Below are 288,358 nucleotides of genomic sequence, written 5' to 3' on the forward strand. Positions count from 1 at the left end.
CTACTACAAACAGCACAGTGAACGCATTATTGTGGCCAAGATAGACACAAAGCCCATGCCTACTACAGTAGTGCAAGTTTATATGCCAACTAGCTGTGCAGATGATGAAGAAATTGATGAAATGTATAATGAGATTAAAGAAACTATTCAGGTAGTGAAGGGAGACGAAAATTTAATAGTCATGGGTGACTGGAATTCATCAGTAGGAAAAGGGAGAGAAGGAAACATAGTAGGTGATTATGGATTGGGGCTAAGAAATGAAAGAGGAAGCCGTCTGGTAGAATTTTGCACAGAGCATAACTTAATCATGCTAACACTTGGTTCAAGAATCATAAAAGAAGGTTGTATACATGGAAGAATCCTGGAGATACTAAAAGGTATCAGATAGATTATATAATGGTAAGACAGAGATTTAGGAATCAAATTTTAAATTGTAGGACATTTCCAGGGGCAGATGTGGACTCTGACCACAATCTATTGGTTATGACCTCTAGATTAAAACTGAAGAAACTACAAAAAGGTGGGAATTTAAGGACATGGGATCTGGATAAGCTGAAAGAGCCAGAGGTTGTACAGAGTTTCAAGGAGAGCATAAGGGAACAATTGACAGGAATGGGGGAAAGAAACACAGTAGAAGAACAATGGGTATCTCTGAGGGATGAAGTAGTGAAGGCAGCAGAGGATAAAGTAGGTAAAAAGATGAGGGCTGCTAGAAATCCTTGGGTAACAGAAGAAATATTGAATTTAATTGATGAAAGGAGAAAATATAAAAATACAGTAAATGAAGCAAGCAAAAAGGAATACAAACGTCTCAAAAATAAGATCGACAGGAAGTGCAAAATGGCTAAGCAGGGATGGCTAGAGGACAAATGTAAGGATGTAGAAGCTTATCTCACTAGGGGTAAGATAGATACTGCCTACAGGAAAATTAAAGAGACCTTTGGAGAGAAGAGAACCACGTGTATGAATATCAACAGCTCAGATGGCAACCCAGTTCTAAGCAAAGAAGGGAAGGCAGAAAGGTGGAAGGAGTATATAGAAGGTTTATACAAGGGCGATGTACTTGAGGACAATATTATGGAAATGGAAGAGGATGTAGATGAAGACGAAATGGGAGATAAGATACTGTGTGAAGAGTTTGACAGAGCACTGAAAGACCTGAGTCGAAACAAGGCCCCCGGAGTAGACAACATTCCATTAGAACTACTGACGGCCTTGGGAGAGCCAGTCCTGACAAAACTCTACCATCTGGTGAGCAAGATGTATGATACAGGTGAAATACCCTCAGACTTCAAGAAGAATATAATAATTCCAATCCCAAAGAAAGCAGGTGCTGACAGATGTGATAATTACCAAACTATCAGTTTAATAAGTCACAGCTGCAAAATACTTACACATATTCTTTACAGACGAATGGAAAAACTAGTAGATGCAGTCCTCGGGGTGCATCAGTTTGAATTCTGTAGAAATGTTGGAAAACGTGAGGCAATACTGACCTTACAACTTATCTTAGAAAAAAGATTAAGGAAAGGCAAACCTATGTTTCTAGCATTTGTAGACTTAGAGAAAGCTTTTGACAATGTTGACTGGAATACTCTCTTTCAAATTCTGAAGGTGGCAGGGGTAAAATACAGGGAGCAAAAGGCTATTTACAATTTGTACAGAAACCAGATGGCAGTCATAAGAGTCGAGGGGCATGAAAGGGAAGCAGTGGTTGGGAAAGGAGTGGGACAGGGTTTTAGCCTCTCCCCGATGTTGTTAAATCTGTATATTGAGCAAGCAGTAAAGGAAACAAAAGAAAAATTCGGAGTAGGTATTGATATTCATGGAGAAGAAGTAAAAACTTTGAGGTTCGCCGATGACATTGTAATTCTGTCAGAGATGGCAAAGGACTTGGAAGAGCAGTTGAACGAAATGGACAGTGTCTTGAAAGGAGGATATAAGATGAAGATCAACAAAAGCAAAACGAGGATAATGGAATGTAGTCAAATTAAATCAGGTGATGCTGAGGGAATTAGATTAGGAAATGAGACACTTAAAGCAGTAAAGGAGTTTTGCTATTTAGGAAGTAAAATAACTGATGATGGTCGAAGTAGAGAGGATATAAATGTAGACTGGCAATGGCAAGGAAAGTGTTTCTGAAGAAGAGAAACTTGTTAACATCGAGTATAGATTTATGTATCAGGAAGTCGTTTCTGAAAGTATTTGTTTCGAGTGTAGCCATGTATGGAAGTGAAACATGGACGATAACTAGTTTGGACAAGAAGAGAATAGAAGCTTTCGAAATGTGGTGCTACAGAAGAATGCTGAAAATAAGGCGGATAGATCACGTAACTAATGAGGAGGTATTGAATAGGATTGGGGAGAAGAGAAGTTTGTGGCACAACTTGACTAGAAGAAGGGATCAGTTGGTAGGACATGTTTTGAGGCATCAAGGGATCACAAATTTAGCTTTGGAGGGCAGCTTGGAGGGTAAAAATCGTAGAGGGATACCAGTAGAGGGATACCAAGGGATGAATACATTAAGCAGATTCAGAAGGATGTAGGTTGCAGTAGGTACTGGGGGATGAAGAAGCTTGCACAGGATAGAGTAGCATGGAGAGCTGCCTCAAACCAGTCTCAGGACTGAAGACAACAACAACAACAACAACAACAACAACAACAACAAGCTGGCCTGTAGACTACAATAGTTCAAGCTCAGTAAACTATGACAAATTTTTAAATTGTTTCTTAGAGGTATTTAATGAATCATTTCCTTGTAGATATAAGCAAAAGAAAGTTAATGGTAAACTCAAATGGATTACAACAGGAATAAAAATCTCTAGTGCCAGAAAGAGAGAGCTCCACAATGAGTTAAAATCAAACAGAAATCCAGATTTTGTTATTTATGTCAAACAGTATAAAGCTGTATTTAGGAAAGTTGTAGTGGCAGCTAAAAAAATGGCAAATAATAAATTCATACGAGAACACAGAAATAAGACAAAAGCAGTGTGGTGAGCTGTTCAGTCTGAACTAGGAGCCAAAGTAAAAATTCATGAGATTTTGAAAATTAGACATGAAAATGAAATTATAGTAAACCCTGTTCAGATGTCAAGTTGTTTCAATCAATTCTTCCTAAATGTAGTAAGATCGGATGTGGATATTACATTATATCAGGGCATCATAAATTTGGAAAACAGCCAGAACACATCTTTTAAACAATTTGAAAAAATCACCCAATGGGATGTGGAAAAGGAAATATTGTCTCTAAAAAACAAAACCTCACATGGGTGGGATGAAATAACAACATCTGTAATCAAGTATGTGTACGAAATTATTTCCCAACCACTGTCAACTTTATAAATCAATCTTTTGAACAGGGATGCTTTCCAGAGGTATTAAAATATGGTGAGACCAAACCTCTATTCAAGAAAGGATCGACCGAAGATATGGGGAATTACCGCCCTATCTCTCTCTTGCCGGTCTTCTCTAAAGTGTTTGAAAAGATTGCAGCAAAACAAATTAATAACTTTCTTACTGTAAATGAAATAATTTTTAAAAACCAGTTCGGATTCCAACAGGGTGAAAGCACTGTGAATGCTATAAATGAGTTTTCCAAAAAATATGCTCCACATAAGATAAAGGTAGAAAGGTCATAGGTATATTCTGTGCTCTGACTAAAGCTTTTGATTCAGTGAACCATGCATTACTCCTCCACAAATTACAGATGTATGGAATCAGAGACACTGCTTTAAAATGGTTTAGCTCTTACCTGTCAGGTAGGAAACAAAGAGTAATTTTAACTTCAAATGGAACCAATTATTCATCAGACTGGAAAACAGTTCCCCAAGGAGTCCCACAGGGTTCAATATTGGGTCCCTACCTGTTTCTTTTTACGTAAATGACCTACTACTTGCTATTGATGTTCATTCAGTCTTATTTGCTGATGATATGTCAGTTCTAATTGAAAATGAGGTATCTGAAAATATTCCAGAAAAAGCCAAAAATACTTTAGAAAAACTTGAATCTTGGTTCTATCAAAATGGACTAAAACTAAATGTAACTAAAACCAAAATGATGCAATTTGAAGCTAAATCAGTAGAAAGATAACTTGCAATGATCAGGATATCACAGAAGCAAACCACGTGAAGTTCTTAGGCCTAAATCTTGACAAAAATTTAAATTGGAAGGTACACAAAGATTACTTAGCAAATAAACTGAACAACTTAGCATTTGCAATGTGTATTTTGTCAGGTGCCACAAATGTGGATACCAGAAAGATAGTTTATCACTGCTACTTTGAGTTAGTTATTCGTTATGGCATAATCTTCTGGGGAAATTCAGCAAATGTCAGTAGGCTCCTAGTATTACAAAAGAAAGTAATTAGAAACATGTGTGTTGCAAAAAAATGGGAATCCTGTCGACCACTGTTAAAAAATTTAAAAATACTATCTATCCCCTCACTTTACATATATGAGATGGTGGTGTTCCTATATAGAAATCAACATACACTAGACACTTTCCATTTTGACCACAACTACAGCACTCGCCACAGAGATAACTTCAAACTTCCAACACATTGTTTAAAACTTTATGTCCAAACGCCAGAGTATATGGGGTTAAAAATTTTCAATAAAATAAAAGGCAGTAATATATTTAAAATGGAAATGGGTTACTGAAAAGATTGCTCTTTACTCTTCTGGTGGAAAAGTGTTATTATTCTGTCGATGAATTCACTGAGGACAGCTTCACAATCTGAACACAGGGATTGTATTGCACTTATTATTTTATGTACATGTAACTTAGAAATGTAAAATATAATGTAAACTTTTGTATTTCTCTTAAAAAAGTGAAAAAAGTTTCTTTTGTAAACCTTGACATGTCTCCTGTACATCAAATCAAATGATTTGAAAATTGTATGTAATGAGATGAATAAATCACATATCACATGTACTGACACATCAAAGAATCATCAGTTTGGTGATGGTGGGATTTTGGTGGGGCAGGGGGGTGGGGAGTGTAACAACTGTAGGGGAGGCCTAGGTTTGTATACAAAAACAGGTTCAAATGGACTTAGTTGCAATAGGTATGCAAAGAAGAAGAGGCTTGCACCGGGTAGACTAGTGTGGAGAGCTGCATCAAACCAGTCTTTGGATGGAAGACTACAACAGCAATAACATTTCACGTGATCACTAATAATATATAATAATTTATAAGTTAAAACAATGATCACTAGAAACAGGAACTTCCAACTTAGCCAGTGCCAGCCCAAAGTCTAAATCCAACAGAAGGATGGAAAATACAAGTTCCATACCACTCTATGCAGCTATCAACAGCATTAAATGGAAATGAAATGAGCATGTGGCATCGCTGGCCGGGAGGCCCCTATTTGGGGAAATTCAGCTGACAGGTTGGGCAACTTGCACACCAGTGATGAGGATGAAATGATGATGAGGACAACACAACACCCAGTCTCCAAGTGGAGAAAATCTCCATCCCAGCTAGGAATCGAACCTGGCCCCGCTTGCATGGGAGGCGAGCATGTTACCAGCCAGCTAAGCAGGCAGACAACTGCATTAAATGATTAATGGATACTGTAGTGATCAAGGCAGACAAGACTATCAATACATTTAATTCTGGCTTCTACTTTACAGTGTATAGGATTTTCATGGATGGCCACCTCTTTCTGTCTGCAACTATTGTCTGTCTCATCTTAACCATCCCTCTAACACATTGTATTTGCCCAGTTATTGTGCCCCCCCCCCCCCCCCCCCCCCCACCACTGAAAGAATTTCAGCCCTCATTGACCAACACCTCCAACCAATTGCCCGTAATCTAGCGTCCCACATCACAGATACCAACCGCTTCCTTCACTGACTCTCTACCATCCGCATTCCTTTACCTCCTGGATCCCTACTCATCACTGTTGATGCCACATTCCTATAACCAACATCCCTCATGCTCATGGTCTTACCACTATTGAACACTACCTTTCTCAATGTCCTTCAGACTCCAAACCCACTACCTCATTCTTCATACACCTTATGACTTTATTCTAACCTAAACTACACTGAAGCACCAAAGTAACTGGTACAGGCATGCGTATTCAAATACCGGGATATGTAAACAGGCTGTGGTCTGCAATGCCTATATAAGACAAAAAGTGTCTGGAGCAGTTGTTAGATTGTTACTGCTGCTACAATGGCAGGATATCAAGATTTAAGTGAGTTTGAACGGAGTGTTATAGTCAGCGCACAAGCGATGGTACACAGTATCTCTGAAGTAGCTTTGAAGTGGGGATTTTCTCATATGACCATTTCATGAGTGTACCGTGAATATCAGGAATCCGGTAAGACATCTAATCTCCCACATTGCTGCAGCCAGAAAAAGATCCGGCAGTAACAGGACCAACAATGACTGAAGAGAATCATTCAGTGTGACAGAAGTGCAAGCTTTCTGCAAATTGCTGCAGACTTCAAAGCTGGGCCATCAACAAGTGTCAGTGTGTCAACCACTCAATGAAACATCATCAGTATGGGCTTTCAGACCCGAAGGCCTACTCATGTAACCTTGATGACCGCACAAGACAAAGCTTTATGCCTCACCTGGGCCCGTCGACACTGACATTGGACTGTTAATGACTGGAAACATGTTGCCTGATCGAACGAGTCTCATTTCAAATTGTATCAAGCAGATGGACATGTACGGGGAGACAACCTCATGAATCCATGGACTCTAAATGTCAGCAGGGGAATGTTCAAGCTGATGGAAGCTCTGTAATGGTGTGGGGAATGTACAACTGGAGTGATATGGGATCCCTGATACAGTTAGATACAACTATGACAGGTGACTCATATGTAAGCATCCTGACTGATCACTTGCATCTGTTCATGTTCTTTGTGCACTCCAATGGACTTTGGTAATTCCAGCAGGACAATATGACACCCCACACATCCAGAATTGCTACACAGTGGCTCCGGGAACACTTTTCTGAGTTTAAACACTTCTGCTGGCCGCCAGACTCCCCAGACATGAACATTATTGAGCACATCTGGGATGCCTTGCAACGTGCTGTTCAGAAGAAATCTCCACCTCCTCGTACTCTTATGGACTAATGGGCAGCCCTGCAAGACTCATGATGTCAATTCTCTCCAGCACTACTTCAGACATTAGTCGAGTCCATGCCACATCATGTTGCGGCACTTCTCCGTGCTCACAAGGGCCCTACACAACCTTAGACAGGTATACCAGTTTCTTTGGATCTTCAGTGTACTTCGCCTTTGAAGAGGAGGTATCCAAACAAATCTGCAGCTCAGCCATGGCATCCTCCTATGCCAACCTGTTTATGGGCCTTTTAGAGGAGACCTTCCCAGGCTTCCAAAATGCCAAACACTTAGTCTGGTTCATGTTCATTGATGATACCTTCATGATCTGGACTCAGGGCCAAGACACACCAGCTGCATTCCTTCACAACTTCAACACCTCTCCTGTCTGCTTCACCTGGGCCTCCTCAACCAAGTTTGCCACCTTCCTATATGTTGACCTTCTCCTCTCTGATAGCTCCCTCCGCACCTCCGTCCACATCATATCCCTGTGGAAGACTCTGATGCAAGACCTGCCCAGGGCACCCACCCAACACTTCCTTTTTCCACTTCTGTAACAGGTTTATACTACCCCATGAGAGGCTGGCCCATATGTAAAAGCAGCCATGTCATTTACCAGCTCTGCTGCAACCACTGGTATGACTTCCAACCAGCTATCCTCCAGGATTGACGGCCACTGCCGAACTGTGGCCAGAAGCGAAGCACACCAACCTCTGACACAACAAGCAGCTGAACTTAACATGTTTGATTTGAACAGCTCCTTCACTACAAGAGCCATCCAGGTCCTCCCCTCCACCATCAGCTTTTCTGAACTGTACAGATGGGAGTTATCCTTACAACAGCTTCTCTGCTCCCGTAAGGTAACATAATGTCCCCACATCCTCCCATCCTCTTTGTTTGCCGCCCCCTACCAAAACACCCACCCATCTTTCTCTGCTTCTTTTCTTTCCACCCCCCACCTCCCTGACCCACAACCTCCTGATACCATGCGTGTTGGCATTCTAGTCCTTGGACACACTGCCAGACAGTGTTCCTCTGTCCCCCTACCTATACACTACCATCTCTCCTCCTTCCCTGCCCCCTCCAGATTGCTGCTCGCATCTCACATGATTGCTGAATTCTGGCCTGAGCTTCTGGAGTGGGCAGTCACGTGTGCATGAGGTGTGTTTGCTTGTGTGAATGAATGGTGTGTTTCTCTTTTGCTGATGACGGCTGTGGCCAAAAGTTTTGTGTAAGTGTCTTTTCAACATGCCTGTTTGCAACATAACATGTCTTCTTTTTGATAAGCTGCAATCTTTTCCCACATTGTTGGCATTGCATTTTCAGTTCTTTCTTCCTATGTCTTGCATAGCTGCCTTTGTCCACTCTCACCTTCCCCCTTTTCCTCCTCCAATTACCTTGACAATCGATCCACCAGCCATGTGTATAAAGCATTGACTTTGTTTGCTTCCTCATAACTGAGAGGCACAATCATAGGTCAAGACTACAATATAATTGGTAGTTTTTCCTCTTTTAAGTATCTCTTGCTTGTTGAGAAAGTTTTGCCTGATGGCATTAGTCTCCAAGCTGCTCTGATTCTTTCCCTTTCTTCTTTTCATTGTAATGGATTATTGAACACAAATACCTAAAAATTGGCTCAGTCTTCCAGTAGCCCTGCATCCAGTTTATGTTACATCTTTCTTCTCCTCCTCCAGCCATACTGAAGACACATGCTGTGCTTGGTGAGAGTGTTTATATGCTGCAGTGAAGTCAAGTATGTGCCAGTGTACCTATCAACAGGGCCATCCAAAATGGCCAATTCTTGGCAAAGGAGTCAGATGAAGGATGTTTCACAACACAGAGAAAAAATGTAGTGAAACCAATAGATATACCGCAGAAACCTTTCTCCCCTCCCCTTATTCTAGGATACTGTGAGCTCATGTCCTATGCCAGCCTGAACCTGTTAAATCTGACATGTATGCCTTACCTGTCTGTAATATTAGACCTGTTAAAGACAAGATTATTTTGTTCAGCCATTCCCTTGGAATGTCACCAACGGTTATCATTCAATTTATTTTCTCAGAACAATTACTGCAATTTCTTATATAGTTCATTATTTAGTGTATCACACATTTTATTTATGCTCAATAGTTTTACATCACATATTTACTAAAATAATTCCTCTCACTTTTGTCCTAATCAAGTATCATCAGTTTGCCAGCTTTGGTAACCAACTGAGATACTCTATAGATGCATTAGCTTATAATCTTTGATCCTACAAAATTTTCACAGCCATCCACATTTATCTTTGTATGTGATGATGGTGTACAAGCTGAAAGCAAGTTGATAACATAAAATAATAAATATTGTAGAATATTACACCAGTGTCGTGTGTGTTTTCATTCATAGTTTATAAAATATTCTACCAAGGACCGACAGAACAGTGAATCAATGTGAGTAATTATTTGATAAATAGCTAATAAAAAAGATTTGAGTCTAGCAGCAAAACTGTGACACTGATGAACTGCCAATGTGTCTGATTAGTACCACTACTGAGATATTATTCCACATCTGAAAAAAGGGAGAACTGACGAAGTCCTCAGTCCAGTTGCAATCTACAGATAAAGAAAGATAAATGTTTCACGGAACTAATTTTACAGAAAGATCTGTATGGTCTAATTATTTTAAACAATTTGCAAGTCTGTGTTACTCAGAGAGAGAACATTACGAACTCCACAGTGTTGCTTATTTACGCAGCATCCACAAAGAAATTTAAACTGACAATAGCAGTTGACATGTCTGCTATTCCAAACTATCGTGGACATGGAGGAGAATGAAAACCTCCATCAAAAGCATAAATGAAACAGACAGAAAAGCACCAGGAGGGGTGGTGGTGGTAACTTGGAGTAGGACACAGGATAAGTTATGTTTAAATGATCAGCACTTAGCACAAGAAAGATACACCTGTACCTGGAGAATATTCTTCTCAAGTTAACTGCAAAAAATTAGCTATCACTGTGTGACAGCAACAGCTACACAGATAGGTTGGTTGGTTGGTTTTGGGAAAGGAGGCCAGACAGCGAAGTCATCGGTCTCATCGGATTAGGGAAGGACGGGGAAGGAAGTCGGCCGTGCCCTTTAAAAGGAACCATCCCGGCATTTGCCTGGAGCGATTGAGGGGGATCACGGAAAACCTAAATCAGGATGGCCGGACGCGGGATTGAACCGTCGTCCTCCCGAATGCGAGTCCAGTGTCCAACCACTGCGCCACCTCGCTCGGTACACAGATAGGAACAAAGAAAAAAATAATCAAGGAACTTAATTGTTATCACTTCATCTCTCTGTCACATGAAAAACAAATTCATAACAGGAATGAAGGAGCACATTTTGTGATCAGTATGGCTAACAGAAGCTGAATACCAAATGTTTTATGAAGCCAAAAGCTGCTATTCAAGTACTTACATTACTGGAAAGGTGTAAGTTTATTTGTTGACAATACGTTTTTATGCAGCATTAACAACTGACATGAAAATAAGGTCAGTTTTTTCCCAAAAGAGAGTTATTATCTGGTCAAATGAAAATGTAGTACCAACTCAAAAACTACCCTCTTGATGGAGGCGGAACGGCACTGTGATCCATTATTAGGAGAGTACAGTATAGTGGATTATTCTGGAGGTTTCTCAGGCATCCCAGATGTTGAAACAGGCAAGCTTTCAAGGTTTTCTGTAATTCTGCATCAAATTATGAATAGTGATCAAGTTCTACAATTCTGTCACAAGGCTGTTCCTGAAAACTGGAAGTCAGTTACCTTACATTTTCAAATTTTGAAAAATATCTTTACTGTTTTAAATGAATCCTTCTATCAGATTATACAATCATTTTAAATTTTTCTGTTAAACATACTCCAGAAATTTAAGTCATGAGTAGTAGATGTTGCTTTCCCCATTGAATGCCTTATTAAATATTTTCTGGTTCAGGATCTTTCTTACACATCAGTATCACTTTAAAAAGTATGTTGTGAGTTAAAGTCCACAACAATTAACAAATTTTGCAATTTTTTAATTTTTCCATGACAAGCATAAAGTACCCCCCCCCCCCCCCCCCCCCCCACTTCCTGACAGTGGTTACATTATTAAAGTGTGCTGATATTGCTAAGAGAATGCTAAAAGACATTTTTAGTATCTGGACTGTTCTTACATATCACTATCACTTTAAAAAAAAGTATGTTGTTAATTTTAGTCAACAACAATCAACAAATTTTGCCTTTTTTCATTCTTTTAGGATGGGCATAATGTTGCCCTCTCTGGCAACGTGCTGGTGTTGCTGGGGTTAAACACCACTGTGTGCTCTGCAATTAGCCTAATTTTGTTTTCACAACTGCTGCAGGAGTGAGACATGAAGGAGGTTGCAATATACGCCTAGATCGTCACTTACAGTTGCTTCTTGAAACTTACTAAATGGCCCCTTGCAGAATATTTTTCTTCTATGTTCAAGCGTCTGACAGTGCAGTCCTATCAGCATCTTGGTCACCCAGTCCAACAAACCTGTGACCATTCATGGCGCCACTCTTTGTATATGTTCAATATCCCATTAGCCCTGAATGGTATGGGTCTCAGCAATATTCTAAGATGGGTTGCTTGTCTATTTTCTAAGTTATCTCCTTAGTAGGTTGACCATATTTCCCTACTATTGTACCTATGAATCAAAGTCAAACACCTGCTTTACCCGTAGTGAGCCTATGTGATTGTTCCACTTCATATCCCTATAAATTATTACACAAAGGTAAATTTAAGAGTTGACCAATTCCAATGGTGACACACTGACACTGTAGTCATAGGACAATAGATTTGTTGTTTTGTGAAGCACAGAGTTTTACATTTCTGAACATTTAAAGCTAGTTGCCAATCCTTCGGCCCCTTTGAAATCCTGTCAAAAATTGACTGAAAATTTGTGTGCTTTTTCAGATATTTCTTCATTAGAGATAACTGCATACCTGCAAAGAATCTGAGGTTACTATTAACATTGATTGCAAGATCATTAATATGCAACACGAACAGTAACAGCCCCAGAACACTTCTCCGAGACGTACCCATAATCACTTCACATCAGGATAACATCCTGTGTCCTCCCTACCAAAAAATTCTCAATCTACTCTCAAACTTCACTTGATATCTCAAACAATCTACTTTTGATAATAACTATATGCTTTTTTTCAAGTCAAGAAATACTGCATCTGGCCACCTCGACACATGGCTCCTCTGGAGCCACATAATATGTAATTAAATAATTATTCTGTACCTCTTGCGTAACTAATATAACTGCCACTAAAGTAGATAAACTGAACACCTGCCACAATGGGGTCGTGGAATGGTTACATTCAAAAGTATTCACCACATGCATACAACATTTATCCCACTGAGAGACAATATGATTAATTCTTGTTTCGTAGAATGCGATCAACTGCTGATAGATACACAACCATACCCACTCTTGCACTTCATCTCCTGATTGAAACCGACATCCACATATGTCGTTCTTGAGGTCACCAAAGATATGGTTATCATGCAGTGAAAGAGCCAGGCTGTATGGAGGATGCTGCAGTGTTTCCCAACCAAATCACTGATGCGCAGCCGTCGTCCAATTGGCAGTATAAAGACAAGCATTACTGTGTAACAGGAGATATTCCATCTGACAACACTCCTAAGTATTTTGACTTTATGGAGCATTATAAGTGTCTTCATAACACTGTGCATTGATTTTGGTTCCATTCTCAAGGCCCTTGGCGAGCAGAGGGCCTCTGCATTCAAGCAGGAACTAATCATGAACTTACTGGAACTTGTGTGAACCACAGATGAAGGCTACAACTCAGCTATTTCAATGGGAAAAACTACAACATCTTCTATAAGCTCAGATCTCTCACTGTATGATTTTCACATCTTTGGATGTTGCTTTCACTCAGACAGGTAGTGCAAGGGTGGGTGTAGTTGGGGATCTGTCAGCGGCGATCATGTTCTATGAAACAGGAACTGATTGTCTCATCTCTCAGTGGAATAAATATCTTAACAATGTGACGATTACTTTTGAAAGAACCATTCCATGGCCCCGTTGCGATGGCTGTCTGGGCTTCATCTGACTTTCCCTCATTAAAGAAAAAACTGTGCATCAACTAAGGAAGCTGTATAAAATGTGGACAAATTAACTGATAACTTCTCAGTGAATGATACATCAATCATTATTAGTGGCTCAAATGACATTGAAAAACCTGTGAAAGGATTACAGAGGAATATGACGGAGACTCTGGAATGCATACATAAATTCCCACACAAAATGAAGACAATTATTCACTCAGTACCTCTTAGAAATGACACCCAAGACACAAACGGAAAAATCAAGTCTGTGTATCACATCATGTTAGATAAAATCAATACTGCTACAAATGTGTGTAAGAAGACACTGACCGAGAATTTCAAAATCAAATGGCTGGAAAGAAACAAATACACAGCCCATGGTTTACATTTAAACAAATGAGGAAAGATTCGTGTTTGTAATAGACTTGCTTCTTCATGCACATGGGGAAAATAGAAAAGCCGAATACAGAAATAAAACATATACAAATGGACAAACAGATAAAAAGCAACTCTCTTGAAGTGAAAGTATCAAATAACAAAAGACACAGCATAAAGGCAGTCATTAAGGGATAGATGGGTGAAAAAAGAATTGTAAAAAAAGTGGAAATTGGAAACATCTCAACTGAAGAAAGGCAGAATACCACACTTAGTGAAACAACAAGCCACAAATCAAATACCAAGAATACCATGCTCGAAAAAAATGAGGATTTATTTTTCTATTATATACACTAGCGTAAAAAGTAACATAAGTGGTCAAGCAAGAAGTGTCTTCCTGACACTTAAATCTACACTCGATGTTAACAAGTTTCTCTTCTTCAGAAATGCTTTCCTTGCCATTGCCAGACTACATTTTATATCCTCTCTACTTTGACCATCATCAGTTATTTGGCTCCCCAAATAGCAAAACTCCTTTACTACTTTAAGTGGTTTATTTCCTAATCTAATACCCTCAACATCACCCGACTTAATTCGACTACATTCCATTATCCTAGTTTTGCTTTTGCTGATGTTCATCTTATATCCTCCTTTCAAGACACTATCCATTCCGTTCAACTGCTCTTCCAAGTCCTTTGCTGTCTCTGACAGAATTACAATGTCATTGGCGAACCTCAAAGTTTTTATTTCTTCTCCATGGATTTTAATACCTACTCCGAATTTTTCTTTGGTTTCCTTCACTGCTTGCTCAATATACAGATTGAATAACATCAGGGAGGGCTACAACCGTCTCACTCCCTCCCCAACCACTGCTTACCTTTCATGTCCCTCGACTCAACTGCCATCTGGTTTCTGTACAAATTGTAAATAGCCTTTCGCTCCCTGTATTTTACCCCTGCCACCTTCAGAATTTGAAAGAGAGTATTCCAGTCAACATTGTCAAAAGCTTTCTCTAAGTCTACAAATGCTAGAAACATAGGTTTGCCCTTCCTTAATCTAGCTTCTAAGATAAGATGTAGGGTCAGTATTGCCTCACATGTTCCAACATTTCTACAGAATCCAAACTGATCTTCCCCGAGGTCGGCCTCTACTAGTTTTTCCATACGTCTGTAAAGAATTCGCATTAGTATTTTGCAGCTGTGACTTATTAAACTGATAGTTCGGTAATTTTCACATCTGTCAACACCTGCTTTCTTTGGGATTGGAATTAATATATTCTTCTTGAAGTCTGAGGGTATTTCGCCTGTCTCATACATCTTGCTCACCAGGTGGTAGAGTTTTGTCAGGACTGGCTCTCCCAAGGCCGTCAGTAGTTCCTATGGAATGGTGTCTACTCCGGAGGCCTTGTTTCGACTCGGGTCTTTCAGTGCTCTGTCAAACTCTTCATGCAGTGTCTTATCTTCCATTTCGTCTTCATCTACATCCTCTTCCATTTCCATAAACCTTCTATATACTCCTTCCACCTTTCTGCCTTCCCTTCTTTGCTTAGAACTGGGTTTCCATCTGAGCTCTTGATGTTCATACAAGTGGTTCTCTTATCTCCAAAGGTCTCTTTAATTTTCCTGTAGGCAGTATCTATCTTAGCCCTAGTGATATAAGCCTCTACATCCTTACATTTGTCCTCTAGCCACCCTTGCTTAGCCATTTTGCACTTACTGTCGATCTCATTTTTGAGACGTCTGTATTCCTTTTTGCCTGCTTCATTTACTGCATTTTTATATTTTCTGGATATCATGTCAAAATATATTTTTTACCTATTTCAAAAGTTACAAATTAATACTTAACAAAAGTTACTTAAAAAATAGAAAATAACAAAATACTGTCTAATTCTGAGAATAAAACTAAAGCAGCCTGACAAATTATGAGAAGAGAAATGGGTGCAAGGACAGTTAATCACAGTAATATAGAGTAGATTATGAAATTCAATAACTAACTGATCCCAGACACATGGCTACTACATCCAATCGTTATTTCTCAAACACAGCACACCAGTTGATAAATACACATCAAGACAAACAACTGGAGACTAAGAATGTACAGTTAGATTTAAAAAAAAAAATCATGCACATACATTGTTTACTTATCTACTGACATCTGATCAATTCTAAAAAAAATGTAAATGATTGCCTAGTAGACACAAAGGGGGTGCTGATAAGCTACCTGATGCTATCATCAAAGCTAGTGCAACATTTATTGTCGAACCAGTAGCACAAATAGTAAATTTATCATTTGAGAGCGGTGTATTTCCAAATATTCAAAAAACTTCAAAAGTAATATGCCGGTTTCTGTTTTGTCAGGCATCAGCAAAATTTTGGAAAAAATGTTCCTTTAAAAGATTAACTGCCTTCTTACAGAAAGTAAGGTTAATATATAACTCACAACATGGGTTCAGAACCGGAAAATCAAGCTCTCAGGTTTTCAAATCTTGCGCACTGCAGTCCCCAACAATCAGTCTTTCCTTCTCATCCTGTCCAGTGAGTCCCCCTTGAACTGAGAGTTCCAGACGATTTGTCCAAATTCTATGCCTTTCCCTAAACCTCATCAGCCCTTTTCCTTCACCCTCTCCCTTCCCCCTTCTACCCTCATGCCAGAAGGAGGAACCATTGGCTCCAAAAGCTTGCATACATAATACCCTTAAAATATGTTTTCTCCTGCCACTGCTTGATGAGTTGTCTGTCCAGTTACATTAAACTAAAAGCAGTGGATGATAAGCCACATCTACCTGGAATATTTCTTGATCTTAGCAAAGCCTTTGATTTTACTGATCATGACATTTTCTTGCATAAGTTCAGTAATAATGGAATGAATTAGTGGCCAATCTAAAACATGGATCCAATGATACCTGAACAACAGATAACAGAAATAAAATACAAAGACAAAGAAACACAAAAAAAATCTAGTTTATCCAGTAATGATGGGTGAAAAAGATATGTATGGAGCACAGCAAAGGTCTATTCAGGGACCCCTCGTATTTCTGCTGTATGTAAAAAACTTGACTGATGAAACACATGATGGAACCACAGTACTCTTTGCAGATGGCACTAGTATTCTAATAAAATCACACAGTGAGAGAAAACTGCAGGAAAACACAACATTGGTTATGCGTAGCTTAGCACAGTTGTTCCAGACCAAAAGGCTCATCATAAATTCTGCAAAAACTGTGGCAGTTAATTTTCACATCATACAAAATGTCCATGCTGCAAACCCTATTTTCACCATTGATGGGAAAAATGTCTCATGTTGAGTCATACAAAATTTTTAAGCACATACACATAGGAAAAACAGAAGTGGGAGGTGCGTCTGAGCAATCTAAATAAAAAAACAGAATACACTTACCCATGCTGCTAGGATTCTTATTCAAAATACTACCTGCTCATCAGGGATGACTATATACCGCAGTAGTATACAATCACAACCGATGTACGGAATAATTTAATTTTTGGAGAGACATAATGTAAAAAAAATTAAAATACAGAAAAAGACTATTGAGGTGATAACCTCCTCTTTAAAAGTTTCAAAATATTGATTCTGCCTTGTTTGTATATATTTGAAATACTTAATTTGACATGACGTAGTATCTTGAAAAAAAGAAAAAAAATCTTCAAACACAATTATAATATAAACACATATGGACAAGCTGAACTACCCATAAGCACAGTAAGTACAATCTTATGCATCACTCAGTAACTACTGCTATCATGTGTAGAGGCAACGTAGTATGTCCATATATCTTATTATGGATTTTGATTGTATACAAACAATGTTCTGAAAACGATTCTTGGAACAAATAAATAAATTAAAATGGTAATGATAAAAATAAATCACAATTTTATCCTCAACGCCGATGAAGTGCGTAAAACTCTGAGAATTATAAAGTTAAAAACTCAGTTCCTGAGCCGTGTTTTGCTGCAAAGAAATATTGTGATTTTTCAATCTAACATTATATCAAAACATTCTAATATTAATTTACAATTCTTGTCTGCGATTGAAAACTTGTGCAGTTGATTGCTGGTCCAATTTCTTTTTTATGTAAAACAGTAGAGGACACACAAATTAAAAGCTGCAAGACAAGATTATATTGTGTTCTATAACTGAACTTACTAAAAATAAAAATACTAATAAAAACAACCTCTCCCCCAACAATCCGGGTTCTGTACTATCACAGTCTGGAAATTACTTGTTATAAATTTCATTCAATAACATTTTAGCTTTGAGTGAGTCAAACATGCAATGTCCTATCTGGGATGTTTTGTCTTACTACTTCAGCACACACAGAGTTAAGGGAAAAAAGCAGACAAGTAAGTCAAGAAAATATGGCACTATGTTAAGAAAGAAGACATAAGTAATTATGTAGAAGTTACTTGTAACAAAATATGAGGCAATCTCATGTGGACCTACCAAGTGACAGCAGGTAAAATAATAAAAGCACTTAGTAAACACACTCACTTTGGTGCATTCATGTGTGATCCTCAGACCATCCAAATTCAAAGTAAACAAATGCAAACCATGATACATCTGCATCACTGAAATATCCACACTGCTACGCACATTGCAAAATGCTGTAGTACCAATTAAAAGGTCAATATATGCCAGTGTTGAATCCAATCCTCAGTAAGGGAATACGAGGCATGGTAAATTGCTTGTTGAAAATAACAAACGTAAATAAAATGATAAATATGGGTATTAGTTATATTAAAAAGCATATTTAGCACACAAACATTAAAGAGCAATAGGTTACAGTGACCTAACACTTAAAGAGACCCCCCCCCCCCCCCAAATCAATCTGACCACAATCAAGAGTCTGAGGAGGGAGAGAGGGACACCATAACACCCTGGATATATATAGTATTAAACAGACCTGCACGTGTGTACAATCTAGCATATTCTGGAAAAAGGTAAAACATAAACGGTATTACCTTATTAGAACGGGTATACTGCATATACTAGGAATTACAATAATACGCCACGGAAATATGACTAGTTTTGCAAGCTTTCACGAAATAATACCTCATCACTGGAGAGAAACTGGAGTAATGAGATGGTCAGGTCACATATTATACATTTCCATGGAGTTGGCCAACCAGTTTCTTTTTCCATGTACCCAACACACATCAGTAATTCCAGTTTCGAGAAGGAATTGCAGCCTTATAGCCTAAATGCACCAGGAACTGTTTCACGTTTCTTCTGCCATTCTTTGCCATGTTACCACGTCGTTTTTTTCTGCAAGTGATCGCGATTTTCATTACTAGCTTGGGTTTCCCCCATTTTGTGTCACATTTACGAAAATAAACAACTAAGTTAACATTGCCCCTGAAATCCAGTCACAAAATTAAAAAACTTTATACGCCTCAAAATGCAGAGCAACTAACGACGGACTGCTGTTGGAAGAGTCGCAATTCAAATTATTGTGAGCAATCTACCCAACAGAGTTTAGACATCTAAAGTTAAGACTATGCACCTATCAAATTTTGGACTCCATTTGTAAGTTATTTTCTAGCAAATAATATGTTGCCATCTGATTTTCAACGTGTATTTACGGGAGAATTCCCAAATACCGGCCGGTGTAGCTACACACAGAAAAAGCTATCCATTCCGGTGATCGTGAAATGACTACACAATATCAATAATCAGTATTTATTAAACCACCACACAGATAGATAACAATAATGTATACGTGTAATGTCAACACCAGTACCAGATTTAGAAATAATTTCACACTATACTTCCAGCTGCTTCAAGTCTGTCATATTTATTTCAAATACAAAAAAGTATTTTACAATCACAATAAAACTAGAAATTCACTGAGAAGTCGTTTCTTGTTGGTTTATAAATCATTTAAATAACAGATTACAAGCAATGCGACAGTTCTATAAAACTGCCCGTCGTTCCGAGACAGCACATGATATGATGTAAGCCGTCTATATGGGCTTAATTTTAAAGTGAAGACCGATCAGTGAAAATACCAAACACTTGAGGTCTTGCACTAGATAGTAAAAACAGCGCAGTCCTTCGGGGTCTCTCGACTGGTTAACGTCAACCAATGACCCAGTCTTCGAAGTCGTGAAGGAGATGTGCTCATCGCCAATGACAATTTCCAGCTCCTGTCTTCCAACTCTGTCGGGCTGCGGCCACAACGAATCATCTTCCTGCATTATCTCCGAGTCATGAATAATGCGTTTTAGCTCTTCCATAACACAATTGTGCACATATGCTTCTTTTCTTATCATAGTATCGTTCTTGTAATTTGAGTTATTTGCATATCGTAGTTTCCCATCCGGCCTAAATTCGAATTCCAGGAATTCATGACCGAATTTACCTTTATGGCCAACGTAATAACGGATGTAGAAGTCCGTAGACGACATTTTCAACCCGCTTCATGCACAGAATTCACACACGCTTCACATTCAAGCATAAACAAATCCCACAGATATACAAGTGGAAATTCAGACGCTCGCCGTGTCAAAGATCTTTCGCAGCTGTGCATGAGTTGAAATATCTTTGGTGGGTGCAATAGCGCACTACCACAGCCGAATCTAGAAGTCGGCTCTGTAATTGTGCATTTTCTAAGAAGCTTCCATATGATGATGCCGTTTTTTTATTCAAATTTGGGCATGTGCATGAATTTCCAGTAGTGCATTTACCCATATGTAATTTCCAAGAAATTTCCTTTGATTGGAATCTTCGCGATTTTCAGCAGACGACAGGCGGATAGGGCCCATGCATGGTTCTATAGTGTGGTGAGGTTAATGCTGAGAAGCGATTTGTGTGCAACAATGTCTGTTGACTAGAAAGAAAGCACGCTTAAATTTAAAGATGATAGGTAAGTGCCGCTTCTAAGGACTATTCGAATAAAAATCTGGGTATTTCTACACCATGTCTCTTTCCTCGTACGCAGTCGCCGCTGCACGGGAACAAAAGCGCATTCACAAAAAGCAGTAGAGGGAACGCACATCTGACGCACGTTCTCGTGTCCAAATGTTGTCTGACTGCTGGAGCTGTCTGCTATAGATCCGCTTTTTTTCTCGGCAGTTTGTGCTGTGTTTCCTGTGATCAAAATGCGACAGAAAATGAAGAGATAAAGATAACTGTGGATGAAATGTTATCTCAAATATAACAAACGTACTTCACTGCGAGGTACACAAAGTAACAGCGATGTTTTGTTTGCAAACTTCACTTGTATGTCACAGTCAGATTTTGATTTTTTTAACTGCAAGATTGGATACCCACATCCCTAGGCATGATACGCTTATGCGAGTTGGATTCTCTGTAGATACTGTGCTGCAAATAAATTTTATGTCGTGTTCAAAGAATAATTGCTTGCAAAGGCCATCCCAATATTTATTTCATTTATTTGCATACAACCATTGTGTGATGGTGCCAACATAATAGTTACTGTAAGAAATTTTTTGATTCTCAGCTTAAACTTAAGGTAAATTGTGTTATTATAATGCAGTGCATTTATCATTCATTAGCCTTTGTAGTTAGTAAATCTTGTGAAAACTCGCTCATGTACCAGAACGACTTCTAAGAAATATAGCTTCACACTTGTCTCATAGTTCCAATCACTGTGTCCAGTTGATTGAGATCCAAGAATATATGAGTATGGAAAAGAATAGGATACTGAAATCAGAAACTACAAGACGGTTATTAATGCACCAATGCGTATACCGTGTAACTGATTACTGCTCTTCATTACAGTGCTTTTTTTTTAATGTAGCTGCATTTTAAGAAGAACTAAAAAATATTGATTTTATCTTGGGTGATCTAAATAACCATTACACCAAATCTTATCTCTTGTTTCTCAAATATGCTCTTAATCTTCTAAGCAGTTTCAATGCCCTCTTCCAGAGTGGAAAACTTCTTATTCGATCCCTAGCAGAAAATTGTATTAAAGTTCGTAAAGAAACCGACCATAACATTATTCCAGTAAAAGTGCTGCAAGAAATTGAAATTCATCATCCATGTTGTACTGGAAAATTACTTCCCTAAAGTGCAGTATAGTTAGGATGCAAGTGTGAAACATTGCTAAAGGAGCTACCTGCTTCTCGTGTTGATGAAATCAATGCAACATTCTTGCCAGATTGGGATCCAGTGTATTAAGAAATGAAATTGGCAAGCCTTACTGTAGCACTGGGTTAGGATGGGTCTGGGCTGGCAGATGTGTGACATTTAACTAAACATTTCAGTAAATTTGTCAGTGGAAATAATGTGTCTTGGTAAACAGAAGACGAGTGATTTAATGGGAATGGAGACAGATGAAATATGGCACTTTACAATTAATGTTATGTTATGTTAACTGGGGACTTAGAAACGATGGAGAGGCTCCATTCCCACCGCAGCCGCACTGGTCCACAACCCCACGACGACTACCGCAGTCCACTTCACCCCTCCGCCGCCCAACACCAAACCCAGGGTTATTGTGCGGTTCGGCTTCCAGTGGACCCCCCAGGGTATGTATCACACCAGACGAGTGCGCATGGCAGAGTAATGGTGGTGTACGTGTACATGGAGAACTTTTTTGCGCAGCAATCGTCGACATAGTGTAGCTGAGGTGGGATAAGGGGATTCAGCTCGCATTTGCCGAGGCAGATGGAAAACCGCCTAAAAACCATCCACAGACTGGCCGGCTCACCGGACCTAGACACAAATCCGCCGAGCGTATTAGTGCCGAGGATCGGCGCTCCTTCCCATCCGGAAAGCCGTGAGGTTGACCGCACGACCAACCGGGTGGGCTACAACTAATGTTAAAGACTTTAGTGATAAACTGAAATTTCCTAACTTAGGAAAACTCTCAGAATCGGTACTAGCTTTACCTAATTCAAATATGGAGTCATGAAGGAGTTATTCAGTACTGAGTTATGCACAGACAAAGAAGAGGAATCGAATAGGTAATGTAACACTTGGCACAGTTGCAGTCCCTTACAAGCGAAGGGACAGGAATGCTGTTTGTCTAAGTTAACCAGCGCCCATCTGAAACATCACAATCCAGACATCTTATTTTCGATTTGACAAGTAAAATCGATATAGGTTCAGTAAATTAGATATTTTATTAGGCTTGTAATTACTCAGTTCCCTTGCACGATTATTAAAAAATATTAATATGTAGGAAAAATCTTGATCTTGTGGAAAATTATGTGCATATTTAAAGGAAACTTGAGAGAGGGTTCTGGCATCAATGGTTGAGGTGCTTGTTCACACAAATAACCAAAATTTGGTATTTTGTTCATTCGCCCAAATTTTCCACATTTGTTTATTTGTAACACTAACGAAGAATTGCTACTGCCAATACAGATGCAAAGAAAGGTGTATGAAAGTATAAACAATTACTTTCAGCAGAAAAGTCTCCAAAGGTGTAATTAGCAATATATAACTAGTAAAAAAGGTGGGAATTTAAGGAGATAGGACCTGGATAAACTAAAAGAACCAGAGGTTGTACAGAGTTTCAGGGAGAGCATAAGGGAGCAATTGACAGGAATGGGGGAAAGAAGTACAGTAGAAGAAGAATGGGTAGCTTTGAGGGATGAAGTAGTGAAGGCAGCAGAGGATCAAGTAGGTAAAAAGACGAGGGCTAGTAGAAATCCTTGGGTAACAGAAGAAATATTGAATTAAATTGATGAAAGGAGAAAATATAAAAATGCAGTAAATGAAGCAGGCAAAAAGGAATACAGACATCTCAAAAATAAGATCGACAGGAAGTGCAAAATGGCTAAGCAGGGATGGCTAGAGGACAAGTGTAAGGATGTAGAGGCTTATCTCACTAGGGCTAAGATAGATACTGCCTACAGGAAAATTAAAGAGACCTTTGGAGATATGAGAGAACCACTTGTACGAACATCAAGAGCTCAGATGGAAACCCAGTTCTAAGCAAAGAAGGGAAAGCAGAAAGGTGGAAGGAGTATATAGTGGGTCTATACAAGGGCGATGTATTTGAGGACAATATTATGGAAATGGAAGAGTATGTAGATGAAAATGAAATGGGAGATACGATACTGCGTGAAGAGTTTGACACAGCACTGAAAGACCTGAGTCGAAACAAGGTCCCTGGAATAGACAACATTCCATTAGAGCTACTGACGGCCTTGGGAGAGCCAGTCCTGACAAAACTCTACCATCTGGTGAGCAAGATGTATGAGACAGGCGACGTACCCTCAGACTTCAAGAAGAATATAATAATTCCAATCCCAAAGAAAGCAGGTGTTGACAGATGTGAAAATTACCGAACAATCAGTTTAATAAGCCACAGCTGCAAAATACTAACGTGAATTCTTTACAGACGAATGGAAAAACTAGTAGAAACCGACCTCGGGGAAGATCAGTTTGGATTCCGTAGAAATGTTGGAACACGTGAGGCAATACTGACCCTACATCTTATCTTAGAAGCTAGATTAAGGAAGGGCAAACCTACGTTTCTAGCATTTGTAGACTTAGAGAAAGCTTTTGACAATGTTGACTGGAATACTCTCTTTCAAATTCTGAAGGTGGCAGGCATAAATACAGGGAGCGAAAAGCTATTTACAATTTGTACAGAAACCAGATGGCAGTTGAGTCGAGGGACATGAAAGGTAAGCAGTGGTTTGGAGGGGAGTGAGACAGGGTTGCAGTCCCTCCCCAATGTTATTCAATCTGTATATTCAGCAAACAGTGAAGGAAACAAAAGAAAAGTTCGGAGTAGGTATTAAAATGCATGGAGAAGAAATGAAAACTTTGAGGTTCGCCGATGACATTGTAATTCTGTCAGAGACAGCAAAGGATTTGGAAGAGGAGATGAACGGGATGGATAGTGTCTTGAAAGGAGGATATAAGATGAACATCAGCAAAAGCAAAATGAGGATAATGGAATGTAGTCGAATTAAGTCGAGTGATGCTGAGGGAATTAGACTAGGAAATGAGACCTTAAAGTAGTAAAGGAGTTTTCTATTTGGGGAGCCAAATAACTGATGATGGTTGAAGTAGAGAGGATATAAAATGTAGACTGGCAATGGCAAGGAAAGCGTTTCTGATGAAGAGAAGTTTGTTAACATCGAGTATAGATTTCAGTGTCAGGAAGTCATTTCTGAAAGTATTTGTATGGAGTGTAGCCATGTATGGAAGTGAAACTTGGACGATAAATAGTTTGGACAAGAAGAGAATAGAAGCTTTCGAAATGTGGTGCTACAGGAGAATGCTGAAGATTAGATGGGTAGATCACATAACTAATGAGGAAGTATTGAATAGGATTGGGGAGAAAAGAAGTTTGTGGCACAACTTGACCAGAAGAAGGAATCGATTGGTAGGACATGTTCTGAGGCATCAAGGGATCACCAATTTAGTATTGGAGGGCAGTGTGGAGGGTAAAAACTGTAGAGGGAGATCAAGAGATGACTACACTAAGCAGATTCAGAAGGATGTAGGTTGCAGTAGGTACTGTGAGATGAAGAAGCTTGCATAGGATTGAGTAGCATAGAGAGCTGCATCAAACCAGTCTCAGGACTGAAGACCACAACAACAACAACTAGCAAGAGGCACCACCAAGCCGACATTTACAAATGCTATCTGCGGACACCTGTCTGAAGTAAGATGATGCTGCAGACAAATTTTGGTAGCAACATATCCTTGAACAGTCCCATCAGAATCCACCACACATTGTCACATTTGTTTCAGATAACAGTAACAGGACTGTGACATTTTTCATTTCTGCAATGAATTTTTTTTTTTCAATTTGTACTGAGGTCACCGGTCCCTAAGCTTACACACTACTTAACCTAACTTAAACTAACTTACGCTAAGGACAACACACCTGCCTGAGAGGGAGGACTCAGATGTCCAATGGGGGGAGCCGCTTGGGCCATGACAAGGCGCCTCAGACTGCATGGTTACCCCATTCGTCTTCTACAATGAGCATTTCAATTTTATTAGTATTTTCTTATATCAGTTATAATTGTGGAAATGTATTAACGGTTTTGTAATTGTGTAGTCTAACTGAAATTAACTATCTAGGTCCAAACAGAATATGTTGTGCAAGTAAAATTATTTTTAATTAGTCTATTTTGCACTCTTCCATTCCCACATGAATTAAGGAGTACTACTATTGGCTAGTACATTCTTCCCCCAACTGAATCATGGGTCTTCCTGTGATTGGGGTGGCTTTCATGCCTCATTGATACAGAAAGCTGTGCCATAGTTGCCACCACAATTGAGGGATATCTGTTGATAGGCCAAATAAAGGTGTGATTTCTGAAGAGAGATGGCAGCCTTTACAGTAGTTGGATGGGCATCAGTGTGGGTGATTGATTTGGTTAAAAGCCAGGGGAAACTACAGCTGTTAGTTTCCCAAGGGCATACAGCGCTAATGTACAGTTAAATGATGGTGATATCCTCTTGGGTATAATATTCTGGAGCTAAAATATCTCCCCTTTCGTATCTCCAGGTGGATGTCATCATCAGGAAAAACAAAACTGGCAAACTACAGGCCAGCATGAAATGTTAAATCCCTTAACTGGGCAGGTTGGTTAGATCATGTAAAACAGAAAACAGATTTCTTGAAGTTAGATGTAGTGGGGGGTTACTGAAGTCTGCTCCCAGGATGAACAGGACTTCTGGTCATGTGAGTATAGGATGATAAACACAACATAAAACAGGAGTACTGTAGGATTAGGTCTAATAATAAGGAAGAAAACAGAAATGTAGGTAAGCTGTACAATTAGCAGAGTAAATGCATTATTGTAGCCAAGATAGACATGAAGCCAACACCTGTCACAGTAGTGCAAGTCTTTATGTTAACTAGCTCTGCAGATAATAAAGAGATTGAAGAAATGTGTGGTGAGATAAAAGAAATTATTCAGATAGCGAGGAAAGGGAAAATGTTATAGAGGACTGGAATTCGAAAGTAGGGAAAGGAATGGAAGGTAGAACAGTAGATGAATATGGACTGGGGCAAACCACAATTTATTGATTATAAATTAAGACTGGAGAAATTGCAAAAATCTAGGAAATTAAGGAGTAGGGTCTGGGATAGGTTTAATAAACCAGAGATTGTTGAGAGTTTCAGATGGATATTGGGTAACAGCTAACTGAAACAAGGGAAAAGAATACAGAAGAAGACAAATAGGTAGTTTAAAATATCTTGATGGCAATTCGCCATTTTCAACTGGATAATACTGTGCACTGTAGCATGTCAAGCAGTAACTCCTATTGAAACCTCGATTCCCATCGAAAGAACTATTCAATATCGTTTTGCAATGTGTACAAGAAATAGGAAATCTCTATGAGCAAATATTGTAGCCATGCGGAGTGGCGGACTTGTATTTTGTGTACTTAGGCACAATTATGATGATTTATAATCGAAAGGTGGTGAAATATCCATTCTTTTCAAAACTACTCATAGGATGTGTAAACATACCTAAAAATTTATACCTGTAACGTTTATTCACGAAAAAAAATCGTAATTACTGTACAACTTAATCAAAAGACCAAAGAAACATGATAGCAAACAAAATCCAGTCTGTAATTAAAAAGTTATTAGGCTTTGAATAACAAATATATGGTGAAACACTATTTTCAGTGTTTTGGCAGTAACTGTAACTGTAGCTGTAAAATACAAAATTAACACATTACACAACACTTGTACTCAAAGTTCGTTTATTGTAAACTACAGAAACAGTGGCTACAACAGCCGAGGGAAGTCAGTGTTACGTCAACTTTTAGACACGGAAACCTGCTTGACTTTGTGATGCAAATAAACACTAAGTCTAATACTCAACTGTTTCGGCCACATAATTTCACTACACCTGATTAATCAAGACACATAGATCCTGAAATTGTGGAGAAACCAACACATTTTTTACAGGTGGTGATAAACTATGAGGAAGAAGTACATAAGAATTTTCAACATCAATAAACTTACGCTGACTACCAACTTTCTTAGCATAACAACACAGTTACATGTGTAAGGCAGCAACCATCTTCTAAGACAGATTAACAACATGGAGGCAAACGATTTTGCGACATTTTACAAGTTCCTAACCAGGAGCGAATTATATAGTTTCATCTGTGTGCTTTGATAGTTTAGTTTTTGAATCCCTGTGTGTTAATCTAGTTCATGAGAGACAACTCTTGCGTTTTTGTTTGTGTCTACGGTAGAGTTTCGTAGCACATAATGATAGTCGTTTGTTGGCCTGTGTAGTGTAGTTTTCCACCGTCTTTGGTATGGACATGGACTGTTATTGTTATGTGTGGATGTGAGCTTAGTTGGTGACACTCCACTCTTAGCTCCAGGCTGTGTTGGCTTTGCTTACACAGCTTGAGGCTGCAGTGGATGAACATCATTGTTCTCGACCTGCCATCAGGATCCAACAGATGTCAAGCAAAACCAACAAGTCTGTCGATCTGTCCACACTGGTGGCCAGAGCAGTTACTGTGTAGCCTCTCCACTGTGTTTGGTTTCTGACTCTAATTGAGCCAAACTTTAAAGGACCTAATATGAACTGAAATGTAACTGATCTGAATGCAGCTTGACGTAGTATGAAATGCCAATTGAAATTAAAAAAATGATCCGACCTTAATCAAAATTTCCACTTACTTCACATCTTGACAACACTGCTGCAGATTTCTCAAAAGTACAGCAGCAAACAGCAAGCAAGCATTGTCTAAGCTAGATTTCTGTTTCTAAATATTATATACAAACTTTTGCATGTGGTAATGTGTAATGACAAATTGTGGGGTGGAGAGTTTAACTATTTATATGAAGTGATATTCCAAGACAACGATTTTAGAACGAAGTATGTATTCAAAAGATAGAGTAAAACTTCACATTATCTTCACACATAACATTTGTCTGAACAATACTTTGCTTAACAAAGTGAACAATGATTTAAAAAGTGCACAAAGTTAACAGAGAATTTCTATAAAAATCTAACAGCTTAATCAATTGATATTTCACTCCATGATTCCGGGAATTCAGCTCTGATCAAGTTAACTAGCTGACAAAAATCATCCCTTGCTGTGCAACGCTGCAGTCTTAGCTCAAACTTCTTCTCTTCAAAAATAATAACATTGTTCAAAATATATATTCCTTTCCCATCTCAATGTATACATTATATTCATCTTTGCTGTCCTTTCTTCATCTAACATATATGGTCATAAGTCCACACAGCACAACTAAATATGTCCATTATTTACCACCACACTTCAACTAAGACTGAGCGAGGTGGTGCAGTGATTAGCACACTGGACTCGTATTCGAAAGGAGGATGGTTCAAACTTCCTTCTGGCCATCATCATTTAGGTTTTCCATAATTTCCTTTGAAAGGGCATTACTGATGTCCTTCCCCAGCCTTCTCTAATCTGATGGGCCACCCAGTGATCTTGCTGTTTGGTTCCCTCCCCCAAACAAACCAACAAAGTAAGAATATATCAGACTGTGCAGATGCGATGACAAGACCAACGATTGTTTAACAGTAACATACTAACTAAATTTAGTCGGAAGAAAACGCAATAGGATCCACCAATCTGGCAGAATTATTACAATTAATTACAGAAACCATGACAAGGCAAAGTAAAGAAATTGCGAACCAAATTAAAATTCAAAATGCACAAACGACGAAACAAAATGCAGAAACCACGAGACAAATGCGTGAGATTAAAGAACAAAAAAATCAGATACACCTATGTCATATTGAAGACGAGGCAAAAGAATCTCGAGAAGTAATAGGAAACTTAATAACAGGTTGCAACCAATTGAGAACAGACATTGACGAGGTACAAGTGGACGTACAAACATTGCGTAATTACATTCAGGACGAGATCAAAACATTACGTAACAACACCCACGGAGAAGTCAAGAAAGTAGAGAAACAGATAAACGAAATTACTAGACAAGCAGCAGGTACAGCGCGTGAAATTATTGAAAACAGTGTGTTACACAAACGTATCACAAAAGCAGCGCTGAAAAGATATGACAACCGCATAGTCAAAATAGAAGCGCAAACGAAGCGACAATTTCAGAAATTGCGAACAGAATTGTTGCAAACCATTGAAGAGCGAAGTGAACAGGATCGAACAAGTACAGAGTCTTTAACCACATCCGTATCTGTAACAGCACCGGAAAATCAAGCAATTAACGAAGATATTACGCATTTGCGATTCCAATCACAGGCGGAAAGCAACATACGAGACAATGGAAAGCCAGGTGGCGAAGAGTACAGTGCAATGCATTCAGCTACACGTTCACAACCGATGGAAGAAAATTATTGCGTTCCACTCCAACGATACTACGCAAGGGTAGGCGAAAGTTACAGTGGGCAATATCCAATGGATCTACCACAACCGGAAAGAACGATGGGAGAAATGATCAGAAACAAAAGTGGCGAAGAATCGCGAATTTCATATGGAACTATGACGAAGTACGACAACGATCATTTCCTCACAGTCAGAAAATTTCAACACTTTCGAGAATGAAACTCATTACATCCACGAACTTTTATTGATCAATTCCGAGTAGGATTACCAGAACACTGGACGCTAGCACACAAATTAGACTTTATATGTGCACACATGTCAGGAACAGTCGCAGAAACCATGCAGAATGTTGCAGCGACATGCCGATCGCACGAAGATTTCAGAGAGAAGTTTCTCTCACGATACTGGTCCAGCGAAGCACATAACAGAGTAAAGTACGAATTATTACAGAACCCATATTTTGAAAATTCAGGAGAGAAGAGTTCTGTGAAATTTTTCGAAGTATTGCCAAACAAAAATCAATGCTTAGATGTACCATACAGTGACGGAGAGTTGATTAAATTATGCGCGATGAAGCTACCATTGAAATACCAGCAATCATTAGTAGGTCGCGGAGGCAGTGACGTCGAAGCATTTAAAGGTATTCTAAGGGAACTAGAGTTCATATTTGCGGAAGATGACGCAAGAAAAAGACGAAGCGCACGTGAAAACGAAAGCAAAAAGCAGTGGAATCCACAAGACACAGTACGAAGAAACAATAACTACGAACCACGTTATAACTTCGCACCAAGAAACGACAATAGTTTTCAACAAAGAACCGGTTATGGATTTAGAAGAGAATATGGCAATAACTATAATTCACCCAGGAACGGCAACAACTATGACAGAGGGAATAACGACAACCGGAACAGGTGCTGGAGGACCAATATACATACAAATTACCAACCAAGAAACCACTATCAACAAGCTGAACAAGAAAAGCGAATACAGATAGAAGACGTGGAGGTAAGACCACCAAACCCCAATAAAAGTTCGACTTGACAGCTAAGCGCCCATGCCAAAGAGAATGACGCACCAACCCAGGACAATTGCAACACCTTGAACAGAGAAATCAAAATCTTATCACGAGAAGAGAAGAAGGAAGAAACAAATCCGCAGGGACCAGATGAAAACGAAGACAATAAAATAACAATATCGTGTTGGAACGAAATTAATTGGGAGAATACTGACGAGGAAGATGAATTACCAGAGGCATGCACAAAGAATGTAGGAGGAAAGGACGAAGTAATGAGTATTGCAGAGCTATTTGAGATGGAAACCAGGGAAAGCGAATTCAATGAGGATAATGCGCAGTCGACAGAAGTTGAAAATAAGTTACGAGTGGGCACACAACCCAACGTATATAATGAAGGAAGTTATGAAGCGATAATTAGAGCATTTAGATGCGATTATGTGGAAGTAGCGACGAAGAAGGAGAAGATACACGAGGATGAGAAATAAGTAGAGGATGTAGAAGAAAGTGTAAATGAATGAAGCAATAGAGAAGAGGAAATAAAAGAGAGAGAAGTAGCAGTCGCAGCTTATCCTACAGAAAGTTCGAATTCACAAGGGAAATTCCTAAAAAGACTCATGTATGATTCAGTGGAGGATTCGTTGATGCAAGAAGAACAACAGAACCAACCCTTTCAAATTCAACCAATTGTGAAGGCCATGGTAAAGCATATCCCAGTCAATATTGTAATTGATAGCGGAAGTGAACTGACTGCGATCTCAGAAAATTTATTCACGCAGTCTAATGCCAATGAGGAATTACCAGTTCTGAAAACACGTAAGATTATAGTAAGAGGTCCTATTAGAAACAATGCTGCGGAAGTTACGAGACAAACAAGGTTAACTCTTTCGTGCCAAGGTCAAAAGATCGAAGCCAACTTCATGATTATACCTAAACTAACTGTAGATTTGATTATAGGTGCAGATTTTTTAAATGAGAGACGAGCGATAATAGATATTGGAAAGGTAGCGAAACATTCGGGAATGTCACACTTGTCTTTGAGCAACAGCTAAAATTAGAAGAAATACCAGTTATAAACAAACAATTAAGAATGACGCGAGATAAAGAGGATGAAGAATTAGAATGGTATGCACAAAAGAAGGAATCACCTCAACTCATGTTAGAAGTCCACAAAGAAATCGACGAAAAATTGCAAGAAGTTCAAGGTATTTCGGAACACAGTAAAAGAGAATTAGAAGGTATTTACCGAGATAAAGCAGAGGTATTTTTGCCTAAGACCGGCAGTATTAAACACTTTCAGTACAAGTTTGAAGATTAATTTTATTACTGGTAAATAATCAGCACAATATTTCAAGATTATGTTGCAGATAAGATCGTCAGGTGAAAGAAGAATGAAGAGAGAGGAAGGTGGAAAAAAGAAAGTAGTTTCAATAACAACACCAATAGTACCATAGATTAAGGTGAAGGGATAAAGCGTAGATAGTCTAACAGCATGAAATACTAAAATACTATACACCACGACACTACACAAAAATAAAAAACTAATTTGAGGATTCTTGAGTAGATGTTAAGACTCCAAATATCTTAGAATTGTAACATGGAAAGGGCGCCGAAATTTGTAAAGCTTTTTAAGAAGGCGTAAAACAAGTAGATACTAGACATATGTTAGATGATTATAAGTAAAACTTTTTGTAAGAACCATTGTAAAAACTCCAACAAAGAACAGATGCAATGACCCACAAGTTGCAACGCGAGAAGTATCAAGAAAGAAAAGGACGTAATCAGCAAGACACAAGGACAGCGAGACCAACAAAATGCCCTTGTATCTGAAATGGGCTGCTGTATATCCGCTAAGCGGAACCATAGAGTGCCTGAGCCCTGTAGCGATGGGACGCCGAACGTCAGTATGGACAGACAAGCAGACACCCGACTTGCGCCGCTCGTAAACTCCGGGGCGCCCCCAACACAGCGGAGCGAGCAAAAAACGGCCCGACAAGAAGACCGCTTGGGCAAGCCACCAGTGGCAAAAAATATGCGTAAAAGTCGCACTACTGCTATTAAACAGCACGCTGATGCACGAAACTGAAGAAGAACTTCCACAAACTAAAAATGACGGGCCCAAACAATTTATCAAACTGTTACTAGGAGGAGAACTTCAAAGCGACTAGTTATCAATAAATATTTCCATATCCTGCCCAGAGAAGAATCAAGAAGCGAGTAAGAAGCAGAGAAAAAGCAGGAAGAACAGAAGTTGAAGATTCGCAAGATTGAGACCAAGAAAGAAGATGGGTGAAGAATAGACGACATACCTTCCCAAATCCCTATCCTATTGTAAACTAGTCGTCTGCGAAGTATTACAACGAAAAACGACCGCTTTCAGCGACACATAACGATGACTTTCACGCATACAAAGCCAGTAAACCACGAGATTCTGCACTCACAACTTCATTCCATTATGGGACCTCCACAACAGCAACACACATTTACAAAGCCAACAAGGAACGACGAACGAAGCTGTACATCAAATACTTGCCCACATCCATCTCGCTCAAGTCCATCACGTTCTTGCAAAAACATTCGCCAACCTCATGCTTGAACATTCATAGGATTGTGTGAATGTGTGAAATCAAATTATGTGATGTAGGAATTGTGTAAAAGAAACGTGTGAGAAACTAAATAAGTTAAGTACACCAGACAGCTAATAAACTACAGTCATTGATTATGGACTTAAGTAAAAAATAGACTATCGATAAAAATAAGTCATTAGTTCTGAAATGGACAGTATATAAAGAAACAATATGCCACTTATTTTCTCCTCATAAAAATAAAAGAACAACTATATTTTACTTATTTTCTCCTTATAAAAACAAAGAATAAAAAATCATCTTGTTGGATGTTTTCCTTTCTTTTAAACATTTCTACCATTTATTAGGATAATATCTCAATACTTGTGTATGTATATTTCTTTGTCAAAGCAATTCTTGGAAATAATTCTTATTTGTTAGTGTAACAATGTTGAAATGAGTGTCTAGAAACAAAAACATTTTAATTGTACATGATATTTAGAAAATGTGTTAGGAATAGATTTTACTTAATTACTATATTTATAAAAGCAATATTTCTAAGAAAATCGATGTGAAAGACTCCTCACTTTCGATAACAAACTTCTTAAAAAACAAACTTCACACTTAAATAAAGAAAGAAAATAATTTAAAATTAATAATAGCATTAAAATATTCTTCTTTTGTCATTTTTAATTATATTGTTGAAGAATATAAAAATATAAATTAATAATACAAACTAGCATAGAACAGAATAACATGGCTGAACAGTACACAACAAAATTGAGATAAATTAGAAAATTTTTGACTGACTTACACAACGATTCAATCATTGCCTAAATTCAGTGCAAAAATTAAGTTCGAAGGGTGGTGATCTGTAAGGTGTCAGGCAAATCCAACACCTTCCATGAAGAGCCTGACATGATAAGCAAACCCAGTAGTATGTCACATAACTCCGAATAAATCGTGACATTAAATTAACCAAAGTAATACGACTAACGAGTGAGCAAATGGAATACCACAGACTAACACAAGAATGCCTAAATGCATGTTGTACCTTCACACCGTGAGCCAGATGCAGTTCCGAGGGGAGAAACGAGGACAGAAGCCGAGAGCAGAACCATGTTAAGCTAGAAGGCGCTACGATAAGGGACGGACTGGACACCCACGTCGGCAGCCTACCGCAAAGACTACCACCCGCACGTTTTAGCGTGAGACTTTTTCGTGTCTCTGTTACGTCAAGGACCACCTCCCAGCCCATGTCAAAAGCTAGAGCCGTCCATAAAAATAGTATAGACCTTACCATAACACAAAAAGGGCCACTACCACCCACAAGTTTTAGCGTGAGCCTTTTCGCGTGTCTGTTACATTAGGACCACCCCCAAGCCCCTGTTAAAAGATAGAGCCCTCCAGAAGAACAGTATCGATCTCACGATAACGCTAAAAGGACCACACCAGCTGCAGGTTATAGCGTGAGACTTTTTCGCGTCTCTGCTACGTTGCAAACTTTAAAAACATTGCCCCACCACGAAAAGTACAATGTTTTTCATTGGATGGACAGAATTTTTGTAGGCGGAGCTTAAGGTTAACATTGAGACCCTGATTGGTCAGATAAAAACACAGCCAGATAGTTTTTTTTAAACCAACGTCGGTAAATTGTAGTAAGGAGAAGTTAGGAGAGAGTTGCTTCCGAGATGGCGAGGTGAGCGGAGCTGTGCAGCACCGGCCTCTGCCCTGACGCTGCCTAAACACCGACAAGGTAATGAACGCATGCGATGCCGCATTTTTGAGCGCATAAGGCTTAACTCAGAACTGCAGAAGTCTCATTTGTTACACCTCCTTTTTTGCGTAATACTATAGTCGATCGCAAATCAAAGCTCATGGTGTTCACATTTGCCACTTGAAGTAAAAATCTGAAACGCGATGATTTCTCTGGTATATAATTATTGAGAAGCCACACCAGCCACTGTAATTTACAACAAGTTAGATAAGTAATTAAAGATAATTGAGGGTCACTCTAAACCATTTTGATAGTTTTCTCTTTTGTGAAACTTAATTTAAACCTAGATTATAGATGTGATATGGCATAGGTCATCCTTTGATCGATTGTAGAACTTGGAAACCCATTCAGGGAATATTCGTTCACATTTTTGTTGAACACAGTTGGTTTTTATCATCCTGTATCAAAACATTTCCTTTTATCAATAGTGCAATTAATAAACGATGTTTTGAGAGTAGAATAAAATTTCCAATGGTAAACTTAACTGCTTTTTCGTCGTTATTTTACCAGCTAACTAAAAATAGGAAAGCCTTGAACCCTTTCCTCTAAATTTAGTTAGTATTAAGATTCTTTTACAGGGAGTGCAGTGGAGCTGACGCTGAGATCATTTATTATTTGGTTATATCATCGCTAGTCTCAGTGAACTCTTCTGAATTCTACATGTCATGTGTGGTCTGGCGTCTCCTTACCAGCAACAGGTCCCAGGTTCAAACTAGTCAATTCCCTAAAAAAACATGCTCAGAGCGTCGTTGTGCGAAAGTGGTAGGGAGACACGTTATAGAACAAACAGACACCACCGTGAATGTTTAGAACCTCATTGAACTGTCGACTAATACTATTCTTGAAATGCGTGTTTCTGCTGCGAAAACTGTTGTCTCATATTTTCCTGATGTTTTGTGAACTGCTGTGTCATACCCTTAAGTTGTTGTGTTATACTTTCCTGAAATTCCTGTTGTTTTATTAGTTGCATGAGGTGTGTCAAATTGTGTTTCTCACTAGTATTTATATTGTTTTTAGAAACTGTTTCCTGTTGTTGTGTTCGTGACATCATGAACAAGTAATGAAAGGAATTTTCGCTGCCGCACCCCTCAGTTTCAGTATTTGAAAAAAACGTTTCCCGTTTAGAACTGAGCAAATGTCCATCTAGGGTCAAGAAAGTGACATCATGATTAGTTATAGTGGGACACCAACCTCGTTGTTTTGGTTGCTATTGGCCACTTCAGCAGTTGGCGTGTTACATTCAACAACTGCCAAATCCAGATTTCCGACATCTTGGTACATGGCATTTTGTAATGAATTTTCAACAGTGGCGATTTCCTTTGACTCCATTGTACATAGTTTTTAACAAGATCATGAATAAAAAATAAAGGTTTATCTATATCGGTACTTTTCAATTAAACCTGGTTTGTCTGTGTATTCACTAATGAACCTGGTCATTATCTGACTCAGTCTTATAGAATTTGAATGACTTATCATACATTTTAATGGTGGCTTTGTACAAATTTTCGTACTTTCTGTAAAAATACACTTTCTGTAAAGGAAATTAATTGGAAGGAAAAGAAATCTACTGCCAGAGAGACTACACCAAGCGCCGCCATATAAGCAAACAGTGTAGCAGCTTCCTATCTTTACTGCTGAAATTAGCATTCCTGGCTTGACTCGTTTGTAGGCAGAATTTAATTTTAATTTGCTCCTTTAATGTTTTTGTCACTCTCAATCTCGTGGGCATGTAACAAATGCAATGAAAGTTTCGTTAGTTTCTTGTAACAATAATATGAATCATTTATCTCAAAATTTTTTACCTCAGCTATTGAAAGGTCTGCTCATATTTCGCTCGGCGCCGTCCTTAAAGCGGTCTTCATTGGATATTTATATGTTTATGTGGGGGAATAATCGTGGACATTGATTAATAATTGCTGAAATAATTTGAAAAATTTATTGAAAGAAATAGTTGAAAGAAATTTTGAAGGTAATTTGTAACTCTGTGCACGATCCTAGGTGAACTTCAACTGATAACAATATCAACAGACATTCAATATCAATACATTCAAGGTCAATATTCATAATTTGCATTACATACTGTTTCATATATATGGAAAGAAACAGATGAAGATACAAGAAGTAATAAATAGAAGAGTGTATTTATTATTTTGTTTTGTGGTGGATGTATCAAAACATTATCCTTGCCACAAAACAACTCGTTAATTTATTGTTATCAGGATCTGTAACCCATTTAGTTTACATATAGTTTACATGTACAAAAAGAAAATAATGAAAAATAATCTAAGTCAACATAAATCTCAAGCAATACTTTCTTTGGACAGCTATATAATACAAAGTAACAGAGTGTATCAATAATGGTATAACACTGTGATGCTCAAAAAATGTGTTCAAATGTGTGTGAAATCGTATGGGACTTAACTGCTAAGGTCATCAGTCCCTACGCTGACACACTACTTAACCTAAATTATCCTAAGGACAAACACACACACGCCCATGCCCGAGAGAGGACTCGAACCTTCACCGGGACACTGTAATGCTCAGTTTGTGCGTTCGCTGTCTGTATGAAAGTCTGTCGATTTGCCAATGTGCCAGGCCATACCTAGTAATATAATACAGAACTATGTCTACATGTATTACAAGAGAGCTTTTATCTAAGCCATTTGTGCACAGTAAGAGATAATTAAAAATGGATAGACAACACGAGTACTCCTGAACTTGGTTCAAAAGACAAATAAATTCGCCAGACATTTTCAGTGTAATATTTATACCTAATATGACTGGTTAGCCAGTAGCGGTGAGCGAAATGCGGTGTTTTCTGGTATTGTCTGATGTTTGGGAAAAATAGAAATTCTAGTTGGGCCAGAACTTTCTACACACATTTGGGAAATTCAGTGATGTCGACAACTGAGCATGGACTGTTTGTTAATCATCTGTGAATGTCTATAGCTATATCTGATTGTGGGGAAAATATAATAGAAACTTGCTTTAATGACCACCTTAAAAACGAAATGTCTGTGCACAAACAGAAGACAGAACAGAGACCTCCTTAAAAGGCTTATTAATGCAGAGTTTTTTTCTAGGAAAACAAGAGTTGGCAATCAGTTAAACAATGAAACAACAAATTCTATTAAACATGAAATCACATGGAATTGTTGAAGTACGGATTGGTGTGGCCGAGCATTCTAGGCGCTTCAGTCTGGAACCGCGCAACCGCTACGGTCGCAAGTTCGAATCCTGCCTTGGGCATGGATGTGTGTGATGTCCTTAGGTTAGTTAGGTTTAAGTAGTTCTAAGTTCTAGGGAACTGACGACCTCAGATGTTAAGTCCCATAGTGCTCAGAGCTATTTGAACCAATTGTTGAAGTAAACTGCAGAGTATGGTCCTCATTTGGTGGAGCACATAGAAACCTCTACTGGGTTTAAACGAATTTCTAATCGAATTCAAAACGATTTAATGCAGGGTGGTGCATGGGAAACCAGATCTGAGGCGGGTTATGCACGAATTGTTGCCATCCATGAACAGCTGTAACAATAAATAAACATGAAATAATTAGATAATAAAGAAATAGCAAATAAGTTTATGTAAAGATATATATTTACTGCACTATTCTTGTCTTTTATATTACATTATGTGCTGAAAATGATCCCCTTAGTCTTCAGTGAATGTTTATGCGCACACTAACATGTTAATATGCATTGTGCGTTAAGTCTCAAAATTTCATTACGCATATTACCTTCAAGTCTTCTAACGTTATTGGATTATTTGAGCCCATTTTTCCGTAAGGACTGCCCCACTGATAAAAATTTATTTGGTATGATGGACGTGGTGGTCATAATTCTTTGTTGACTGTCCTTTCTTCTGTGAATCTTTCAAAAAATTGTGAGATTGACTCACGTGAAGCGTAACATATCATCCCATTCTGTTGAAAGACAACGTATGTACATTCATGGGGAGTCAACTTTGTGTAAAATTCCTCAAAGACTCTCATATATGCACCAGTGCTTACTGTTGTTTAAAAAAATATGGTACCCACAATCTGACTTCCTGATACAGTACTCCATACTCCGATTTTTTCACAGTGAAAAGTTTCCTCACTAATCGTTGAGCGATTGCTTACTGAGCAATACGTGCTGTTCTGGGCGTTAACATGTCCTCTCAGATGAACTCAGGCTTCATCACTCATGAAATGCAGTAGCCAATCCAGCATTCCACTCTCAATTGTTTGTCATTGCCATGTATGATAATTCACACGTTTTGCCTTATCTTTCTCCTACATTTCTTGAACATATGTCATTTCTTCCCTGTATGGTGTAAAACACGTTGACATGACCTACACGAAACGTTCACTTGTTGCAACAATTTACATATCGACTTCTTTGGCCTCTGGATCATTTGTGCTCCAATTTCCGCAATCACCACTGGTGTATGAACGGATGGGCTCGATTCTGTTTGCGTGTGTAACTAGTCCTTTAGTATGCCACTGTGTCACCATATTCTGTATGTGGCAGTGGAAAGTCAGGAGTTCATAGACTGGAAGCAGTTAAATACACACAACACCATAGATTGCCTGGAATGGGAGACTGTGATGTGAAGTCATTAGGCTCAATGTTATTGAATTTTCAGGTTGAGGCAATTCAGTTTGAACTATGTATGGTAGTAGTGCTTCATTTTAGCGAAAGTTAGAGTATGATCCTGAGGGTTGGACTTTCTCTTAGAACATCATGCCAAAATTGACCTTCAGTGACATACAGTGGAGTTTAGGATTTTAGAGGGATGGCATTCCAGCTAGTGGAAACCCAGCCCATGTGAAGCACTGTCTCAAGGTTAATCTAACTTAAGCGACAAGTCGATTAAACTGCATATGAAGACAGAATGAGATTTCCACTCTGCAGCGGAGTGTGCGCTGATATGAAACTTCCTGGCAGATTAAAACTGTGTGCCCGACCGAGACTCGAACTCGGGACCTTTGCCTTTCGCGGCAAGTGCTCTACCATCTGAGCTACCGAAGCACGACTCACGCCCGGTACTCACAGCTTTACTTCTGTCAGTACCTCGTCTCCTACCTTCCAAACTTTACAGAAGCTTTCCTGCGAACCTTGCAGAACTAGCACTCGTGAAAGAAAGGGCACACAGTTTTAATCTGCCAGGAAGTTTCATATCAGCGCACACTCCGCTGCAGAGTGAAAATCTCATTCTGGAAACATCCCCCAGGCTGTGGCTAAGCCATGTCTCTCCTATATCCTTTCTTTTAGGAGTGCTAGTTCTGCAAGGTTCGCAGGAGAGCTTCTGTAAAGTTTGGAAGGTAGGAGACGAGGTACGGGCAGAAGTAAAGCTGTGAGTACCGGGCGTGTGTCGTGCTTCGGTAGTTCAGATGGTAGAGCACTTGCCCGCGAAAGGCAAAGGTCCCGAGTTCGAGTCTGGGTCGGGCACACAGTTTTAATCTGCCAGGAAGTTGCATATGAAGACGCTAAGGCTTGCTTCTCATGACACTGTATTAGAGAGCACTGGGAAGTGGTTTTGGATGAATGTAAGACCTGAGAAACCTGTTGATTGTTAAGTGTAATAGACCCACTAGAAGAGAATGATGTGTTGGGCAGATCATGTTGTTTTGTAAAAAAAGTGTATTGTACACGTATAAGAGAGAGATGGCAGGAAAATAGTAACTGTGAATATAGATAATTTTGGGGCCAATGAGGTAAAACTAACAAAGGGACTGTTGTAACGAATTTGGATATCATGGAAGAGGTTGACAGGGAAACATCAGATGTCCATTATCAGATACTGGACACCACTTAAAGTTCATTATGTAAAAAGACAGAGCATCTGGAGGGACTGGAAAATTTGTGAACGGAGAAACTGCTAGAGAGTTTGAGGATTTATTTTACCCTTGGAGTCCATTCCAGCAACACCCTTAACACAACATCAAATTCCACCAGGGAATGAAGCATTTGTATATTGGAAACCATATTATGCACCTTGGAATTTACAGCCAATTATGGAGGATTTCATTAACAAACAGCTAGCCGATGAAAGGGGAGTGGGGAACTACCACATGGCGGACAACTGTCGCAGTCATGTTCAAAAAGACAGCAGATGGTTCTAAGAAACATAGAACTGCTGTGACTATCGATATCTTAGTAGTAAGACGATAACTGACACCACTTATCCCATACCTAATACCATGGAGATCATTGATAATATGGGACAGTGCTGGTACTTCTCTACTGTGGATTTGAGGAGCGCATACCATCAGTTAGAGTTATATTTGTTCTATTCAAAGTATGTCTCAATATAAGAGCACCTTTAGCAGCTGACTGAAAGCAGGCATTACTTCATCAGCCATTCTTCCACAGAAAAGAATTCCACTGTTAAAACCTTCAATAACATTCAGTATTTGATTGTCAACTTAATTTTCATTATACTTTGATCACACTTGGTGAATCTCAGGTATAAAGTACACACTTTCTCCACATAAAATATGCAAAGTCGACAGACAAACAGTAATTCTAATTCTAAGTGCATCTGTTCACTTGCCAGTCCCATTTCAACTGGTGCATTGTGACTAAATTGTATAGCATCATTATTTCCTTAACACCCATTACTCGGTGAGTGAGCGCTGCCTGATACTGAGTGAGTGACCGGCCAGCCATGTGCTTCTGAGTGCATGTGCATAGAGAGTGATACAGACGAAGACTTCTCACATGGATTGGCTGCACAGATGCATTGGTGCAATACTCTAGTAAATGGAGCACATACTTGAGGTATCGGTTCTCTCCTGTAATCTTTTACTGGCATGTTTTTCAGAAAACTTCCTGACACTACCCTATTCATGGTTGCACATCTTTGGGCTGTACACCTGTTTACGTAAATGTTCCTGTATGCCAGGAGACCAGTATTTTGCAAGAGAAGCATTTTCAGATTCTTCGCACATATGACAATTTTCTGCAGCTTTGTTAGCCCAAAGGGCAGCGTCGCCTGCTACATGTGAAATTATAGACTGTATCTTCTGATAATCAGGTCAGAACCGTGGTAGTACGTTCTCGAATGCTTTTATAAAAATCACCAGTACTGGTGTAATCTTTTTGTCATTGGAAAACGTTTTGCTCTGCTAGTGTTTAATTAACCCTTTTGCAGGTCGTGGGGACATACATCCCAATAAACGTACTTCTTTGCAACATTTAAGGGAATATGTGTTACCACTTCTGTATGTTCGCGGTATCTAGTGACAGTCTGCTGCACCAGCCGTAGTTCCTGTTTGTTGGGAAATATAGCGTTCAGCATTATGAGATATCCCAACAAACAACGATGTTCTAATGGCTCTTGGGAAGTATGGTTACCACCATAGTAGTTTCTGTAAGGGGTTTGGGAAATATACTTACCACAAAATTAATCAGTCATTTGTGGTCATTGGGAAGCATACTTAACACCAAGGTAGGAGTATTCCAGAGCATTTGGGAATACATCTTACCACCTTCATCTATGCCTGACATCTTGTGGTAGTACACTGTACCAGGTGTGTGGAAACAGGTACAACAATCAGCTTCTGTTTGTTGTGGTATCAACTGAGTAGTATGACAAGGGCGGCATCAGTGCATTTTGTTAGTGTGGGTTGCCTACATCAGGGGCAAGCATATTTCAGGGGCAAACCTATTGGTCTCCTTTGATTGACAGTTACTTTACCTAGTGTTCTGATAAGAGAATTAAAACCCCCTGGGGGATAATCCACCCTTGACAGCTTATGATCCCTCTGGGTATATTCCAATCTTGTGATTGACAAGTCCTTAACTTATTGTTCCCCCACCCCCTCCTTCTCCATCCCCTCCACCATCTCTTACTCTATCCCCCAGGGAACTCCCCTCAACGATACAATATCACTTTTGAAATCAGTTTTATTGACTAATTCATTAAATCCACTGGCTGGAGAACCCCCAGCCCTCTGCCTCCCCTCCACCTCCCTGAAATTGGCGGGAAAAAGATTCAGTTGATGGGTCATTTGGAGGGAATGCGATTGCAATGTATGGAATATTCTTCAAACAATTTAGACAAAGTGTTGATTATTGTTTATTTAAACAATTTATGAGATTCAAGGTGGTGTATGGGATATAGTTTATTTATTTAGTTAAAGAATTTGTCAGGAAATCGATTGCAGTGTATGGATTATTGTTTAAACAATTTAGACAATGTGTGGTATATTGTTTATCTAAATAATTTATGTGATTCAAGGGAGTGCTTGGAATATAGTTTACTTGTTTAGTTAAAGAATTTTTCTGAAACTGACTTCAGTCTGTGAAATATTGTTTATTTAAACAATTTACAGGAAACAGGATAATGTGTGGAATATAATGTATTTAAAAAAAATTCAGGAAATCGATCGCAGCATGGAATATTTATACGATTGCGATGCTTTTTTTTATTCTGATAGCGCTTGGAAATGCTGAGTACACTTAGTTTATATCTGCTGTCAGAGTCTTCACTTTTTGAAGCACACTGGTGTCTAAGCACAGAGGGGAAAATCGGAACAATTACATATCTAAAAGCTCATGCCGTATTTCGAAACCCACAATGACTTTCTGCAGATGGGCAAATTACAAAAAACTCAGCAGCAAACTATCGTCTACAGATAGAGAAACATACATCAGTCATATTGTACTGACAGTTAAACCTTGCAAAAGCGGTCTACAGATCATGAATGTAATGAAGTGCGGTATAGTAGCCGCTGTCTGGGGTCTCTGATGCGTGTCTCTATCATCAGAGCACTGCAACGAAGGTCAAAACCACCCAATGTTCTAATTACAGATCACATTTTTAAATACCGACGACCATGGATCCCATATCTGCATCCTCTGATCTCGCTGTACCTGAACAAAGCATCAAGTGGCGACATTCTGCTGATTGGGAAATTCAAGAGTCTCTTCCTGTCTCTGTCTTTCTCCAGAGGCTACTCCCTGATTGGCTGTGTGAACCAATGTCCTGAAACTTGCAGGCAGACATTTGCATCTCTGCTTAGGATGCAGTGTTTCTATTGGCTAATACTGGAGACAAAGAGAGAGCTAATACAATTTCGATATCAAAAAAATAGAGTGAAATAAGCCATTCACAGCTGTTCGCCATCTATGATGTAGCCCCCATCCGTACTGGCAGGAGAGACACCCATAACCAAATGCATGTGTGTACTTAATACAAATATTGGAAACGCGATGGGGTTCACAATTAGTTCTCTCCGCTAAATTCAGAAGGAGGGAGGAAAGTTCTGCTGAATGATAGAGACATCAGCAGACACCACTGTGAGACAGAGTTAATTGCGATGTGTTGAGAAGTACTAAACATAACATACTTAAACTGCAATCCAATGGGTAGTAATAAGCTATTCATGGCTATATGTCAGACCTCTCTACCAATCAGGATATGACATTGCGACTGGGTTTTTAAAGCACTGTATAACCCCTCAGCTGCTTCTCTCCACTAAGTTCGGAAGAACGAGAAGGAAGAAGACCTACTGCATGATAGGGTAGAGACAGGAGCAAATACTGCTTCAAGACAGAGTCCACTGCATTGTATTGAGAAACACTAAAAACGACAATCCAGGCCATAGTAACAAGTTGTCATGGATAGATGACAGAGATATCTATCAATCGGGAATGTGACGTCGCGATTGGGTTTTTAAAAGCACTATAGAATTCCTTAATTAGTTCTTTTCGCTACATTCGGAAGGAGAGAGGAAGGTTCGACTGCGTGATAGAATAGAGACAACATCAAATACCATTGCAAGACAGAGTCCACTACAATGTATTGAGAAGCACTGAACACGACACACTTAAACCACGATCCAGTCTGTGGAGACAGCTGAAAACACTCGCACATACTGTGCACTCACTTACCAACGTCCACACACAGTGCGCCAAACCCCTCAAACGCCAGCAGCACCTAAGTAAAGAGGTCAGTGAAAATTTCCGCTGTGGAATCAGATGCAGCTGTGGATGCACGTATACGAGAGAGTGCACCAACCTCGGCCATAGATACATCCAGGGATGACTGGAGTGGTAGGAATTCAGATGTTATCAATATGTCCAGTGCAAACGTCCATCATTTTGAATCTTCACTCATGCCCTTGCAGGCAGCCATGGTGCACTGCGAAACAAGTAACTGCAACTTGGATGTATGCAATGGTTCTAAACAATTCTACCCGACATAGACCTGCCAGTTTAAAAAACTCACTTTACCCAATCCGAAGCAACGATGTTGTTGACCATAAACCTCGAATTTCTCACCTGAAATGTAGGTTCCTTCCGCTTATACGAGTTCATTTCGAAGGTAAAAGAAGTCGGACAGTACACGCAATTTTATGTTGCTAACGTATCGCTACTTGTACTAAAAATCCTGTATGGGATTATGGCATACTCTAAGGATTCTTTTATTAAGCAGAAAATTATCTTTTCTTATCTATCACTTCACGCATCACAGGACTAGAATATTAAACTCATTTTTAGCTCTTGAAGGAGTGTTGAGATCTACCACAGTCACAGAACGCCGCCTGACTTTCGATCTCTCTCTTGAGGTAACCAAATGTCTCGTTGCATACGAAGCCTCTTAAGGTAACAGCACAGAGAAGTTGTATATATCAGCTATATACTACGTATCACTTCATAAATTCGTTAACGCATCTGATTTTATTACCATGGTTGTCTATCTCTGTATAGATAGATGATTAAAATATCGTTAAAAATATAGCCGCAACGAAAAAGACACAAAGTGAAGATCCACATCCGTGCAAGAGAGGGTTCCTGATTTGTTGTCTGATACATTCCGAAGGTGATTTGACAGCCTCTACATTTAAACTCAACTTCCACAATGACAGAATAACTGAAGTCTTAGTATTCCGTTGCGATTGATTCCTCTTATTACAGTTATGTACGCGGTTACTGTTGTGGTGCTAGCCATCCCTGGAAGGTGTTGCTGCTCCACCAAGGCTCTTTCTCCATCTCAAACAAGCTAGCTCAGTCAATCAGTATGTGGTAATCATCGGCGTACCATGGAACAGACGGGATGGAAAAGACACCATGGATATACTGTAATAAGCATCACAGTTGATACTGCGATCAATTTGAGCAATTTTACCGTTATTTAAACACCGACTAATGATGCGGCAACGTGTTTCCCAATTTCTGTATCATCGCTAAACCTCCTCTCCTCTGCTTTGCGAGTACCGTTGTGATTGTAGATAGATGACTGTGCAGTACTTTCATTCATTGTTAATTGTTGAACATATACATCAAAGTCTACTAGACAGTGATCTACAAATTCCAGCACTTCGAGCACAGTTCGTGATTTTCGATCTTTCTCTATATGGATGGGGGTCACAGGAAATTCTCGTATTCTTAGGTTAAAGTTAGAGACTGAAAGACCTCCTCGCATTATCTTTGACCAACCCTCCCTGTAGCACTGTCACCGAATTAATCTGCAGTTGACCAGAAGTGGAATAGAGTGAGCTGAATCCGTAACAGATGTTCTGCGCCCATCCGAGAGCTCAAGATTTCTCCAGAAGTGCGTATGTAGGGGAGATTAACACCCCTATCGGTATATCGTAATTGATATGAAATTATTGTGATATAATTGCAGACAGTTAAGAAGAAGAATAAATGGGTGGTTGTTATGTATGATGGAGCATTCTAGAGAGAGAAGGGTTGATATTGCTGCTGGTCATTTGACAATTTTTTTCCATTGTTCTGTCAGGGTGCATCAGTTGTGTCATAACCTGTGTTCGACTGGTATACAAGCGTGGATTCCAAGTGTGACTTAGAGCACTGTCTCCTTGCAATCGTTAACAGCGAGCCTCTCAGCATTCAGAGAAGATCCATCTCATGTGTGATGAAACATTTCCATCCTGTTTTGACATATTCCTCGAGACGAATGAAGATTTGTGTGATGTACTCCATTCCCTTGCCGCATCATGGGCATAAAATCGAGTCTTCAGTTCCATAACTACGGTGATTCTAAGTTAGTGACAGGTCGTTCGTAAGGTACAGCAGTCTTCTTGTATTCATCTGCTTGACAGAGTTAGTGGTGGCATGATGTGTAATTTCACATGTCAAACACCACTGCTATGCTTTTGTCTCTTTCTTTGAAAGAGGTATTCTTAGTTACTAACAATAATTTTATATAGGACTGATGTGAGCGTAGTATAATTTGTGACCTATGATCAGATGCTATCAGTGGGCGCTATACACCTCTGGAAAGCTGTATTGTGCATGTATCACACAGAATCGATATTTTAAGGAAGTAGTTTTTTCATTGTACAGTTTGTCACGATAGTTTATTGTAGCAAAACCTGAAAGGAGAATGTATGTCATGCGATATAAATATATTTCTTAGATTGGAATATTTACAGCCTTGCATTCCACATGACTAATAAGTTGGAAACTGGACCACTCTAACATTATAGCCTGTTTTAAGTGCAGAACTGTGTAGCCTTAGGAGTGCATGTGTTATGTTCTCTCTTACCGATACCTTCTTCATAATTCTATCCAATTTCCTCTGTGGACTATTGACACTGTAAGACGTTGTCTCATTTATCCTATATGAGCGTAATGATTACAAAGAGTATTTGTTACCGGGTATAAAGTGATTACCTTGTTTTGAGCTTCATCAAAGGAGACATGAATTAGGCTCCTACTGTCTTTATGCACCTGTGTGGAAAGTTAATTGTTGTAATCAACTTGTAAGATCCAAATAAGATTCCCAGACCATTTTTCCTATCCCTATTCGTTAGAAAATCTACACCGAAATTACCACAGACCATTAACTGCTTGATGCTAGCTGACAACAGCATCGTAGGGAATCCATATTCCTCATAAACAGTTCAAAATTTCCCAGTGAAGATCTATAAACAGTGAAAATTAAAAGTGAACTATTTTTCTGTATTAATTTAGAAGCACACACTTATGTGTGCAGGTCGTTACAAAATCTATTTGTTTCAATGTTTTTGTATTTGAGTTCTGTTTTAATGTATGTAACAATTCCTTTTCCCACGTTGAAATATGTTTTTTCTTCACTCCAGTCAGTTTAGTTATGTTACAGTTTGTTCCTCGACTTATGAACTTAATATGTTTTCTGAATTCTAATACAGCTGGGACAGAAATGGAACATAATGCAACATCTTGAGACATTGTTTTATTTGGAACAATCATGCTTGCTCATATGTAGAACAATAATAGAGCAATGCACAGGGAAGCTGTTACCTAACTAACTGACATGCAAGCACATACCATCAAGTTCTTTTTAACCAAGCGAGAATTAAAACACAGGTATTAATAGTCACAGAACTTGGCAAGGAGATACCAATCACAGTGGTCCTGTTGACCAATACATGAACTGTGTTGACAGATGGTCGAGCAAATCAACCGTCCACCTGATGAAGCTGTGGTCTGCTGCATGTCACCACACAGGTCCCCTCAGATAAAAGGGAGTTTCGTTCTCGATTTGCATGGTTGATGAGAATGTGTAATGTTCTTCATCTTCTGCTAAGAATGTGATGCAGACCAGTATACATAAGCATCAATTCACCCCATCTCTGTACACGTGTACAGGAATGCAACTCTCAATGTACAAATGTTTGTGGAGTCCCATGACATGATGCTTGACATGGCCAGAATTGTGACATCGTTCTCTTAAGTGAGCAACGAAATCTGATTCCTTCGAGACATCCATTGTGATTGACTTGGTTTTGTTGAGTTCACTGGCGAAGTGTCCAGGTCAGGCTTGCAAATGTTACATAGCTCAAGTAAGACGAATGATAATGCAGATGTCCTTTTTGACTCATAGCATTTTAGTGCAGCTTTTAACAACTTACTTGTGGGATGGTAGCTTGTAGTTTTGGGGTGCACTGTGCACACAAAATTTACTCATCTGGGCATATAGCTCAGACTAAAACTGACATCCTTGGGATGTTGTATCGTGAAGAGGGCAACCAAAGTGGGTTACCCAGTGTGACAAAAAGGCAGTGGCCAGTGTCTTGGCTGCAATGTTGTCCACTGGGATGGCCTCTGGCCATCGGGTAAAAGGTCCATCACTATCAAAAGATACCATTGTCCATCTGAAGGGGGTACTGGTCCTACCACATCGATAGGGTCTTGAAAATCTCCCACTGGGCGTGGATATGGCCAGAAATCTTGCTGCAGTGGTGTTGTGGACATGCTTGAGATCAGGTTCAACTATCGTTTTGTATCCCTAGCCATACAAAACTGCTAGTTATTAGTTTCATTGTTGTCTTGACGCTGGTGTGACACAAACTGTACAAGTTTTCTAAAGCACACTTACGAAACACAGAAGGTATGACGAATTCTACCATTGCAAACCTTGCAACACAGTTTGCTATTTGCACCTAGGATATCTTTAAGCTTCAGTTGAATACTGGATGTAGTGTCTGTTAAAAATCCCTATAGCTCTTGCTCCAGTTCTTGTGTCTTAGCTATTTACATAAAGTTTACTGACTCTGTGATACTGCGTGTGTGGGAAAGATAGTTTGCCATTACGCTATCGATTCCTGATATGTTTTGCACACCAGCACTAAACTTTGTGACAAACTCCAGTTGATAATATTGTCTTGGCAAGCACTTGTTATTATTTTGCCGAAAGGTATAGACGATGTATAAATTGCAAATTCCCTCACCTCCAAACGTGTACAAAAATGTTTTATGGACTCGTAATTCGCGATCGTACATCTTCAATTTTTGTTGTGTTGGCAGGGATTATGTGAGTAGAACGCGAGAGGCTGCCAGGCATCATCCACATATTATTGTGAAACTAGTGTTGCTTCTTCTATGCTTTGTGTAGCTGATTAGAAAGTGGCATTCATTCTGTCTGTCCACTGCATTGGTGTCCTTCCTTCAGTACCGTTCAATAATGTGGAAAGAGGCTCCTGAAGTTCTGCTGAATGGGGTTGATAGCACTAATAACAATTGAGAATTCCTAAGAATCTTCAGCTATTCAGCGGTTTCTGGCTGCAGAATACTTAATATGGTTTCGATGTTTCCTGGTAATGGCAACCATTTCACTTGTGATCTAAGATGGCCTAAGAAAGTGATCACTGTCTGCTTCAAAACACATTTCGCAGTGTTCAGTACGACATTGTATTTGTCTAGGCATCTAGAAATCTTGAGTAAGTGCTGTTCATGTTCCATTAGTGTTGCCGAAAAGAGGAGGATATCGTCAAGAACCCTAAACAACATGACAACTCTTGTAGCACTGTACCTATAACTCTTTGCCATGTCTGTGAAGCATTTTTTTAATTCAAACATTATAGATCAGCTTTCAAAAAGCCCAAAAGGAACGACGATAGCCATCTTTGATATATCTTTCTCAGTTATGGGAACACGAGTATAGTCTTTTGACAGTCTAACACGCTAAATAATAATGCTAAACATAATGCATAGTTTTAGTTTCTCAATAGTGGTACAGGGCAACGATCTGGTATTGTCTCAGCATTAATGGCACGCTAATCCCTGTATGTGCGCCATGTGCCACTCTTATTTGGGAGCAGATGTTCAGGCGATGACCATGGGCTGCTAAATGGACGAATGATGCTTTCTTTCCACATGGAATTAAACTCGGTCTTTGCAACAGCACAGTAGTCTGGAGCTAGGAGTCTGGATCAGCATGAAATTGGTGGGCCTGCGGTAGTCTTAATATAATCTGTGGTGCTGTGACGTATGGTGCCTCTTTTGGGGCACCTGGAGGACTCGTGACATCTGAGAACTGTCCCAGTAGCTCAGCGTCTCTACTGCCTGTTGAGCAGATCAGCTTGACGTCGGAATCCATCGGCAGGAAGGCCAGTGACGCTGTCAGTGAGGAGTGTCATTCTACGAATTAACTGGAAATTGAGCTTTGCTCACGCGCCCGTATCTGGAGGTGAAGTTATTACATCTTGCACCTCTGCTATGTACCGATGATCTAACTGGCTGACGACCAGTGACAATTTGGTGGAGTCTGTAGTCTAACCAGTGCAGAGAAAACTTGTCACTACCTGTGTGAACAATAAAGCTGGGTTGTGTGGCCAAATGGGGGTAGCCACACTTCCTAATGCCTGTGTGTCTCCCATCTCGCAATTTCCTGTTTCTTGAAAATTCGGCGTGATATTTTTGTATTGCTGATTTTATTTCCTCGAGCTGTACCACGTCGGGGTCAGTGTTATTGTAATCTGTTGCTTGACTTCCAAATTTAACACATATGCTGAGTTCTAGAACAGCGAGGACAGATATGCAACATCTTGAGACAGTAGTTTATTCAGAACAATTAGGCACGTTCATATGTTGAACTATTACAACATTCCACAGAGAAGCTGTTGCATAACTAATTAACACACAAGCCCGTACAAGTTTGCTCGGGAACCAACTGAGAATTAAAACACAGAAATTAATGGTCATAGAACTTCGCACTGCGGCATGGAGAAACCGATCACTCCCCTCCTGGTGGCCAGTGCATGAACCCTGATGGTGACATATCGTCGAGCGAATCAGCTGTGTGGTCTGCTGCATGTCACTACACATCCCTAGATTTCGTTGTTTATCTGCTTAGATAGCAAGAATAATAAAAATCCGATATGAAAGTCAACTGATGCAGGCGCGAAAAACTTTTTGAAGTTTTTAACAAGCATGCCATATTTCAAGTGGCTTCATAATACCAAACGTATATCCTCAAACAGCGAGAGAATTACTCTGCTACACGACAAACAATGATCCTGAATCTGAGAAAATGAAGAAGCAAGACTCATATAGGATAAATTAACCGCCAAAAAGCAAACGTTCGGGTTGGGAGGGTCTTGTTAGTGCAGTAATTATAGACTGTGCAACGTCGTGTCAGTGTGAAGATTTTGGTTGTTAATTTGCTGAGGATTGTGTTACTGTAAACTTGTCAGTTTCAAAAATTATTGTGATTCAATAATAGTGGTCATAAATTTGGCCTTTGATGAGTGAATATAAATATTATAACGACGTGGCTATACAAAGTTTGTTAATCTCATAAATGAGCCTAGTCTTGGAGATTTGAATCTATTTTTAACGCAAAGTAAAGTTTCATGTTTACCCAATGCACCAAGTGTTGCTCAGGGTGAACCTCGTCATTACAAAATGTTTTTTTCAGTTTTCAGGCCTTCTCCTGTGTGTGAGTTTTATAGGAGAATCAGTTGTAGCAACCAAGATTTGTTTATCTATTTCGTTTTTATCAACGCCTCTGTATTCTCTTCTGCTAAATACTGCACTTTTGTCAATATTATTACTCATTATTTGCGATGAACTCAATGCTGTAAACTGTACGGACGTGAGGTCCAGTCCGAAGTGAGGAAATGGGAACTGGCGCCAGAAGAAAAAGGCTGTAGTGTGGGCTGTGCATGTGCAAGGTTTGCCACATAGTTCTTTGGATCGTTCCATTTGGCGCGAACTTGAGACGTGTGTCGGATGCCTTTCAGTTCTTTTTGTTCTTTGCATTTGGCGCGAAACGTTGGACTGGTTTGGTCATGGTTGAGTAGTGTTAGAAGGAAAAACTGTTAAAATGTCGAAAGCAGGAGTTTTAAGAAGAAGGAAGGTTGGTAAACAACGGCAATATATGTTAATGTTCGATGTCTGTGCCTGTATTTGTTGTTTACATATGTGCGCTAATGTTACAATGTTACGTAATTACTGAAAGACAGCTACGGCAAATGTCATTTTACGGTTTTTGAATAAAGCTCCTGTTGTGTGTTACCAGATTGCTGCAGATTACCCGTTTAATGTAGGATGAGTGAAATAAGTTCATACGAACTGTTGAAATGAACTATTTGTTAGGGGAATGTGCTTTTTTTCACCTGTTGATGTTGATTGAAATAGCTTAACAATCGAGAAGTTGTCGTGAAAAAGTTTTTTCCAGAACCGGAAAGAGAAGGAAACATGGATATTAAGTCTCTTCACAACACGAGAATTGTATGATAATTTGCAATACGACAATCGCATGCTCACATTCACATTATCAAAATATTAAGATTTCGCCATCACACCTCAGTAGTGTACACCATGGACTGAGTGACTTATGCCTTTTAACAGTCTGGCAGCCTCCCTCGTTGAACAAGATCGTCTCTACTGTTTGGCACCTAGGTATTCATTTAAACTATACATGGCTGCAGAGACCCAATAACCGTGTAATTTGTTTCTCAAAACAAACATGTATTTTTCAATGCTTTTTGTTCAGTGTGGCAATTTATATAAAATACACCCGGCAGTGATACGATCACTCTCGGATACCTTGAGCCATTTCCTAAGTTGTTAATCATCCGTATTTCTCGTAGTGCTTATTCTAATTGTGTATGTATCTGTTCAACTGGGTGATACTATTTCGTTTCATGTATATGTAGTGCAGGGACTGTCATTAAGTTCCCTGAATTTTTCTGCCGGATTGTCTTGGTCAGATTTGCAATGTATGTAACAGCCTTCTTTAAAGTCACTTACCTATAGATATGCGTATGTGCATCATTTCCTCAGGCTAATATGGAGAATTATAAGTGGGGGTAGACCAGACCATGGTGTAATGTTAATAACATGTCTGTGTTTACTGTTTGACATCTTCCTCATTAAGAACATGTTTGTGCTTACCTCTGAGCATACTTTGCTGATAGGTCCTCCTCTTCAAATGCTTGTTAATGATAACCATGAATTTGTAATTCCTTACTTTTTTTGTCAACTCCATTACTTAATTGAACGGGAATGTCAGTCTCTACAGTTTTGTTTCATGTGTGTTGACTTATTTGCACTTACAAATATGATTTCACTGAAGCATATTATTCGTGCTACATTAATCAACTGTACAGTATTGCAATGATTGACTTAAAACTTAATTTCTATGTTAAAAGTATGAAAGAATTCTGTGAGAATGTAGTATGCATTGTCTATTAACAATTTGTGCAGTTTACTTTTAGATTAGATTGCAAACATTTACAACTAAAACAAATGAGCTAATGTGCCTTCCCCAGTTCCCAAGTGGAATTATTGTCATATTTTTTAATGAGCACTATATGAAGGAACACACACACACACACACACACACACACACACACATACACCCACGCGTTTGTTAAGCTTTTTATGGTTGCTGGCAAGTTTTTGAAAATGTGTGTTCCTGAATAATGCACACCTTTTGTACATTAGTAAATGACTGTAAATCCTTGTGGAGATTATTATTTCTAATATTGATTCCATGAACTTAGGTGTTGGTTTGAAAAAATGATATATTTTTAATGACCAATTTCATTAAGGAATAAATATATTGGAAGCAGTAGTTTGTATACCTAATTCCCTAAACAGGCCTCTGAAGGATGTTCTTAAGTTCACACCACATATAACTCTTACTGTATGTTTTTGTGCTCAGAAAACTTTAGCTTGGCTTGATGAATTACCCCAAAAAATACCATTTGACATAATGGAGTGAAAGTAACCATAGTATGCTAGCTTTTTCATTTTTATATCCACTATGTTTGATATGATTCGTATTGCAAATAGATTTGTTTAGATGCTTCAGCAGTTCTGTGGTTTGCTTCTCCCAGTTTAATTTATTATCAAGCTGTAATCCCAAGAATTTAACACTGTCCACTTCTTCTATCTGCTTGAAAGGTGTATTGAGTGCAGTATGTGGTAATTTGTTAAATAATTTCAAACAGTTCACTTTTGAATGTTGCCTGTTTTTGTCAGCCTATGTCTAGGAATGTCAATACTGTTTCTGGTGTCATGAAAGTGTATGTTCTCTCTGGTGTTAATTCTGTTCTTTTTAGAATGTATCATTGATGCATAAATATGAAGATTTATCAGTGTCATTTTCATTTTGACGAATAAGGGACGGTAGTGTTCCCTTGGACCAACCTCGCACATTATTTGTAGCCCCTTTTTCTCCATCACTAGTACATCACCGACATGAGTGGCCCCATAGTAACGGTCCATAAGATATGAGGCTGAAAAAGTCCAAAGTAAGCTGTTCTGGGATACTTGTTACTCACTAGATCTGTTTCCAGATGTGATAGCACACCCTTGATAATTTTTTGCAGACCTGGTTGATATGGGGTTGCCAGATAAGTCCTCTTTTGCCAGTCCCAACTGCAGATCCAGAGTTTTCTCTGGATTACATAGAAGTTTGTTAGCCGAGAACCAGTTTAGTGTTAAGTTGTGTGTGTTCTGTGATTTATGGTGTAACTTTGATAAATCTCGATCTGTGCTGATTAAGGTTGTATCATCCACATAGATAACTGACTCAGACCTAACATAAGATAGCAGATCTTTAATTGCAAGTGAAGAAGAAAGGACCAAGGACAGAACCCTGACGTACACCAGATGTGACACTATTCATAGAAGAGGCTCTATTTTGAATTGATACAAATTGTCTCCTGTTATGTAGAGAAGAGTTGATTATTTCTAACTCTGTACTATTTATACTGTAATACTTAAGTTTGGCTCGTAGGGTGTCAAAGGATATAATCAAATGCCTTACTCAGATCACAACCGTGCTGTTTACTAAAGAGGTCATAATTTTCAAAATAGTTTCTTAGTTTGTGGAAAATTGCCTCAAATATTTTGGAAAAGATTGGTACAATAGACACTGGTCTACAGATTTCAGGGTGGTGTTTTTCTCCCCTTTTTATATATAGGTATAACTTGAGAAATTTTGAGCTGATCAGGGAAAACTCCAACTTCTAGGCATTTATTCATAATAAAAGAAAGTGGACTGCAAAAGAGGTGTATTGTCCTTTGTATTGTGTAGTTTGCCAGTAGTAGTCCATGCTTTTCGAGTTTGAAAATTTTTGAACTATATTTATTATATCTGTGGGTGTGACAGGGTCACAGTGAAATTCGTGCCCTTTAAGTAGCTGATCAGCAAGTATATCAGTTGCTGGAATGTCAGACTGTTTAATTTTTTATTTTAATTCATTTACTGTAGTTGTAAAATATTTATTGAGGTTTTTGGGCTCAAGTGGAACATCATGTGTTTGTGCAGAAGTGTTTTTGTTTTGTAGTGTCCCAAGCAGCCTTGCATTAGTTTGGGGCCCCTTCTATGTACTTTTCGTAGGCAGCTTGACAAGTTTAAGGTTGGCTTTGTAATGTTTTTTACATTTCAGGTAGTCTTATAACAAGTATCATTTTGTTCTGTCCCACATTTGCAATTGTTTTTGTGTGTTTTATACAGTGAAATTATCTTTCCCCAGATACTAGCAAGGTCATCAGTGTATCATTTAAGCTTTTTACCTTTTTTATTTGGTTTAATACTGTTTCCTTTATTTGGTGAGCAATAGTACCATAAGTCAGTGTATGTGTTAAGGAAATTATTAGAGACTTACAACAGTTGATTGATCTGTGTCATATTCATAAACAGTCTCAGTTTACCTTTCTGAGAGAGTCTGTGAATAACTTGACATACTCCTCTTTCTGACCTCTAATCCATGTCATGCTTGGCTTATTTGCAACCTTATAATTCTCATCTGACTGTGTATACTGGTATGTTAAGAGTAGAGGATCGTGATCTGCAAAACATTCATCTGCAATGCTTACACTGTTTAGGTCTCTTGAAAAATTTATTATAATATTGTCCAAACAGGCATTTCCATGTGTTGGGCTATTGTTAGTATAATATAGATTTTTTGGCCGGAGTAGGTTTAAGAATGTTTTTGTGCCAGAGTTCCTGTCTGGCAAGTTGATGTTGAAATCACCACGTATTGCTACATTTGTTTCGAGTTTAAAGATTTTTGTCATCATCGGTTCAAATTTCTCGAAAATACATTGGTCTGTGCGTGCGTGCGCGCGAGTCTACACCTGTCCTTTTTTTCCCCTAGGGGAAGTCTTTCCGCTCCCGGGATTGGAATGACTCCTTACCCTCTCCCTTAAAACCCACGTCCTTTCATTTTTCCCTCTCCTTCCCTCTTTCCTGACGAAGCAACTGCCAGTTGCGAAAGCTCGTAATTCTGTGTGTGTGTGTGTGTGTGTGTGTGTGTGTGTGTGTGTGTGTGTGTGTGTGTGTGTGTTTTGTTCATGTGCCTGTCTGCCGGTGCTTTCCCGCTTGGTAAGTCTTGGAATCTTTGTTTTTAATATATATATATATATATTAAAAACAAATATATATAAGAAACTTCCACATGGGAAAATATATTAAAAACAAAGATTCCAAGACTTACCGAGCGGGAAAGCGCCGGTAGACAGGCACAATAACATAACACACAAACATACACACAAAATTTCTAGCTTTTGCAACCAACGGTTGCTTCTTCATGAAAGAGGGAAGGAGAGGGAAAGACGAAAGGATGTGGGTTTTAAGGGAGAGGGTAAGGAGTCATTCCAATCCTGGGAGCGGAAAGACTTACCTTAGGGTAAAACCCACATCCTTTCGTCTTTCCCTCTCCTTCCCTCTTTCATGAAGAAGCAACCATTGGTTGCAAAAGCTAGAAATTTTGTGTGTGTTTGTGTGTTATTTTATTGTGCCTGTCTACCGGCACTTTCCCGCTTGGTAAGTCTTGGAATCTTTCTTCTTGTTTCTATACATTATAGCTGCCAGAATGTACTCTTTAGGTATGAACAAATATACTTGATATTCTATAAGCCAATGTTCTGAGACACACAGTACATCACATTTTTTATTTTACAAAAATGTTCCACTCTAACAGCTTGTTGCAAATGTTGACTTGCAGGATGTTAAGCCAATGTTTTTCATTGAAAATATTGAAGATCAGTTTGAGGATGTTGTGGCAATAGTTAAGATGAGAAACCGATATTTGCTAATAAAATCATCACACCAACCACAGGCACTTTGAGCCAGTCTCAAGTTACTTGATATACCAATCACAATTTCTCCTCATAATAAGCTCCATAGATCCCAAGGTTTTATCTTCCTTTGGGACCTAACACTTCACTCATGAAAAGCTGTGTACTAATCTGGCACAGTGTAGTGTCCCATTTTGTTTGTCCCATCCCGAAGGGACCAAAGGTAAGAGTGTAGACACTTTTATCCTAGCCTTTGATGGCAAAATTTTGCCTGAGAAGGTTAAGGTCATGGTTTGTGTATGTTAGGCCTTACTCTCCTCTTCCGATGAATTGTTTTGTGTCGAAGGTTGGACACGTCCTGCTGCTGTTCTAATGAGGCTGGCTATCTGTAGGTCATGTGGACGGGCGTCCCACGAGAGCAGCCCTTGTGACCAACCCTCTCACTGCGCCAAGTGTCTGGACCCTTACACTCCTCATTCACTGCAGGGCTCAGTGTCCAAGAGGGAAAGAAGATTCAAGAGTATAAAACACTTGACTGCATGTCTTATGAAGATGCAAGTTTAAAGTTGTCACAGTCCTCATCTCAGTGTCTTGCATGACACCTCAAGTCCCTGTTCATATTCCAGGGCCTGCCCTCCAGTAGGGCGAGGGAACATCAGCCCCTTCATCCCCTACACATATAGCACGAGCGGTTCCCACACAATTTGTGAGACCAGAGATGCCTAGTCATCCTCTGGCATCAGGGATGAGGGCACCCGTCAATGTGCCCCCTCTCAAGACAAGGACTAGCAGCTGTGGGCTGAAGAAAAGTACGGTTCTCTTCGCTCCCAGAAGATAAAATGGGGAAATCTTTACGAAAATCAGTCTTAGAAAGATAAGCAGAAAGGTACATTTTTTCTTAGGCTTCGGACATTCTGCTTCCTGGCCCCATAGCAGTCAAGCCTATGCACATGGATGATGGATCGCACAGTCATGTGGACAACGAGCTGGTAGCGGTAGCGAAGTAACCACACCCATAATTTTAATTTGCCACTTTCTTAGGCCTGTCACCAATGCTCCTCCAGTGTAACTGCAATAGTTACTATTGCCATTTGACCAAACTCCATGTAATGACAACTTATTTTGCAATTGGCATAATGCTTCATGAAACAGGTTTATGGAAGCACCCCTCCCTGTTCTGAAAAACTACCACCCCTACTGTACCAATTGCGTTAATGTCGAGAGGGCATCCTGTGGGATCTGTACCTTCATACGCTCCAATATTTTTAGTGAGCAGGTGCCCCTTACCACTGCACTAGAAGCTGTGGTCATTAGTGTCCACCTATCACTGGAAGAGCTAGTGGCACAGTCCTTTTCCTCTTATTGGAGGACTTGATGACCATAATACTCTGTGGAGTGGTGACACTGTCTCACAGAAGGCGAGTACTAGAACACCTCTTTTCAGATTAAATGTCTGCCTACTCAACACCGTAGTTGCAGACCATTTCACTGTGGGCCATAGAAATATTTCAGTTATTGATCTCGCAGTTTAGAGCCCAAGTATCTTACCCCCGATTCAGTGGCATGCCGTTGGCTACCTTCGTTACAGCGACTATTTGCCTGTTGTTCTCTCTCTCTCTCTCTCTCTCTCTCTCTCTCTCTCTCTCTCTCTCTCTCTCTCTCTTACTCTCCCTCTCCCTCTCCCCCCCTCCCCTCATGGACGTGTAGAACATGCTCCATGTTGGTTGTTTTGGAAAGTGTAGTGGCAGGCTTTCTCCTCTGCAGCCCTGTTTGCAGCTAGTCATGTGATGGATATCGACAAACTGGTACAGGATACTATTGATACAATTGCTCATGCAGGAGCAGTGACAATACCCTACTCCTCCAGTTCCTCCCAATCACTACCAGTGCCATAAAGGCCTGAAGATATAGCCGCAGCTATCAGGGAATGCTGTAGGACACTGGAAGGACCCTGCCATCCCTCTGTGGATAATTTAATAGCATTCAACAGACTCAAGGTGAAAGTTTGGTTTTTAATAAAGAAAAGGAAGCAGCAGTATTAGGAGCAATATGTCACAACTGTGTAATCCCACACCCTATTCTCCCAAGCATGGACTAAACTCTTCTGCATTTGCTGCCATCCACCACCCATGGCGATGCCTGGCTTCCTCGTCAATGGTAACATCTGCTCTGATACGTGGTACTTGTCAAATGTTTCGCAGCACAGTTTGCTGAAGTGTCTGCTTGCAGTATGTACCATCCTCATTTCCTTGTTCGGAAACACCTTATTTAGTGCTGCCTGCTATCTTTTCATGTGCAAGGCTTTATATAATACGAAGTCTCTTTTAGAGAATGGCAGCTTTTCAGCACTTTGAAAGAGTGACACAAGGCCCCTGGACCGGACAAAATCCACAACTAAATGCTCAAACGTGTTTGTACCGACAGATTGAAACATATCTCCTGACTTTTTAAGCTCATTTGGTGGGAGAGAATATTTCTCTTTTAATGGCTGGAGGGTATTATTCCTGTTCTGAAACCCAGATATTTTAACTACCGACCTATATTTCTGTAACAAATGGGCTGTGTAAGCTATACGAACAAATAGTCAACCACCATATTTGTTGGTGCCTTGAAGCTGGAGGGCATATATCATGATTCCAAAGTGGCTTTCGGGCTTTCTTGTGCACCACATGTACCTGGTTCATTTGGAATCCGCAGTACTTTCGCGCATCACCAATATGTGGCTGATTACTGTCAGGGTTGCCACAAGTTCTGGAAATAAGGAAATTTCAAATGTATCAGAGAAATTTGAAAAAAAAAGTTTGAAAAATTTCGTTGTTGTCTTGCTAGATGAAATGTTCTGTTCACTGAAATGTCGTGCTTTGTCGTTGGCTGGGTGCAGCTGAGTATGTGCGCCTCTTCCCTACTACATCATTCTTACTGCTTTTCCCTTTTCTACCACTTCCCTCAGATTGCAGTCAGTGCTGCCACTATTTCTTGTCGCTAGCCTAGCAGCTGCTGACGAGAGGCGTGAGGAGTGGTTATTTTGGATCTGATTCTCAGACTGTTGATGCAGTAGCCGGAGATGGCAGTCATCTGTGCATGAGTTGTCTGAGCTCTTGTGTGAGTGTGTGTGAGATCTTGTTTTCTGACAAAGACTGTGACCAAAAATTTAGTTGTGAGAGTGTGATTCTTTTCTGCGTGCTTGTCTGTGGCTCGGCGATCATCTTTATGGTGAGCAGCTACCTATCCTTATTAGTATTGATTTTCAGAGTATTCGCGCAAGTCTTATTTCATCAACATTGTGTCTGTGATACATGAACATGGTTTATCCTTGGAGCCAGGACTGCGGTGCTCCTTGGCAAGCCAGAGGACACGGGCAATGTATTTCAGGAATTGCGACTGTAACACCACAAGTACATTGTACAGTGCAGCATTTTATAGGCATTTTATTTATTCTGATACATTTTGGCACATTGAAAGTAGTTTATATATTAGAAAGTGTGGACAATAAGGAGAAGAATATTGTTGCAGTGGCTGACATGTTGTACACTATGTACTCACGTATGTCTTGAAGAAAAACCCACACAGTACCTGTAAAATAACACACACAACGCTATGGGTAATAACCCACAAAAGCGAACATCATCGAACCAACGTTTTATTGGCGGTCGGTACCTATGATGGTTTACACAACTCTTCCCTCCCTATACACTTGTTTCCAGGGGCCTACTTTTTTCCTAACATTATTTCTGAAATCAGTGAAGATTCTTTAAATCTGTCTTGCAACCCCAACAAAATACATATTTTTGTCACCAAATATGTTTTGTTTTATTGAAATAAAGTATCAGTGGTATTGATGAAATATACACACATCTAAAAAAAGGTTTTGCGTCACCTCAGTTCCGGGAGTTCCATAACCTGTACAAATTAGAAGAGAGATAAACATAAACGTCATTTCCCCTCTTTTTTTTATTGCTAATGAAAACCACACATTGCATATTGTACCATCATACAGAGATACTTTTCAGAGGTTGTGGTCCAGATTAGTATACCCACTGGTACCTCTAATACCCAGTGGCATGTCCTCGATGGTCCACTGTAGGGTTTGACCTCCATATTTCAAAATTTTTCCGGAGAGTGAGCCAATTGGGGAAGGGCGCCTTGCATGGTGCATCATGTCCATCGTGCATTTAGATCTTTAACCAACTTTCTCGTTGTTGCATTGCAGTGCCACTCATTGTCCATCTCTTAAGTGAGGCTACATTCCTGGGTGTGGTTTCTGCCATGCACAATGCCGTGTCACTTTCTGTGTCAACTGCCTTGGACTTCTTTGCACCTGACATCCAGCATGGTAGCCAGTCCACTGTGGTGGGGCTGCCATCTACCCTGTTGGTTATAGCCCCCTGACAACACAGGGATCTCTCTGCTGATGACTGCACTGTTAACTCCCTGTGTATGCCAAGGAGTAGGTGCCTATCTCCCTGGGACATTGGATCAGGGCGGATGACACACAATGAAGTGTGGCACATCTTCTCTTGCTGGTGGCCAACCACCAGCAGTCCCTAAGTGTTCGCAGGTGCACTTCAATGCTAAGACTTATAACCCCAAATCGTTCCCCTCCCTGGCCACACCATGGGAGGTACGAAAGTCTAGGGCTGGCGGCGACGCTTTTTTGCCCTGGCACCCAGTACGTACGAGAGCTGTTTGGGAGTCTTCGTGATGATGAAGCCTCAGTTCTTTGTATAGCATTTAGAGGACAAGTTTAGGGAGGTGGAGGGCTTATCTAAAATGCTCTCAGGGTCAGTTTTGATAAACACAGCGTCCTCTGCCCAATCACAAGCATTACTCACTTGTGACAAATTGGAGGATGTTCCTGTTATCATCTCACCCCGCGAGAGTTTAAATATAGACCTTCTTTTGCAGTCTGATGACGAGCTGCACGCCAGTGTAGAGTGGCGAGGTGTTCATTTCGTCTGGCGCATTCATCGGGGCCAGAGAATAATCAGGTTACCACCGGTGCCTCCATGTTGGCCTTCGAAGGTGATACATTGCCCGAGAATGTTAAGGTGATGGTCTACTGCTGTGACATCAAGCCCTATATCCCTCCCGCAATGCAGTGCTTTCAGTGCTGGAAGTTCAGCCATATGTCTTCCCGCTGTACTTCCAGCCTCACATGTCAAGATTGCGGATGCACATCACATGCCAATACTCCATGTGCCCTGCCTCCCAGCTGTGTCAACAGCGGAGAGCATCATTCACCTTGCTTGCCAGACTGCAGGATTTTACAGAAAGAGAGGAATATCATGGAATATAAGACCTTGGACCAACTGACCTACACTGAGGCTAAGCGGAAGTTTGAACACCTCCATCCTGTTTGTATGACCACCTCTTACGCCGCCGCTACAACCGTTCTAGCCCCATCAACTCCACCTACCCCAGTCACCTCTCAGAGCTGGAAGACTACAGTTGCCCCCTTGATGGCGGGGGCGGGGGGGGGGGGCAATTCCTTCCCTGTTGCTCCTGCACCACCTACTGTGGGAGCAACTCCTCTCCAACCATCGATGACTTCTGTCCCCACTTCTAAGCTGGAGAAGTGTCCAACTTCTTCGGCAGCCTATCACTTGGACAGGGTCCCTTGGGTCTCTCCCTTCCCAGGTTTCTGCTAGGGGGAAAGATGACTCCCGCCAGTAGGTGGTTGTAGGGCTTCACTCTAATCCTCAATCCTGGAGACTAAATCAGTCAAGCCCTCCCAGCCAGAGAAACCCAAGGAGCAGCTAGAGAAATCCAAAAAGACCCCCAAGACCAAGGGAATGACGGTGGCCCCCACACCACTGCTACCTACAAGCTTTGCTTCTGAGGATGAGGTGGAGATTCTGGTGTCGGCTGAGGACTTTGATCTCCCTGGACTCTGACACCATGGATACAGACTGCTCAGGAAATAAATCGGTGGCAGCAGGTGACCCTGAGGTGTAAACTGTCTCATTGAATGTTACATGCCTTCCCAGCCTCATGATCATGTCATCCTCCAGTGGGATTGTGGCTGTCTTTTCCTCCACCTGGCTGAGCTGCAGCAAATGCTAAGTTTTACAGCTGCTTCCTGCATTGCCCTTCAGGAAACTTGATTGTTCCTGGCAATGTGTAACCCTGCCCTCAATGGCTATAAGCGATATTGCAGAAACCGTAGCGACTATAATAGTGTCAGGTGAAGTTTGTGTCTTACTGGCTGAGCAGAGATGTCGAAAATATACTGTCACAACTTGACCTCTGCCTCTTAAATACAGGTGCCCCACGCATTTGTGTGGCACATTGCACATACTCGGCCATTGATCTCTCGGTTTGCAGTCCTGATCTTCTCCCATCTATCCACTGGAGAACACATGATGACATGTACGGTATAGTGACCACTTCCCCATCTTCCTGTCACGGCCCCAGCATCAGGCCAACAGACGCCTGCCCAGACGGGCTTTAAACAAGGCGGACTGGGAACCTTTCACCTGTGCTGTCACCGTTGAATCTCCCCCACATGGTAACATTGATGTGATGGTTGAGTAGGTGAATACAACTATTGTTTCTGTGGCAGAAAATGCAATCCCTTGCTCTTTAGGGTGCCCACAGTGAAAGATTGGCCCGGTGGTCACCGGAGGTTGCTGAAGTAATTACAGTGTGTCGGTGTGCTCTAGAGCGGCATAAGCAGCACCCTTTCCTGGAGCACCTCATAGTTTAAACGGCTCCATGCCTGTGTTCACCATCTTATAAAACGATGGAAGCAGGAATGTTGGGAGAGATAAGTCTCTACCATTGTTTGCCATATCTCACCTTCCCATGTATGGGTAAAGATCTAACGTGTTTTCAGTTACCTGACCCCAACAGGTGTTCATGGTGTTAACATACGTGGTGCGTTATTCACCAAAGAAAATGCGATTGCCAAGCACTATGCTTGAGCCTCTGCGTCAGAGAATTACCCCCGGCCTTTCTCACCCTCAAACGGCGGCTGGAACGGAAAGTCCTCTCGTCCACAACACGCAACAGTGAATCCTATAATGCCCCATTTACAGAGTGGGAGCTCCTCAGTGCCCTTGCACATTGTCCCGACACTGCTCCTGGGCAGATTAGATGCACAGTCAGATGATTAATCATCTCTCATTTGACTATAAGTGACATCTCCTTGTCATCTTCACCCAGATCTGGTGCAATGGTGTCTTTCCATTGCAATGGCGGGCAAGCACCGTCATTCCAGTCCTCATACGCAGTCAAAACCCGCTTGATGTGGATAGCTATCGGCCCAGCAGCCTCACCAGTGTTCTTTGTAAGCTGCTGGAATGTATAGAGTCAGCAGCTGGGTTGAGTCCTGGAGTCACGTGGCCTGCTTTCTCAATGTCAGGGCGGTTCCTACCAGGGTTGCTCTGTCACTGATAATCCTGTGTCCATCGAGACTGCCATCCGAACAGTCTCGGCAATACCTGATTGCTGTCTTTTTTTAAATTACGTGAAGCATATGACATGACTTGGCGACATCATATCCTTGCCACATTGTACGATTGGGGTCTCCGGAGACCACTCCCGGTTGTTATCCAAAAGTTCCTGTCGCTCCGTACTTTCCGTGTCCAAGTTGGTGACTCCCATAGTTCCATTCATATCCAGGAGCATGGAGTCTGACAGGGCTCTGTATTGAGCCTCTCTCTATTTTTAGTGGCCATTAACGGTGTAGCAGCAGTTGTCGGGCCCTCTGTCTCCCTTCTCTGTATGCAGATGACTTCTGCATTTCGTACTGCTGCTCCAGTATGGTTGTTGCTGAGCGGCGCCTCCAGGGAGCCATCCACAAGGTGCAGTCATGGGCTCTAATCCACAGCTTCCAGTTTTCAGACGCAGTACCATGTGTCGTGCACTTCTGTTGGCGTCGAACTGTTTATCCGGAATCAGAACTTTATCTTACTGACAATCCACTTGCTGTAGTTGATGCGTATCAATCATAGGACTGGTTTTCGATGCCTGACTGACTTGGCTACTTAGTCTTCTACAGTTTAAGCAGAAATGCTGGCAGCACCTCGATGCCCTCCACTGCCTGAGCCATACCAGCTGGGGTGCAGATCGCTCTATGCTGCTGCAGCTCTACAGAACCCTTGTTCAATCCTGCCTTGACTGTGGGAGTGTTGTTTATGGTTCGGTGGCTCCCTCGGTGTTGCGTTTACTAGACCCAGTCCACCACCGTGATATTCGCCTAGCAACAGTTTCTTTTAAAATGAGTCCGGTGACCAGTGTCCTGGTGGAGGCTGGAGTCCCTCCCTTGAACGGTAGGTGTGCACAACTGCTCGCCAGTTACGTTGCTTATGTTCGTAGTTCTCCTGCGCATCTAAATTACTGTCTCCTATTCCCACTCCCGCATCGGCGGACCAGGTCAGGGCTAACGATTACGTTTCGTGTGCAATCCCTTCTGTCTGGATTGGAGTCCTTCACTTTACCACCCATACTTGAGGTCCATTCATGTACAACTCCATGGTGTACACCTAGGCTGCGGCTTTGCCTGGATCTTTCACATGGCCCTAAGGACTCGGGTAACTGTGCGACTCTCCACTGTCACTTCTTCTCGGTTCTCAACGTGTATCGGGGCCATGAAGGGGTTTACATTGATGGCTCAATGGCTGATGGTCACGTTGGCTTTGTCTGTGTTCATGGAGGATATATAGAACAGCAGTCCTTGCCCGGTGTGTGCAGTATTTTCACTGCAGAGCTTGTGGCCTTATTTCGTGCTGTTGAGCACATTCCCTGATGCCCAGGTGAGTCATTTCTCCTGTGTACGGACTCCTTGAGCTGCCTACAAGCTATTGACCAGTGCTACCCCATCATCCTTTGGTGGCGACCATCCAAGAGTCCATCTATGCCCTGGAACGGTCCAGTCGTTCACTGGTGTTTGTCTGAACTCCAGGTCTTGTTGGAATCCTAGGCAACGAACTTGCCAACAGGCTACGCGCAAACTGCTTCTGGAGGTGGGTATCTCTGAACCTGACCTGCATTCTGACTTACGCTACAGGGTTTTTTTTGGCTTTGGGAGACGGAATGGCGTAACAGTATGCACAACAAGCTGCGTATCATTAAGGAGGCTGCGAATGTATGGAACTATTTCATGATCAGAAATAGTCCAGGAGTTATCAGTGGGTGTCCTTAGCGTGCTCGCATTGAAGACGGACACTATGTTTTATTTAGCAAACTACCAGAAACAGTATGTTAATGAAGAAAATATGCACAATAGAGAATTACAGAATGAGGCAGAGCAGCTGTTAGAATACTGACTTCATATTCCAGAGGACAGAGCTGCTCTGTCTGGCCATCCTGATTTGGGTTTTCCTGGATCTCTAACGCAAATTCCAGGATTGTTCTTTAATCTAAGCCATGACTGATTGGTTGGATTAAAAATAGGGGAAAGGGACCAAACTACGAGGTCGTCGGTCCCTTGTTCTGAATAAAATAATGCTGAAAGTGTGAGAATAAAACAAATGAAACTGACAACACAAAACGGAATGAAAGGAAAAATAACAAGAACGTTGAAAGGCAACAAACGTGTAAATGGACAAAATGGGACAAGAAAACCACAGAAATGCAAGAAACGGGATGAAGAGAGTGAAACAACAAAGCAGATGACCATGGATAGCTAACCATGAGAATAAAAAGAAGCCAGCCACTCTGCAGCACATTAAAACCTCCACCCTAAAAGCACTAGGGTGGAGGACACAGAGGGACAAAGGACATATGCTAAAACTTAAATCAAATGATAAAATCCACCCTAACAAATAAAACATAAAATTAAATGAACCAATGAGGCATTGTCAGATAAAATTAGCAGCATTGAGTCCGGTAACCCAAGATTCCGTTGTTGGGCAGCCAAAATCCGACAGTGTACCAGAAGATGGGCCACTATCAACTGGTCACCCCACCGACACTGAGGCAGGATTTCACAGAGCAGGAGGTAACTGTGGGTTGCCCAAGCGTGGACAATGGGAGCCGGCAGAAGACAACTCAATCCCTGCGAGAGGCCCACATGGAAGACTTCCACACATTCGCAATATCTTAACACCGTGTTAGCTGACTGACAGTGTTCATCTCTAAAAACTGTGTTCGCTACACAATCTATGGATTTATCGTCCATGCTTAGTAACAGTAGTATCTTCCTCTCTTTATGTTTAAATTCATACTAGTCATTTTATGTTCAGTGTTCATTTATTACATACTGTCCAATTGTAGACATCTATGAAGTTTCATTTGCTTCCTCAATAGTAGTACTGATATTTTATCAATAACTAAGATGTTTCCGTAATCGACAAAGAAAACTTTTTCTCTGTGTCTTAAATTCTCTGGAAAGGCACTGTGCACTGGTGTTGTTGTTTTGCGTGTAGGTATTCTGGTTGCTGTGGGTTTATTTACCAATTGTCATTTTTTTTACTTGTGGTTCACTGTTGCTGTTTGAATGTACATATTGAGTAGTGATGTGGACGCAAGAAAATGGAGTGCCAAGTGGGGAAATTGGAACATTTCAGAGATATTCTTCCATTAAGTTCAGTCGAGGGGTGACAGCAGTTAAGGCAGCCAGAAACAATGCGCCATGTATAGGGGTAATATTATTAGATAGAACATGGCAAGAAAGTTGTTTTCTTGTTTTAAGGAGGACCCGTTCTGTCATTAGTGACTCACCATGTTCAGGAAGAGCTTTGGGGTTTGATGATGATCGTTTACATGCATTAATCCACAATGATTCAGGTCAGCGTACTCTAGAACTGGCAGTCGTGATAAACTGCGATCATTCCACCATTGTGTGACAGTTTCATTCAATGGGGAAGCTTCAAAAAATGGGTGTGAGGGTACTGCATGCTCTAATTCAGTCACAAAAATCAGTTGGTGGCTGTGTGTTCATCTCTGCTTTCTCGTCGTCAATTGGCTTGTGAACAACACTGTCAATTCCTATCTTGTATCATTACTGATGACGAGAAATGGATCCTACATGCTAACATAAGGGGGGGGGGGGGTGGGGGAGAAGAGAGGAATGGTTGATTGATGAGCCCAAAGAAGGCAACAACTCGCCATACAAAGACCTGTGTACACCCATGAGATATTGTTATCCATCTGGCAGGACAGCAACAGTTTGGTCTACTATGAATTGCTTCCTTGAGGTGTAACAGTCACTGCTGGCATTTATTGTCAACAACAGAGGCTTCTTGCAGATGCAGTCAGAGGACGACGACCAGGAGGACTGTGTGAAGTGATGCTATTCCACGGTAATGCCTGTCTGCATTCTATTAGACTGCAAAAAATATTATAGAGGATTTAGGTTGGGAAGTCACTCCGCACCCACCTTATTCAGCTGATATTGCTCATTCTGATTTTCACCTTTTCTGCTCTCTACCAAACAACTTTCAAGGAACTTCCTTTCCAGATGCAAATGCACTCTGAACATGGCTTGACGAGTTCTTTACCCCAAAACTTTGTGATTTCTACTACCCCTGTGTTGGCAGATTGTCGAAAACAGTTAAGGAAAATATGGTATAGGTGACTAAAATCTGTTATGTGTATCTGTTGTGATTATAACTATGCATCAACCTGATATTAAGAACATAGTTCGATTGAATACTGTGTGCTGAGGATCAACTTTGTTTATATATTTCTTGTGTGCCAATTATTTCAATAAAAAAATTGTCATCAGGAGATGTGTGGACGGTCTCCACCTTTTGTACCCAGTTTTCCAAGTAAGACTGAAACCAATCATTCGCTGTTCCTCTTACACCTAGTGCTTCGAACTTGCTCAGTAGTATTTGATGGTCAACAGTGTCAGAAGCCTTGGATAAGTCTAATAAAATACGCGTAGCCACTCAACATATCAAGACCTTAGAGTGTCACTTCGGTGAACTCTGCAATGGCTGATATTGTACTACTTCCACTTCTGAAACCAAACTGTGCTTCATTGAAGAGGTTGTATTTATCCATGTAACTTATCACTCCCTTTCATGATTGCTTCAATTATGTTTCAGAATAAAGACAGCAGTGAAACTGGTGTGTAGTTTTTAATGCTTCGCATATTTTCTTTAGCAAGGGCATGCTTTAGGTATTCTTTGATAAAACATGAACTAAATGATTCATTTATACAAATGTAATGTGCACCTCAATTTTAAAAATTAAATTAACAGAAACGAGGAATTTTGGCACATCGCTGGTGGGATATTTTTTTATCGTTGAAATTTTTTACAATGCTAATTTTATTTCAAACAATAGCGAATGTGTACACGAACTATAAAAAAACACCTAACTTGATTACCTACATGACATACAAAGAAACATACTGTAAATTGCAGGTGTTACTCTTCATTATTCACTAATGTCATCATTATTGGAATTCTCAGAGTTTACATCAGAAGTAGATTCATTTCCTTCTTCCCCACTGTCCTTGGCGTTCCAGAGCACATCATCTTCACTGCCACTGCCTGTATTTGAAATACATCATTTCTTGGATGATTTTACGATCTTTGGTACTTTGAAGCATTTCCAGGCAGCCAAAACGCAGTGTGCAATAACGTAGGGTGCAACACGTGTAATTTTTCCTGTCTGAGTCATTTCAAGATTTGGTTCGCAAAACCATTTTTCGTTGCGTTCCTGAGCATAACCTTTGAAAGGTTTATTTATACTAATGCCCAGGGGTTGTAATACAGAAGTCATTCCTCCAGGAAATGCTCAGGGGTTGTAATACAGACGTCATTCCTCCAGGAATAATAAGTCACTGGGTAGGCTGTGGATCTTTTCTTATGTCGTCAGTGAGATGACCACGAAATACATTGAGACAAATCACTGATGGTTGCTTGGGAAGCTGGAGTTTTCACACATTCAGAGCCAGTCAAGCATCAAAGTTTGTCTTCCTTCCCTTCTCTTGATTCTGAACAATGACATCAGGGAATAGCTTTTCATTTTTTGGAGTCTTTGGGCTTGTTTTTCGCTTGAAGATTAAAAAAGGGAAGTTTGTTCCCATCTGCTGTGATTGCCAGCTTTACTGTTACTCGCTGTTTTTCACACCGATGTGTTTTGATGGTAACTTCTTTTGTACTATTCTCATCAATTGTGTAGTTACATGGCTTATGAAACCAAATTGGAGTCTCTTTCAGCGTTGCCAGTTTGGCCGATCGAAAAATTCTTCTCTTTACGAAGTGTTGTAACATACTGCTGAAATGATTGAAGATCTTCTCAAAATCCTGTGGAATCTTTAGGAATATTGTACGGCATGGCATAGATAAGCTTGCTCATTTCATAAAGCGATCAACCCATCCTCTGCTACCCTGAAACTCTTGATTCGGTACATAAGAGCTGCAGCCACCTCTTTTGCTTCTTTATTACTTTTTTCATGTCACTGGTCACATGTTGTCCATTTTTCCTCCTTTCTCAAACGAATTCCAAAACATTTACTTCAACATCAGGATGTCTTCCTTTGCAAGGTCCAGCTAATTTCTTTCTAGTAGCGGTAGTTGCAAATAATCCCAATTTCTGTTTCTTCATAAGCAAATGTTACTCTCAGCTACACTGAACTCTTTCTTGCGCTTCTGTTACCTATTTTTCAGCATAAAGAATTACTTTACACTTGAAAGTAGCTTCATACAATATTCTTCTCTGCTTCCCTTCCATTTTGTGACTGCCTAATCCATTGAGCGAGGTGGCGCAATGGTTATCACACTGGACTTGAATTCAGGATCTACGTCTACATCCACGTCCATACTCCGCAAGCCACCTGACGGTGTGTGGCGGAGGGTACCCTGTACCTCTATCGGTTCTCCCTTCTATTCCAGTCTCGTATTGTACGTGGAAAGAAGGATTGTCGGTATGCTTCTGTGTGGGTTCTAATCTCTCTGATTTTATCCTCATGGTCTCTTCGCGAGATATACGTAGGAGGGAGCAATATACTGCTTGACTCTTCGGTGAAGGTATGTTCTCGAAACTTTAACAAAAGCCCGTACCGAGCTACTGAGCGCCTCTCCTGCAGAGTCTTCCACTGGAGTCAGGATGATGGTTCAAACCCGCACCCTGCCCTCCTGATCTAGGTTTTCTGTGATTTCCTTAAATTGTTTCAGGCAAATGCTGGGATGGTTCCTTTGAAAGGGGACAGGTGACTTCCTTCCCCATACTTCCCTAACCTGATGGGACCTATGATCTTGTGTTTGGTTGCTTCCCCCAAATCAGCCAATCAACTGCCTAATGCAAACACATTGCAAAGGACTGTAGTAGGCCAACAATAATGAATCAAGGTTGAGAAGTATAACAAAAAATTCTATTTGAACCGATGACTAAAGAAAATTTCCTCTCATGACAACAGATTTTGTTGTGACGCCTGCAAACAGAATTCAGAACTGGAAATATATACGAGCTCTTTTAACTCGATAACCTCTTAGCCAGTTTACATCTTCCTTTCTTGAATCCACAGACACCGTACCTATATTTTTTTTGCTAGAGTTTAATAAATGTCTTGCTACTTCAGGTCACATAGGCCAGCCAATGAGATTTCCCTAGCTGGAAATGGCTGGGCCCAATCATCATGTATTTGGAACACTTTGCGTCAACTGTCTTGTTTTTCCATTACCACTGCAACCTAGAAGTAGTTGAATCATTATTGCACAATGAAGAAAAATGTTGCAAGTTGTATTGGCAACTATCGTGAATTATGTCAACATTTCCTCTCTAATCTCCCTCTTGACAATGGCCTCAAATATTCCATTAACTCCACCACCACCACCACCACCACCTTCTCCACCTCCAACTGTGGTGCGAACCATCTATCTTTTGTGCCATTTCACACCAGATGTTGATAGGAAGAAAATGGGATGAAGTCAAGCGAGATGTTGAGTAAGAACTTAGAATCGAGGTAAAGCTTCCTAGAAAGAAATGTAAATGTAGGGATCTTAAGTATTTCTCACAAGGGTTATGAATTTATAGTGTAGAATCATGAAAAACTTAAAATCGGAGAATGTAAAATCAAAGTTCCACTGCATTAATTCATCCCAAACATCCACTGTAACAGAAAACTGTTTCCCTACTATGAATCATTAATGGTGACTGATTTACATGCTTGCAGTTAAACACTTGCTTCACTTGATGGAGTAAAACAGAAAGGCGACAACACACTAAGAAATAGCAAGTAACCAAGTAATACTTACTACTAACATGTTACAAATGGTACTGTCTAATAATTGGCACTGGATATTTTAATAACTTTTCTCTCTAGGCAGTACTTCAGAGTAATGATTGCAGACACTTTGTACAGGTGCTAGTTCTATGTACGCAGTGCAAACTCAGAAGGTAGTCTTCAGAGCTTTGTACTGGGCAGATTGCAGGCACTGAACTGAGGTGTGCAACTGCTGGTTTGTAACTGTCAGGATGTCTGTGACATGTCTTATTTTCTTTCCTCTCAGCAGAAAGATTTCCAGGTCTGTCAGTACAGGACAGAAGCAATGTAGTCTGCAGTTGACAGTGTTCCCTATTGGTTGCCCACTCGGTCAGTCGATGTACATGACATGCTCTAGGAAGTAGTGTGGAAGCAGGAGGAGGCCAGAGCTTCTGAGTGCCATCTGGAGGTTGGTGCAAAAGACCTGAGAGATGTCAGGTGTTTTGCCGTAGTATTTGCGGCTTTTTGCGGTATTGAGTATGTGTTGTGTGGTACACAGTGGCAGTTGAAAGCTGACAGCACTGGTGCTAGCTGTCAGGGATCTTCTTTCGCCAACTCTACTACAGTTGAACGCACAGGAGCTGCTAGGTATGTTCCTTCGTAATATTTAATCAGGTGTTCTCCACCCATTTTTTAGTAACGTACCTTTTTACAGCTAGTGGTTTATGCATCTGCTATTTAATTCGTCTTAAAATACAAATTACATGTACTCTTTGAGACACATGGCATGTGTGAGGAGAGATTTTCAGTTAATCTGAACGAGAAATTGGGCTAATTCTGGTGATTTATTTGTAACCCTTAACAATCTTGTTTGTTGTCCCAAATGAATACTTTAATTTGGTTTTCAGTATTGAAAGTACTTCATTACCAGTACTTGTTAGTTCATACAATGTCAGTGTTCAGTAACTGGGTCACTGTGTGAGAATACATTTTTAAATCCAGAATTTAATATTTTTTCTTTCACTGATGTCTTCTGTGTTCCCGATGGTAGATTTGTTTGTAGATATCAGACTGCCAATGTTTTCTCTATCAGCTTGCCTCCATTTTCTACTTTTTGCAATCTCCTATTATATTATAAGGCATATATCCTTTAGCATGCAATTTGAGGTTTATAAATTTTGGCTACAGCTCTTCTAATTAGTCACGTTTGAACTAAATGTTCTCATTGTTGTTCGTGTTTTTTCTAATATTTTGGCAACCATGTAAGAGTTTTGCCAAACCGTATTTTCCTTGATAAAATTTTTGCCCTCGTAGAACTTCGTTGTTATAATAGCACCTTGATAGATAATCCATTGTACATTGAGAAACTGTGTGAAAAATCTATTTTGCTAATACTCAGGAGGTCTGAAATATTTCTTTCATGTTGACTGTTGAACTGTAGTCTGATCAGTTACTTGGTAGTTGACATGCCTCACTTTCAACATAAGTTCCTGCTGTCAGAGCTCTTCATGTCGTGTGTAAACTGGCCACCATTGGGGAAGTGCATCTTAACAATTAACAAAGGTCCACTTCACTGACAGTGTTGGAGTAGAGCACATCTGCTGATGCACTTTGAAGAAGTGTCATGAACTAGCAAAATGCTTTACCGTGAAAGCACTGCTTTTTAGTGATCACAATAGGCAACACTGCCTCTATTTATACTTAGGTAGCATGCTTTGTCTTTGAAGTGTCAGCGAATGGGGGAGCTGACACCTGCTGTGACAATACTGTAGTGGCACTTGCCAAATACTTAAGACAGGTAACTGTTGTTGTTACACTGATTTATGATCTGTTTATTTTGCTGTTGGTATTGTATCGTGGGTTTCTGAGTTGGCTATATGTTGATTGAAGACAGTGCCTGCTACAACTGTTGTGGTATAAGTTGTTATTTAGGTATTGGAATCCAAAAGTGAATTTTCTTGGTCTATCTACCACCCATTCAAGTGGCTGAGTGTTCCATGTTTTGGTACTAGTGAATTACAGGCTGATCACTTTAATTCGAAAGAAACAATCCATTCTTGTAGGTTAAGATTATATTTTAAAATGTGTTTCTAATCCATAAAATTTTCTGTTTCATATTTTACAGGAGGTAAATTATAATGAAAATAAGATAGGCATAAATTTAAAAGAACTGGAGAACGGAGAAAGAGAGTACCGAAAAAGGAAACTCAGTCCATCTAATGGACATGAAAAGACTTCTGAAGATGTAAAATCAGAACATAATAGAACGCAGGACTCTTCTGATTCATCAGAAGAGGAGACTGAATATGATCTTAAAAGAAAAAAGGTTTTAGAGGAAAGAGAGCGGATGCTAAGGTGAGATCAGTTACATCCTATACATTACCATATTTTTAAAATCTGTAAATTAGTATCTTGTTTCCAAGTTTTTGTGAAAAAAATATCAGCATGTGTTAATTCTGGTACTTGAGTTCAGGAATGTTTCTCTCTTGCGTTTGAAGTTGGGTGCCATCCTGTGGCATGCTGTCATTGTAAATGTGCCTGGGAAAATGTGTGGTTGGAGTAGTTAACGAGCCACTGTCTAGCCATAGCAAACTTCATTTCAAAGTATTTCACAAGAATCACATTAGAAAATTTTGCATATCCATTTTTTTGTGTTGGAATTTCAAACCTTGCAACACCCTAAGAATCAATCCTGTAGAGCCTATGAAGATAAATTAATCATGGCAATAAAAGAAGTATTCAAATATCTTTCTTCCCATGTTACACTGTGTGTGTGTGTGTGTGTGTGTGTGTGTGTGTGTGTGTGTGTGTGTGTGTGTGTGTGTGTTTTAAGGTATAATGTGTGCTTATGGGGTAAGCTCACACACATCCACCCTTATTCATTCATAAATTATGGCTATAATGTATAACCCCCTCCAATAGTTTCCAAACTCTAACAGTAAAGGGGATGTCACATTGCTGAGAGCATTCTCAGATATTTTTATACTCCTGAAATGGGATATGCTTACACAACGTGTCCACTCTTTGCAAAATATGAGGAACACTTCCTGGTATTGTTCATTCACTGTCAGTTGCCTGTGTGACATGCACCTTATCCATCCTATTCCTTTTTCTGCTGAGGATGGAACTAACAGTTGTGGAAGTTAAGCTTGCTTACGAACGAATTATCCCACCTTGAGCAGGTTGAACTTAATGGAAATGTGCTTAAAATGTAGCATTGTACCTGTTTGAATAGATATTGATGCCATTCATCTGTAAAGCTGTGGGGCCACTAGTGTTATCTGAACATCAAACACGTAATATGAATGAGACTGTTGTTACTGTGTTTGATGATAATCAAGAAGAAGCAGACGTGATAGACAGAAGGCAGTTAATCCTTGGAATGTTTTTAAGCTACTGTATGAACGGGTATTTTGCATTTATGTATTGGGTAATACATAATCTAATCGAAACTAATATATATGAAATTGGAGGATTGGCTCTGGAAGTGCTACATCCAGCAGCTGAAGGAACTAAAAGTAAAGAGTGCGCCCCGTCTCTAATGACGTCGTTGTCGACGGGATGTTAAACACTAACCACCACCACCACCACTAAAAGTAAAGTTTAATATGCAGGTTCATCCCCAAAAATATCAGAAGTTTGTTGCAGAGTTTTGACGATTGGACAGCATTTGATAATTTTTATAACTGTGCTTAGAATTTATAATATTAACCAGTGATCTATCAAAGCTGCTTTGACTTGCAATCCAGTGGCAGTGTAATTGTAGTTTGTAACGTGGAAAAGGCATGGGTCAGCTCACTTAAAGGGAAACAAAAACATCAGAATTGAAGTCTGAGAGCCCTGTCTGATAGAGCTAGAGACAATATATCCACAGTCCACTATTGGCCCATTCAAATCTGCACTGTAGAAGCTGCTAGAGCAGTTGCTCTGGACAGTTTCTTTGCATTTGCCAATGCCTACAAAGAATATAGCTTTCTCCTGGCACACAGCTATGTTCATGGCTTTCGAAGAGATTAGAGAAGACCATATTGTTATGCTGACTCCAGGAACATATGTGGCAGATGGTTTTTTATTTTCATTTTTGAAAATGGACTATTGCCTTCCTCAAAACTATTGCAAACAAGGAAGAAATAAAATGATATTGTACAGCCCATTCATAGGCCCACATTTTTATACAATAGATGTGATTGTGGTCGTCAATGGTAGTGTGTCCAATTTGGTTTACATTTGTTGTAGAAAACACAAGGGACATTTGGCCCACTGGCTGCAAAGAACACCAGTGTGTCCACAGAACATCCTTGTTGAAGTGAATTAAAGTGGCAAAATAAGTAAAGAGCACTTGAAAATCTCCCAGTGAACTACTTCCTCTGATTGGATCAGTTATGATTTGCTGAAAGCGTAAGACTGTAAAATGGTGGGTTTGTTTATAAATAACTTGTCTATTGCAAGTCATTATTTTCATTTATTTATCTTTTACATGATACATTTCAGGAAATGATGGAATTATCTCATAGCAGAGATGTTGAGTCCCAGTTAGGCACAAAAAAGGCAGTTGGGACAGTGAGGTTTCGGACAACAAGGCCTTTGTTGAAAATGCCCCCCCCCCCCCCCCCCCGGCCGCACACAAAACACACACGCAAATGCAAGTCCCATCATGTGCTTCTACTTGCTGTCTGGCTTCAGCTACCAGAGATTATGGTTATGTGAGTGAGAGTAGTTTTTGTGTGTGTGTGTGTGGGGGGGGGGGGGGGGGGGGGGGGTACTTGGTGCTACAGTTAGCATGTTTGTCGTAGGTAAACACAAAGCATTCTTGGCTTACTATTTTGTATATTCCAGAGTGAGCAAGGGTCAAGTTTGTACTTAGTTACATATAAGTTTTTGATGCAGTTCATTGGATTTAGAAAACTCAATTTTGCTTTGTGGATTTTGAAAAGATTTGCAATATTCTGTGATATATTGATGGTGTATTGGATGTTAGATATAAGTATGTTTTTGTCTTTTTCTTTTGTGATGCAGTTTGTTGTGGGTCTTTCTTGGTATTGTCTAGGATTGTGTCAACCAAGGACCTGTTTAACTTTATTTCTTGTCGCAAGTTTTCTGCCTGTTTGTGGATGTTCAGATGACATTAGGTTGCAGGAATTGTGGTGTCAGTCATCACGGTATTTTTGTTATTTTTGAATGTGCATGTGGTGTCTCTTGTAATATTTAGGTCCAGTTAATTGATAATTTCCACCTGTTCATATTCCATGGTAAATGTAATTTTCCTATGTAGATTATTGAAGCAGTTTAGAATGTCTTATGTCTTTGGCATTACCTTTAACTTATAGTAGTGTGTCATTTACATATCTCCTATCAAATTAAATTGTCTTAAAACATGGTTCTTGGATGCTAAATAAGTTTTGTTCTATATGTAGGCTATGATTCCATATGTACATGATCTCATTTCTAGGCCATCTGGTTGCTTACACTGCATACGTGCGCACACTCTGCACCAAAAAAGAAAAAGATAAAAACAAACATGTATATAGCATTCAGTATATTGGCAGTATTCACAGAAGATAGCAAATATTTTCAAAAACCACAAGGTACAAGTAGTTTTTTAAATTTAATGAACTACAACAAGAACTAATACGTAAAGTATATACATATCCCATGCTCACTCTGGAATATACAAAATATGCCAAGAATGCTGTGTGTTCTTCTTGGGACAAACAGGCCAAAATTGTAACACCAAGTACACACAGCACATTTAAGCCTACACAAACACATCATACTCTTGACATATGTCAATGCCTGTAAGCAGCTAAGGGTGTTCATTTTATTGTAATTTCATTCTAATGAGCTGCATGGTCTTAGTATATGTATCATACTCTTTCAGCTACCTCTAAAAATATATCTGTTTATGTAAGTTGTTCTTGATGTATAGTGTACAAGAAAATTGCATGTGATGTTTAGCATGTGTGAGACTTTGCACAAATTGTACATAAGAAAACTAAGTGCAAATTCTCCCAGATTTTGCCACTACCTAGATATAAGAATTGATTACCAACTAAAATTGTGCTTTTTTTCATACATCGCAGTAAACTCAACAGAACAAAGCAGAACCTCACACATAAAAAGCATTATGTAAAAATGGTTTAGTACACAGAGGAAAACACCCTTTAAAAAATGAATTATTTCCGGAATGTGTCATGTAAAATATAAAGAAAAGAAAATTGTGACTGGCAACAGAAAAGTTATTTATAAACAACCCATTGAATATCTTAGTGAAAGAGGTCTATTGTTCCATGATTCATGGTCAGGACCCAAAGACTACAGTATCATCTTGGCATGTTTTTCCCAACAATGTTATTGCATTAAAGATACTGTTAACAGAGACCACCAGGCAGTGAAGATCATATATCAGAAACCATGCTGATTTTTAGACTTGGCAGCTGGATAACTTTACCTAGTTGCTAGATAGATAATTCCCTATCCACTTTCATTCTGTTATATACAAATTTCTGCACCAATATATAGAGGTCTGTTAACAGATGCCTGGTAAAGATCCAGCTTCAAATTTGATATTCTTGTTGCATCATTTGCTAATATGATAATTTTGGCTTTGATATTGGCTACTGCAGTATGTGTAGACCAAAAATGTTCTAACATCACATGCTGCCTCCGCTCAGGATTGTCGTGTGTATCTACGTGAGTGGGCTGTTAGAGAGGAAAATGTGCCTACCCACTAGCTCGCAAGTTACTGGCTAGTCGCAAACCCTGTGTTCTGCTGTCTGGCATCTACAGTTATGTTCTTGTTACCCCTTGCTCCATGAAGGACATAGCCACACAGACATGCGACCTCAAATTTGGCTCTGAGGCTGTGAAATTGCCCAGTGTCAAGGTAGCATCGCTGTCTCCCCATCCCGCTGTGCAACAAACCATCAAAACTCTTGATTCGAGGGGCGAAGCCACCCATTACACAACCAGCAGGCAGGAAAGGACAGAAGGAATACTCTTGTGAAGACTTCCTCTGTTCCTCCATCCAAACAACACCCAACTCTTATTCTAACCAGAAGGGCTCGAAGATCCTGCTTGACAGTGTCGCCACGTGCTTCCTTAGTGTGGCTGACCTCTGTCTTGTTGGTGCGCGCCACCGACTGTTTTTCAGCATTGGACTCCACAAACTGACTGCACAAGTATGCCGATGCTTCTGTGGCGGCTGCTGAGTTGACACCCCTGCATCTCTTCCTCCTCATGACTGTCCTTCAATGGAATGTTTGTGGCCTTCGGTCCCACAAAGAGGATTTACGGCTACTTTTAGCATCGCAACATCCTCTTGTACTCTGCTTTCAGGAAACGAAATTGCATCCTCACAACTGGTTTGAGCTTTCACATTACATACTGATTTCTTTTGACCTCCCCCCCCCCCCCCCCCCCCATTGCTATCTCAAACATCTTGGACCACCATTTTGTGGCAGTTTTGAGCTCTTCCTACTATCACTCTACCTTCATCCATCGGAAATGAGTGGAGGTGGCTCGTGCGATACCCTTCTCTTCTCAGAATCATGAGTGCCACAATGCCGCCTTTACTGTGAGGGAGCTAGATCATGCTCTCAGTTCGTCCTGATCCCCCATCCCAGGGCCAGACTCCATCCACAGTTAGATATTGCAGCACCTCTCTCGTGCATGCAAGCACTTTCTGCTCAACACGTACAACCACATCTGGGCTTGAGGGTACATTTCCTGGATTCTGGTGTGAAGATACAGTGATACCCATACCTAAGCCTGTTAGGGACAAACACCTTCCTTCTAGCTACCACCCCATCTCTCTTACCAGCTGCATTTGCAAGGCGATGGAACGTGTAATTCATGCTTGGCTGGTGTGATGGGTCGAGTGTCGCCATTTAGAAACGAATGCACAGTGTGGATTTCGAGCACAGCATTCTGCAGTTGATCATCTCGTTACTTCGTCCACTCATGTCATGAATGGTTTTCTCCAGAAATTCCAGACTGTGGCTGTTTTTCAATTTGGAGAAGGCCTATGACACCTGCTGGAGAACTGGTATCCTCTGTGCTCTTTAGACATGGGGCTTTCATGGGTACCTGCCCTGTTTACTTTGGGCATTTTTACAAGACTGAGTTCTCAAGGTACATGTGGATTATGCCTTGTTGAATGTCTTTATCCAGGAAAATGGTGTGCCTCAGGGTTCTGCCCTGAGCGTAATCCTCGTTGCTATTGCCGTTAACCCTATAATGGCCTGTCTCCCACCGGGCATCTCTGGCTCCCTTTTTGTCAATGATTTTGCCATCTATTGCAGTTCTCCATGGACCTGTCTCACTGAGCAGCATATTCAGTGCTGTCTTGATCGTCTTCACTACTGGAGAATTGACAATGGCTTTCGCTTTTCCACTGACAACTGTCTGTATGAATTTCTGGTGGCGCAAATGGTTTCTCCCACCATCTCTCCATCTTGGTCCTGTTGCCTTTCCGTTTGTTGACACTACGAAATTCGTGGTGCTTGAGCTCGATAGGAAACTCTTGGTCCTATGTGTGTTACCTGGTAGCCTGCTGTATGCGGTCCGTCAGTATCCTACATGTCGTCTGGTACTTCCTGGGGCGCTGATCGAACCACCCTCCTCCGTTTGTACCAGTCCCTTGTCTGTTCAAAACTCAATTAAGGGTGCTTTGTTTATGCATCAATATGCCCATCCCTTTACACCATCTCAACACTATCCATCATCATGGCATCTGTTTGGCCACAGGCACCTTTTACACCAGCCTGGTAGTCTGTATGCTGAAGCTGCTGAACTACCATTGTCCTACTGCCGTGACTTTCTCCTCAGTAGGTATGCATGCTGTTTGTTTGCCATGCGTGCCCACCCCTCCTGTACTGCCTCCTTTGATGATTCCTTTGATCATCAATTTGGGGCTCGTCCCTCTTCTCTGTTGCCTCCTGGAGTAAGCTTTCGCTACTTGCTTTGGCAGCTTAACTTCCCAGTGGGTGTGAACCCTTCACCACCTTGGCTTCATGAATTAGCCCATGTTAAGCTTGGCCTTCATTCACTTTCTAAGGGCTTTACTCCAGCCTCGGTTTATTGGCTTCAGTTTCACGACCTTTGCACGGAACTTTGCGATAGTATTTTTGTAGACACTGATGGGTCTCGCACTGACCGTGGGATCAGGTGTGCCTTCATTGGCACCCATGTCTTTTAATATCAGCTTCTGACCAATTCCTTAGTATTTATAGCCAAGCTTTTTGCCTCTGTGCACTGTACACTGCTCATCCCTTAGTGCAGCAGGTCCAGGAAAACTCACATGCTCCCTGTTGGTGGCCAATGTCCTGTGTTTGTGGGGTCCCTGGTCACGTCGGTGTACTAGGAAATGAAGCATCTGGCGCTGCTGCCAAGGCTGCAGTCCTCGTACCTCAGCCCCAAGTACCTATGTTCCCTCCAATGATCTCTGCATTGCCATCTGTCAGGAGGTGGTGTCCCTTTGGCATCACCAATGGTCCTTCCTTCACCAGAATAAGCTTAGGCTTATTAAGCCTCTCCCGGCACCTTGGACGACCTCCTCTTGGCCATCCCACTGGGAGGAGATTATTTTAACTCTGCTGCATATTGGGCACTGTCTTTTTAGCCATCGTCATTCAATCAGTGGTGCTATCCCACCACTTCGTACGCATTGCACTGAAATTTTAACTGTCCACCACTTCCTGCTGGAATGCCATGGTTTTAACAATTTACGTTCCAGTTTGGGTTTGCCGTCTGATTTATCAGCCATTTTAGTGAATGACGCACGGGCTGTTGACTGCATTTTACTTTCTGCCGAAGCAATATGACGAAGGCCATTTAATTTTTAGTTTTGGACCTCCATTTTTGTATGGTGTTTTTTTTGCCCTTTTTCCACAGGCCTGTTTTTAGCTGTCTCCTATTACTTCCATTGGGGCTGACATATAGTAGTTTCCTTCCTCTCTCTGTTCGTGTTCTATAGTTTTGACTTGGGCGCGTATGGCCCCAGTTGTTTTTTGTGCCCTAAAACAAAGCATTTGGCTACTCACAAACCCTTCCAAGATACAAGTATCAGAACTGTACTGGCCCCAAGGGAGCATCTGGAGGGGTCTGTACAGATGTAATTAGTGTAATTAGTGAGGGAGACCCCCTCCAAACAAAGTATAAAAGAACAGCAATGTGAGTGCGAATTACCCCAGAGATAACCATTTGCAGCTTCCTCTCTCCATGCCCCCACCTCTGATGCCATACTGTCCCTGGCAAGGCTCCAAATACACTTTGAGATGGGCACCCTAATCCAACATCACCGTCCCCTTCCCTTTTTCTGCTACTTGGGGCTTTCAGTGCAAAGTACTACATGAGGGGAGCACCACATCTTCTTCTAGGTGCCTTCTTGTACAAGAACTTCTTTTCAGTCTTGACAATGACCATGGACTTACTTGCACCTGATACCCAGTGTGGTAGCCAGTCCGTTGTTGTGGGGTCGCCATGTACCCTGTTGGTTCTAGCCCCCTGATCACAACACAGGGATTGCTCTGCTGATGCCTGCACCGTTAACTCCCCTTGTATGCCAAGGGGTAGATGCCCATCCTCTTGGGGCATCGGGACTCTTGGTAATGGCCATCCTACTAGATGACCTTTGCTGCGGCTGGGTGGCGCCTGTGGGGAGGGCCCCTGGTCGAAGTGGGTGGCATCAGGGCGGATGAAACGTGATGAAGTGTAATCCGTCATCTCTTGCTGGTGGTGGAACACCAGCAGTCTCTAAGTGATAATGAGCTCAATTCAACACACAGAAGTATTGGTCCCAAATCGTTCGCCTCCCTGGCCAAACCATGGGAGGAATGTCAGGCTAAGAATGGCAGCGGATCTTATTCACTCCAGTACCTTGTATGTTTGTGTGTTGATGGGGGAATCTTTCATGATGATGAAGGCTCAGCATCTTGTTGAGCTTTTAGAGGACAAGTTCGGGGAGGTGGAGGGCTTATCCAAACTGAGATCTGGGTCGGTCTTGATCAAAACAGCATCCTCTGCCCAGTCACAGGAGTTACTCGCTTGTGACAAGATGGGGGATGTTTCTGTAACCATCACGCACCATAAGAGCTTAAATATGGTGCAGGGTATCATATTTCAGAGACCTTTTGCAGTCTGACCCGATGAGCTGGGTGCCAATTTAGAGCGGTGAGGTGTACATTTCGTCCGGCGTGTCAACTGGGGTCCAAAGGATAATCTGGTTGCCTCCGGTGCCTTCATTTTGGCCTTTGAGAGTGATACATTGCCCGAGAAGGTTAAGGTGATGGCCTACCGCTGTGACGTCGGGCCCTATATCCCTCCCCCAATGCGGTGCTTTCAGTGCTGGAAGTTCGGCCATATGTCTTCCTGCTGTACTTCCAGCATCACATGCCGAGATTGCGGATGCCCATCACATCCCAATACTACATGTGCCCCGCCTCACATCTGTGTCAACTGCAGAGAGCACCATTCGCCCTGCTTGTCTGACTGCAGGATTCTCCAGAAAGAAAGGAAAGTCATGGAATACAAGACCCTGAGACAGAATGACCTACACTGAAGCTAAGAGAGAATTTGAACACCTGCATCCTGTGCATATGACATCGTTTTATGCTGCCGCTACAGCAGTTCTGGCACCATCAGCTCCGCCAACCCAGGTCACCTCTGAACCGGAAGACTACACCTGCCCCCTTGATGTTGGGGGCATTTTCCTCCCTGTTGCTCCTGCACCAACTACTTTGGGAGGAACACCCCCCCCCCTCCTCCCCCCCTAACCATAACGGTCGTCCGTCCCCACTTCTAAGCCAGAGAAGTGTAAGTCTTCTTCGGCTTCTCTCGCTAGGAAGGAGTCTCTTGGGTCACTCCCTTCCCAGGTTCCTTCTTGTGGGAAAGATGACACCCGCCAGTCACTGAAGAGCTGAAAAGCAGCTGGTTGTAGGGCTTCATGCTCATCCTCTGTCCCAGAGACTGAGCCAGTGAAATCTTCCCAGGCAGGGAAGCCCAAGGAGCAGTGAGAGAAATCCAAAAAGGGAAATTGTGGTGGCACCCACACCACTGCAACCTACAATCTCTGTGGCTGAGGATGCGGTGAAGATTTTGACATCCACTGAGGACTTAGATCTCTCCAGACTGACACAATGGGTATAGACCATTCAGGCAGTAAATCTGTGACAGTGGGTGACTCTGAGGTGTAAACTGCCTCATTGAATGTTCCATGCCTTCCTAGTGTCACAATGCCATCCTCCAGTGGAATTGGAACAATTTTTTCCACCACCTGGCCGAGCTATGGCAACTGTTCAGCTTTACACCTGCTATCTGCATTGTCCTCCAGGAAACCTGGTTTCCAGCAATGCGGACCCCTGTCCGCCGCGGCTATAAGGGAAACAGGAACCATAGTGACTATAGTAGTGTGTCAGGTGGAGGTTGCGTTTATGTCCTAAACTCTGACTGTAGTGAACATGTGTGCCTTCAAACCCCTCTTGAAGCTGTGGATGTTAGAATAACGATGACGCAGGAAGTAACAGCCTGCAATGTATATCTTCCTCCAGATGGTGCAGTACCCCTGAATGTATTAGCTGCACTCATTTATCAACTCCCTAAACCTTTCCTACTTCTGGGAGATTTTAATGCCCATCACTCCTTGTGGGGTGGTACCATGCTTAGTGGCCAAGGCAGAGATTTCAAAACTTTACTGTTGCAATTCGACCTCTGTCTCTTAAATACTGGGGTTGCCACACATTTTAGTGTGAATCATGGTAGTTACTCGGCCATTGATTTATCAGTTTGTAGCCCAGGACTTCTCCCATCTATCCACTGGAGAGCACATGACCACCTGTGTGGTTGTGACAACTTTCCTATCTTCCTGTCACTGCCCCAGTGTCAGGTGCATGGATGCCTGTCCAGATGGGCTTTGAACAAGCCGGACTGGGGAACTTTCACCTCTGCTGTCACTGCTGAATCTTCCCCATGCATTAACATCGATGTTATGGTTGATCAGGTGACTAGCACAATCGTTTCTTCGGCAGAAAATCTGCTTCCTCGCTCTTTATTGTGCCTGAGTTGTAAGGCAGTCCCTTAATGGTTGCTGGAAGTCGCTGAAGAAATTAAGGAGCGTCAGTGAGCTCTACAGCGGCATAAGTGACACCCTTTCCTGGAGCACCTCATAGCCTTTAAATGGCTCCGTGCCTGTGTTCGCTACCTTATCAAACAATGGAAGGAGTGGTGTTGGGAAAAATAAGTCTCCACCATTGGGTGCCACATGTCACTTTCCCAAGTCTGGGTGAAGATCAAATTGTCTTTTTGGGTACAAGGCCCCCACAGTTGTTCCCGGTGTCACCATAAATGGTGAGTTCTGTACCGACGATAATGCAATTGTCGAGAACTTTGCTGAGTACTTAGCTCAAGCCTCTGCATCGGAGAATTACCCCTCGGCCTTTTGCACGCTCAGTCAGTCATTTACAGTGTGGGAGCTCCTCAGTACCCTTGCTCATTGCCCCAACACAGCTCCTGGGCATGATCACATCCACAGCCAGACGATTAAACATTTCTCATCTGACTACAAGTGACGTCTATTCTCCGTCTTCAACCGGATCTGGTGCAAAGGCATCTTTCCATCAAAATGGCAGGCGAGCAGTATCATTCTGGTGCTCAAACCTGGTAAAAACCAGCTTGATGTGGATAGCTATCGGCCCATCAGCTTCACCACCGTACTTTGTAAGCTGCTGGAATGTTTGGTATGTCGGCAGTTGGGTTGGTTCCTGGAGTCACATGGCTTGCTGGCTCCATGTCAGGGTGGCTTCCGCCAGGGTCGCTCTACCATGATAATCTGGTGTCCATCGAGTCTGCCATCTGAACAGCCTTTTCCAGATGGCAACAACTGATTGCTGTCTTTTTTTTTTTGACTTACTTGAAGCATACAATATGACTTGGCGACATCATAACCTTTCCACTTTGTACGACTGGGCTCTCTGGGGACCACTCTGGATTTTTTATCCAGTTGGTGACTCCCATAGTTCCATTCATATCCAGAAGAATGGAGTCCCACAGGGCTCTGTATTGAGTCTCTCTCTATTTTTAGTGGTAATTAACAGTGTAGCAGCAGCTGTCAGGCCCCCTCTCACCTTCTCGTTATGCAGACGACTTCTGCATTTCGTACTGCTGTTCTAGTACTGTTGTTACTGAGTGGTGCCTCCAGGGAGCCATCCACAAGGTGCAGTCATGGGCTCTAATCCACGGCTTCCAGTTTTCAGCTGCAAAGTCGTGTTGGGCACTTCTGTCTGCATTGTACCATTCATCCGGGACCTGCAGTTTACCTTAACTGTAGTGGAGACATATCAGTTCCTAGGACTGGTTTTCAACGTTCAATTGACTTGGCTCCCTCATCTTAGTCAGCTTAAGCAGAAGTGCTGGCAGCACCTTAATGCCCTCCATTGTCTGTGCAGCTCTACAGAGCTGTGCAGCTCTACAGAGCCCTTGTCCAATCCCAAATTGACTATGGGAGAGTGGTTTATGGTTCAGCAGTGCCTTCAGCATTGCATTTCTCATCTCTGTGCACCATTGTGGGGTTCAATTAGTGACAGGAGCTTTTAGGACTAATCCAGTGGCCAGCGCACTGGTGGAGGCTGGTGTCCCTCCACTGTAGATCAGACGTGCTAAACTGCTTGATTGTGGTTTGTGTGTGGTCCCTTCTCTCTGAAGTCCTTCCCTTTACCACCTCTACTTGCAGTCGGTTCACGTACGCCTGCATGGTGTAAGCCTTGGCCGCAACTTCGATGGACCTTTTGCATGGCCCTAAGGACTATTAACCCCGCTGCTCTCCACTGTCACTACCTCTCGATTCTTGAAATGTACCAGGGCTTGTTTACACTGATGGCTCAATGGTTGATGGTCACGTAGGCTTCGCATATGTTCATGGAGGACATATTGAGCAGCACTCCTTTCCAATTGGCTGCAGTGTTTTCACTGCATAGGTGACTGTCATATCTCGTGGTCTCGAGTACATCTGCTTATGCTGTGGCGAGCCATTTCTCCTGTGTACGGACGCATTGAGCAGCCTACAAGTTATCGACCAGTGCTACCCTCCCCACCCTCTGGTAGTGTCCATTCAGGAGTCCATCTATGCCCTGGAACAGTCCCGCCATTCTGTGGTGTTTGTGTGGACCCCAGGGCACGTCAGAATCCCCGGCAACGAACTTACCAACAGGCTGGCCAAACACGTGGAAACTGCTCCTGGAGATAGGCATCTCTGAAGGTGACCTGTGTTCTGTCTTACACTGCAGGGTTTTCCAGCTTTGGGAGACTGAATGGCATAACAAGCACAACAAACTGTGTGTCATTAAGGAGACTATGAATGTGTGGAAGTCTTCCATTCAGGCCCCTTGCAGGGAATCAGTTGTTCTCTGCTGGTTCTGCATTGGCCATACATGACTAATGCATGGTTACCTACTCTGTCGTGAGGACCCACCTCAGTGTCGCTGTGGGTCCCAAATGACAGTCGTCCACCTCTTTCTGGACTGCCCACTTTTAGCCGCTCTGCGGCGACTTTTAACTTTCCCAGCACCCTGCCTGTGTTGGGTGACAATGCCTCTACAGCAGCTTTAGTTTTAAGTTTTATCCGTGAGAGTGGGTTTTGTACTTCTTTGTAGGTTTTAGTGCATGTCCCTCTGTGCGCTCCATCATAGTGCCGTTAGGGTGGAGGTTTTAATGTGTTGCAGAGTGGCTGTCTTTCCCTTTTTATTCTTATGGTTGAGTAGCCACTGTAATCTGCTTTCAGGTTTTACTCTTCTGTTTCTAGTGTCTGTTGTTTTCTTGTCCTTTTGTTCCTTTTAGTGTTCGTTGCATTCCCTTCATTCTTGTGGCATTTCCTTTCTTTCTGTTTTGTGTTCTATGTTTCGTCCATTGTATTCTCACACTTGGGGCATTGCTTTATTAGGAGCAAGGGACCAATGACCTTGTAGTTTGGTCCCTTCTCCCACCTTTAAACCAACCAACCAACCAACCATTAGGTGACAGCATCAGTGTGGTTTTGTTACCTCTAAACAATTGTGTACGACAATTTTCTGGGCTGTTGAATTGAGGGGTATTTTGTACTTCTGTTGGGTGTGGTTCCCAGGAAGGATGCGGCAAAACTGTGTCTATGATCGGATTGGAAACAGCAGTGTGACAGTGTTTTTCTTTGAGGCGTACCAAACTGCTTGGAGCCATCCCATTTTTGCTTACCCTGCATGGCTGGAGCTTTAAAGGCTACCTATTGATTTTTTGTAATCAGCTTTCATTTTCAGATGGTTTCAGATTAGAGATGGTACAGTGTGCAATTCCCTATAGGTCCAAGAGAACAGTGCCCCTCAGACACTCTGTGCTGAGTGTTCCACTCATCACCACCAGTGAGTTAGTGATTGCCTTATCAGTAGTACCCCTGTGCTGTGTATTTAAGTTTTGGGTTTGGAATAGCTTCCAGTCTGTAACCTTGGCTCAACACCAGCTTTGAGGTACCATCTGAAGGGCCTCAGCTTCAACCCTTTGCCATGCATTCCACATTTCTCCCATGAAAATTTGACTTTCTCATTTTTATTTCTGTACCAAGATTCTGTCCCAGAACTAGGCTCTGATAACAAGCACAATGTTATTGTTGCTCAGTGTTCAGTTTCTGCGACTCATCTTTGATAACAGCTGACAGGCTGTCCCTTATTCAATAACTAGTTTGTGACAGCCTAATGCTGTCTGCTTCCTCATTCTTGGGGTGTAGTTCACAGTACTGTACTCCATATTTTCTGGATCCTAGTATTGATCAGACTGGATTATGTTTGCCAGATTTATGGCTCAGTGGCTCCATTAGATTTGAAATTATTGGACCCAGTATGTCATTATGCATTAAGACTGGCCACTGGCATGTTCCAGGCTAATCCCACAAACGTTCTCCAAACTCCCACAGACATTCTACTAGCTGAAGAGGTGATCTTACCTCTTCATTTCTGATGGTACCAGCTCTCTCACTTCCGAAATCACCATACGACAATTTCTTAATCATCCCACTAATGTGATTGGTTGATTTGATGTATCGTTGCTTATTATGGTTCCTGTTCAGGTGTTGCCATAGTAGGAAAGTATTTTCACGAAGAATATCACAGACATCTTTTGGCACTGTTTCACATCAAATAACTTTAAACTGGACAACAAAATCTAAGAGCAAACTTAGGTGCTACTAAGGGGAACTTAGTCAGTGCAGTTGTAGTGAAATTATATTTGGAAAAAAAATTTGAAGCAGCTGTCTTTTGGCCATTGAAGAAAAATTCCTCATATTGGCTTCAGTATGTCATTGATACTTCTGTTTCATGGCATCATGGAGAAAAAATGTCGCTTAAAATTTCTCAATTTTCTGAATGATATTAATTCTAATATAAAGTGAACTATGGAAAAAGAAAAAGGCCAAATTTCATTTTTGGATGTACATGACAGTGTCCATTCTTCGTGTTTTTCCTGGGACAGTCCTGTTTTTTTCCAAAATGTTCCACTGTCCTGAAAAATGTTCTTGAGGAAGCTCAAATGTGCAATTTTTAATCCCATTGGTTAAGGTATTTTATGCTACTGGATATTTGATTTGCAATTTTTTACTGCGTGTTGTGCAAGTGTACATGCTAGGGAGAGTCACTTTTTATCATTGGTAGCAGTGAAACTGTAGAATGTACATTGTGCAAATCAAACTTTGCTATTGATGTGGAGGAAAGTGTGACATTGTGAAACACATTAAAACTAAGAAACATTGCATGAGTGCACACGAAAATGCACCTACTGATGAAATACATAAAAGTGAAAAGTATGACAACAGTGTGGCAGAATAATATTGTAAAAAATAATTAGGGATCATGAGAGCCCATGATGCAAAGGTAAACTTCTGTGTGTATTAAGTTCTATGAATACAGTATTTTTGTTCTTTTTTCCTTAATGATCATAGGCCTGTTTATGAAATTTTTAAAATTACGTTTTTTAAATGAAAATGAAATGGATGTCCTAAAGTACATGTACTCAGAAAACTTGATGGGACTTCAGGGCACAAAGTCTGCAGAAAGCCCACTCACATGGGTAGATACCGCTACAGAAATTAGTCACCATCCTCTGCAGGAAACAGGAGTGATCAAAACATTGGTGGACAGGGTTGAAAGAATATGTGAACTACAGTACTCGAAGGATGAGCATAATGAATTAAGATCTGTTTTTGGTTGAAATCGATACTCTGGCAAAGAGACCTAGGGCCCTACATTCTAAAAGTTCTGGAGTTTCTAGTGAAAAAGAACCAACTACAGGGAAAGTTTTCCTCCCATTTGCAAAAACAGTCAGAGGTCACATTAGCAGAGTATTCAGAAGACATAATATTAAAATATTGTTGAAGTCAACAAAAAAGTTGTCCGAATATTTCAACACTGTGATGGGCCTATGCCTGTGCTTTCCACAGTAGGAGTATATGAAATCCCTTGCACATATGAGCTCATCCTGTCCAAGGTTTTCCAGTAGGAATGCTCCTAAAGACCTTCTGCCTACTTCCCTTGAAGTGTGCTCACCATGTATTCCTGTGCACTCCTAATTGGTTAGTACCCAGACCATGAATTGGAACTAATCAGTCTAAAGGACCATGACTATCTCCAGTTAGGAACAGTATTCATTGCCAGCATTGTGTAGTGTTTTCATGGCAGAGCTGACAGCTATTAATGACAAATTGATTGATGTTACTACTGTCATTGTATGATATATGCTGTTCACAATCTTCTGTGATCTTAGTTATACTACCTCCTCAGTTGTCATGCTCTGGGTTTCAAGTCAAGTTAGTATCATGGGAAGTCAACTTCACAACTGCTAACATAAGCTTTAAGTGATCTGAAGCACAGATTAAGTAGTGGCACAAACAGGAACTAATCACTAAGTGATGTAACATACGGTTGGCTACCGACCCCACTAATAAACTCCAGACTGTCAAGGACACTGTGGCTGCATAATGTTCTTGTCCTGCCCTTCCTAGATGGAATCTACTGTCCTATGTCACCTCCATACTGGATTAACCAATGATTTTCTCTTATTTAATGAGGTACCCACACACAATGATCACGGAGCAAATACGGATAATAGCTCACATCTTGGTGAAACGTCCCTTCCTCCTGTCTCTCCATGCCAAGTGTTCTGGTCTGATTATTGGTATCTAATGTTAGCATAAGATGTACATACAGTGAAACTGGTTTCTTGTTTCCTTTGAGAAAGTGGTTTTTATTCTTAGATTTAATGTTTTGAACTGCTTTTGGGGTAGAGGTGAGATGGTCGGAAATAAAGTATCTGCCACATGCCGAGACCTGGGGTATTGTGGACTTTACCCAACCATACACATATTGATGTGGTAATTTCCCTCAGCATATTTTGCTGTTGTCAGTCCTACTGATGTTCATAACATTTTTAGATTTGTTGTTTCCACTGTTACTGATTTTTTTACTAGAAGGAATTATTAATTCTATTGCTTTCATACCCTGCATTGGACAACCAGGGAGTTGGACACAGGGGAGGTGCCTCTCCCTGCAGATGAGCTCTGTCAGTTCTCAGACCTGTAGATTGGCCCAGCCTCTGTAATTTTATTTCACTTAAAGTTTTCTAGCATCAATGTTGCTTTCAGTGCCTATTTTTACCATTGCTACATAATCTTAAAATTTGTTTGATTTCTGGTTGATGTGATGAACTCAAAGTGCACCATGCCCACTGACTGGCCAACATACCAACCAGTTTGGAATTTTCCATTCAACACTGAGTCATTTAAAAAAACCAACATTGTCATTCCTTCAGAAAATCATTCAATTTCTTACATAATTTGATGTTGCATACGTTTCAACTTTGAATTCATTGATTTTCTAATGATTGTTCTGTGAGAATGGAGATGTGAAATAGAAGTATTTAATGCTTTCAGGGATATAGGTGTTACAACAGCTAAAGAAGAAGTCCAAGAGGTCATTGATAAAATTAAAGCAGTAAACAAGGAGAAAAGAAAATCAATAAGAAGCTATGTAACCCGAACTCGGGAATCGCTGTAAGTATAGCTACCAATTGCAGTACTAATTTTTAATTTTTTTTTCAGCAATTAAGAATTATTTTCTGTACATAATATCAATACATTTCATTGATCATGAAATGAGTTTTGAGAGGTAGTGGTGGTGAGCTCAAGAAGTTGTTTACAATAGTTGAAAATTAGTTCTAGCTGCTAGTGCTCAATGTTTGGTTGCAACCCATACTGACTCTAAATTCATGTTGTACTGGGATTTGGCCAATTGTCTTTGTAGTTTTGACTGAATTTTAATCTCCCCCTCTTCCCTACCCACTTTCTGTGGATTTATGTATGTTGTTTTAACCAATATTTCTAGGATGATCTCAATAAATGTTGATCAGTAGTGGTGGCCCGTAAATCATGTATGTTCGAATGTGTGTTTGAAATTAGTCTACCAATTTGCATAAGAGTCGGTGTGCAGATGACAGAATATCAAATTGTTTTGATGCAGTTTTAATTTTATGATCTGAATTGTGCTTCTGAAATGCACCAGTGAGCCAAAACACTGTGACCACTAACATAGTAGTGGGTTGGTCCAACTTTGGAATGAAAAGTAGTTAGTCTGTATGGCATGGATTTTACAGGTTCTTGGTAGGTTACTGGATGTATGTGGCACCAGACATCTATGCACAGGTCACACAATTCCCTTAAATTACAGTCCTGTGGCATGTGTGTGAGGAGCTGAAGCCTGTTAGTATCTCAGGTCAGTTCAGGCAAATCTGATGGCCAAGACTTTAATATGAGTTCGATACCATGCTCCTCAAACCACTGTAGCACAATTCTGGTCTTGTGACACTGACAGTTATCTTGCTGGGAGACGACTTTGGTATTGTGGAGGACATATAGCATGCAGGGATGCAGGTGGTCAAAAGGAAGCTCAGGTGAATGCCCATACGACATAAGACTCCCATTGGCATTTGTCCATGACATTAGGATATGTTTCAAGCAGCCATTCGCGTGTTTAATGGCACATTTGGACATAACCATACACATGTTCTAACAAGAAACGTTATACAGGGTGGCGCAGGGGAACGGGAAATTTTGAACGTTACAGTTGGCAGCACTGTAGCACCGGCAGATGTTCGAAACTTTGCACAAGTGATATGAACGCATTGCAATTTAGTAATCATGGATAATTGGACTGATGCGGAACGTGCAGTAGCTGTGAGGGCGTTTTACAAAAATGGTGATAGTGCAACTGCCGCACAGATAACATTTCGACAGCATTACCAGCTTGGACGTCATGGACGTGTCCCATCCGCGAATGCGATTACAACATGGGTGCGTAATTTTGAAGAAATAGGATCTGCCTTGAAAAAGAAACCTCCAGGTGGCATTCTAACGGTACGTATCCCAGAGAACATTGCAGCTGCTAGAGCTGCAATCTAGAGAAGTCCTCGCCGCTCCGTTCGACAGCATGCATCTTCGCTAGGGATTAAGAGACGAAGCTTACAAAGAATACTGCATGAATTAGACTTCCATCCCTATAAGTTGCAGATTGTGCAACACTTACATGAATGAAACCCTGCGTCACATATGGAGTTTAGTAGCCAGATATTGGCTAAAATCAACGAGGATGCGAATTTCCGTGGTAACTTATGGATATCAGACGAAGCCCATTTCCACCTGAACGGATTCGTGAACAAACAGAATTTTCATTATTGGGCACAGGACAATCCTTGAGTTTCACCAGTGACCACTACATAGTGCCAAGGTCACAATATGGTGTACTGTATCATGTCATGGTGTAATCGGCCCTTATTTTTTTTAACGCGAGGATGGTAGTGCAGTGACAGTAACATCTGCTCGATATGTTGAAATGCTTCAAACATTCTTTACACTGAGACTGTACGAGCTTAATCTTAATGTCGAAAACATGTGGTTTCAGCAGGACAGAGCCAACTCACTGCTTGACTATCAATGGCAGCAGTTCGTCAATTGTTTGGAAGACGCATTATTTCACGTAACGGTGGCATTGCATGGCCTGCGAGATCCCCTGATCTTAGTGTGTGCGACTTCTTCCTGTGGGGATATCTTAAAGGCAAGGTGTACTGTACACGTCCTGCAACGATCCATGAACTGAAGGAGAACATTGAAAACGAAATCAATGCCATTTCACAAGATTTGCTACACCGCGCATTAGAGTTTTCATAACAGGCTGTTAATATGAATGCCGAATGGGAGCACATCTTTCCGATGTCATCTTTAAAAATTACTCACACACACACTTTTGGACATTTTGATTGTAAAGACATACTGAATAATGGCATACTGAATACATTCACTTTCGTTAATAAATTGCTAGTTTTATGAATTTATTTCCCGTTTCCCTGCGCCATCCTGTACATCCAATCGAGTTACATGTTTCCATTGATTCAGAGTCCAAACTTGATGAACTTGTGCCCACTGCAGTCGTAATTGACAATGTCATTAGGTCAAGATGCATACATGACAGTGTTGTCTGCTGTTGAGAAATGTGTGCTGAACGTTGTGTTCCAAAACACTTCACTTGTACCAGCATTCTACTATTTCATCTGTTCTGCCACGATTGCTGCATATCGTGCTTTACTGAGTGGGCAATCCTCAGACCCCCACGTTCTGTTGTAAGGTGTGGGTGTAAATTGTCTTGTCAGATTTGGTTTCATCATCTTCCAACCACTTTCCATTGATGCTTACAATAGTAGCACATGAACAGCTGACCAGCTTTGCTGCTTCTGAGATGCTTGTTCCCAGGTGCCAGGTCATAAGTCAATGGATTTCCTCATTTGCAGCATTTTTGGTTGGAATGATTCTTCCTTCTTTTCTCTACTTAAATTCTTTCCTTACCATATCATATGCTCACAATACCATAGTTAGCATTAAATTCTATTTTGGGTAGTGATCATAATGTTTTGACTCATTAGTCAGTGTATAATGGTTGCAGCTATTGTCAAATTAAAGTGTAATAATCTCAGTTTCATTTGTATTGGTTCCAATCTCTGTTGGTCCAGTGTTTGTTGCCTCAGTGTTCAAGTCTACATACTGAGCTGTAGGGCCTGCAACACAATTTTTTCACTCGCCAATGAAGAGAATTGGATTGAAAAGATGCCATCTCGTAGTCTCTCATCTAACCTAGGGATTTGCTGATGTCAATTATTCTGTGTTAGAACCAAAACTCTGTACACCTGTTGACAAGGGCCATGTGTGCCACAGTACCGTTTATTACTGGATAAAGACTAGCTATGAATGTTTCTCCCATCACTGTCAATCAGATTACTTAAATTTGAATAAAATGTCACTATGACAATTTGTTCTGATTGTTGAAATGGCCTGGGAGTTGGAACAGGTTCCATAAAACTGGACAAAAGCAGTAATCACACCAATCTTTAAACATAGAAACAGAAAAGATTCTAACAACTACAGAGGTATCTCTTTAATCAGCGTTATGGGTAAAATCTTCTCAGGTATTGTTGAAAGGAAAGTGTGAGTATTAGTTTAGGACCATTTGGATGAAAATCAGTATGGGTTTAGGCCTCTTAGAGCTTGTCAGGACCAGATCTTTAGCTTATGGCAAATAATTGTGAAGTGTTATGATTGGAATGAGGAATTGTATCTATGCTTTATAGATCTAGAAAAGGCATATGACCGGGTTCCTAGGAGGAAGTTATTGGCTGTTCTACGAGATTATGGAATAGGAGGCAAACTTATGCAAGCAATTAAAGGTCTTTACATGGATAGTTAGGCAGCAGTTAGAGTTGACGGTAAATTGAGTTCATGGTTCAGAGTAGTTTCAGGGGTAAGACAAGACTGCAACCTGTCTCCACTGTTGTTCATATTATTTATGGATCATATGTTGAAAACAATAGACTGGCTGGGTGAGATTAAGATATGTGAACACAAAATAAGTAGTCTTGCATATGCGGATGACTTAGTTGTGATGGCAGATTCGATTGAAAGTTTGCAAAGTAATATTTCAGAGCTAGATCAGAAATGTAAGGACTATGGTATGAAGATTAGCATCTCCAAATGAAAGTAATGTCAGTGGGAAAGAGATACAAACGGATTGAGTGCCAAATAGGAGGAACAAAGTTAGAACAGGTGGACAGTTTCAAGTACTTACGATGCATATTCTCACAGGATGGAACATAGTGAAAGAACTGGAAGCGAGGTGTAGCAAAGCTAATGCAGTGAGCGCTCAGCTACGATCTACTCTCTTCTGCAATAAGGAAGTCAGTACCAAGACTAAGTTATCTGTGCACCGTTCAATCTTTCGACCAACTTTGTTGTGTGGGAGCGAAAGTTGGGTGGATTCAGGTTACCTTATCAACAAGGTTGTGGTTACTGATATGAAAGTAGCTAGGATGATTGCAGGTACTATTAGATGGGAACAATGGCAGGAGGGTGTCCACAATGAGAAAATCAAAGAAAAACTGGGAATGAACTCTATAGCTGTAGCAGTCAGGGTGAACAGGCTTAGATGGTGGGGTCATGTTACACGCATGGCAGAAGCGAGGTTACCCAAGAGACTCATGGGTTCAGCAATAGAGGGTAGGAGGAGTTGGGGCAGACCAAGGAGAAGGTACCTGGATTTGTTAAGAATGATTTTGAAGTAATAGGTTTAACATCAGAAGAGGCACCAATGTTAGCACTGAATAGGGGATCATGGAGGAATTTTATAAGGGGGGCTATGCTCCAGACTGAACACTGAAAGGCATAATCAGTCTTTGATGATGATGATGATGATGATGATGATGATGTGGCAATTTGTATTAATGACCATGACCACAGTGGCGTATGAGAATATAGCAGGCACGAAAACTGAAAGAAAAAAAAACAACTCTAAAGTTGAAAGTGATGGATGATGACAGACTAGAAAAAGGTAAGATAAGCACTGATACTAAACTTATGATAAAAATTGTCTTCAAGAAGTCAGATTTGTTTGTCAGAACATTAAGAGAAATGAAATCAGATGTGATGAAGTGTAAACATTTTCACAAATTCTGTACACCAGAGAGAGGTATGCCACTTTGTTGCTATTTATTGATTTGCTTAGTTACATAATACAGCAACACAGTGTACGGACTAAGTCAGCAGCAATACTAATAATTATCTTTTGTAAATAATAATCTTTCGCTACTGTTTTTGTTCTTTTTTGTAAGTAAATTTCATTTACACAATTTTTTTCTGTTAAAAACAATTGAGGTAGTTACTACCATAGTTGCTGAATAATTCTCATTTACAAGTCTCATGTACAAACTTTTTTACTTCCCCTTATAAAGCATCAAGCCAATCTGAGACGACATGCTGCTTCTTCACTTTTCCCATCTTTCCACCATTTTTCCCATCTTTCCACCATTTTTCTTCTAGAACTGATTTGTTCCAGTCGAGATTCCATCTTCTTAAACTGGTCTTAATTTAGTCAGACCATCTTGCTGTAGGTCTCCTGCTTGCTGTCACACTTGGCCTCCATTAGTGTTGCGGTATTCTTCAGTCCTCTTCACATGGCCAAACCATTTTAACCTGTTCTTTTCAGTTCTCTCTTTCACCTTTCTACACCAGTTTTGTTCCTAACATCTTCCTTTCGCACTCTCTCTTCTCCCCCCCCTCCCCCCCCCCCCCCCCCAACATACTACCAAGGAATTTCAATTGACTGGCTGGGATTCTACTTGCCTCTTCGTGTTATTGTCCAGGTGTATGATGGATATGTCAGCTGAATGTAAAGTATGTTTTGTGTACCACTTACTTACACTTCATTGGAACATCCCACCCCCTCAAACACTGGTAAAATGCATTTCTCTGTTGCACCCCTTTGCTAACGTCTTCCCCATTATTGCATTCTCTATCACACTTTCTTGACCTTAAAAGTTATCCACAATTTCAATGTCCTGTCCCTAAATATTATGTTCCTTGCCTTCTGTTTTCTCCTGGTTACCAACATATTCATGTTTTTCTCCAGACTGCATTTGTCTGTATTTCTCGTTTTTAAAATGTGTGTACTTGATTCCATATTTTGAAATGCAACAGTGACAATAACAAACATAATTGTTGGGTTCAAATTAATGATTAATATAATAGAGGGAAACATACCACGTGGGAAAAATATATCTAAAAACAAAGTTGATGTGACTTACCAAACAAAAGCACTGGCAGGTCGATATACACACACAAACACAAACATACACACAAAATTCAAGCTTTCGCAACCAACGGTTGCGATCCATCCTTCACGAAATCCTCCCCACTCCACCAAGAGTTTCTTTCCGCTGTCCACCTAACCTTCGTAACCTCTTAGTTCATCCCTATGAAATCCCCAAACCACCTTCCCTACCCTCTGACTCCTACCCTTGTAACCGCCCCCGGTGTAAAACCCGTCCCATGCACCCTCCGACCACCACCTACTCCAGTCCTGTAACCCGGAAGGTGTACACGATCAAAGGCAGAGCCACGTGTGAAAGCACCCACGTGATTTACCAACTGACCTGCCTACACTGTGACGCTTTCTATGTGGGTATGACCAGCAACAAACTGTCCATTCGCATGAATGGACACAGGCAGACAGTGTTTGTTGGTAATGAGGATCACCCTGTGGCTAAACATGCCTCGGTGCATGGCCAGCACATCTTGGCACAGTGTTACACCATCCGGGTTATCTGGATACTTCCCACTGACACCAACCTGTCAGAACTCCGGAGATGGGAACTTGCTCTTCAATATATCCTCTCTTCTCGTTATTCACCAGGCCTCAACCTCTGCTAATTTCAAGTTGCCGCCACTCATATACCTCACCTATCTTTCAACAACATCTTTGCTTGTGTACTTCCGCCTCGACTGACATCTCTGCCCAAACTCTTTGCCTTTACAAATGTGTGTGTGTGTGTGTGTGTGTGTGTGTGTGTGTGTGTGTGTGTGTGTAGGGGGGGGGGGGGGAGAGTGTGTATGCCTGTCCTTTTTTCCCCCCTAAGGTAAATCTTTCCACTCCTGGGATTGGAATGACTCTTTACCCTCTCCCTTAAAACCCACATCCTTTCGTCTTTCCCTCTCATTCCCTCTTTCCTGAAGAAGCAACCGTTGGTTGCGAAATCTTGAATTTTGTGTGTATGTTTGTATTTGTGTATCTATCGACCTGCCAGCGCTTTTGTTTGGTATATGATTCCATATTTTCATTTTTTAAATGTGCGTACTTGTTCTTTTACATTTTAACTGTTGGTTCCACATACCACATTATCATCAGCAAATAGTAATAACTTCATTTCTCTTCCACTACAAGCTTCTTTTCTCTCTCTCAATTTTATCCATTGTGACTATAAATAATAATGGTGTCACCACATTTCCTTGTCTCGACCCTGTAACATTCCTAAACCAATCAGTTCTTCCAACTTGGGTCTGGACGTAGCGGAAGCTTTTGTCATAGATCTCTTGAAAAATTTCAGTTGTTTGTTTTCAAATTTCCTTTCTCTCCAAGGTTTCCCACATTTTTTTCTGGAGACACTATCGAATACCTGCACCAAGTCAAGAAATGTCAGCACCATATCTTCTCATACCCTTAATGCCTTTCCATCAACTGTCTCATAGTAAACATTGGATCTACTGCTAAACTACAATGTCAGAAGCCATACTGCTACTCTTCTAACTGGTCTTTCAAAATTTCCTTCACTCTTCTTTCCAGTATCCTCTCCATTATTTTTGTTGCTCGTGATGAATGTGTCACATACTAATGGCTCCTTTCTTGAATACTGGAATTATTATTCTCTCTTCCATTCTTCAGGCACACATTTGAGTCCATATCCATCTTAGCAATATTTATAACCACAGTAGCCCAATAGTTCCAGCTGCCTTTATCATCCCCAAGCTCATTTCACCTGTCTTAGATGCCATTCCTGTTTTCATTCTTCTAAGTGCTAGTTCTGCTGACAATATTGTAATATCTTTCACATCTCCCACACCCAGGCCCTCTTGCTGTACCTCTATTTCCTTTTCACTGCTTTTCACATTTAGTAGTTTGTCAAAGTATTCTTTCCATCTTTTTATTACTTTATCTGGTTTTGTTATTAGGTCCCAATTTTCCCCTTTTACCAGCTTTAAGTACTTACCTTCCTCTTACTGCTTGTAATTCTATGCAGTGATATTTTTTTTTTTTTTTTTTTTATAAAACCCCCACTAACATTCTTCTCCAACTCTGATGCATTCCTTCCAACTTTTTCTTCTTTTCTTCCAATTCTGTTATTTTCTTGCTTGTTTTAGTGGTATACTCTTTTACTTTCTTCCTTTTTATCTGTGATCCATTCACACCAGACTTTCCTCTTTCTTTTTACTGCTTCCATCACCTGTTCATTTCAGTATGGTGTATCCTTATCCTTCACTCTTCCAGACACCCTGCCATAGGTGTTCTCAAGCAGGAAATATGAATACCTCTTCGGACTTCTCCATTCCTCTTCCACACTTTCACATTTAGTGCTTGGGATTTAAAATGTAACTAACTCACTGAACTTTTCATGTACATTCATATCTTTTATTTTCTACACTTCTCTTTCTATCTGCATTTCTCCTATTTTATCCTTCATCTTTGCCACCACTATACTGTGGTAGCCCCCAAAAGCTTATTTGAGAAGCACTATTACATCCATTAACTCAATGATTTTGCTTTTCCACAAGAAATTAGTCAATGACTGTTTTTCTCTTTATCTGTCACCACTCATATATTATCTTTTTGCTATTTTTCTTCCTGAACCAATTGTTGCTCACAGACAAACCATGTTTCTTTCACAAAAACCAATCAATTTCTTTTCTTCCTCAGATTTTCCTCATGTCTGGGTATACCAGTTCCCTCTTCCTTCCCTAATCTTTCCTTCCCATCTGTGCATTTAAGTTGCCCACCGCTATTGTTCCCAGATCTGTAATTTCATTCTCAGATTTCTCTAAGAATTCCTCAATGTGGTTCTTTTTTTTCTGTCTGTTCTCCATGCTAGGAACAGCTTAAACATACACTGATAGTAGCTCTAAAATGCCTTTGGGAGTGTCGATCTCATTGTAATAATAGCCTGTATGTGGAATGGTATGGGCATTTACAAACTATTTTATCAATAATTGGATTTAGAAGTCTTGTAAGTGTTAGATTACATTAAACAGTCTTTTTAACCATATGTGCTAACTGTCATACAGGACAAGAGTGCAGATTGCTGCTGAATAGCCACAAATGGCAACTGGTACAACGAATGTCAGCATTATTGTCATTTGAGATGCTACACTGCCAACCCTGCTCCTTCCAGAATCTGGAGCACAGAATTTTTAATCATAATAGGATTTTTAAACAATCTTAGAAGTGATGTCCCATGTCTCCACTGAATCTCTTTTAGTGAATTGTAGCAATTGTGATAATCAGATAACTACACAACTTTATGATTACCAGATAACCACACGGTTTTACAAAAACTGTGAAGCATCCAAAAGATAGCATTGGAGGTCAGTGTAACTTTGTACTTGTGCAAACCTTCGGCATGTTTGTAAATGATTTTAGTTGAATGTGTAGTGTTGTTACCAAGCCTTGTAGGTTATATAAGAGTCGTTGATTGAACATTGTGAAGAATACAGATATGTACTTGTGTGAGGCTGTTTTGTCAGCACTTGGCCTGAGAACTCATTGTTGGTCTCTGTTTGGTTGGCTGGTAGAATCTTGCAATGTCCTGATCTGTGGGGAATTTGGATGTGATGCAGGCCCGATAATTGGGCTGAATGGGAATATGAGAGCAGGCATACTCCTCATCGAGGTTTCGGGCATCACATCTAACCACCGTAAAGGTGAATTACCGCATTGTGCACCAAGCACATTGTTACCTTTTACAAATGCACCATCCATCTGAGAACAAGTAATGGACTCCTTGCAACACTGTGTCAACTGGCAACATTGATCAGGTATTAGCAGCAGCCGGAATAGAGAACTACTGTCCAATGTGTAGGCTGCTGTTTACACCGAAACAACTGTTTTTGGAATAGTGTTACTCTTTGTGTAATGGTGTTTGGAGCCATGGGGTATGACTTCAGGTACTGAGTGTTAATGACTGAGGAAACTCAGCAGTATGGTACGTCATGAACATTCTGCATCATTGTGTGTTATCTCTCGTTCAACAGTATCGTGGTGCCATGCTAGTCTGCAAATGATACTTGCCTCAGTGAACTGCCCACGAGATGTTGAGGTACTCCTGTTGCTGGAAGGATCTCCAAATCTGTACATCTGCCCACGAAAGAAGGAACAGTGTCTTGAAGATACTCTTCCCAGATAAATAATCAGTGTATCCAGGTCAGAGAGAGCAGCATTGTGATACCAATAAGAGGGGTCATAATGCTAAGTTCTTTTTAAATTAAACAAAATTTTGTAATCATTGAAGTACCACAATCCTCTCATCCATGAAGCTTCATTTTATTTCCTCCTCCCCTGTGGATGATGCCCTTTCTTGTCAAACAGGGAAGCATTTCTAATCAAAGCACAGGGCACAGCAGCCATGATTTAGGCTTTTCGGGAAGGATGATGGAAAAGATGACTGCAATAATAGTAGAGCTACAGGCAGGACCATGACCTGAATTGTACTTTTAAAGATGACATCAGGCGCACAATGCTGAAAATGCTCTTCACACTAGTGTCACTCTGAGTGATGAGGGAAGTTCTAAATGATGCATTGTATAGGCTGGTGATTACGGTGGTTGTTAATTGTGGAGGAAAGAGGGATATTCACTTAAGAGGATCAATGCTTTGCCCCACACTATACATGACATGCTCTGCACTTGAATGCTTCAGGTAAGAGGCACCTTGTGTGGTGGATTGTCAAAAGCATTTATTATCAATCATATCCAAATGTCTTCTAGTTTTTCCCTGGTTGTAAGGAGATAAATTCAACCAGAAAGCAGAGCTGCAAAATAAATAGTTAAAATTAAAACCTGTACTACAAAATACTGCAACTCCAACATAACCAAGGGTATTAAAGTAACAGTGTTTGGTGTTGTCCATCAAAACATCAGAAGAATCATCAATAAGAAGGATATACTTCTCATACCTATACTGGAAAATGAAAGCGTTACGAAATTGCAGATGATTTGTTGTGCATATTGAAACATCATGTGTAAATCACTTCAGTTCCAGTGATTTATCTTGATGCATGCCTTAATAATGTTAATGAATTTCGTGTTAAACAGCTCTTTCAATGCTCTGCTACGACAGTCAACCTGAAAACATGCAAACAGTACAGTGGGCGCTAGTGGAATGCATTTAAAGTTCATAAAGTAGTTGCTGACACTTTAAATAAGATTATGCAGGCTTAGAGAGTCAATGTTTCAATGTGAATATTGATTTTAAGATAACACTGAACAAGGACATCTAGCTGTACATGATTTGCCTCAGTAAAATTGATCATGAGAATTAAAGGACATCATGTGAAGGGCATTGACTTTTGTGATTACAGTACTATTACCTTCAGTGGCTTTAAATGTAAAAATATTGTCACCAAAAACAAACGAAGCAACTTCGATCAGTTATGTACTGATCATGGAAGAAATCTATTGTTTTGCAGCATTGTAGACAATGAGCGAAAAGAGATTTTGAAAAGAATGCTGGTGAGAAATTTATAAAGAACCTATGTACAAAGAAAACTTCGCTCTTTCTCAAACATATCACTGAAGCACTGTGCCTAGTTCTTCCTTAAAACAAACAGGTATAAAATTGGAAAAAAGCAAGGATGAAAGAAGAATTTCTGATGTAGCAGTATATTATGCGAGAAAGCTAGAGCTCTACAAAATTCAGAGGTCAGGGTAATGCAAGAATTTAAACTCCATTACCACTATCATTGTAAAATCCTCCCGTGTGCTATTACAAATAGGCAAAAATCATGCAGTATGCTCAAAGTTAAAAAACTGCAACATTAAGGCAAACTAGTTTATGAAACAAACAAAAATATGACCCAGTAAAACAGCTCTCACAAAATAGCTGTGGCAGTCATGGTGACATTTCCAAATCAATGGCCACCAAATTCAATTCATTGTAGCAGCAAATGTTGCAGTCACTACTAAACCAAACATACATGGATAAGATTTACTTGTGCAGGCACTAAGTGCACAACTAAAAGACATTTTCAAACATACAGCTCCTAATGAGATACCAGTATTTGCCAGCTCTAAAAAACAAAAGTAGCATTTTATGGCTGTGATTGTATTTCAAGCAGAATATTAAAATCCTGAGCTGAGCTGATATGATAATCTTTAAGTTATCTTTGCAAGCAATCAGTGGCTTTGGGCAATTTCCTAACAGACTCAAATATGAGGTTTGTTTAAAAAGTTCTGGAACATTCATAATTTAGTACCAGTGGTCTCTTAGAGTGAAATGCACACTCCTGTGTCTGATTTGTAACTTGGAAGTTTCATTGTTGTATGACTGTTAGCTGTTGTTCAGTGCTGTATTGATCAGAATGTTGTCTCACAGTTTGCCAATTTTGAGGTGGCAGAGTTTGAGGAGCAATGTGTCTGCATTAAATTTTATGCGAAACTCGAAAAAGCCTTCAGAGACACACCAAATGATGCAGGAAGCCTATGGTGATGAGTGCTTAAGCCATATTCAGTGTTGTGAATGGTTCAGATGGTTTAAAAATGGCTGGATGGAAGTTAAAAATGACCCACGTTCACAGCGTCCTTCGATATCTACCAATGATACTCATGTCAGTAACGACAACGAAATTGTGCATGCCAATCAGAGGCTAACTGTCCAAGAGATTGCAGAAGAATGGAACATTTCAGTTGGACCATATCATTAAATCCAAACACAGCATCTTGGAATGCATTGTGTTGTCACCAAGTTCCTCCCTTGAGTTGAGACCAGAAACACCTTTGCCTCGCCAGTTTTCGGCTGCCAAGATATGCGTTATGCATTTCTGCCAGCAAAGAACAGTTCACCCTGAGCCGCAGCTTTGTCTTGCTGGCGAACTTCTTGCTGTGGTGGACACACATCGGTTTTTGGGTGTGGTTTTTGATGCCTGGTTAACTTGGCTCCCACATATTCGGCAGCTTAAACAGATGTGTTGCGGCATCTTAATGCTCTGCCATCTTGAGCCACACCAGCTGGAGCACTGACCGCTCTACCCTCTTACAACTCTACCAGGCGTTAATCCAGTTCCGTCTGGATTATGGGAGACTGGCTTATGGTTCAGCATCCCCATCTACATTGCGTGTGCTGGACCCAATCCTTCACAGCAGGATCCGTGTTACCACTGGTACTTTCCGGACCAGCCCTGTGAACAGCTTGCTTGTGGAGGCAGGTGCCCTCCACTGCAGTTATGGCGCCAACGTTTACTGGCCACTTATGCTGCACATGTTTGTAGCTTGCCCGGGCATCCTAATTATCGTCTCCTGTCCCCTCGGTCAGTCGTCCATCTCCCAGAACGTCGGCCCCAGTCGGGTTGTATGATCGCAGTTCGCATCAGAGAGCTTCTCTCAGGGCTTGAGGTTTTTCCTCTTCCACCTCCTTTCGAGGCCCCTCTGTGTACACCCCTGTGGTACGTGCCCCGCCCTTGCCTTCAGCTCGAATTGGCACAGGGCCCGAAGGACTCGGTCGCTCCGGAGGCCTTCTGCCACTGCCTTCGTTCCAGTCTTGCCACATATCAGGGCTCTGGCATTGTTTACACTGACGGTTCGATGGTTGCTAGTCATGTCGGTTATGCTCTGACTCTAGGGACCATTACGAACAATATTCATTGCCGGTTGGCTGCAGCGTTTTCACTGCTGAGCTGGTCGCTATCCTTCGTGCCCTAGAGTATATCCGCTCCTGCTCAGAGGAGTCCTTTGTTATCTGTAGTGACTCCCTGAGTGGTTTACAAGCCATCAACCAGTGTTTCCCTCGCTCTCGTCTGGTGCTAGCTATCCAGGAGTCCCTCCATACTCTTGCCCGTTGCGGCCACTCTGTGGTCTTCGTGTGGTTCCCAGGCCATGTTGGGATACCCGGCAATGAAAATGTTGACCGCCTGGCGAAAGAGGCCACCAGTAAACCATCTCTGGACATTGGCCTCCCGGTGACTGATTTGCAAACAATCTTCTGCCGCAAAATATTCGAACTGAATGGCGCAACCTGACCACACCAAACTAACTCCATCCTATCAAGGAGATGACGGGTGTGTGGCGGTTGTCCATGTGAGCCACTCGCAGGGACTCAGTAGTCCTTTGTCAGCTCCGCATTGGCCACACCCACTTGACACACAGACGTTTACTACGCCATGCGGACCCGCCTCTCGCTGCAGATCAGCTTTGATGGTGGTCCACATTTTATTGGCCTGTCCACTTTTAACTGTGCTCAGGCAGACGTCTGCACTGCCTGATACGCTCCCCGCCCTTTTAACTGATGACTCTGCTATGGCAGACTTAGTTTTGCATGTTATTCAGGCAGGGGGCTTTTATTGCTTAATTTAGGTGTTTTTTTGTGTTGGCTTTGGCCTTTGGCCTTGTGTGATTTTAATTCCTTTTGTCTCTTCTCAGTCTGCGTCTTTCTTGTTCTATGTTGTCTGTTGTCATGTCCATTGTTCGTTTTTATTCTGTGTGGTTGTTTTTAGATTTTGGAAAAGGGGGCCGATGACTGTAGCAGTCTGGACCCTTTAATCCCACAAACCAACCAACCTACCTTTGCCTTGCAATCTGTGAAGAGCTTTCGGATCGTGCAATAGAGACTGAGATGTTCCTTTAGAGAATCGGAACTGGTGATGAGACATGGGTCTACTGTTATGATGCTGAAACCAAGGTTTAGTCTTCACAGTGGATTGAGAAAGGTTCCCCAAGACCAAATTAAGCTCATCAGGTCAGCTCAAATGTGAGAGCCAAGCTGATAGTTTTCTTTGACTTCGAAGGATTAGTTCATCATGAATTCATTCCACAGGGGCAAACTGTTAATCGATGGTACTATAGGGACATGTTGCAGTGTGAGAAGTAAATGGTCTGAAATGTGGCAAGACAATTGATGGCTCTTGCATCATGATAATGCACCATTACATTCATCCCAGTTGCTGCATGACTGTAGCACAACAAACAAATTCACAGTGCTTCCTCATCCTCTGTACACTCCAGATGTGGTCCCTGTGGACTTTTTTTTTTAATTTCAGAAGTTGAAAACCCCATTGAAAGGATGAAGATTTACAAATAGAGAATAAATAAAAGAAAATTTGCAGATGGCCTTTGTGCATCTTAAGTAATAATACCCAGTACGTTGTCCTCGATGGTGAGTGTTCATCGGAGGTGAGGGTATCATCTGGAGTGCCTCAGGAAAGTGTGGTAGGGCCGCTGCCATTTTCTATCTACGTAAATGATCTTTTGGATAGTTTGGATAGCAATGTGCAGCTGTTTGCTGATGATGCTGTGGTGTACGGGGAGGTGTTGATGATGCTGTGGTGTACGGGGAGGTGTTGTCGTTGGGTGACTGTAGGAGGATACAAGATGACCTGGACAGGATATCTGATGGGTGTAAGAATGGCAGCTATCTCTAAATATAGATAAATGTAAGTTAATGCAGATGAATAGGAAAAAGAAGCCCATAATGTTTGAATACTCTATTAGTAGTGTAGCGCTTGACACAGCCGATTAACTATTTGGGCGTAACATTGCAGAGTGATATGAAGTGGAACAAACATGCAATGGCAGTTGTGAGTCAGGCGGATAGTAGTATTCGGTTCACTGGTAGAATTTTGGGAAGATGTGGTTCATCTGTAAAGGAGACTGCTTATAAAACACTAATACGACCTATTCTTGAGTACTGCTCAAGCCTTTGGGATCCCTATCAGGTTGGATTGAGGGAGGACATAGAAGCAGTTCAGAGGCGGGCTGCTAGACTTGTTACTGGTATTCATGCGAGTGTTACGGAAATGCTTCAGGAACTCGGGTGGGAGTCTCTGGAGGAAAAGAGGCATTCTTTTCATGGATCGCTACTGAGGAAATTTAGAGACCCAGCATTTGAGGCTGACTGCAGTACAGTTTTACTGCCACCAACTTATATTTCGCGGAAAGACCACAAAGATAAGAGAGATTAGGGCTCGTACAGAGGCATATAGGCAGTCATTTTTCCCTTGTTCTGTTTGGAAGTGGAACAGGGAGAGAAGATGCTAGTTGTGGTACAAGGTAGCCTCTGCCACGCACCGTATTGTGGATTGCGGAGTATGGATGTAGATGTAGAAGAGGTGTATCAGGCCTGCTTTACGGAAGTGGAAACAGTGTTGGGAATGGTGTATCAATTGCGGAGCATGCACATTAAGTAAAAGGTAAGTGTAAAAATTTTGTGGAGAAAGTTCCAAAATTTTGTGAGCAAACCTCATACTGTATAACAATAATATAGAAAACTGGAGATGAGTCTCTAATTAGAGACCTACTTCATTCTTTCCGATTGTATAGAAATTAGTTGAGAATGTGCTGTGTTATAGAATGATGACTAATTTAACTGAGCATAACGGTTAATTTAATTGAGCATAACTTTCATCAGAGACAAGTGCATTCTCGGGAATGCCCCAGGGAAGTGTGATAGGACGACTCTTGTTCTCCGTATACAGGACTCATCCAATGAGTGGGGTGAACAGCAACCTGTGAGTGTTCACTGATGACTCTGACTTGTATGGGAATGTATCGTCATTGAGTGACTGTAGGCTGCTAAAGAATGACTTGCTTAGAATTTGTTTGATTTGATGAGTAGCAGCTTGCTGTTAATGCAAAAAAACTTCAATTAATGCAGATGAGTAGGGCAAACAATCCCCAAACGTTGTAGTACAGTATTTGTGGTATAACTAATTAATGGAAAATCTCATATAAAGATGTGAAACAATTGCTAACAGAGATAGAGGGGCTGGCCAGTACTTACCTCAGCTCAGTACAGCCGATAGAAACACAAAAAACAACCGAAAATTTAAGTTCCTAGCTTTCGGAATAAATGTTCCTTCATCAGGGAGGAGAGAGGGGAAAGAAAGGGAAGAAGGGAAAGTGGATTTAGTTACTCACAACCCAGGTTATGAAGCAACAGGGAAAGGAAAACAGGGAAGGTAGCAAGGATGGAGACATGGTTGTCAGAGGGAAGCCAAAGATATTCTACTGTAGGTACTGTGCCAGGTTCAAACCAAAGAGGATGCATACAGAAGTAGAGAGGTGTATAGTATAAAGATGTAGGATGAAAAGATGCATGAATGGCTAAAGAGGAAAGGGAAAGAGGAGAAGACTGAAAAGTAAATGGGAGTGAGGTTGTTTAACGTAGGTTCAGTCCAGGGAGATGGCGGGATGAAAGGATGTGCTGGAGTGCAAGTTCCCATCTCCGCAGTTCAGAGGGACTAGTGTTAGGTGGGAGAAGCCAAATGGCACATACGGTGTAGCAGGTTCCTAGGTCCCTAGAATTATGCTGGAGGGCATGCTCCGCTATTGGGTATTGGACATCTCCTAGGCGGACAGTTCGTCTGTGTCCGTTCATGCGCTCAGCCAGTTTAGTTGTTGTCATACCAATGTAAAAGGCTGTGCAGTGCAGGCATGTCAGCTGATAAATGACATGGGTAGTTTCACATGTGGCTCTGCCTTGAATTGTGTATGTTTTACCAGTAATGGGGCTGGAGTAGGTGGTTGTGGGGGGATGCATGGGGCAGGTTTTGCAGCGATGTCGGTTACAGGGGTAGGAACTGCTGGGTAGAGAAGGTAGTCTGGGAATATTGTAGGGTTTAACAAGGATGTTACGGAGGTTAGGGTGACGACGAAAGGCAACTCTGGGTGGTGTGGGGAGAATTTTGTCAAGGGATGATCTCATTTCAGGGGTTGACTTGAGAAAGTCATATCCCTGGCTGAGTAATTTATTGATGTATTCGAGGCCAGGATAATATTGGGTGACAAGGGGGATGCTTCTGTGTGGTCTGAGGGTAGGAATATTGTTGTTGGATGGGGAGGAATGTATTACTCGGGAGATCTGTTTGTGGAAGGATAGTTGCGGGAGAGGAAAGCACTGGTCAGGTTATTGGTGTAATTGTTGAGGGATTCGTCACTGGAGCAGATACGTTTGCCACGAATACCTAGGCTGTAGGGAAGGGAGCGTTTGATGTGGAATGGATGGCAGCTATCAAAGTGAAGGTACTGTTGTTTGTTGGTGGGTTTGATACATTCCTCCCCATCCAACAACAATATTCCTACCCTCAGACCACACAGAAGCATCCCCCTTGTCACCCAATATTATCCTGGCCTCGAATACATCAATAAATTACTCCGCCAGGGATATGACTTTCTCAAGTCAACCTCTGAAATGAGATCATCCCTTGACAAAATTCTCCCCACACCACCTAGAGTTGCCTTTCGTCGTCCTCCTAACCTCCGTAACATCCTTGTTAAACCCTACAATATTCCCAGACTACCTTCTCTACCCTGCGGTTCCTACCCCTGTAACCGACCCCGCTGTAAAACCTGCCCCATGCATCCCCCCCACAACCACCTACTCCAGCCCCGTTACTGGTAAAACATACACAATTCAATGCAGGGCCACATGTGAAACTACCCATGTCATTTATCAGCTGACATGCCTGCACTGCACAGCCTTTTACATTGGTATGACAACAACTAAATTGGCTGAGCGCTTGAACGGACACAGACGAACTGTCCGCTTAGGAGATGTCCAATACCCAGTAGCGGAGCATGCCCTCCAGCATAATTCTAGGGACCTAGGAACCTGCTACACCGTATATGCCATTTGGCTTCTCCCACTTAACACCAGTCCCTCTGAACTGCGGAGATGGGAACTTGCACTCCAGCACATCCTTTCATCCCGCCATCCCCCTGGTCTGAACCTACGTTAAACAACCTCACTCCCATTTACTTTTCAGTCTTCTCCTCTTTCCCTTTCCTCTTTAGCCATTCATGCATCTTTTCATCCTACATCTTTATACTATACACCTCTCTACTTCTGTATGCATCCTCTTTGGTTTGAACCTGGCACAGTACCTACAGTAGAATATCTTTGGCTTCCCTCTGACAACCATGTCTCCATCCTTGCTACCTTCCCTGTTTTCCTTTCCCTGTTGCTTCATAACCTGGGTTGTGAGTAACTAAATCCACTTTCCCTTCTTCCCTTTCTTTCCCCTCTCTCCTCCCTGATGAAGGAACATTTATTCCGAAAGCTAGGAACTTAAATTTTCGGTTGTTTTTTGTGTTTCTATCGGCTGTACTGAGCTGAGGTAAGTACTGGCCAGCCCCTCTCTCTCTTTGTTAGCAAGTATTTGTGGTATGCTGCTTGACAGTCACATTGATTAAATATCTAGGCATAATGGATAGGTTAAAGTTAGATATAGTGGGAATTAGTGAGGTTCGGTGGCAGGAGGATCAAGACTTCTGGTCAGGTGACTACAGGGTTATAAACACAAAATCAAATAGGGGTAATGCAGGAGTAGGTTTAATAATGAATAGGAAAATAGGAATGTGGGTAAGCTACTACAAACAACATAGTGAACGCATTATTGTGGCCAAGATAGATACGAAGCCCACACCTACTACAGCAGTACAAGTTTATATGCCAACTAGCTCTGCAGATGATGAAGAAATTGAAGAAATGTACGATGAAATAAAAGAAATTATTCAGATAGTGAAGGGAGACGAAAATTTAATAGTAATGGGTGACTGGAATTCGAGTGTAGGAAAACGGAGAGAAGGAAACATAGTAGGTGAATATGGATTGGGGCTAAGAAATGAAAGAGGAAGCCGCCTAGTAGAATTTTGCACAGAGCACAACTTGATCATAGCTAACACTTGGTTTAAGAATCATGAAAGAAGGTTGTATACGTGGAAGAACCCTGGAGATACTAAAAGGTATCAGATAGATTATATAATGGTAAGACAGAGATTTAGGAACCAGGTTTTAAGTTGTAAGACATTTCCAGGGGCAGATGTGGACTCTGACCACAATCTATTGGTTATGACCTGTAGATTAAAACTGAAGAAACTGCAAAAATGTGAGAAATTAAGGAGATGGGACCTGGATAAACTGAAAGAACCAGAGGTTGTACAGAGTTTCAGAGAGAGCATAAGGGAACAATTGACAGGAATAGGGGAAAGAAATACAGTAGAAGAAGAATGGGTAGCTCTGAGGGATGTAGTAGTGAAGGCAGCAGAGGATAAAGTAGGTAAAAAGACGAGGGCTGCTAGAAATCCTTGGGTAACAGAAGAAATATTGAATTTAATTGATGAAAGGAGAAAATATAAAAATGCAGTAAATGAAGCAGGCAAAAAGGAATACAAACGTCTCAAAAATGAGATCGACAGGAAGTGCAAAATGGCTAAACAGGGATGGCTAGAGGACAAATGTAAGGATGTAGAGGCTTATATCACTAGGGCTAAGATAGATACTGCCTACAGGAAAATTAAAGAGACCTTTGGAGATAAGAGAACCACTTGTATGAACATCAAGAGCTCAGATGGAAACCCAGTTCTAAGCAAAGAAGGGAAGGCAGAAAGGTGGAAGGAGTATATAGAAGGTTTATGGAAATGGAAGAGGATGTAGATGAAGACGAAATGGAAGATAAGACACTGCATGAAGAGTTTGACAGAGCACTGAAAGACCTGAGTCGAAACAAGGCCTCCGGAGTAGACACCATTCCATAGGAACTACTGACGGCCTTGTGAGAGCCAGTCCTGACAAAACTCTACCAGCTGGTGAGCAAGATGTATGAGACAGGCGAAATACCCTCAGACTTCAAGAAGAATATAATAATTCCAATCCCAAAGAAAGCAGGTGCTGACAGATGTGAAAATTACCGAACTATCAGTTTAATAAGCCACGGCTGCAAAATACTAACGCGAATTCTTTACAGACGAATGGAAAAACTGGTAGATGCAGACCTCGGGGAGGATCAGTTTGGATTCCGTCGAAATGTTGGAACACGTGAGGCAATACTGACCTTACGACTTATCTTAGAAGAAAGATTAAGAAAAGGCAAATCTACGTTTCTAGCATTTGTAGACTTAGAGAAAGCTTTTGACAATGTTGACTGGAATACTCTTTTTCAAATTCTAAAGGTGGCAGGGGTAAAATACAGGGAGCGAAAGGCTATTTATAATTTGTACAGAAACCAGATGGCAGTAATAAGAGTCGAGGGGCATGAAAGGGAAGCAGTGGTTGGGAAAGGAGTGAGACAGGGTTGTAGCCTCTCCCCGATGTTATTCAATCTGTATATTGAGCAAGCAGTAAAGGAAACAAAAGAAAAATTTGGAGTAGGTATTAAAATTCATGGAGACGAAGTAAAAACTTTGAGGTTCGCCGATGACATTGTAATTCTGTCAGAGACGGCAAAGGACTTGGAAGAGCAGTTGAACGGAATGGACAGTGTCTTGAAAGGAGGCTATAAGATGAACATTAACAAAAGCAAAACGAGGATAATGGAATGTAGTCAAATTAAATCGGGTGATGCTGAGGGAATTAGATTAGGAAATGACACTTAAAGCAGTAAAGGAGTTTTGCTATTTAGGAAGTAAAATAACTGATGATGGTCGAAGTAGAGAGGATATAAAATGTAGACTGGCAATGGCAAGGAAAGCGTTTCTGAAGAAGAGAAATTTGTTAACATCGAATATAGATTTATGTATCAGGAAGTCGTTTCTGAAAGTATTTGTTTGGAGTGTAGCCATGTATGGAAGTGAAACATGGACGATAACTAGTTTGGACAAGAAGAGAATAGAAGCTTTCGAAATGTGGTGCTACAGAAGAATACTGAAGATAAGGTGGATAGATCACGTAACTAATGAGGAGGTATTGAATAGGATTGGGGAGAAGAGAAGTTTGTGGCACAACTTGACTAGAAGAAGGGATCGGTTGGTAGGACATGTTTTGAGGCATCAAGGGATCACAAATTTAGCATTGGAGGGCAGCGTGGAGGGTAAAAATCGTAGAGGGAGACCGAGAGATGAGTACACTAATCAGATTCAGAAGGATGTAGGTTGCAGTAGGTACTGGGAGATGAAGCAGCTTGCACAGGATAGAGTAGCATGGAGAGCTGCATCAAACCAGTCTCAGGACTGAAGACAACAACAACAACAACAATGTTGTAAAGCTGTAAGAGGTGGAATGAGCACATGATTGGATAATAGGGAAGATTGTTTGGGAGATTTCTAGGAAAGTGTAACTCATTTGTAAGTGGGACTGAGCATAGAACACTAATGTGTATGGGATCCACACCAGGTTAGATTAAAGGAAGACATTCCCGCAGTTCAGAGGCATGCTGCTAGATTTGCTACCAGTTATTGTAATTAACATGCAAGTGTTATAGAAATGCTGTGTGAACTCAGATGGGAATCCATTGTGAAGAAAACTGCGATATTTGTGAAGCACTATGGAGAAAATTTAAGTGAACCAGTGTTTGTGGCTGACTGCAGAACAATTCCACTGTTGCCAATGTACATTTCACACAAGGATAGCGAAGATAAAATAAGACAAATTTGGGCTTGTTCAGAAGCTGTGTTTATTTAGCAGAAGACGACAGTAAGAGTATTAAGTAGACTAATGATGTCAAGCACATCTCGCCTCAAATCGTCATTCTCGTCATCTAGACTAGATAATTGTACATCTTGAAGTGTCTTAAAGGCAAAGTGTTTGGAATTCCTACTCACTTTTCAATATATTTACTTCTTAACAGTTTTTGTTACTAACATTAAAAATTAATTTGAACCGAACTCTGATGTTCGCAATTGCAATACGATGGCAAGTAGTGGTATACTTGTGACCCAGCATTATGTGTGGTAATGGTACCTTGAATATGACTTAGTCTTCACAGTTCTGGGTAACCTTTCTCATTGAGAAATACCAATGTATTAAAGTAAATTAGCTACCAGTAGGAAATAAACAGCAGCTGATGAGAAGGCAGCAGATTTTCCCAAAGTGGCAGCTTTCTTTCCGATTTACTTGTGTAAATGTGATATAAATGTGGATAGCAATAAACAGTATAGTGAGAGTTACTTGTCAATACAGTGTACAGAATAAGTTTGAGATTTGTCTTGTGTTTTGTTCATTTAACTGTGAAGGTCCTATCTTGTGGTGGGGTCTATAGAACATAATGAATAAATTAATGAATATATATCAGAGTTCTTACCATTTAAGTATTGTCTGAAATCTAGCCCACAGTCAAAGTAGGTAATAAGCATGTATCCAGATAATCTGAAGATTGTAACTCTAGGATAATATTTTCACCATCCTTGAGATGACAGGGTGTTTCTGTTTTCATCATCACTTCGGAAAGTTGCAAGTTTGGACTGCACAAAGGTTGGGAATTTGTCTGGGCGTTGATAACTGTGCAGTTGAGTGCTCCACGAACCCATCATCATCAAGTAATGGCTTCTAAGAAAATAGAACTGATCAGAAGTACATGGTTGAATGTGGAAAGAAGTATGTGGTTGAATGTGGAGAGCATAATGTGTGTGGAAGCTCACTTAATGATTCAGAAAAAGCCAATTTTTTTTCTTGCTGTTAACATAGGGAGAAAAACAGTTCGTTGCTGAGGAGTGTGATATGTCACTAAGGAGATGTACCATCAGCCTTATCCATCTGCTTGTCACCATGTTTCTACCAGTATTTGTGAGACACAAATGCTCTTCGCACAGTTTTTCTATTGACATGGTCACAAAAACTTTTATACCTATTATAATAAAATTGTTTGTGGAAATATATTAATTTATTGTTTGACTTTTGTGTTCTTTCATCAGTCTTGGTCACAATTTGTATTGCAGGCCACGCCGTGCTTCCATGAGACTCAAAGGTCAAGCTCCTGATGGTACTGAAGTAATTACAGAATCTTCGGAATCTTTCTTGGAAGTATCTTCTAGAAAACCTGCAGGTGAGTTGGAATAATTTTATTTATAAGCAGTGAGCTGTATGTTTTGTTCCAATATAGTTTGAAAGTTACCTCCACCTTTCAGAAATTTTTTGCAAGTGGCAGACATAATTACATTTGAAGTCTCATGACATTACAATTCTGTATGTGTCTAGCCCCTACATGAGTTACCTCTTACCTACCCTATCTAGTATGGTTCATCACCATCCTCTGACTTAGTATTCTCTCCAGTTCAAGGTAGCTCTCCATACTAATTTCCTGTGTAACCTCCTCCATCTCTGAATAATTACTGCAACCTGCATCCTTCTCAATCTGCTTATGTGTTGATCTCCTAATCTTGCTCTAAGACTTTCACTGGTCCCGCCCCCCCCCCCCCTTTCCATTCCCCCTATACCCCCTAGTACTAAAGTGGTGATCCCTTAGTGCCTCAGGATGTCCCCTATCAACTGATCCCTTCTTTTAGTAAAGTTCAGAGTTTCAGTAACCCTTGCAACATTGTCTGCCCACTGTTTTGTCTTTTGCTTGCCTTCTTCTGGTTGGCTTCCATTCATAAACTGTTTTGTCCTTCATTGTCCATCCAGTCTACAAAAAGGTGACAAAAGCAAAGGGGTAGTGATACACACTTATTTCAGATGGCAGTAGTACTGTGTACGTAAGGGCTCTGCATTGGCCGAGCTGTCATTTATATTCAGTTGATTCGTATGAAAAGGTTTCTGAGGTTACTATGGTCACACAACATGAATTAACAGCCTTTGAATGTGGAATGACAGTTCAAGCTAGACGCATGGGATATTCCTTTGTGGAAATCTTAGGTAATTCAATAGGACAATGCAATGGCCCACAACCTCCACTGAATGATAGAGAGCAGCTTCGTTTGCTTAGAGTTATCATTGCTAACAGACAAGCAGCACTGCTTGAAATAACTACAAAAATTAATGTGGGACATACGACAAAGTATCTGTTTTGACAGTGCAGCAAAATTTGGTGTTAAAGAGCTATGACAGCAAACAATCGATGCGAGTGCCTTTGCTAATAACATGCCATTGCCTGCAGTGCCTCCTGGACTTATAGCCATATTGGTTGGACCCTACAGGACAGGAAAACCCTGGTCTGATCATATGAGTTCAGATTTCATTTGGTAAGAGCTGATGGTAGGGTTTGAGTGTGGTGCAGACTCCATTAAGCCATAGACCCACTGCACCAGCTGATGGTGACTTCGTAATGATGTGGGCTGTGTTTACTCAGAATAGACTGTTTTGTCTGGTCCAACTGAACTGATCATTGACTGGAAATGGTTATATTTGGCTACTTGGAGACCATTTGCAGCCATTCATGGACTTCATGTTCCCAAACATCAATGTCATGTCAGCGGGCCACATTTCTTCAAAATTTGTTCCAAGAATGTTCTGGACAATTCGAGCAAATGGTTTAGCCGGCCAGATTGCCAGACATCAATGTCATCAAACATTTATGGAACATAATCAAGAGGACAGTTCATGCACAAAATCCTGCACCAGCAACATGTTAGCAACTGGTGATGGCTGTAGAGGTAGTATGGCTCAATATTTCTGCAGGGGACTGCCAGTGTCTTGAGTCGATGCCATGTCAAGTTGCTGTGCTATGCAGAGCAGTAGGTGGTCTGACATGTTAGGAGGTATCCCATGACTTCAGTCACCTCAGTGAAAGAACATATTCAACCTACAAATTATGCTTGTACTTTTTATTGACCCTACAATATCAGTATCTGGTATGGGGAAATCCAAATCGACATTTGTTTTAGATCTCCATGTCGCCCTTTAATTATGAACTACCACAGAGATGTTTTGCATCACCCTGTGTCAGTGTATTCTTATCTGCTGTTCATCAGTATTCATTAATATCTTTACAACCTTTGGTTAAACTGGCCTGATATGACCTTTTGTATTTGCAGTTTATTTTTCTATTTAATATCCTGATTACCAGTACATTTTTTAAAATATGTGGAAGTAATTGTCACCATTTGAGATGCACGAGGATATTCCAGTTGACATGGAATTTGTCCTATTATAAGGAATGATCGAAAACTTTCCATTTCAAGACTGTACAGTCCAGAATTGATAAATCAGTCAGGCAGTATTTCCTTGAGCATTCAGGCATTCATCCCACTGATGCACCAGGTTGTAGATACTTGGTAGGTGTAACGCCATGTCCTGCTGTGTGAAGTAGTCCGCAGATGGCTGCTGCACGTCCTCATCTGACAGATATTTTTAACGCTTCAAGGCCTTTATTAAGGAATTGAAAACATAATTGCATGAGGAGAGATCATCACAAAAGTTCGGGGTGCTTGAATGTCTCCCACTTAAGTTATTTTAACTTCTGTATATGACATCTGCAGTATGACAATGTGCATTATTATTAAGCACGGAACTTGGCATACCATTCCACAATGGTGGTTTTTGAGACATGCTGCCCCAACACATTTTTCAGGTTTCTGTGGATGTGTTATCAGTGTTTGTCCTGCAGGAGCCAAGAAAAGGATAACAGCATGTTGGTTCTTGTTTGGACACATTTGGTAATATGTCACATCACTTCATGTTTCCACATTTACCTCGTGCACGTCCAAAAAAGCATGAATGCCACACTAATTTCTCATCTACAGGACAGAGAAAAATTGTCACCAAATTTTAACCCTGGATGGCTGATGCCAGTAGGAACCAAAATTACTGATGTTGTGTAGGTTGACAACGCACAGTTTCCAAACTATAGAAACTTGGCACCATGTGCTCTGATTGGCCGCGGGATTGCCCTGTTGCCGGCTGCTCTGGACAAAGCATGACCACAAAGCCTTTGTCTGCTGGAGATGATGTATACAAGGTGACCCGCACGCTTGATGGTAGTGAGTCATCCTTCCACTCTGGGGGCCCGGGGGCGAACCTACCAATGTCCCGATACATCTATTGTAGTTTCATGGTAAGATGTTCTGGGAACAAACGTGTCAACAGTTGTTAGTTCTTGTACATAAAGTTGTTTACAAATTGTCGGCCCTGAAAAGGGCCTTTTTTGTAGCTAGGACATTGTTTACTTAAAACAGGTGCTCAAACTGGCGACACAAGCTTGGTAACGTTGAATAATGTTTTGACGAATTCTTTCAAAGATTCCTGGCATTGCGCTGATGTGATTGGTGGCCTGTTGAAATCGATCCATTGATTCCTCTTCATTTCTAGGTGGTTTGCATCCTGGTGGGTGAGCTAGAACCGTGAAGAATCCCCACAGGAAAAACTCCGGTGATTGAGGCCTGGTTATCATGGGGGCCATGTCCTACGAGCATCTCTGCTAATTACCTGTTGTTGAAGAATTAATTTAAATATCAACACACAGTACAACTGTTACATGCGGTGCCCCATCATGCTGCAACCAAATGCGTAGCTGTATGTCCCGGAGAACATCTTCCAGCAGATCGGTTAGAGTTTCTTGCAAAAAGTGAAGATAATTTGCCCTAGTAAGTTGAGGATGTAGACTGGACTGGCCCAGTCAGATGGTCAACCACATTGCCTGCCCAAATGTTGAGATTAAATTGTTCCTGGTTGTCCGCCCAAAAGTTGAGTGTAAATCATTCCTGGTGAGCATGGCTGTATATGACGTGAGGATTTCCGCTTGCCCAGTAATGAACATTTAGAGTGTTGTTAAGGCCATCTTGATGTAAGGTGTACCGTTGGTAAACAACACAATGGCGTGCAAGTCGGGATCTTGTGCAACACATTGCAGAAAGTGGCAGCAAAACCCTAGCCTGTGTTTGTAGTTTGCCACAGGATTTAAGTCTTGGACAGGGTGGAAACTAAATAGATGCTGGCTGTCATCCCTCAAAACCTCTCAAGCTAACTGATGAGTGACCCATGTCGTGTCCAACCGCTTGAGTACTTTTCATAGGTGCTTTCTCGGAGCGTTCGAGAACACTCTTCAAATGCAGCATTCTGTCTTGTTTGAAGTCTTCCAGCATCACCTTGGTACCCTGCTAATGAACCAGTTTCACCATGTCGCTGGTGAATCGCTGTAAACATTTGCAGGTGTGGGTGCCGCCTTGCTGGATACTGTTCTCCATACAACAGTCGAGCCTAATGCGCATTACCATTGGCTAGTCTATAAACAAAAACCGTATCGCGTTGGTCTTCAAATGAATATTGTGCCACCGTGCTTATGATATTATTAAATTGCAGGTGATGTGTGTGTGTTCCGAAGCGAAGCTTATGTGTGAATGTCTCTGACATTAGGTGGAGACAAACAGCAAGACCTATTCCACATGTGCGCATATCACATTGGGGCAGTGACGGGGCGAGGGACATTTGTATATGTGAACCATCAACCATAGTGCTGTCCGTCAACTGACGAATGGCAACAGGGCCATCCCACAGTGAATTGGAGTGCATTGTGCCAAGTTTCCATAGTTTAAAAATGGTGCATTGTCTACCTACACAACATTAGTAATTTGGTTCCTACTGGAATCAGCTATCCAGCGTTAAAATTTCGTGACACAATTTTTCCCCACCCTGTATATGTAATTGTTGTTGTTGTTTCGATTGTAGATGAAGTGAGGGAAAAGACTGCTTATGACTCCATACAAGCCCATATTTCTCTCACCTTGTTTTTGCGGACCTTACATGTAATGTATGTTGGCAGCAGTAGAATTTTTTTAGTCAGTTGCAAGTGCCTGTTCTCTAAATTTTCTCAACAGTGTTTCATGAAAAGTATGTCTTCTTTTCTCCAAACTCTCAAAGGAGTTTGAAATGCTTCAGTGTCTCCCTTTAATCTGCCCTGGTTGGGATGCCAAACACTACAGAAGTACTCAAGAATGGGTCACAGTAGTGCTCTATATGTCCTGTCCAGAATAGAGAAGCTTCACTTTCCTAAAATTGCTGCAGTAAACTGAAGTCGATCATCTGCCTTACCTGCTGCCGACCTTACATACTCGTTCTATTTCATATTGCACCACAACGCTAACTCAGTTTTTTTTCTAAACTTATCACAAGCTGCCATTAATTACACCAAAGAGAAATTGTAAGTCATTTTGTATACTACTACAGCTGCTCAATGAGGAAAGCATGCCATGCATGACAGCATCTCAGCAAACAGTTGCAGATTATTGCTCACCCTGTCTGTCAGGGGTTAGTGTGTGTAGGAAAGACCAGTCAAGCGACACTTACCTGGGGTACTCCTGTCAATACCTTTGTCTTTGATGAAAACTTGCCATCCAGGACAACATTCTGGGTTCTGTTACTTTTGACATATGCAGGAACCTAGTCTGTATGGTCAGACCTTCAACAATCTGTAGTGGAGCACTGTCTTAAATGTTTTCCGCAAATGTAGTACTATGGAATCTGCCTGTTGCCCTTCATCTGTGGGTTGCAGTGTACTGTGTGAGTAGAGGGGCAGATGAGTTTCGCATGAATAATTTGTAGACAGTCCTTTTTTTTGCCTCACGAAGGAAATTTATTGTATTTGAATTTAGGATATGCTCAAGCGTTTTGCTGTGAAACAATGTTTAGGATATTGGTCTGTAATTTTGTGAATACTTCGTATATACAAGTCATTTGCGCCTTTTGCCAGTAGCTTGGCACTTTGTGCTGGATTAGTTACTCACAGTAGGTGCAAGCTGTGTCAGGGGGTAAGTGTCAAAGAGTACTCCCAGTAAAACCTAATTGGCACCCATTCAGACTTGGCCCATTATTGTCTAAAACTCCTGCACTTGCATCTGAATGCCAGGGCTGTCTGTTTCTATGACTCCTGTACAGGAGTCTGTGTGCTTCTTCTACAGAAATATTTTTACAAACAACATTTAAAACATCAGCTTTCCTGTTGCTGTCTCCTATTGCTACACTAGACTGATCGATGCTTGACTGTATAGAAGCCTTCAACCCACTTAGTTGATTTGATGTAGGATCAGAATTTTATCACGTTTTAGGCTGGAACACCACCTTGTTGCCAAGCACCATACAATTCAACTTGTGAGAATTTTTATTTATTTTTGTCCATGGTGGGCACATTTTTCACCTTACCATTCTCTTCACGTCTCACACTTTCAATCTATTTTTTGTTTTGGAACTACCATTTCAGCATAGATTCTAAGTGACCTGGACTCCACTCCTTCTTTTAGCCAGTGAAGAAGGAACCATTTTGTCTGTAAGCTTGGTTTAACTGTTTTTATTTACTATGTTTCAATCAGCTGTGCTAAGAGTTGTTGCGCTTGGAGGTAAATACTGGCCATCCTATCTGTCTTTTGTAAATGAAGCAAAATTCTGAGGGAGATTTCCTTTTTGACTTGCTTGTTTGGTAATCCATTCAATTTTTGGCATGCAGCTGCACAAGTACTACCACTTAATTCATATTTTATTTGTGAATTATCAAGCCATCCTCAGAGTGAGTTGCAAGACTGATGACAAGGTTCCATGGGTGGCCTTATATGCTACACTGTGGTGGTACTGTGCATGCGGGTCACATATGCTGGTCGGTAGCAAAGGGATACTTACACAAGCACCAACTGTGATGAAAGTGTTCAGACTCAATTTACTTATTGGTGTATATTTGGCGGTGGTAACACCTTGACATCCCTGCAATTTAATTACACCAACAACCAGAACCCACATCTTACCCAAATTAAAACCATTACCTCAATTTATTAAATTATCGGTTAATCTAATTTCTATGACTTCTGTGAAAATGGAATCCCGCTCTTTCCTTGAAGGTAAGGCGTATTCTCTACAACAGTGTTATGGTGATCTTCAGGTCTACTATGGAGATTGCAGCCATACTTGGTTATGTGAAGGATGATTTATTGGTTGGTAAGGCAGGCATGCATCAGATTGCTTGTGGGAATTCTGATAAGTAATACACAGGTTAGACAACACATACCATTCATGAGAGGTATGTGGAACCAAGGCCTGTGAGAAAGATAGATAGGCTGCGGCGTGTGTCACCAAGGTAGGACTGCCCTCATTTGCTCGCTCGGCTCATTTGGCTCATTTGCTCGCTCGGCTCATTTGGCTCATTTGCTCGCTCGGCTCATTTGGCTCATTTGCTCGCTCGGCTCATTTGGCTCATTTGCTCGCTCGGCTCATTTGGCTCATTTGCTCGCTCGGCTCATTTGGCTCATTTGCTCGCTCGGCTCATTTGGCTCATTTGCTCGCTCGGCTCATTTGGCTCATTTGCTCGCTCGGCTCATTTGGCTCATTTGCTCGCTCGGCTCATTTGGCTCATTTGCTCGCTCGGCTCATTTGGCTCATTTGCTCGCTCGGCTCATTTGGCTCATTTGCTCGCTCGGCTCATTTGGCTCATTTGCTCGCTCGGCTCATTTGGCTCATTTGCTCGCTCGGCTCATTTGGCTCATTTGCTCGCTCGGCTCATTTGGCTCATTTGCTCGCTCGGCTCATTTGGCTCATTTGCTCGCTCGGCTCATTTGGCTCATTTGCTCGCTCGGCTCATTTGGCTCATTTGCTCGCTCGGCTCATTTGGCTCATTTGCTCGCTCGGCTCATTTGGCTCATTTGCTCGCTCGGCTCATTTGCTCGCTCGGCTCATTTGCTCGCTCGGCTCATTTGCTCGCTCGGCTCATTTGCTCGCTCGGCTCATTTGCTCGCTCGGCTCATTTGCTCGCTCGGCTCATTTGCTCGCTCGGCTCATTTGCTCGCTCGGCTCATTTGCTCGCTCGGCTCATTTGCTCGCTCGGCTCATTTGCTCGCTCGGCTCATTTGCTCGCTCGGCTCATTTGCTCGCTCGGCTCATTTGCTCGCTCGGCTCATTTGCTCGCTCGGCTCATTTGCTCGCTCGGCTCATTTGCTCGCTCGGCTCATTTGCTCGCTCGGCTCATTTGCTCGCTCGGCTCATTTGCTCGCTCGGCTCATTTGCTCGCTCGGCTCATTTGCTCGCTCGGCTCATTTGCTCGCTCGGCTCATTTGCTCGCTCGGCTCATTTGCTCGCTCGGCTCATTTGCTCGCTCGGCTCATTTGCTCGCTCGGCTCATTTGCTCGCTCGGCTCATTTGCTCGCTCGGCTCATTTGCTCGCTCGGCTCATTTGCTCGCTCGGCTCATTTGCTCGCTCGGCTCATTTGCTCGCTCGGCTCATTTGCTCGCTCGGCTCATTTGCTCGCTCGGCTCATTTGCTCGCTCGGCTCATTTGCTCGCTCGGCTCATTTGCTCGCTCGGCTCATTTGCTCGCTCGGCTCATTTGCTCGCTCGGCTCATTTGCTCGCTCGGCTCATTTGCTCGCTCGGCTCATTTGCTCGCTCGGCTCATTTGCTCGCTCGGCTCATTTGCTCGCTCGGCTCATTTGCTCGCTCGGCTCATTTGCTCGCTCGGCTCATTTGCTCGCTCGGCTCATTTGCTCGCTCGGCTCATTTGCTCGCTCGGCTCATTTGCTCGCTCGGCTCATTTGCTCGCTCGGCTCATTTGCTCGCTCGGCTCATTTGCTCGCTCGGCTCATTTGCTCGCTCGGCTCATTTGCTCGCTCGGCTCATTTGCTCGCTCGGCTCATTTGCTCGCTCGGCTCATTTGCTCGCTCGGCTCATTTGCTCGCTCGGCTCATTTGCTCGCTCGGCTCATTTGCTCGCTCGGCTCATTTGCTCGCTCGGCTCATTTGCTCGCTCGGCTCATTTGCTCGCTCGGCTCATTTGCTCGCTCGGCTCATTTGCTCGCTCGGCTCATTTGCTCGCTCGGCTCATTTGCTCGCTCGGCTCATTTGCTCGCTCGGCTCATTTGCTCGCTCGGCTCATTTGCTCGCTCGGCTCATTTGCTCGCTCGGCTCATTTGCTCGCTCGGCTCATTTGCTCGCTCGGCTCATTTGCTCGCTCGGCTCATTTGCTCGCTCGGCTCATTTGCTCGCTCGGCTCATTTGCTCGCTCGGCTCATTTGCTCGCTCGGCTCATTTGCTCGCTCGGCTCATTTGCTCGCTCGGCTCATTTGCTCGCTCGGCTCATTTGCTCGCTCGGCTCATTTGCTCGCTCGGCTCATTTGCTCGCTCGGCTCATTTGCTCGCTCGGCTCATTTGCTCGCTCGGCTCATTTGCTCGCTCGGCTCATTTGCTCGCTCGGCTCATTTGCTCGCTCGGCTCATTTGCTCGCTCGGCTCATTTGCTCGCTCGGCTCATTTGCTCGCTCGGCTCATTTGCTCGCTCGGCTCATTTGCTCGCTCGGCTCATTTGCTCGCTCGGCTCATTTGCTCGCTCGGCTCATTTGCTCGCTCGGCTCATTTGCTCGCTCGGCTCATTTGCTCGCTCGGCTCATTTGCTCGCTCGGCTCATTTGCTCGCTCGGCTCATTTGCTCGCTCGGCTCATTTGCTCGCTCGGCTCATTTGCTCGCTCGGCTCATTTGCTCGCTCGGCTCATTTGCTCGCTCGGCTCATTTGCTCGCTCGGCTCATTTGCTCGCTCGGCTCATTTGCTCGCTCGGCTCATTTGCTCGCTCGGCTCATTTGCTCGCTCGGCTCATTTGCTCGCTCGGCTCATTTGCTCGCTCGGCTCATTTGCTCGCTCGGCTCATTTGCTCGCTCGGCTCATTTGCTCGCTCGGCTCATTTGCTCGCTCGGCTCATTTGCTCGCTCGGCTCATTTGCTCGCTCGGCTCATTTGCTCGCTCGGCTCATTTGCTCGCTCGGCTCATTTGCTCGCTCGGCTCATTTGCTCGCTCGGCTCATTTGCTCGCTCGGCTCATTTGCTCGCTCGGCTCATTTGCCTACACCTGTATTTAGGTGTGTACATCCAAACGAGAATTGCATCTTCTACTGGAATATGCTATTATGGAGTCTTACTATTATTAGTCCTACAAATATCGGAAGTTCATATGCCTACTTACAATTTGTTTCAGCTGTACTGCCATACAATAAAATGAAAATCGTATCAAAATGTTAACCAGTTGCATAAGGCACCACTTCTTGTATGAAATGAGGACTTTTAATCATTAGAGACTAAAGGCTGTAAACAAGCAGTTCAACCATTTATGTTGGGTGCTGATCTTAAATTAAATTTTGTTGTATTACTGTTGTCAGTAAGACGTCATAACAGTAGATTCCACTAAAAGATTCAATCCTCGTTACTACTTACACACCCAGCTGCGAGTTAGCATGTTTAGAAATGCATTCTGTCTCCTGGGGTGGCGTGTTCAGGCCTACCTTCGTAATGTATGTGCCGCGCGGCCTGTTCATAAACAGTGATATGATTTTAATTTGGATAAGACGTGGAATCTGGCTCCTGGTGTAACTAAATTGCAGAATAGTCATCAGTGTTGCAGCCATCGAGAATGCATTGACTTGTGTAGGTGTACCTCTTTGCCACCGAGCAGCATCTGCGACTCACAGATGTGGTACTGCTGTGGAAGAGCATTTAAGGTCATTGTGGCAGCTTGTCATTTGTCTTGTGACTCACTATGAGGATGGCCGGAAGATATGTGGCTGAATTATCAGTTGAAATAGTAGTAACTGCACGGCTACATGCCTTAAATGTAATGGATTATTCATTACGTCACAAGAAGTTAGAAATGCTTGTTTGTTATATAAAGACAATATGAAAACTATCCTTGTTCCAATCCTCGTCCACACCTGTCAACTAGCCCACTATTAACCCACATCTTCAGTATCAGTTCCATTGTAAAACTCTGCTACCAAGTTCATCTTCATCTTAATTTCAGCTTGTTCACCAGATTTGTTCAGACTTTTCCATAGTCTTGGATTACAGATTTTAATTTTTCAAAGTATTGTTTCATTACTTGATTGTGCAGTATGCTGATTCAAATTTTGTTCACTCCTAAGAATACAAAAACCAGCTCCTTTTGAATAACACTGTTTGTTTCTTCTGCTCTTCTGTCCCTTGTACTAATGTGAGAAATTTCAAATTGACATTTTCTCTTGTTAGTTAACAAGATTTTGCTTCCATAAAATCCCACAGGAGCAACATTGTTTTCGTGCCAGGTTACTAGCTACCATATTTCGAATATGTCCCATGCAGTAAAGTTAGGAAAAGCAATTCCACATTCTCCATCCCCTGCCCCATTCTTTAAAATTATGTTCGTAAAGGAATTTAACCTGTAATTATCAATTTTCCTGATAAATGTGTGAAAGGCAGCAGTGTACCCCACCCAATATGGGGTACACTGGAATAAATTAAAAGATGTTAGGCATGCCTCATCATTCCTCGGTTTTTATTCTGTAGCTTTTAAAGAATAAAGTTAAAATTTCAAAGTATGTGTTTGCATTGTCCTGTAAGAGTAGATTTCTACCATTGACATGTATAGCCTTCTTAGTTAATATTTATAGTCTCCTGGTTTATTTTCCAAGTCTTCCACGTATTAAAAATGTGTTTTATGTACTGTGAGAATTTTTTATTGTTTAGCTTTCTCATTTCGTGTATCTTTCCAGATCCCATTGATATGAAGTTGTCAGATAGTGACTCTGAAACAATTTCAAATGATTATTTGCTTGATTTGAAGCCACATTTAACACAGAAACTAACTGGGCCAGCTTTAGAGGCAGATAATCTTACCAGGTGAGTTGTTTTCATAAATATAGGAAGCCTTTTCAGAAAGATTTGGTATGTGAAAGTATAATCAAATACCTATACTCCATATGGCAAGAGAATGGCTCTGGCAGTTGTCGTGGCCATGGTGCACATGCTTCGCATATCCACGACGGCTAATCAGACCGTGAGCTTCTGTTTATGTTACCGTGGCAACGCTGTAGTGTTGGGCGACTGGTGCTTTCAGTTGCACCACCTGCTATGTTCAGGTTTGTGTGTATACATGTGATTTCCACTACTATTGAGAGTTACTTGCTGTGGAAAAGTGTGTATAAGTGGAAAATGGCTGTCTTATAGTCCAGAGAAGAGGGCTTTTGGGAAAGGAGCTAAGCTGAAATCCTAAGCAAATGAATTTATATACGGATTTCTTGTTCACTTTGAACGGGAAAGGGATAATGGTGGGCCTTCTATATCAGTGAATAAAGTGGGTAATTTCCAAGAATGATTGCCTATATAAGTTGCGGTGTCGAAACGATAGATATCGAACGTGTGATCATAAATTGATCATGCGACTCTGGTGGCAGGCGTTATGAGTTAGTTTAGGGTGGTTGCTACAGCAGCGACAAAAGAAGAGCATTACAAAAATACTTGTAATTGAAAATGAGACGACTTACCTTACTCGTCGTCGGTGTTGTTATGTGAGGGTCCATTACAGTGGTCTGGATGGGTAGTCTGGAAGAACCATGTATTTTTCCTGCTACTCGTTCATTTCCCACACTGTTCGCAGTGAAATTGTAAACGGTATTTCAGCATCGAAACTGTTCTTACGGAGTTTTACACACTTCGCACCACCACAGTCTACACAGTCCCTTCTTTCCTCATTCGGTAGTAATCCATATTTGTGACAAAAAGTCAAACAAATTTCTACACTGGATAAACATATAATAAGATTTTTCCATGTGAGAGAATCCGTCAAAGAAACCTCAAGAACAGCGGACATCTCACTCACTAACGACATAAATTGTCTGGGATTCCCTAGAAACTCACAAGTGATTAGCAGAGGTATGTAATTTTGAGCAAGTAAGGGAACGATGGAAAACAGATAAAAATGACGATCACAAATAATTGATCACAACGCCTGCCACCGGAGTCGCATGATCGATTTGTAATGTTTGGACACCGCAACTTCGATAGGCAATCATTCTTGGAAATTACTGTAAAGTGTTTGACAGTGGCAGAAGCATTGAACATCTCTACAGTGACAGTGAAGGGTATCACAAATGATTGATGCTGCCAATTCACATGCGGGCCCTGTTATTGTGACGCCTGGAAAATCAAGGAAGAGATTGTGTCGTGTGACAAACAGATAACTTTGACAAAAGTGTTATCAGGCAACATAGATATGTGTACTACAGCAGGAAGGAGTATCTGACACTTGAAGAGTTCATGGCATCACTGTCGGACAGTGGTTTGTTCACAAGCAGAATGACAAGTCTCTCCATTGTTTTGAAAAAAATTGGCTTCCACTGGAAAAAGTTCTCTGGATGAAAGTTATTAATGAAACGGCGGAGACATTGTAGCATGGAGATGTCATTTTAGCAGTGAATCTGGAAAATGTAATATGGATTGACAAAACATGGGTCAATGTGCGTCGTGCATGTTCTGTCGCATGGAAAGATGACGTGCGCCACGGAACTTTGAGTGTGCTAACTGGTACGGGAGGGTGACTAATTATAGTTCATGCTGGCTCTATAAGGTTTTGTGCCAAGTGCTGCTATGATGTTTCAGTCAAAAAAACTGACTACCATGAGGAGATGAATGCAGATACATTCAAAGACTGGTTCATTACTTGTTTGCTACCAAATGTCACTTTTGGTAGTGTTTTTCTAATGGACAATGCGCCGTACTATTCTGACAATTAAGGCACCAGCGGCTGCTGCAAGGAGAGATGAAATAATCAGCTGGTTGAAAGGTAATAAAATGGGCTCTGAGCAGAATATGCGGTAAGCGGAACTTCTGGAATTAGTGAAACGATATAAGCCACAGAAGATGCATTATGTTGTTTGATACATTAGCTGAGAACCAAGGCCACAGGGTTATGTCTTCCACTGTACCACTGCCATTACAACATAGTTGAACTCGTCTGGGCTCAAATAAAAGCAGATGTTGCACAATGAAACAGAACCTTTATGTTGTGAGACTCAAGAGGCTGTTAAATGAGGCTGTCACACGAATAATGCCAGACAATTGGAAGAATGTTGTGAACCACATGCGGAAAGAGATTACAAGGTCAAACACAGAAGAAAATGTAAGAGAAGAATCCGTTTATAATACTGCAATTTCTTTATCAGACGATGACAGTAGCAGTGAATATACTGACCACTATGTGGTCATGATGAGAGATGACTAATCGGCTGACGATCTTGGGGTTTCATTTCTCCCACATGAAAAATAGAGGTAACATCCTTATTCAATATTTTACACACAAAATTTGTGCAATTTGCTTTACCTTATTAATGTTGAAAATCTGATAGTGTGTAATTTTTATTTTGGCTGGAACCATAGTCATGCTAATTTTTTTTAATGACGGTACCGCTGTCTGATGCTAATAAGTTTTATTTTATTGTTATATGATCCAGAGTTCAGCCATAGGCTAATTTCAAGTACAGTAACTTTTTTATATGTCAAAAGATATCAGACTGATATGAAATACAACGAATTCTGAACTGTATAACAATAAAATAAAAATTGTTGCAGTCAAATGGCTGCAACATCTTTAAAGAAAATTGGAAGCAGTTGGTAAAACAAGCTAGGGAGAAACTGAAACTGTGGTATGCAATTTCATGTGTGGACAATTTTAAAATTAGCACAATTTGTTGAGAGGAGGAAAGTAACCTTTGCATTATGTCATTGCCAAATAAATTAGCTGGATGAAACGTGAACCATACGAACAAAGAACAGCTGCAGTGTTGTAGAGAAGGTAACTGAAAGAAGTACACAATTAGACAAACAATTACATTGAAGTCATCATGATTTATGATGATTCAATGGAAAATAAAAAAAGTTCCATGGCTCTGAATAGGGTGGGTGATCGTGAAGGAGAGCTATATGTGCTTTCAGGTTGGCCGTAAGGTTGGTAATTAGTTCTTATGGTATATGTGATGTCTGACAAGTGATGGATATGATACGGCCCAAAGTAGTGCGTCTGCAACTTTTTGAATAGTCCCACATTCTGCAAAGGAGTAAAAATTCATACCTAGTCTCTCGGACTGTTTCTCACTGGCCATTGTTTGGTATTACTGTACTCTTCCGCCTGGGCATTCAGGGTCCATATGAGTCAAATACCTTGCTTCTTTGGTCCTTGTGTTTGTGTTTCATGTAGTCCTCCTGAGTGTCATCATCTTGAATTAAGAACAATGTATACATTGTCATTTCAGTCTTGCAGCTGTGGAGCAGCAATAACTGTGTGGAGCCTGTTGAGTCTTGCTTCGGTTTGTTGTATGCGAATGTATCCTAATGTCTCTGTTAAACATCAGTGTACACTGAGTGCTTATCGGCCAATGTCTTTAATTGCGAACATTTTGGGTTAGGCTTTACCATGGTTGTTATTGACATTAAAGGTAACAACAAGTTTACTGTTAAGTCACCGTTCTATTTATCTCCACAACACATTTCAAAGGTTTAAACCTCCATCATCTGGTGGATTTAGTTAGTATGACATTTGTGTGTGTGTGTGTTGTGTTAGTTTTTTGGAGGATCTTTTGGCACTGTCTAGTGGAGAAACAAGACCCTGTTCCAGAACATGGTTTTGGGTTTCTTCTTACAAAAAATTAAACTTATAGCTAATGGTAAGTAGAAAATAAGTAAAATAGAGTACCTCCAGTGGTCATAGGTTCCTTTCGCTGTCATAACACATCACATTTGTACTGTCATACTTGTAAACAAATATGGTGTCTGGAAACTGCTGGGTGCAAGGTTCATATAGCAGAAGAAGACATTATTGCAAAGTACAAAGAATATACACTGTAACAACATTATTACAGAATAATTTTTTAAAGGATTTGGATGTGTTCGTTTTGAGGTGTTGAATACATGTGCTAGAATAAATACTTCAGGCGGCATATAAATCAGGTTTTGACAAGTTAAAACAGCTTGAACTTCATATTTGTTTATACAATCAGGACAAATGTTAAAATGACTTAAAAGCTTCATACTTGTTTATAACAATCAGGTGAAATGTTACAGACTTTAAGTACAGTAATCATATTGGCTACAGCGGTAAAATTATACATAATAACAGTTTTGATTGGGATTAATAGCTAGATCTGAAAGGCTGGAGGCAGGAGCAGAGAAAGAGAAAGTGAGAGGGAGAGAGAAGGTGGAAAGAGTGATTGTAGGAGAGCAAACTTCATATAGCAACAGAATCTGACTTACATGGCACCTGAAGAATGTATTCCAACACATGTATTTGACACCTCAAAACAAACACCTCCAAATCCTTTAAAAAAATGATTCTATAATAATGTTGTTACGATGTATATTGTTTGTGCTTTGTGATAATGTCTTCTATTTTGCTATACAAACCTTGCACCTAGCAGTTTCCAGACACCATATTTGTTTACAAATATGTCGGTATGCAGGTGATGTGTTATGACAGTGAAAGGAACCTGTGACCACTGAAGGTACTCTGTTCTACTTATTTTATACTTACTGTTAGCTATAAGTTTAATTTTTTAAGAAGGAACCCAAAACCATGTTCTAAAATAGTGTCTTGTTTCTCCAAAAAATTACACACACACACACACACACACACACACACACACACACACACACACACACACACACACAATGTCATACTAACTAATGTAAATCCACCTCATAATTGAGATTTAAAACTTTGAAACATGCCGTGGAGATCAACAAAACAGTGACTGGTAACAATTAACTTGTAGTTTATTTAATGGGATTTTAGCTACCTGACATCAGTGGAAGCCCGAGAAGATTTTATTGATTCATCACCATGAGACTGTACATTCATACTGGCCAGTGATACCTACATCTGTTTCCGTCTAAATTCTTCATAAATGCCGTGTAATCAGATGTTGGATCGTCATGGAAACGCTTCATGATAGCTGGTCATTATGGTTCATGGTCTCATAGTTCCTCTTACACAATGTTCTGTTTACTAGTTGCTGTTCTCCTTTGGTTGGTTCTTCTGCCAAGATTTTAAGGTTTTCAGCACTGCACAATCTTCTCTCTGTTCAGCAGCAATGTCTTTTAATGTAGCGATGAGATTACATCCATGCTGCTGTGTTCAGCCAAAGGTTTCCTGTAAAGGTTTTTAGCATCATTCTGCTTGCACCCACTGTGATTTTGTACTCCTGAAGCCTGAGTGCCCATCTCATCACTCCACCTAGTGGGTCCCTTAGGCCTGCCAGCATATAAAATTGTGGCCCATCACAACAGTGAATGGTTTGTCAAATAATACTTGTACTTGTTGATGGCCCACACAACTGCAAGGCACTCTTTCTTGGTTGTAGAGTACATCATCTCAGGCTTAGAGAAGACTCCGAATTCACAAGCTATCGTCTTTTTGAGCATCCTCATGAATTTGTGCCATTCTGCACCTGTCCCATGACCATCGGCATTGGTGTGAATTTTGGAGAAGCCGTTAGTGCCTTTTTAAAGACAACAATCAATCTTTCTTGAATCTCAATCCAGGAAAATCTGGTGTCTTCCTGCAGTTGTTCTTGCAAGGGATCTGCCATGGTAGAGAAATTTTTTTAAATTGCTGATAGCACAAACATATTCCAAGAACTGCTCTAGTCATGAATGTGCTGAGGAGTTGGGAAAATCTGTGACTGCTTGCATTTGCTTTTGATTGAAACAGAGTTTGTTGCCATTAACTAGATGCCCTCAGATACTATTTCTTGTTTGATGTATAGGTAGTTTTTGAGGTTCAGGTGGTGGTATGTCACTTGAACATTTTTAAACACAGTTCTCAGCCATCTCATGTGCCCTTTAGACAGCAAACACACATTGCCAATGTAATGTGTCTAAGCAGGTTGTCCGTCAAATGCTCGAAGATGGCTGGAGCGTTACATAGTCCAAATGACATGATTTTGAACTCGGAGAGGGCATCAAGAGCTATGAAGACAGTTGCCTCTGTCAACCTTGTCAAATTCAAATTGGTGATAGCCTGTTTGCATAACCACAATCAAGAATTACTTTAATCCTTTCATGCTGTCTATGGTGTCAGAAATGCTTGACAATAGATAAACAATCTTGCTTAATGAATTTATTGAGTGCCTTGACATGAAAACACCATATGTCACCCTTCTTCACAAAGATCAGGAGAGGACAAATGATTTGCTGAAGGTTCAGTAGCATCATCTTGCAGCATCTTCTCCCCTTCCTCTCAAATTATGCTTCGTTCAGCCAGTGACACCCTATACAAATGCTGACTCCTTGGTGGATGGTAATGTTGATACGATGTTTACCATGGGCCACTTGGTTTTTCTTCTCTCCACTCTGGATTTGAAAGTATGCAAAGATTAGAAAAGAACTGTTAACACTCATCAATGTAGTTTCTTGGTTAGGCCAGATGTGTCGGCAGTGTGATAGTAACTTCCTCCACTGCGTTGTGTATAGTGATAGTGAGCAAGATCACTTGTTGATGACACTGAGCTGCCAATCCTTTATTGGTTCTGCTTTTCCTATGCGTGTACCTTTAGGGGTGAGTTATGGCTCCTTCTGACAATTACTGCTGCAGTGTTGACCAACTGCAGTGTTTGTGATGGTCACTGGAATATAAATTTGTTTAGTGAATCTGAGTAGCTTTTTGTAACTGTCAAAAGCTTTACGGTTCAACCTGATTGATGACTCTGGCTCAGTTCTTGACGAAGGTTGGATACAGCATCTTCAGTGGCAAACAACCATTCGAGCAACCTTTGTTATGTGCGTGTTGGAATAGCTTCGTCACTTCAGAGCCCTGATCTTCTACTGCCTGACTCCTTGTGATGCCTGCAAGAAGTCCCATCTGAGAATAACGTTATGATTACATTCAAATTTGAATGACTGTGTTGTATTGTTGATAGTTAATCTTGTAATACAGGTTGCTGTCAGTTGGAGATTTCCCATTTGCAACTTTCAGCACAGTTTCTTTCATATAAATGAACATAGTCTTCTATAGTTAACAAAAATAAGCATTCAGTATTACAGTAATTGATGACATTAGTTAGATTTCCTGACCTCTTGGTAACTGCTGTCCAAGAAAGCAGTTTTGTTTAGTTAAGTGGCAAGATGAGTGGATGGTATCTCTGTATGTGATATGGAGTGGATGTGGTGTGTTTGGGGAGTGATATAAACTAGAGTATGCCAATGTGCTTCGTCCCACACTTGGACTAGAATCATTTGCAGTTCACTAGTGTGAATAGATTTTGTGATGGTTGATGTTTTGTGATATATTATTCATCAGAAATTTGTCATCTTTCTTTGCAGTAGCATACAGTGTGTCCAGTGCGCCCACAGTGGAAACATACTGGTACTTTCTTATGTCCTTCAAATATCTTCTTTTTTTTTTTACTTGCAAATCAGTGGTGGTTGTGTGCTGGGTTGTTGTTTGATGGTTGTGGCATTAGTGAATCCATTCTACCTGGTGCATTCAACTTGTGGTGGAGATTGGTGTTGAAGATTGAAACATCTGTTATCTGGTATGTTTTAACCTATGAGGTGGAGATTAATTTCTGCTTTCTTTTACTTACTCTGTACGACTGTTCTGGCTGCCATAAAGTGCTGTATGTCTTCCACAAATGCTGTAGGGAGCACGTTTGTGAGTGATACCACTTTCGTCTAGCTCTTTTGTTGAATTTCCATGATGTGGTGTCGCCACTTGATGATTTCCTCTCTTGTGACATATTTTACTGGAAGTTCAACTCTTTTCAACCAATGTAAGATTTTTGTCATATTGGCATCCACAATGTGACAGTGCCGAAACATTCCCTACATAAGACTGTCATTTCCCTGTGACGTTGGGCCCTTTTTCTCTCATTCTTCCACTAATTACACTTCCTACTGATTATATTTTCTTCATTTCATCCTGGATTTTGTCTGGACTATTGAATTTAGATTCACTGTTCTCAAACCACTGTTAAGCTTTGCCACACAGTAAAAGTAACACATTTTCCAAACACATCATGTCGTCCCACATCTTTTCTTCGGCAGTTTGCGCGAACACTTTCAGCCATTTTGTTGTCTCTGGAAAATGCTGATGAATGCCTTATAAGCAGCTGACTTAGAATTGTGGTGATGTCAATGTTTTGAAATAATCAGCATCTCCCCCAAACAACATTGTGTCATAACTACAACCGAGTCAAAATCTGAAAACTGGGTCATCAGTGAAGTACAACACACTGATCTGAAAGCAAGTTTATTATGGACACCCGCGTACAGCCAGACCAGAACGACATCCTGCACTCAGTGCTGCTATTTATACAACAATAGAGGTTTTAAATTGTAAGGCATTTCCAGGGGCAGATGTGGACTCTGACCACAGTCTATTAGTTATGACCTGTAGATTAAAACTGAAGAAACTGCAAAAATGTGGGAAATTAAGGATATGGGACCTGGATAAACGGAAAGAACCAGAGGTTGTACAGAGTTTCATGGAGAGCATAAGGGAACAATTGACATGAATAGGGGCCAGAAATACAGTAGAAGAAGAATGGGTAGCTTTGAGGGATGAAGTAGTGAAGGCAGCAGAGGATCAAGTAGGTAAAAAGATGAGGGCAAGTAGAAATCCTTGGGTAACAGAAGAAATATTGAATTTAACTAATTAATGGAAAATCTCATATAAAGATGTGAAACAATTACTAACAAAGAGATAGAGGGGCTGGCCAGTACTTACCTCAGCTCAGTACAGCCGATAGAAACACAAAAAACAACCGAAAATTTAAGTTCCTAGCTTTCGGAATAAATGTTCCTTCATCAGGGAGGAGAGAGGGGAAAGAAAGGGAAGAAGGGAAAGTGGATTTAGTTACTCACAACCCAGGTTATGAAGCAACAGGGAAAGGAAAACAGGGAAGGTAGCAAGGATGGAGGCATGGTTGTCAGAGGGAAGCCAAAGATATTCCATGCCTCCATCCTTGCTACCTTCCCTGTTTTCCTTTCCCTGTTGCTTCATAACCTGGGTTGTGAGTAACTAAATCCACTTTCCCTTCTTCCCTTTCTTTCCCCTCTCTCCTCCCTGATGAAGGAACATTTATTCCGAAAGCTAGGAACTTAAATTTTCGGTTGTTTTTAGTGTTTCTATCGGCTGTACTGAGTTGAGGTAAGTACTGGCCAGCCCCTCTATCTCTTTGTTAGAAATATTGAATTTAATTGATGAAAGGAGAAAATATAAAAATGCAGTAAATGAAGCAGGCAAAAAGGAATACAAACGTCTCAAAAATGAGATCGACAAGAAGTGCAAAATGGCTAAGCAGGGATGGCTAGATGACAAATGTAAGGATGTAGAGGCTTATCTCACTAGAGGTAAGGTGGATACTGCCTGCAGGAAAATTAGAGACCTTTTGAGAAAGGAGAACCACTTCCATGAATATCAGGAGCTCTGATGGAAACCCAGTTCTAAGCAAAGAAGGGAAAGCAGAAAGGTGGAAGGAGCATATAGATGGTCTATACAAGGGCGACGTCTTGAGGACAATATTATGGAAGAGGATGCAGATGAAGATGAAATGGGAGATATGATACTGCGTGAAGAGTTTGACAGAGCACTGAAAGACCTGAGTCGAAACAAGGCTGCCGGAGAAGACAACATTCCATTAGAACTACTGACGGCCTTGGGAGAGCCAGTCCTGACAAAACACTACCACCTGGTGAGCAAGATGTATGAGACAGGCGAAATATCCTCAGACTTCAAGAATAATATAATGACTCCAATCCCAAAGAAAGCAGGTGTTAACAGATGTGAAAATTACCGAACAATCAGTTTAATAAGCCACAGCTGCAAAATACTAACACGAATTCTTTACAGACGAATGGAAGAACTAGTAGAAGCCGACCTCCGGGAAGATCAGTTTGGATTCCGTAGAAATGTTGGAACACGTGAGGCAATACTGACCCTAAGACTTATCTTAGAAGATAGATTAAGGAAAGGCAAACCTGCATTTCTAGCATTTGTAGACTTGGCGAAAGCTTTTGACAATGTTGATTGGAATACTCTCTTTCAAATTCTGAAGGTGCAGGGGTAAAATACAAGGAGCGAAAGGCTATTTACAATTTGAGCAGAAACCAGATGGCAGTTATAAGAGTTGAGGGTTATGAAAGGGAAGCAGTGGTTGGGAAGGGAGTGAGACAGGCTTGTTGCCTATCCTCGATGTTATTCAATCTGTATTCTAAATAAGCAGTAAAGGAAACAAAAGAAAAATTTGAAGTAGGAATTAGAATTAATGGAGACAGCAAAGCACCTGGAAGAGCAGTTCAATGGAAAGGACAGTGTCTTGGAAGGAGGATATAAGATGAACATCAACAAAAGCAAAACGTGGGTAATGGAATGTAGTCTAATTAGGTCGGGTGATGCTGAGGGAATAAGATTAGGAAATGAGACACTTAAAGTAGTAAAGGAGTTTTGCTATTTGGGGAGCAAAATAACTGATGATGGTCGAAGTAGAGGGGATATAAAATGTAGGCTGTCAATGACAAGGAAAGCGTTTCTGAAGAAGAGAAATTTGTTAACATTGAGTATGGATTAAGTGTTAGGAAATCGTTTCTGACAGTATTTGGATGGAGTGTAGCTGTGTATGGAAGTGAAACGTGGATGATAAATAGTGTAGACCAGAAGAGAATAGAAGCTTTCGAAATGTGGTGTTACAGTAGAATGCTGAAGATTAGGTGGGTAGATCACATAACTAATGAGGAGGTATTGAATAGGATTGGGGAGAAAAGAAGTTTGTGGCATAACTTGACTAGAAGAAGGGATCTGTTCGTAGGATATGATCTGAGGCATCCAGGGATCACCAATTTAGTATTGGAGGGCAGTGTGGAGGGCAAAAATCGTAGAGGGAGACAAAGAGATGATTGCACTAAGCAGATTCAGAAGGATGTAGGTTGCAGTAGGTACTGGGAGATGAAGAAGCTTGCACAGGATAGAGTAGTATGGAGAGCTGCATAAAACGAGTCTCAGGACTGAAGACCACAACAACATACGTGAAAGCTTAGCTTTTCTTATAGCTACACTATGTATATTAAATTAAACCACTAACATTTCCTGTTTGTGTGTTTATGCTACCTAACGGTGATGTTGCTGTTGACTAGTTATATCGTGTGTACTATGCTCTGAATATTTGCTGAAATTGGCTGTTGAGATCTTGTGGCATGAATTATGATTGGCTTACAAAAGTGCTTTGCAGCCTCAGTTTCAATGGTTCGGAAACTAACGTGCTGCGTTTTGGTGGAATTCATACTTATACTTTTGTAATACAAAAATATGTAGCATACATGTTGCTGCACATGAAAGAACTTTCCAAAGTGCATTTGTCAGCTTTATGTATGGTACGGTTACTTTCCTGTATGTTTGGCAGGAACTGACACTCTCCTCATCCCTTGTTTACCGTATTTCATGTTTGATGTCATCGACCATCTATATGTATGGAATAGACAGGTAGTATTAATGGATGGAGTTTTGCTGTTACTGTCGTATGTGCCTCTGAATTGCAGCAGCATTCTTCATGCATCCTATACAAGACTTACATATTAATTTCAAAATGTGAGCCTGTGCAGTTCCTCCAAAGCTGACAACAGCTGAGAGTATTGCCTTGAGATGCCCACTCAAGTTTCAGTGGAAGTCCGAAGTTTTTGCAGTGACATTTGAAATTTTATTGAACTTCATTTTAGATACTTTGTTGCTTGTCAGGCATAGCACCAAGAAACAAGCATACTTCTTAGTGATTACTTCCCTGTTCATTCTTAGGTAGGCATCTGTTTTATGTGGATTTCCATTAAACGGGACTCTAAAAGTCTCGAGTGGTTACTGTTATTCTGTTCTTGAAGTACCACCTATGTGTTACAAATAATGGTAGAGTGTACTTCTTAGTCTCCCATTGTTTCACTAAAGCAAAATGGCACTGTGTTTCACAAAATGCGAATAAATATTTTTGTAACCTTTACATTGCCTGCTTTTCACGTGGATTGACAATGACAAGTTTTCTCATTGAGCCAACAAAGACGATTTATTGGTAAATTACTTTTATTGATTAATGCTCTTCCATTGCTGTGTGTCTGTACACTGACTGGCAAAATATGTTTGTTCCCTAAATTATGCTCTTCCTTTTACAAATCTTCTATATTGAGAGTAAGAAAGTTAGCATAGAGCATTATTACGAAATATGCTAGTGTAACTGCAGTGGAACACTGGAGTGATTTTTGAGAAAAACTTCTGCAAAATAATTTGAAAACTGTGTAAAATCTTAGGAAGGAAGATACATTGATCTAATGTAAGTAGTTCTTCTGTAAAATGAAATTGGACTGTTGGTTGCAGGGTTAGTTGCATGTTCCATGGATCGTTTGCGCAATAAATCATTATGCTGTGAACTTAGTCTACTTTTTACACATTCTTCTGCAGAATAGTAGGAATTAAGGAGAAATGTTTTCAGCCTTTTCAAATTTTACTTTACTGTCCGTCAGACATTTTGTATCACTTGGTAAGTTATTAAAAATCTTAGTTGCAGTGTTGTGCACTCTCTTTGCCCGAAAGACAACCTTAATGTGGAATAACGAATGTCTTTTTCTTTCTGGCATTGTAATTATGTTTCTTTTGACCTGCAATGGATAATTCATAACATGATCATGGATGAGCATGACATATTATTTTTAGAGTACGTTTTTGAGTGATGAAGACATTCTGTCTTAAAGCTGAATTACCCTTTAACTTTATTTCGTAAGACACCATTGAATGAAAATATGCACAATATGTCAGCTTACTGAATTTGCATAATATGTAAACTTACTGAATTCTCTGACCATAAGATTTTCAATAAAATTAAGTTTTGAGCCTATTTATTATTTCCTTGCCATGTTTTTTATTTATCATTGGTGTAGTATCCCTAGGTGTGCAGAATTGAACATGTTGTATCTTCTAAAATTGAGGAAGTTGTTTTGTATACAATCTTCAAGTAACAGAAGTGTTAAAACTTTTTGAGTTACTACTTGTAAATTTGATTTTGTGGGCACAGTGATAGAAAAGATGAGATAAATGTCACAAAAGTGGTAGCTATTCACATATTTACTTACTCAAAAAGAAATTTTTGTCTTGTATGTTCTGATAATGAAATTCAAATTTTTTTATCTTCTGACAGTTTTAAATCGAGGGTACAGAAACTGAAATTATCTCCAAGCAGAATACAGAAAGTAGTACAAGGGAGGGTGACAGCAGCAGCTGTACATCCGTCTGAAAGTAATCTTCTGGTAGCTGTTGGAGACAAATATGGAAATATTGGTAAGATGTTCTCTTAGGCACATATTGTTAACCATGTTAATGTTGAAGAACTTTGTGGTATATGAATCGTAATATAGAGCTTGAGCATTGGAGATGATGTAAATGCAGATTACCATCACAAGTCAACATTATTATTTTTTAAAACTGACTTGTGTTTTTCTTAATGCATACATTGAGAAATTACATCTCATCTTGTGCTATTGGGAAAAAACCTCTACTTTGGATTAGCAAATGCACTTGGTATTATCGTAACCTCTCAAAACTGATAGTTTTTCGTTTTCCAGCGGAAGTTCCAAGTAAACTAGGCATTGTGTAGTACTACAGGTTGAGTGTGGACATGCTACATATAAAAGAACAGTGAATAAAACATTTCAGTTAGATACTTGTATTAATTTGTCACTTCCCGTAAAACTATCTTGAAGTAGGAAGATAGAACTCAGTTACCTCTGTGTAAGCTACAGAGCTGATAATGCAAAATATGCGAAGTGAAAAAGTCCCAGAACATAGTTGCACATTGTTGTTCATTGGCAGACTAAAGTGCTACGGATGATTCATCTAGTTTTGTTTGAGCTTAGATAGCTTGTTTACATTTGCAGTTGGGAGAAAATACGTGCCAGAAACTCAAAGCGTGTAGTGAGCTTGATTTCTGTGGATAATGATATTTCATAATCCATTGAGGACAAAGAAACTTAAATTGCTCAGTCACAGGATGGTGAGTATAGTGGGAATGCACCACGACACTGTTAGCCCACTGGAGTATTTGGGAATTTAATGTTTTTTCCTCATACTTTGCTGTTTGATGATGATATGATGGGGTGGCTCATCTGTGAATGGCAGTAGTGTCCTGGTGGTGGCGCTCCGATCTAGGCTTCTGAACATATTTTGATATGACGTTCGATTTGGATCCAGACTCTTGGTGCCTAGGTAGTCTAACCTCTGCTTTTGTAACTAACCCTCCTCGGGGAAGAAATGGCAAGGTTGCATTTTTGGTTGATGTTTTCTTGTAGTGCTTTAGCTTTTTGTGCCTTGAACGTCTAGATCATGTGTTCACCTCTACTTTTGGTGATTAATGGAGGAGAGCTGAGGAGAGTTAAAGAAGATGAGTTGAAACTTAAGCTCACAATTTGAGTTTATGCATAGATGATGTTCCAGATATCCTGGGTAGTTTCCATGATGAGAACTACTGTCTTCGTTCTGACTAACAAAGATGTAGATTCAACAATGGCTGACCAATCTATTGGTCCTAGTGCTCATTGCTGGTGAGTAGAGGCATTTATTTTCTCTGTCAAGTTACTTTGACCAGGGAACACCAATGTGTCTTGTGGACAAAGGGCTGTTACCTTAGATTGGAATTTGAAAGAATGATGATATGGGTTCATTTATTTGGGAATACAAGTGTGACATGATGTACTCAGCTGGAAATAGCACATTGTACTTATTGTGCCATGAGCTGATCAGGAATCAGTCCCAAAAATTAACTGAAGGAGATTGTGATTTGTAAGATGTTAGAAGTGGACCCAGTAAGGCTAGTTTCTTTTTTTCACTGCCTGGAAGTAGTACTTAAGAGTAAGACAAGGTGAAGAATGTACAGATGGATATTCCGATTCATCACCTTCGTGGCGTGTGAAATGATTGAGACATGGCACTTGAAGTTGGATGTGCTTCAATGGATTATAGGGCTGCCTACATTGAGGGAACTTGATTATTATAGCTTTGGCTTTATAGTGCTCAGTGAAGTGAAATGCTGCAGTTGTGTTTGTGGTGTTAGTGATGAAATTTCGATAGATATTATTTGTACTGTAACTTTAGTGCTATTGGTTGGAGCTGGACATTCAGATAAGATCTCTTTGACTGTAACCACAGCCAATGTGATAACATTCCTGAAGTACTCTCCTTCAGCTTGCAAGAAAAGCACTTTTGAAGGTTGGAATTCATACTACCTGCTTTAGTATTTAGAAGATCTGTTGCAAGTTGTGTAGATGATTGGCGTGATTATTCTTGGTAACCAAGTTCTCATTGTAGTAGTTAATACATGGGCAACATTACTTGGTTTTTAGAAACACCTGAAAATTTACCTTTGAGATAATTATGCCAAAAGGCAACCTGCAATATCGATGAAAACCAAAGTATTCATGTAATTAACTTCTATGATTCACTATTTAGGGTTGCTAAATATATATTTCCCCCCTCCAGTCTTTAAGAAGCAGACCCTTTATGCAGTAAGCAGAAAGCTCTTGTGTGTATGAAAACAGGCATGTACAAGTGAGACCTAACTTCATCCCAGAGTATAAAACGTTCAAATAACTTGGAATTTTCATTAACATACTTCTATTTAGTGATTTAGAGTTAATTTTACATTATCATGAATGTAATTGTATTTCCTTCTCAAATTAATTTTAATAACGCAGACTACTGCATCTGCTCACCTACGTAAATATTCTATAATATGAATGAGTGGCAAATAGTATCACTTACGATTTACACTTGATCATTTTATCATCCATATGTATCTATTAATATTTTAGGATTCTGGGACGTTAAATCCAAGAAAGATAGTATCTCATTCCAGCCACATTCTCGTAGCGTAAGCCACATGACTTTTTCTGTGTTCGGTTCAGAAAAGCTGATAAGTACCAGTCTGGATGGAACTGTCAGATGTGGAGATCTGAACAAGGAAGTTTTTACTCAGGTGAGTGCCAATGCATAAATTTGGAGGTGGATAATAGATGACAGAAAATTACAGTATTTTTGTTATGTTGTTGTATTTGTTTAGGATGTGTGAGAATACTCTATAAAAATGGGTTAATTTGATGTGAAAGGACCACTGTCCAGTCAAATCTACCTGTGGATTAGAAGATAGATTTCAGTACAGTACATTGTCATTTCTCTGTAAAAAAAGCAATTAACACACTCTTCAGGGCTGAAATCCTTTGGCTTGGAGTGTAAGATGTACAAACAAATATATTTAAGTCAAAGATATAAGCTAGCCATTCAGTGCTCTCAAGTTGCCAGTACTCATCCACCAGGAGACATAGAAGACATTCAGAGTTCCATTTTCTGTTGTTTGTTAGATTTCAGTCATCACTGGTGTGTTCATGGAGAATACTGCCAGAGAGATGTTGAAATACTGAAAAGTTCCTCTAAAGGTGTCCATGGGTGCCTTTGGTACTGATGGAAAAAAATTGCAAGTTAGTAATAGAAAGTTTGTTCAGTTTCCATTGTTTTTTTTTTTTTTTTCCCAAAAGCTCATATCTTTCGGAAAAATAAAAGTAAGTCAAACAATGGAAAATCCGGGACGGAAAGTAACAATATTATGAGAAGAAAGTTGCTACTCACAGTATAGCGTAGATGCTGAGTCCGAGACAGGCACAACAAAAATACTCTCACAATTAAAGCTTTCGGCAATTAAGACCTTTGTCAACAATATGCGTGCACATGCTCACAAACACAAGCAAATGCAACTAACACATGACTGTCGTCTCAGGCAACTGAAACCACACAGCGAGCAGCTGCAGCATCAGTGCATGATGGGAGTGGCGACTGGGTGGGGAGGAGGAGGCTGTGGCAGGGACAGGGAGGGATAGCATGGTGGGGATGGTGGACAGTGAAGTGCTGCAGGTTAGACGGAGGGCGGGGAGAGCTGTGGAGGGGGGGGGGGGGGGGAGTAATGGAAAAAAAGAGAAATAGACTGGGTCTGGTGGTGGAATGGGAACAGGGAAGGGGCTGGATGGGTGAGGACTGTGACTAACCAAGGTTGAGGCCAGGAGGGTTACGGAATGTAGGATGCATTGCAGGGAAAGTTCCCACCTGCACAATTCAGAAAAACTGGTGTTAGTGGGAAGGATCCATATGGCACAGGCTGTGAAGCAGTCATTGAAATGGATATCATGTTTGGCAGCTTGTTCAATTGGTTGGTCCACTTGTTTCTTGGCCGCAGTTTTTTTGGTGGCCATTCATACGGCCAGACAGCTTGTTGGTTGCCATGCCTATATAGAATATAGCACAGTGGTTGGAGCTTAGCTTGTAGACCACATGACTGGTTTCACTGGTAGCCCTGCCTTTGATGGGATAGGTGATGTCAGTGACCAGACTGGAGTAGGTGGTGGTGGTGGTGGTGGTGGTGGTGGTGGTGGTGGTGGTGGTGGTGGTGGTGGAAGGATGTATGGGACAGGTCTTGCATCTAGGTCTATTATAGGGGTATGAGCCATGAGGTAAGTGATTGTTAGTAGCGGTTGTGTAAGGATGGCCAAGTATATTGTTTAGGTTCAGTGGACATCAGAATACCACTGTGGGAGGGGTGGGAAGGATAGTGGGCAGCACATTTCTCATTTCAGGGCATGATGAGAGGCAATCAAAACCCTTGCGGAGAATGTAATTCATTTGCCCCAGCACTGGTTGGTATTGAGTTATGAGGTGAATGCTCCTCTGTGGCTGGGCAGTGAGATTTTTATAGGTGATGGGAGACTGGAAAGGTAAGGCACAGGAGTTTTGGTTTTGTACTAGGTTGGGAGGATAATTACGGTTAGTGAAGGCTTCAGTGAGACCCTCGGTAAATTTAGAGGGGGCTGTTCGTCACTGCTGATGCGGCGACCATAGGTGGCTAGGCTGTACAGAAGGGACCTCTTTGTACCAGCTGATGGCAGCTGTCAAAATGGAGGTATTGCTGGTGGTTGGTAGGTTTGATATGGGCAGAGGTACTGATGTAGCCATCTTAGAGGTGGAGGTAAACATCTAGGAAGGTGGCTTGTTGGGTTCAGTAGGACCCGGTGAAGCAAATAGGTGAGAAGTTGTTGAGGTTCTGAAGTAGTGGGGCTAGGGTGTACTCACATTCAATCCAGATAGCAAAGATGTCATCAGTGAATCTGAACCAGGTGAGGGGTTTAGGATTCTGGGTTTTTAGGAAGGATACCTCTAGATGGCCCATGAATAGGTTGGCATAGGATGATGCCATGTGAGTGCCCATAGCCGTACCCCAGATTTGTTTGTAGGTAATGCCTTCAAAAGAGAAGTAATTGTGGGTGGGCATATAGTTGGTCATCGTGATTAGGAAGGAGGTTGTTGGTTTAGAATCCATTGGGCACTGGGAAAGGTAGTTTTCAATAGCGATAAGGCCATGAGCATTAGGAATGTTTGTGTTCAGGGAGGTGGCATCAGTAGTGACGGGCAGAGCATCGTGTGGTAAAGGAACAGGAACTGTGGAGAGTCTGGAGGAAATAGTTGGTATCTTTTGTATAGGAGGGTAGATACCGGGTAATAGGTGAATGTGTTGGTCTAAAAGAGCAGTGTGTGCTCCCTGCTGCCGTTGGATAAGCAGCTGCAGCAGCAAGTCGTATACTCCTAGCTCACTCATTTGTTACATATTTTAATTCTTAATTTCTTTGCGTGTTTTTGGTACTTCCATTGTTTAATTCATAAATTTCAGGCATATTATAGTACTTGAGAGCTGTAGCATTTCATTTTTAGTACCTGAATAGTGTAAAATCGCGTAGTCTCCTTCCGCCGCCAAGCAGTGTGTCAGCAGTGCGCAAGTAGCAGCATTACTGCATTTACTAGGCACTCTTGTATTTTAATAACCGTTTAAATTTTGTGTCAAATTGTTTGTGCTCTCTGCTGATTAATTCAGACGTTCTTTGCACAACAGTTTTTAGCATGGGTAGGGACTGCAACTGCTGTGTTCGCATGCAGGCTGAGTTGGCGTCCCTTCGTTCCCAGCTTCAGGCAGTGTTGGCTTCGGTCACACAGCTTAAGGCTGTTGCCAATGGGCATCACTGTGGGGGGTCCGGATGGGGGTTTGTCGGGGACGGCCAGCTCGTCCCACGCATCCCCCGATCGGACTAAGACTGTGGCTACCCGGGATACTGCCCACATTGAGGCTGATCCCTCACCTGTGGTAGAGTGATAGGTCGTCTCGAGGTGTGGCAGGGGGCGAAAGACATTCCGGAGGGCTGAACGGAAGGCCTCTCCAGTTTGTCTGACGAACCGGTTTCAGGCTCTGTCTCTGGCTGATACTGATGTTCGGCTGGAGATGTCTGCTTGTCCTGTTCCAGAGGTTGCCCCTCACAGTCTGCAAGATCCGGGCAGTCGCAGAGGGTGGGCTTACTGGTAGTTGGGAGCTCCAATGTCAGGTGCGTAATGGGGCTCCTTAGGGATATGGCAGCAAGAGAGGGGAAGAAAACCAATGTGATCTCCATGTGCATACCGGGGGGAGTCATTCCAGATGTGGAAAGGGTCCTTCCGGTTGCCATGAAGGGTACAGGGTGCACCCATCTGCAGGTGGTCGCTCATGTCGGCACCAATGATGTGTGTCGCTATGGATTGGAGGAAATCCTCTCTGGCTTCCAGCGGCTATCTGATTTGGTGAAGACTGCCAGTCTCGCTAGCGGGATGAAAGGAGAGCTCACCATTTGCAGCATCGTCGACAGGACTGATTGCAGACCTTTGGTACAGAGCCGAGTGGAGGGTCTGAATCAGAGGCCGAGACGGTTCTGCAACCGTGTGGGCTGCAAGATTCCTCGACTTGCGCCATAGGGTGATTGGTTTCGGGTTCCGCTGGATAAGTCAGGAGTCGACTACACGCAGCAAGTGGCTACACGGGTAGCAAGGGCTGTGTGGTGTGGACTGGGCGGTTTTTTAGGTTAGATGGCCTCGGGCAAGTACGGAAAGGGCAACAGCTTCAAAGGGTGCGGGGCAAAGGCAGGACATGCGGGGACCAAGCAGCAATTGGTATTGTAATTGTAAACTGTCGAAGCTGCATTGGTAAAGTACTGGAACTTCAAGAGGCACAGACGGTGTATGGAAAGGATAGATTGCATGCAACCGGTGGTGGCGTGTTTGTCGCTGTTAGTAGTAGATTATCCTGTAGTGAAGTAGAAGTGGATAGTTCCTGCGAAATATGATGGGTGGAGGTTACACTCAACAACAGAGCTAGGTTAATAACTGGCTCCTTTTACCGACCTCCTGACTCAGCAGCATTAGTGGCAGAACAGCTGCGAGAAAATTTGGAGTACATTTCACACACATTTTCTCAGCATATTATAGTCTTAGGTGGAGATTTCAATTTACCAGATATAGACTGGGATACTCACATGTTTAGGATGGGTGGTAGGGACAGAGCATCGAGTGACATTATGCTGAGTGCGCTATCCGAGAATTACCTCGAGCAATTAAACAGAGAACCGACTTGTAGAGATAACGACTTGGACCTACTCATAACAGACTCTAACTTTTCGACTCTGTAAGTCCAGAACAGGGAGTCGGTGATCATAAGGCGGTTGCAGCATCCCTGAATATGGAAGTTAATAGGAATTCAAAAAAAGGGAGGAAGGTATATCTGTTTAGCAAGAGTAATAGAAGGCAGATTTCAGACTACGTAACAGATCAAAACGAAAATTTCTGTTCAGACACTGACAATGTTGAGTGTTTATGGAAAAAGTTTAAGGCAATTGTAAAATTCGTTTTAGACAGGTACGTGCCGAGTAAAACTGTGAGGGACGAGAAAAACCCACCGTAGTTCAACAACAAAGTTAGGAAACTACTGCTGAAGCAAAGAGAGCTTCACTCCAAGTTTAAACGCAGCCAAAACCTCTCAGACAAACAGAAGCCAAACGATGTCAAAGTTAGCGTAAGGAGGACTATGCGTGAAGCGTTCAGTGAATTCGAAAGTAAAATTCTATGTACCGACTTGACAGAAAATCCTAGGAAGCTCTGGTCTTCCGTTAAATCAGTAAGTGGCTCGAAACAGCATATCCAGACACTCCGGGATGATGATGGCATTCAAACAGAGGATGACACACGTAAAGCTGAAATACTAAACACATTTTTCCAAAGCTGTTTCACAGAGGAAGATTGCACTGCATTTCCTTCTCTAAATCCTTGCACAAACGAAAAAATGGCTGACATCGAAATAAGTGTCCAAGGAATAGAAAAGCAACTGAAATCACTCAACAGAGGAAAGTCCACTGGACCTGACAGGATACCAATTCGATTCTACACAGAGTACGCAAAAGAACTTGCCCCCCCTTCTAACAGCCGTGTACCGCAAGTCTCTAGAGGAACGGAAGGTTCCTAATGATTGGAAAAGAGCACAGGTAGTTCCAGTCTTCAAAAAGGGTCATCGAGCAGATGCGCAAAACTATAGACCTATATCTCTGATGTCGATCTGTTGTAGAATTTTTTGCTACAGTATCATGTCGTTTCTGGAAACCCAGAATCTACTCTGTAGGAATCAACATGGATTCCGGATTCCGGAAACAGCGATCATGTGAGACCCAACTCGCTTTATTTGTTCATGAGACCCAGAAATTAATAGATACAGGCTCCCAGGTAGATGCTATTTTCTTAGACTTCCGGAAGGCGTTCGATACAGTTCCGCACTGTCGCCTGATAAACAAAATAAGAGCCTATGGAATATCAGACCAGCTGTGTGGCTGGATTGAAGAGTTTTTAGCAAACAGAATACAGCATGTTGATATCAATGGAGAGACGTCTACAGACGTTAAAGTAACCTCTGGCGTGCCACAGGGGAGTGTTATGGGTCCATTGCTTTATATATATATATATATACCCCACTATCTACTAGGTTATATATATATATATATATATATATATATATATATATATATATATATATATATATATATATATATATATATATATATATATATAACCTAGTAGATAGTGTCGGATGTTCCATGCGGCTTTTCGTGGATGATGCTGTAGTATACAGAGAAGTTGCAGCATTAGAAAATTGTAGCGAAATGCAGGAAGATCTGCAGCAGATAGGCACTTGGTGTAGGGAGTGGCAACTGACCCTTAACATAGACAAATATAATTTATTGCGAATACATAGAAAGAAGGATCCTTTATTGTATGATTATATGATAACGGAACACACTGGTAGCAGTTACTTCTGTTAAATATCTGGGAGTATGCGTGCGGAAAGATTTGAAATGGATTGATCATATAAAATTAATTGTTGGTAAGGCGGGTATCAGGTTGAGATTCATTGGGAGAGTCCTTAGAAAATGTAGTCCATCAACAAAGGAGGTAGCTTAAAAAACACTTGTTCGACCTATACTTGAGTATTGCTCATCAGTGTGGGATACGTACCAGATCGGGTTGACGGAGGAGACAGAGAAGATCCAAAGAAGAGCGGCACGTTTCATCACAGGGTTATTTGGTAACCGTGATAGTGTTACGGAGATGTTTAGTAAACTCGAGTGGCACTCTCTGCAAGAGACGTGCTCTGCATCGCGTTGTAGCTTGCTAGCCAGGTTTCGAGAGGGTGCGTTTCTGGATGAGGTATCGAATATACTGCTTCCCCCTACTTATACCTCCCGTGGAGATCACGAATGTAAAATTAAAAGGATTCGAGCGCGCACTGAGGCTTTCAGACAGTCGTTCTTCCTGCGAACCATACGCGACTGGAACAGAAAAGGGAGGTAATTAGAAAAGGGAGGTAATGACAGTGGCAGGTAAAGTGCCCTCCGCCACACACTGTTGGGTGGCTTGCGGAGTATGGATGTAGATGTAGATGCTCTCAGTGGGGGCACAGTAACCGGCCACAATGAGGCATCCTGGATGGTTAGGTTTATGGACTTTAGGAAGCATGTAGAAGGTAGGAGTGCGGGTAGTGGTAGGGTTGAGTAGAGATGAACTCCGGGGAGAGGTTCTGGGATGGGCGTAAAGATTTGAGTAGTGACTAGAGAACCTGCTGGATTACTGGAATGGAATCACCCATAGCAAGGTTTGTAAGTGGAAGAGTCTGGCAGCTGGTGGAGTCCTTTCTGCCAGGTAATCCTTGCAGTTCAAAGAAAGTGGTAGTCTTTGTCCACAGGTAGGATTACAAAGTCAGGGTCAGTTTTTAGATGTGATGGACTGCAGTTCTTTCTGTGGATGTAAGGTTAGTATGCCTGTTGAGGGGTTTGGGGAATGATACTAAGGCAAGGTTTGAGGTTAAGAAATTATGGAAAGTTGGCAGGTGGTGGTTTAGGGGCAGTGTGAGTGGATCATGATCATGGTTGGATGGAGGAGTGAACTGAGTTAGGCACGGTTCAATATTGCTATTCAGTTTAGTCTGATTGGTAAGATTGGTGCCAAAAAAGTGTTTCCACTGTAGGGACAGAGAAGGTCTTAAACAAGTCCTGTATGATTAAATTTGGGAGTGGCGCAAACAGTGTGGTTGGGGGGGGGGGGGGGGGAGGGACAGTATAGCAGTATTGAGGTTTTTAGAAACAATAATGTTTCTCTTTACATGTAAACCAGGATGAGAGTGCCCTGGGACAACTAGAAAATCTGAGAATAACCTGGGAATTTTTTCAACCAGGAGAAATCCAGAAAAAATCCTGGAATATTTTAGGATTCTCAGAATCTTTCATTATTTCAGTTTTGAGTTAAATTTTTGTAAACTTGACCTGTAAGAACTGATACATTAATGAAGAACTTTACTTCAGCACACTACTGTAGAATAATACTACAGCAACCATTTACAAAAGCACAAGCCAACAGCAAAATGTGTCAAAGGCTTTAAGATGAAAAACTACACAGTAATTCGTAACAACAAACTTCTTTCGATGAGCATGACAGCACAACTGTTAACATTAGGTTCGTTAGCGCAGTTGCCAGAGGGCTCATGGATGGGTAGAGCTGAAGTCTGGTATGAGCAGCGTCTTCTCCCCCTTCTTGCTACTTGAAGTGTGACTGTTAGATATGTTATCAGTAACTGCAAGCAGCTAGATGCTAACCAGAAAAAAAAGTTTCTGGCCTGCCTGAACTGCACAGAGCAGTCAGTTATATTGGGGAGCAGTCTTCATGTGACATGCATTTTCATTTCATAATTTGGCTGATCTCTCTGTTTACAGCTCTCATTTCAAATGAAAACAAACCAGATATCTGTGGCTGGGAGCAGCCAATGAATTATAATGCATTCACATAATTTTTTGTTGTTGTTGTTGTTTTCAGTCCTGAGACTGGTTTGATGCAGCTCTCCATGCTACTCTATCCTGTGCAAGCGTCTTGCTCCCAGTACCTACTGCAACCTACATCCTTCCGAATCTGCTTAGTGTATTCATCTCTTGGTCTCCCTCTACGATTTTTACTCTCCACACTGCCCTCCAATACTAAATTGGTGATCCCTTGATGCCTCAGAACATGTCCTACCAACCGATCCCTTCTTCTGGTCAAGTTGTGCCACAAACTTCTTTTCTCCCCAATTCTGTTCAGTACCTCCTCATTAGTTATGCGATCTACCCATATAATCTTCAGCATTATTCTGTAGCACCACATTTTGAAAGCTTCTGTTCTCTTCTTGTCTAAACTATTTATCGTCCATGTTTCACTTCCATACATGGCTACACTCCATACAAATACTTTCAGAAATGACTTCCTGACACTTAAATCTATACTCAATGTTAACAGATTTTTCTTCTTCAGAAACGCTTACCTTGCCATTGCCAGGCTACATTTTATATCATCTCTACATTGACCATCATCAGTTATTTTGCTCCCCAAATAGCAAAACTCATTTACTACTTTAAGTGTCTCATTTCCTAATCTAATTCCCTCAGCATCACCCGACTTAATTCTACGACATTCCATTATCCTAGTTTTGCTTTTGCTGATCTTCATTGTATATCCTCCTTTCAAGATACTGTCCATTCCGTTATGCACTTCAAAGTCTGACAGAATTACAATGTAATCGGCGAACCTCAAAGTTTTTATTTCTTCTCCATGGATTTTAATTCCTACTCCGAACTTTTCTTTTGTTTCCTTTATTGCTTGCTCAATATACAAACTTAATAACATCGGGGATAGGCAACAAGCCTGTCTCACTCCCTTCTCAGCCACTGCTTCCCTTTCATACCCCTCAACTCTTATAACTGCCATCTCCTTCCTGTACAAATTGTAAATAGCCTTTCGCTCCCTGTATTTTACCTCTGCCACCTTCAGAATTTGAAAGAGAGTATTCCAATCAACATTGTCAAAAGCATTTCTCGAAGTCTACAAATGCTAGTAACGTAGGTTTGCCTTTCTTTAATCTTTCTTCTAAGATAAGTTGTAGGGTCAGTATTGCTTCACGTGGTCCAACATTCCTACGGAATCCAAACTGATCTTCCCCAAGGTTGGCTTCTATCAGTTGTTCCATTCGTCTGTAAAGACTTCGCGTTAGTATTTTGCAGCTGTGACTTATTAAACTAATAGTTTGGTAATTTTCACATCTGTCAACACCTGCTTTCTTTGGGATTGGAATTATTATATTCTTCTTGAAGTTTGAGGGTATTTCGCCTGTCTCATACAACTTGCTCACCAGGTGGTAGCGTTTTGTTAGGACTGGCTCTCCCAAGGCTGTCAATAGTTCTAATGTAATGTTGTCTACTCCGGGGGCCTTGTTTCGACTCAGGTCTTTCAGTGCTCTGTCAAACTCTTCACGCAGTATCATATCTCCCATTTCATCTTCATCTTCATCTACATCCTCTTCCATTTCCATAACATCGCCGTCAAGTACATCGATCTTGTATAGACCCTCTATATACTCCTTCCACCTTTCTGCTTTCCCTTCTTTGCTTAGAACTGGGTTTCCATCAAAGCTCTTCATATTCATGCAAGTGGTTCTCCTTTCTCCAAGGGTCTCTTTAATTTTCCTATAAGCAGTATCTATCTTAACCCTAGTGAGATAAGCCTCTACATCCTTACATTTGTCCTCTAGCCATGCCTCCATCGCCATTTTGTGCTTCTTGTTGATCTCATTTTTGAGACGTTTGTATTCCTTTTTGCCTGCTTCATTTACTGCATTTTTATATTTTCTTCTTTCATCAATTAAATTCAATATTTCTTTTGTTACCCAAGGGTTTCTACGAGCCGTCGTCTTTTTACCTAGTCGGTCCTCTGCTGCCTTCACTATTTCATCCCTCTAAGTTACCCATTCTTCTTCTACCGTATTTCTTTCCCCCATTCCTGTCAATTGTTCCCTTATGCTCTCCCTGAAACTCTCTACAACCTCTGGTTCTTTCAGTTTATCCAGGTCCCATCTCCTTAAATTCCCTCCTTTTTGCATTTTCTTCAGTTTTAATCTACAGTTCATAACCAATAGATTGTGGACAGAGTCCACATCTGCCCCTGGAAATGTCTTACAATTTAAAACCTGGTTCCTAAATCTGTCTTACCAATATATAATCTATCTTATACCTTTTAGTATTTCCAGGGTTCTTCCATGTATACAACCTTCTTTCCTTATTCTTAAACAAAGTGTTAGCTACGATTAAGTTATGCTCTGTGCAAAATTCTACCAGATGGCTTCCTCTTTCATTTCGTAGCCCCAATCCATATTCACCTACTTTGTTTCCTTCTCTCCCTTTTCCTACTGCCGAATTCCAGTCACCCATGACTATTAAATTTTCGTCTCCCTTCACTTTTTGAATAATTTCTTTTATCTCCTCATACATTTCATCAATTTCTTCATCTGCAGAGCTAGTTGGCATATAAACTTGTACTACTGTAGCAGGCGTGGGCTTCATGTCTATCTTGGTCACAATAATGCGTTCACTATGCTGTTCGTAGTAGCTTACCCGTACTCCTATTTTTTTTATTCATTATTAAACCTACTCCTGCATTACCCCTATTTGATTTTGTATTTATAACGCTGTATTCACCTGACCAAAAGTCTTGTTCCTCCTGCCACCGAACTTCACTAATTCCCACTATATCTAACTTTAACCTATCCATTTCCCTTTTTAAATTTTCTAACCTACCTGCCCGATTAAGAGATCTGACATTCCACGCTCCTATCCTTAGAACGCCATATTTCTTTCTCCTGATAACAACGTCGTCCTGAGTTGTCCCCGCCTAGAGATCCGAGTGGGGCTCCATTTAACCTCCGGGATATTTTACCCAAGAGGACGCCTTCATCATTTAATCATACAGTAAAGCTGTATGCTCTCGGGAAAAAGTATGGCTGTAGTTGCCCCTTGCTTTCAGCCGTTCGCAGTACCAGAACAGCAAGGCTATTTTGGTTAGTGTTAAATGGCCAGATCAGTAAATCATCCAGACAGTTGCCCCGCAACTATTGAAAAGGGTGCTGTCCCTCTTCAGGAACCACACGTTTGTCTGGCCTCTCAACAGATACCCCTCCATTGTGGTTGCACCTACGGTACGGCTATCTGTATCGTTGAGGCACCCAAGCCTCCCCACCAACGCCAAGGTTTGTGGTTCATGGGGGGTAACTGTTGATTATACATCAGTTAAGTCAGTTACACAGTTTTATGGGTTCACAAGTAACCTCATTAATTTTTATATGGTTAAGAAGTCATGAAAAGGTTATTGTTCTTAGTTGTGGACTATGCAAACAACTGCTTTATTATTATTATTGTTATTATTGAAAGAAATTTGTAGTGCTGTGTGGTTGTAAATTTGATTGGAAATGCTAGTTAAGAGTATCGCAAAGCATAAATAAAAAAGTTACTCACCATATTGCAGTATATTAAAGTACACTGAGTTGTAAAGTCTAGTTTTAAAATGAATATTGTGCCAAGGGGTGCTTTTTAATTTTTCATTCCTTATCTGGAGAGGATATGACAGAGCAATTGCTCTATGTACACGAACTCTATATATCTCCTCCAAACATACTGCACTGCTTCACATGATCATGTGATGCTCCACTGCACATGAAATTCCAAATTCACAGACCACAGGCATCTCATGTTATGGTAGCTGCGTGTGCACAGTAATGCCTGTATTCTGGTGCTCTGTGGTAACTGATTCAGTGAACCTATTTCTAACAGACTACAGGAAAATATTTCGAATGGCAGTTCGAGAAGTTCAAATATGAGGTGTCGTACATAATTATATCAATGAAAATGAAATATGGAAAAAAGTAAAGCCTGCAGAGGCATAATTCTTCAATGAAGGAGCCACTGAAAACCAAGTAAATAATTATTTTAATACTCAAAATGGATATAATCAGTAACGAGTCAATAGCTATCACTAAATGTTCACTGCGCACTGAACGTCTGTTCATTGTAGCGCAAATTGTGTTCGTTGGCAGCAGTGCCTAGAGCTATGGAACATTCCAGATTCTACCGACGAGCTCCGAGAACTGAGGGATCTTAGGGAACCAGCAAAACTTCAGAAGATACAGTGATGCTTGTCTCTAATACTGTAACATTAAGAAGAGACATCAAAATATAAATAGCACTTGAAATACTATTGAGAAGTAAATACCTTAATAAATATTGTAAAAACATACTTAGTTTTTTGGTTTTTATGTGCTTTTTGCAAACTCCATATTCTCTTCCTCTGTCAGATAAATATTTTGCAGTCTACTATAAAACACTGAAGTTGATAATATAATTCGCTTACGAACTTCTATTTACTGGTGATGGTGGCCAACCGCCACAATGCAGTCTGTGCCAAGTATTTGAAAGCTTCGTGACTGTTACAGTTTGTTGGTTGGCCACCGTGCATGCAAAGTTCTGATAGTTAATTTTGTTTTGGCGCTTGCTAGAAACCTTTGGCTTCAGTCAAAACTGTGGCATATTTTGGCTGAAGTTGTAGGGGGATTTTTGGCCAAAGTCGAATGTTCGGTTGGACACTACTAAAACACCTTACATGTCGTATCCAAGAGAGTGATCCTGTGGTAATTAAACAGCACCTGATATACTGCAGCCAGCCTTTGTGCAACAACTTAACACTGTCTGTTGTATTACAGAATTCTAGGCAGCAACAAATACATGTGTAGCCTGCACAACATGGAGCTTCATCACTTACTTCCTTCCTCTCAAAGAGTGAAATAGACTTCTCCACAATTGCTACTCTGTATTTGGCTGTAACAGAGCATATTATGCCCAGGTCCAGAGGCTGCAGATAACTCTTGCAGTTCGGGGATGGAACACAGCATTCACATTCCTCAGAAATAGTGTTCCCTTGGATTGTACAGGGCATGGGGGGTCTGTAAGAAGTAAAAAGTCTTTACCTGGTGCATTGTTCTTGGCATCTAAATGCCTGAAAAAGTCGTAAATATTACTGATGTCCCCAGGGACTGCTGTTGTACTCTGAAGTACAAAATAACATATGTATATTTCGGAGACACCTGGGAATTAAGTGTTATTCTTCCAATAACTTACTCTTCCTGTTACCAGTCTCTCACTTTCTCCACTTATACCTTGAAACGACAGATTGTGGCATCTTTTAAAACAATTAAACCAGCCTTTTCAGTGCACTGAGATTTTCAGTGCAGGTCTTCAGAGCAATTTCATGAGCTTTCTCTTGCAGCACGTTTTCGATTATAGGAAAGCTTCCACTTCAGTCCTTGGACCTATTACAGAGGAATATTTTCCACTTAATTGAATGCAGACATAAGAATATTGTTCCTTCTTGGATCCAAAGGAAGTGTTAGTTTCAGAATTTAAGAATGCTTCCTTATTTTTTGAATATGCTGCACATGTAGACAGTGCAAAATCATATATTTTTTCACCATATCAGAGAGATTTGTGTTAAAATTGCGATCAGCATAGTGGACGATTCCCAGCTTTTGCTGAATTTTTAGCTTTCTATGTTTGCAGGCCAGAAATTCACAAAAGTAAAATTGAACAGTTACACTTTTTCTGCTTCATAGACTCAGTGACTGCAACATCAGATCATGCGACTTGAATCACATGGAAACAGATTTAGATTTCTTCAATGAATCTACTGATGTCGCTACAAAGGAAGTTGCGTCATTGACAATGATCTAGGTAAATGTTTACCAGTGGAATCGATTACTATTTAGCGAATCACATAACAAAATATACAACCTATGTGAAATGGATAGAAATTCGCTCATTCATACACAGTGTGTAAAAGCTGGATTTCAATTTGTAAAATGTATTGTGTTTATTCCTTAGAATCCCACTTTTTCTCAAAGTGGGAGTTTCACTGGGACAGCTGGAAATATTTGTGAAAAATGGGATTTGCTTAAAATCTGGTGAAGTAATTTGAGATGTAACTGTATGTCTTCCCCCCCCCCCCCCCCCCCACTTGGAAGCACCCCCCTCTCCCCCCGCCCTCCTTAAATTTTCTTGGTATGGCCAGTAACGTACCCGCAAAGGCCCTTTCGCCATCATTATAGCATTTATTTCCAAGTCCCATGTTAAAAAACTTGCATTGTCCTTATAATTTCAGCACACTGTTTGATGCTGCGTCTTTTGCTGATGAAGCTATTTTCCAACATATGACACGCGTCTTCTCACAGGAAAAGCACAGTCCTTTTACACTTGCAAATTGCCACCTTTTTACTTCCCTAGATTTCTAGCTCAATTGGGCCCATAACCTATCAAGACTACTTGTAAAATCTGGGCATTGTCTTTCATTTAAATGCTCACATAAAAGCACAAGGCTACAAGGAATGACAGACTTCATTTATTACTGAAATAGCAACCAACTATTATTGTCGACTTATTAGAGAAACAGTCACCATTGTTGAATGATACTCTTTTTTGAATAGCAACATTCCAATATTATGTTCTTGTTGTTGTTATGGTGAGTGAGTCTCTGCCTCTGCTGATAGATATGTTCTTTGCTGTTATTCTGTGAATGTTGTTTGTTTTTGTTTCAAATGTGTGTGTTCTGTTTATTCTGTATCTGCTTTAATGCAATAAAATGTTGTTACATTATTTCAAACTGTGATCACTTTACTGAAAATTAACGTAAAAGCATGTTGAATGAACGTTTGTGGTATTTCAATATGCTCCTTGCCCTTTGTTGTTTTTCGTTCAAAGATACTTTTATAACATAGTGTGGGAACTTGATTGTCAATACACATTTGTCAATTGATTTAAACCTGAAATTCCAAACTCTTGTCCAAGACATTGAATCAAAGATACATCATGAACGAAGAGACAGCACTTCGGTATTCCATTTCAGTTGTAGATGTTGCCAAAAGGCTTTGCTTTTGAGCACGTATCCTCCTTGCGTCATATGAGTGTTGCTGGTGGAACATTTAGTTGTGGTATCATTTCCGTAATCAGAATCAGCACAGGCAAGCAGTGTTGATCTCTTATCAAAGAATATGTAACACTTAATAGTTATATTTAGTTGGAGAAAAATGCATTGTACTATTTTCCAGTGACTGACCATTGGCTTATTACTAAATATACTTAAATAATTAATAGCAAAACTAATCAGTACAGTTGTGTTCTTTCCAGTGAGTCATCATAGACAAGATTTTCATCTGTCAACATCCCATACATCATAGCTGTAGTTACTGGATTGAAATCATCAAATTTAAAACGCCTTAAGGTTTTCTTTTTATATGTAATAAGATTTACAAAAATTTGCTGTGAACATACTTTAATTTCCATTCCAAGATGTGACTCTATAGATACTATCAGTTATCAAAAAACAATGCTATGATGATGATTTGGCTTTCATTGTAATAAAAACAAGACTTAATCATCCATATTTACAAATCCTACTGTCATCAGATAATTTGTCAGTTTTTCATTCCAATTATTTGGAGCTGTTTTAGAGCATATAAACTCTTCTTTAGTTAATAAACTGTTTGTACCATCATTGAATTCAGTGAAACGGAGAGCTGCATCAGACTGTCTCCAGGCTGAACGCTATAAAACAACAGTGGAAAAAATTAAAGCATCTGATTTGTTAGTTTCTAATTGCCTTTTTTACAGGTTTATGCAAGTGATGAAGATACATACGGACACCATACTTGTTGGCATACAGAAATGAGCAGAGAAGTGCTGTTGATAGCTCATGGTATGTGTTAATTTTTACTTAATTTATACAGTGTGAATTTATCTTGCATTAATTAACACATTGTGACATTGCCACATTGCCTTAGTTTCACATGGACAATTACATTCTGATGTGTACATTATAGAATTAAATTTAATGCTGACTTGCAAATAGTGGAGTTCTGCTACTAGATGCCCAAGAGGTTCAATTGTCGAGACCCCTCTCAAGTTAGTGGCTTTAGCATCCGAATAATGCATGTATGACATATTTTTTAACTGCTTTAGGGTTTGTTTTCCACCAGTGACCTATCATTCCACTCCCTATCTCACAGATACTTCTACACCAGTATCCTGTAATTCTGCTTCCTCTACACTTCTAGTAAACACGTCTGCACCATATCCTCTCTGTTGGATGGACTGAATGGTGTGCCACCAAAATCCTTTTTTCATCACTGACAAAGATGTGATCCATTGTGTGGTTCATGCATCCATTCTTCAGACATTAGGCAAGTATTGGAGACAATTTTCCTGTGGTGGAATAACAAGAAACATTGCAGTGAGGAGCAGACAACTAACAGGGAGGAGACTGACATCCAAACTGACTGTCGAGAACCTTGCAGCATTTTGGGTACCGGGGGGGTAAATAGAGATACAGTAAGAACTGTGAGGAGATACAGCTCAATTTTATTGAACTAAATATACCACAGTTCTTACCATTTACATGCTGTATTATGTTAACCCATTGTGGAAGTGTGTGTTCAAGGATGTGGAATGGTCATATTATACACTGGTAGTGAGAAACAGCCATTGAAGGCAAGTAAAAGATGTAAACAAATTGAGACTAATGATGGTCTATTCACACTAACAATTCAGGGAATTATTTTGAGACTACTGTGTGTGTGTGTGTGTGTGTGTGTGTGTGTGTGTGTGTGTGTGTGTGTGTGTGTGTGTGTGTGTGTGTGTGTGTGTGGTGTCGTTGTTGTTGTTGATGATGATGTAGGACAGAATGGCCAAAATCATTAATTGTGAGAGTCTTTTTATTGTCTCCGTGTGCGACTTGGCATCTCTGCTATACGGTGAGTAGCAGCTTTCCTTCTCATAAAATTGTTACATTCCATCCTGGATTTTCCATTGTTTGGAAGTCATTTTGATACCTTTTGAATTTAATATGCCTCTGTAAAATTCTTGTGTGTGTGTGGGGGGGGGGGGGGGGGGGGGGGGGGAGAAACCTTCTGTCACAAAGCACCTAGCATCAAGCGCACGTTGGTCTATCGATTATTCATATGATTTTGAAACGCACCCCTGCTGGTTTTTGAACACATTCTAAGTTGATTTTTGAATGTGTGCTTATTTTACGTGATGTCTCTGCCAGGGGAATCCTCATCGCATCTAAAAATAAACTTTCCTGCAGACAAAACGGACGGGGATATAGGAGCTGTGCTGAATAAAGCCGAACTGGTGAATGCCAACTGCTGCTTGTTTATGTGGTTGATTTCGTTTGCGAATCTTCAGCGTTGTTATAATTACTAGCGAAATCCATATATTCAGACTACCAGAGTGGAAATAAATGACCAACAGGAATAACAGGTAAGAAAGATTACGTATTATCTTCTTGGTGTATCCAAGAAAGTGAAATTTTGACAGAAAATTTTTGGCCAGATCGCTACATTAAACAGGGCCAGTTGAAGTCCCTGTGTGTTTAATTCCCTCTGTCCTGAAATAATTTGCTGGCATCCATTACAAAATATCCTTGTTTGAGTTCCACAGAGGGAAATGCAGTGACTTGTGGTGTAAGATTATTGTTTGAAGAGGCATGGCACTGCACTGCACACTTACGACCAAATAACGCGTCGTTAAATTTTGTCAAAGATATATGTTTTATGTATCAGACTCTTCAGAAAGACGTGTGCTTCAAAATGAACTTACTTTTGAAATTTTTTTATATAAATTTTTGACGGCTTTTACTAAGCTTTCCTGCTGAGGAAGTCAATTTATTTGAAAAGGAAGTGTTTAATACCACACTGTTGGCTAGTTTCACCTGTTCGCTGTATTTCAAGTGCATGTTCTCATCTTCTAGCACGTATGGCATTATGCCACAATAAAGAACCAAACATGAGATAATGCAGTACTGGTACTCAGACATTTTCACCCTGAAAACCACACTGAAAAGCTTCATATCATGTTGAGGCCTACGTCATTGGGAATCTGGACATATGAATGTGCACTGTAAGGCAAACTATGCATTTTAGTATGCTTCACGAAATTCCGATGCTCTTGGAGTATCCTCTGATGTTTTGTTTCTTTTATGACATAATGCAAGATCTTCTAATGTTTTAGATGTACGAACATACGGGCTTCCTACTAGCTGCGCCAGTGCGGTGATGCCGCTTATCTGGCGCTCTCTGGCAACTGCTGAAATAAATCTATTTATAATACTTAGTGTGAAAATATTTTGAATTGTTGTTCGAAAAGCATTATTTTCAAAGTAAATTTCCTTTTACGCAAGATGAACAATGTGCGGAGAATGTACAATGAATTTCTTAAATCATAGAGCATTTCCTCTTTTAAAAATCAACTCTTTGATGACGAGTCATTTAGAAAAATTTCAAGCACAGAAGATCAAAGATTTATGCCGGTATTAAAAATTTTACTGGCATATTTATGTGATGTATCTTGTCGATATTAACAATTTTACTGGCATATTTGTGTGACGTATCTTAAAGTATAACATGCGCTAAACAGATCATCATAATATGTGAAAGCTTAGCTTCTCTTGTAGCTTATTTATCTTCGAACTAATATTTTATACAAAAGCTTTGCTTTTCTTGTAGCAACACTATGTATATTAATTTAAACGATTAATGTTTCCTGTTGGTGGAATTCGAATTTATACTTTCGTAACACGGAAGCGTACGTGTTGCTGCACATCAAAGATCTTTCCAAAATGTGTTTTCCCCCCTGAGTTTTGTTTTCTAAAGTGCCAGGAAATTCTAAGCTGCTATATAAAACCATAGCCATTCAAAGGAAAAGTTTTACAGTTCAGAGGGAAAGTATACTGTCACTTAACATGGAAAAAGTGTATTTTCATCCAGGAGAATATGTATTTTTAACTGGGAGATCTGGGAAAAATCTGGGATTTTTTTTCCTTGTCTGCATATACACCCTGTATCAGCAGTAGCAACAAGCAGCCATAAAAAAAATTTCTGGTGTGCCCAAGCTGCCAGATTGCCGCATGCGCATAGTAGTCTGTGTTGTAGTCGGAAGGGGGTTAGTATCCGTGTAAGCCGTGTATTCTTTTAGTGGTTTTGCTGTTTCCTCTTCGTTTACACTTCTCACATCAAATGAAAACAAAATGGATTTCTGTGGTTGGGAGCTATCAAGTGAATTAAGACAGTCACATAATTATGTTATTGGTTTCAGTTTTCTGATTTTATTTTATTTTCATGTTTTTGGCAGTCAGTAGCCCTGAAGAACAATGAAGTTATTTTTATCGATTTGCTAAACGAATGTGGCTTTTATTAAGCTTTTCCCCAGATGCAGTCCAATTTATTAGAAATGAAGTGTTCCGTTCCGCACTATTGGCTAGTTTAAACTGTTCACTGAATTTTAAGTACACCTTTTCATCTTCTTGCAAGTATGTCATTATGCCATAATAAAGAACCAAACATGAGAATACAGTACTGGTACTCAAAGAAAATTTGCATCCATGCCATAATAAAGAACCAAACATGAGAATACAGTACTGGTACTCAAAGAAAATTTGCATCCAGAAAACTGAACTGTAATCTTAGTATCGTATTGGGGCCTACTTTATTGTGTGTCTGGACATATGAATGTGCACTTAAAGCCGAATTACGCATTTTAGTATGGTGTAAAAAATTCCATTGCTCTTGGAATATCCCATTTCTTTTAAGACATCTCTTAATACTACATATGTACCAACATAATAGGCTTCCTGCATCATTGTAGGTGCCCATACACATTAACACTTGTTTTCTGGCACTTTCTGGCAACAAAGCTATTTCTAACAGGTCGTGAGAAAGTACTGCGAATGGTGCTTTGAAAAGCGTTAATTTAAAAGTACATTTCCTTTTACTTAAGATGAATTATGTTACATGTGCCGAATGTGCAATGAATTTCTTATATCACGGAGCACTGACTCTCAGTTAAAGCTTAACACATTAAGGACTAGCCACATAGAAACATTTCAAGCCCAGAAGACCAGACTATGTAACACATGCAAAAAAGACCACTATTTTATGTGAAAGCTTAGCTTTTCATGTGGCCTATTAATCTTAAAGACCAGTAATATATGTGAAAACTTAAATTTTCCTATTGGTGTTTTCACACCACGTAACAATGATGTTGCTATTGGCTGACAGCATCACGTGTCCTATGCACTGAATATCTGCTGTCATGGGTGGCAAGATCACATGACATGAGCTATGATTGGCTTACAAAAGCGCATTTCAGTCTAGATTTTGATCGATGCTTCAGAAACTAAAATGGTGTTATCTATACTTTTGTAAGAAGAATACAAAAATATAAAATGTGCATCATCACATCACAGATCTTTCCACTGCCCCACCCCCCCCCCCCCCCCCCCCCCAATTTTTTCATTCTCTGAAGTTCCATGCTAGTGTGTAAAACCTTAACCATTCAAAGTATTGATACTTCAAGGGAAAGTGTACTATAAATTGTCATGGAAAAAGTGTATTTTTCATCTTGGAAGAAGTGTATTTCACATGAGCAAAAGTGTGATTTTAACCGAGAAATCCGGGACTTTTTCTTTCCATGTATACACCCTGTTGTGCCGCTTTAATTCTCGATTAGAGCTAACCTACTTTAAAGTTATCCCTTTCTGGCGCATGATACTGTGATCGCAGATGTTGTAGTTTCTTCTGTCAACTTCATCTGTGATTGTCTCTCATTCATTGTATAGGAACACGGGATATTAATACTATAAGAATTTTCTGGAAACAGTCAAATTTACCATCTACAGTGTGTCCATAACCTCCTTCCAATGGGTCATGCTGTAAATTGTCAGAATAGGGTAATGGTGTGTAAAATTGTACTTCTTAAATGCTTATAGATGTTTAAAGAATTTGCTATTGGTAGCCTGAACACTGCTGGAACCCCAACCTGTGTTTTTTCAAGTCTTATACTGAGGTGCACCATCGAGGGCAGTTCAGAGCATCACTCATCGAGGTCTAGGGCCTGTGACATTATAACCAGGTCCTCTTCCTATATATTATTCTACAGTAATGTGGTACTAACTTGTATCTAAGTGCATCTGTTTAGTTTCTGTGGCTTCCAGAGGATCTGTTACGCAAAGCACATCTGTAGAAATACCTTCTGGGATATAAGCACACCTTTCTTATTTAATTAGTTGCTTATGTTCTAATGGAGAAGTCCAAATGTGTTATAATAGTTAGCCCTTGAGCTAACCAAATTACCTTATTTATTTCTTCTCTGAGTGTTGCAACAGTGTCTATGATTTATTAGAGAGCTCTTTCTCGTGGAAAAATGTATAGTAAGAAAGGCAAGTGAAAATGTTGGAAGTATGAATTGCCAAGGTGATGCGTGGCTTCTCAGCATACTTCTACAAATTACTTTTACATCTTTCCTCTGCCAGAAACATCCAGACAAGCTGTTTTTCATGTGTTCCAACTGTATGTGAAGTGATGTATTTGTCCCAATATGTTGAGTGACTCCTGAACTTCTACACGTAAAAGTTAACCCCCCCCCCCCCCCCCCAAAATAATCAGTGCATTCACTTGCTTATCAAGATCTTTCCCAGAGAGCTAAAGCCAAAGACCATTGCTGGGTTTTGCTTTTGGTTGAAACATTTTCATTATGTGGTATATCCCACACAGGCTGTTCTGTACTAATTCAGACTTCCATCACTACTATCTAGCAGGACCTCCTTCTTGGTCTTTGTAACCTTAAGACTTCTTTTCCCTGTCCTGTCAGTGTTCCTGAATTTTTTGGGTTATCTTCACAGTTTTATCAGCAGTCTCCAGGACAGCGACACTGTTGGATGTGCCTAGAGAGAGTAGATTTGTAGCATCTGTTGAACCTGTTGGTTGATTTGGAAGGTTGGCAGTGATTGTCATCTACCTTCTGTCCTTGTAGTTACTAACTACAGATGTCAGCTACTCTTACTGTGCCTGTATCACTGGTATATCAACTTCGAGTTTCAAGTATATCTGCTCCATTCCATAATTACTGGGCTATGAGCACTACAGAACTACAGTGCAAAAAGATAGTAACACCTCCATCCAAGGTGGTTAGTCAGTGCCAAACATGAAAAAAAATGTAGGCAGCCTCGACGCTGTCGACATTTTCTCACTACATTGTGGCAGTTACCAATATTCTCCGTAGCGACTGTATCAATTTAGTCTAGTCACATTATTTGGTGATATATTTTCAACAAAGAAAAGTGATATATAAGTGTTGCTGAATTAGTTCAGTGTTACATTACTAAATATTTTTTCCCATCCAAGTAGAGAAAACCATCAACAGATTTTGAAATATGCACATAAGGTTGCAAGTACCTGGTGTATGGCGACAGCCAAATTTAACTGACATAGCACATGGCTAGGACAAATGCAGAGGATTACTCTGTTGATATCAACATAAATAATTGGGTTGAAGCTGTGTGTTATCACAGAGGTGCAGGGGAGATTTCATCTCTGTCAATGATGTATGTAGCTGACATGCAAAGGAGAGCCTCCCCACTCAGTCATATCTAGCAACTGGAAAATATCTAAATTGTTGGAGGAGTGCAAACTTTTTTCCCCCTTCTCAAGCTGTTATCTCTATAGTTGGCAAATTAGCCATAGATGGAAGACCTCACAGCACATGGTAAACTGCGAAGTAAACTTTTTTGTAAAACTAAAAAGTTGTTTTGTCATTTCTGTCGTGATTTTATGAGGTGCCTTTGCAGTGTTAAAGTGGCCCTGCTGAAGGTCTATACAACAAGCTTTCATATGTGAGACACATCCGGTAGCTTAGTTTCTTTAAAGAGATAGTTTACCATGCAATCTGGGGGCACAGTATCCTCACAACTTATAACAACTTCAGAGTATGATGTGATCTGCTCTGTTTCCAACCATGTACTCATGACTCATCAGCTTCAGATGGTGATGAACAATTCGAAACAGCAGGTATAAATTCTTGATGGAGGAAAGGTGTCAAGCTTTGCTTTAAATTGACCTCGTGGCATTTTTATTTCTGTTGAACTACAAAAGGTCAAGAGGTTTTGATTTTAAAAACAAATGTTACTTTATGTTGACATTCTGTAATAAACTGTGGAAGTTCACAAACCTAATGTATCTTTAAGCAAGGGACAACCCTGATAGTAGTAAGTAATTGATGGTGTACTAGCAGTAATAAAATGTAAACACAGCAAGGGTCACTGTGTGCATAGGAAAATAGTGGTAGTGCGACCCCCAGACTAGATGTGAGGAAACACAGACCAGCAAATCAAAAGTAATAACTTTTAAAAAAAATTCACAACATGAACTGGTTAATCTAAAATCAACAAAACTGTATTGTTATAGATCCCACTGATGATGCTTTAGGACAAGATAAGGTGAAGCACGTATGAGATAAATAAATTAGGTAGCAGCAGGAAAAGGCATTTTATTTACAAGGCAAGTATTCACATGCTTGCTGCAGAGGATGGTCATAGAAACGAACTTGAAAATAGTGCTTTATGCAGAACATGGCTTCACCTTTTACTAGCCATTGTTTTGCTAGACCATTCCATGGTTTAAAACCACTTCTTAATTTTCTGTTGTTCAGCGATAGGAATATTTAATAACTAGAACACTGTAAAAAATATTGTTGAGTAATGGTACTGTAGAACTGAGGAAATAAGTCGATTGAAAAAGCTTAATAAGTTTCTGGTATCTGCACACTGTATTTGAATACAGATCTGTCTTTGTAAAAGGCTTATCATATCATGAGAATAATTTCAGACAATTTTTGATGACTTGCATTGGGATATTCCAATTTGCTTCTCAGATTCTGCTGTATTGTTCCTTTAAAAACATAAAAACTTACATTTTTGAACAGAAGAAAGTAAGAACATTGGTTAAGATTAGTGTTTAGCAAGTGGTAAAATGAAATCCTCATGAAATAATTATGAGAAAAATAGCCAAGCAAAGTAGAAAGAATTGCAGCAAAGTTTTTGATTTCATCCATGATTTCCAACCAGGTCTTTGCAGCTGGTTATGTTGTGAGGCTAGATGAACTAACTTTATCACAACATAGACTAAACCTTAACTCATACTTCTGGTTAATAGCACATTCAAAAAAGTAAGAAACATATATTAAACAGAGAAAACATAGTCACTAAAATTATCACTTGCATGTAGAATTACACTGCACAGAACACGTCACTTCAATTAAAAATAGTATGATACAAACACACAAAAAATGTCAGCAGTTCAAGTATTATTTGGTATGTTACAGTATTACTCTTCCATCATTGCTTGTTTGCTGTTGTAGTTTAGATGAATGTGTAAAAGAAATCCATGTGATAATTCCATAGCATTGATGTGCAAATGCAGTGAAACAAGATAATTTAAACTTCACATTTTTGGCCGCATATGTTTTCCGTACATTAACTTGTTTCAAGATTTGAAATGTTAAATTAAGTAGCTGTCTCAAACATTGTGAAAATACAGTAAAGGAATTACTGGCAGAAACAGGATTATTTTGAATACAGGTCACCATTGATAAAAATACATATTGTGTAGAGACAGAGTAATCAAAGAATAAAGTCTTCCCACCACCTCCCAAAGTCCCACAGTCCGGCCACAGAGGAGCATTCCCCTTGTAACTCAGTACCATCTGGGACTGGAGCAACTGAATTAAATTCCCTGCCAAGGTTTCGACTACCTCTCATCGTGACCTGAAATGAGAAATGTCCTACTCACTATTCTTTCCACCCCTCCTACCATGGTATTTCGCTGTCCACCAAACCTACACAATATTCTCGTCCATCCTTACACAACCCCTACTCCCAATCCCTTACCTCATGGCTCATACCTCTGTGATAGACCTAGATGCAAGGCCTGTCCCATACATCCTCCTACCACCACCTACTCCAGTCTGGTCACTAACATTACCTATCGTATCAAAGGCAGGGCTACCTGTGAAACCAGTCATGTGATCTACAAGCTAAGCAGCAACCACTGTGCTGCATTCTATGTAGGCATGACAACCAACAAGCTGTCTGTCCACATGAACGGCAACCGACGAACTGTGGCCAAAAAACAAGTGGACCACCCTGTAGCTGAACACGCTGCCAAACATGATACCCCTCATTTCAATGACTGCTTCACAGCCTGTGCCATATGGATCCTTCCCACTAACACCAGTGTTTCTGAATTGTGCAGGTGGGAACTTTCCCTGCAATACATCCTATGTTACCGCAACCCTCCTGGCATCAACCTTTGATAGTCACTGTCCTCACCCATCCAGCCCCCTCCCTGTTCCCATTCCAGCACTACACAGCTGTCACTTCACCACCACACCCAGTCTTTTAGTTTCTTTAATTTCTTATTCTGTTTGAATAAAGAAGTTGTGATATCTCTGTTACATCAAAACCAGAAACAGATATTGCGCCATCAGCTGTAGTATAAGATTTTCTCCATCTTGTATTATAATTATTCCCCTAACTTTGTAAAAATAAAAAGACCTTCTTTCCCACTTACCAGCCAAAATTGACGATAAAACTGTACAGTTAAAAGACAGTATTGTGGGCAAGTATGAGCCCTCAGGAAGCAAAATGCTTAGTGCTGCCAATATACACATAAAAGCACAAGAAAATATCCAAGCTGTTGGGACTATTAGATGCATTTCCAGTTAGTAAAGAGGCGGGAGACCATTAACGTTTTGTGGAATGCAATGACAGCATAGGTTGCTAGTTATTGTTGGAAAATGTATTAAGACACACAACCACTGCTGCAATCTCATATAGTTGGAGTTGCTTATTTTAACTCTTAGAGTGGGTGTGCCAATTTTCATAACATGAGCAGTTGTGCAGCTAATCTTTGTTTAATTAAACAATGATAGAATAAACTTTTACAAGCTAAATCACTGTGTAATGAAACAATAATAAAATAAAATTTCATTGTATTACTGATGCAGTGTAAAAGTGTTATCAACAGTAATGAACCACTCTGAGCATTAAACAGTGCAGTTGTATCACATTCTTGCCAAACAATTCTACATTTACTATTTATCGTGTAGGGAATTATATCATTAGTGGGTTGTGCTGCTAGCTCAGGTAGTAAATTTGTCCTTAGCTCACTTGCTCTTTATTTTATATTGCTGCTGCTCATTTGGACATATAACAGCACAGTTTATCACTGTGTTAGCTGACCCAGTAATGAAGGAATAGAAGTGAACATGCAAATTTTAAAACCACAATGAAACGGTAGAAAACAATGTTGCACTTTAAACGTAGGTGCGCCCACTCGAGGGTTAAGCTTTTACTTCATATTAGTAAATTTCTGTAAGTCATATTTACTATCAAGGGTGTGCAGACTTTCATCCTACTTGCAGAAGTTTTTTTCTTTCACTGTTATCTTGAAATACAGATATTACATCTGCAGACTACACCTTATCTTTTCTTATTTGTCTTTAATTCACAGGCTCAGGGGAAGTAGGAGTATTTGACCAAAGAGAAGGAAAGCTGTCTTACATGTACAAATGTCATGAGAGGTCTGTGAGAACTGTGCAGCATCATCCAGTTGCTGAAAATTATTTTGTCACTGGCTCAGGACTTGGGTAAGTGTTATTTGTTATTGCAATATTTGTAATATTGCATTTATGCAATAAACAAATCAGGGAATCAAAGTATTTTAATGAAGTGCTTGCAGCATTTCACAGTAATAGTTAAGTGATAACAGTATTTGCTGCCCAGAAGCCCTTACTGACTTACACTGCAGAATTTTTTTTTATTTTTCAAAACCTATTAGTACAGATTATTTCTATATAAAGCTTAATCTTAATGGCTCATGAACTTCCTCCTCCGACTCATACTACCTTCTTCCTTCTGTCTTCTTTTGGAGAATGCAGATGATGCTGAAAGATCTTTATGGCCATAAAATTAATAAAAATAGACATGTTTATTTCTTGCCATCCTCTTGTGCACTACAAGAAGTTTTCTTCAGATTCATTTCTTGGTAAGAGGCTTAAAGGTTTTTAAATGAAGTCAGTCTGCTTTAGGCTGTCAAAATATTATTTGTTGTGATTACAGTTTTGACACATTGTCATTGTCAAGTATTGAGGGATGTTGTAACCCACTTAAAATGAAGCTGTGATGTGCTGGAACATAGCTTCCACCAGTGTAAAAGCAAATGCATTTGGTGGTACAAATTTATCCGCTTTTTCATACACCATGCTAACACATGTTAGAAAGATGGTGTGGGGAACAGTGGATAAATTTACACCATCACATGCATTAGCTTGTACATTGCTGGGAACTATGTTCCAACTTGCCAAGAGTTTTGTGTTATTGAGTGGGTTACAACAGCCGACAATGCTTGACAGTGACCATGTGTTGAAATTGTAATCACAACAAATATTTTAACTGCCTAAAGTGGAATGACTTCATTCAAAAATTTCATGTGTATCCAGTCCTCATCGAAATTCTAGCCATGTGTTTGAAATATTTGCTGCACTGCTGGACTGAATTTGGGTTTGTTTTCTTTGTGCTAAACAGCAGGGCTGTTAAAATCTGATGCTTAAAAGAATGGTAAGAGTTCTCATTGATTCCCTAATATGGAATATATTAGGTTGGTGTGTAAGTTAGTGTTTTATCATAAGTTGAACAAACACAACATGTACACATAACAGAGACTTCAGTCATCAGTAATATATTCTCCTTCACTACGTACAACAGTCTGCTGTTGGTGTGGTAACTACTTAGTTTTGCACTGTAGAAAACATGTTTTGAGGTGAAGAACTCCTTGAGCCATGTTCTGAACACATTTTCATCCAGATAGGAAGTTTCTTGAAGATTGTTTGATAGACAGTGGAAAAGGTGAAAATCTGAAGGTGCAGGATCAGGTGAATAAGGTGCATGCAGAACAACTCCCCAACTCAATCCCTGTATAGTGCTTTTTGCCTGCCTAGCAGAATGTGAGCAGGCATTGTCGTGGAGTAGGATCACTTCTTGCAGTCTTCCTGGTTATTGTTCTTGGATTGTGTCTGCAAGACATCTCATTTGTTGACAGTAAATGTCAGCAGTGATGGTAACAGCTTGGGGAAGCAATTCATAGTACACCACAATGTCACTGTTCCAACAGATGCATTACATTATGTTTTGTGGATGTGGGCAAGTCTTCCTATGGGGAATTGCCTCTTTGATTGGATGCAACCATTCCTTTCTTTTCCTTATGTTAGCATAAAGACACCATTTCTTGGCACCAGTAACATACAGGATAGGAATGGTCAGTGTTCCTCACAACCCAATTGATGACGAGCAAGCAGAGATGCACATATGACCAACTGTTGATTTTTGTGATTTTTATCTTACAACATGTGGTACCCATATACCTGATTTTTGAACCTTCCCCGTTGCATGTGAACATTGCATGTTGGTGGCATGATCGCAGTTCCACTTCTGCTAGTTCTCAATTACACTGACGTGGATCATTGTGGATTACTGCGTTTAAATGATCTTCATCAAACCCCAAAGGTCTTTCTGAATGTGTAGAATCACTGTGTCAAAACAACCCTTCTCAAAATGAGAAAACCATTTTCTTGCCATTCTCTGTCCAGTGGCATTATCCCGTACATATCACAAATATTTGTGGCTGTGTCTGCTGCTGTCACCCTTCAGTTGAACTTGAACAGAGGAATGTCAGAAATTTTTAGATTTCTCCATTTGGTGCTTTCTAGCATCCACAGTTCAACTCATTATCTCCAAATGACAAAAGACGTTTATACTCAAATAGCAGCAGTGAACCACAGATAAAAAATGACAGTTAACAAGTAAGCCCATAGCAACTATAATACCAACAACCAAACCAAAAGTGCTATAAACTTACTGGCCAACCTAATATATGTATGATGAAGGGCTAAATATTGTACGTGTGTTCAGCGGTGCTTCTGAGTATAGTAGTGTCAGTTTTCGTCATTTTATGAGACGAATCTTCATGAGTTTCTTTTTGACTGTGGGAACTAAATGGCATTTCAGAAGTGGGGCAGGGGAAGAAGGGGGAGGGGGGGGGGGGTGAGTAATTGATATGCCTTTAATGCCTTTACTGATTAGAAGGATTGTAACAGTTGTCACCAATTGACATGCTTTGCTTGCCATAGTAGAATATGTAATTACAAAATTGCTTCCTCCATTATTTGAGGTATGATATACACTCAATGGGTGGAGTACAAATTTCTAGTAATCTGTAGTCAGTGTGATGTGGGGACTTAAGCAGAAGTATCTTTTTTTAACCTTATTAGTACTTTGTACCCATATTTCAACTCAAGACTAATGACTGCAAGTCTATTACTCTGCATAGTTTTCAACTAATTGCCACCATCATGGACATGTCAGCACTAATCTGTCAAGATGATGAATCATTTTAGCACCTGAAACATTAGAGATAACTGACTTCAAGATTCCGCATAGTTACCGATATTAACATGCATACTTGATGTAAACTTCTCTCTGAAGTAAAAAAACCTTACCTTAAAGGTAGAGGTAAATCAGATATGAAAGTCCCAAGTAACACACTACTGGAGTCTAATGTATGGAAAGAGTCCTAAATTAGAGCAATATAGAGTGAGCTGGAAAGGGACTACTGTTCGAAGGATGTCAACTTTTCGGAAACACAGTAAGTTCAAAATATATTATCATGTTAAATGTTAGAACTTCCCAGTGACATGTTAAGAATTTTTGCAAGTTTTTAGTGGTTACATAGTGGCTCTCGCATCAGATTTGGAATTGCAGTGCTGACGGGAATATCAGAGATTGCTTGCAACATATTCATGCAACAAACCCAAAGTATTGCTCTAGTTAGTGGCATCCATACCATTTAGAAGCAAAAACAGATACTGAACATATGCAAAGGAATCACTAATGGTCACACATTTGTTTGACCCATGAGAGAGCACCACAAAAATCGTAAAAAATATGAACTGGCAGAGGCATGAAGATTAGATGTCAACTACCCATGAGAGCCTACTTGGAATCTAGAAGTATACTACAGCTCCCTACATACTGCTCCTGTAGTTATTATGAAGACAAAGCTTAGTGCAATTACTGTGCACACAAAGGCATTTAAGCAATCAGTTCCCATGTGTTGTATACTCTGGTCAATTGGAAATAAAACCCTCACATATGGTTCAGTGAGTAGTACCCCTGCCATTCACTGCAGTGTTTTATAGAGTGTAAGTGTAGGGACCATGGTGCTGGGGGCTACTTCTCTTTGCAGCTCTCTGTTAACTCTAACACCTTTACGGGTTCTCTGGCAAATTAAAGATTGTGCACCACACTTAATTACATGCTTCATAAATGTCTTGTAACATCATTGAGTAGTGTCTTGAAATGGAATATAGTAATTGATAAAGCAGTTCTATTTCATTTATGTTTTAGTTGAGTTCAGAGATAACATCCTCATCACCATGACCATAACCAGTTTCCTGCTATATTTGCAAGTCCTTCTCATCTCCATTTCAATTGCTTCTTTCTTAATGCTGTTGTATGTGCTGCCATGTATCACATCTATTATCCGAAATCTTTTCCATACACTCTTCTAAGTGTCTTTTGGTAATCCCCTCCTTCATTCTTAATATATGTCCAAACCAGTATTGTTTCCAACTTTTGTAGTCCTGTCTTCCTCAGTTGCATATAATATTACGGTATATTGATAATTTTTCTTATGGATAGTCTGACAGCAATTTATTATCAGCAGTTCCATACTTAGGAACAGATGTAGTCCAGTGAGTGTGGGGAGGATTTGCTGTTGATAACGCAACATTAAATCGATTCTTTACATTTCATTTTGTATTACCATTTATTATTGCAGCTATGTCAGCAATTCATTTATTGTTCCTTCATCAAACTGAATAAAACACAATTTTAGTGCCATACGTGTTTCGCCTTTATTTTCTGCAAGGCATCACCAGTGGCAGGTGCAACAAGAGTGTAATATGTAAGAAATCGTCCACACAACCTGCCACTGATGATGCCTTGCTGAAAATAAAGGCGAAACACGTATGGGACTAAAATTGTGTTTTATTCAGTTGCTGTCCGACGGGCCATAAGTAAAAATTATCAATATACCGTAACAGTATCATTTCCTTCTTTTTATTACATCCAGTAATTGTCTTTGTTCTCTCACTCTTCTGAGTACCTCTTCACTTTTCACTCTAGCCATCCAAGTTATTCTTTCCATGCTCTGCCATGTCCAAATCTTAGAAGCCCCCCTTGTTGCTCTGTCTTTCTTCCTGTTTCCATGTTCCAGCACCATACAAGAGGACACTCCATACTAGACATTTTATTAGCCTTTTCATTAAATCTTTGTCCATATTACTGCAGATAATTCTCCTTTCCTTGTAAAATGCCTCTTTAACCATTACAGGCTTCCACAGGGGAGATAACTCAACTTAAAATCATATTCAAGACTCAACTGACTGAGAATTGTTAAGATGAGAAAATTATGGTGCGTGGAGGCACTTGAATAGCAGTGCATGTGAATGACATGTTGTCCATATCTGTGCAGGGAATTTTGCAGTAGTAGGAAAGTTTATACTTCTCAATTTGCCTCTTTTGGCATAATTTTAATGATATGATACACATTATCATCTGCTTAACTTTGAAGTGCTGTCATTGAAGCAACTGTACATAGTGGTGGTGCCGTGCTTGGTAGGACAGAGGTAGAAATAACAATACACAGTCAAATGGCGGAAAGCTGACAAGATAACTGACACATAAGCTCTTTTAGAAGAAGGGTGGGTCTAGCTAAACTGTTGGGTGAAAGTGTCTCTCTGCACAGTAATCAAATTATTCTGCTTGATCACTACTTTTACAGGAGGTCTATTTTTTGCCACCATGTATGTAATATAATTATTGATATATTGGCACACTTAAAAGATCAGAAAATCACATTAGGCTTTGCATTTATATTATTTTATCACATGTAAAGGTACAGAGATGGGTACAGGGACAGGTACAGACAGCTTTAGAGACCAGCAGAAGCTGTTGAGTAAAGAAACAAAATGTGTTCACAATCACATACATATAGGTCATGATGTGCACTTCCACGTAGCATGCAGAGAATATGAGAGAGTGGTGGGAGTAGTGATTTTCTCTACACTAAGCATTTACTTGCTGCATTTGTGGATTCCTGTATTATTATTATTATTTGTTTCTTTTATTCAATTGTTACCGAGCAATTGAGAAACGGATTGTAAATACCTTATGCTACTTACAACCAGCTATTACTTGTAGACTGTGCAGGACTCCTGGCACTGTAAACATGTTACGTTTAGAATTACACCTCTTGTTGAATGGAAATGAAGAATGTCAACTGAAAGAACAACAAAGCATGGCCTGTCAAATTACTTCAGCAGTTTTCAGTCAAGAATTTATTAACTTTTTTGTATGGTAGGAGATTTTATTAACTTTTTGTATGGTTGTTTTTTCTGCAGAAATTCATTGGTGTTTCCTTGGATTTCTGAGAGACCTATTTTTTTATAAGATTATTTAATAATTGCTTAATTGCTGTGTCTTCTTTCTTTGAATTGTTTATAGGGAAGCACGAATATGGGACTTGAGAGATAGCCGGAAATCCAAGCCCAAGCCACTGACAGATCTGAAGCATCCAAAAACTTTAACAGGGTGCTTCTTCTCTCCAGCTGGAAACTATTTGTTAACTACATGCAATGATGACAGGCTTAGAGCATATGACACAACAAAGTTTCGATCTGAGGTCCCAAAAGGTAAATGTTACATTGATTTTACTGCTTTACATGTTTAATTATTCATTGCACCAAATCTTAAACCAAAGGTGTGTAAGAATTGTGTTAATGTTTGACAACAACTTCGATGTTACCTAGGTTTATAATTATTGTGAAAATCGGTGTACACAGTGATGCCAGTCTCGAGCTTCATGAGAGGACTGTGTGCTGACTTGTGATATGAAGCCTGAAGTATTTTCTAAAATTGCTCAGCTATTACAAAAACAGTTCTTTATGTATTAGTTGATAATTTGTCCAGGATGTGATGTGGCAGAGAAATCCATATTGTGATCAGGCTTTAGGTCTAGTATTTAAATTTAAATTCCCTTACATTTTTCAGACCACTGATGTATGGCCAAAGTTTTATGAATTGTGTTTGTCATTGAGAATAAAAAGTTTATGTGTTTTTGCACAATATGGGTGACATACTTAGTCAAAGGAACAGAATCACAAAAAAGGGCCTTTGCCATAATATTTTCTGCATCAAGTTTCACTGTGGCAGTGATATGTTATGACAAAGTGGTTTCCTTTTCTTCTGCATGATGTGGACTGACACTGTATATAATTTGATTCCATAGAACCCATGGTATTTAGGTTATATGCAGTCATTTGCTATTAGTCAAACTGGAGACTGGTCAGTTAATTGCACGAGGTTAGGATTACTTAGAGATGACTGTGGCAATGGATTCGAACAAACATTTTTGCCTATCTTAGTAAAGTTTTCATTTTACACTTTATTATTTCAGTTCCACTAACTCAGTATCAAACATGCTACATGAAAACTGTTAGACTGAATGATCAGTGTGCAGGCACTAGTAATCACACTTCCAGACACTCGAAGATTTTCAGTTGTTAATTTCCACGAGATCCGTATACTGTAATTTCAGGAGCTAATCTGGCAATGAATGACGAATAGTTTATCTCATCATTATAGGAAAGGTTCTAAGTAATGGAGCCAAAACCATAACAAAAATTTTCATTTTTAAAACTTGTTGCCCGCCTCATGAACCATGGACCTTGCCATTGTGGGGAGGCTTGCATGCTTCAGCGAGACAGATGGCCGTACTGTAGGTGCAACCACAACGGAGGGGTATCTGTTGAGAGGCCAGACAAACATGTGGTTCCTGAAGAGGGACAGCAGCCTTTTCAGTAGTTGCAGGGGCAACAGTCTAGATGATTGACTGATCTGGCCTTGTAACATGAACCAAAATGGCCTTGCTGTGCTGGTACTGCGAACGGCTGAAAGCAAGGGGAAACTACAGCCGTAATTTTTCCTGAGGACATGCAGCTTTACTGTACAATTAAATGATGATGGCGTCCTCTTGGGTAAAATATTCCAGAGGTAAAATAGTCCCCCCATTTGGATCTCCGGGCGGGGACTACTCAGGACGACGTCGTTAACAGAAGAAAGAAAACTGGCGTTCCACGGATCGGAGCGTGGAATGCCCGATTCCTTAATCGGGCAGGTAAGTTAGAAAAATTAAAAAGGGATATGGATAGGTTAAAGTTAGATATAGTGGGAATTAGTGAAGTTCGGTGGCAGGAGGAACAAGACTTCTGGTCAGGTGAATACAGGGTTATAAATACAAAATCAAATAGGGGTAATGCAGGAGTAGGTTTAACAATGAATAAAAAAATAGAAGTGCGGGTAAGCTACTACAAACAGCATAATGAACGTATTATAGTGGCCAAGATAAACACGGAGCCCAAGCCTACTACAGTAGTACAAGTTTATATGCCAACTAGCTCTGCAGATGATGAAGAAATTGAAGAAATGTATGAAGAGATAAAAGAAATTATTCAGGCAGTGAGGGGAGACGAAAATTTAATAGTGATAGGTGCCTGGAATTCGACAGTAGGAAAAGGGAGAGAAGGAAACATAGTAGGTAAATATGGATTGGGGCTAAGAAATGAAAGAGGAAGCCGTCTGGTAGAATTTTTCACAGAACATAACTTAATCATAGCTAACACTTGGTTCAAGAATCATAAAAGAAGCTTGTATACATGGAAGAATCCTGATGATACTAAAAGGTATCAGATAGATTATATAATGGTAAGACAGAGATTTAGGAACCAGGTTTTAAATTGTAGGACATTTCCAGGGACAGATGTGGACTCTGACCACAATCTATTGGTTATGAACTGTAGATTAAAACTGAATAATTGCAAAAAGGTGGGAATTTAAGGCGATGGGACCTGGATAAACTGACTAAACCAGAGGTTGTACAGAGTTTCAGGGACAGCATAAGGGAACAATTGACAGGAATGGGGGAAAGAAATACAGTAGAAGACGAATGGGTAGCTCTGAGGGATGAAGTAGTGAAGGCAGCAGAGGATAAAGTAGGTAAAAAGATGAGGGCTAGTAGAAATCCTTGGGTAACAGAAGAAATACGGAATTTAATTGATGAAAGGAGAAAATATAAAAATGCAGTAAATGAAGCAGGCAAAAAGGAATACAGACGTCTCAAAAATGAGAGGACAAATGTAAGGATGTAGAAGCTTATCTCACTAGGGTTAAGTAGATAGATACTGCCTACAGGAAAATGATAGAGACCTTTGGAGAGAAGAGAACCTCTTGTATGAATATCAAGAGCTCAGATGGAAACTCAGTTCTAAACAAAGAAGGGAAGGCAGAAAGGTGGAAGGAGTATATACAGGGTTTATACAAGGGCGATGTACTTGAGTACAATATTATGGAAATAGAAGAGGATGTAGATGAAGACAAAATGGGAGATAAGATACTGCGTGAAGAGTTTGACAGAGCACTGAAAGACCTGTGTCGAAACAAGGCCCCGGGAGTAGACAACATTCCAGTATAACTACTGACAGCCTTGGGAGAGCCAGTCCTGACAAAACTTTACCAGCTGGTGATCAAGATGTATGAGACAGGCGAAATACCCTCAGACTTCAACAAGAATATAATAATTCCAATCCCAAAGAAAGCAGGTGCTGACAGATGTGAAAATTACCGAACTATCAGTTTAATAAGCCACAGCTGGAAAATACTTATGCAAATTCTTTACAGACGAATGGAAAAACTGGTAGATGCGGACCTCGGGGAGGATCAATTTGGATTCCGTAGAAATGTTGGAATCCGTGAGGCAATACTGACCTTACGACACATCTTAGAAGAAAGTTTAAGAAAAGGCAAACCTACTTTTCTAGCATTTGTAGACTTGGAGAAAGCTTTTGACAATGTTGACTGGAATACTCTTTCAAATTCTGAAGGTGGCAGGGGTAAAATACAGGGAGCGAAAGGCTATTTATAATTTGTACAGAAACTAGATGGCAGTCATAAGTCAAGGGGCATGAAAGGGAAGCAGTGGTTGGGAAAGGAGTGAGACAGGATTGTAGCCTCTCCCTGATGTTATTCACTCTGTATATTGAGCAAGCAGTAAAGGAAACAAAAGAAAAATTCGGAGTAGGTATTAAAATTCATGGAGAAGAAGTAAAAACTTTGAGGTTCGCCGATGGCATTGTAATTCTGTCAGAGACAGCAAAGGAGCTGGAAGAGCAGTTGAACAGAATGGACAGTGTCTTGAAAGGAGGTAATGGAATGTAGTCTAATTAGGTCAGGTGATGCTCAGGGAATTAGATTAGGAAATGAGACACTTAAAGCAGTAAAGGAGTTTTGCTATTTAGGAAGTAAAATAACTGATGATGGTCGAAGTAGAGAGGATATAAATGTAGACTGGCAATGGCAAGGAAAGTGTTTCTGAAGAAGAGAAATTTGTTAACATCGAATATAGATGTATGTATCAGGAAGTCGTTTCTGAAAGTATTTGTATGGAGTGTAGCCATGTATGGAAGTGAAACATGGCCTATAACTAGTTTGGACAAGAAGAGAATAAAAGCTTTCGAAATGTGGTGCTACAGGAGAATGCTGAAGATAAGGTGGATAGATCACGTAATTAATGAGGAGGTATTGAATAGGATTGGGGAGAAGAGAAGTTTGTGGCACAACTTGACTAGGAGGAGGGATCGGTTGGTAGGATATGTTCTGAGGCATCAAGGGATCACAAATTTAACATTGGAGGGCAGCGTGCAGGGTAAAAATCATAGAGGGAGACCAAGAATGAATACACTAAGCAGATTCAGAAGGATGTAGGTTGCAGTAGGTACTGGAAGATGAAGAAGCTTGCACAGGTCAGAGTAGCATGGAGAGCTCCATCAAACCAGTCTCAGGAGTGAAGACAACAACAACTACAACAACAACAACAACAAAACTTGTTGATCCAGAGCTCTTTTGATATATTTTTAAAGGGAGTGGAAAAAGCTTCTAAGCAGCAGCGAGGAAAATGTTAAGACAATTTTAAAAAGTGCAAGAGTCTGGAGACTTTTAAATTCTTTTTTTCTGTTATATTGATTCCAGATCAAAGCATTTCTACTTGGAGTGGGCGCACACTATTTTGGGTGATGGTACTACCAGGATCGGTAGTAGCTAATCTCAATTTTTTATTTATTTTGTTTGTTGGTGTTGAGATTTTGTTCAAATTGAAGTTTCAGAAGGTGATGATTTTCAGATTGTGATGATGTAAGAACTAATAGCGATAGGTTATTAGTTTATACAGGGTTGGGCAGATAAGTGACCTGGAGGACAGTTACAGGGTACAAAGAAGTACAGCAGAGGAAGGGAAATACAGTACTAACCTGAGTAAAGCAGATGTTGAAAGTGACGATCGTTCATTTCTTGGAACTTCTGGGCACTGGTGAGCAAGTTGCTGAAGCTTGACCACTGGAATTGCTGCAGTCTCATCTGAAAAGTTATCCTTCAGTTATTGAGACTTAAAGACTCCCCGCACACTGACACATCAGGTGACCTGGTGGCCAGCTGAGGCTGCAACCAGACTGACTTCTGTTAACAGCTCTGTCATTTCTAGAGATTGTGTAAATGTGCTCCCAAGGTTTGGTAGATTGTCTGGGCGGTTCATCCATCCTGTTGGAAGTAACTGTAGGGTAGGTCTTTCCCTCCTCCGTTAATGCTGCCCCCAAGTGGCTTCAGAATGTTGTCAATGTAATGCACCGAAGTCAGCATCTGATGAAAAAATGTGGGATGAGTAATGTGGCATGCAGACACTGCATGCCAAATCCGAATTGTCTCCATCATACAATAGCATTTCGTGGAAGTTGTGAAGATTCTCCATTGCCCAGAACCTGTGATTATGAAAGCTAACTTAACCGTTCAGGTGAAACCAGGCTTCATCAGACACAAAAAACAAATCCATGCCTGAGGCATTCCTTGTTATCTCAGTGAATAGGTATCCACAAAACTGGTGGCACTGAGAAGTCTCTGCTGGTTTTAATGCACGAGCAACAGTCACTCGGTAGGGATGCATTTACAGGTTCAGGTGGAGTATTCATCCTCATGATCAACGTGATATGCCAGTCTCTTGCAACAGTGTTAGGTTGATGTAGTAGGACTTCATGGAAAATATTGTAACTTTGTGGTTTTCCCTCCTGTGACAATCTCCACAAGTTACAACTTGGTAAATTGCATTCTACATGTCCTTAGATACTCTGCAAGCCACTGTACGGTGAAAGGCAGTGGATCACCTGTAGTGAAGAAATGTGAATTACTGTTCATGATTTTCACTCTTTGATGCCACAATTACAACCTATTTATGTAATTACAGTATTTTCACCAGACAAATATTTGTGGTGTGTTATTAAATTTGTTCCACTATTGATTTTAGCTTGCAGATATTTTCATGTAGTTTTGAAGTGCTTAGATTATGACTTGGAAATAGAACTGAGTAACTTATATGTCAGATAGTTAATCTGAACACATTTGCACCTATTGTTAAATGTAAGTCACAGCATCATCTGTAGACTGTTCTGTCTGAAACCAGATCGATGTTTTCTTCTAGCCCTATGTATGTAGAATAACTGACATATTGCATTTTTTAAAATTTGGCCCACTTTGTAAAGTACTGTTTTTCACAATGGTGCTCAGGACACACACAGATATTCTCAAACTCTGTGCTAGTCCAAAGTGTGTTCCACAATGAACTTAAATTAATATGAGAATTTTGACCTTTTTCATCTAAAAGGTTTTCCTGTCTCATTTGGTAACACCTGAATTTTACATCTTAAAATGTTGAGAGGAAGCACTCAACTTTAAAGAAACAACTAATGGCTTACTTCACTCACTTCAAACAAGGTTAGTAACACACTACGTGATGCTCACAATAAACTCTTGGCATGGCAGTTGCCGGAGTATCTGTCATTTAAAATCAACTCACCTGTGTTCTGGCAACAGTTTTGTCAACACTGCCAACATACAAATTATAAACAAAACTAATCTGTATTATCAGGTTATAAATACTTGGAAGTAGATGTCCTCTGCATATGGTCTTAATCATAGGATGAAGTTAACACTGAAATAATATGGCTATGGTAATATAACTATGTAAGGTGTGGTACACAGTATTGAAAGAAAGTTTGCAGTGACAAGAAACAAATGAACCTTCCTCTGAAGTCACACCTCCTTGAGACTTTCATCGAAACAATTGTTACCACCAGCCACCACATCAAATAGAGGCTTGCAGTGGCAGGAGAAAAATGTTGAATTGTTCCAACTTTTACTGATTGCTATCTGCTGAGTAGAACATCCATGTGTTAAAGTTAACCACATGTTTCTAAACAGTACTTGAAGTCCAAAGTAATGCCAGCGGCATTTTATGTCAATTGCACCACCTTTTTTTTTCCTCTTCATAAACAATTGTTTCATAAAGCATAAATTGAGGAGAAATTATAAGTACATTTTTGTTAACCCTAGTCGCCACTTTTGTAAGGCCTTGTCACTACTGCTGTGGTGGCAAAATCGCCACTGTTGTTAAGGTACGCTGAGCTTGTGAAATAGCTTTTGGTGCAGTACACCACTAAGACAATTTCTCTGTGCCACTATTACACAGCTATGTCCCAGGATCAACTAACAGGATAGGAGAACAAAGGTCCTACAACACTCCGTCAAATTAGTAACAAAGGCACAAAAATGAATTAAAAAGGTGTATTTATCTTTGTGGCTTGTTGAATAATGAAGTGTGCAACACTGCATGAAATGTAACAAAAAAGACCAAAGTGCAAATAATCGTAGGTAAACTTCACAGTATATAGCAAATGTAATATACAACAGCTGTTTGCCTACTTCTAAGACTGCACTATACGAAGTTTCCTGTCTAAGTCAGCCCTGGATGTTGATCTGTAACCAAATAGGCGAGAGCTGCTCATCTCTCTTCCGAGAAGGCTTCTGTCCGTTGTCAAAGGTGGCTTGTAATTGGCTGAGGCGAAATCAATATCGTCATCTTCAGCTCTGACCATGGTGCTGGTGGAACTTGTGCAAGTGTCTAGTCTCTAAGGCACTTGCACCAGCATGCATCTTTGCAACTGTGGTGCTTTTGACCTGGCTGTGTATTGTTTGGATAACACAGTCTACATTAACACAAAAACAGGAGCGAATTTACATTGCGAACATTTGAAATTTGATGTGAGTGGTGATAAATGTTACAGGCAGAAGGAAAAAATTAATTACGGGGACATAAAAGGTGTGTTATATTACACATCCAGTTCCCATTCATATTTAACATTTGCAAAGCATTGCTGGGTTCGCTAGTGCTCTCTCAAAAGTTTGTTACAATGCTGAATATGGAAATGGAGATGCTGATCTTCATCATATCCCAGGCGCCGTTACATGTGCTAGTCAGTGCTTGAACAATGATTGAAATGTCACTTGATAAAAGGGTGAGATATGTCAGGGTCCCACCTCTATCTTCACTCTATTTGTAAGTGCCAGTGAAAAGCCATTTGCCTAGTCTAGCTTTGTTTGTGGCTCTAAGCTCACTGTTTCTGCAGTGTCATTTCTGCCTTAGGTGCCATCTAAGTAGCATCATATGAAACAACTACTGCCAGATAAACACCTGTTATTAACAGTGTTTATGTGGCAATATGTCACTTCATTGATGCTAATGGCAACATGGGTTTGGAGCTCTGTTGCTACCCTGCATGTGCTTGTGTGTTCATCGTATATGAGTATTGTATGTTGGTGAAGAGAACAGTGACCATTATCACTGTCGTCATCCGCATCTCATGGTCTCGTGGTCTAGTGGCTAGTGTTGCCGCCTGTGGATCACAGGGTCTCAGGTTCGATTCCTGACCTGGTAGGGGATTTTCTCTGTCTGGGGACTGGGTGTTTGCCCGTACTATTTCATCATCATCGTCATTTGTGAACTGCACAAAAATTGGACTTTGTAATAATGGGGAATTTGTACGCGCTTAGTTGGGCACCCTCCAAACCAACCATTGTCATCATCATAATTGGTATGACAGCGTTTTGTGAGCCTTGGCCTTCAGTAGAAGATTATGCACTCTTTCCTGTTTAGTGCCAAACTTCTCCAATTATGAATTCCAACCTTCATGTCTTCTGTGGTACCTTCCTCCTACCTTTGCTTTGGTCATCTGTCTTGGTTCCTGCAATCATTGAGCTGAGTATATTTGTCTTGATCATTCTGTCATTGCTCTCACTACATGCCCTTGTCATTCCTGCCTTTTAATCTTAATGTAGACGACCATGTCTCAGTTATTATATAGGTTACATAATTCATAGTTAAATCTCCTTTTTTGTGGATATGTCCTAGTTGCTTTCCATGAAATTTCTTGAATGTCCATGTTTCAGCACTGTATTGTAGCATTGGCCTCACTGAAATTTTGTACATGATAACTTCAGCGTTCCAGAAAACCATCTTAGATTTTGACGCTGTGGTAGTACTTGATGGTGGACAGTATTATGTTTTTGTGAGTTAAGGTGACTCAACTAAGAGACACAGTCAAAGGCATTCACATATGAGGTATATGAATTTCTTCACAACCTTAGATGTTGACAGAAGAGATGAAATCGTGTCAGCATCACTGACTTCAGCAGCATGTGCTTGTGGTGTTTCACCTAGTAGCATACAATATTGGCAGAAGTATGATAATTGCAAAACCGTGGTCAAAAAGTGAGGTTTAAATCTCTGAGGAAAGATGTTAGTGTTAGAATAACTGTCAGTGATTTGCACAATTTCCAGAAAAATGATGTCCATTGTACTATGTTGGAATTTTACAACTGTGGTAAGTATCCTATAAGCAAAAAGTAAGATAGTTTACATGACTAGATTGCTTTTACAGGCATCTGCAATTTGAATGGAAGAATTCTGAAATAATTGGGATGCAGGTACAGAGAATGAAGTGATAGCAGACATATTCTGATGGAGAAATCCGATATTGTAGTAGATAGGGCAACTTTCCTGAGCAAAAAGCACATCAGGAAAGAGTCGTCGTACTATTGTTTATCTTTAGGAGACCTGGCTAAAACAAAATCACTCCAGAAAGCACATCTAGCAGGATTCAAAGGGCAATGTCATTGGGAAAGTCAAGGAAACAAACTTGTCTTTATTGCAGGATCATCTAAGCTACACTTACATCCACCAAATCCAGTAATTTTCATGAAGAGATGAATAAGTGCCACATGCACCTTTGGAATCAATTTCAACTAGACGGATTAGCACCAGAAATGAAGCCAGATGTATGGTGATAACTTACCACTGCCAGTACAAAATGTTGGGCTCTAATGAAAGAAAAGGTTGCATGTTAGAATTGTCTTTCCAGAATGAAAATGGAAAAATGTGCAGAAATTGAGTCTTTAGAACTGGACAGTTGAATAGCAATAAATTAAATGTAAAATGCTATATTTCTTGTTCCTTGCCACCCCAAAGCTTTAAACACTGTTCTCCCTCTCACATCCATTTCCTGTCATTCCTCTCTACCCCCAAAAATTTACCTGTACAAGCCTAAATAGCCACGGGTACACAATGACTGTACTGAAAGGTGCTCAGTGTTATATGTGGGAAACAGAAGATTCAAGTTTTTAGCTTTGTACCGAGGTTTGAAGTAATGTGAAGCTAAAAAATGCTTAAAATGTTCACTTAATCAAAACAAAGAGATGTATAATTTATCAGGTGAGCAGTAATATATTTGATGATATTACACATGTTATATCACATGAGAACATACTAATTGGGAGGGGCAGCTGTTTCTGTACAGTATTTTCTAAACATTTTCTTGATTTATAGTTTTTACACCCATAATAAATTTTGAAATAAGTCATAGTCCAGTTCTGGCTATAAAATCTTTATTGCGGTGTGCTATCTTCAGATTTTTGTTGTTATATTACTTTTGAGCGAGTGCCTCATAATGCATTGTGCGCACATGTGGCAGGTGACATAGTTTGCCGAGCTCGGCTTGGCTTGGCTTGGCTTGGCATGTGCAGGCCAGGCTCTTATAACAATGGGGTGAACTGCAAGGCCACCAGTGAGGGAAGAAAATGTCAAGAGGAGTACCTTCTACATTTTTCCCTCCAGCTGTCACTTCTGTTACTCCCTGCTGTAGATGTTTCCCTTTCCCGGGAGGCAATGAGATTCAGTGTCAAATACAGTGCAGACTGAATATCATTTCCATTAAACATTATTGCACTGACAGCTCCCTCATCACACTTTCATTGCACGAAATATCAGTTCATGTTACTGCTATATTTTGTGACATACAATGGACTTCAGTGCTTCTTCTTCTTGCAATACATTTTCTTACCATTTACCCAAAAGATCTGTCAGCACCATGCTACTGTTCTACTTAAGAACTTGCAGCCTACAGTACGACCTTTCCATGCTGATAAATATCCCTTGACTCGACTGACTAGGGTTAGGCATCCGTAGCTTTTCTTATTGTATTGCCTTGGCCTTTCAGTTATTTGATTAACGGAAATTGATTGTTACTTGGGTTATGGTCAGAGAACTTTTAGAGATTTAAAAGTCATTACATGTTGGATAAATCAGTGTTTCTATTCTGTTTCAGTTGTAATGAATATTGCTCACAACAATCACGTTGGAAGATGGCTCACAACATTCAAAGCAAAATGGCACCCTCTGCGTGAAGACTCATTTGTTATCGGCAGCATGATGCATCCAAGACGAGTAAGTAAATATCATAAAATTTGCTGCATTTTGTAGGTTACCTCAGCAAACAACAAATCATTAAGAAAATAATTTCGTATAGTAGTTGCTTACTACTTTTCATGTGTTCCCATTTGTGGTACACTTACATCTATGTCTACTGAATACTCTACAGTTGACAATGAGCAGCGCATAGTAAACACGGACACTTAAATCTTCCTGTATTAGCTACGATTTATCTTGTTTTATTATAATTATCATTTCTTCTTATGTAGATGGATGTCAGCAAGACATTTTCTCATTTGGAGGAGAGCATTGGAGGTGGAGATTTTATGAAAAGATCTTGCCACATCGAAAGATGCTTTTCTTTTAATGATTGCCATAACAACACAGTTGTTATATCCATAGGGCTGGGAAAAATTAGAGTTTTAGCATAAATGCAAATTCTGCCTCAGAATTTGACAATGCAAAATCACCTAATAACGCTATTTTGTAGTGAATTGTATCCAGAGGAACTATTTTATCATAGATAGTTTGAAGTAGCTTTATTTTCTGTTTAGTGGTATTGAAAACATAACAGCTTTATGTTTACTGGTATTGTACATCATGTGGTGAAGTCCAATTTGAAAAGATACCATGTGTTACAACCTGTTTGCGAAATAGAAAGTGCACAAAAGCAATAACTTACCAATGCACTTGATGCTTTGGTGCCATTCTGTGGGTAGTTGAAAGGTCTGTTTAAGGTACACACCAAATAATGCATTGTAGTACTCAGCTGTAAGGCTTAGCACCTGGCATTTAATAGAGAGAGAGAGAGAGAGAGAGAGAGAGAGAGAGAGAGAGAGAGAGAGAGAGAGAGAGAGAATATGAATGTATGTTTTTTTGTTTGCTAAAGTTCAAAAATTGGCATAATGACACATGAACATGAGAAAGTAAGGTGGTGGTTGGTTTGAAGCACTGTTGTCAAATACTGCTTGAGGTCAGGACCGAACTACCTCGTTAACAATACTCTGACAAGCCAACTCAACAAGCAGTTGCAGCGTAGCTGTTAATGAACTCTTTGTGTTGTGCATTGGTCGTGGTTTTCGTTTTGTATTTGAAATGAAGTGGCTAATCTGGTCCATCACGGATTTTGATTATGACCCTTAAAACACCAGAAGAGATTACCGACCCCTGTAATGTCAGCTCTGCTTTTGCAGAACGTGGGTTTAGGCTGCTGCCCTGTGTGAGGAAGCCAGGGCTTGTTTCCTCGCACTGGTTATCTCCTCTGTGGTCAAAATACAAACTTGTTTGTGCTCTTGGTAGGCTACCACTATACAATGTCCACATTCTATACTATAGTGATCAGAAAACAAAATGTGAAATGTTTTTTGAATATTTGAAAATTATTGCTATGGTCGCAGGTTCGAATCCTGCCTTACGCATGGATGTGTGTGATGTCCTTAGGTTAGTTAAATTTAATTAGTTCTAAGTTCTAGCGACTGATGACCTCAGGAGTTAGGTTGCATAGTGCTCAGAGCCCTTTGAACCATTTTTTGAACCAAAATTATTCACATAACTTTTCAATAGTAACTTTTGGTTCATCTTGTATCGTAAGTGCCTTGTCAGTTCTATGTGTATCATTGTCAAGTGTGGACTGCAAGGCTATGAAAGTCCATGAAAGGTAGAAATTAATATTCTCCACATTTTGTGATCGTCGAATTGGGTGGGAAAAGATAAATGTGAAGAAAGGACTTACATCAGAGACACATTCAGTTCGTTGGTGGGAAAACACTGCTACTTTTCAACAGAACAGTTATGTGCCGACAGCTGAAATACAGCCACATGAAGAAAACAAAGGCCTTTTCGGTGATCAAGCTGTTGAAGATTTAACAAGAGCAAACATTTATGTCAAAAAGTTCCCAATCAGCACTTATTTAATCGTCAGTTTCAAATAACTGAGGCTTTGTTGGTCTTCATGCATGTAGCGTGACAAAGTTTTACATTTATGAGTCTAATCATTTACAGAAAAAAGTTAATTTTGACAAACGTTGTTGTGGATTTTGACAAAAATAGAAGGTACATTTATCAATACCTATATACCAATGGCACTTTCCTCGATTTCACAATAATACAAAAGTGAGCTGAGCTTTGAACTTCTTTGTAGTCCACTATCAGTCCTATCTGATAAGGATCCCATGCCACACAACAGTACTGAAGCAGATAATGAAACAATGCGGTATAGGCAGTCTCTTTAGTAGATAAGTTGCATCTCCTAAAGCTGTCGGCACACGGACCGTGCATCCAAGTGTTGAGCGTGCCGAGTTTGACATCATAGTGTGGAATAGCACGCTCTGGAGTCTTTCCGAACGTGTAGAGCAATATCTGGCATGTCATATTCTGAGCGTGCGTCTGAGCGTTGACCAATGAGATGGCACAATGTAACCTACGTCACAAGCACGCCGTCTCCCTTCAGTACAGAGTTGTAAGGCGCCGAATTGGCATTCATTTCAAGCCTATATGTATATATGCTGTTTCTGAGCACCAGCGAATTGAGACTCACTGGAAAGCCTGTTGTTGACTATGTGATTCATTCCAATAAAATAATGGGAAACCTCATATTCGTGTAACTTGCGTATTATGAGAGAAGGCTATTTGAAGGCAGTGACACACTGAATATCCATCCAGAAAGTATTGTTCTTGGTAGAATTTGTTATAATTAAATTTCAATTAGTAACATAACTATGATTACAGTTTTCAGCAAGGTGTAACATAATATGATTATATGCAAAAGATGTAACGTTGATTTAGTGTAATGAGTAGCGTCACTGCCCAGTAGTGAGTTAGTAGTTGGGCGGTGGTTCCCGTCTTGATACTTCCAATTTTTTTTCCCTAACTTTCGCGTTTTTATTAGGTTTATAAAATATTTGATTTTATGTAACTATAAGTTGAACTTTTTTTGAGGGGTGACTTTGTTTGATTGGCCTAATATACAGGACAGCTTGCGCTACTTTTATAAAGATATTTTGCTCGTTTTTCTTTTATGCTTCGTAATTCACATGTTGCAAAGATTCTGCTACTGAGTAGGAACAGTGATCAAGTAAGACTGACTTTGGGGATTTTACTAAATTGTGGGAATGATGAAATAATGTTTATCTTATGTGGAGAAGTATTCCAAATTTGTAATGCACTTTTATAAGCATGTGTCTTTATTGATTGGACATGGTACTTTCCTTTTCATAGACAATGGTGGAAAGGGTGTGTTTTAATAGAGCTAAAGTGGGAATTTTACGCGTGCCCGTTGAGTAAACAGTGTGATTTATGAATTAGAAATATCCCTCATCTGCTGCTGGAGTGTGTTGGGATTGTGTATACCATGTTGGGGCGCACATACTGTATGCACAAGTTGCATCGTTCCTGAGTATTCAGCAGCACGTTGGGACTCTCATCATTAACGTTCGACAGCACGGTCTGTGTGCCGACGGCTTAAGAGTTCTGCCTATAAAACAGTTTTTGTTTTCTACACAACATTATGTATGTGATCGTTCAAATTTGTTATTTGTCATTGTAATTATTAGGCACTTAATTGGATTAACAGCCTTTAGATTTGAGTGATTCATTGTGTAATCAAAGTTTAACAGATTCCTTCCCGCAATCGTGTGGATGACTTCACACTTTTCATTATTCAGGGTCAGTTGCCACTCTTAGCACCATACTGATATCTTGTCTAAATCATAACGATCAAAGGCAGAGCCACGTGTGAAAGCACCCACGTGATTTACCAACTGACCTGCCTACACTGTGACGCTTTCTATGTGGGAATGACCAGCAACAAACTGTCCATTCGCATGAATGGACACAGGCAGACAGTGTTTGTTGGTAATGAGGATCACCCTGTGGCTAAACATGCCTTGGTGCACGGCCAGCACATCTTGGCACAGTGTTACACCATCCGGGTTATCTGGATACTTCCCACCAACGCCAACCTATCCGAACTCCGCAGATGGGAACTTGCCCTTCAATATATCCTCTCTTCTCGTTATCCACCAGGCCTCAATCTCCGCTAATTTCAAGTTGCCGCCACTCATACCTCACCTGTCACTCAACATCATCTTTGCCTCCACACTTCCGCCTCGACTGACATCTCAGCCCAAACTCTTTGCCTTTAAATATGTCTGCTTATGTCTGTGTGTGTATGTATGGATGGATATGTGTGTGCGCGCGCGCGAGTATATACCTATCCTTTTGTCCCCCTAAGTTAAGTCTTTCCGCTCCCGGGATTGGAATGACTCCTTACCCTCCTCACTGCTTTCCTGTGATGTCTATTGGCAATAGCCTCGAGCTGTGTCACTGCAGTTACCACCACCTGGGGCTGTGAGTGAATAATCACTAACTCCACCTGCATCCGAATGCAGCTATCACAGTTCCTATCAATATTAAAGACTGCAGAATTGTACACTACACAGTCATTAAGATGCTGAACTGTCTAGTAAGGACATACACACACAAGAAATTTAAGAATCAAATGACTATGGCCAAAGCTAACTGAAAATGAGTCACACCTGTTTGGAGCTCATAAATTATAGCCTTCGAAAACATTGAGAGAGAGAGACAACAAATTTTTCTGTAGGTGTTTTGAGGAATGCTGGAAGTAGGTAATGCAGAACAGAGCAGTCATCAACCCAAAGATTTGTTTCCTCACTTGTTCCATGAAAACTGGATTTTTATGAAGATAAAAGGTGTTGTAATTACATGTTTAGTGTGTGATTTTGTTTGTATAGGGAGTGATACTACTCGGTTTCAGCCTGTATCCAAAAATTGTGTATTTAACTGGCAGTATTTACCATAATCAAAAAACCTCTAATCGGAGATTTCGCATCCATATGTCTGGATTTGTTTTGAGAAATCGTGTAAGAGGTTCAAAGACTAATCTATTACCTGCATGAAAGATTTTTTCTGTAAAGTATTCTGTAGTAGCGGTAATGTGTCCAGTCACAGGCAGAATAATGGCTGCACAGGTCTAGAACTGGTTTACAGCAGGCAGCTTAATCCTTATTCTTCCTATTGCTTGTATGAAATAATTTAAAAGGATTGACACTAAATGAAATTCTGTGTGATAAAACTTTTTGATATTCACATAGATAGCAAAGTGAAAAGAATTCCTTTGTTTTCTATGTATATTACTAAGTGATTGTACTCGAACCTAGTACTATCGCTGGTTGTCTATCTAATAGCTTCCAGGAGCAACAGATATTTTATTTTTTCATATTTTGCATAGTTATTGACCAAATTAAAATAATCTTGTAATTTACTTTTTAAGATGTATACTCGTATGTTGAAAGTTTAACCCTTTAAAGTCATAAGTTACAAAATGAAAACCACACTTGCTTCAGTACTAATTCAGTTTTTGGCCGCTAAAAAGAATCCAGTTCTACATTTGTAGCCTGGCTGTTGTTTTGGTTGTGGTTTTGACAGTAGATACTGCTTTTACTGTCTGCATCTTTGGACAACTAAATTTGTCCTTTCATCTTGTCTTTTATTGTTGTTCAGGTTGTGACCATAGTGATACTGAATTTGACATTGACTTTAGTGGCTCAGAAACTGCAGAATATTTTAATTTTACTTTTTTGTTGGAGACTGAAAGTGAAGAAAGTTTGTTAGACAGTGGTTTAACAAAAGCTCTCCAGTGGTAGGAGATAAATATGTCAACTGTGCTCCAGCCAGCTCCTCAAAAATTTCCATTCACAGGAAACCCTGCTATTCATCAAGTGAACAACTTTGCCAACAATGTCGTGTGACGTGAAACAGGTCATTGATGGCTTCATAACGTCGTTGTCACGAAGTATAAAGTGCAACAGGTTTCCCATTGGAAAGACCACTAGCAATGAAATGAGTTTATCGCTGGTGTACTGCCTCAAAGCATTGTGGTGAGGCCAAAAAATGCCTTAGTTTTTTGAATAATTTGGTGTACAATCCTGTGAACCACCCACAGGTGAAGCTAAGTAAAACTAACCTATACTTCACCATCTCAATAACAATTTCAAAAGCTTGTGCATGCCATACAGTGGTGTTATAATAACATGTATAGGTAGAGCACTGACTACTGAAAAGGGCAAGGTTTGGCATCAAGATGTTCACATTATGAATACTAAACTGGGTGTGTGTGGTGTCATTTAAATACACAGGAAAATAAAGGAAATTTGACAATCTGTGATGAATGCTACAGTCAACTTGTATTAATAACACTGATAAAACCACTTTCGAATAAAGGTTATAATCTTACCGTTGATAACCATCACGTCCCCTCAACTTGCTGACTTGTTTAGAGAACCGTCACATATGGAACTGTGCCTTTGCAAAGAAGAGATGTGCCTCTATCATTTCATCATAAGAAATTAAAGAAGAGGGAAGTTGTTGCCTTATAGAAGGGAAAAGTTACAGTAATTTGATGGGACAACAGATGTTTCTATTTTGACAACAATTCACAAGGCTGAAATGGAAGCTGTAGATAGAAGATGCAGAGTAATGTTGAAGCTAGTAGCTGTCATTGCGCGCGCACACACAAAGTAGATCAGCACTTGGCTAACAACCCAGTGACTTGTAAAAGGGGAAAGAAGTATTACAAGAAAATATTTTTCCATCTCATAGAACTTGCTTTGTAGAATGCATATGATCCATAAAAAAGAGGAGGTAAAGAAGTCCTCTAGAGTTCTCTCTTTCTGCTATTGAGAACATGATTTCAAAACACCAGAAGAGGGGATTGCTTCAGAAGTAGCAGGGTGTCCCTCATAAAGTGCAGATCCCAGGTGATTGATTGGCCAACATTTTCCATCAATAATTCTACCCGCTGTGAAGAATCATCCAACAAGGTCTCTTGCAATGTGCAGCCATGTTTGGGATACAGATGGGAAAAAGGCAAGAAGGGAATAAAGACACTGTGTGTGAAGACTGTGATGTCACCTTGTGCATTGTTCTTTGCTTTTGAATTTGTCCCACAGATACAAACATTTAAAGCCATTGCAAAATTTGTGGTTTAACCTGAGATACAAACAGAAAAAAAAAAAATGGCTTAAGTTGCAGGATACTTTAGTTAAAGGCCAGTGCCATAGTAAACTCAGGATTTTATTTATGGCGAGCATCAAAAATTTGTAATTCATTATTTTGAACTTGAGTTACCTTTGATAGTATCCACATATACCAATGAATGTGCCTACAAAATTACATCCTAATGCAACACGCAGTTTAGGAGACATGATGTCATAAATCTTCAGATGCGAGAAAAACTAGCTTCTGCGTAAAATGGAGTGCAAATTACCCCTTTATATTCATCCATTGTTCCATAATTAGAGCACTTAGTGACTTCCAGCAAACCTGAAGCATAATTTCAAACCTTTCCAAAACTTCTCCGCACTTACATGTTTGAAGGAAAATATTTAACACATTATCTTATTGATAAAGTAATCAGTTTAGTACATGGGAGTGTGATTCTGTAAAGACTCCAACCAGTAAAAGTTGGATACTAAAGTGAAATAAAATCATTATGCTGAAAATCAGATTAAAACTTGGTCTGGTGTAGTTTCTACCTAAAAGTGTAACACATTTTGCTCAACTACAAACTAACTGTGTGACGTTGGGCGAGTAAGTTTGAAGATGTTGAGGCAGGAACATCTGACCTGTGTGACAGAGTTGGACATCCTGTGACAGCAGCCACTGAGTATCATAAGCAGAATGTTGACAGATTGATTCTGGAAGATCGTCGTATCACTCACAGAGAAATTGCAAGCACAATTGGCATTTCACAAGAATGTGTGGGTCACATTATTGCTTTGCTTGGCTATTGGAAGATTTGTGCAGAATGGGTGCCCCGGATGCTGACTCCTGAAATGAAAGCTCACAGACTTGAAATTTGCCAGGAACTCCTCTCACGTTACGAGAATGAAGGCGATGCCTTTCTCCATTCAGTTGTGACAGGAGACGAAACGTGGGTATACCATTACGACCCAGAGATGAAACATCAGTCTACAGAATATCGACACACTCGCTCCAGAAAAAGAAATTAAAAGACACAGCCGTCAGTGGAAAAATCATGGCCAGTGTTCTGGGATGCAAATGGTGATATCCATGTTGATTTCCTTGATCGTAAAACAACAATAAATTCAGAGCGTTAAATCGCAACACTGCGAACTCTGAAATGACGGTTAACAAGTGTCCAAAAGGAAAAGGGAAATGTTTTCCTCCAACATGACAATGCCAAACCACACACTTCACATGCCACCACAGCTGAACTTCAGTGATTGAATCTCACCACCGTAAGGCATCCTCCACACAGTCCAGATTTAGCACCATTTGACTTCAATCTGTTCCCGATAATGAAAGATGATTTTCGGGGATGTCATAATGCTTCTGATGAAGATGTTGAGAGAACTGAGAGACTGTGGTTGCGGAAACAGTGTGTTGACTTCGTCTGTGACGGCTTCAGAAAACTTCGTCATTGGCAGAAATTTATCCAATTGGCTGGTGATTATGTGGGAAAGTGAATATTGGTAATTAAAGATATCATTCTAAGGATTATTTCTGTGTTTGATTTATTAAAATATTCCGATCCAAACCCAATTAATGAAGGTGGAGGCACTACTTTTCATTCAACCCTTCTAGAATTTTCAAAAGCAGCAGTAGATACACAAGAGCTTATAACTTTTGAAATTGTAGATAAACATTAAGGAACTGCAATTGTTTCGGTGTATTGCAAATGATACATTGTCACATAGTCAATCAGAACACACAGAACATTGGTTCTGTTCCTGTAACATCAGTACTTTCATCAATCATAATGAGGAACAAAAAATCCTTATGGTGAATTACAAGAAGACAGCATATTATTTGGAGAAGAATTTCTCAAAGTTATTTTAAATTGTTCTTATGTGTTTAAAAATTACACTGATGAGCCAAAACATGACCATGTACTTGTTTGTCCATCTTTGAAACAAAATACATATCTGATTCCAAGTATCAGGGGTCAGACATTTTGTTGGTAGGTTTGTGGAGGTATGTTGCATTAGATGTTTGTGCACAGATCATGTAATTTGCATAAATAATAGGCCACTGATTTGCATTTGCGGTGATGACGCCCAACAGTGAGCCAGTAGGGTTCTGTAGGATTTACATCAAACAGATTTTGTCACTGAGACATCGTGAGTTCATTATAATGCTCCTTGAACCACTGTAGCACGGTTCTGGCTTAGAGACATGGACAGTTATACTCCTGAACGATGACATAGCCATCTGGGAAGACAAAACGTGAAGGAACGCAGGTGATTTGCAGCTGTCAGCATGTCTTTGATTACTGCCACAAGTCCCATGCAAGTCTCATGGCTTGATACTTCTCCCACCAAACTGCATCTGTGGCATGCTGCATGTTTAGGTACATGACAGCATTTATAGAGATGACCATTGATGTAGTGTAGCAAAAATATGATTCACTCGTAAAGCTGACATGGTTTCCCTTGGTCAACTATTGAATCCTGTTGGTGCCTTGTCCATCGCAATCGTAATTGATGATATAGTTCTGTCAGTAAGTGAACATGTATGGGAGGTCTGCCCTGGAACTTCATGTTCACTAATGTATGATGAATGTGTGCTCTGAAACACTTCTGCATAAACAAGCATTGTGCTCTTTTGGCAGAGATGCCACAGATCACTACGTATCTTACTTCACAGATCACAGACAGGCCTCTAAACCCCACATTCTGTGAAGTCATGGCCATCCAACCATTTAGCTTCTAGTTGTAGTTTCACTGTCTCTTTACCTATTTCTGTAGATGCTAATGACAGTAGCACGTGAACATTTGACTAGCTTTGCTGTTTGAGATACTCGTTCATAGGTTCTACAAAATAATAATCTGCCCTTTGTCAAAATTGCAAATGTCAATGGATTTGTAGCAAGTATCTTCATTAGTGTGATCCCCCCTCCATGTCTGCTCTGATTATGTACTTTCGTTAACCCACCTTGTGCCTGCAATGCTAGCAGGCGACATCCAACAGACCATAATGTTTTGGTTTATTAGTGTAAGTCTCCTGCTTAAGAGCTATCTACAAATGCCTGAGTAACGTATCAGGATAAAGAGCTTTCGATTAAGATTACTTTCTTTAATTGTTTTGACAGCATGTTGGACAATCCATTTTCCGCTTGTAGAGCAATCTCCAGTAGTCACCATATCAAGCTGATTAAGTAGATGAAGACCAAACTTAAACAAAAATGCAAGAATACAAAGTACTTGTAAAATTTAACCATGATTGATGACACATGTAGAACTCAAATTTATCTTACCTCCAGGAAAGCAGTAGAGTGCTCTGTTAGTGACACACTGCCCTGACCTCAACTTTGAAACTTATCAGAAAATCAGTTACTGTAATATGTTATGCATGTGTAAATATTCTTATTACCTACAAAAATATGCCAGTATCAGATTCAGATCTGTCTGTAAGACCCAAAAATCGTATTTTAACTTAGTTAAGATGACGTTTGTGAATACTGTGACATTTGTGCACAATATCTCTAACCATTGTACACAATATTGTAATTGGTCAACTAGCTCATTGATGTAACAGGCAACTCATTTGAAGGCAATGTAGTGTGATAGTACACAACTTACCTAAACAAGTCCTTGTTTTTAGTGACATACTAAAGCATTTGTGGTAATTGTAATGCATAGTTGATCCTCTATCTGGTGAGATGGATTTTGTTCAGTCACATGATTGCCTGTTCTTCATAAAGCTTTTTTATTTAAATTACTGACCTGCTGATTTTTATTAATATAGTGGACCTTGTTTTTCATTTAGTCCATTAAGATATACACAGCATAATTCTGTGAACAATAAATTGTAACAAATTTTGGATGCGACTGGTAGAGTTCTTTATATCATTCAGAATAAAATGTTGTACAAGTTTTGGAAGTCTTCAAATAAGACTGACACTGATCAAGACCATTTTATTAATCATTCTCAAATATAACTTATCCAGTAATACACATCAGTACCCTTCTTATTCTCTTGTGATACCTTTGTTTAAGAGAAAATAGCTATGGAAACAAAATTATTTTATTTATTTTTGAGCCTCAGTTCACACAAACGGCATCACAAGAAGTTTCAACTTGTTAGCAAGTCATCAGATGATATGGACGTTTTCTAGTGTAGCTTGTTAAAATGAAACTGAAGACTTGCATGTGATACAATTTTCTGTTGTGCAGTTTTACTTTGATGGAGTACTATGTAACGTATTTAGAGCATATGGTGATGACTTGCTGAGAAGTCAGAATTGGTTTTGACACCATTTGTGACCTGAAGTGGAAAAATAAATAAAATAATTTAGTTTACAAGATGATCGTTGTGATCCTCTAAGGCAGCAGGTCTAGTCTGTGATGGTTCTGAAACTTCCTAATTTTTGGTACCTGTAGTGGCGTCATAGTTTAATATTGAAGTGTACATGTTATTGTATTCAGTTCTTCAAATTAAAATTAATTTTTTTGATTTTTAGGTGCAGCTGTATGGTATTCATGGAAAAATAGTTCATGAACTCATGGATCCAGAACTTCAGGTGGTTCTCTCTGTTTGCGAATTTCATCCAACTCAGCTGGCTTTTGTTGGTGGCAGCAGCTCTGGCAGAATATATGCGTTTGTGTAAATATTTGTTTGAAGCACCAGTTTCATACAGCGAACACTTTTTGTTAATGAAGATGTACTTACCTTTTAAAGCACCTTTTCCTGATTTTTAACCTTTTTATTGATTGTTCATGCAAAATTAAAGTTTCAGTTGAAACGCACTATAGTGCATTTTTATGTATGTTTTCTTACTTAGTAAAAATTGTCAATTTGTCAACACTGTCTATAAGTGGAATCGGAAGAATAAAGAAAAAGTGTTGCTAATCTGATGGGATGCAGAAAAATAAGCATGAGCACTTTTACATACAGGGCGAGTCAGAGGAAAGGTACATTCTTTGTGACGCGTTAGTATTAGTGATTCTGAACAAAAAAAACTTCATATGGACGTATGCCCTAACACTAATGGTTTGAGTTGGAACATGTTTAATATTACTTTGGTATGTGTGTCTTTAATAGCTTGAAAACGACACACTCTGATGAAAACGTGTCTCAGTACACAGTTAAACTGAATTAAATTGAATTAAATTTGCTACAAAAGTTTCTATTTATTTTTTGTCTAAGACTAACAGTTTTTGCAGAGAGATTGCGAGGCCATTGAAAATCTTGCGTGACGCACATGCGCTGTAGTTTAGGTACTTTTTGTAGGCCGGTTTTAGGTAGTTTTCTGGTTTGATAGACCACAAGTGTCATGTATCAAAATGTTCGCCTGGGTTCCTCTATATTACTGTGGTACGTTGTAAACAATGACAATGAATAATACAGAAAATAAATAGAAGTTTACATTAAAAGTGTTCAATCTTGGAACTCATTTGGAATAGGGCATATGTCCACATAAAGTTTCTTGTTCAGAATCAGTTATGCTATCACCCGTAAAAACACGTACCTTTCCTCTTGACTCACCCTGTATATAAATCATATGGCATTATTGGCTAGGAGACATGTTAGCTGCAACAGGCAGATGATGTGCTTTGCCCCACATTTTAGCAATTTTTTAGCAAGGTAAAATCGCGCTTCTGTGGCACACCAGTGTAGAAGTGTGCAGTGAAACAGCTAAGTGAAAAATCCGTACAATATGCCCCTTTATTTATATGTAAAAGCTGACTTCGGGATTTTCCTTCATGTGAGACAGCATGTGTGGGATTTGTGTACTGATTTAAGAGTTCCAGATTCACGTATTTTACTGTTCGCATCACTTCAGCATACTCTTTTACTGATAGTATCAATACCCACTTGTATTGTGATATGTTGTGAAATTGAGAATATTTGCAAGTGCCATGATAAGAACTCGTACTATTATTGTCTCTTGTATGTTAAATGGAATAGCCCTCTTTCATAACAGTAGACTTACCCTCATTCAAACTATTTGTTCTCTAATTTCATTGTGTAATCACATGAGCAATAGGGTTATTTATGAGAATTTGTGCACGCTGACAAAACTACATTTTCGCAAGTTACCAAAATGTGTTTTTTGGATACGTAACATGTTTCATAGCAAATAAGTGTTACTGTTTTACAGTTACTGCCAAAATATGCATCACCCCCTATTTTTATTGTAAGTCATGCAAATAAACATGCTTTCTTGAAAGCTACCATTGCCCTTTGCATAATCTAAGAGTAATTTGTGGTAAATTGGCATTTCTGATTTAGTTACTGTAGCAGGTATTCTAACAAACATATTGTGTTATTCTAATAATTTCCGGGTATGCAGCCGGATCCCGTTGACATTCTGCCACGATATTTCGGCCCAGAGACGTCCGGCCATCATCAGGTGAGTACACAACTACTGAAGAGCCCAGGCGCAGTCGCGGTATTTATGCCGATTCTCGCGCACGTGTTGACATGCGCGGCATAGCCGAGTTGTACGTGCTGCCCTCGGTGGTGAAAGTAAAAGATCATCTAGTCATTGAGTATGGAATGACGCTGTCTATTCCGCTGTGAATGTATAATTTTAATAACAGGATTCCAATTTTTATCCAGTTGAAAGCCGTTGTCACGATTTATAAGATTATCGGCAAGACGTATTTCCACTGATTCCTTGATTACGGAATCCCAAAATCCGGAAACTGGAGCTAAAATTTTTGTTCCATTGTATTCCATTGAATGTCCCAATGAAATATAGTGCTGTGCTACTGCCGATTTTGAGGGTTGCCGCAGACGGGTGTATCTATCATGTTCTGTACATCGTTCATGGACAGTTCTTGTCGTCTGGCCAATATATGCAGAGCCACATTCACAGGGAATTTTGTAGACGCCTGCTTTCTTAAGTTGTAAATCGTCTTTAACGGATCCAACCAGGGCCCGGTTCTTTGCTGGTGGACGGAAGATAACCTTGATTTTATTCTTCTTCAGTAATCGGCCTATTTTCGACGACATTCCCGGCGTATGGAAGAAACGCAGTTGATTTAAAGTCGTCGTCAGCGTCCTCAGTGCGCTTCTTGTTATGGCAGTTGCGCATGGCCTTTCTTATTTGTCGTGAAGTGTAGCCATTCTCTTTAAAAACCTTCTCCAAGTGTTCTAATTCTGCGTGGAGGTTTTCATCGTCCGATATTACATGCGCTCGATGTATTAAGGTACTGAGATCACCGGCTGTTTGTCCTGGGTGGTGGCAGCTTGATGCCTGGAGATACAGATCTGTGTGAGTCGGTTTCCTGTACACAGAATGTCCTAATGACCCATCATTTTTACGGCATACTAGCACGTCTAGAAATGGTAAAAGTGCCATCTTTTTCAACTTCCATCGTGAATTTGATGTTCTCATGTAAAGAGTTTAAATGGTGAAGGAATTTACCCAGAAATTATTAGAAGAACAAATATGCCGGGAAAATTTCAGAAGTCACATCAAATACCTTTACGGGGAGGAGATGGTTCAGGATATCCACGTAATGGATAAATTACGTGAGAAAAGAGCCAGGTTGCTGTGTTCACAAAATTTTTTACTGAAACGTAGAAACAATAACTTGATTCCAACTGTCGCCAGAGTTGTTCATTTTATTAATAGTGTGGCTGCCAACAATATAAAACGCAAGGCTAGTCTGGCTTTATTAAGAGAACGAATCCGTTATACGTGTCGTGAGTTAGACGCTGTTGCCAGGAATTGATATTATTTACATCTGAAGATTGCAGCAAGATGTTCTTGCCTTAGCTGGGACTGGATTGATGGTGTATCCTGGGCCAAGGCAGACTGGGCTCACAGGAACAGTACGAACAGGCAAAGTGCGAAGTTTAGCCAACTCGTAACACGAAAGCCACAAGAAGCTATCTCTGGACGATCCGTGGTGAACCTTACGAAGAAATCGTTTGACTTCGCCCCTACTCCTGCTCAATGCCTTTAACGGATTTCATCAGTTACATTGAGGAAGCCATTAGACGTCTCCCTGCGGGTAATGCAGACGAAATTCTACGTGAATCTTGCCCAACGTTGTTGAAATGTGCGCCACAACGGAGTAACATCTCGCCAGCTGAAAGAGCTGCTCTCTGCAGCCTCAGAGAAGATACTAGCACACTCGTACTGCCTGCGGAAAAGGGTAACGCCACAGTTCTTCTGACAAGGGAAGCCTACAATGAGAAGATATATTGTCAGCTAAATGATTCCACGTACCGCAGAATTGAAAAGGACCCAATAAGCCGAATATCAAGGAAGACTGCTACCCTTTTGAACGACTGTTCTCTACCTGAACAAGTTATCAAGAGATTGAGACCACACAATGCAGTACCACCAAGACTCTACGGTCTTCCCAAGATACACAAGGATGGTGCCCCACTACGATTAATAGTGAGTAATATTGGTGCTGCCACCTATTCTACAGCAAAATATCTGGCCTCACTACTAAAGCCGTATGTGGGTAAGTGTTGCCACCATATACGTAATTCCGAGGATTTTGTCAGTTGCTTGAAGGAAGTTAAGCTTAGCAGCTCGGATTTATTAGTCAGTTTTGATGTGGTCTCACTATTTACCAAAGTGCCTTTAATGGAATCGTTACATCTTATTGGTAACCTATTCAGTGCCGAAATGACGGCCTTGTTTGAACATATACTCTCATCAACGTACTTTTTATTCAATGACGAATTCTTTGAACAAACAGGCGGCGTCGCCATGGGGAGCCCTTTGTCCCCTGTGGTAGCTAATCTCTTTATGGAGGACTTTGAGGAGAAAGCACTTGAGTCTGCTGTCTTAAAGCCTACGGTCTTCTGGCGGTACGTAGATGATACTTTTGTTGTATGGCCTCGTGGAAGACAGGAACTGGAGAAATTCCTTCATCATTTAAACTCTTTACATGAGAACATCAAATTCACGATGGAAGTTGAAAAAGATGGCACTTTACCATTTCTAGACGTGCTAGTATGCCATAAAAATGATGGGTCATTAGGACATTTTGTGTACAGGAAACCGACTCACACAGATCTGTATCTCCAGGCGTCAAGCTGCCACCACCCAGGACAAACAGCCGGTGATCTCAGTACCTTAATACATCGAGCGCATGTAATATCGGACGATGAAAACCTCCACGCAGAATTAGAACACTTGGAGAAGGTTTTTAAAGAGAATGGCTACACTTCACGACAAATAAGAAAGGCCATGTGCAACTGTCATAACAAGAAGAAGCGCACTGAGGACGCTGATGACGACTTTAAATCAACTGCGTTTCTTCCATATGCCGGGAATGTGTCGTCGAAAATAGGCCGATTACTGAAGAAGAATAAAATCAAGGTTATCTTCCGTCCACCAGCAAAGAACCGGGCCCTGGTTGGATCCGTTAAAGACGATTTACAACTGAAGAAAGCAGGCGTCTACAAAATTCCCTGTGAATGTGGCTCTGCATATATTGGCCAGACGACAAGAACTGTCCATGAACGATGTACAGAACATGATAGATACACCCGTCTGCGGCAACCCTCAAAATCAGCAGTAGCAGAGCGCTATATTTCATTGGGACATTCAATGGAATACAATGGAACAAAAATTTTAGCTCCGGTTTCCGGATTTTGGGATTCCGTAATCAAGGAATCAGTGGAAATACGTCTTGCCGATAACCTTATAAATTGTGACAACGGCTTTCAACTGGATAAAAATTGGAATCCTGTTATTAAAATTATACATTCACAGCGGAATAGACAGCGTCATTCCATACTCAATGACTAGATGATCTTTTACTTTCACCACCGAGGGCAGCACGTACAACTCGGCTATGCCGCGCATGTCAACACGTGCACGAGAATCGGCATAAATACCGCGACTGCATCTGGGCTCTTCAGTAGTTGTGTACTCACCTGATGATGGCTGGATGTCTCTGGGCCGAAATATCGTGACAGAATGTCGACGGGATCCGGCTGCATACCCGGAAATTATTAGAAGAACGAATACACCGGGAAAATTTCAGAAGTCACATATTGTGTTATGTTTAGTTTTCCTTTAGACGAGTAGCCCTATAAATGGTCCAAATTTATTATAAATTACTGTTCTGTAATACATTTCACATAACTCAAAGAAATTCTGGTCATATGTAAAGGCTGCTAATTGCACCAAAGTTGGTTTCCGGTCCTTGGTGAATAAGACAGGAACTGAAATTGAGGGTAGCAAAGTGAAAGCCGAAATAGTTAACTCTGTTTTTAAATGCTCCTTCACAAAGGAAAGGCCAGAACTGCCCCAATTTGATCGTCATACCACTGGGAAGATGAATGAAATAAGTATTTGTGTTGTTGTGTTCAGGGACAGCTGAAATAGTCAAAATTAAACAAAGCTCCAGGGCCCAAAGGAATCCCTATCAAATTCGTTATAGAATTTGTGGCTGAGTTAGCCCCTCTTCTAAGAGTAATCTGTCATAGATCCCTCGCACAAAAATCCATGTCTGGTTCTTGGAAAAAAAAACACAGGTCACATCTATGTACTAGATGGGTAGTAGAAGTGATCCACGCAACTATGATCTAATATCTTTAACAGCGATTTGTTGCAGGATCTTAGAGCATATTCTGAACTCAAACACAATGTCATGAGGAATCTTGTTCAGGAAGGCCTCCTGAATGCCAATAGGCATGGATTCCGAAAATATTGTTCATGTGAAGCCCAAACGCCCTTTTCTCTCATGACATGCTGGAAACTTTTTGACGAGGCAGTGCAATGTTTCTTGATTTTGGTAAAGCTTTTTACTCAGTACTACTACACCTATACTGACTGTCATAAGTACAATCATATAGGGGTATCTAGAGAAATTTGTGACTGGATTGAAGACATTTTGGTAGAGAGGACACAGCATGTTATTTTGAATGGAGAGTTGTCAGATGTAGAAGTAATTTTGGGTGTGCCCCAGGGAAGTGTGTTGGGGCTCTTGCTGTTCATGTTTTGTATTAATGGCATTGCAGAGAGTATTAATAGTAACTTTAAACTTTTTGCAGATGGCACAGTTATCTTTGGTGAAGTACTGTCTGCAAGGAACTGCATAAATATTAAGTCAGATCTTGATAAGATTTCAAAGTTGTGCAAAGATTGACAACTTGCTTTAAATATGCAGCAGTATAAAATGATGTATTTAACAAAGTGAAAAAAGTGTAGTATCGTTGGACTAGTGTCGATGATTCACCGTTTGAATCTGCCAACTCATACAAATACCTGGGTGTGAGACTAGTTAGGGGTGTGAAATGGAATGTTCACATAGTTCCAGTTGTGGGTAAAGCAAGTGGTAGATTTCGGTTTATTGGCTGAATATTGGGGAAGTGCAATCAGTTGGCAAGAGAGATTGCTTATAGATCAGGGCACGTGTGACCGATTCTAAATATTTTTCAATTGTGTTGGGCCTGTACAAAATAGGACTAATGGGACGTTGAACATATACAGAAAAGAGCATTATGAATGGTCACAGATTTGTTTGATCCTTGGGAGATTGTCACAGAGATGCTGAAGGATCTGAATTGGCATGCTCTTGGAGATAGATGTAGATTATCCCGAGAAAGTATACTAACGAAGTTTCAAGAACTGGCATTAAATGATGATGCTAGGAATATACAACTTCCTGCCCATCATTCACATAGGAATCGTGAAGATACAATTAGAACAATTAATACCCCCCTGCGGGTCCGGGGTAAGAATAGGCCCGAGGTATTCCTGCCTGTCGTAGGAAGCGACTAAAAGGAGTTTCAACCGTTTCGGCCTTCCATGTGATGGTCCCCCTCGGGGTTTGACCTCCATTTTTCAAAATTCTACAGAAGTACGAGCCTTTTGAGGAAGGACACCTTACCTGGTGTATCACTGGTCCTCAGTGCACTAAGACCTTGGCACTCAGCATTGTAACGGTGTTGTAACCACATCCACTATTCCTCAAATTGGGCCTAAACACCTGATGGGTTGCACATGTTACGCCCATAGTGCATCCCCATCTGCATCTACGATCATGATGGACTTTCCATGGCACCCGAAATCCAGCACGGTAGCCAGCCAGTTGTGGGGTCGTCATGTATCCTCTAGGTTGTAGCCCCCTGACAACACAGGGATCGTACTGCCGATACCTGAGCTGCACCCTCCTCACGTCGGCCAAGGAGTAGATGCCCGTCTCCTTGGGGCATCAGGACTCCTGGCAACGGTCATCCTGCCAGGTGGCCCTTGCTGAGGCTGGGTGGCACCCGTGGGGAGAGCCCCTGGTCGGAGTGGGTGGTATCGGGGCGGACATTTTGCAGATGAAACATCAACATGTATCAGGTCGTTATGTGGCAGAGTCTTTTAAAAAAGAAAGGTACTGTCTCTGGTTCTGGTTCTCCTGCCCTTTCCCCCTTGGCCGCTCCCTGGGAGGAAGGACAGGCCCGCCGGCTTGGGGCGAAGTACTTCCCCCACTATTTAGTCTCTTCTCGGACTGATGGGGGGACGTTCGCCACCCCCAAGCCCATGTTCTTTGTCCAGCACATCGAGGACATCTTCGGGGAAATCGAGGCTCTCAGTAAAATGCGTTCGGGGTCCGTTCTTATAAAGACCACCTCCGCCACACAGTCGGCGGCGCTCCAGGCATGCAACCGACTAGGGGACATCCCAGTGTCCATTGTCCCTCATCTGGCACTGAATAGGACACGGAGTTATTTTTCATCGGGACCTCCTGCTGCACTCTGATGAGGAGCTCCGGGCCAACCTGGAACGCCGAGGCGTGCATTTTGTCCGGCGAGTCCAGCGCAGCCCCAAAAACTGTTGCATCGACACCAGGGCCTTTATCCTCGCCTTCGACATTCTCCCAGAGAAGGTAAAGGTGATGTGCGACCGGTGCGACGTGCGACCTTACGTCTCGCCTCCTATGCGCTGCTTTCGGTGTTTGAGCTTCGGGCACATGTCGTCACGGTGTGAGGCTGAGCCCCTTTGTGGCGATTGTGGACGTCCTCTTTGTGAGGAACATACATGCACCCCACCACCTCGGTGCGTCAATTGTCCTGGCCTCCACTCGCCTAGATCTTTAGACTGCCTCGCGTATCAGAAGGAGAAGAAGATGCAAGAATTAAAAACATTAGACCATCTCTCTTATTCTGAGGCCAGGAAGAAGTATGACCGCCTCCATCCCATGACGTTGACAACTTCGTTTGCCTCAGTCGTGTCCACTCCTTCCACAGTATCCTCACCCCTATCCTCTCCCCCCTCCTCTCCCCCCTCCACCTCCTCACCCCATCCGGGGTCTATGCCCGCACCTCCCAAATCCCTCCCTTCCAAATCCTCCTCTTGCGGCCACTGCCCCCTTTGCCCCAGTGGCCACCCTTCCTCCTCCTCCCCCCCCTCCGCCGCCTGAGAAGCGATCCTCTTCTCAGAAACCGGGATCCAGAACGTTTCCCCGATGGACGCCTGAGGTCCAGCGTTCCAAAACGGACCCCGCGCGTGAGGACCTTCTTCGGGACCAGCCCACCATCCCTGTGCCTCATCGGACTTCCAAGAAGGCCTCCAAGTAGTAGTCTTTATCCCCCTCTCCACCCCGGCGCGTTTCATCTGACGCTCCATCTGTGAGTTGCTGCTCCCGGCCGTCCTCAGTTTCGCCGGGACGCTCTGCTGCCAGGCGCTCAGCTGGCCTGTCATCGGCGAATGATGCTGCCCCTCCTATGCAACCCAGGAATGCAGCCGCAGCTGGTGACGACTCGATGGGACAGGGTCCGCCTCCCGCCGGTTGTAGCGTTGTAGCGTTGTTCCCTCGAAACCTGGCCCTCCGCAGCTGTCGAGGTGACCAGCTCTTCACATGTTTCGTTCCCCCTTTTTTCTGACTAGCGATGGCTTTGTTACATTTGAACATACGAGGTATTTGATCTAATCTGGAAGAATTACAACTGCTCCTCCGCCTGCACTGCCCGCTCGTCCTTGGTCTCCAGGAAACCAAGTTGTGCCCAACTGACAGTATTGCTTTTACCCACTATACCTCAGAGTGGTCTGACCTCACCCCTCTGGATGGTATTCCAGCTCATGGTGGGGTCATGTTGCTCGTTCGGGATGATGTCTATTACCATCCCATACCATCCCGTTGACCACCCTACTCCAAGCAATAGCTGTCCGTATTACTCTTTCTGCCTTTACTTTTTCTGTTTGTACTGTCTACACTCCATCGTCATCCGCAGTTAGTTGGGTTGACATGATGCACCTGATTGTTCAGCTTCCTCCGCCGTTTTTATTGTTTGGCGACTTCAATGCCCATCCTGTCTGGGGCTCTCCTGCATCCTGTTAGAGAGGCTCCCTCTTGGCGGATGTCTTCAACCATCTCAATCTTGTCTGCCTCAATACTGGCACCCCGACTTTCCTCTCGGACTCTACTCATACCTACTCCCACTTGGACCTCTCGATCTGTTCTACCACTCTTGTCCGTCGGTTCGAGTGGTATGTCCTTGCTGACACCTATTCGAGCGACCATTTCCCCTGTGTCGTTCGTCTCCTGCACCACACCCCACCCACATGTCCTTCAAGCTGGAACATACCGAAAGCTGACTGGGGAATTTACTCCTCCCTGGGGACCTTTCCGGACCAAGATTTTCTCAGTTGTGACAGTCAGGTTGAATACCTCAAGGCTGTCATCATCAATGCTGCCGAACGTTCCATTCCTCATACTACCTCTTCTTCATGCAGAGTTTCCGTCCCCTGGTGGAATGAGGCTTGTAGAGACGCTATCTGTGCTCGACGACGTGCTTTACACACTTTTTGCCGCCATTCTACGTTGGCGAATTGCATGAGATACAAAGGACTCAGAGCGCAATGCCGCAGTCATCAAAGACAGCAAAAAAGCTTGTTGGGCCTCTTTCACCAGCTCCTTTAATAGTTTTACTCCCTCTTCTGTCGTCTGGGCTGGCCTGCACCGGCTGTCGGGCATTAAGGCTCACTCCTTGATACCTGGCCTGACTTCAGGTAATGAGGTACTTGTTGATCCTGTGGATGTCTCCAACGCCTTCGGCTGCTTTTTTGCGGAGGTTTCAAGCTCCACCCATTACCACCCTGCCTTCCTTCCCAGGAAAGAGGCAGAAGAGGCTCGGTGACGTTCCTTCCATTCGCCGAATCTGGAAAATTATAATGCCCCCTTTACTGTGCTGGAACTCGAACATGCACTTGAACTGTCCCGGTCGTCTGCTCCGGGACCAGATGCCATTCACGCTCAGATGCTGACACACCTTTCTCCGGCAGGCAAAAGCTTTCTTCTTCGTACCTACAATCGCGTCTGGACCGAAGGTAAAGTCCCCATGCGTTGGCGTGACGCCGTCATTGTTCATATACCCAAACCCGGGAAGGATAGACACCTTCCTTCTAGTTACCGCCCCATTTCTCTTACAAGCGTGTCTGTAAGGTGATGGAGCGCATGGTTAATGCTCGGTTTGTTTGGATTCTTGAATCTCGACGGCTACTTACCAATGTTGAATGCGGCTTTCGTTGCCGCCGCTCCGCTGTTGACGACCTTGTGACCTTATCGACATTCATCATGACCAACTTTTTGCGAAAGCGCCAAACGGTAGCTGTGTTCTTCGATTTGGAGAAGGCTTATGATACCTGTTGGAGAGGAGGTATCCTCCGCACTATGCACAGGTGGGGTCTACGCGGTCGCCTGCCCCTTTTTATTGATTCCTTTTTAACAGATCAAAAATTAAGGCCCCCCTGTGGGTTCGGGGGTAAGAATAGGCCCACGGTATTGCTGCCTGTCGTAAGAGGCGACTAAAAGGAGTCTCAAACGTTTCGGCCTTATGTGATGGTCCCCTACCGGGTTTGACCTCCATCTTCTAAATTCTTCCGAAGAGCGAGCTGATTGGGGAAGGGCGCCTTACAAGGTGCAATGTGTCCATCGCTCATTACCATCTCTAGCTTGGTTGGTCGTCGTCGCATAGCTGTCCCGCCCACTCACCATCTCTAGGGCGTGGCTTTGTTCTTGGGTGCGGTTTTTGCAGTCTGCTCTGCTGTGTCGCTTTATGCGCCAATGACGATCATGGACTACATTTCACCTGAAATCCAGCACGGTAGCCAGTCCGTTGTGTTGGGGCCGCCATGTACCCTGTCGGTTGTAGCCCCCTGACAACACAGGGATCGCTCTACTGATGCCTGCGCCGTTAACTCCCCGCGTATGCCAAGGAGTAGATGCCTGTCTCCTTGGGGCATCGGGACTCCCGGAAATGGCCATCCCGCCAGGTGGTCGTTGCTGAGGCTGGGTGGCGCCCGTGGGGAGGGCCCTTGGTCGGAGTAGGTGGCATCAGGGCGGATGACCCGCGATGAAGCGTGGTACATCATCTCTTGCTGGCGGCCAGCCGCCAGCAGTCTCTAAGCGTTCTCGGCCTCAATATAACGCTCAGGCATATGATCCACAATCGTTTCCCTCCCTGGCCACACCATGGGAGGAACGAAAGGCTACGGTTGGCAGCGAACCTTATTCACCTCGCTATTTAGTCTGTACACGAGTCGATGGGGAATCGTTTATGGCGACCAAGCCTCAGTTTTTTGTCGAGCACTTGGAGGACAAGTTTGGGGAGGTGGAGGGCTTGTCCAAAATGCGCTCTGGGGCAGTATTGATCAAAACGGCATCCTCTGCACAGTCACGGCGGTTACTCGCTTGTGACAAGTTGGGGGATGTTTCCGTCACGATCACACCCCATAGGAGTCTCAACATGGTCCAGGGCATTATATTCCATAGGGACCTACTCTTGCAGTCGGACGACGAGCTACGCGCCAATTTAGAACGGCGGGGTGTTCACTTCGTCCGGCGCGTCCATCGGGGTCCGAGGGATAATCAGGTAGCCACCGGTGCCTTCATCTTGGCCTTCGAGGGTGACGTCCTACCCGAAAAGGTCAAGGTGATGGTCTACCGATGTGATGTGAAGCCCTATATCCCTCCCCCGATGAGGTGTTTCAAATGCTGGAAGTTCGGCCACATGTCATCTCGGTGTACTTCCAGCATGACATGCAGAGATTGTGGACGCCCTTCACATCCTAATACTGCATGTGCGCCGCCTCCCATCTGTGTGAACTGCGGCGAACACCATTCCCCTTGCTCGCCAGACTGCAAGGTTCTACTGAAAGAACGAAGGATCATGGAATATAAGGCCCTGGACCGCATGACCTATACTGAGGCTAAGCAGAAATACGAGAGGCTACATCCTGTGGCTCTGACCAGCTCCTATGCCACCGCTGCCAAAACAGTAGTTTTGTCATCTGCTGCACCGATTCCACTGAACACTCTGAGCCGGAATACTACACCTGCCCCCTTGATGGTGGGGGGCACTTCCCCATCTGTTGCTCCTGCACCACCTACCTCAGGAGCAACGACCCCCCAACCATCGGGGACACAAGTCCCCAACTCTAAGCCGGAGAAGCGTCCGACTTCTTCGGCGACTCTCTCTCGCAAGGGATCCCTCGGGTCCCTCCCTTCCCAGGTTTCCACCTCTGGGAAGGGTGACGTCAGCCAATGGCTGAAAAGCAGACCAGCGGCTGGTCGCAGGGCTTCCCGCTCCTCCTCCGTCCCGGAGACTGACTCGGTGGAGCCCTCCCAGCCAGTAAAGCCCAAGGAGCAGAGAGAGAAGACGAAGAAGAAGGCCTCTAAGGCCAAGGAACGCGCGGTGGCATCCACCCCACCGCTCCATACAGGCTCTGCGTCTGGGGATGAGGTGGAGATCCTGGCGTCCGCTGAGGACCTGGATCTCGCCATACCCTCAGACGCCAAGGACGCCGATTGTACTGGTCCTCGATCGGTGACAGCAGGTGACCCAGTGACGTGATCCGCCTCCTCGGTCCCTTCACGCCTATTTCGCCCATGGACAAAGAGATTCTCCAGTGGAACTGCAGCGGTTTTTTCCACCACCTTGCTGAGCTCCGCCAACTCGTCAGCAGTCACCCTTTCTTCTGCATTGCCCTCCAGGAAACGTGGTTTCCGGCAATGCGGACCCCTGCCCTATGAGGGTATCGGGGTTATTATAAGAACCGGGCAGCTTATGAGAGGGTGTCTGGTGGAGTCTGCGTCTACGTCCTTAACTCTATCTACAGCGAGTGTGTGCCTCTTCATATACCCTTAGAGGCTGTCGCTGTAAGGATGTGGACGCCTCAGCCTATTACTGTCTGCAGTTTGTACCTTCCGCCGGATGGTGATGTCTCTCGTCATGTGTTGGCTGCATTGATAGGACAACTGCCGCCTCCCTTTGTGTTGCTGGGCGACTTTAACGCCCATAACCCCTTGTGGGGTAGCGCCGCGATTACTGGCCGGGGCAGAGATGTCGAGACTCTTCTGTCACAGCTTGACCTCTGCCTTTTAAACACGGGAGAGGCGACCCACTTTAGTGCGGTCCATGGCTCGTTTTCGGCCATTGACCTTTCTATTTGCAGCCCCGGACTTTCACCATCCATCCACTGGAGGGTCCATGACGACTTATGTGGTAGTGACCATTTCCCCATCTTTCTGTCACTGCCACAGCGTCACTCTTCTGAACGCCCCTCCAGATGGGCTCTGAATAAGGCTGATTGGGACTTATTTACATCTGTCGCAGTGATCGCACCTCCTTCCACTGATCCGATTGATGCGGTGGTTCAGTCGGTCACCACCAGCATCGTTTCTGCGGCGGCATCTGCGATTCCCTGTACATCCGGGTCACCTCGGCGGAGGACTGTGCCGTGGTGGTCGCCCGAGATCGCAGAGGCGATTCGAGATCGCCGGCGGGCTCTTCAGCGCCATAAGCGGCACCCGTCGTTGGAGACCCTCATTGCTTTTAAACAGTTCCGAGCCCGACGCCTTATTCGCCAACGGAAGCAGGAGTGCTGGGAACGTTATGTTTCCATCATTGGCGTCCGTACCTCTGCATCGCAGGTTTGGGCCAAGATTCGGCGACTCCAAGGCTATCGGCCACCTGTCTCTGTCCCTAGGCTTTCGCTGAATGGAGCAGTGTGCACCGACTCCGACACGATTGCGGACCGGTTAGCAGAGCATTTTGCTCAGTGTTCCGCGTCAACGAACTACCCGTTGGCCTTCCGCTCCCGGAAAGAGCGGTTGGAAAGTCGGAGGCTTTCCTTTCACACGCGCCACGCGGAGTCGTACAATGCTCCTTTCAGCGAATGGGAATTCCAGAGCGCACTTTCTGATTGCCCTGATATGGCTCCTGGACCAGACCGCATTCACAGCCAGATGCTGAAACACCTCTCAGTGCCTTGCCAGCGACGCCTCCTAGATCTTTTCAATCGCGTCTGGGTCGAGGGTGTTTTCCTGTCTCAATGGCGGGAAAGCATAGTCCTCCCCGTATTGAAACCTGGCAAGAACCCGCTGGAGGTGGACAGCTATCGCCCCATAAGCCTCACCAACGTTCCTTGCAAGTTGCTGGAACGTATGGTGAGCCGGAGGTTGAGTTGGCTCCTCGAGTCTCGGGGCCTTCTGGCTCCGTCTCAGGGTGGGTTCCGTAAAGGCCGCTCTGCCGTCGATAATCTGGTCTCCCTGGAGTCTGCCATCCGTACAGCCTTTGCGCGCCGCCAACATCTGGTTGCCGTCTTCTTCGACATGCGGAAGGCATACGATACGACTTGGCGCCATCACATCCTGGCCACACTTCATGGGTGGGGCCTTAGGGGCCTGCTCCCGATTTTTATTCAGAATTTTCTTTCGTATCGTTCCTTCCGCGTGCAAGTGGCTGCGTCGCATAGTTCCTCCCGGGTCCAGGAGAACGGGGTCCCACAGGGGTCTGTCCTCAGTGTGTCCCTGTTTTTAATTGCCATCAATGGGCTCGTTGAGGCGGTGGGGTCGTCCGTCGCGGCTTCTTTATATGCGGACGACTTCTGCCTATATTACAGCTCCAGTGGCATCGCCGCTGCTGAACGGCAGCTGCAAGGTGCCATCCGCAAGGCGCAGTCATGGGCTGTAGCGCACGGCTTCCAGTTTTCGGCCGCGAAGACCTGCGTTATGCATTTCTGCCGGCGTCGCACGGTTCACCCTGAGCCGCGCCTTTACCTTGACGGTGAACCTCTTGCTGTGGTCGCGACGCATCGGTTCTTGGGACTGGTATTCGATACCCGGTTGACTTGGCTGCCCCATATTAGGCAGCTGAAGCAAACATGCTGGCGGCACTTAAACGCTCTCCGTTGCTTAAGCCACACCAGGTGGGGTGCCGACCGGTCCACCCTCCTCCACCTATATCAAGCGCTGATCCAGTCCCGCCTCGATTATGGGTGTGTGGCGTACGGTTCTGCCTCGCCTTCAGCATTGCGATTGCTGGATCCCATACACCACTGCGGGATCCGCCTCGCCACGGGAGCGTTCCGGACAAGCCCCGTCGACAGCATACTTGTGGAGGCTGGTGTCCCTCCATTGCGGTTCCGGCGTGACCGCCTTCTGGCCGCCTATGCCGCGCACGTTTATAGCATGCCAGGGCATCCAAACTACCGTCTCCTGTTCCCGCGCTCGATCGTCCATGTTCCAGACAGGCGGCCCCGGTCAGGGTGTCCCATTGCGGTTCGCCTCCGGGACCTTCTCCGTGGCCTTGACCTTTTTCCTCTGCCGCCTGTTTTCCGGGCCAATCTCCGTCTGCCCCCGTGGAGTGTGCCCCGACTGTGCCTTCGGCTCGACTTGGCACAGGGTCCGAAGGTCTCAGTGCCTCCGGAGGCCCTCCGCCGCCGCTTTCTTTCCATCCTGGCCGAGTTTCCGAACGCGGCGGTGGCCTACACCGACGGTTCGGTGGTCTCTTGTCACACTGGTTACGCTCTCACTCTACGGGATTATTGTGAGCAACGGTCATTGGCAGCTGGCTCCAGTGTATACACTGCCGAGTTGGTTGCCATCTATCGTGCCCTAGAGTTTCTCCGCTCCCGCTCAGGTGAGTCCTTTGTCATCTGTAGTGACTCCCTGAGCGGTTTACGAGCTCTTGACCAGTGTTTCCCTCGTTCCCGTCTGGTGATGGCCATCCAGGAGTCCCTCCATACTCTCGTCTGTTGCGGCCGCTCTGTCACCTTTGTTTGGTCCCCGGGTCACGTCGGCATCCCGGGTAACGAGCGGGTTGACGAACTGGCGAAACAGGCGGTCAGTTCCCCGGCCATGGAGATCGGTCTTTTAGAGGGTGACGTCCGATCCGTATTGCGGCAGAAGGTCCTTGCTGCTTGGCGTGATGAGTGGCGCACCCTGCCCTCTCCCAACAGACTTCGGGCAGTCAAGGAGACAACCAGTGTGTGGCGCTCCTCCATGCGGGGGTCTCGCAAGGACGCTGTCGTCCTCTGCCGGCTCCGCATAGGACATACACGGCTCACGCACGCGTATCTCTTGTGCCGTGACGACCCGCCTCTCTGTCGCTGCGGATTGGCCCTGACCGTGGTACACGTCTTACTAGACTGCCCACTTTTAACTGCCCTCAGGCAGACGTTCGCGCTGCCTGATACACTCCCTGCTCTTTTAACCGATGACTCTACTATGGCTGACTTAGTTCTCCGTTTTATTCGAACAGGGGGTTTTTATCATTCAATATGAGAGTCCCTTTTTATTTTTTTTTAGTGTCGACTGTGGCTTTTGGCCTGGGGTTTTAGTTTGTGGTGTTTTAATGTGTCCCTTGGTTGTTGGCCTTTCCAGTTTTATTTTCATGGTCGGCCAATGACCGTCGCACTCTGTGTGTCTTTTAATCTCTTTTCTCTGGTCTTCGTCTATGTCTTTCTTGTACTGTGTCGTCCCTTGTCGTCTCCGTTATGTGTTTATTGCTTGTTGGACTTTTCTTCGTGTATTATTATGGTCGTGGAACAAGGGACCGATGACCTAAGTAGTCTGGTCCCTTTAACCCCCACAAACCAACCAACCAACCAAAAATTAAGGGTACGTATGGGTTCCGTATTGTCAGACGCCTTCCTCCAGGAGAATGGAGTGTGTCAGGGCTCCGTCTTGAGCATAACCCTTTTTGCCATAGCGATCAATCCAATTATGGATTGCATTCCACCTAATGTCTCAGGCTCTCTTTTTGTCGATGACTTCGCAATTTACTGCAGTGCCCAGAGAACATGCCTCCTGGAGGGCTGCCTTCAGCGTTGTCTTGACAGCCTATACTCATGGGGTGTGGCTAGTGGCTTCCGGTTCTCTGAAGAGAAGACAGTTTGCATCAACTTTTGGCGATATAAAGCGTTCCTTCCGCCATCCATACATCTCGGTCCCGTTGTTCTCCCATTCGTGGAAACAACTAAGTTTCTAGGGCTCACACTGGACAGGAAACTTCGTTGGTCTTTGCACGTCTCTTATTTGGCTGCCCATTGTACACGGTCCCTTAATGTCCTCAGAGTTCTTAGTGGTTCATCTTGGGGAGTGGATCGCACTGTCCTGCTTCGCTTGTATCGGTCCACAGTCCGATCAAAGCTGGATTATGGGAGCCTCGTCTGCTCAGCCATCCCTCTTAAGCCGTCTCAACTCCCACCATCGGGGGTTACGTTTTGCGACCGGAGCATTCTACACTGGTCCCGTCGAGAGTCTCTATGCTGAAGCTGCCGAATTATCATTGACCTACCGGTGCGGCGTACTGCTTTGTCGGTATGCCTGCCGGCTGTTGTCAATGCCCGACCACCCCTCATATCAGTCCTCCTTCGCCGATTCTCTTGACTGTCAGTATGGGTTGTACGTGTCTGCTCTGCTGCCGCCCCCCCCTCCCCCTCCCTGGAGTCCGCTTTCGTCGCCTGCTTCGACAATTGGATTTTGCCCTCCCTACCACCTTCAGAGGGCGTGAGCCTGACACCACCTTGACTGCAGGCTCCGGTTCATATTCATCTCGACCTCAGCTTGCTCCCAAAGGAGGGTACTCCGGCTGCAGTGTATTGCTCACGTTTTGTCGAACTTCGGGCGCGACTTGCCAGTCACATCTTTATTTACACTGATGGCTCCAAAACTGACGGTTTCGGCTGTGCCTTTGTCGTCGGAGCTGTCACCTTTAAATACCGGCTCCTCGACCAGTGTTCCAGTTTTACGGCTGAGTTTTTTGCTATCAGGCCGTTCAGTGTGCCCGCCGCCACCGCCATTCATCGTATGTACTCTGCTCTGATTCACTCAGTGCTCTTCAGAGCCTCGGAGCTCCATATCCGGTCAATCCCTTGGTGCAACGGATCCAGCAGTCCCTCCATTCTTTTGCTGATGATGGCTCTCCTGTCAGCTTTCTGTGGGTTCCCAGCCATGTGGGAGCGCCTTGGAATGAGGCTGCTGATGCTGCAGCCAAGGCTGCAGTTCTTCCTCGGCAAGCCTCCCATTGTGTCCCGTCATCTGACATTAGTGGGGTTATTTGTAAGAGGCTTGTTTCATTGTGGTGGGATATTTGGTCATCACTTCAAGGAAACAAGCTCCGGGCCGTAAAACCGTTCCCAACTGCTTGGACAACATCCTCTCGACCATCTCGGCGAGAAGAGGTCCTTCTGACCAGGTTGCGGATTGGGCATTTCCGGTTTAGCCACCGCTACCTGCTCTCCGGTGACCCAGCCCCGCAGTGCCCTTGTGGTCATGCATTGACAGTGCGCCATGTTTTATTGCCGTGTCCCCGATTTAGTCACTCTCGTGTTGTCCTGTCTCTGCCATCTACTTTACAGGATATTTTAGCTTATGACGCTACAGCAGCTGCTCGTGTTCTTCGTTTTATTACTTTGACTGGCGTGTCCAAAGACATCTAACTCTTTCACTTATTTTATCTGCATCTTTGTAAGAACTTTCTGGTTCCCTCCCCCCCCCCCCCCCTCCCCTTGAGTTTTACTAGATTCTATGTGCTCTTACAATTGTGACTGGGCGCTAATGACCTCAGTAGTTGAGCGCCCTTAAACCCCAAACAAAAAAACAAAAAAATAATTAATGCATGCACAGAGGTATTCAGTCATTCTTCCCATGCTCCATATGTGAACGGAAAGGAAAGAAACTGCAATAACTGGTATAATGGAGTCACCCTATGCCATTCGCCACATGGTGGTTCACAGAGTATAGATGCAAAGACTTTGCCTGGGCTTGTTTGGCTGTCTGGTGCATGAATTTCTATTTGACACTGCTTCCATGATGTGTTTGTCTTCTTGAAGATCTGGAGAAATGGTTAGGGCAACAGGAATGTGCAGTCTCTGAGTAAAGAAAATATTTTACATGGCTGGGAATTAAACCTGGGAGCATGTGATATAGAAGTAGTGACAGTAACCACTGGATCATGAGCTGTGGATGTACCAACAATGAAAGAAAAATCGCCTCCACTTAGTTGTGGTGTGGTGGCCTTAGAGTTGCGAGGACAGCAGTTAGTCCTAATGTAGCTATCCAGCTTTAGGCTTTTCTTGGTCTCCCTAAATCCGTCAAGGCATATATTTTGTGTGGTATGCCAGTTTCCTGCCCTGAACTGAATATGAGCCCTGTCTGCTTATTTCACCATAGAATAGCTGTTCAGCATAAGTCATCTTTCATGCCTTTGTCTTAATAATTTAAAAAAATGGAGATGATGATGGAAAGCTCATGAAACATTTTATGCAAAGGCTTTCATGTTTTTTCCATAGTTAGTGTTAAAAAGGTAAGAGAAAAGTAAAAAATTGAGCAAGTAATTTGAAGATCATCCTTAACATTTATTGATCAGGTAGTTCCCAGTTACACGTAATATTGATATATCTAAGATTTCATAAATATGGGTTGTCATAGCTACAGCTATGACATTTCTGAAAGTGACAGTCAGTTTGTGTCTTTATCAATATGGGAGGCTTTAAAGGGTTTTGTTATTATTTGCTCACAGTGATATGAAATTGTCCTTTAGTTTTTTTCCTGTTCATTCACATGATTTGTTACTCACTCTCAAAATTCATGTTACGGTGGATGAGGATCACATTTTATTATTATACCAAGTTTTTGAACAATGAACACTTTCTTTCTTAAAGATAAGTTGCCCCAGAACATTATTCCATATAAAATTATTGAATGAAGATATGCAAAATATGTCAACTTGCTGATGTGTACCTCCCAGGGATTTGCAATTATTCAGAGTGCAAATGTGGCTGAACTAGGTTGTTAGGATTTCCAAAATGTGCTGTTTCCGGTTTGAATACCGTCAATATGGACACCAAAGAAGGTTGAAGTTTCCACCGTATTTATTGTTTCCTCACCATGTTGAGATATTTTTTCAGGGTGGGTCACATCCCAATCTCTTTAAAAAGTTGCCAATCAGAAAAAAAAGTCATATGGTCTTCAAACCCACTCAACACAAATTGGATTCAGTATTACCAAAAATAATATATTCCGTAAACACTTTTGATCTTCTTTTGGGAAGACACCGTGAGTTTTATTTTGGAACACTTTATACAGACAACTGCCACATCAGTAGTTTTATGTTCACGTGTCAGTATACATAGAATGACTATTAAGAACTGAACATACATATTTTTTTTCATTTTGAAACACATTTACATTCTTTAAATTCTTAGGTCACAGCATCTAAGGTAAGCTTCTGGTATCTTCTTCATGTATGGCCTTCCATTCTTATGTTTACATGTGGCAATGTCAACAATCTAGGCAAGGTTGAAGATCCCTTCGGCTGCCACTTAGCTGCTGTGTCCCTAATGAAGCTAGGCTTGTTTTTTGGGAGTGTGCCGAGTCAAATCCTTGTTTATCCATCCTGCATTTGACTTTTCTTAATTTCTCTAAATCATCTGACATGAATGCTATGATTGTTACTGTTGATTCTTTTCCCGGACTTTCACCAATATGATGGTGGTGAGCTTCCTTTGTGATCATCTTGTCTTAGGTAGCATGCGTAAGTCCCTCCCTCTGCCAGTCCGTTTGTATAAATTGTACATGAGAAGTTTAGCAGCAATTTTGGAGATGTTAATATTAAAAAGAGAAATAATAGAAAATGATGTGGTGATAGGTTTGTGGGGCACTCAACTGCATGATCATCAGTGCCCATACAAAGTCCTGATTATTTCACAGTCCACTCTAGCCACTGTCACGAATGGTGGTGGTGGTGGTGGTGGTGGTGGTGGTGGTGGTGAGGACAACACAAACCCAGTCCGTCTCTGTCCCTTGTTTTTTGGAGAGAGAGAGAGAGAGAGAGAGAGAGAGAGAGAGAGAGAGAGAGAGAGAGAGAGAGAGAGAGAGAGAGAGAAGGATTCCAAACTGAATTTAAGCAAAAACCTCCATCTCTATTTACAAATGTACTTGTTGATTTAATCTAAGCTGTTTCCTTAACAACACACTCCCAACAGCTAGAAATACATTCCAGAATCTCCGTGCTGTATTCCATAGGATGACCAATGAATAGAAAATGTGGTGCAATATCTGATTTCACAGCTGTTGTAACCATGGGTGACATGTGTTCAGTACACCTGCCCTCCCTAGTCCTGGTGGTCTGACCAATATATGATGTGCCACTGCTGCAGGGTATACGAAAGACACCTGCCTTACGCAAAACACCATCATTAATGGAACCTAAAAGGAACCTAATCTTAGATCGTGAGCTGAAAACACATTTCACATCACATTTTCGCTCTTCATGGCATCTGGAAGGACCCATTCCACATCTGTAATGACCCCACCCAGTATGCACACGGACTCCACAGTGGCTTTTTCCCCTTTTTGGCAGCCATTTTCCTAAGGGGCCCTATAACGCACCTAACGTTTGAGCTCCCAACTATCAACAATCCCAACCTCTGTGACTGTCTGGATCTTGCAGGCTGAGCGGTTTCCTCTGAAACAGAACGGGCGACGGCATCTGGCTCAGCAACAGTGACAGCCACAGACAGCACCTGGAACCTGTTTTTAGTCTAACCAGGGAGGCCATATGTGTGGCCCACTGGGAACTCTTTCACCACCTCCTACGCTTTGGGGCGACCTCCCACTCAACCACAGGCGAGAGGTCAACCTCAGTGCAAGCAGTAACCGGGCTGGCCAACTGGTGAGAACTGATCGGAGGATGCAGATGTGCTGGATCCCCGCTGGATCCCCTGTGGCTGGCCCACAACAGTGGTGCCCATCCACTGCAGCTTCAAGCTGTGTAACAGAAGCCATCACAGCCTGGAGGTGAGAGTGAAGTGTCATCAAATCAGCTCGCATCTACTCACAACAATCACAGTCCCTATCCATACTAAAGACCATGAAAAACTACACTACCCAGATAAACAGATTATTGGCACATGCTGCAGAACTCTATTGTAGACACTGACAAAAATGCAGGAACTGTATCTAATAAATTAGATTAATCTGCAGAGATAAAAAAAAAAAACCGAACTATCGAACCACTCAGCTGAAACTAAATAATGTTCCCCTGATAAGAACTTGCAATATGTCACAAAATCGGTTTACTTTACGACACAAATGAAAACGCAAGGACTGTGGCTATTAGATATTAAATTAACACCCACAAACTCCAAGAACTAAACTATTGAAGCACAAAGATGATGATGATGATGATGATGATGATGATGATGATGATGATGATGATGATGATGATATACAATTCGCTCCTGATTAGGAACTCTTCAAAGTTGCTGCGTCTGTCTTGGCCGGCTACTGCTGCCTGACTGAACTCCATGATAATCGATTTTCTAGGCGAGCAGCTTACGTATCGTAAATATAGAGCTAGTTGTTCTCGCAGTAATATGACTTACGTTCCATCAACCAGTACAATATAGTGCAGTAAAAAAGCCTGCCTCTTTGACCCACATGTTTCAATAACTTAATTGTAAATTCCTTAACTCCTGTGGATGGTGCACGTAAATGCTTTTGTGTAAGGGCTTCAGCGCCAGATCGAGCTTGAAAAATAACCATAATTATGTGCTGGTTCGTTTATTCCAACTTCTCCTGAACCACAGCTTCCTCTTATGGCAGTTCACCATTTTCCACACAGAAGTATTGTTTCCACAGTTCTTGTGTTCTCGTCAGCAATTTTACTGTTTTCTGCAGTGATGGACTCTGTAACGTCGAGTGCATTGTCTTCTGCAACCTTGTCAATGATTGTTGCCTGCTTGGCAGCGAATTTGATGTTTCGTATCTGCATGGTGATAGAGCTCTAAGGATTTCTTCCTGTGAGTAAATGGCTTACTATAACAGACTCCAAATCCTTGATGACCAGGACCGCTTTCTATTTTTCCAAGTAAAATACATACTTTGCCAAATGCTCTGTGCATGACGTCTGAGTACACAAAGCACGAGTGCTTGGCAGTCCAATGAGTGGAAATTTAAAGTATCTGATAGGGTCCAAGGGTTCTTTAATGTTCTCAACTCGTTATTAATTGGGAGATGTATCTCCCAATATCATAATCCATGGACACAGCCAGAGACAAATCCAACCTGGCTGTAAAAGAAACAATCGAATTAAAATTTGTTGTAGATTCTGACGGCGATCGGGAGGCCGTAATGCAGCCAAACTCCGAACTGGTACGAAACAAACTCAGTGCACTCCCGCCATGCAAAGCATTTAACTCGAGTTAGTTACAATGTCACCCCAAGTTAGTCCGTTTCATAAATCGAGCTGACCGTAAGCTCACCCAAACAGATTTTTCAGGAAAAGATAAATTAACATTCGACGTTGTTTGCCACATTCACGTCTGTTCGGGTTAGATACGGTAACCAAACCAAGTAGGTAGAAAAATTCTAATAACGTTAATTTCTTTCATTACTTTCTGCAAGGTTTGCGACTGGGTTTGTTTGTTATACGAAATTGGCTGTCAAACTGAAATAATTTTATCTGACATGGAAATATCTGATATCGAAGCGATATGTTCCACCTATTGCCATTTTTTCTTGCAAGCTATATACTCAATTTTACATAAACCTACCACATAAGTACTTTTTCTTGAGGACAATTCGTAATCGGCGATCTCGTATCCTAACGCCTTGCCACGAGCAATAATGGATACCACATTACAGGCTGAAATTTGAAAATACACACATGAGACACTGTAAGATTTGGATGGTGAGCGGACAATCTTAAGGTATGATTCTCGTAAGGTGTCCAAGTGGCGTCGGTGTGGCTGCATCTGAACTTGGCTTTCCGAAGTGCGGTTCTGCTGTAATCGTGCTGCTGCTGCGAGGTGACTTCTTTGGGTTGGGTTGTAGCTACAGGGAGAGTGATGCGCAATACATGGGCCTAGCCCTCTTAGCCTCTCCTGTCCTGCAGTCTTCTCGCCTTCACGTGGGCCCGCTGATGTCGCCGAGTGGAATGCCGCACCAGGGACTTGGGGGGGGGGGGGGTGTTACCAGCCCCCTCTCGCATTATCCCTTTTCAGTTGGGGGCAGCACTCAAGAAAGTACAAGTGGTGGCCCTTCCACTGAAGGCACTACCCCATCTTGCCCAGCACCTATCCGGCCAACTGGCCGTGCCGCAGATGTGGTAACGGGTGCAGCAATTTACTTCTGCAGTGAGTGCCACCGCAGCTTTACAACCAAGAACGGTGTCGGGTCCACCGCCGCCGCCAACACCCAGCGGCCGCCAATGCGGAGATCGTGACGGAGAGACATCACGCGAGGTGGACAGAAGAGGTGGTCCTGTCGCTCGTCAAAGCAGAGGCCAAACTGTTTTTTGAGAGGGACGCATGGTTCTTTGTCAATCAAGAACTGACTAGGATGTTCCCTGACCGAATGCTTGAGGCAATCAAGTGCCAGTGGCGGAAGGCTGCACACAAGCAGCTTGTCCGCGAGTTTATGGAGGCGCTTGAGATCGGTCGGGGGGAAGAGCCGGCGTCCTGCCGGGGAGTGGTAAGGCCGCTGCCTGACGCGGGCGATGGCGCTGCGCCACCCGCTCACGCAGCCGAGGACTTCGTGGCCGACACCACCTGGCTGCCGCCGGAGGGATCGACTGACACTGCCATCAGGGAGCATCTAGCGGGGCTGCCCACTTCCGCTAAGCATTTCTCTCCCCTTGACAGTCATCGGTCTGGGGTCGGGTCCAGAAGGGAGAGGACGAGCACGAGGGCGCAGAGGCCACGCCAACCACCGAAGCGGGTGCCTGCGGCTCCGCCGCAGCAGAGGTGCAAACGGCGCCGATTGGAGTATGCGAACACACAGGATGCCTTTCGAAGGTTACGTGCGCTTTGCGTGTGGCCTCTTGGATGGCCCTCTGTTGCAGCCGCCACCCGACATCCCTGGTCTGCTGGACTTAAGGGCGGACCTCTTCACGAAGAAGCCAATCTCCACCGCGGGCTTCATCCGTGACTGCCTCCTGCCGCGCTCTGAGCCTGTCGCTCTTGAGTGCCTGTGGGGGCCGGTCACACACGAGGAGGTCGCGGGCCTTGCTGCCCAGGGGATCAGCGGCCGGTCCGGATGTCAAGTTCATGAATCTCTTCCTTCTGGCCGAGTGTCTGCTTCGCGCACACACATCCCTTCTCCCCAAAACGGCTGCACCAACATCCCCCGCTGACTTTCCGCCCCATTACAGTCTGCTCGGTGCTGGCGCGAACCTTCCACAAGGCTTTCGCGTCGCGCCTGATGCACACATGTGCTGTGGGCGAAGGTCAGCGGCCATTCATCCCCCGGGATATGATGTTGAACACCTTCATCCTGGACACTGCTCTCACTGACGCAGTGTGCTGCTGCCGCTCTGTGTTTGTGGCGTCGATGGACGTTTCTAAAGCATTTGATTTGGTGGATCATGCTGTCCTTCGCCCAGTGCTGAGGGCTCTTGGCTTGCTGGATTGCTTTATTCAATATGTCGATTGGTGCTACGAGGGCAGCACGACAGTGATAGCATGGGCGTGTCTGTGCAGCCGTCATGGGGCGTCCTTCAGGGCGATCCCCCCCCCCCCCCCCCCCTCCTTTTCAACTTTGAGGTGGACTGTTTTAGGTCAATTTCCCTCCCACATCGGAGCTCGGATACTTGGTCGCAGAGTCAACGCTGTGGCCTTTGCAGATGACGTCCAGTTCGCGTCGATCCCCAGGGGCTTGCAGTCCCTCATTGATGCAGCCGTCACAGCCCTCGCGCACCTGGGGCTGCAGATCAACGCCCAGAAGTGTTTCACCCTCGCCCTGGTCGCGTCTGGACGCGAAAAGAAGGTGAAGGTGGACGGCAACGTCACCTTCAAGGCAGGCAACACCACCATGCCTGTCCTGCATGTGGGTGAAACCTTCCGATACCTGGGGCTGCAATTTTCCACCTCGGGTCGGTGCATCTTCAACCCCCAATGCCACCTGGGGGAGCAACTCGACGTCATCTCCCAAGCTCCGCTGAAGCCACAACAGCACCTCCACGCACTCACCAATGTACTTCTCCCTGGCCTGTACCATGGGCTGGCCCTCAGCTGCACCCGAGTGGGTGCCCTTAAATCAGCGGACGTCACCATCAAGGCCGCTGTCAGGAGATGGTTCCGCCTTCCGGCGGATACTCCTCACTACTTCCACGCTCCTGTTGCCCAGGGGGGCCTTTGCATCCCATCATCGTGCCGTTGGATGGGGCCAACCCTTCGTTGGTCCTGTCTTCTGGCACTAGGGAAGATAGGGCCAGCCTTCGACGGTGCAGGCCTGGACGAGGTGAAATTGAGGTGCTGGAGTGGCACCTTTATGGGAGGGTCGCCACCTCAAGTCGTCACCGCAGGTTGGAGCAATGTGGGCTGCGCGCCTGCACATCGCCATCGACGGTGCTGCGCTTTCATCTTCCGTCGCAGTCAAAGGGCAGCATCAATGGGTCACCGACACCAGTCGACTGCTATCTCGGCATGACTACATCGACGCTCTCCGCACCCGCATCAACGCCTTCCCGACGAGAGCATGGCGCAGTCGGGGGTGGGAGGCGGACCCCAGATGTCGCGCGGGCTGCCAGGCCGTGGAGACCGACAACCATGTACTACAGGCTTGCTTCAGGACACACGGATCCCGAGTCAAACGACATGACGCAATCGTGCGGTATGTCGCTCGTGGACACGTGCAGAGGGCTTCAATGTCTCGGTTGAGCCCCACCTCTGTACACCTGAGGGAATCCGCAAGTCTGACGTGATGGCGGTTAAAGATGGCATCACCCTCATGATCGACACCCAGGTAGTCGGAGACCATCTTCGACTCGACTGGTGTCACTCCCAGAAGGTGCCTATTACGACACGCTGTCCATCCAGCGTGCCATCTCCAACCTGCACTGTGACGTTGAGGAGGTGACTGTCCACCGCAATGTTGGAGGGGCACATGGTCTCCCATGTCGGCGAGGGACCTTTTTGAGTTAGGCTTCCGACCCCGAGAATTGGCGGTACTCAGCACCAGAGTATTGCAGAGCTGCTGCACAAGTTACTGCATCTACGAGCGGATGACGGCGCAAAGGCTGATGCCACGAGGTGGCGTCGGCTAGGATGCTGGTTATTCTTCTGCACTGACTCCTGGGGCCTATCAGCAGGAGCAATACCGTCTTTATTCTTCTTTGTCTTTCATATATGTGTTTTCTTCCTTTCTTTATACATAAGTTTATCATTGTATTTCGCCCTGTACGTCCCCACTGCGGTGGTGGGGTACACAACACCGACATACGTAATGTGCCATGTATATATATTTATGTATGTGTTATTCCTTTGGAATAAAGACGGCTGGAATGGTCGTAATTTGAAAATAAACTCATGAGACATCCGGAATTAGCTGTAAGGATATTTTCGATGACATTAAGGTAGCCAAATACCGCTGCTCGAACATGAATGGTGTGAAGTTATCCCTTCGTCATCGTTTCCCTCACTCATTTTGCACTCTAAATGTGTAGCTACATATTTTTCCGAGTTGACATGACGATAATATTCCATATAAACCAGCTTGTAAATAAGATTTATCAAATGCTTCACGAATTTCGATCAAAAACTAAATCACATTAAGCTACTGCAGTTCTAAAGAAAACAATGAGTGATGTCCTATTCTGTAGGCATAGATTCAACTCGGGTTCAGTTGGCACGACAGTGGTAAACTCCAGCCTCCAACCGTCATCACAAGCAGAGACCGCCACACCGCATTTGAACACAACTCGAGTTAGTAGCCACCTTATTCTGGTTTACTCGAAATCCTCTCAACCAGAGTTTAACCCAGTTTGGTAACTCGTATTGACCCATGTATGTGGTGTACACATAGAGTTTGGCCATATTTAGCCGGGACTTTGTCGGGATGTTCTGAGATAGGGGTGTAGAAATAATCAAGATTTTAAACATGGCTGTAACAGCAACTGTTGAAATTCTTCACGATAAAGGATGACAGCCAAAAACAGTTGCAGGATAAAAATTTATTATAATTCTTGACCAAGGTTTCGGTACATATAAATATACCTTCATCAGAAGTAAAAAATCCTGAACAGGAAGACACTTTCATTAGAAAAGCCTTAGCATCGGAAGTGAGAAACAAAAGCTTAAGTAACAGTGAAATTACTTCCGATGCTAAGGCTTTTCTAATGAAAGTGTCTTCCTGTTGAGGATTTTTACTTCTGATGAAGGTATATTTATATGTACCGAAACCTTGGTCAAGAATTTAAATACATTTTTATCCTGCAACTGTTTTTGGTTGTCATCCTTTAGCATGAGATGTAGAAATAAAGTAATTTTTAAAAATATATTTGCTTTTTATTTAAAACACAACTACGTGGAATTTATTGCGCAGAAGTACTTAGTGCACCATATATTCCGGAAGATTTCACCTTCTTCAGCAAATCTTTTTTCCGTTTTACGAATTTACAAAGAAAGTTTCAAATGGCTCTAAACACTATGGGACTTAACATCTGAGGTCATCAGTCCCCTAGACTTAGAAATACTTAAAACTAACTAACCTAAGGACATCAAACGCATCCATGCCAGAGGCAGGAATCGGCCCTGCGTCCGTAGCAGTAGCGAGGTTCCGGACAGAAGCGCCTAGAACTGCTCGGCCACAGCGGCCGGCTTATTTATAAAACTTCAGCCATATTGCTTGTACCTAAAATGGCACTGTAAGATTGATTCCACAGTCCACGGCAGCAGTCGATTTCTTTCATTAGTCCGCTTGGCCTACAGGACCAGAAAACAAGTATTCACATAATTTTAGTAGTTAGCATTTACGTTCAGTATTTTCGTTTTTCTCAACAAAGTAAATCAGTCTTTCTTCCATGAAGTCTTCAGATTTCCATTCTTCCGAAAGTTCCTCAGATATATATTTTCCCTTGTCCCCTTAAATCTTCAAACCATTTTTAATCACATTTATAATAGTATTTGCAATTATTACCCATTCCAGGGTTTCATACAGCTTCATCCAATCAAATACTTGAGGTTTATTAAAAGAAATAGAATTTTTCTTTATGGATTCAAATGCTGTGGTATAGAAAGCCATTGCTGTTGAAACTGGCAGTTCCCTTCATTTTGACATCTTAGGGTGTCGATTAATATAGTTCTTATTTCAGTTATCGAGTGTTATTCTTTTCCATGTTTTTATATTTTTTTTCTGACAGCCGAGTTTGAATGCAGAAGTAAATCTCACTGCTCAGACAACTGAAAAAAAATCTGAAATTATTTTAGATTGTCAGTCTTTGACGTCAAAAATTATTTTAAGGGAATGCAAAGCTTAAAAATTATCTCAAATCCTGGCATTAATGAGAGACATCTTTTTGAGTGAGATTGAGTCTGATGATTGGCATCAGCGTATAACTGGAACTCTAGCAGCTTCTTTCTGCTTATCGTGTATATTAGAAAATAACTAAATAGTTTCATGACGATTATTTCAATGTCGACAGGTACGACTTAGTTGTGCCCGATGTTTTGTTATTCAGCGCATCAAACTTCAACAGCTATCGTTGGTTTCCGCCAATTTCATTGAAGTATTAAAGAACTAAAGGAAACATCCTTTTGAGCCTTGTGGTTCAATACCTCGGTGCTATGCCGTAAAATGAAACTTCTTGCATTAGGACACAGAGTGTGGTGCGAGAATATTTTCAACAATCGCTGTAGCTTTGACTGTAGACTGCTTTGTGGCGACTTTTGGTGTCAGGATACATTGTTTTATGGTACAGTCAAGAGAACTGAAGGACTGATGATGCTTAACTACTTTGTAGGCTGTTAGTTCTACTGCATCAACGAGCAATTCTTCCAGAGTATTTTCTTTAATTGTGTATGTAGAAATAGGCTTTCCTGTCGGTGCTACCGCGAATGTATTTGTATGATTCTTCGTAGAAATTTGATGTCTCATCTCCGTGAGTTACTGAGATAAAGCAGCTATAAATGTCACATCACGCTTCCTGATCCCTACGTCCTTTCTTGACAAACGATCAGTCTTTCGTGTAATCATCCAAAAAGTGACATTTTCTCTTTCCATCCTTAGGTATTTTCGTAAGCTATGACAAGTTTATTAGATGGTCGGTGATAACACTTTAGTCATCAAAATACACGTGACTATACACTTCATGTCCTATACACTGGCAGTAAAAACTTCAAACATTACTAACTCATTACGTTTGGAAAGAATCATTTTTTTTCTTTATTGAATTTAGATTTCCCGTAAAGGGGGCAGGATGGCAGCAGCTTAGTATGGTGCTCTTCAGCCTACAGAATTTTTAAAACATAAGATAGGAAACAATAAAAGCAGGCGATAAAATGGTGACTTAAATTGTAAAGTGGCCGAAAATTGTGGAAAGTTAATCAGAAACCAATAAAATACACAGGAAGCAGACAGGTAAAATAGTAGACAGACAAAAAAAATACGGCGACAGTTCAGTTTGTTTGCAAGAGATATAAAAATCACACTTAGCGACAGTATGATGTGAGTTCGCAACACTTCGGAAAACATGCACAACACTTAACAATCACTGGAAACACTGGACTAAAAAGTCGACATGAAAATGACACACACAGCCAAGGGCAGATGGGGGCGGGGGGGGGGGGGGGTGGGGGTGGGAGAGACCCAGAGAGATGAGGGGGGAAGAGGAAAAACGAAAGGGGGGGACAGACTTAAGGAATGGACTCATAGAGGGGGGGGGGGGGGTGTCAGGGCAGATGCGAGAGGGAATGGGGAAAGGCAGAGGAGGGAAATGCAAAAGGCAGGGGAGAGAGGGGAGGCAGACAGAGGGTAGACAGGGAAAAAACAGTGGAAGGGCGGGGGAGAGGCAGCCCAGAAAAAGGAAAAGGGAAGGGAGGGGGAGGTGAGGATCAGTCAAGAGGAGAGATAAATGGAGGGAGAGAGGTCATCATCCAGGAGGGGCAGTTGATGGAAGCCACCTTGGGAAAGGAGATGAAGGGTGTAGAGATCTCCATTTCTAGGGGGAAACAACAGTGAAGGCGCGGCAGAGGGTGGGGGTTGGAGAGGAGCAACCAGGGGATGAGGGGGATCAAGGCGGTGGGAGGTGTAGAGTATGTGGATATGTTCGAGGAGCAGGAGCAGATGGGGGAAAGGAATCAGGTCATAGAGGATCCGCGTGGGGGACGGGAGGGGTATACGGAAGGCGAGGTGGAGTGCATGGCACTCAAGCATCTGGAGAGACTTAAAGAATTTGGGGGGGGGGAGGGGGGGTCGGATATCCAAGTGCAATTGGCATAACAGAGGGTGGGACGGATTAAGGATTTGTAGGTGTGAAAAGAATCGTCTTATCAGATCGCCATTTGAATGGGAACTACCCGATTCTTCCACATGGCGCTACTTAAATAATTCCAGCCATGTACTGTTAGAGAAATATGGTATTTTCTCGCATGATGGCCTTAGGTTTAGAAGCTGACTGCATCATCGATACAGGATACACATCATGCCTCATCATCTGTGAGACTACATTGTCATTATAAACGTGTTTGACAGAAATAAAACTGAGGCTGCAGTTATATGTTGCGCTAACGGATGGCGTTACATCTGTACTTAAGGCAAGCTCCTAACAGTAGTTTTGCAAAATCGGGACAAAGCTGAGTCTTCTGGGGATATCGGGACGTATGGCAACCCTAGGTTCATCTCGAAGGCAACTTGACAACAGGTACTTCAAAGAAGTCTATAAAGGGAGTCGGCACGGCATATAAGACCGACTTTTTTTGCTTTCGTTCTTTCCGCATCACAGCAGCGTGCTCATTATTATGAAAGAACGACTTAAAGATTAATGATGCCGATGTTCTGTAATTGAGTGTCTGATGTTGTTGTTGTTGTTGTTGTTGTTGTTGTCTTCAGTCCTGAGACTGGTTTGATGCAGTTCTCCATGCTGCTCTATCCTGTGCAAGCTGCTTCATCTCCCAGTACCTACTGCAACCTACATCCTTCTGAATCTGCTTAGTGTACTCATCTCTCGGTCTCCCTCTACGATTTTTGCCCTCCACGCTGCCCTCCAATGCTAAATTTATGATCCCTTGATGCCTCAAAACATGTCCTACCAACCGATCCCTTCTTCTAGTCAAGTTGTGCCACAAACTTCTCTTCTCCCCAATCCTATTCAATACCTCCTCATTAGTTACGTGATCTATCCACCTTATCTTCAGTATTCTTCTGTAGCACCACATTTCGAAAGCTTCTATTCTCTTCTTGTCCAAACTAGTTATCGTCCATGTTTCACTTCCATACATGGCTACACTCCAAATAAATACTTTCAGAAACGACTTCCTGATACATAAATCTAGATTCGATGTTAACAAATTTCTCTTCTTCAGAAACGCTTTCCTTGCCATTGCCAGTCTACATTTTATATCCTCTCTACTTCGACCATCATCAGTTATTTTACTTCCTAAATAGCAAAACTCCTTTACTACTTTAAGTGTCTCATTTCCTAATCTAATTCCCTCAGCATCACCCGATTTAATTTGACTACATTCCATTATCCTCGTTTTGCTTTTGTTAATGTTCATCTTATATCCTCCTTTCAAGACACTGTCCATTCCGTTCAACTGCTCTTCCAAGTCCTTTGCCGTCTCTGACAGAATTACAATGTCATCGGCGAACCTCAAAGTTTTTACTTCGTGTCCATGAATTTTAATACCTACTCCAAATTTTTCTTTTGTTTCCTTTACTGCTTGCTCAATATACAGATTGAATAACATCGGGGAGAGGCTACAACCCTGTCTCACTCCTTTCCCAACCACTGCTTCCCTTTCATGCCCCTCGACTCTTATTACTGCCATCTGGTTTCTGTACAAATTATAAATAGCCTTTCGCTCCCTGTATTTTACCCCTGCCACCTTTAGAATTTGAAAAAGAGTATTCCAGTCAACATTGTCAAAAGCTTTCTCTAAGTCTACAAATGCTAGAAACGTAGGTTTGCCTTTTCTTACTCTTTCTTCTAAGATAAGTCGTAAGGTCAGTATTGCCTCACGTGTTCCAACATTTCGACGGAATCCAAACTGATCCTCCACGAGGTCTGCATCTACCAGTTTTTCCATTCGTCTGTAAAGAATTCGCGTTAGTATTTTGCAGCCGTGGCTTATTAAACTGATAGTTCGGTAATTTTCACATCTGTCAGCACCTGCTTTCTTTGGGATTGGAATTATTATATTCTTCTTGAAGTCTGAGGGTATTTCGCCTGTCTCATACATCTTGCTCACCAGCTGGTAGAGTTTTGTCATGACTGGCTCTCCCAAGGCCGTCAGTAGTTCTAATGGAATGTTGTCTACTCCGGGGGCCTTGTTTCGACTCAGGTCTTTCAGTGCTCTGTCAAACTCTTCACGCAGTATCATATCTCCCATTTCGTCTTCATCTACATCCTCTTCTATTTCCATAATATTGTCCTCAAGTACATCGCCCTTGTATAAACCTTCTATATACTCCTTCCACCTTTCTGCCTTCCCTTGTTTGCTTAGAACTGGGCTGCCATCTGAGCTCTTGATATTCATACACGTGGTTCTCTTCTCTCCAAAGGTCTCTTTAATTTTCCTGTAGGCAGTATCTATCTTACCCCTAGTGAGATAAGCTTCTACATCCTTACATTTGTCCTCTAGCCATCCCTGTTTAGCCATTTTGCACTTCCTGTCGATCTCATTTTTGAGACGTTTGTATTCCTTTTTGCCTGCTTCATTTACTGCATTTTTATATTTTCTCCTTTCATCAATTAAATTCAATATTTCTTCTGTTACCCAAGGATTTCTAGCAGCCCTCGTCTTTGTACCTACTTTATCCTCTGCTGCCTTCACTACTACATCCCTCAGAGCTACCCATTCTTCTTCTACTGTATTTCTTTCCCCTATTCCTGTCAATTGTTCCCTTATGCTCTCTCTGAAACTCTGTACAACCTCTGGTTCTTTCAGTTTATCCAGGTCCCATCTCCTTAATTTCTCACATTTTTGCAGTTTCTTCAGTTTTAATCTACAGGTCATAACCAATAGATTGTGGTCAGAGTCCACATCTGCCCCTGGAAATGTCTTACAACTTAAAACCTGGTTCCTAAATCTCTGTTTTACCATTATATAATCTATCTGATACCTTTTAGTATCTACACTTTCTAATGAGAGGATGGTAATTGCTATAGTATCATCCCTCAGCGACCAGCCACATAGTGTTACAACTGGCTGTGCGAGAGGTTTTGTGGAATCACTTTCTAGAAGTGCGTGAGAATTCCGTAATGAATAAAAATCCCATACTCTACATTCCGGGGGGGGGGGGGGAGGGAGGGAGGGAATGCCCTGCCCTGCCCACCCCTGCCCCCCTTGCAGCTTTCAAGTGCGTATAAGGAGAAGGATATTTACGTACTGCTCGAAAAGCTTCCAATTTTTAGCCATGCATGTGCTGTGGGTGCTGTCAGTCAGCAGCTATGGCATGAATTACGACACGGAAGAAACAAAATTTCGGGAAAGCTCATTATACAGAGCTCATGTTCAAACACTTCTTTATCTGCGTCTCCACAACTCATTATGAGTCTTGGCCTCTTCAACTATCTCCTTCCATCTGTCCCAGACCCTTATTAGCCTTTTCCAGTTCCTGCAGCCCTTCTTCCGAAGATTCTCTATGACGCCGTCCTTCTATCCAGTTTTCCATCGACCACGTCTTTTCTGTCCACCTGGCTTTCCTTGTGAAATCTTTTTTGGTATTTCCATATATTTATCTGTGCCACATGCCCATCTCACCTGAGCCTAGATGACTTCACAATTCTTCTAACAGACTCATCTTTGTAGATGGTGCACAACTCACGGTTGTCTCTCCTCCATCTTTCCCTTTCGCAAATTGGGCCAATGATTCTCCTGAGTATCCTTCTCTCGAATTTATCCGGCGATTCAGAATCCCCTTCTGTCAGAACCCAGGTTTCAGAGGCGTATGTAAGCAAGCAGTGGTCTGATTAGTGTTTTATAGATGGTTAGTTTTGTGATTCTAGTCAGGAGCCTTGAAAATAGAAACTTTGTTTAGGTGAAATAAGTTTTAGTAGCTGCAAGTAGGCTCTGCTTCACTTCATAGGTGGTGTCATTTAGAATGGTTACAATCGAACCCAGGTACTTGAAATAATAGATTCTTTCAAAGGTATAACTATCGTTATTGCGGCTGGCATATTCTCCCTGGGCGCTTTCCCAGCAGCTAGGTATTTTGCTTTCTTCTCGTCGATATTTAGTCCTACTTCCTGCTTGCCTGTGCAGTGCAGTGAATATCTCTTCATTGTCATCAAAGTTCTTGCTACTTTGCCGATGTCGTCCGCTTAGACCAGTGTTTGCACAGACTTACGATAAATCGTTCCCCTCTTTGAGGTACTTTCTTCTCTCGTCACTTTCTCCAAGGTGGGACTGAATAGCAGGCACACCAGAGGATCACCTCGCCGTCCTCCATTTTTAGCTTCCAAGGTATGCACAAAATTCCTCCAGTGCTGATGCTACCTTGCGTTCCTCTCATTGCCATTATTACTATCCTTATCTATTTTTTTGGAATACTCAATTCACCTAGAGCTTGATGTAGTTTCTCTCTGTCTATATTATCATAGAGTACTTTAAAATCAATAAAGAAATGAGATGTTCAGACCCCATATTCCTTTGCTTTTTCCAGAATTTATCTTAGGGTAAATACCTGGTCGATAGTTGACTTAATTGGGTAAATCCACATAGGTACGGCTCCATTTCCCTCTGAATTATTGGAAGAAGTTGGTCGTGTAATATGTTAGAGAGCATTTTATGTCCCAGATTAACGCATTCAATCTGGTCTCCTTTTTTATATTTGGGGCATATCATTCCCTCTTTCCGTTTCTGAGGCATTTTCTCTTCTTCTCATATTAGATTAACCAGTTTCAGGTTGTTCCTTTCCAATTCAAAGCCCCCTTGCTTGAAAAGTTCTGCCGGAATGCTGTCGATTCCCGCCGTCTTGCTGTTCTTTAATTTCCTCATTCCAGTTCTCACCTCTTCTAAGCTAGATGGGTCCGCCCTGTTATGTGGGTCCTCTTCATCCTGTATTTCTGTTGGGTTCCTTGGTACAAATGATCTTGGATTAAGAATTTCTTCGCTTATTTCGCCCTTCTCATCTTTTATTAAACTTGTCCTGGCCCTTAAAGGTTATCATACCTTATTCATCTCTCTATAAACTTTCCTTGCTTCGACATTCAAACACTACTTACGTTGTTTATTTCTCATTGACACACATAGCAAGAAACGTCGCCATGCGACTACATAGGTCGCTGAGGTTGTTGGCAGTCGTAAACAAAAGGCGATATATACCTATCACAACTTCGGAGCAAAACTCAATTTATCTTTGTTATATTGCAGATATCTGAGGATGTTATTGGTTGTAAACAAAAACAGGTGACACAAAGGTTATGATATGTAAGATAACAATACGATTGTTATGTTGCGATTTAATAAATGTGTATCATTTTAAATTCCCGATGCCGACTTGTTCCAGTGAATTCAAATAAAATTCGGTGGAAAATATTCTAGCTGAATTTTGCTGAAAAGTGCCTTATTTGATTCTGAAGTTAATAACGACCAGATTTGGACGAACTCTGTATAGTAACGATATTTAAAGTTAGCAACCCAATAATCCATTGATATAACTGCAGAAGAAGTAAATTTATAACTATTTATTTGAAGTAAAGCAAAAGATACATCTATTTTCTGTTGTCAGCTGCATATTAATTACATAAATCTGCCACAATGCAACCCTTCAGACTTTAACTCTACAGGAGAATTAAACTGACGATGAATTGAAAATCTTTAAACTCGCACAAAATGTTATTAATTTCATTGGTGTAAACAAAAGACTATAAAGCAATGTTTGGAGGAAAACATTGGCCTTTCGCCAAGATAACTCACCACATATGGACTGCAGCAGCAGGCGCATCATGAGACGAGCCAACGCTGGTAAGAGAGAGTTCATTACACTCGCCACTGCTTGGATGACACTTCGAAGAAACTGCTGGATGTCCATCTCAGGATATCCTCAGTTCTATCTCCCATATCATGGGAATGGACTGACGCTGCCACCTGGACACAAGCAGACGGCGTACGAAGAAAAGCTACGAGTAAGCAGACATCGAAGTTTGAACGCCTTGTAGCACGACAGAAGACTACGCAAGAACCACCTAAGCATACTGTCATCAACCTTACAGGAAGAACGATCAATGACGCAGCAATGTTGGTGCTTGAGGAAGGACTCAACTTCGCCCCGACCCCACATCTCTAACGATTGTGGACATTATAAGCAGTGTGGAGCAAGCCACCTACACTCTGTTAGCCAATGAAGCAGAAGAAATACGGCGTGAAACGTGCCGTGAGGTCACCAGGGCCGCACCACTGAAACAGAACATCTCGAAAGAGGAGAGAGCAGCCATCCGCGAGTTACGCAGCGATCCTTAGTTGGTCGTCTTGCCTGCTGATAAAAGCAGTGCTACAGTAGAGCTCCTGCCTCAGAATATAAGAGAAAAATGTACGAACTTCTTGATGACGCAGCGTACAGAAGGATAGGAGACCCGACAAGTCGCCTTCAAAGAAGAACCTTTGAACGTCTTCGCAGTACCTTTGATGGAAAAAGTCAAGAAACTTCGACCACTATCTTCTGCACCGCCACGACTGTATGGGCTACCAAAGGTCCACAAGGATGGGACACCTGTGTGTCCAATAGTCAGCAACATAGGAACAGCAACCTATGAACTGGCTCAACACCTGATGGGTCTCCTTAGTCCATGCGAACACCACTTCTGCAATTCCATCCACTTTGTGCAACGTATACAAGAACTTCGGCTCGACATTAGCGACTTGTTAGTGAGCTTCGATGTAGTGTCCCTCTTCACTAGGGTACCACTGAAAGACTCCATCGTTCTGATAAGCAAGAAATTCGACAACCTAACAACGCTCTTCGAGTTCGTGCTCACCTCAACATACTTCCTGTTCGACGGAAATTATTGTGAACAGACAGATGGCGTCGCCATGGGATGCCTGCTTTCACCGATTGTAGCCAACTTTTTTATGGAGAATTTCGAGGAGAAGGCAGTAGAACAAGTCAAACAAAAACCAACTTGTTTCTTCCGCTACGTGGATGACACGTTCGTTGTTTGGCCACATGGACGGGACAGCTTAAATGAATTTCTCGAACGCCTCAACTCGCTGCACCTCAACATACAGTTGACGATGGTGGTGGAGCAGGGTGGTGCCCTACCGTTTCTTGACGTCCTGGTCAAACGAAAACCTGACGGCCAGCTGGGACACAGTGTCTACAGAAAACCCAAGCGCACCGATTTGTACCTAAATGCCTTCAGTTGCCACCATAAATCCCAGCGTGGGGGCGTTTTGTGCACACTTACTCACAGGGCACGATCGATCTGCGATCAGCAGAGCCTTCCAGCAGAACTGCAGCACCTCTAGACAATATTTCGGAAAAATGGGTACAACCAGAAGCAAATAAGACACGCACTCAGACTGACTGCGCCAAGAGAACAAGAAGAAGAAGAAACAGAACAACACAAGCCATTGGCATGCATTCCGTTTGTCGAAAACACCTCAAGGAAAATCGGTAGAATCCTGGGGAAACACAATGTGAAATGTGTATTCCGACACCCTGCAAAAACCTTGACTCTACTGGGTCTTGTGAAAGATGACCTAGGCCTTCGAAAACCAGGCGTTTATCAAATTCCCTGTCAGTGCGGAAATCATACATTGGGGAGATAGTCCGCACTGTTGAAGAGAGGTACCGCGAACTCAAGCGCCATACCGAATTACGCCAGGCCACTGAATCAGTCGTGGCTGACCATTGTATAAAAACAGGCCATACTATGGACTATGAAAAAACTAAAATACTCTGTCAATCTTCCTACTTCTGAGACGGCGGCAGCAGGGAGACTGCAGACCCCAGTTCAGACCCAGGCACCTCATTCCTCACCACCTCCAGTAGCCGCCGCGCCGGCCACACAAGACACCAAGAGAAAAAAGGGTGAATGAATGAGTGTGAAAATGTGTTAACTGTAATATGTATGAGTGTATACAATGTATTTATCGTGTGAATGTGTGAGCGAATGAAAAAAAAACTGAAAAGGAAAAAGATAAAAAATTAAAAATTAAAAAATAAAAAATAATAAAAAATAGTCATGCAATCCATTTTTAAATTATTTAAAAGCTGAAAAAAAAACAAGACAATCAAAAAGCTACCGTTTTAATGTCAATTTTTATTATTGAAGGCGTAGCTGTATGGCTTGAACTTCTATTTTGAGACTGGGCAATCCTGGATACCCCAATATACATTGTGCAGCGGCAGCAAGGGCAGAGGAATTACAGTACCTGCCAAACTCAAAATATGGAAGACAATCATCCTGCCTGCCGTCCTCTATGGCTCAGAAGCGTGGAGAATGGCAGCAGACACCAATCTCAAACAGCTACAAATAAAACCTTCCGAGTCGTCACAGATGCTCTGTGGTCCTCGAACAATGATGAGATAAGAGCAATGCTAGGACAGCAATCATTCTATCATCTCATTAAGCAGAAATCATTAAAATTCTATGACCGCATCACCACATCATCTCACCAACTCTCTGGGAAGGGATGACAACCCTGTCCAGAGAGCACCAGTCACTACCATCCAGCGCCAACTCAGGCGCTAGTCATAATTAACTCGTAAGCAAACATACAATTACATCATCATAGCCACCCCCTCCACTACCATCATCCGCCCCTAGCCAATACTTGTATAATCCGCGAATCCGAATCGACAAGGATCATCTCGAAAGACAGAGCGTTTCCAAGGATGTTGGATCTTCAGTTGCATCATGGGAATAGACCCAGCCATTTCATGTCAGCACAGCATTCGTCAGGAACCAATTGAAGATGCCAGCGTGTACGTCTGCCGAAATATCGTGGAGAAATTACAACGCTACCCAGTCGAATATCTGTGAACTGTTCAAATTGGAAATATGCCGGGAAAACTTCAGATCGCATTAAAATTTTGATTGAGACTTTCAACTGGGTAGGACCAGTGACGCGGGCATTGCGACGACGGACCAGGAGCGTAGATCGGTAGACGTGATGGTGTCAGTTCCCAGGACCCGTCATCGAAGCCAGGATCTTTCAGGAGATTAGCAAACAGGATACCTCGAGGCCGTTCTGGACAGTGTTCCATGGAGATTATGACGACGTCCTCATTTAGTGGATTGCTTGAAAAGATACATAGGAGTGAATTATGTTAGTTACACACACAATGGTCTTGTGCGATCGACAAGTAAAGTTTATATTTGAGTGTAAATAATTTGTTTCCTTTTCACTAAACATTAATCGTTATAATTTGCATCAGCATTTATTTGTAAAAAATTCTTGTGACTATAAATTCGAGACTGCTGCGTAGTTGCACGGCTAAGGCGGAGACGGAAACTCAATTTAGTACATATAGTGTCCTGGTCGAATATATGTTAGTAGTATTGGCGTTAATGAGTCTATTGCTAGTTCCTAACAATTCGACTTATTATTGGCAGATACTATACAGTTTGGCAAATGTCCTTTTCCATAAAAAATTTATCTAATTTCGTTTCATTATCATTGGAGAGAACCTCTACTTCTGGTACTACCTCTTGAAAGTTCGATTTCAGAGTTTCTTGCTCCAATTGCAAAATAATAGATTTTTCAGTAGTTCCTCCAGAGGTTCAGGCATACATCTAATAGCGGTTTTCAAGTCGGAGGTCTTAGATCAGCTAGCAACTCGTTGGTCACGTAACTGGCAACCTCAGTTTTTAACTGTTCAGTCTGATTTTTGACTTGTTCAGTTACTTGCGCATAGTCTCTAGCTTTTATAAAATAACTTAACTGGAAATGGCGCTACACTGACAGATTCAGCAATAATCACATCTATAGCCGGCTAAGTAATTTCACTCGCCACAGCTATCACATTATATTTTCATTGGCAAATTCACCCTCTGGAACTCGAACTCAGTCCATCGAAGTGAAAAATTGTGAACTGCTGTTGGGCTTCACCACTAACGTGCTATACTGATCGTAATGTGGTATATGTATAAAGAGTACACAGACAGTATTTGCTCATTTTAAAACAATTGCAGATCATTACGTCAAGCTACACTTCTACGTATTTCCGGCATCTAGTGACTCTTTTACAAAAGTAGAATAATTACATGATAAATATAAAGATTTAAAATGACGAAGCTACAAATAAACCAATTTTACACCTACAGAAAGCAGAACTAGGCAGAATGAGTGGTATATTAATTACATCGTGTCGTAGCCGCTAACAGTGTCTTCGCAAGAATTTATTAACTGTAATTTCTCTTTGTTTCAGGCCATTTCCTGATTTCATATTCCTTCTTTTAATTTCTCTGCTAATTTCCAACAAATGTCTTTCCCTTTTAATTTTTATGAGCCTCTAGAAATTAACATGCAGGTCTCGTTGGTTTACATGAAAAAGAAACAAACTTGAAAGATACATTTTTTGGAATAAAACTGCATTGGTTCACTATCAGCATATTACTGATCTGTTTTGACAATCCCATGAACGGTCGCCAGTTCAACTCTATTGGAGAGTTAAACACATGATGAATTTGAAAATCTTTAAACTTGCACGAAATATTATATGTTTCAGGAATAACTGGGTTTCTTTTTCGCTACCGTGTCAGCTTTGAATATCACATGCGTACCAATATTGTTCACACTGGGAGATCGGGCTTCGTAAATTAAGTAGCAAGCAGGTTCGTAATACATACTACAACTAGTAGTAAGTCCGTGAGATGGCATAGTGGCGGATAAGCAAACTTCGCCCAAGCCTGTTATTACCATTCATACAACAAGACTCATACACATTTTGTTATAAAACTTGTTAATTACATATAAATGTGGCATTAGAATAAATAAGACCATAAAACAATGTTTGGATAAAAAGCGAGTGGTTATTTTCACTTAAGTATGTAATGGGTTTTGGTTCAAAAAACCAATTTTTCAGGAATAGTATTTTCTTGATCTACACAGTTTAATCCATGTTATGTGTGAATTTTATCGGGACAGCAGCCTTAGAAATGCCTTTAAATGGTTAAACTGACTAACACTGCACTGGCGGTCACTCCGACCTTTTCCGACATTTAGGAAACTGCTTGCTTCAGCAAAATTTTTGTCAGTGTGAAGGCTATTTCCTTTCGATGTCTTTGGCTGATATCTGTATCTCTGGCTGATATCTATACCTTTTCCCGAAAACTTTCTTGCATGTGGTTTATTTACGTTTTCACAATACTAACATTAGTAGGTGGAAGGTTGAATTCGCAAACCTTTACGTCGAAGTCAAGATTTATGCAAAGTGGGTGGTGGAAAATCTGAATTTAGGAAACGGAGGTTTCACGGAAATCAGTTTACCAACAAAAAAGAGGAAGCAGCTCGAAATGAAGAACATAAGCTCTCAGCTTCAGCATCGAAACTTGGGATAGGAGAACTGTACCCGTGCGTGAATGATGTAGTTAACGGATTCCGCTGGATTCAGACTTACTGATGTAGAACTTCTCTGGCAGGCTATAAAGTTTTCATGTTAATGTGTTAGCTGTAAAAAATGGAATGCAAGATTGTTGTTAAAGAAAGAAGAGTGGGAATAGCTTGTGATATTAAATTAATTTTGTAATTCGTGTGGCTATGAATTTTCATTTTCCTCCTCCAAAAACTGACACTGGTACCTGTGAAAGCAATTGTAGGTTAACATATGCTCTGAGATGCCTTGGATGGGCCAGGGAGGGAAATAATTTGTGTGGTGTTCTGAACGTGCCTCCACTTTTTGTAAGGTGTGAAAGAAATAAATAAAGAAACGTCTGATGCTGTGTGTGATACTGCCAAGTTTCTATGAAGAAAGGAGTGGAGGAATTCGTGGAAATTAACCAAAAAGCAATAGATCCTGGTGTAGATATTCATGATAGTGAATCTCCTACAAATGTTACTGACCTGTGTGTGTCTGTAGATGGGACCCAGATGAAAAGGAGTCACACATCTCTGTATGGAATTGCCTCTGTTATTGGTATTGACTCGGGTAAAGTTTTAGATGTATAAATTATGTCTAAATACTGCCACCAGTGTGCAATAAGGAAAATGTCCAACGATGAAGACAGTGAAAAACTGCATGCTCTAAAAATTATAGTGGCCCAAGTGGGAGCATTTAAGCTGCTGCAATTATGAGGATGTTCTCCAGATCTGAGGACCAGTATGGTGTTAGCTTTATTATATACCTTGGTGATGGGGAGTCCTCTTCGTTCAGAGCTGTAACAGATAAAGATCCGCACAATACAACAATAGCCACATCCAAAAGAGGCTTGGTGTTAAGCTTTGTCGCTTGCTGAAAGAGAAGAGAGGTAAAGTATTTCAGGATGGAAGACCACTAGGAGGAAAAGACAGGCTTACACTGAAAGAAATTGATTCGCTTCACTTATTTTATGGGAGACCTATCAGTAAAAACAAACATAATGTAGAGGCAATGTGGCGTGCTGTTTGGGCAATCTTTTCCACAAACTATCCACTGGCCGTACACCATTGCACAATCTGTGTCCGAAAAATGATTAATGTAAGTTCATCAACAGAAATTAAACGTATTCACATAAACAGTCATTACCAGAACCTTTTAAGAATGCAATTAAGCCCACATTAAGGTTTCTTGCAAACCCTGATTTATTGAGGAAGTGTCTTCACGGAAAGATAAAAAATGCAAGTGAAAGCTTCAATAATTTAATTAGGATTGCATGCTCCAAAAGGACATTCTGTGGATTTGAAGTACTTAAATAGGTGTCTATGATGTAGTTTTATGTTACAATAACGGAAATAATGGCAGAATTGAAGTGCTGGAGAGAGTTGGTATAGATCCTTTTTACTCCATCGACGAGAGCCGGGTCAAGAAAGCTAAGAGACCAGTTAGTGTCTTACCTGCAAATACAGGCCAGGCAGATTCGAGGAGGAGAGAATAAACACCTGGAGGGTGAGGAGTGTCAGTTTGGAGGATTTTAAAATTGAGATAAGCTTATTACATGTAGAAGTATGAGAAGAAAATCTTCGAACCTCATTTTCTCTCTTTCACATTTTTTCCTTTATTAGAGGCCTTTTCTCAGACTGGAGATGCGCTGATGCTATGGAATTTTCAAGAACTGTTTGCCACGTGTTGCTTCTGCTGAAAATAAAAAAGATATGAGATCCTGCAATTACATTCTGATTTTTAGATGATTTTATGTAGAAAAAAAGTTAATTTTGGATGTGAAAAATTCAAAACTCCGTTAATGATACAGTTTGAACCATAAATTAATAACTGTAATTCAGTGGTCTTATAAACTTCTCAGGATAGTGCAGTAAAATTTTCAGATTAATTGTATAATCAGAATTTGAGTTATGGCTTTTTATAAAAAACACAATAAAAAATTAAAAATTCAAATTTCTGGCAATATATTAATCCTGCAAAATTTACTATATTTTTTCATTAAATGACAGCTCTTTTGCTTTACATATGCAAAATTTTAGATTTGTACATTAATAAATGTAGTTTTAATGATTTCTTAAATAAATGCCTACATTTTCCGTTAGAGCCCCCCCCCCCCCCCCCTCTTTAAGAAACGTACATTAATATTTAATTCTCAACAGTACAGGGGTAGGAGGAGGAAAGGTGACGAGAGAGTGGGCGACAGTGAAGGATGTCAGACAAAAGACGAATATTATTTTGACAAAGATCATCCTCTCACTCGCTCTACATCTCCGAAGTTTAACGGAGTGCATTTCTATGATTTTACTTTTGAAACCTATAAATTCTTTTCTCATTACAGGTAGCATATTCAACGGTTATGCTATTATATCTGTTCTAAAAATAAAAATGAATTTCACTTACACAAGCAAGGAAAGAAAAAATATCGATGTGTGTGTAAGACATCATAAAGAAAAGGAAAGTAAGACGTTGCCGATAGTAAAGTGTGTGAAGAAAGAGGTGCGTATCTCTATTGCCCTTTGGTTCATAAAATGAGCTAGTTAGAAATGGAGTAATGTTTTCATTAATTGATGTTATATACAGAGTGATCATAATTATAACTCCAGTTTCAAAACACTGTAAAAAAACAGGATCACTGCTCGGATTGACTTCAAATGTGAACGGAATATTATCGAAGGAGGAGGAAATTTTGCCACTAGACGGCGCTGTGTGTGAGATATACGGCTGTTTCTCAGTTTGTGTCTGACGCACTCGGCATGACTGCCCGAATGCAGGATCACACCCTGTTGCTAAAAGCCCTTTTACAACAACAGTGACTGTGAGCCAGCAGCTCTGCAGAAGTTCCGGTCACTCAAGGGTATGAATAAAAAGCGCTTCTCCTATATCTGCCAAGTCTGGAGTAAACGATTACAAAATTCGAGAAGACAGTTCCTTTTGTAGTGGAGTGTGGTAGAGGGACGAAAATAACTGATACAACATCAGTAGATGATGTGCCCACACCATTTTAAGGGGGGGGGGGGGGGGGGAGCAGTGGGAGTGCAAACATGTAGTGCACAGCGAATTGACCGAGCGTTGACAATACCTGTAGGCACGGTGCATAAAATTCTACGAAACATCCTGCATTGCTACCCATACAAAATTACCCCTGTCCAGGAGTTGCTTCATGCTGATCTGCCGGTAAGACAAACGTTTGCTCTAGAACCTCTTGATCGCTTGGAACTGGACAGTGAATGGCCATGGAACATTCTGTGCACAGAGAAGCCCGCTTCCATCTCCAAGGTCATGTGGATATACAGAATTGCAGAATGCGGGCAACGGAAAATCCGCTCCTACACCGAGCAGTACCGCTTCCTTCTGCAGAGGTAACTATGTCGTTCGGGTTGACGACGTCGTTTGTCGCAGGGGCATGTTTTTCGAGAAGATGAATGCTGCGTAGGGTTGTCAGATTAAATTGACAAAATAACCGAACTTTATGTGACGAGAGGATTCGCTGAGGTGAGGCTGAGGGCGAACAAAGTAAAACACTAGTAAACTTAAAAAATTACATTTATTATTAATAGTTACAGCCTTCAACGAATTTGTTACTTTTAATTTTTTGGTAATAGTTGTTGCTTGTTGGAAACTTCAAATTACAGTGAATACAAAATTCTGCTCGTATCATGTCGACGCTCAATTTGTTTCTAGGATTATACCATTAATGATTCATGTGAATGTAGACTCTTTCCATATAGGCAGTTCTGCATAGAACTGCCATCATTCTTTCGATAGTAAATAAATGATATAACATTCTACGTTACATTACAATTTTGATATTACAGCACAAATATTTTCTTATCTAGATCAACTAAAAGACAGTGGTTGAGTGTAACGAATTTTTAGGGAACAGAAAACGTTGAGATGGTCAAACTGAGGAAACGAGATACAACCGGTTTGACGGACGTGTCTGATTTAGGTTCGACCGAAAACGTCCATGATACTGAAGGAGACAAACCAGAGAATTTCCCCTCAAAGTCGACTCAACCTGAATTACGGAAAAGCAGAATTGAAGGCAGGGAAACTAACGTTGGAGAACGTTGGTAAGCATGACACCGGAACTGAACAGAAATTCTCTGTTTTTCAGGAGTAGAAATTGGTCGCAAATTACTATTAGAACTAGATTAAATGAAAGAAGAACTTTCAAGTGTAAAGAATGCTTATCGGGGTTTTCCTGAAGAGGTAACTAAACTGAACGCAGATGTACAGGCGTTACAGGCAGGATAACGTGGAGTCCAGTGCTGAAACTCTCTCGAGATGCGTCAACTACTTAAAACTCGAAAGTAAACAGATGGAGAAATCAACGAACATGCGTGAAACGAAATTTCAGCCGCTATCCAACGCATCAGCTCAGAAGTCGCGTTCGGTGGTGGCGAAAAGGTAACCGCGATTAAACGCGATATTCAACAGATAAAAGTGCGATAACTGCAAAGATTCCCAGTGGAAAAGGGAGGTCGATGCACGTTTATCGCTCATTGGAAAAGGGTTATCGACCGACTGTAAATCAGAAGCAGACACACAACACAGTTCAGCAAAATTCAATATGTATTCACCAATGTTTGTAAATGAACAGAAGTATTATGAATCACAAACGAATGGCCAGCAAAAGTTTAATAAAAAAAGAGAAAATTCAGAGGTAGGTCTGGACATAACTCCCCGAACAACCATCCTTGTGGCAGGAACCAGTGGTGGGATAGCTATTCAGGCCCTTGGCAACAGAAAACAGGCCCCAGCTATGCGCCGGAAGCCAGTAAGAGGAATAATGGAACATTTGTAAATCTGAATAACCCTAACACTGCAGGAAAAAGCTGGCAAGTTAACCAACATGTAATATGGGTAAACAACACAATAAGTCCACCAATGCAGACTACACAACTCTTACCCGACCCTCAGTAGTCCGGCCTCTCAGTAATCCATCCCACATCCAGCCTCCAGTCGCTTAAGCAGAAACGACGCACACTACCCATAACGAATTTTCGCGTGCGGCAATGTAGTTAGTTAACTGAATGTTGAGCAATGCTATACGTGTTTGAAATTGTAGCTTTCCTTACGGTTCGGTGTCATGGCTTCTTACGGGAAACAACTTATGCTAGACTTCAAACAGAAATTCGAAATTAGAGATAAGCTGCACTAAGGTTCTTCACAGAAAGCCATCGCTACTGAGTACAATGCTCGGCTAGCATCAGTTTATGCAGTTTATGACCAAACTTTAACAGACTAAGAGATAATAAAAAGCGTACATGAAAGTTACAATGAAAGTGATTGAGAAGAGGACACAGGAGGAGAGAACATGAAGATATCTCACGCAGCTGGTGCTTAAGCTGCAGACATCTTCCTGAAGTACATTATGCAACAATCATAAACAAGTAGTAATGCTTGTAAAGCTGTTGTGTGATGCAACGTACTGCCATCGCGTAACGTCATTTCTACAACTAAAATTTGGGAAGTCTTACATAGTGACTGATACTATTGTGTATGTACCCGATTATGGACTAAGTTTGTCATGAAAATCAATGTACCTTGGGGCTTAATAAAATATAATTCTTATGTGTTTACACTAAATTTAAGACACTCTCCGTAATCTGGCACTTTCGCTAATCCGGCACCCATACGCACAAGGAATGGCTGGATTAGCAAGAGTGTAGTGTATACCGATGCCTAGTACGAACGATAACAGAGCAAAAGAGCAATCCTGACAGCAACCTAACCAGTTAGTCAGGATATTCGAAGTCGTAGACGAAAAGCGCAAGGACCTTCAAAACAGTTAAACTACAGACGGCCATGCTTACTCGCCTTAGCTAAGAGTGGCAGCGAACTTGTGGAAGATATTAAAATGTTGCATTATAATGATAGTACCGACATCCGACAAGAACGGATCAGTGAATCTCGTCCATGCCAACAGCATACTACAAATATTGCAAGCTGCTAATACAAGAAGAAAATCTCATCTACGCCAATAGCATACTACTAATATAATCTGCTCTACGAAGAAAAATAAGTGAGATGACAACTAACATTATTATCGACTCCAGTGTTTCACCGAATTTAGTGAGCCTGGAACTTTTTCAAAAAATTAATCACGACAAGAAAGTACCAGTTTTTCCAGTACAAAATTATAAAATTACAAGTGACATAGCAGCACATACTCAGAATATTAAAAACCAGGGACAAGTTAATATTGTAAGTGAAAATGAAGATAGGAAATGTAATATTTTTGATATCGAGAATTTAACAATACCCTGTATCCTGGTTTGTGTCTTACTTGCCTCCGAAGGCAAATGTACTTAATTAATAAAGTAAAAATGGTTCATTTGTGGCTGGTTAAAACATCTAAGGTGCATAGAAAATACTGTCAGAGCATCAGAATTAAATATGGAGTGTCACAGGTCCTACATATAGTCGAGGAATGTAATGAGAAGTATATAGAGCCTGAAGCCTTTAGTGAGGAAATCCAGGACAATTGAAAAACTGTGAGTCAAAGGTGACTGAATAAGAACATCTGGACAGCAAGCAACAAACTGAGCTATCTTCTTTACTATACCATTATACATTAGTATTGTCAAAGAAATCAGGTATCATCAAAGAATATGTATATGATATGCAAATGCCCCACACAAAACTTCCTGCAAAGCTGTGTAATCAGTACCTTGGATGAAAAAGGAAGCGGTTAACAAGAAATTAGACGAATGCTCCAATGAGGAATGGTTGAGACATCTTACTCTCAATATAGCGGTCCATTGTTGGCCGTGGCGAAGACAGGTGAGAAAATAGATTGGATATTAGATACATATGATGTAAATAAAAACGTTATACTTGTACTATACTTCCAGAGTCCTTGACAGAATAACTGCAGAGATTGTATGGCACAAGATGTGTGTGCAACATCGATTTGTGATATCCTACTGGCAAGTGTTGTTGTCGGAAAGATCATGGAAATATACTGCTTTGATTTTCTCCAGAAGGAGTTACCAATTCAAAGTTGTACCTTTCAGGTTAAATGTGGGTGCAGAAGTGACAACTCTCAACTGGACAGTGTGCTAGGACCCGAACTACTGGATAAAGTGGCTTTTTACGTTGATGACTTATTTCTCTTGACCATGACCTGAGAAGAGCATCTGCAACTTTTACAAAGAGTGTTAGAAAAGTTCGTTAAAGTCGTAGTCACTGCTACTTATGACAAATATAAGTTTGGAAGAAATGAGATCAAATTTTTAGGACATTTAATATTTCATAAAGGAATACTGGCTGATCCTAAAAAAAATGAAGACTAAAATTTTTGCCATACCAACTATCAAGAAACAATCAAAATCGTTTTTAGGCCTTTCTTCGTGTTTTCGTCGTTATGTTCCTAATCATTTGCTTAATGATCCGAATTTACTCAGTTTATTGTGTAAAAACACTGCTTGGGTTTGGACAAAGGAATGCCAAAAAGCATTTGAATAATAAAAGCTACTCTGTTAAAAGCAGGTTTACTGCATCATCCCAATATGAAAAAAGATTTTTGCTCAGCCATTGACGTCTCATTATGTGGTTCAAGGATGTGTTTGCTAAAAATAGATTACTCCCAGAACAAGCATAAAGTAAAAATACTCGGATTTGATTTGCTAGCAGGATATTGACCTAATGTGAGTGTCCCTATTCTGTAATGGAACTTGAAGCCTCGGTGGTTGTATAGGCACTCAAAAATGTAACTATGTGCATTTCCCACAATCCAATCCAATAGACAGGATTGTCCGAGCATTCAACAGATTTATGCAAATATACATATCAATGGAACAGTCAAAATAGGTTGAATACGTCACACCTTTACAAGATATCTTCTACACCCTTCCACATTTCTCATCGAACTATACACCTGCCGAACTAACTTTTAACAATGGAGAGTCTAGCGAATGGCTAAAGTCTTTGCTGTGGATATCTAAGCGAGAAATGGATAAAGAAGAAAAAGTCAAGCAAGCATTAATTACTTTACGTAGGTGTGCCCAGAAGAGGAAAACTCAGTATGACAGGCATGTCCAAAATGTGTATAGATATTCTATAATTGAGAAGACCTTGCTCAGAACACATCGCAAATCTTCACCCATGAACAGACAAACCAAAAAGTGGCGGAGACTGTATGAAATTTTAGATGTTCCTGATGAAGGAAGCTATTTACTAGCAATTCCAAATTCGGTAAAAATCACGAGCCGTTATCCTCATATAGATATAAAGAAATCTGTGTACTGAATATAAATCAAATTGAATATACTCTCTTCTACCGTGTGTTACAAGTATGTGAATGAACTGAGAAAGCTGTAAAACCATCTCAGAAATATGTAAATATGTTAATAGTAGTTTAGAAGTGTATCAGTAATGTGTAGAGTAAGAAGTGTGTCAAGTGTTTTCTTTGATTTCTATCAGTAATTTCGTGTTATGTAAGAGTACTTTCATTACTAACTATTAAAACCTGATAATTAGTTATACATGAAGAGAGTTGAAAGAGGAGGAATATTTCTCATAGAAAATGTTGTTGTTAGAGAGAAGGTGCATATTTTTGTGTCAGTATTTACTTTGTACACATAACTAAACAAAAATATTTGAAGAATTATTTTTGCAAAAGTGTTCCTGTGTTTAGCTAATATGTAATGTATACATTTTGTTTTCTTACGTAAAAACCGAGTAAAATGCATTATGGTGTCTCAAAGAATATTCTCTTAGTTGAGAGTTTTAAGGCATTATTTAGTTTCCAAACCTTCTCGAAGTTTTTTTTGTCGATTTAGTACAAAGTTTCTTTCGAACAAGGGACAAGTACTTGTGACTGTTTTCCCCATACGAGAACATACACTAATGTTCCACAGAAGTGTCAAACAAAACTGTATGTTTTTATATGTTCCAGAAGTGACATGAATTTTGAAAACTCAGGCCAAAGAGGTAGCCACTAATAATAAAATGATTAGGGCTTGAACTTATGCAAGTGGCAAAATTGAATGTGTTGAGAGACTTTTTTGTTCCATGACAGTTGTAGGAAGAGTAAAGTGCATTATCTGAGACGTGTTCATTATGATAGGACGATACAAATTTTCTTTTCAATATAATAAAAACCATAGTGTTACATAAACAAGAACGTATCCTAAAGGGTGTTAATGCATGCCACTGAAGCAGTGGTACATTTACTTAAGACTTACCATAAAGCGAAATGATTTAGCAATATCTTTGATGTGATCATAACAACAAATTGCAACTTTAAGTGAAGAGTGAATATTCTTCGAATCAGTGTTGTGGTTGATCAGACTTTCTCTAAAGTGACATCATTCACGACGAACTGTGTGTTTACACAGAAGTTTGAAAACATAGACCAGAAAAAAATACACTGAAGTATTCTGTACACGATTTGGGAGTGTATATAAGAAGCATTTAGACATTCTGAGTAAGCGCTGCACTTAGCAGGTAATGAGAAATAACTAAGAAACCAGTGATCTAACATATGATAATGTGTATCATATGTAAGTTCTACACTATCAATATTAGTTTCCACAAATATGTACAACTTTAATGTTACGACGCTATGGTGTGATGGGCGAGACCAGGTGTGGAACTGACAGAATTTTCCGTTGTAGACCGCTCCTTGCTTACCAAAAACCCATTGTTGAGCGAAATTTGCAGCTCACGTGTCGAGTATAAAGTATTTTCAGGGCAGCGCGTAACTCTCGCTTTATGCAGAGAAATAGTGTTTTCATGAGAAAAAAGTCTAAAATGCAAAATTCATTGTGGCATATCAAAAATGGTTCAAATGGCTCTGAGCACTATGGGACTTAACTTCTGTTGTCATCAGTCCCCTAGAACTTAGAACTAATTAAACCTAAATAACCTAAAGACAGCACACACATCCATGCCCGAGGCGGGATTCCAACCTGAGACCGTAGCGGTCGCGCGGTTCCAGACTGTAGTGCCTGGAACCGCTCGGCTACCCCGGTCGGCATTGTAGCAATCTACAAAGAAGAATGAGTCATTTCAAAGACAAAGCTAATCACTCACAACTTTTTGAGTCCATGATATAAATAAAAGTGTTTGTTTATGTTACAAAAATTCTTGGAAAGTGTTTCATGTTAGCTATACCGCTGAGCCGCTTAAATGCGTGCATGGCAACGTCCAGCAACGAAAAAAAAGGGGAGGTGCTATGGCTGCTATAACTGAAACCTACACCATCACTCGTCCAGGCGCCACATGCTCGCTCCCGAGCGTGAATATCCTGCCAGGCGTGCTAGAAGGACCCGCGAGAAATGGCCCAGTCATGCCTCTAGGGACACTACGTAGCCAGCCACAGGCACGAGGACAACGAGAAAGACTCGTATATAAGTAAGGAGAGTGGACTCGAATATTCTTCACAACCTTTTCCGTTCTCTTTGTTAAGTATGATTCAGTCCCACTGTGCATAAAGCCATGAGTTCCACAAACTTGAATTTTTCTAAGAGAGTAACATGACCTACACAATCAAACATCTTGGAAAATCACAAAAAATACAAGCTAGGGCTATTTTCTTATTTACGGCTTGTATTATTTGATGAGTGAACATTCAAATAGCACCCTCAGGCGAGCAACCCTTCTGGATTTGAATATGATGTGCTAGTTTGTAGATAAGGGTGAGACTACCCCTTAATGGTTTGAATATTTTGGAAAATATGTTCAGTATAGAAACTAGACAATATTTGTCTTAGTCTGCCTTGTCACCCTCCTTATGAAGAGGTTTAACGGTTTCAAGAGATAGTGAGGAAGAATCAGTCCACAAAGAAGTGGGTAGGGAAGTACTAAGGAATGAAGAGATACGCTTGAAGTTCTCTGATGCTACAGATGTTGCGATAAGGAAAAGCTCAGCAGATAGTGCAGTTAAAAATGAATGGACATCTCTACAAGGACAATCCCAGAAGTTGGAAAGAAAAATATAGGTACAAAGAAGTTAACTGCGAAGAAACCATGGGTAGCAGGAGAAATATTTCAGTAGATCAACGAAAGAAGGAAGTACACAAATGTTCCACGAGATTCAGGAATACAGAAATACAGCTTAGAAATGAAATAAATAGCTAACACTTGGTTCTAGGATCATAAAAGTAGGTTGTATACATGGAAGAAGCCTGGAGATACTGACAGGTTTCAGATAGATTATATAATAGTACGACAGAGATTTAGGAACCAGGTTTTAAATTTTAAAACGTTACCAGGGGCAGATGTGGACTCTGACCACAATCTATTGGTTATGAACTGTACATTAAAACTGAAGAAATTCCAAAGAGGTAGGAATTTAAAGAGATGGGACCTGGATAAACTGGCTAAACCAGAGGTTATACAGAGTTTCAGGGAGAGCAAAAGGGAGCGATTGACAGGAATGGGGGAAATAAATAGCGTAGAAGGAGAATGGGTAGCTGTGAGGGATGAAATAATGAAGGCAGCAGAGGATCGAGTAGGTAAATGATGAGGGCTAATAGAAATCCTTGGGTAACAGAAGATATATTGAATTTAGCTGATGAAAGGAAAAAATACAAAAATGCAGTAAATTAAGCAGGCAAAAAGGAATGCAAACGTCTCAAAAATGGGATCGACAGGAAGTGCAAAATGGCTAAGCAGGGATGGCTAGAGGACAACTGTAAGGATGTAGAGGCTTATCTCACTAGGGGTAAGATAGACACTGTCTACAGGAAAATTAAAGCGACCTTTGGAGAAAAGGGAACCACTTGCATAAATATCAAGAGCTCAGATGGAAACCCAGTTCTAAGCAAAGATGGGAAAGCAGAAAGGTGGAAGGAGTATATAGAGGATCTATACAAGGGCGATGTACTTGAGGGCAATATTATGGAAATGGAAGAGGATGTAGATGAAGATGAAATGGGAGATATGATACTGTGTGAAGATTTTGACAGATCACTGAAAGAACGAAGTCGAAACAAGGCCCCTGGAGTAGACAACAGTCCATTAGAACTACTGACAGCCTTGGGAGAGCCAGCCCTGACAAAACTCTACCATCTGGTGAGCAAAATGTAGGAGACAGGCGAAATACCCTCAGATTTGAAGGAGAATATAATAATTCCAATCTGAAAGAAAGCAGGTGTTGACAGATGTGAAAATTACCAAACTATCAGTTTAATAAGCCACGGCTGCAAAATACTAATGCGAATTCTTTACAGACGAATGGAAAAACTAGTAGAAGCCAATCTCCGGGAAGATAAATTTGGATGCCGTAGAAATATTGGAACACGTGTGGCAATACTGACCCCACGGCTTGTCTTAGAAGCTAGATTAAGAAAAGGCAAACCTACGTATCTAGCATTTGTAGACTTAGAGAAAGCTTTTGACAACGTTGACTGGAATACTCTCTTTCAAATTCTGAAGGTGGCAGGGGTAAAATACAGGGAGCGAAAGGCCATTTACAATTTGTGCAGAAACAAAATGACAGTTATAAGAGTCGAGGGACATGAAAGGGAAGCAGTGGTTGGGAAGGGAGTGAGGCAAGGTTGTAATCTCTGTTATTCAGTCTATATTGAGCAAGCAGTAAAGGAAACAAGAGAAAAATTCGGAGTAGGTATTAAAATCCATGGAGAAGAAATAAAAACTTTAAGATACGTCGATGATACTATAATTCTGTCTGAGACAGCAAAGGACTTGGAAGAGCAGTTGAACGGAATGGACAGTGTCTTGAAAGGAGGATATGAGATGAACAACAACATAAGCAAAACGAAGATAATGGAATGTAGTCGAATTAAATCGGGTAATGCTGATGGAATTAGATTAGGAAATGAGACACTTAAAGTAGTAAAGGACTTTTGGTATTTGGGAAGCAAAATAACTGATGATGGTCGACGTAGAGAGGATATAAAATGTAGACTGGCAGTGGAAAGGAAATTGTTTCTGAAGAAGAGAAATTTGTTAACATCGAGTGTCAGGAAGCCGTGTATGAAAGTATTTGTATGGAGTGTAGCCACGTATGGAAGTGAAACATGGACGATAAGTAGTTTGGACAAAAAGAGAATAGAAGCTTTCGAAATGTGGCGCTACAGAAGAACGCGAAAGATTAGATGGGTAGATCAGATAACTAATGAGGAGGTATTGAATAGAATTGGGGAGAAGAGGAGTTTGTGGCACAACTTGACTAGAAGAAGGGATCGGTTGGTAGGACGTGTTCTGAGGCATCAGGGGATCACAAATTTAGCATTGGAGGGCAGTGTGCAGGGTAAAAATCGTCGAGGGAGACGAAAAGATGAATACACTAAGCAGATTCAAGAGGATGTAGGTTGCAGGAAGTACTGGGAGATGAAGAAGCTTGCACAGGACAGAGTAGGATGGAGAGCTGCATCAAACCAGTAGCAGGACTGAAGATCACAACAACAACAACAACATGTATATCACTATCTGACTTCCCAGAGAAAGGGTTATCTTGCAGTAATATGCGAGGGCTAGAGGGAGAAACAATTAAGGTAAAGATAAGGGACAGAGGAAAATGGGAAAGACTTGTCAAAAATTTCGAGCCCACGTTAGTAGGGAAAGACTGAGGAAAAGAAGAAGAAGATGAAATGGACCGATAACATAGGCTCAGTCGTAGTTTAAGCAGGTGACGGAATTTGGATCATTGGTAGAACAGTAGGGATAATGCAATGAGTGTACAACGAAGACAGCGTACAAAAGACTGATATGGCCTGTCCTACAATTTGTCATTTGAAGACATAAAGTCTGTAAATGAGTCCATGTTCATATTTTTGGCACTTTATTTTACAGGTCCGTTTTGATCACACAAACTTTTACACTCCACTGTTACCGGTTTCGGCTACTGCCATCTTCAGATGAAAAAATAATTTTTATGTAGTATCAACATAGTAAGTGCTCACTTGCTATTTACCTACATGTTTAGTTTGACGCTAGTACTACATCAAAACATTTTAAGATCTGAATATGGCAGTAGCCGAAACCGGTAATAGTGAAGTGTAAAAGTTTGTGTGTTTAAGATAGGCCTGTAAAATAAAGTGCTCTCCTAGAATCCTGCTCAAAAATGTGGGTCCTATACCAGATTGGACTAACAGAGGATATTGAACGTATACAGATAAGGGCAGCATGACTGATCACAGATTTCTTTGATCAATGGGAGAGTGTCACGCAAATGCTAAAGAAACTGAACTAGCGGATACTATAATGTTTTGGATTAAGTGATCCTAGCATGATTACCTAAGTATAATGTACGTGCCGTTTAATCATGGCATATGGAGCCAAGTATAATGTAACATAGCCTCTCACTACATCACTGTTTTAATTTGCGTCTAAAGTTATGTTATCCCTCTGTTTATTTTTCATAGCACGCCAGTGTACATCTACGTCACAACGAGTATAATGTGACTACTGTTATCTGTCTACTGTATGTTAATATTTATGCACTATAGAGTTTATATATCTATCCGTATTTTATTATCTGACTGCGTTTGCTTTTGGCATCTGGCTGCAAGGAAACTTATTTGACATTGCGTTATACTAACCTCTAGGTCGTCTTCTTCATGGGCTGAGGTGTTCTACATGGATGCAATATTGTTCAATTTTTTGTTACCTTGATATGTAGTGGTGCATGGATCTTTTCTTGCTGTGTTTTTGTAGGTTCACTGAAATGACAGAGACCTGCACACGTTCTTTTTGTATATCATTTATTGTTTCGACTGATGTTTTGCGACACCAGCTGTTGTTTTGTGCCAAAATTAAATATTGCACCATCCGTGAACTTACACAGCACACCGACAAAATTAAATTTATCCGTGAACTTTTACAATCAGTTTTCCACCCTCGGTATTTATGTTAACACTGTTAATATATTAATCTTTCCTTGAAGTTTCGAGATATGTCATTGTTTCTACTAAAAACGCGAAATTCCTTTCAAATATATCTCATGAAATGATGGATGTCTGAAAATCCCAGTGGTTTCAAGTGAAGCCGTCTTCTTGAAAAGCGTTGAGTGTTTACTTTTTACCAGTTTCTTCTTGTACTCGCTGTTTGCTACGATAGTAAAGTTTAATTTAATGAAAAACTTAAAAATTATGCACCTAATTGAAACTTTCAAATAATTGATTGTTTACTTTCGCCAATTTCTTCTTGTATTTGCTGCTTATTACGGTGATGAAGTACAGTTTCGTGAATAAAATTAGAAAGTAAATTTTTTTATGTTTTTAGGACTGAAATGGTTAAACAGTCTTTCTTCCTGCATACCTTACTTGAGTGTAACAGGAAGAAGCCCTAAATTGGTACAGTGAGAAGTACCCTCTGCAGTGCACTTCACTGTGGTGTGCGGAATACGGATGTAGACGCAGAGTGTCAACTCCAAATGTTCGAAAATTGGAACAAATGCGTCAGGAAAATACCACCATTTAACAATTTTTTTTCTTAATTTCATAGTAATGTATCTAACTTTACTTCACCCTGTAACGTAGGCACTGTCTGCCAAGCAGCACGACTGCGTATCAGACCTCTTTCGGAACTTCTAAGTAGACCGGAAAACAAAATATGATGTCTGCGCGCTTTAGAGAAGTCGGGGAACAAGTACTGCCATTTTCTTCTCCCAACGCTCTATTCTCCATGTATTAGATGCTGCTCGATTACCTGAGCTATCTCTTTTAGTACACTCAGATAAACAGCAAATACTGTAACTGAGATTAACTCGCCGCCGGTGGGACGTATTCTGCGGACGATCGGCCCTCATGCATTATGAATGAACCGATTCTTCGTGAGGTCGAGCTTTCGCTTCTCTCTAGTTGCGCTTAAATGGCTACCAGCACCTGGAAGAGATAGCATTACAGAGAGCACGGACATCCGGGTTGATACAGTAATTGCAGTGGCTTGGGCAAATAGGCTATTACCTCTCTTACCTAAAAATTCAAAACACAGTTTAACCATAGTCGATGCTGTATCAGGCATGTCACGGTAATCTGTAGAGAATATTCGTAATTACACAAAAAGTTGGCCCCGACAGGTACCTAAGTGACGGCTATCAGCAACGAATTTTCTGGTAAGGAGTAATCAGCATACACCGTAACTATCCCAGATATATTGCCGGCTTAGAGCAGTTGCTGCGTTGCTGTCTGGCACTGAAAGACTGTGTTTTTAGTTCAAGATAGTACTTACTTTTTCGAATAAGTCCACTTTTTCATCAGTGCGCATTGTCTCATTTTTTTTACAGCTAGTGGATAGTATTCCTGAAGCTCGGTTCTGGAAAACGCTCATTTCTGGCAGCCATAACGTCCTCATCTACTTCAAAGCGGTTTCCAGCCACGAATCCAGATGGACATCAGAGGGGTACGGATCTGGTAAATAGGATTGTTGTTGAACGACACATACTTAAATAACTCAGTTCTCTAATTACCAAGCACCTTCGTGATCACGTGTATTTCCTTGTAACAAGTAAATTTTGTTTGCAGTCCAATCATCTTATCTTCATATGATCTACATCTACATCATAGTCCGCAAGCTATCTAATGATTTGTGTTGGAGGGGACTTTTTGTACCACTAACTAAGCCCTCCAATCCTGTTCCGGTCGCGAACAGCTAGAGGGACGAATGATCGTCGGTAAGCCTCTGTTTCGGCTCTAATTTCTCGTGGTCACTACGCGAGCCATATGTGGGGAGAATTGATATGTTAACCGACTCCTGTAAAATGCTCTCTCAAAATTTCAGTAGTAACTCTCTCCGTGATGCATAACGCCTCTCTTGTTAACGTCTGCCAATGGAGTTTGTTAAGCATCTCCGTAGCGCTCTCGCGCCGGCTCAACGATCCCGTGACGAAACGTGCCGCTCTTCGTTGGATCTCTTCTATCACTCCTATCTGGTAGGGATCCCACATAGATGAACAATACACAAGAACTGGTTGAACAAGCGTCTTATAAGCCACTTCCTTCGTGGGCGAGTTACATTTCCTTAAGACTCTTCCGATGAATCTGAGTTTGGCATCTGCTTTTCCCACTATTTGTTTTATGTGGTCATTCCACTTAAGGTCGATCTAAATAGGTACTCCTAGGTATTTTACGGTAGATACTGTTTCCAGCAGTTTGTCGTCAATAGTGCAGCTGCACTGTAGTGGAATTATTTTCCTATGTATGCGCAATATGTTACATTTATTTATGTTCAGTATCAACTGCCAGAGCCTGCACCATTCATCATTTCTCTGGAGGTCATTCTGAAGATCGCTACAATCATCTGGCGTTTCTACTTTGTTATAGACGACGGCATCATCTGCGAATAGACTTAAAGAGCATACGACGCTTTCTACTAGATCATTTATATATATATTCTAAACAGCAGCGGTCCTATCACACTTCCTTGTGGTACTCCGGTAATTACCTTTACATATATCGATTTGGTTCCATTAAGAGCGGCTTGTAGAGTTCTACCTGCAAGGGAGTCTTGAATCCACTCTCAAATCTGCTCCGACACTCGATAAGGTCGTATTTTTTTGACTTCACAGCAGTACGGAACGGTGAAACAAATGCCTTCCTCAAGTCAAGGAACAGGGCAGTGACCTGAGCACCGTTGTCTACGGCGCTGTGGGTCTCACTGAGAAACAAAGCAAAATGAGTTTTGCAGGTTCTCTGTTTGCGGAATCCAGGTTGGTTTTTATAGAGGAAATTTTCATTGTCTAAAAACGTGATAATGTTGTTGTTAGAATGTTACTTAAGAAACGTCTTGATTGCAATTTTTTTAAATTCATATGACCGGTTTCGGTTCATTCAGAACCATCTTCAGATCTGATATTTCAGTTACAGGAGTAACCCGTCCAAATCCAGCAATTTTCACGTGCCTTTTTTTGTGACATAGCATGTGAAAATTGCTGGATTTGGACGGGTTACTCCTGTAACTGATATATCAGATCTGAAGATGGTTCTGAATGAACCGAAACCGGTCATATGAATAAAAAAAAATTGCAATCAAGACGGTTTTTAAGTAACATTATAAAATTACTGATTGCTGTTATCCCATAAGACATTATGTCTGTTTTTGCAAATGTTGTTGTTGTTGTTGTTGTGGTCTTCAGTCCTGAGACTGGATTGATGCAGCTCTCCATCCTACTCTATCCTGTGCAAGCTTCTTCATCTCCCAGTACCTAATGCAACCTACATCCTTCTGAATCTGCTTAGTGTAGTCATTTCTTGGTCTCCCTCTACGATTTTTACCCTCCACGCTGCCCTCCAATGCTAAATTTGTGATCCCTTGATGCCACAGGACATGTCCTACCAACCGATCCCTTCTGCTGGTCAAGTTGTGCCACAAACTTCTCTTCCCCCCAATCCTGTTCAATACTTCCTCATTAGTTATGTGATCTACCCATCTAATCTTCCGCATTCTTCTGTAGCACCACATTTCGAAAGCTTCTATTCTCTTCTTGCATGCAGCATGCAACGTGATAATACTTGAGCATAAAACATGTTCCATAATTCAACAACAGATTGACGTCAACGATATAGGTCTACGAATGTGTGCTTCTGTCCTACGGCCCTTCTTAAAAACGGGGAATGACCGTACGACGACTGAAAACTTGTGTAGCGTTCTACAGCTACTGTTTTACTCTTTAAAAAGCAATAAATAAGAATCTCTTTTATATCGTAGAAAATACTTCCCCAAGCCTTAATGCAGTCAACCTATTTTGGTGGCGCGTCACCGGAATCTGGCCACTGCTCCTACTATTGCTTCGTTCCTAGCGTGAAGCTGCAGAGCCATGACTCATCCAACGTACAAATGGAGCCACAAAATGAAATCACCTACTTCCTATACAGCACTTCTCATTGCTAGTCATCCAGCAATATTCAAGGCTCCACGATATTGGCGTCAAAGCCTCATATCGCCCATGCTTTTGGATTTTAAAACAAAAACACACTGTCAAAATGTTGTGTGATTCATCGTTTGCGAGAAACCTGCGTTATAGTACGCTTCACGCAAACTGCGCACCACATAAAAAAAAACTTACCATCGTAAGTTGTAGTACAGCATACTAATTGATTCTGACATTGAATTTAAGTTTGAAATCCATGCCTCTTTATGTGTGGCACGTAAAGATATGATACAATACAAGGTCACTGTAACGAGCACAGCAAAGGTCATTATAAAACACTGAAAGTGTTTGCATCAAGTTGCACTCGAACTTCAAAATTTTTCTGGACTCTACATCATCTGAGACCAAACATTCCGTCAAGTGTCAGCAGCAATGATTGTGTTGGTGGAAGGCTGCTTGCTATCGAGTCAGTCACAGTGTATGGTTGTTTTTTACCACAGTCTCGAAAACATATTTCCGTATTACAGAAGCAAGCTAACTATAGTAGTTCCTTTTTTTAAAAAAATTAATTTCTCTACGCTGAAGGTTGTCACAATTATCACAGTATTCTTGTAACTAATTTGTCTTTTTTTTTTTTTTTTGAGTCATCAATCTTCTCACTGGTTCGATGAGACCCGCCACGAATACCTCTCCTGTACCAACCTCTTCATCTCAGAGAAGCACTTACAACTTATTTCCTCAATTGTTTGCTGGATGTATTCCAGTCTCTGTCTTTTACAGCTCCCTCTGATATCACTGAAGTTATTCCATGATGTCTTAACAGATGTCCTTCAATGCTGCCCTTCTTCTTACCAGTGTTTTCCATACATTGTCCTTTTCTCGCCATTTGAGCGGAGAACCTCCTGATTCCTTACCCTATACGTACACATAATTTTCAACATTCTTCTGTAGCACTACCTCTCAAAAGATTTGATTGTCTTCTGTTCCGGTTTTCCCACAGTCCAAGTTTCAGTACAACACAAAACTTTACTCCAAACTTAAAGTTTCAGAAATATCTTCCTCAGAGTCGGGCCTAGGTTTGATACTGTTTGACCCTTTTCGCCCTTTTTGCTAATCTGCTTTTGGTGTCCTCCTTGCTCTTAATGTCATCTACTTAGTGATAATCAACTCTGATGTTAAGTTTCTCGCTGTTCTCATTTATACTACTTCTCATTACTTTCGTCTTTCTTCGATTGAGTCTCAATCCTTATTCTGTGCTCAAGTCAGACTGTTCATCCCATTCAGGAGATACTGTAATTCTTCTTGCACTGAGGATAGCGATTTCATCAGCGAATCTTGATTTCCTTTCACCTTGAGTTTTAATAGGACTCTTGAACCTTTCTTTTGTTTCCGTCATTGCTTTCGATATATAGATTGAACAGCAGGGGTGAAGGACTACGTCCCTGTCTTACACCCTTTTTAATCCGAGCGCTTCGCTCTTGGTCGTCCACCCTTGTTATCCCCCCCCCCCCCCCCCCCCTTGGTTATGCTACATATTGTGTATTACCCGTCTTTCCCTAGAGCTTACCCTTATTTTTCTCAGAATCTCGAACATCCCTATATTTGGGATTGTCAAACGCTTTTTCCAGGTCGTCAAATCCTGTGAACGCTTCTTGTTTTTTCTTTAGTTTTCCTTCCTTTATTAACCGCAACGTCAGAACTGTCTCTCTGTTACCTTTATGTTACCTACAGCCAAACTTACCGACATCTGACACACTCTCAGTTTTCTTTTCCGTTCCTCTGTGTCTTATTCTTGTCGATAATTTGTATGTATATGCTGTTAAGCTGATTGTGCGATAATTCTGCACTAGTCAGCTCTTGCAATCTTCGGAATTGTTTGGTAATATTTTTCCGGAAGTCAGATAGTATATCACCAGACACATATGAAGTGTTGACATGGGGAAGGGAGTCAGTCACGAAATGCGAATTTTACAGGAGGAGCAAAATATTGCTTGGACACTACGAAATAAGAAGTTATATTTACAAAATGGTGGCAGAAACTTCAAATTAACTTTACAAATATATTTACAGCAAGCTGTCACATTTATATAAGAAATATAATTATAGTGTACAAAGACTGCGGTAAAATGCATAATATTTGATGTCCATATAATCCTACATCGACAGGAGGTCTTTTTTCAGCTTCACTAACGATGGACTGCATCCACGTGGTGGTAGAGAACGAAAGGCAAAGATGTTCTTGATATTCTAAATGTTGTGCAGTACACTTTCAAATTGAACGAATCTTTTATTTCTATGGTGGGCAGCTTATCCTCCACAACTGTAATCCAAGAAGCAGCACTGACCTTCTCTGGTACTGTATGCAATAATGTATCACATACCGTGGCAAAACCGTAGGAATCTCTCTCCTTCATCTTTACAACATTGGATGAATATACATTCTTTGCTTCTGTAATCATATCAGCTGTTTCGTCAGGAGTCACTGGTTGTGAAACTTCCTTTCTTTTCTGTATTATGCCGAACTCTAGGTCACAAGGCATATACGAATGCCCCGGTACTAGAATTTCAAACTGACATTATCAGCCATTCTGTTTGCGCAAAGAGGCTGCAGCGTTTCCTCCGCGACCAGCAGCGTCCTCACGCTTCAAGCACATGAGACTGTTGCTAGTATCTATAGTGTGAATCCAAAGATTAAAGTTCATCTTCTAATGACTCTAAAACGTGTTGGAGTGTGTGTGCGTGGGCATAAAGAACAACTGCTGCTTGTCCATGATGATGGCGCATGTGCTACTTGAGGGCATCCCTGACAAAAGTTTCATAGCTTTCTCAGGCTTCCTGGGATGTATACCTTTTTTAAGGAATAAGACGCAGTTCTTCTAGTCCCACTACTCGTTTTGTTTTTGTATTCAGAAGGTCACATTTCGAACAAGTGTCAGTTCGAGGCGGTAGAAGAAGAGTTTGCACAACAATATTCTGAAAACTCTTCGGTAGAATCGCTGGTTGCTGAGAATTCTTCTCTGCTGTCGGACCTGAAATGACGAGTAGATGACTAATGAGATTGCCCCACGTTGGGCGCAAAAAATGTAGTGCACTGAGAATTCTTCTTTGCTATCTGACATGAAATGACGAGCAGATGACTAATGAGATTGCCTCACGTTAGAAGCCAACACTTAATTGATATCAACTATTAATCAAACTCAAAGGACACGAAATTGAGGGGTTGATGTCTGAAGATAATAGGACTGCTTAAATGATTAAATCATGATAGAAATGTATTTATTTCGGTGCTGTTAACACAAACCAAAGCAAAATTACAATTCTCAGGGCCGATTTGTCTGGGCGTGGACACGACTCAGTTATTAAGGGGAAGGATGGAGGAGGGGGGAGGGGGGGAGACAATTCATCTCACCAGTATTTATTGTCATTCGTCGGGTACTGATGTCGGCGGCAGGAGTCGGCTCTCATCAGCAATCGCGGCTCTGCGGCAAGGCCCTGGTACGATCTTTGCTTTGTCTGCCCGTTGTCAGGTGCGTGGCCGAGGCTGTGATATCACCATGTCGGAAGGTGGATATTAAGGTGGATGGAAGAGTATCCGCGCCGTCTCGCCGACTCCCCTTTCCAGTCCTCAACCCTCCCTCAACTCAACTCTTCGAAATTTTCTTCCTATCACCGTTGTCATTGACAGACAAAATTTTCAGTGCAATCCAATGACGGGTCGCTGTTTCATAGCCACGCCTTTCTTTGCAGGCTGGAAACTTCCTATCTGGGATGAGCTGGTGTGTCCCTCGTGAATCGACATCTTCCTCACGATTTCACATTCTTATGATGTTTTCCTGCATTCCGAAGTAGCAGCTACACATCACTTCTTAGCAAACGCAAACAATACGTGACAGATGTTTGTTTTCTGCTAAAAGCAGCCTTCTTTGTTTTATTTGCACTCTGTTGTTTAAAGAAAAAAGAAAACTACCTCGACTTACGCAATTTTGGTTGCAAAACTCTGAGTGCAGCTTCCGTACGTCATTCTCTTCAAAACTACGGCCGTTATATTTGCATTTACATGTAGCTTGCAGAAAGAAAGTATACAAATCGATTAAGTCATAATAAAACACAGAACTAACGGTTACCAAAGAAGGTAATCCAGTGAATTTCATTTCAGACGGAAAATATGACTCACCAGTTTCTGTGGAACACTTTTCGGAGGTATTTTGTCCTACTAACAACTCCTAGTAGCGTTACTGCTAGATCAATAAGACATAAGTGAACGGCTGGGCAGAGTAAAAGCTGGTAATGTGGTGACTGTTGACTTATACTCTCATGCAAGCCAACTCACCTGATGATAGTACAAGTGCCATCTTGCTTCGTTTTTAACAATGTAACCGATCACAACTTCGGCATTCTGCTACTTCTATGGCTTACTTACTTTTCCGAAAAAAATCAGAAAAGTTAATTGTTTTGACCACCAAGGTGAGCTGTCGTTTTGTTGCCACTTTCTCCCATGATTTTAGAATTTCTGGTGGAATGCTATCTATCCCTTCTGCCTTATTTGATCTTAAGTCTTCCAAAGCTCTTTTAAATTGTAGTACTAGATCCCCTATCTGTTCTATATCGACTCCTGTTTCTTCATCTATCACGTTATCAATCAAGTCATCCCCCTCGTAGAGGCCTTCAACGTACTCTTTCCGCCTATTAACTTCCTCGTCTGCATTTTAACTGAGGAGTTGCCACTGCACTCATAATGTAGCAACCTTTCCTTTTAATTCCACCGAAGTTTGTTTTGACTTTTATAGTAGTTGAATCAGTCCTTCCGACAATTATTTCTTTTTCGATTTCCTCACATTTCTCAGGCAGCCATTCTGCATTAGCTTCGCTGCACTTCCTGACTTTCTATTTATTCCATTCTTACGTGACTTGTATGTTTGTATTCTAGAATTTCCCTAAACACTTTTTTACTTCCTTCTTTCATCCATCAACTGAAGAATTTCTTCTGTTACTCGTGGTTTCTTCGCAGTTACGTTCTGTGTACCTACGTTTTTGTTTTCATCTTCTGTTATTGTCCTTTTTAGAGACATTCATCCTCTTCAACTGAACTGCCTATTGAGCTATTCCTTATTGCAGTATGTATAGCCTCAGAGAACTTCAAGCGTATCTTTTCATTCCCAAGTACTTCCGGTTCCCACTTCTTTGATTCTTCCCGACTAGTCTCTGAAACTTCAGCCTGCTCTTCACCAATAGTAAATTGCGATTACGGTCCAGTGTCTGATTTCGGAATCTCCGTCGGACCATGATGTAATCTAACTGAAACTTTCCCCTATCTCCTGGCCTCTTCCAAGTTTTCCTTCTGATCTTGTGATTCATGAACGGCGTATTCCCTACTGCTGGCTTAAATTTATTGCAGAATTCAATTAGTCTTTCTCCACTCTCATTTCTAGTACCTAGCCCGCATTCTCTAGTGGCCGATTCTTCTGCTCCTTCCCCTACAACCGCATTCCATTCCTCCGTGACTATTAGATTTTCACCTCCCTTTAGGATCTCTTCATCTTTGGATTATGACGTCGGCATGTATGCCTGAACTATCGTTGTCGATGCTGGTTTGCTGTTGATTCTGATGAGAAAAACCCTCTCACTGAACTATTCACAGTAACTCATTCTCAACCCTACCTTCCTATTCATAACGAATCCTTCCCCCGTTATTTTGTATTCTGCTGCTGTTAATGTTACCCTGTACTTCTCTGACCAGAAATCCTTATATTCTTTCCATTTCACTTCACTAACCCCCACAATATCGAGATTGAGCCTTAGCATTTCCGTTTTCAGTTTTTCTAGCTTCCCTACCATATTCAGACTCCTGTAATTTCACGTCCCCGATTAATAAACGTTATCTTCCATTGCACATTCAGTCATGGTCAACCCCCCCCCCCCCCCCACCCCTCTCCCATTGACAGTCCACTCCCGGAAATAAAAAAAAGTTCAAATGTGTGTGAAATCTTATGGGACTTAACTGCTAACGTCATCAGTCCCTAAGCTTACACACTACTTAACCTAAATCATCCTAAGGACAAACACACACACCCATGCCCGATGGAGGACTCAAAACTCCGCCGGTACCAGCCGCACAGTCCGTGACTGCAGCGCCTAAGACCGCTCAGCTAATCCCGCGCGGCCCGGAGATCCGAATGGGGAACTATTCTAAAAAATTGGGCCGATGGGGAGAGATATAAAAAACATCAATGGTTTATTTGTTCATTTATTTTCCTTGTTTTTAAAATTATTATTAATATTACCGAGAATACCAGAAAACCAGCGTCACAAGGAGGAGGGAGCGACAAATCGCCAGACTCGGTGAGAATATCGATGCATGGTTTTCCAGAGAAGAACATTCCAATGACCAGAGAAAACGGTTCTTAGAGTGGAAAAGGCGTGGATCAACTCCTCACTGAAGTAACACCTCAACTCTCCGGTGGGTTACGAAAGACGCTACCAAAGAAACTGGAGAAAAATCGTCCGTATTTGGGATTTTGGACAGCTACACAGTGGCGTTCATTAAGGAAGTGCAAAAAGTCAAGGAAATTTTTCGCGCCATCAGCAAAAAAAAGTAGTGAACTGTATGTCCACAAACTCACTTCACAGAATTTTAAACATTGTTATTGGCTGATGTCCAGCAACCGTGCCGTAACTTAATTACAAAATGTATGTATAGCCACCTTGGCTGCATAAAATTTTATGTAGCCGTGGCTATACATACATTTTGTAATTAAGTTCACTTCACAGAGTTTGTCTTCCTTTCTGGCAAGTATCCCGAGTCCAGAAAGAGGAGTAGTTGAGGAGGTATCTGATGAGGAGTCTTACAGGTAACTAGCGCCAGCAATTGTCGCACCAAGACCCAGACACCTATCGCCGATCCACACACCAGGCGGTGCTCGTCGGTGGCCAAAACATTGAATGCGACACACAATGGGGCGTCACCAAAACGAATTCCGTGAAGGCGCGATCGACATACTTGTTCCCATGAACCGTAAGCTACCATGCAGACTGGAAATCAGTGGCAAGACAAGGAGCAACACTGATCGCCAGATGGTACGCCAGTCAATGTGCAGATGCTTCTCCTCCACCACATTCAGTGACCTGTGCTGTTGTAGAGAGCTATAGACCTCTTCCTGGATGTCAGCTGCGTTGGCAGTATCACAGTACAGGCAAATCTCTGTTCGAGGAAAAAGTGGCAGAAGTAAAAGTAGGGCGGCGCGACGTCCGAAAGCTGAATGGGGGCTGAGAGAGAGTGTGGTGTAGGGTCTCCAGCAACAGGTTGGTAAGGCACACAGGACATCAGCGCCCCAGCACCATTTGAGAGCTAATGAAAAAGGTTATCGCTCTGTCAGGGACATGAAACATGCTTAAACTGCTCATGCACTAAGGAGGGTGAATGTTTCGTACTTTATCTTGAAGTGCAAGCCGTGGCAAACAAAATGGTTCAGATGGCCCTGAGCACTATGGGACTTAACATCTGAGGTCATCAGTCCCCTAGAACTTAGAACTACGTAAACCTAAATAACCTAAGGACATCACACACATCCATGCCCGAGGCAGGATTCGAACCTGCGACCGTAGCGGCTCGCGCGGTTCCACACTGAAGCGCCTAGAACCGCTCTGCCACAACGGCTGGCCGTGGCCAACATATGAACCCAACGCCGCTAGCGTGTGGCAGACCACGAACGGTGGAATGGGAAGTCTCTGTGTCACTTGAGGCATACATTTACATATTGTGTCTGTTGGAGAAAATAGAGGGCTCGTAAATGATGATCTAGGAGCCCAGTCCATATTTAGTACAGTAAATGCCGGCAGTTGAGGGCAATCGTGCGATGTAGATCGCTTGCAAAATCGAGTCTTAAACATCGGATATTAGTAGCTACACGCAATGCAGCAGCCCTGCCTGCAGGAAGCCCCGCACCTATAGCCAAGGTGCTGGGTTTTCGGACGTTAAGGCAGCTATAGTAGCTTCGGTACAGGTGTTAACCCTTGCCACTGACTCCCTAACCTCAGCACCACTACGAAAAATGATGACGATCTCTTCTACATAAGCAGTGCAGCTGAATGCATGGCCACCGAGAGACATCCCAGACAGACGTTGACGCAAGCTTCAGAGAATGACTCCATGGCGAAAGCATACAAAACTGTAGAGAGTGGGCAGCCTCGATGCCCTGAATAACATCAAGACCGAGCGAGGTGGCGCAGTGGTTAGACACTGGACTCGCATTCGGGAGGACGACGGTTCAATCCCGCGTCCGGCCATTCTGATCTAGGTTTTCCGTGATTTCCCTAAATCGCTCCAGGCAAATGCCAGGATGGTTCCTTTCAAAGGGCACGGCCGACTTCCTTCCCCTTCCTTCCCTAATCCGATGAGACCGATGACCTCGCTGTCTGGTCTCCTTCCCCAAACCAACAACCAACCAATAACATCAAGATGGGAGGAGCGAGATGGCCATTGTAGAGTAGATGGGAGGTAGCTGCACAAAAGGAGGCGCATTAAAACGTCGATGGTAGTATTAGGGTATCCTATAACTTGGAGCACCCCATGAGGTTTGTGGTGATCGATATGATCGAAAGTCTGGAAGAAATCAAGAGCTGACAAATATTCAGACACACGACGAGTGTGGGCAAGATCGATTATGTTTTAAAAGCAATAGAGGGCAGTGTGTATGTAATGTCAGGAGGCGGTAATCTCATATCCGTGAAATACGCCGCGTCTTGTGGATGGAAATAAGGAGGCTGTCGAGTAAGTCGTCTGGTATCTGCACGAGAGATGACACAAGATCCCGACAAATTTCCGTGCACGCCGGCGGCATTGGGGAACGAAATGTCCGATAGAACGTCAGTGGGAGGCCATCAGGGCCAGGCGACATTTCGTAGAACCCGCCTGGATGTCATCAAGGGGTTTGTCCTCAGTGTTACCGTAGAACAGATCCACCATTGCGTACCCAGGAACCGAGACATAAGAGAACCGGGAGACGGCCGTAATGTTAGCAGGGTGACGACGTTGTGCAGATTACAGTATAACATAATTTGTATGGAGGGCCGGCCACCCATCATCAGTCGTAAGAATACGAATCAAAGTCCTTCGGTGGTGCCATCATTCTGCTATCAAATGATGTACCGTATAGACTGGCGCTCTTGTGGTAATCCATTGTGTGTGCGTGCCCTTACCTTAGCTGCTTCAAAGTGATGGCGACAAAGGGATGTGAGATGTGCCTTGGCATAATCCACCATCGCCTAACGATCTGGCTAACACAGCATTGTAATACATTCCTAGAGAACGGTGAAGTAGAAATTCTGGTTCATTGCTGCCAAACCATGTCCTCTCTTCATAACCATTCAAGGTTTTGTGAAGGGTAGGCTTTGCGCAGAGCACCCACAGTGACAGGCAGTCTGAAATGCATTACGGCGTTGACGACAAGCTTACATGTAGTCTCGATGAGCTACCGCCAGTCAGGTGAAATAAGATGGATTGTATTCATTTTCCATGTTGCCCTTTAGTGGCAGAAGCTGATGGCACAGATATACGCAGAGAATGCAGTGAGCCAAACTTCAGCAGCCTGCACCCTACTGATAGAACTGTGGGAGACATTAACACGACTGGTTTGGGTAGAAGAATGGCCAGTGAAATGAGTAAACCCCAGCCAAGCATAAGGAACATGCTCCCAAGGTTGATGTGCAGGAGAATTGCCGCTAGCGCAGCGCTCGGAGAGTGAAGTGGCAATTGGTCTTTGGGCCCCTGGGTGGAATTGAAAACGCTTCCCGTGATCGGTGCATCCTGCCGATCCAATAAGAGAGGGGTGACTGCCTCGGAGAAGAAGGTGGAACGTTCCAGTGGCAACTTGATCCAGATGACGCCTAGATATTGATGATCCTGACGCCACTAAACGTGAGAACCATACCACTGGCATCAGGGAGATAGACAACTGTGTCAGCGAGGATACCGTCACTTCGGAGGATGGCACCCCGCTACCAATAGGAGAAGCATGTGAAACATGTGCTACAAGCCAGAGGACCACAAAAGGTAACATGCACTTCCTGGAGAAGGGCAACGTCAATTTTCGCAGCATGCAGCATTTCATAGAGTAAAGCAAGACTGCGGCGTGCGCAAATGGTACTAGCATAGACTGTAGCTCTGCAATAAGTTTGAAAAGCTGCCATCGCCAGGACGACAGGTGATTCAAACACAGGGAAGCACAGGGTACCGGCTGTCAGGCCCCCGTGGAAGGGCCTGTGACCAGGAGATAGCTGACCCCTCCGAGGTGTTTCCATCGCTCTTTACTCTTCCAAGAGGTCCATCCTCAGCATCGACGTCGTCCGTCCAGGAGACAGTCGTCTCACCAGGCTTCGGTGGAACACTACCAGGGGCGTGTTCATTGGTAACTTCAGACACAGAAAGGGAGGCAGATACATCAAAGGTAGGCGGGGGAAGGTCGGTGTCCGTAGGTTAGGATGCTGACTGGAGGCGAGGGCGGGGAAAGACATCGCTTCGCCCGTTGCCACGGCGTCGTCTGTAGGAGGCCCGTCATCCTCTGCAGTCATTCAGAAGGGGTACGGCATTGTCTCTTCCGTTTGATTTCTAACATATTGTTTTGTGTCGAGTGTCGGGCGGCTGTCGTCTCAAATGTGGCTAGACGACAGAAAAGCGGACCGTCGATACAGCTCCATGGTCAACAACCATGGGGTCGGGACAGAAGGCTTGCATCTACCGAACGTCATCGTCCATTGGTACTGCCTCCTGCGACAGTGTAGGAGAGACAGGCAAAATGTCCATCACGTCGTCGAGAGGAGTCGACGCCGGTGCCGACTGACTCACAGTCAGGGTGGACGCGGACGCGTAAGATAGAGGTAACGTGGTAGACGCCGCAGAAAGCGCGACGCCTCCGAACCACTCTACGTCGGAGACATTCAGAGCGGATACGGCCTTCGTGGCCACAATCTGAAAAACTGAGCTGCTGGCCATCGTACCCGACGACAGCCCTGCAGCCGGAAATAATGAAGCAGAAAGGCGTGTGTCACCTCAGTTCAATTTGGCGTAACCCATCATGAAAAGCTTGGCGTAAATTTGTAAGCATTCTGTATTTTGATGTATCTCGATGTTTTCATCTGTGATTGCAGTTGTGGGCCGTCTTTCACATGGATCAATTTGAGAAAAGTATAGCTGCAGACCAGAAAGGATCAATAATATTGAGATCTAGTAGCCAAAATCATTGTACCATAGGATCGGCCAAAATATTCACATAATAATTGGTAGTAATGCGGCCTTGCAGAGTAACCATGGGGCCCATCGAATACCACGATATCCGGCCGGGGTGGCCGAGCGGTTCTAGTCGCTACAGTCTGGAACCGCGCTACCGCTACGGTTGCAGTTTCGAATCCTGCCTCGGGCTTGGGTGTGTGTGATGTCCTTAGGTTGGTTAGGTTAAAGTAGTTGTAAGTTCTAGGGGACTGATGACCTCAGAAGTTAAGTCCCATAGTGCTCAGAGCCATTAGAACAATTTTTTGAATATCACGATATGCCTGCCAAATCATCACCGAACCTCCACCATGTTTCACTCTGGGTACGCAAATTCGGCCAGAAGTTGGAAACAGTGTGAAACAAGACGCAGCCGACCAACGACTTTCTTCCATTGCTCCATAGTCCAGGTTTTATGGCTTCGGTGCCTCGTTTTCGTGTTAGGGCATTTGCGTCACTGACGAATGGTGTTAGAATTCCAATTAGCCTGCGATGCCATGCTTATAGAGCTCCGCTCTTGTCGCTTTCGTGCTGACAGGGTTCGCGAGTGTGACATTCAGGTCTGCAACGACTTTTGCTGCTGTTGTCCCATTATTTTTCGCCAGAGTCGTCTTCAGTGAACGTTTGTCACGATCGCTCAAAACACACTTTCGTCTGCGATGTGACTAGCGAATGTTTTTCCGCTTTTTCTACATGCGGTGTAATTCTCCAGTTAAGCTGTCTCTTCAAATACCTTGGTTACGGAAGAACCCACCATACGAGCACCAACAATTTGCCTTCATTAGAATACAGTTATCACCAACACAATGCAACACAAAACACTGTTCTGACTGTGACTTGCAACTGATTGAGGAGGTGGCACAGGTGCCATTTGTGGTCAAATACAGCGTTCGAACTTGCAGGGTTGGCTAGCTTCTGCATTTAGGTTCAGGCACGCATTTCTTCTGGTGTTTTCATACATTTGTCTTTCCCGACATGGAATCGAAAACAAGTAAACGAAATCAGTTACTTTGCAGTGTTTTTTAGTGATAGTCTCTGGCGAGTTACTCAAAAATAATGGAGAGGGCATTCAATTATGATACGTAGCATGTTATATGAATAAAAAAATAGCAGTTTCTGGTCAAAACAAGTATACGGGATGATTCAGCTGCCCTTACCTCTGGTTTTATGCACCCCACAGCGCCTTCAAAAATCACAAGCAATATCTTCAAATTCTCTCGATCGCCGCGTGCAGACTGGTGCTTCTACAGAAAAAAATGAACGGGATATTTTGTAGGAAATTTAATGCCGTTAAGTTTTGTACTGAGATATCTTGTCGCTGGAGGGTACAATTTTCGAGTTATTCGAGAAAAGCGCATTCGGAGGTGAAACGTAACAGGTCATTCTTCATATGGTTCAAAATGTTCAAATGTGTGTGAAATCTTATGGGACTTAACTGCTAAGGTTATCAGTCCCTATGCTTACACACCTCCCCCCATGAACCATGGACCTTGCCGTTGGTGGGGAGGCTTGCGTGCCTCAGCGATACAGATGGCCGTACCGTAGGTGCAACCACAACGGAGGGGTATCTGTTGAGAGGCCAGACAAACGTGTGGTTCCTGAAGAGGGGCAGCAGCCTTTTCAGTAGTTGCAGGGGCAACAGTCTGGATGATTGACTGATCCGGCCTTGCAACATTAACCAAAACGGCCTTGCTGTGCTGGTACTGCGAAAGGCTGAAAGCAAGGGGAAACTACAGCCGTAATTTTTCCCGAGGACATGCAGCTTTACTGTATGATTACATGATGATGGCATCCTCTTGGGTAAAATATTCCGGAGGTAAAATAGTCCCCCATTCGGATCTCCGGGCGGGGACTACTCAGGAGATCGTCGTTATCAGGAGAAAGAAAACTGGCGTTCTACGGATCGGAGCGTGGAATGTCAGATCCCTTAATCGGGCAGGTAGGTTAGAAAATTTAAAAAGGGAAATGGATAGGTTAAAGTTAGATATAGTGGGAATTAGTGAAGTTCGGTGGCAGGAGGAACAAGACTTCTGGTCAGGTGACTACAGGGTTATAAACACAAAATCAAATAGGGGTAATGCAGGAGTAGGTTTAATAATGAATAGGAAAATAGGAATGCGGGTAAGCTACTACAAACAGCATAGTGAACGCGTTATTGTGGCCAAGATAGATACTAAGCCCACACCTACTACAGTAGTACAAGTTTATATGCCAACTACCTTTGCAGATGATGAAGAAATTGAAGAAATGTACGATGAAGTAAAAGAAATTATTCATATAGTGAAGGGAGACGAAAATTTAATAGTAATGGGTGACTGGAATTCGAGTGTAGGAAAAGGGAGAGAAGGAAACATAGTAGGTGAATATGGATTGGGGCTAAGAAATGAAAGAGGAAGCCGCCTAGTAGAATTTTGCACAGAGCACAACTTAATCATAGCTAACACTTGGTTTAAAAATCATGAAAGAAGGTTGTATACGTGGAAGAACCCTGGAGATACTAAAAGGTATCAGATAGATTATATAATGGTAAGACAGAGATTTAGGAACCAGGTTTTAAGTTGTAAGACATTTCCAGGAGCAGATGTGGACTCTGACCACAATCTATTGGTTATGACCTGTAGATTAAAACTGAAGAAACTGCAAAAATGTGGGAAATTAAGGAGATGGGACCTGGATAAACTGAAAGAACCAGAGGTTGTACAGAGTTTCAGAGAGAGCATAAGGGAACAATTGACAGGAATAGGGGAAAGAAATACAGTAGAAGAAGAATGGGTAGCTCTGAGGGATGTAGTAGTGAAGGCAGCAGAGGATAAAGTAGGTACAAAGACGAGGGCTGCTAGAAATCCTTGGGTAACAGAAGAAATATTGAATTTAATTGATGAAAGGAGAAAATATAAAAATGCAGTAAATGAAGCAGGCAAACAGGAATACAAACGTCTCAAAAATGAGATCGACAGGAAGTGCAAAATGGCTAAACAGAGATGGCTAGAGGACAAATGTAAGGATGTAGAAGCTTATCTCACTAGGGGTAAGATAGATACTGCCTACAGGAAAATTAAAGAGACCTTTGGAGAGAAGAGAACCACGTGTATGAATATCAAGAGCTCAGATGGCAGCCCAGTTCTAAGCAAAGAAGGGAAGGCAGAAAGGTGGAAGGAGTATATACAAGGTTTATACAAGGGCGATGTACTTGAGGACAATATTATGGAAATAGAAGAGGATGTAGATGAAGACGAAATGGGAGATACGATAATGCGTGAAGAGTTTGACAGAGCACTGAAAGACCTGAGTTGAAACAAGGCCCCCGGAGTAGACAACATTCCATTAGAACTACTGACGGCCTTGGGAGAGCCAGTCATGACAAACTCTACCAGCTGGTGAGCAAGATGTATGAGACAGGCGAAATACCCTCAGACTTCAAGAAGAATATAATAATTCCAATCCCAAAGAAAGCAGGTGTTGACAGATGTGAAAATTACCGAACTATCAGTTTAATAAGCCACGGCTGCAAAATACTAACGCGAATTCTTTACAGACGAATGGAAAAACTGGTAGATGCAGACCTCGGGGAAGATCAGTTTGGATTCCGTCGAAATGTTGGAACACGTGAGGCAATACTGACCTTACAACTTATCTTAGAAGAAAGATTAAGAAAAGGCAAACCTACGTTTCTAGCATTTGTAGACTTAGAGAAAGCTTTTGACAATGTTGACTGGAATACTCTTTTTCAAATTCTAAAGGTGGCAGGGGTAAAATACAGGGAGCGAAAGGCTATTTATAATTTGTACAGAAACCAGATGGCAGTCATAAGAGTCGAGGGGCATGGAAGGGAAGCAGTGGTTGGGAAAGGAGTGAGACAGGGTTGTAGCCTCTCCCCGATGTTATTCAATCTGTATATTGAGCAAGCAATAAAGGAAACAAAAGAAAAATTTGGAGTAGGTATTAAAATTCATAGAGACGAAGTAAAAACTTTGAGGTTCGCCGATGACATTGTAATTCTGTCAGAGACGGCAAAGGACTTGGAAGAGCAGTTGAACGGAATGGACAGTGTCTTGAAAGGAGGATATAAGATGAACATTAACAAAAGCAAAACGAGGATAATGGAATGTAGTCAAATTAAATCGGGTGATGCTGAGGGAATTAGATTAGGAAATGAGACACTTAAAGTAGTAAAGGAGTTTTGCTATTTAGGAAGTAAAATAACTGATGATGGTCGAAGTAGAGAAGATATAAAATGTAGACTGGCAATGGCAAGGAAAGCGTTTGTGAAGAAGAGAAATTTGTTAACATCGAATATAGATTTATGTATCAGGAAGTCGTTTCTGAAAGTATTTGTTTGGAGTGTAGCCATGTATGGAAGTGAAACATGGACGATAACTAGTTTGGACAAGAAGAGAATAGAAGCTTTCGAAATGTGGTGCTACAGAAGAATACTGAAGATAAGGTGGATAGATCACGTAACTAATGAGGAGGTATTGAATAGGATTGGGGAGAAGAGAAGTTTGTGGCACAACTTGACTAGGAGGGGGGATCGGTTGGTAGGACATGTTTTGAGGCATCAAGGGATCACAAATTTAGCATTGGAGGGCAGCGTGGAGGGTAAAAATCGTAGAGGGAGACCGAGAGATGAGTACACTAAGCAGATTCAGAAGGATGTAGGTTGCAGTAGGTACTGGGAGATGAAGCAGCTTGCACAGGATAGAGTAGCATGAAGAGCTGCATCAAACCAGTCTCAGGACTGAAGACAACAACAACAACAACATGCTTACACACTACTTAACCTAAATTATCCTATGGATAAGCCGGCCGGTGTGGCCAAGCGGTTCTAGGAGCTAAAATTTGGAACCGCGCGACCACTACGGTCGCAGGTTCGAATCCTGCCTCGGGCATGGATGTGTGTGACGTCCTTAGGTTAGTTACGTTTAAGTAGTTCTAAGTTCTAGGGGACTGATGAACTCAGATGTTGAGTCCCACAGTGCTCAGAGCCATGTGTGAACTTAACGACAAACACACACACACACACCCATGCCCGAGGGAGGACTCGAACCTCCGCCGGGACCAGCCGCACAGTCCGTGACTCTCTTCATATGGTTCCAAGAACTAATTTAGTTTGTCTGTGATAAAACACTAAAACATATTCAGGTTATTTAATTAACTGTTATATCATTAGGTAGGGCTCATGTAATATCAGCTTTTGAACACCTAAATATAATTTCAATAACAGCATGTCAAAGAACTTGTTAGTATTACATCCATCCTTTGCTAGGAACATGATTAATTAATTCGTTTAGTTACAATCAGAACCGTTCAGATACAAACAATCAGATAAAGGGACACCAAAAATACTATTTTTATAATGTCTGAAACGCGTAGCAACTCTGATTAACATATTGTCAGCTTACTATGAAACTACTAACCGTAATGACATCTAATTACCGAAATTCATAAAACTAAATCTTATTGACGATTTAAACAAAGCGATTATAAGGACTACTGTAATATTTACTGAAATTCCGTTCACACCAAAAATAGTGTACGCATGTTTGAAACAAGAAACATGTCAGCAAGATTTGGGATGGGGTAGATACAGAGCCATTACCAAAAATGTAATTTACTATATTTATTTGAATCATTTCATTTATTTTTGCATGAAAACGACATACGTATCTGACCTCGTATCATATTTCACATATTTCGTTTGTAACCGCCGAATAACAACATTTTCTGTAATTTTAAACAGCTTTTGTGATTGTGGTCAATGAAATTACCATATGGAACAATGTTCCGACTATCAGTGAATGTATATAAGACCTGTGAGAAACCGCGAGAAGTGGCGAATAAAACTGCAAAATTTCAACGAGGGCTCTTGACGTCATAAGTAGTACACCTGAAACAACAGTTGTCTATACACGATTATTGACAGCCATGCAGTTCTCTGGCCCATTTTCACTTAGCAAACTACCAGGAAACAGCATCTGCAGCGGAGCATCAAGAGCAAGATAAGTTGTCGGCATTGATTATTCTTCTGAAGATACTGAGTTACATTCACCAGATTGTGGTTTTTGTGGTCTTCAGTGCAGACACTGATTAGGTGAAGGTACGAGTGCTGTTCAATTTTACGTCGCGGACTCCATGACGATCATTCGGCTATTGGTCATGGGGGACGGGGCAGAAAGAATTTTCACCCAAGTAGAAGAACATTACCCATCATAATTCTGAGGTATACATTCACCTTTGTAATTTACGAAATTTCAGTCACGAACATTCTCTTCCGAATGCGAAAATGTTTTGTGGAGCCCAACCTACATAGGTAGGAATGATCATCAAAATAAAATAAGAGAAATCAGAGCTCGAACAGGTGTTCGTTTTTCCCGCGCGCTGTTCGGGAGTGGAATGGTAGAGAGATAGTATGATTGTGGTTCGATGAACCCTCTGCCAAGCACTTAAATGTGAATTGCAGAATAATCATGTAGATGTAGATGTAGATCTCATCGATTTTCAGTCCCACCCTGGTGGAGAGTACAAGTTTATATTAGTGTTCCAATATAATCTCACTTAGTTTGTAGTTCTCAGGGCTCTGAAATCAAATAGAGCGGAAGAAGTAGCCTCCACCGTCATCAACATATTTACGTTGCTTGGTGCTCCAGCGATTCTTCTGTCCGATAACGGCAGCGAATGCAAGCAACGTGATAAGCAGCTTAAAGGAATATTGGCTAGCTTGAAGATCGTCCATGGTAAGCCAAACCACGCACAAAGTCAGGGGAGCGTCGAAAGAGCAAATCAGAACATTGAAAACATGCTGTGTGATTGGATGCAAGACGAAAGTACTAGCTGCTGGAATGACGGACTGCGGTTCCTCCACCTTATGAAAAACAGAGCTTTTCATTCTGGGATTAATAGGTTACCATACGAAGCTCCGGTGGGCCGCAAAGCCAGAGTAGGTCTTTCGACGTCATCCCTGCCTGCTAGACGTTGTGACCGAGAGGTTCTAGGCGCTTCAGTCCGGAACCGCGCTGCTGCTACGGTCGCAGGTTCGAATCCTACCTCGGTCATGGATGTGTGTGATGTCCTTAGGTTTGGTTTAAGTAGTTCTAAGTCCAGGAGACTGATGACCTCAGATCCTCTGTGCTCACGGTGTCTCAGATGGTTAGAGCGGCTGCCATGTGAGCAGAGGGTCCCGGGTTCGAGTCCCGGTCGGGGCACACCTTTTCAACTGTCACCGTTGACGTATATCAACGCCCGTCAGCAGCTAATGGTATTGATTTAGTTGTAATTTCATTCTAGAGAGCTGCACGGTCACCAATGGCATCTGGCATGTCCGAAAGAATAGATGCCATCTTCAAATCAACTAATTTGTTGACGTAGTCGTGCTCGAATGTTTTACCTACAACTTTTATTTATTTATCTAAAATAATGAAAAACGAAAGTGGACAAATGAACAACTTCTGATTTTTGGAATCTGTGCACATTGCAGTTATTAAACACAGAACAATAGTAATACTGTGCCTGAAAAAATTGTCATAATGATGTTCACTAAGATCACTGTCATCATCGTCATCGCTTGAGGGCGTGTTACTGATGATAACTTCTTCGATGGTCATCTCCCTTATTCTTTCTTTCTTTCAATACTCTTGCTCCAGCTCGTACACTTGCCAGCCATCGCGCCACGTTGCCAATCTTGTACAGTAACTGAAAGGAAAGAAGTGTGTGAAATCATACGGAAAGCAATTCAGATCCTGAGACAATAAAAAGTGGAGGTTGAATTCCAATGGTACAATCACTCAAAGGACATAAGGAAGCGGCTTAGAATGATACAGTTTTACACAGTCGTTTAGTAAATAAAATACTGTTACCATTGTGTGACTGGATTTTAATTGGATGCAGGACTTCCTTGCAGATAGAACTCAGTAAACCGAAAGCTGGACCTAGGGAACAGTTCTTGAGACTAGTCGGACGCAGCCTGGCCTGGACAGAAGGCGCGAGTCAGGAGAGGTCGCAGCCTGAGCCGGCCGTGCTAGTGGCGCCAGAGGAGATTTTTGTATTAATCGAGGACGTTTTGCTGCGCGTAGTTGCTGCTTGCTAGCGCACTGGACGGATTTTGTCAGCTTTGTCTATACATACATCGAAAGTAACACTCGTATCTTTGTTGTGACCAGATACGTGATTGTTGGTTTAAGACATTGTGGAATAATTAAAATTTTTACTGATCGAACTGTCCGAAAAAAGAAAGGTCTGAGTAAAATTTGTTAGTGTGTGAATCATCGATTTTCAGAATACAGTGAAGTAAAAGTTTTTATTGATTCCGTTTATTTTTTACACCGCTTAAGGCTTGTTGACTAAAACCCTCCTGAACATTTAATTTCTATAAAAAGGATAAAGGGGTGTAGTTTCATCAGTAATTTTCACCGTGCATTGCGCGCTTCATGGATATCATTATTTATTTTCAATTATTTTAGCATGTTGCTGGATGCAGAATATTAATGGAGCTGCAGCGGTAAGACGAGGTAAATTGTCTGTTGCGTGCAGGAGCACTAGAGTTTAATTATTAGGAGATGTTAGAGAATATTTTAAAAATCGTAGTCAGATAGCAGAGAATTGATTTTTATGATTTATAGGACGAGTAATTAATTTCTGATTTTTGTTCTCGATCAGAATAGTGACATGTCCGATAGTAGGAAGTTCCAGTTAAAGTTTGCATAATGGCGTGTCTGAAAAAGGGTTTTCATAATACATGTTGTACGGCTACATATCAGTTTTTATGGCAATAATAATAAAGGCTCGCTAGATAGCCTACCAGTTTTTAGAGAAAAAGTATAGGAAACGGTAATATTGTCAGAGATGGAGCTTTACACATTTCCGTACGTCTGTTTCCGTAATAATAATTTTTGATAGTAAAACTTTCACCTGGCTAATAATAATAATAATAATAATAATAATAATTTTAGATAATAAAACTTTCGAAGAATTTTTTAACGGAACAAAATAGAAACAGTTTACGTGATACTTACACATGATTAGCGTGGTTAGTGTTAACGTTAATAAACACATTATTTTTTATCCTACTCACGCAACCAAAAAGCATTCTCTCAGATTTTTGTTTTCTTTCTACAGACTACCAGTTCTGAAACAAAAATTAGCCCATGGAACTGAAGGAGTTGTTCTGGAGAAATGATTTTAGGTTAGATTTAAAACTTGCTCTTCTACCTGGACAAACGATTAAACATTTTTGTTGCTGCATGTTGAAGTCCTTTCCGAGCGAATGACAGTTATAATAATCGGCAGTTGTAATATTTCTGGCCTTAGGGCCCGCAATATTCAACCCCGAGTTTCATTTCATAATTTAGTTAAGAGTGCATAGTTGATGTGTGAAGTACGAAGTGAAGTGAACTGCAGCTGACAGTTGGTCCAGTCGTTAATGAGTACGCGATGTACTGTTCCAGTTCAGTAGTCCACTACCCTGACTGCCTGCCACAACAGGAGAAGTGTAGATTACCGTAAGCCTAGCGCGCCACATTTCTTATTTCCATTCATTAATATTTTAAAAGTATAACTCGGGTTTAAGTGACAATCACGCCAGGTGTCCTCTCAACAGTAAGCTATCATCCACTCACTTCAGATTGCATTTTAATTACCAGTTTTAGTAACGATTTGTTGACAAAATGCTTCGTGCATCATCGGCTCCCGCTAAAAGAAAGAACACTGAGTGAAGTGATTCATGCTTACCAGACCATTCGGAAAGGAGGAGCCATACGATCGGTTTAGGTACCGCACGATTAACGTGTGAGTTGTAGCGTGTGCGCCGTACAGAATGATCTTCAGTGAACGCGACTCTGCGAGCGATACGTAGAAGGCCAGAATATAGAATATGTGTACTGATTTTTGAATGTAATTCCTACAATGTATGTAATGTAACAAAGCTATAACTGTTACATACTGGAACTGCTTCACGTATGATTTGATAGGTGTACGTTTGGAAATATCTTCTTAGCAGTTTATGATTCAAATGGTTCAAATGGCTCTGAGCACTATGGGACCTAACTTCTGAGGTCATCAGTCCCCTAGAACTTAGAAGTACTTAAACCTAACTAACCTAAGGACATCACACACATCCACGCCCGGGGCAGGATTCGAACCTGCGCCTAGAATCACTCGGCCACTCCGGCCGGCTTGCAGTTTATGACATTAGATGCTCCGCGTGTGATAAGGAAATAGAAAAAGCCATTGGAATCCCTGAAAACTGGATACTCATTTAGTACCGCAGTCCTAGTCACCTTGTTAGTAAGTTTCTCAGCCTCGCATCAAGAACACTAGATTCGCGACCTGTGTGCTACTTCAGCCGGGGACAAGGACGTCTTTGCAAGGTGTCAGGTGAGTGAACAATTACGGAATGTCCGTGTTGTGCTTTGATGTGGCGAAACACAGACCTCTCACATGTCCTGCGTTTCCAATACCAATGGGAAATTTACATGTTATCTGTGGTAAAACAGAGGAAGGGATGAGTACACAGAACACGTTAGACTGGGCATTGACTGTCATCACATTCGTTTGGTATAAGCGGTAATTATCGCGCGTATTTAATTTTATCGCCTTGTAATAAATGTAATTTTTTCCTCTAATGTTGTAATTATGGTCATAACTATTATTCTCAAATTGTGCAAATGGTTCAAATGGTTCTGAGCACTATGGGACTTAACAACAGAAGTCATCAGTCCCGTAGAACTTAGAACTACTTAAACCTAAGTAATCTAAGGACATCACACACATCCATGCCCTAGGCAGGATTCGAACCTGCGACAGTAGCAGTCACGCTGTTCCAGACTGTAGCGCCTAGAACCACTCGGTCACACCGGCCGGCTCTCAAATTGTAATGGATTATTTACGACGTAGGTGGAGACCATATTTTACTCTTACTGTTCACAACAAGAAAGAAGTATCATATACTATCAAGAAATAAACACGCACATTGTATCATAAAAGAGTCATCTGGTAGAAATCCGTCTGTCGCTTTGATGGCAACCTCCTAATGAAATGAGTGCATAGCATCTCTGATGATACTGTTTATTCCCTGACACAGCCTTTTCAGCAACACGGCTCTTGAAGCAACATACCTCCCGCACCACTCCCACGCACACACACACACACACACACACACACACACACACACACACACACACACACACAACAGAAACCCGAGTTGCGTAAGTCTGCGAAGCTTGTATTATCAAAACGTAATGAAAGGGACTATCGCACGTGTTACAGTCACGTGCAGTTCTTTGTGTTGACTAAATTAATGGAAGCCATGTTAACGAAATTAAGCAAAGCTATCATTTAATCAACATTACTAGCTAGACTGTCGAGCTCCGCGTCTGGGTGGAATCGAAAATGTAATTACGAAAGCGAATGCAATGTGACGCGCAAAGGATAACAAACATGTAGCGTGTTTCGATTGGAGCGTTGAAACAGCGATGTTTGCCTGATGATGCGTTCTGATTCTTTTTGTGGAAATTACACATGGTTAGTTAAGACATTCTTTACACATGAAAAATAATTCTAATAAACGTCTTGTGGCGACGAGAATAAAGAAACAACCTCTGCCTACATCACTACTCTGTAATTCACATTCAAGTGCGTGGCATAGTGTTCACAGGTATACCATAGTGTTCACAGGAATACCTTCAGGCTAATTCTTGATCGTTCTCCACTAATAGTACTTGGGAAAAATGAAAACCTAAATCTCCAGGACGAGCTCTGATCTCTCTTATGTGACGATGATCATTTCTCGTTATGTAGATGGAAGTAAAGAGAATATTTTTACAGTCGGAGGAGAAAGACGGTGACTAAAATTTTCTGAAAACCATTCGCAGCAAGGAAAAACTCCATTGTTTTGCCACCTCAGCTCACTTATTATGTCGTGACACCCTCTCCCCAACTTAGCTATAATATAAAACAAGCTGCCCTTCTTTGAACTTTTTCGACGCCCCCGTCTACCCTGTCTGGTAAGGATTCCATACCGCGCAGCAGTACTGTAGCAGAGGACAGATTAGAGCGTTGTGAAGGGCAGTCTCTTTAGTATATCTTCCGTTATGCCAATAAAACGCAAATTCTGGTTCACTCTCTCCACAAAATTTTCTTTGTGATGGTTCTAATTTAAGATGTTCGTAATTGTAAAACCTGGGTATTTACTTGACTTGACAACCTGTAAGTTTATATTATTTGTCATGTAACAGAAATTTGACGGGTTCCATTTAGTACTCACGAGGATGACTTCATACCGTTTATTGTTCAGGGACAACTTCCGCTATCGCGTGATACAGATATGTTGTCTAAACCATTTTGTAATTCGTGTTGATCTTATGATGACTTAACTAGACGGTAAAAGACGGCATCGCCATCAAACGATCTAAGAGGGCTACACACACAGTCTGCCAAGCCGCTTATGTAGATTAAAATCACCAGAGGGCTTATAACGCTTTCTTGGGGATCGCCATGTATCTCTTCTGTTTCACTCGATGCCTTTTCATCAGGTACTACGATATGTGTCCTTTCTGACAGAAAATCACAAACAAGACACATAAGTCAAACTATACCCACAGGCTCGCAAGTTGATTCCAAGTCTCTTGTGAGGAACGGTGTTAAAAGCCTAGGAATATGGAATCAAACAGATCGCATGTCGATAGCACTCATTACTTCGTATGAATAAAAGACTGTGTGTAAAAATATAGCGTTGTTCGATGTATCTGATAATGTTCGAACACTGTATATGCTCAAAAATGCTAGTGCAACGTGATGTCGACGATATGGGCCTATAATTCAACGAGTTTCCTTTCGTGTGTATTTATGTGAACTGTCAATTTTTCAGTCCTTAAGAACAGTTTTTTCATCGAGTGAGCGGTTGTATATGATTGTCAAATATTGAGCTATTACTTTAGCATAGTCCGAAAGAGCATAATTGATATACACCCTGGACCAGAGACCTTGCCTCTGTTAAGTGACTTAAGTTGCTTCGCTACGCTGAGACTATCTAGTTCTGCGTTACGTCAGCAGTTGTTCTTGATTTGAAGTCTGGAACACTTATTGCATCTTCCTTCGTGAAGGAAACCGTGTTTAGCAACTCCGCTTTAGTAGCGCTGCTGTCGGTAACATTACCATCGGTTGAGTGTGTGTTTCTGTTGTTGTACCTTAAATACGAGCAGATGCACTTTGGATTTTCTTAAAGACTTAGTGAAAGAGTTTGATTGTGGAAACATCGGGCATTGAATTCCGAGTTGGATTTCGAGAGTCTGTCAAACGCAACCAATCTTGGAGATTCTGAGTTTTTTAAAACTGGCATGTTTTTTCCGTTGCTTCTGCAACAGTGTCCTGACCTGTTCTTTATACCACGATAGATTTATTCCGTCTCTTATTGATTTACTTGGTATGAACGTCTTAGTTACCGTCGATACTACACTACCTGTCGGAAAAAGTGAAGTACGCAGAAGACATGGTCATATATTAATGTAAATTTCTACGTTACGGACCACTGGTGGGTCTATAAATGTTCAGAATAGCAGTTCTGTGTGACAGGTACAACGGTCACCATAGAAGGGTCACCAGAGTGCTCTAGCGTTCATAGTGTTCAGCGTTGTCGCTAGACCGATAGGGTATACGGGTGTCTCTCCCGTGGGACGTCAGGTGCATTTCCTCTGGTGTTTCGGTTCAAATGATTGAAATGGTTCTAAGCCCTATGGGTCTTAACATCTGAGGTCACCAGTCCCCTAGGCTTGGAACGACTTAAACCTAATTAACCTAAAGACATCACACACATCCATGCCCGAGGCAAGGTTAGAACCTGCGACCGTACCAGCCGCGTGGTTCCGGACTGAAGCGCCTAGAACTGCTCGACCACAGCGGCCAGCTGCTGTTTCGGTAGATATTTGGAATTCGGTTTTTCCAGCACGTAGCTGGAGTCAGCCCAAACAAATCCAGCTCTTCGCGTCTTTCATAGAGCACCCAGCGTCGACCGAAACCCGTCAGTTTGGTTTCTATTACAAACAAAATGATTTTTAATTTCGATATTTACACACCCCATAGACAGAGCAGTCCCAAATTAGTGTAGTGCTTCATTCGCTTTGTCGATATGTATTAACAGAAGCCGGCCGGAGTGGCCACGCGGTTCTAGACGCAACAGTCTGGAGCCGAGCGACCGCTACGGTCGCAGGTTCGAATCCTGCCTCGGGCATGGATGTGTGTGATGTCCTTAGGTTAGTTAGGTTTAATTAGTTCTAAGTTCTAGGCGACTTTTGACCTCAGAAGTTAAGTCGCATAGTGCTCAGAGCCATTTGAACCATTATTAACAGGAACAATGAATCACGAAGAATAACCAGTACTCCAGCAGCGACTGAGCAGCTTTTCTGCCTCACAGTAGCAGTCAGTGCGAGCCAGGGCGGTGCTGTAGCTGCTGCAGTCTCGTCATTTTTAGTGTTCTACTGTTGCCGTTAATACAGATCGATAAAAGAATGTTGTACTAGATTGATTTGGGACCACTTGGTGGAAAGGACGCTTAAAAATCTGCTTTAAAAATAATTTTGTTTGTAAAGATAAACAAACAGACGGTTTCCATCGACGCTGGGCGCCGCATGACAGACGTGATCAGCTGTAACGGATTTGTTGGGGCTGACTCCACCTTCACGGTCTGGCGTTAGGAAGTTGCTTATTAATAATAGTGATGCTGTAACTGTTGGTTGGTAATATTTACTGGCAAAATGCAACCTTACACCAGACTGCGTACTTACGACTATCCTGTGTGGCCGTTTTTTTAGTTCGACTTAAAAAGAGAGAGATATTATTAATTGATCACCGATGCGTCGGTTCTCGATTGTGTTCAGGAGACGGTCGGATTGTTTACGCGAAGGGCTTTTCCTAATTGACCTTTTCACCCGGATAGCATTCACGCAATCAGAATCTTCGATGAAAATACCTAAGGTACCTATTTGAATATAAAAATGGAAATGAAAGCAAATGAGTGGAATTTGGTAAGA

The 288,358-nt window shown here is 41.5% G+C and overlaps 2 protein-coding genes across 2 annotated transcripts; one reads left to right on the top strand and one right to left on the bottom strand.

The window, feature by feature from the left end:
- Positions 1-19,347: 19,347 nt before the first annotated feature.
- Positions 19,348-20,065, bottom strand: LOC126339912 (protein mago nashi). Its single transcript, XM_050001672.1, has one exon. It carries the CDS (start codon positions 19,984-19,986, stop codon positions 19,543-19,545), a length of 444 nt encoding a protein of 147 aa, XP_049857629.1. The 5' UTR covers positions 19,987-20,065; the 3' UTR covers positions 19,348-19,542.
- A 32,531-nt stretch (positions 20,066-52,596) lies between these two features.
- On the top strand, positions 52,597-200,373 carry LOC126339928 (WD repeat-containing protein 76-like). The gene is made up of 12 exons (XM_050001673.1): positions 52,597-52,770; positions 75,179-75,408; positions 92,987-93,106; positions 116,828-116,934; positions 128,303-128,429; positions 141,749-141,888; positions 144,414-144,577; positions 160,545-160,629; positions 171,278-171,413; positions 177,388-177,575; positions 188,478-188,596; positions 200,088-200,373. Exons 1-12 carry the CDS (start codon positions 52,738-52,740, stop codon positions 200,232-200,234), a joined length of 1,596 nt encoding a protein of 531 aa, XP_049857630.1. The 5' UTR covers positions 52,597-52,737; the 3' UTR covers positions 200,235-200,373.
- Positions 200,374-288,358: the final 87,985 nt, after the last annotated feature.

Source organism: Schistocerca gregaria, chromosome 1, assembly GCF_023897955.1.
Source record: "Schistocerca gregaria isolate iqSchGreg1 chromosome 1, iqSchGreg1.2, whole genome shotgun sequence".
Taxonomy (NCBI): domain Eukaryota; kingdom Metazoa; phylum Arthropoda; class Insecta; order Orthoptera; family Acrididae; genus Schistocerca; species Schistocerca gregaria.

Bases quoted from the DNA above. Each gene is read 5' to 3' on its own strand.
- LOC126339912 (XM_050001672.1), bottom strand. From the start codon at position 19,986: ATGTCGTCTACGGACTTCTACATCCGTTATTACGTTGGCCATAAAGGT.
- LOC126339928 (XM_050001673.1), top strand. From the start codon at position 52,738: ATGTCGAAAGCAGGAGTTTTAAGAAGAAGGAAG. The intron at 171,414-177,387 runs GTAAGTGTTATT...AATTGTTTATAG, and splicing joins GTCACTGGCTCAGGACTTGG to GGAAGCACGAATATGGGACT. The intron at 177,576-188,477 runs GTAAATGTTACA...ATTCTGTTTCAG, and splicing joins TCGATCTGAGGTCCCAAAAG to TTGTAATGAATATTGCTCAC.